Here is a 288,358-nt window from a genome sequence, read left to right on the forward strand (position 1 = left end):
AGATGGGCTGTCATCCAACTCCACCTATAATGATATCCGTTTGTTATTACCAGTAGCTGGGACCCACACATGTGCTTGTCTATCTTCACTGAACTCTCATTCTGAGCAATACAATTTCAGTCCTTCTTGGGGAGTAAAATGATGGCCCATTCACTTGCTACAAGCATTCTGTTAGAGATGCAGTTGGTAACTCTACACCAGCAATGTTGTGGTCTCTAGATTTCTTTAACCTGTCCACCATACTTAATCAGTTAAGTGTTCAGATGCAACATGGTATCACGAGGCTTGAGTGACTCCCTTCTTTAAGGAGGAAAGATACAAAGACTCGCAACCCTCTGAGACAAACAAAATCAGATCAGCAGTGTCTTCATTTGGTGATCCCTTGTGTTTAAAGACTTACTCCTTGATTCCCCTACAAAGTGAAACAAGTTCTCCATGTCCATCCCGTGAAGACCAATCAGGATCTTATAAGTTTCAATTAAGTCTCCATCCACTCTTTGAAAATCTTAAAAATTCCACCAGGTTCAAGCTGGTACAGCTTCTCCTCATAAATCTACTCATTTTAGTTGGCAATCTCAGAAACTTTTCTGAATGGATTCTAATGCATTTACATGCATTGCTGGTTGTCAAGGTGTCCGACGATGGCAGGAGACCTGTGCGGGAGAGCTTTTAATGTGGAAAAGCCGTTGCACTGGGACAGCTCCACTCTTTGGGCCTTAGAAGTCCGGGTCCAGTGGTTTGAACAAGTGCCACAAAGTGGAGTCTTCCTCAGTTGCAGAGGATGACCATGATGTCTTCTGTGCCTTGTCATACCCTTCGCTCTTCATGGAGCGTTGCATTACCGCCTTCCTGGTCATTGGCTCTCACTGTAGATCTCATCCGTCCAGTTCACAAGAGCTGACTTTGTGTGCTGGGACAGGTATGTCCCCATCTCACCAGGGTATGAGGCTGCTGGCCACCCTCACTCGGTTTAGCCTACCTGTCAAAGCGGTGTACTTGCATTAAAGAGACTAATATTATACATATGACTTTAAATATTCTCAACAATATCCTTTATTACTATAGCATAATATCTCACTTTTCTATTTCATTATGACAAGAAGCGATAAGGTTCTATTTGTTTTCTTAATTAATAGCTTCATCTGCATATTTTTGTGAATTATGCATTAAGACACCAAGATCCTTCTCCGTTTCTATGCTTTGTAATCTTTTGACATATTGTATAGATAATTTTATTTCTTACTTTTCTGTCAAAATGGACAACTTCATATTTTCGCATGTTATCCATTCAAAGTTCAAGGTTTCAAGTAAATTTTACTATCAATCTACATGTAAGTCTCCAGATACAATCCTGAGATTTGTTGTTTTTTTTTGTGGATATACTCAATAAATCTATAGATTAATTACCATAGCAGAATCAATGAAAGACTGACCAACTTGGGTGTTCAACCAGAGTGCAAAAGACGACTAACTGTGCAAATAGAAAAAAAAGTAATAATAAATAAGAAATAACTATTGCGAACATGAGATGAAAAATCCTTGAAAGTGAGTCTATTAGTTGTGGGAACATTTCAATAATGGGACAAGTGAAGCTGAATGAAGTTAACACTTATGGTTCAAAAGCCTCATGGTTGAGGTGTAATAACTGTCTCTGAACCTCGGAGTGTAGGTCCTGAGGTTCCTGCACGTTCTCCCTGATGGCAGCAGCAAGAAGAGAGCATGCCTGAAGTGGAGGGGGTCCCTGATGAAGGATACTGCTTTCCTGTGATAGCGTTTGATGTAGATGTGCTTAATGGTGGGAAGGGATTTACCAGTGATAGACTGGGCCATTTCCACTATTTTTTTGTTGGATTTGTAGATCTTTGACCATTCACAACTATCTAAATCTCTTTGCAGCTCTGATTATCTCTAATGCTTTTCAGCAACTATGGCTTTCGTCAATACATCCAAATCATTTACATAAATCTGAAACTCTTTTGATCCCAGCCCTGATCCTAGTGACAACTGACCTGATTACACCTGACCTGACAACTGTGTCCTGTACAAAACTGTTCAACATTCTTTGACACTTTGCCCTTAAAAGTGCCAATTGTACAAACTTCTACAAACATTAGATCCAGTGTGTCACATAGCTTTGCTTGAATTCCCTCAGTATTTTGAACTTTGAACTTATTAACCAGCCTGCACACCAAAGGATTTCAGTGGACCTGATTCCGATATGTATGAAAATTCTCCTTCTTTAGCCGGGGTCTTTAACCCAGTAACATATTTGCCAACCGTCTCTTCTAATCTCAGTTACACATGTAAGCTTATAAACCTTTGATGGCACTGTGCTAAAGTGTGTCTTTGGGGTTTTACAATGTCCTCATAATATTGCACAACTGAGCTCATCAATCCCTCATTTAGCTCAGGTTCCACTGCCAGCAGCAATATCAGCTTCTTCTTTTCACATGGGGCCATGTTCCTCTGTTATCAATCCTCCCCAGGGAACCTAACAATATCATTTCCTCACAGGGACATTGCTGCTTGCTCATATACAGAGTAAATAGTATTTTACAAGCTCGCCACATACATCCATTATTTGCACTGGTTGCCATCACTATTCCTTCACCTAAAGACCACCAATCAATTACTGCCCTGCTATTTCTTCAGCTTATAACATCTCAGCCTTATTGTTGGTGTCATGTCTATATTGTGTACTTAAGAGATTCTGCAGATGCAACACACGCAAAATGCTGGAGAAACTCAGCAGATCAGGCATCATCTAAGGAAAGGAATAAACAATTGACATTTCAAGCCAAGATCTTTCAGTAGGCTTTATTGTGTTGTTGGCTAACAATTAAAAAGGGAATGATAAAACTATCTGCAACGAAAGTCACACTACATGATCTGGAAGTAATTTTATGTATTGCACTGTACCACTGCCACAAAAATAACCTCAAAAATTTCATGATAATCAGTACTATGCAAAAGTATGGAATCACCAATGCCTTTGAACAAAAAATCCTACCAAAGGTAGTAGATTTTGCTCAGTACATCACAGATTAGCCCTCCCAACCATTGAGCACATCTATATGGAATGGTGTCATAGGAAAGCATCCAGATCATTCTCTTTACTCACTGCTGTCATCAGGTAGAAGGTACAAGAACCTCAGGACTCACTCCACCAGGTTCAGGAACAGTTATTTCCCCTCAGCCATTAGGCTCTTGAACAAAAGGGGATAACTACACTCACTTGTCCATTCATTGAGATGGTCCAACAACCAATAACCTCACTTTAGGGACTCTTTATTTTGTTATTTATTGCTATTTGTTTCTGTTTGCACTTGCACAATTTGTTGTCTCCTACACACTACCTGATCTTATATTGATCCGTTTATAGTTACTATTCTGTAGATTTGCAGAGTGTGCCTGCAGGGAAATGAATCTCAGGGTTATATGTGGAGACATATATGCACTTTAAACTTTCAATTTTAGGCACACCCATATAGCTAGGGTGTCTCAGACTTCCGCACAGTACTGTATTCGTCAACGTGGAGTGGAGAGTGGGAATGGCGAGGGGGGAGTGCTATGGGATGGATGCAGGACAAATGGCAGAGGAGAAGTGCCAAAGGTGGGGTGTGTTGAAGGTGCAGACACACCCACCCCTGAGACACCAGGCAAGGTCATTTGACTCTAAACAATTGGTTTATTGACCATTACAGAATGTCTCTTTGGTGCTTCCTGCTCCCTCTCCTCTCCCTTCCCCTTTTCCCAACCACAATTCCCCTCTCACTGCCGCCTTCCCACTCTCAGTCCACAATAGAGACCCATCCCAGAACCTGGTTTATTATCACTCACATATATCATGAAATTTGTTTTTTTTGTGACAGCAGTACAGTGCAATACATAAAATTACTGCGGTACTGAAGTCTATGTATATAGGCGCAGACAGACAGACAGACACACACACACACACACACACACACACACATATGTATATATACACACACACACACACACACACACACATATATATATATATATGGACAACACACACACACACACACACATATATATATTATATATATATATATGGACAACACACACACACACACACACATATATATGTGTGTGTATGCATAGGACTACTGCACAGTAACATATTTTTTTAGCAAATCATGCTGAGGAAACAAAAGCATGGAGCAGCATCTCAAAGCCCAGCTGAATTAGCTTGTCCCTCAATGAGCTTTCAGTATAACTACAACAAATGGAGCATAAAATCATCAGTAGATTTAGATCAAATTTGCTACAAAGTGAAAATGGCTCCAATTTGATTTGTTCTCAAGTAGAATGGCTTTTATTGATTTCAACTTCCTTGAAATGTAACAGACAACAATAATTTGAGTGCTAAAATAATGTAACCTAAGCCTTAATGAGGAAATACAAAATTGCAGGCAAGCAGTTTGCTCAATTATGTATTTAATACAAAATTATATATTTATTACCACCTTACCAAGTCAAAGGGATATATGCCTCTTCTCCCTTACAGCAGAAGTTTCCTATTTTGGTTTAATTATTGGACTGAGTGAACAAATAGGCTGTGTAAGCTCTTAAATCACTTACTCTTCCATAACTTTGAAGTACTGGAACTAAGGAGCAGCTTACATAGAGGTACCAACTAGAGAAGGGGCAGTGTTGGATCTCCTGTTAGTGAATGAGATAGGTCAGGTGACGGAGGTTTGTGTTGGGGAGCACTTCTGGTTCAGTGATCACAATGCCATTAGTTTCAATATAATTATGGAGAAGGATAAGTCTGGACCCAAGGTTGAGATTTTTGATTGGAGAAAGGCTAACTTTGAGGAGATGCAAAAAGATTTAGAAGGAGGGGACTGGGACAATTTGCTTTATGGGAAGGATGTAATAGAGAAATGGAGGGTAATTTAAAGGTGAAATTTTGAGGGTACAGAATCTTTATGTTCCTGTTAGGTTGAAAAGAAAGGTTAAAAGTTTGAGAGAGACATGGTTTTCAAGGGATATTGGAAACTTGGTTCAAAAAAAGAGAGATATCTACAATAAATATAGGAGTAAATGAGGTGCTCGAGGAATATAAAGAATGTAAAAAGAATTTTAAGAAAGAAATTAGAAAGACTAAAAGAAGATATGAGGTTGCTTTGGCAAGTAAGGTGAAAATAAATCCCAAGGGTTTCTACAGTTATATTAATAGCAAAAGGATAGTGAGGGATAAGATTGGTCCATTAGAGAATCAGAGTGGATAGCTATATGGGGAGCCAAAAGAGATGGGGGAAATTCTGAACAATTTCTTTTTTTTGGTATTCTCTAAGGACAAGGATATTGAATTGTGTAAGATAAGGGAAACAGGTAGGGAAGTTATGGAAACTATGATGATTAAAGAAAAGGAAGTACTGGCGCTTTTAAAGAATATAAAAGTGGGTAAGTCTCTGGGTCCTGACAGGATATTCCTTAGGACCTTGAGGGAAGTTAGTGTGGAAATAGCAGGGACTCTGACAGATATATTTCAAACGTCATTAGAAACAGGGATAGTGCCGGAGGATTGGCGTATTGCTCATGTTGTTCTATTGTTTAAAAAAGGGTTCTAAGAGTAAACCTAGCAATTATCGGCTTGTGAATTTGACGACAGTGGTGGGTAAATTGATGGAAAGTATTCTTAGAGATGGTATATATAATTATCTGGATGGAGAGGGTCTGATTAAGAGCAGTTAACATGGATTTGTGCGTGGAAGGTCATGTTTGACAAATATTATTGAATTTTTTAAGAGGTTACTAGGAAAGTTGACGAGGGTAAAGTGGTGGATGTTGTCTATATGGACTTCAGTAAGGCCTTTGCCAAGGTTCCACTTGGAAGGTTAGTTAGGAAGGTTCAATCATTAGGTATTAATATTGAAGTAGTAAAATGGATTCAGCGGTGGCTGGATGGGAGACGCCAGAGAGTAGTGGTAGAAAACTGTTTGTCAGATTGGAGGCTGGTGACTAGTGGTGCGCCTCAGGGATCTGTACTGGGTCCAATGTTGTTTGTCATATACCTTAATGATCTGGATGATAGGGTGGTAAATTGGATTAGTAAGTATGCAAATGATACTAAGATAAGTGGCATTGTGGATAATGAAGTAGGTTTTCAAAGCTTGCGGAGAGATTTAGGCCAGTTAGAAGAGTGGGCTGAAAGATGGCAGATGGAGTTTAATGCTGATAAATGTGAGGTGCTACATTTTGGTAGGACTAGTCAAAATAGGACATACATGGTAAATGGTAGGGCATTGAAGAATGCAGTAGAACAGAGGGATCAAGGAATAATGGTGCATAGTTCCCTGAAGGTGGAATCTCATGTGGATAGGGTGGTGAAGAAAGCTTTTGGTATGCTGGCCTTTATAAATCAGAGCATTGAGTATAGGAGTTGGGATGTAATGTTGAAGGCATTGGTAAGGCCAAATTTGGACTATGGTGTACAGTTTTGTTCACCAAATTATAGGGAAGATGTCAACAAAATAGAGAGAGTACAGAGAAGATTTACTAGAACGTTATCTGGGTTTCATCACCTAAGTTACAAAGAAACGTTGAGCAAGTTGGGTTTTTATTCTTTGGAGCGTAGAAGGTTGATGGGGGACTTGATAGAGGTGTTTAAAATTATGAAGGGGATAGATAGAGTTGACGTGGATAGGCTTTTTCCATTGAGAGTAGGGGAGATTCAAACAAGAGGACATGAGTTGAGAGTTAAAAGGCAAAAGTTTAGGGGCAACATGAGGGGGAACTTCTTTGCTCAGAGAGTGGTAGCTGTATGGAACGAGCTTCCAGCAGAAGTGGTTGAAGCAGGTTTGATGTTGTCATTTAAAGTTAAATTGGATGGCTATATGGACAGGAAAGGAATGGAGGGTTATGGGCTGAGTGCAGGTCGGTGGTACTCGGTGAGAGTAAGAGATTAGCACGGACTAGAAGGGCTGAGATGGCCTGTTTCTGTGCTGTAATTGTTATATGGTTATATGGTTTAATCACTTCCGATACAATAATGTGACGTCCTCTGAATATTTTCTCCATTGTAATCTTAACTTTGAAAAAACTTGTCTTCAAGTTGTAGGTTTCATAACAAACAAAATGCTAAGATTTCTACTTTAAATACTTGATGTTAAGCTGTGTTCCCATCAAGTACAATAATACTGTTTTAATACTTAAAGTAAAATAATAGATTCCACCCCTTAAAATAGATGAATAAAAGGGGGGAAGTTAGAAATAGAGGAGAGAAATGTTATTTTTTGTGAGATGATCTTGAAGCAACTCCTGATCCTTTCTGCAGGCATCAAAATACCATAACTCACGACTTGTTAATTGCTATCAAGTGCTACTTCTTGTCCCTGAATGGCAATACATTTTCCATTGCCATATTTATCAAGATAGAGTGCGGAATAGGTCCTCCCCGCACTTCGAGCAACACCATCAAACAACCCCTGATTTAACCCTAGCGTATTCATGGGACAATTTACAATGACCAAATAACCTACCAACTGCTACACCTTTGGACTGTGGGAGGAAACCAGAGCACCCGGAGGAAACCCACATTGTCACTGGGAGAATGTACAAACTTCTTACTGGCAGTGGTGGGAATTGAACCCAGGTCACTAATACCGTAAAGCGTTTTGCTAACCACTATGTTACCATGCTGCTCCAATTTTCTTTTTATTGTATTGCATTGTTTCACTGGATAGTGAAGGGATTTCGGGATTTGCAGGCAAATTTTCGGGGTGGAGCACCATGAGAGGGGTGTGGGCCATGTGACGGAGGAGTGCCAAGGATGGGGGATGGTGCAGGACAGACACACCCAGCCCTGAGACACTAGGTAAGGTAACTTGATTCCAAGCAATTGGTTCATTGATCACTACAGAATATCTCTCTGGTGCTTCCTGTTGTCTCCCCTCACCCTTCCCCTTTTCCCAACCAGGGTTCCCCTCTCCCCACCCCCTACCCACTCTCAGTTCACGATAGAGACCCATATCAGAATCAGGTTTATCATCACTCACGTATGTCATGACATTTGTTTTTTTTGTAGCAGCAGTACAGAGCAATACATAAAATTACTACAGAACTGTTCAAAAGTCTTAGGCACCCTAGCTATATATATGTGCCTTTGGCATTTGCACAGTACTGTGGGGTTAACCTCTCTTTGGATCTGTTCAATATAAACATGAATTCAAGTTTGTATAAATTAGCTGGCCAAAGGCTTTTAACAAGGAAGTAGAAAAAATAGGAGCACATTAGTTCTTGGTGTCGAAATTAGGTTTGCCCTTGTGCCAGCATTTATAACCAATCTCAAAATAAGACGTTATTAATTAAGGACTGAGGAAAGAAGAAATTTCTCTAATGAGTAGAGAAACTGAAATTCTCTACTGGGAGTACTCTGTTACAGTCACAGAGTACATTCAAATGAAGAACAATAGATTTTTTTGATAATAAGAGAATCAGATAATATGGATTATTACTGGAAAGTTGTGCCAAAGTAAAGAATCAGCCACCATTTTATTGAGTGGAGGAGCAGTCATGATAACCGAAGGGCCAACTCTTGCTGAGGCTTTTAAGATCTCTGAAGGGGATTATTGTTGAGTATTTTTACCAAGAACTACAGATTTTTGTCATTAATTACAGTTTATTTAAAATATTGAGGCTGTTTTTCAGACGTGCTGGGGGAAGTTTACACTGCTGGATATTGTCAGTGTAGGTCTGGCAAAGTAGTTGCTTGTCTGAATGTGAGGCGAGTGAATTTGAAACCTCTCACAGAATGTGAAATACAATACAGCAAAGATGCTGGGAGCATGCAGTGATCTGGGCAGAGGACCAAACACAACACAACACGATGGCTTATATTCTCATATTAAAATCACAAATTTGGCTTTGTAGTATTGTAGTAGTCAGGTGAGTTTGTTCAAAGTAAATTTTATTACCGAGGTACATACAGTATATGTCACCATATACAACCCTGAGATTCATTTTCCTGTGGGCATGATCAGCAAATCTATAAAATAGTGACTATAACGTTATCAATGAAAGATCAATCAGCGTGCAGAAAACAACGAACTGTGCAAATGCAACTATAAATAAATAGCAATAAATAAAGGGGACTTGAGATAACGAGATAAAAAGTCCTTAAAGTGTGAACATTGGTTTTTGGAACATCTCAGTGGATAGGCAAGTGAGAGGAGTTATTCCCCTTTGTTCAAGAGTTGAGGTGTAGTAACTGTTCTTGAGGTTCTCTTCTTCAGGTTGTGTGAGTCCTGAGGCTCTTGTACCTTGTACCCTTTTTGGTTGTAACTGCAAGTGTTTAGGTTCTCAGTAGAATCACCTTGTCGTGGTGGAGAAGCTTGTGTGGTCCCCGAGATCCCCGAGAGCAATGCCGTCTGGAGCTATGCTCCTGGTAGGGTCACCCATGGCGGTAAGGTCAAGGGTGAGGTCCCTGACAAAAACAATCCAACCAAGACCTCAACGGTGGAACAGGCTGACGAAGTTACGTCAAACTCAACGGCTTTTGGTACGTTGGCCTTTATTAATCAAAGTATTGAGTATAAGAGCTGGAATGTTATGATGAGGTTGTATAAGGCATTGGTGAGGCCGAATCTAGAGTATTGCGTTCAGTTTTGGTCACCAAATTACAGGAAGGATATAAATAAGGTTGAAAGAGTGCAGAGAAGGTTTACAAGGATGTTGCCGGGACTTGAGAAACTCAGTTACAGAGAAAGGTTGAATAGGTTAGGACTTTATTCCCTGGAGCGTAGAAGAATGAGGGGAGATTTGATAGAGGTATATAAAATTATGATGGGTATAGATAGTGAATGCAAGCAGGCTTTTTCCACTGAGGCAAGGGGAGAAAAAAACCAGAGGACATGGGTTAAGGGTGAGGGGGGAAAAGTTTAAAGGGAACATTAGGGGGGGCTTCTTCACACAGAGAGTGGTGGGAGTATGGAATGAGCTGCCAGACAAGGTGGTAAATGCGGGTTCTTTTTAACATTTAAGAATAAATTGGACAGATACATGGATGGGAGGTGTATGGAGGGATATGGTCCATGTTCAGGTCAGTGGGACTAGGCAGAAAATGGTTCGGCACAACCAAGAAGGGCCAAAAGGCCTGTTTCTGTGCTGTAGTTTCTATGGGTTCTATGGTTTCTATGGCTGTGAAGGCGGATGAAGGCTGCAACAAATCCATCAGCTCCAATCGTCATGGTTTCCATGCCATTGGAATCAGTTGGTTGATTTGTGAAGTATCATGTGCTTCTTGGAGTGCAACATCAAGTACACGTTAAACAAATACAAGCACAGGCGACTTTGCTCTGTGGGCCACTTCTTCAGAACGAAGACCATCATCCTCGACCTCAAGGGATAGCCATGACAATGAGAGTCACCCAATAAGCTGATTAGGGACAATTTTTGAATTTACTCAGCAGGACAGGCAACACCATTTCAGTCTTGAAATGTTAATTCTATTTCTTTCTCCAGTCCACACCTTATTCAGATTTCTTTTTATTCCCCTGTTTCTGCATTTGCAGTACTTTACTTTGAAGTTAATCATTGGGACTGAGGCAAGAAAAAACTATGGAAAAATCTTCCTACAGATGCTGCCTGGCCTGCTGCGTTCACCAGCAACTTTGATGTGTGTTGCTTGAATTTCCAGCATCTGCAGAATTCCTGTTGTTTGCTATGGAAAAATAGATGCATTTCACAATTACCTTCCCACTCAGTAGCTGCAATATTGAATGCATCTTCCCCTCCACTATTATCCCGCTCAAGAGAAAGTAGGGTTCTAAAAAAAATCAAAACTGTAGATAAATATGATATAGATTTTCTTCCAGATATACTGTATGTGGTGAGCAAATGAAGACAGGTACACCCCTCACATGTAAAATGTATCATATTTTGCATGACGCCATGTACAGTGCTGTGCTAAGTCTCGAAGAACTTTATTACAGTAGCTGTGAGTACTGCAGAGCAATCAATACTGTGCTGGGCAAATAACTTAGGCACATATATATAGTTAGGGTGCCTAAGCGGAGAGAAGGGGCACCTTTCACCTCCTTTGGTAGAGATTTATCTCCATCCTGCCACCCATACAGACATTAATAATTAAGAACCATAAGTCTCCATTTGTAGGCAGATGATGGGATGGAAATATGTCTCTACCAAAGGAGGTGAAAGGTGTTCCTTCCCTCTGCTAGCCTGCAGGTCACCCTTGGACAAGGGTGGCACCTGCTTAGACCCCTAGTCAGGGTCACACGAAGCCATTAGAGCAGGTGGTGGATGGTTTTTTGAGCAGCTGGTACATATCACAAGTCCTGCTTATGCAATCACTGATGCCAAGCAGGCAATCTCTGAAGAGTATTGATAATGGCTGGGGTCACCCATCTTGTAAAGACACTGCCCAGAAGAAGGCAACAGCAAAGCATTTCTGTAGAAAATTTGCAAACATCAATCAAGGAAAGACGATGCTCACCCAGGTCATACGACACAGCACATAACAATCGAACTAGCTCATACCCCTAAAGGAGTAGGACGCTGCTTGCCAGGATAAAAGCCTAGGATGGCATAATGGGAAGAAACTGCATCAAGCAGAAAGTGAAAACACGCATTCTGGCCCAAACTAGCAGGATTTTGTGGGAAAGAAACAGGAAATGGCAAAAGATGACAGAATAATTGGTAAGAACTTTGTAAGAAGGTGATTCCAAGTTCAAAATTTGATGTTCATTTTTTTAAATCGAAGTACATATATGTCACCATATACAAGCCTGAGATTCATTTTCTTGGAGGCATTCACAGTGAATGCAAAAAATGCAGTAGAATCAATGAAAGACTGTACCTAACAGGACAGACAACAACCAATGTATAAAAAAACAACAAACTATGCAAATAGAAAAAGAGACAAAAGAGAAACAATAATAATAATAATAATAATAATAAATAAATACACAATTAATATCGAGAATGTGAGATGAAGAGTCCTTGAAAGTGTGTCCATTTGTTGTGGTACAGTTCAGTGATGAGATGAGTGAGCTGAGTGAAGTTGAATGAAATGCAAAGCAAATTAAAATTAAAACAAAACATTTTAAGATTCTAGTCAGAAAATAATGGGCAGGAGAAAGGTGGTCCCTTTAAAAGGGATAAAGGAGATGGGATTCTGCAAATGAAAAAAAAGGAAATGGGGAATTTGTTGAATGATAATTTTTCATCAGTATTTACCTTGGATGAAGAGCATCCTGAGCAAGGTTAAGAAACAAATATTGAATTAGTGTAGGTTTGCCAAAACTACTGTCAGCAAAATAACAGCAATGATTAAATTAATGGGACTAAAGACTTTGGAAGGAAGTTAGTGAGAACATTGGCACAGTGGCAATCTTCCAAACTTTTCTTGATTCAAAGTAACATTCCTTTAGATTGTAAACTTGAACAAACCATGTTGTCATTAAGGATAGTGAGAGAGGGAAGTCAGGAAATTTCAGATTTTTAGCCAACTATATGTTGTTGAAGTATTTCTCAAGTGTATAATTAAAGGTGAAATGGAAGAGCCAGCTTAGAATTGCCTGGGCACAAACAGTAATCAATCCTGTTGCTGTTCTTGCAATTTTTGACTTCTATCATCAGTCTTGTCCTCTATATTTTCGATCAACTCTTGCAATTATTCTTCATTATTTCTCTTGTTTGCCAGATTCTCTGAACTAGCCTACCTACCAAGTATCACAGATTCACTGATTTCCTTGTATGTCTTTCCACTTTGCACAGTCTTCTCAAACCCAGTACAATTTTTAACCTATAGTCGAACTGTTCCTTGTATTCTTTTTGAGTTTTGATCAGTGTAGTGTACCAGTGGTGTGAAAGTGAAATATTGGACTTGGCATGGTTTTATTTGTAGAAGCAAGAAATGCTTCTAGATCAATATTAATATAAATGTTACTGTGCTGCCTCATTGAGGTATTATAACATCAACTAGACAGTCATCTAAACTTCATTCAGAAATGACATGGAGGCCAGGATATAGCCTTCTATCTCCTTGGTTTTATTGCAGACTCAAAGTGAGTAAGGAGTGAAAATGAAACTAAAAACAAAATACAGTGAAATTATTGAATTGTTCCATTCATATAAGTAAATATACTTATTGATACCTTTAGATTAACTCCTAAAGAATATAACATCAACTTACAAACACTGTTTCTGTTAGAGAAACAACAGAATGGCTTTAGAGAGAAACTTCTTTCCTTCTAACATATATCTCCAGCCTTTTGGCAGCCAATATGCTTACCTACTTACCACTTCCTGACTGCACAGGAAGTGACCTCATACAGATCTGAAACTGCTCATTAAAATAAAAACTGAATGTGCTTAATCACATAGAAACATACAAATGAATTGCCCGAAGGGCATAATAGTTATTAAATTAAGATAACAGAAAAATAGGCATCGAGTAGAGAAAATTTCCAAAGCGATAAGCTATTATTGATGTTTTTAATATAAGCTGAAGATTTTAAAAGGAGTTATTAGGATGTGAAAGAATTTCAGGTCATAGACGTGAGTTAATTAGTTGACTCAGAATGGGATTTAAATCATCTGATTAATTACTATGTTATTAGTAAGATTAATTCATTTATTAGAAAGATTAATTCATCAATAATATTTTGATTTTACAATGTAATGGAAACTTCCTTGATTGACCTTCATGATTTTTGAAGAACTTACACGCTATTTAGGGAATTATTTCATCTGGGTACTTTGTGAGTCTTATATATGTTTTCATTCAAACTTAATTTCCTCTCTGTCCCTTGGCTTTTGATAATTCTGTCAGAAAATAGAATATTATCAATAATTAATACGTTATTATATTCTTATGAAATTCATCTGGAAACTGATGTGTTGTTAAAATAGTAGAATTTGATCACATTTTTGGGCTTTTTAATATATGTAATATTGTTTTTCTTCAAAACATTCTCATAGAATAGAATCACAACACTTTAATCCAACCAATGAGATGAAGGGAAAGCAGGAAAGAAGATAGCTTGTTTATGAGAAAATACACCACTCTTCATTTAGAAAAATCTCACATGATATGCAGGTGGAACTGCATGATTTGAAGAAGAAGAATAAAGTTAGGTATCCTGAAATTCTGAAGGGAACTCACCTAACTGGATTTATGTAGCACATTTTGTGTGTACTGAGATTCAGCAATATTTTTCTTGTAACTTGATACCTCTGGTCTATTATCAGTCAGACCAGACAAAGAAACAGAATCCTCTTTGATTAAGGCCTAAACCTACCTCACTGGAAGACAGGATTGGGAACCCCAGATGCATATGCAAAATGCAAGAACAATGAGAAAAGGGCAAGTCGAGACAGTAGGCCAAATTAAGCATGTGTTGGCCCAATAGTATAATATTCATCTGCTATGTGCGTGTCATAATGTGTTCGAATTCACCTGGAAATTTGAGAAGGAGAAGCTAAGGTCAGATGTATCAGTATTTCAGTGGAGTAAGGGGAATTACAGAGGCATGAGAGAAGAGTTGGCCAGAATTTATTGGCAAAGAACACTGGCAGGGATGATGGCAGAGCAGCAGTGGCTGGAATTTCTGGAAGAAATTCAGAAGACATGGGATATATACATCCCAAAGATGAAGAGGTATTCTCAAAGGAAGATGACATAACTGTGGCTAACAAGAGAAGTCAAAACCAACATAAAAGCCAAAGAAAAGTGCATATAATAGAGCAAAACTTAGTGGGAAGTTAGAGGATTAGGAAGATTTTAAAAACCAACAAAAGGCAACGAGAGAAGTAATTAAGAAGGTAAAGACTGTATATGAAAGTAAGTTGCTAATGATATTAAAGAGAATGCCAACAGTTTCTTCATATATATGAAGTGTGAAAGAGAGACGAGAGTGGATATTACACAACTGAAAAACAATGCTGGAGAGGTGGTTATGGTGGACAAGGAAATACTGGATAAACTGAATAAGTATTTTGCATCAGTCTTCACTGTGGAAGACACTAGCAGTTTGGTAGAAGTTCCAGGTGCCAAGGGTCATGAAATGTGTGAAGTTACCATACATATAGATAAGGTTCTTGGGAAACTGAAAGGTCTGACGGTAGATGATTCACCTGGACCAGATGGTGTACTAAAAGAGGTGACTGAAGAGATCATGGAGTCATTAATAATAATCTTTCAAGAATCGCTAGATTCTGGAATTGTTCTGGAAGTCTGGAAAATTGCAAATGTCACGCCATTCTTCTAGAAGGGAGAGAGTCTAAAGAAAGGAACTATAGGACAGTTAGTCTGACCTCTGTGGTTGTGAAGATGTTGAAGTTGATTATTAAGGATGAGGTCTCAGGATACTTGGAACCATATGGTAAAAAAGGCTATAGTCAGCATGGTTTCCTCAAGGATTATGTTGTCTGACAAATCTGCGGCAACTCTTTGAGGAAATAACAAACAGTATAGAGAAAGGAGAATCGGTTAATGTTGCGTATTTGGATTTTCAGAAAGCCTTTGACAAGATACCACAAATGAGACTGCTTAACATGTCATGATACAATAGGAAATATTCTAACATGGATAAAGCGGTGGCTGATTGGCAGGAGGTAAAGAGTGGGAATAAAAGGAGCCTTTTCTGGCTGGCTGCCGGTGACTAATGCTTTTCCACAGGGGTCTGTGTTGGGACTGATTCTCTTTGTGTTATATGTCAATGATTTGGATGATGGAATTGATGGCTTTGTTGCAAAGTTTGAAGACGGAGGGACAGATAATTTTGAGGAAGTAGAGAGGCTACAACAGGACCTAGACAGATTAAGAGAATGGGCAAAGAAGTGGCAGATGGAATACAGTGTTGGGAAATGTATGGTCAGGCACTTTGGTAGAAGAAGTGAAATCGTTGACTATTTTCTAAAAGGAGAAAAAATACAAAATACTGAGGCACAAAGGGACTTGGAAGTCCTTGTGCAGGATTCCCTAAAAGTTAATTTGCAGATTGAGTCTGGGTGAGAAAGGCAAATGCAATGTTAACATTTATTTCAAGAGAACTAGAATATAAAAGCAAGGATGCAATCTTGAGACTTTATAAAGCACTGGTGAGGCCTCACTTGGAGTATTGTGAGCAGTTTTGGGCCCCTTATCTTAGAAAGAATGTGCTGAAACTGAAGAGGGTTCAAAGGAGGTTCATGAAAATTATTCCAGGATTGAATAGCTTGTCATATGAAGGGTGTTTGATACTCTGAGCCTGTATTCACTAGAATTCAGAAGAATAAGCAATGAAATCATTGCAATCTATTGAATGGTGAAAGGCCTAGATGGAGTGGTTGCAGAGAGTCTAAGACCAGAGGACACAACCTTAGAATAGAGGGGCGTTCTTTTGGAACAGAGGTGGTGAGTAATTTCTTTAGCCAGGGAATCATAAATCTATGGAATTCTTTGCATTAGGCAACTGCGGAAGCCAAATCTATGTATATTTAAGGCAGAGATTGATAGATTCTTGATTTTTCAGAGCATGAAGGGATATGGGGAAAAGTCAGGAGATTGGGGCTGAGAGGAAAATTGGAACAGCCATGTTGAGATGGTGGAGTAGACACATTGGTGGAGTAGACTCATTGAGATGGTGGAGTAGACCAGTTAGCTTAATTCTGCTCCTATATCTTATAGGCTTTTGGTCTTGTGGCAGGAGATGCTTAGGTGATCCGAGTCTTTCCATGACTGTGATTGTACTTAGCAATTTTTTTTTTCTGCAGAAGTTATTTGCTATTGCCTTCTTCTGGGCAGTGTCTTTACAAGACGGGTGATCCCAGCCATCAGCAGTACTCTTCAGAGGCTGTCTGTCTGGCATCAATGGTTGTGTAACTAGGTCTTGTGAAATGACCCAGCTGTTCATACGATCATCCACCATCTGCTCCCGTGGCTTCAAATGACCCTGATCAGGAGGGCTAAACAGGTGCTACACCTTGCCCAAGGGTGAGCTGCAGGCTAGTGGAAGGAAGGAGCTCCTTATACCTTCTTTTGTAGAGCTGTATCACCACCCTGCCACCCAAAATTAAACAAATATGGCTAAAAGAGAACAAAAAAAGTAGTGAGGTAGTGTTCATGGGTTCAATGTCCCTTCAGAAGTTGGATGGCAGAGAGGAAGAAGCTGTTCCTGAATCACTGAGCGTGTGCCTTTTGGCTCCTGCACCACCTATCTGATGAGGGCATGTCCTAAGTGATTGGTGTCCTTAATGATGGATGCCGCCTTTTTGAGACATCACTCCTTGAAGATGCCCTGGATGTTGGGGAGGCTTGTTTGGATGTCCTCATAAACCTGTACACCACAGGAATTCACTTTAGGAAATGGCTGTAATGTGTGGATATTTCTGCTGTACTGCTGACAGTTTTGTTTGATGGTTCAGCTATTAGAGTAACTGAATGAAACTATTCCCTCATCTGTTGACCTGCATTTGTGCACATAATTAAAAGCTATCCCTAATGATCAAGTAATTTTGGATTTAATTAGTTTCTAAGCAGAAGTTTTGACATAGTTATAAGAATACATCCAGTACAAAGATCATCCGTTGCTATGGAAACACCAAATTTCCAACTTAATGATACAATTAAAGTCTCCAGAGTTAAATATTGGTTACTTTCTTTATCCAAGATCATGTGAAAATATAATACACAAATTGTATTTCTACATGATCTTGGATAATGAAAGCAATCAATATTTAACCCCAGGGTGCCAGAATAGTGTAATGGTTAGCCTGATGTTATTACAGTTCAGGGCATTCTGGAATTTGGAGTGCAATTTTGGTGCTGTTTTGTAAGGAGTCTCTGTTTGTCCTCTCTGTGGAATGCATGGGTTTCCCCCGGGTGCTCTTGCCTCCTCCCACAGTCCAAAGACATTCCGAGATGGTGGTAGACGAAGGGTTGTCTGATCACAAGCCACTGGTCAGTTTACAACTCAGTGTGTCCCTGTAACTCTCATCCTCCCAATGAATATGACTGATCTTTATTATCACAGAGCAAACAAGAAGATTCTATCTTTGTTATGGTTCTTATTAATTACCTGCAAACCATGTCATTACTATTGATACACCTCCATTTTGTTTGCTTTCTGTACACTGGGTTTCCTGTGTTTACGAGCGCCATGGTATCATAGTGATTAGTGCGATGCTACTACAGCTTAGAATGTACTGGAGTTTGGAGTTCAATTCTGATACCACTCTGTAAGGAGTCTTTGTCTGTCCTCCTCGTAGAATATATGGGTTCCCCATGGGTGCTCCAGTTACCTCCCACGATCCAAGGACACACCGGGAGGGTTACTTGGTCATTGTAAATTGTCCTGTGATTAGGTTAGGGTTGTTCGGGGTTGAGGGGTTGTTGGGCTGGAAGGGTCTACTCCACACTGTATCAGTAAGTCAATAAAGAAAAAAACTTGGCCATAATAAATAAGAAATTTTAAATTTGAGTTTCATGGAGAATCATAGAGACGCGGAGAGTGATAGAAACAGAGAACTACTGCAAGGAAAATGGCCCTAAAGCCCACTGAGTTTGCACTGGCCATTGGACATATACTTTTACATTAACCGTACTGTCAACCCGTTTTCCATTTTTGCTCTGTTTTGTTTTTGTGCGGTGAGGGAGGGTTTGGGTATTGATGGTCATGCTCCTTTTCTTTAATTTCTTAGTTTCATATCTACCCGGAGAAGAAGAATTTCAGAGTTGTATACTTTGATAATAAATTAATCTTTGAACCTTTCAAACTGTCCAAGAAGATCACAAGTTTGCTGGGTTTGGAGGCTTGCATGCCTCAATGACCTGGAGATCTACGTCGGCTGGAGTCAGGGCTTTATGCTTTGGCTCTTGGTAGGTTCACTCATGCCAAACAGGTGAAAGGGTAGAGGTCAGACTAAGAGTGGTCCACCGGTTCTCCAGGTGTGTGGGTTCAACTCACAGCTAACAACCCTGACTGATCAAAAAAAATGATTAAGGGAAAAGCAATGATGAATCATTCTACATCTGAGTGCTATGGTGTTCCTGATTCTCCACACAGAACACGTATGACAGACAATAGTGGAAACCAAGAGGAACCTACTGGCGCGTTGATGGAAGCTCTGAACAGCGCCAAAACCAAGACACCCTGAATCACACCTGGGCATAATAGAGAAGATGGCCAAGGACAGATAGAGATGGAGGATCTGCATAGATGTCCTAAACACCAGTCACATAATAGGCAGTAAGTCTACCATCAAACACTTATTCTCCCAATATTTTATCAGACAATATTAACAACTGTTCTTCAATTTTTCAATATAGTACTGTGCAAAAGTCTTAGGGACATGTAGCACGCCTAAAAATCTTGTACAGTTCTGTAGTAATTTTATGTATTGCACTGTACTGATGCCACAAAAAAAAACAAATTTTATGACTACGTGAGTGATGATAAACTTGATTCTGATATGGGTCTCTATTGTGGACTGAGAGTGGGAGGGGGGCAGGGAGAAGGGTATCAAGGTTGGGAAAAGGGAAGGGAGAGGGGAGGCAGCAGGAAACACCGGAGAGACATTCTGTAATGATCAATAAACCAATTGTTTGGAGCCCTGAGACACCAAACAAATTACCTCGCTTGGTGTCTCAGGGCTGAGAGTGTCTGCGCTCCTTCTCTGCCATTGGCCCACACTCCCCCCCGCGGTGCACCACCCTCGCCATTCCCAGCATCCTTTCCTCCCACCAGATTAACAAACTGGCTTCCATTCCACATTGACGAATACAGTCTTAGACACCCTTGCTGTATATATGCATCAAAGACATTTACACTGTGCTGGACATGATTCTTCACTGCAATGATGAATATAGATAAATAATGTGCTTGGACCAGGGACGATCACTTTGTTAGTTTGAATTCATTCAACATTCAATTAGACCACAGGTGATCTACACTTTATTCTTTCTACCTAATCATAATACAAAATTCTACTACCTAAAAAAATACCAGTTTTGTATCTTTAATTTAAACAAATACAAACAGCTTTTATGCTGTGAAGAAGTCTTTAGAAACATTGCTGCTCAAACGTTGGCCCTAGTTATAGCCTCTGGTTCTGGATTATCATATTTGGCGGAAATAGTTTCTGTTGGTGAGGTCCTGCTGCTCCATCTCCAGAACATTATCCTCCCTGAGGGTCAATGCCAGAACCACTTTTCAATGTCTGTGGTGCATATGTTACACATGCAGTACTCCACTTTCATTAGCAGAGGAAAATGGATCCACCCCCCTTCCTGTTTACAAGGATGTCATTATTTAAGAGCATATTTGGACTTGCAGTAGCAAATATGTTCTTAAAATAGGTGCTAAAGTACAGATGCACAAACTTGTTATAAAATAGCAAGCATGTCAATAGCACAAAGTGTTGATAATGTGCAAATTATCCAGAAATTTGTGGCAGGAGGAAATAGCATGAATTGCAGCAGCTCACCCTTTAACCTCTCCTGAAATTGCAAAAAGTTGCTGCATTTTGAAATAATCTCCCAACGTTGATTTCACTGGACAGCATGCATACCAACTCATACTATAAGTATTCTGTTGAGCCCGCTGTTGATCAGGGTCAACCATGGATGTTGTGTCCCAGCTGTCCATGTGATGCTCAAGCCAGGGCAGTATGATGTGGAAAGCAAGCTGTTGCCCATGCAGCAGGCTCCACTCTTTAGATGAAGCCAAAGGAATGGCAGGGACCGATACATTTTGGCACCAGTGGCATCACAGGAATTGCCAGTTAGTGTTGAACTCAATGTAGGACTGCCTTAGGGACCCCAGCTGTGGATTTTCCCCTCGGGGTTTACTCCCGAAACCTTCCCCATGAGTGGGTATAGAGCAAGGCAGCAGAGGTTTGAAGTCTGAGTTTTCCTTCTCCTAGGTGAGCTGCCAACCTCAGCTGCTGAGCCCCTTCTGTATGGAATGACTGGTTTTAAGATGCCAGTAACCCACCTTTGCCCCTTCTCCTGTCAATAGAAATGGCACTGCCAGGCTCAGTAGCTAAGCCAGGAGCTGGACTTGGTTGTCAGAGGCATACCTTTGGGAGCATTTAGTAGGTAGTAGGCGCTTATTCCCATTATCACCTCGAGGTATAACGACTTGAAAGAACCAACCAACCAAACAACCAACTATTGATGGCATGATAATAAATGACAATAGTTGTTCTAGTATCATAATGATAGTTTCATATTCCATTTGAACTGTTGACCCAAGTTGATCATATTTTTATTGGAGATTTTAAATATATCAAACAAAAGTCATGCAGTATTGTGAAAAAGTCTTAAGGTACATATATATAGATCGGGCGCTTAAAAAGGTTGCACAGTACTGTGGTGATTTTATGTACTACACTGCTGCAAAAAAAAAACAAACAAAATTCATGACGTATGTGAGTGATGATAAACCTGATTCTGATATGGGTCTCTACTGTGCACTGAGAGTGGGAAGGGGGCAGGGAGAGGGGAATCATGGTTAGGAAAAGGGGAAGGTGGAGGGGAGGGAGTGCAAAGCACCAGAGAGGCATTATGTAAAGATCAATAAACTAATTGTTTGGAATCAAATGACTTTGCCTGGTGTCGCAGGACTGGCTGTACCCACGACAACACCTCCGGGTCTGGGATTCCTTCTCTGACATCTGTCCCACACCCCTCCCGTGGCACTTCACCCTCACCATTCCCCAACATCCTTTGATCCCACCAGATTTACAAACTTGCTCTCCACCCCATGTTGACAAGTACAGTACTGTGAAAAAATCTTTTTTTCATTCTTTCTTTTTTCTCACTCCTTCACACTCTGATTATTCTGTTCCTTTTCCTCAGCCCTTTCCCAATTTCTTTGATTTCACTGGAGAGCATGATTCTTCACCAAGATGTCCAATGCGCTGATGTTGCATCATTTTTAATTCCTAATAAAAACTGGGAAGAGTTAATAAATTGATGGCTTCAGGAATAAATCTAATTAAAAGATTGCAGAGTGACATGCCCTGCAATTCCTTCTTGACCAAATTCGGGGATATACAGTACTTACATTTCCATCTATACCCATATATATCAAAAAATATTAACCCCACCATAGTATTGGAACTCCTTTGCCCATTTTTGGGAGAAATAATACAGATAAATGTAAGGTGGAGATATGTCTCTACCAAAAGAGGTGTAAGGCACTCCTTCCCTTGGCTAGCCTGCAGGTCACTCTAAGGCAAGGTGTAGCACCTGATTAGCACCCCCATCAGGGTCACACGAAGCCATGGAAGCAGATGGTGGATAGTCGTATGAGCAGCTGGTGCATATCACAAGTCCTGGTTATACGACCACTGATACCAGGCAGACAACACCTGAGGAGTATTGATAATGGCTGGGGTCATCCATCCTGTAAAGACACTGCCCAGAAGGCGCAATGGCGAGCCAATTTTGTAGAAAAGTTTGCCAAGAACAATCATGGTCATGGAAAGACCATGATTGCCCATGTTATATGACATGGCACATAAAAAATGAAAAGCGATAACAAGCAGTTATTGTCATAGCTGCATAATGAAGTGAGGAAATATCTTTCCTACAGGAAACCATGAAGTCTCAGCATGCAGAAGACTTGATGAATGAACCTTGCATATCTTGATGACACCTCTTCCACCAATTTAAAATCCTGGGAGTGGTTGAGAAAGAGCGTGAAGGGTCAAGCTCTTGGAGACAAGGCGACAAATTGCAGCAGGATAAATGCTGCGCAAATTGTCTCAGGTTTTTATGCAAATATCAAATTTTTTTATATCTTGTATTAGTCTACATATGAAAAGGTCATTGCCAAGGTGATAATTGGACATGGAGGATTGCCTTTGTGTCTTGTAGACTCTGCCCAGTTGGTATCCGATTGAAGTTAATACAATGAAGACAATAAGAATTTGAGAAAGTGTAGGGGTGTTGCTCTGACAGATTACCATCCAAGCAATGAAGTTGATAGCAGACTCAATTTCCTGTTTCACAAAGTGTGTACACAAGGTGAGAGACTGCACAGAGTTGGTTCAACACTAAACAAGCTCAAACAAAGCAAAACAAAACAAAATATGCTGAAGCAGCCATTCAAATATCCAAAAAAAAAACACAGATGCAAAACTACATATTGGTTAAAATAAAAGCACGCACAAATGCGATCGATCTTCTTAAGACAATGCTCTTGGTTTCCAGTGTCACGTTGCTGTCAGTGGCATCATCACTGAGAGGTAAGTCCATACGTTGCAGGAGTTACATGCAGTGCAAGAGTCTTAGGCATCCTATCTACAAATGTATATACAATACTGTGCAAAAGTCTTAGGCACCTTATCTATATACAATACTGTGCAAAATTCTTAGGCACTTATATATAGCTAAGGTGCCTAAGATTTTTTGCACAGTACTGTATTTGTCAAGGTGGAGCAGAGGATGAGTTTGTAAGTTCGGCAGGAGCAAAGAATGTTGGGAATTGTGAGGGTGGAATGCTGTGGGAAGGGTGTGGGACAGGTGGCAGAGGAGTGCCGGTGCAGGCAGTGGCACAGGTACAGACACACCCAGTCCTGAGACACCAGGCAAGGTCATCTGATTCCAAACAACTAGTTTATTGATCATTACAGAATGCCTCTCTGGTGCTTCCCACTCCCTCCCCTTTCCTTTCCCTTTTTCCCAACCATGATTCCCCTCTCCCTGCCCACTTCCCACTCTTAAGTCCACAATAGAGACCCATATCAGAATCAAGTTTATCATCACTCACAGATATCATGAAATTTGTTTTTTTTTTGTGGACACAGTACAGTGCAATGCGTAAAATTACTACAGTACTCTGCAAAAGTCTTAGGCACCCTAGCTATATATGTGTGCCTAAGACTTTTACACATTACTGCATATTTACATCACAATGGAGAGATCAGCACCTTGAGCAATACATAAGTCATTGGACAAATGTGGTACGGTTACCAGGAAACAAAAGAAACATTCAGATACTGGAAGTGATGCTGCATTGGAAGGTTGCTGTCTAGCGTCATGGAGTCCAAGATATTTATTTTAAGAAGGCATTTTCTGGTGATGTTTAGGAAAGGTAGTTTGTAAAAATATGCATTCTACCTTTGTTGATTTTGTTACTGAGATGTCTGTGCAGACTAAACTTAGTAGTTTGACTGTTCAGTAGATTGATGTAGGTATTGCACATAAGCTGCCCACCAAAAAGGAAACCCTGAATGTTATATCCAATTCAGGTTGTTGTTTATTTTTCACAGAGCCAAGCAAAGTATCCACACCTCTATTTTTAGGTTATTGATGTATTTACACATTCTGGATGTGGACGCAAATTCTAAATTTTGTAGTTGTCCCAAGACAGATTCCACCTCAATATATAAACACAAGAAAGTCTGCAGATGCTGGAAATCAGAAGAAATTAAAAAAAGGAGAGACTATTTTCTTAATGGAGGGAAAATTCCAAAATCTGAGGTGCAAAGGGACTTGGGAATCCTCGTGCAGGATTCCCTAAAGGTTAATTTGCAGGTGAGGAAGGCAAATGCAATGTTAACATCCATTTCAAGAGGACTAAAATTCCTTGTTCACCAGCCCTTTACCTTTCCTACCCACCTGACATCACCTATCACCTTCTAGCTATCCTCCTTCCCCTTCCACGCCTTTTTATTTTGTCATCTTTACTCTTCCTTTCCAGTCCTGATTAAGGGTCTCAGCCCAAAATATCAACTGTTTGCTCATTTCCCTGGATGCTCCCTGACCTGCTGAGTTCCTCCAGCTTTTTGTGTTTGTTGCTCTGGATTACCAGCATCTACAGACTTTCTTGTGTCCAATTTCTTGACTGCTTCCTATGGGCACCTTTGTGGTACCACACTGATGAGACCTTGGAAATAAAGTTAGATGGGTCTTGTAGAGAAAAGACTGCATAATATTGTGCTTGCTTTATACATTCAACTTCCTAGAGGACCACAACCTTGTCCTAGCATTTGGAGGCTTGTATGCCTTAGTGACCTAGAGAACTATGTTGTCTGGAATCAGGACCTTGGTCTATGGGTCTTGCTAGGGTTACCTATGACAAACAGGCCAGACTATGAGTGGTCCACCAGTCCTCCAGGTTCAGGGGTTCAGCTCAGGGCTAGTAAAAAATAAATTGTTACAGAAGCAGCAAAAAAGAACTCTTCTACATCTGTGTGTGACAGTATGGACAGACAGAGACGGAGAACCTTCATTGCTGCCCTAAACACCAGCAAGATATTGGGCAGCAAGTAAGTATACGTATTCAAATTAAATCAAATAAAATACAGCATGCACGGCACTACCAACATTCCAATCTGAGCAGAGAAAAATATATTTTTCACCAAGTGCTTCAGAGTATTTGATTTCCAAAATGATAAAGAGCTATGACATGATCTACCTTTCTTCCCTGATAAAAAATATTAGGTGATTGTCATTGTAATTCATACCTAATATTAATCTGTTGGTATACAACAGGCAAAAATCTGACACTTTGAGGTAGGATACTGCAATACATGTTCCTCAACACAAATCAAAACAAATATTAGCGTCTTCAGTTCTGCATTGGAACTAGACTGCAAGGAAAGCATGTCTCAAACTCTATAAAGAAAATTGTTATTCAACCTCACATTCAGAAGTCACATTGTCAGTAGTGTGTACGTGAATTCATATATGACCATTTTTGTTGGGAAGTTTAAACACAGGCATACACATTAAACCATAAGTACCTGAGCTTGTATATTGTATGCACAGAAATAAACAGAAATCTACTCATAATTTCAATGAGGCACTAGAACTGTCAAAACGTTCAGATATGGCCCATATGGAGGTATACCTGTAACCCTGAAGTCTTTGGGAATTTATAACTTTTGTAAAACGTAATGTGAGAAAATGGAAACTGTGTGATCCCAGAGTGGTTTGCTGAAGGATTGGATGGGAAGCTTGCAAGGGTATGTGATTTGGAGCAGGGAGTGTTTTGCATTGCGTGATTGGAAACAGAGATAAACAGGACATAGCTATTGGGTGGGGGGGGGGAGAAGCAACAAAGACAAATGGGCTCATTAAAGACAGATGCAGCTCATTCAAGATGGGTGCTAGATAAGACGGGAATACAATTAAGTGATGGAACAAACTCAAAGACATGAAGTTGATGAATTATTGGACCCTGGAAATGTATGAAAATGATCTGTTTTGACCTGTAAGATTGAAGGTACCTACCAATGGAGGTAGTCTTCCCTTGCAAGTAATAAGTGTGCTACAATTTATTTACTTATTGATCTAAAGCCCTTCTGACCCTTTGATCCATGCCACCCAGCAATCCCCCAATGTAATCCTAGCCTAAACGGGGAGAACGTACAAATTCCTTACAGGCAGTGGCGGGAATTGAACCCATGTTGCCCATACTGTAAAGCGTAGTGCTAACCACTACGCTATGTGCCACCCAGATCCAATCTGAGTGTGTTATAGTCTGTTACTATTTACTTAGAAGACCTGGTTGAAGAGTACACAACATTCAAGTGCTGAGACTGAAGGATGCTGACGTGAGTTGACTTTAATGAGAACTTTACAGAATTTTAAGGAAAAGAAAAACAATGAACACCAGTCAACCGGGCTATTATCTAAAACTCTCAAACTGAAAGTTAAAAGCCAGTACTGTGAATGGAAGCAATAAATGAATATTAACAGCATCTGTGGAATGGTAGTCTTCTTTCCTGGACAAGGATGAGAGTAAGCAGGGAACATAAATGTTGCTGTGCTTTTGGTCAATCTCAACAAGACCAGCACAAAAAGAAGGGAGTTAAATACCACCATAATGGAACACTAAATAGCTGGAATGTGCATATTCATGAGCGCAATTGTGGAAACTCTTTCACTGCCTGCCTGTATGGCTGCACAGACCCTGCAGCGGAGTCCGTAGCTGTGATTGGAATGAGTGTCTCCAAATCCTTTTCTACGAATATTCACAGTAACCAGGATGAGATGAGCAAGGCAGCAGCCAAAGGAACCATGTGCTGTGTGAGCGTGCAGAGGGGGCATAACGTGAGGTTGGAAAAATTCAGAATGAATCAGGCCACAGCAGAGTGGGAACAAACAGTGCCAATGCGGACTGCTGCCGCCTGACTCACTCTACCAGCAGTAACTGAAGTGGCACAGCAGCGTAGCAGTTATTGCTATGCTTTCCAGCATTAGCGACCCAGGTTTCATTCGTACCACTGCCTACAAAGAGTTTGCACATTCTCCCTGTGCCCCTGTGGGTTTCCTCCAGGTGCTCTGGTTTGCTCCCACATCCCAAAGACATATGAGTTAGTAGGTTAATTGGTAACATGGGTGTAATTGTGTGGCACAGACCTGGTTACTGTGCTGATTAGAAAAAAATAACTGGCTGTCTTAGTGCCACCAGCCAATGTTGAATGTCAGTGAAGATCTGTGCAATGGTCTTGGAATGTTTTCCATTTAACATGCATTGATGCAGATGGCTATTGCAGTGAGCTGAGTCTCTACTTTTTGTAGATATTAATATTTTAGAAGTTATGTCATACTAATGAAGTTATTTCATTTGTTCACAGTAGAGCGGGACTAGCAGTTAGTATAACACAATTACAGTGCTAGTGACTGAATTCAGTTCCTGCCGCAGTCTTTGAGGAGTTTGTACAGTACTGTGCCAAAGTCTCAGTCACATACATATGGTTAGGGTACCTAGGACTTTTGCACAGTCCTACAGTAATTGTATGTATTGCATTGTGCTGCTGCCATGAAAAAAATCATGACATATGTGAGTGATGATAAACCTGATTCTGATATGGGTCTCTATTGTGGACTGAGAGTGGGAAAGGGGCAGGGAGAGAGGAATCATGGTTTGGAAAAGGGGAAAGGAGGAGGGAAGGGAGAGGGAAGGGGAAGGGAGAGGGGATATCATGGTTTGGAAAAGGGGAAGGGAGAGGGGAGGGCAGAGGGGAGGGGAGAGGGGAGGGGAAAGGGGAAAGGGGAAAGGGGAGGGAGCAGGAAGCACCAGAGAGACAATCCGATAATGAACAATAAACCAGTTCTTTGGAATCAAATGACTTTGCCTGGTGTCTCAGGGCCGGGTGTGTCTGCACCCATGCCACACACCTCCTCCTGCGATTGCACTCTTTCTCTCCCTCTGTTCCACACCCCTTCCTTGGCACTCCACCCTCAGCATTTTCAATATCCTTTGCTCCCACAAGATTTACAAATTCACTCTCCGCTCCACGTTGACAAATACGGTACTGTGCAAAAGTCTAGGCACCTTAGCTATATACAAGTGTCTAAAACTTTTGCACAGTACTGTATGCTCTCCCCATAACAATGGGGGTTTCCTCTGGGTGCTCAAGTTTCCTCCCACATTTCAATGGAATATGCATTAGTTGGTTAATTGATCACATGCGTGGAATTGGGCGGTGTGGGATCACGGACCGGAAGAGTCTGTTCCTGTGCTGGATTCCTGAATATCGGATAAAAGTATTGGCATTATTGGAATCCAGAAACAGGGGAGAATGAAAACACAAGTTACTTTCTTCATTTTGTATTTATTAATATTTATAAATTCTTATATAGTTCTGACAAGGGCTGAATGAATGTTTGCATAAAGCACAATCCTACAGCAACTCCCTCACATTGGCATCAGTTAGAACCTTGTTACTACGCCAACCCACACAAAGTAATCAGAAGAAACTCTCGTCATTTATTACCATGTACAAAATCTATAATAAGCAACAAGTTCCCATTATGGAGGTAGGACACACAAAATGCTGGAAGAACACAGCAGGTCAGGCAGCATCAATGGAAATGAATAAACAGTCCTCCAACACTTTGGATTTAGCCCATAAAATCATAAGATATAGGAGCAGAATTAGGCCACTTGGCCCATTGAATCTGTTCTACCATTTCTTCACTGTTGATCCAATCTCCTACCTTCTCCCTGTATCTCATCACACCCTGACTAATAAAGAGTCCATCGACCTCTGCTTTCAATATACCAAATGACTTGGCCTCCACAGCCGCCTGTGGCAATGCTTTCCACAGAATCACCAATATTTGGCTGAAGAAATTTCTCTTCATCTCTGTTCTAAAAATACGCCCCCTACTCTGAGGCTGTATCTTCTGGGCTTAGACTCCCTCACCATAGGAAACATCCTTTCCACATCCACTCTGTCGAGGTCTTTTTACATTTGACAGATTTCAACGAGATCACCCCTCATTCTTCTGAATTCCAGTAAGTACAGGCGCAGAGCCAAATATGGACATGGTAGTTTTCTGAAGGTAATTCTCTCTGTTTAGCTGCTCTTCCAACTGTTTTCCATCAGGGAGATGGCTCTCAATGTGTTTGCTTATGCTTGACTGCTGGCTGAGCAAATAATGTGATCCTGGCTGAGTTCTACGATTTCCACGAGCACAGTTCACAATTATATTCCAAAGCAATTGAGTTCAAATATTGCAAAATGTTACCAACAGAAATACGGCTCCAATGCAGTCAGATAACATTCATTTCTCATGAATAAAATCATATTAAACCCTCAACAGATTAAAGCATGGCACAAAAAGGAAAAAGAAACTGATTTCTTCACCTGTCCAAAGTGACTTCAATATAATCTATTATTTAACAAGGTGTTAAGACCATAAGACATAGGAGCAGAATTAGGAATTTTGGCCAATAGGTCCACTCCGCTGATTCATTCCCTATCAACACTATTTTTCTGCCCTCTCCCCGTAATCTTTGACATCCTTAAAAATCATGAACCCATTAACCTCCACTTTAAATATGTGCCATGACTTGACCTCCCCAGCCTTCTGTGGCGATCAGTTCCATAGATTAACTATCCTCGGGCTAAAGAAATTTCTCCTCATCTTTGTTCTAAAGGGACATCCCTTTATTCTGAGGCTGTACCCTTGGCCCTAGACTGGCTCACTATAAGAAACATCCACATCTACTCTATCAAGGCATTTCAATATTTGATAAATTTCAATGAGATCTCCCCTCAACCTTTTAAATTCCAGCAAGTGCAGGCCTAGTGCCATCAAACGCTCCTCATATGATAACCCTTCCATTCTCGGAATCATTCCTGTGAACCTCCTCTGAATCCTTTCCAAAATCTGCACATCATTTCTTAGACAGGGGCCCAAAACAGCTCACAATACTCCAAGTTAACCCTTTCATTCCTGGAACCATTCCCGTAATGATTCATTCTCTTGTTAAAAAGTGACCAAACACACAGAAATTATTTTGTGACCCACCGAACTTGAATTTCATTTGTTTTATATACACAATTCTTACAAGAACTGTTTGTTTCTTTCCTTGAGTTGTTATAGAGTTTAATCCTTATGGGAGTGTGCATGAAGAATTCTTGTGCAAATCTTTCTTGGGGCTGCACACCAGCTGGGCATTCATGGAATACATTCTGTAAGTTGGCTAATGCTCCTATATCTTTTGAGGATATTTAGATCACAGCAAATGCATAATCAAAATCCAATCCTTACTTGCTCTAACACTCTTCACTCGTATGATTCCTGACTTTGTACTTTCACGCTGTGGGCTCTAATGGCAAGTACCCTCAATAAACCAATTCCCAGAGGAAACTAAGAAATTGACCATGTGAACTCAACATTTATCTCTAAAACTATTCCGGTGAGCTCACATTTAATTACCATTTCATTGACAAATTTCCAAAGCTCTGTGAAACCTGCTTGGAGACCTGTTGGCTGACTAAATCTCATGAATGAAGCCTTATTCCTATGGTCCACATTCCTCTCCTATCAGATTCCTTCTTCTCCAGCTCGTGACCTTTCCCACCTACCTGGCTTCACCTATCATCTTTCAGCTGGTCCTCCTTCTCCTACCCCCACCTTTTTATTCTGGCATCTTCCCACATCCTTCTCAGTCCTGAAGAAGGGTCTTGGCCCGAAACAGTTTCCATAGATGCTGCCTGAACTGCTGACTTCCTCCAGTATTTTGTGTGTGCTTTTCAAATATTACAGTTCTGGAGAACGTGGTCTACAGGCAATCTTTTTGATATTTACCAGGATTAAAATGCTCACTGTTCATGGATTGTGGGTCAAGAGTGGGTTTTTTGTAAATTTTACCAGTTTCCTCTGCCAAACCCTTCCGAGCATATGTGGGAGAGTTAACATTGACTGTATTTTTATCGAGTATCACACAGCAACTATTTATTACCTGTGGAGCATTGTGACAAACTCCCTGTTCCCTGCCAGATTACTCTTTATTTCCTCGCTATTTTCAGTGAACATTTCAAGCAGTTTAGACATTAGAATAATAATATATTCACACTGAATTACAGCTTGTAATTAAAATATGTTCTCGATTCAAAAAATCTTGCCATAAATCAGCAACCAAAAGACCTGTAATTAAAATGATTTTCATCATCACTTTGGTTCAGGGCTGTTTAATTATCACATGCCATATAAACATAGTGGCATGGTTGCATCTCTGCACTTGCTAAAATTGTCACTGTGGTGTTTGAGAATGCATTTATTACACTGACAGATTTACTAAAACTAGAACAACATCACAAAAGTCACACTTTAGCAACAATCCCCATCAATTAACTGTTCAACAATTTCATCTTTAATAAGTGAAAAAGTTATTCACAATACGGAAGCTTCTGAACCTGAAAAAAATATATAAACTTGGACAATCGATGCTGGCTCTTCCTAGGCTTCCTGTTAGTTACCAAGGAAAATCCCAGAGTCCCCAAACAGACAGTTGTTGCAAACAACATTCGCCTAAGCAAATACAGAAGTCCTCCACTTCCTGTTTTTCTCAAAGAGGTCACCTGGAAAGAACAATTTGAATAAAATCAGGTGTTTGTTTTCACTATGTCGCAGCAGTAGCCCTGATGCCAAGCTCAGGATTATCCTTTCCTGTTATTTGCACTCCAGCAGATTTCCTTTCCAGATAATCAGCTGCACATCAGATGTGTTGGTGTCATTCAGCAGCTGTTCAGCAATGGCTGTGTAAACATATTTGTGACTCGGGTTCCTTTCTGCATGAACCTTCACGAGGAAACAGCATGGAAAGGGTGAAAATGAGATCATAATTTTATTCTATAAGTCTACTATTAGTCATAATCAGCCACTTAGTTTCTTCAGTGGAGTGTGTAATTGTGTTGAATTTGGTTGAGCATTCCGGTCTCAAAGATCTCTCACACAATAAGAAACTAATTTTACTGGGTCAGTTTTGACAGAAGTGAAATAGAAAAGCTGTCGGATAATGTGCATTGTGACAAATGTGTTTGAATACCAGACGTATAACTTCTATAGTTAATTCAAACCTTTCTGGTACTAACCAGAAGTCTGATTAGTTTTTTTTTATTAGCTGCCTAATGCATTAAGAGTAGCTTACATTTCTATGATGATTGTCCCTGTGGTCAATACCAGTGTAGTATTCACTGTTGTGATGCTGGCTTTGTAAGTCATAACTGCCATGTTAACTTGAACCATGAATCGTTCCATAAGGTTGTCATAGCCAGGGATGGCTACACAGTTCCAGTCAACATTATGAGTGATTGACGTATTGTTTTATTTTGTGTTGGTTCCTTAAGGTTGTTATAGCTGGGGTTGGTAGTGAAGATAAGCTCCCACTACCTATTAAATGCTCCCAATGATGTGTGTCTCAGATAGTCTCTGATAACCAAGTCCTGCTCCTGGCCTTCATGTGTGGCTTAGCTACAATTTCTACTGACAGAGGGGTCAAAGGTGGGTTACTGGCACCTTAAAATCAGGTGCTTTGGGCATATGGGGCTCATCAGCCATGCCAGGTAGCTCAACTAGGAGAAGGAAAACTCTGATCTCAAACTTGTGCTGCCTTGGGGCTTTACCCACTCATGCGGGAGGCTTCAGGAGTAAACCCTAAGGGCAAAATCGGGAGCTCGAGACCCTAAGGCAACCTACTTTGCGTTCAATGCTGACTGGCAACTGCTGCAATGTGGCTGGTGCCAAACTATATCGGTCACTACTGTTACTTTAGGTTCATCAGAAGCATGGAGAGGGGCAACCTGCTGCATGGGCAACAGCTTGTTTTCCATATCATATTGCCCTGGCTTGTATATCTAGACAGCTAGATCTAGCCATGGTCGACCATGACCAACAGAGGTCTCCTAACCATGCTGACTTTAATATAGATCTTTTCAGATATAATTCCAGTGAGTAATAATACAGATCTAAAAATATCTACATATGATGCAATGAAATGTAAATTCACTATTGTTAATTCTGAATTATTGTGGAAAAATTTGTGATCAGAATCAAGTTTATGATCATTGATATATGACATAAAATGTATTTTTTTGTGCCAGCAGTAGAGCGCAAAGACATAAAAATAGAATATAGAACAGTACAGCACAGGAACAAGTCCTTCGGCTCACAAAGTTGTGCCAAACCAGATAAAAAGTAAATCAAAGAGCCCCCAAAAACGAATCCTTCCTGCGTACACCATGTTTATATTCTTCACATCCATGTGTCTATCCAAACATCTCTTAAAAGTCTCGAATGCATTTGCTTCTACCAGCATATCAGGCAGTACATTCCAGGCATTCATCACTCTCTGAGTAAAAACTTACCCCTAACATCCTCTTTGAACCCACCCCTTCTTACTTTCAATGTATGCCCTCTGATATTAGATATTTCAACCATGGGAAACAGATACTCCCTGTCTACTCTATTTATGCCTCTCATAACCTTATAAACCTCTATCAGATCTCCCCTCAACTTCTGCTGCTCCAAAGAAAACAGTCCAGGTTTGTCCAGCCTCTCATGATAGCACATGCCCCCTAAACCAGTCAGTATCCTGATGATCCTCTTCTGCGCCCTCTCTATTAATCTATAAATCTATTCTATATGTTATCAAAATAAATAAATGTTGAAAACAAGTGAAACAATGTGGTAGTGTTCAGGGACCATTCAGAAATCTAACAGCTGAGAAGAAGAATCAATTTCTATATCATTGAGTGTCGATCTTCTGGCTCCTCCTTGTTGGCAATATGAGAGGGCATGTCCCAGGTGGTGATGGTCTACAGTGCTCTGTAGCCTCTTTCAATCTTGTTCATTGGAGCTTCTAGGCTAGGCAGTGATACAACCGGAATGCTTTCCATAGTAGAGATCTGCAGATATTTGCTTGGGTCTTTGGTGACATACCAAATGTCCTCAAATCTCCTAAAGCCATAAAGCCACTAGTGTCCTTTCTCTGTGACTGTATCAATGGTTTGGGGTCATGGTAGATGCTTTGAGATGTCGATACCCTTGAACCTGAAGCTGCTGCCCCCATTCCACTGTTGATCCCTCAATGAGGACCAGTGTGTGTTTTCCCTACTTCCCCTTCCTGAAGTCAACAGAAAAGTCCTTGGTCTTGGTGACATTGAGTTTGGGTTTGTTGTTACAACATCACTCAACAAGATGATCCACTTCATTCCTAACAGCTTCCTCATCATCATCATCTGGGATTCTACCAAAACAATGGTATCATTGGCAAATTTATTGATGGTGTTTCAGCTGTGCTTACCCACACAGTCATGGAAGAATAGAGCAGCAGCTTAAGCACACATCCTTGAGGTGTTCCTGTATTAATTGTCAGCGAGGAGGAGATTTTATGACCGATTCATGCTGACTGTGGTCTCCCTACAAAGATCTCAGAGGAAGGTACAAAGGCCCAGGTTTTGAAGCTTGGTGATTAACTGTCAAAACGCTCAAGATAGCCAGAGTGCAGAGAGAGAAACACTTCACTGACTTTAATGAGAACTGTTGCAGAATTTAAATGATCAATAAACCAATTGCTTGGAATCAAATGACCTTGCCCTGCTGTCTCAGGGCTGTGTGTGTCTGCATCTGCACCCCCCCCACCCCCCGGCACTCATTCCCTGCCACCTGACCCACACTCCTTCTGTGGCGCTCAACCCTCGCCATTCCCAACATCCTTTTCTCCCGCCAGATTTACAAACTCACTCTCCACTCCATGTTGACAAATACAGTACTGTGCAAATGTCTTAGGCACCCAAGCTGTATATCTATGTGCCTAAGACTTTATTACAGTACTGTATTATGGCAGCTCGTCTTGATCTTCTTGGGCACTGCTCCTTTAAAGCAGGCGGGAATATCAGACCACAAGCAATGAGAGATGAAAATGGATCAAATAGGTTTTGTTGTTTTGCCTATCCATATTGCTAGACAGGGTGTTATCTTCTAAATGTCCTTTGGAAGACATTTGTACATTTTCTGTGTTTCACAATCATCTTGCTTTCTTGTCCATTCCTACCCTTGGTGGTCCATCGCTAAAGACACAATAATCCATCAGCCAAATCAAGTCATTCATTCTTTAACCAAATTAGGGAATTTAAACCAAGTACGTCTGGAAAATTTCCCTCCCAAGGAGATGAGGCTAAATGTAAAGAAATCCTTTGTAAATCAACATTTCATAATCTGCTTCTTTATAGAGATAAAATAACTTAGTTGAAAAAAAATGTTACTAATATTCAGAAATATCAGGAAAAAAGATAAGCAAATAATTTATTTCCATAAAAATGCTCTAAAGATGTGAATTTTATAATTGATGAACAGAGTTTTCATATAAATCAATGTAATTAAGTATTATTATGATATTCTATGAATAGAATAATGTATTAATTTATATCATCATCATTATTATGTGCCATGTCATACAATGTGTGCTATCACCGTTGTTGGCAAATTTTTCCTCAGATAGGATTTGCCATTGCCTTCTTCTGGACAGAGTCTTTACAAGACGTGTGATCCCAGTCATTATCAATACTCTTCAGAGATCGCCTGCCTGTCGCATAACTAGGACTTGTGGTACACACCAACTGCTCATCTGACCATCCACCACCTGCTCCCATGTCTTCACATGTCCCTGATCAGGGGAGTAAGCAGAGCTACACTTTGCCTGAGGGTGACCTGCAGTTTAGTGGAGGGAAGGAGTGCGTTACACCTCCTTTTGTAGAGACGTATCTCCACCCCGCCTACCCCCTCAATTGATTAATATACACAATTATAACAAACTATTCTTAACTCTTTATCTTATGCCTTGTAAATTCTTATTATATAATGGGTTGTCTAAGAGGAAGTATTAGGTTTTGAAATAGAAATAAATTTAAGGCACCTTCACTTAGATTTTCATATGTTCTGTTTTAAACCATTTCAAGTGCATCTAAATCCAAAATTGCACTATCCAAATGAGTTCTAACATAACAAACGCTAGTCACGGCATCAAATTGCAGTTTAAGTGTCCCATGGAAAATGTTTGTACAATTATTAGTGTTCCTAACTCATCTCACTTTATTAATTTTGGTTTGAAAGCAGATGCATAAATTCATTCAAGCTGTTCCATCACTTCATCTTACAAAGTGAAGCTCTGATAACGTTTCATTACTCAGCTTTGGGTTTCTGTTAGTAAGCGTGTCTTTTGGAGCTATTGCTCTACTGTTAATGCTGCACAGTATGTTATTGTGTGTAGTTCTTCAAATGTTTCAAGTTTTCCTAAATATTGTGGTAACGTAATATAGTTGAAAGTACTAACAAATTTGCAAATTTTGATGACGTAATTTGTTTTTGTATGTAGGGTCATTTTGTTAGGTCAATGTTCATATATCCTGTTGGTGTGGTGTTAAATATTAGGATAATTTTGTCTGTAAGCTCAGCTTCATCATTAGAATTCTGTGAAGGCTCTACATTTGTGCTGTTGCTATCACCATCAGGTTGTGGTGCAGCTGAAGTAATTGTATTTTCATTAGCTCTTCAAAGAGTTGCATCTTCATTATTTTCTTGCATAACATTGCTGTGGTCTTTAGGTTGGTTTCTTTCTAGCTCTTGTGCAACTTCATGCTTTATTTGGTTTAACATGTCTACAGGGATTTTTTATTATCACTCTACGTTGATCTGCTATTTGTTGTGCATTTACTTGCAATGGAGCAATATTGTGCTATAAACTGTTGTTGAAGTGTGTTCTGTATCCTGTCAGATCAGTCTCAAGTTCCGTTACTCAGTAATATACAAACATTATGAATGTATTCACCTCTTCATGCTTGTCTTTCTTCTCTTAACTGATTGAGTGATCTCGGCTGTAGGTGGACTGCTCCCTGAGAAACATCTACAGCAGTCGCAGCCGGTGGTATTGGTGGGCCTCTTTGAATGCTGGCTGTATCTTTTTTGGATTTCCTGGTGCCCGCCCGCCTATTCAGCAGTGCACCACTAGTGGTTCGCTTACTGTCACACCCGGCGCTAGTGCCAGGGATGCCATGGCAATCCCCAGGCAGCTGCCATATCACTCTATTCCATAGACATCTCTCCATTTCTAAAGTGAAAGGGTATTTCTTTTGATATTTACAGCCAGGCTTTGGTTTCAGCTGCCCCTAACGTGGAGAACAGATGCTGACCAGAGCACACCCAATCTGTGTACAGACATGTCGGGATTTACTTTTGTTTTGATCCATGGCTGGTATTTTATTTCCCACCTGCCCTGCGTATTTGAAGAGGACAGAAAACCCCTCATGGTAATTATTGTAATTATTATCTTTTTCTCAGCTCAAGCTGGTGAAACCTGAGGTACAGGCAGAGCCAAACACACTCATTTCTCAATTGCTGGGAACTTCAGACTATTCTTCTGGTGTTCAGTGTTGAGGCTTTCTGGAGGTTTACATAGATATTGCGGTGTAATAGGCAGTAAGTAAGTAAATATTGGTTGACTGGGTGTATTTTCGATTCACATTGGGACTAATACTGTGGCATATCATGTATTAAAACTAACACTGTGAGCTGCTTGGACGGATGTAGTTCCCTGCAGCACTAAATGTGATCCATTTGTTCTGCCCTCAGACGAACCTTGGATTTTGCAATGATACATAGAATGCCAGGTCATGGTAAGAACCTCCTGTCTGAGGCCTTTGCAATTGGTCTGGTCATACTGCAAAGTCATGCATTTGATATCATTTTCAAGATATCAATAAAAGATCATTTGGATGCCTACCAAATGAGAGTCAAATGCACCAAATGATGCGTTGCTGAGTGCTCTCACATAATTCCAGATATTAAAAAACCTTTGTGTTGGAGAACAAACTAGCTGGCTGCGTTTTGTGAGCAACTGTATAATAGATTACAGCCATGGTATTTGAATTTATTTTCATTGTTTTCTCACAAAACCATCTGGTAACAATTTAATATTTTGATCAAAGCTATAGGTGCATTTAAGGACAAATCAAATCTGGTTAATACTATTTGAGGCATAAAATATAACTGAATAATCAGCATAGATTTTCTCAAGTGTTACATTCCTCAGTTTGCGATGCTGTTCTGTCCAAAATATTTTGGAGAGACTTGAATGTGAGGGTCTGGTTGCTGAAGGTTTCCAAATCTTTTGCCACTGTTCTGTCAAAAGAAGTTATAGCTAGAACTAGAGACAATTTTACATATTGCTTCATCATTATGAATGGTCTAAAGCACAGCTAGATATTCTGAACTTGAACGACGTGGCAGGTTGGCTCAAAAGCCATTATTCAACATCATTACGTGCCGAGTCGTATGATGTGGGCGATCATGGTCTTCCAGTGACCATGATTGTTCTTGACAAAATTTTCTACAATCTTTTCTCTTGTAAAGACACTGCCCTGAAGAAGGAAGGTTCATCTTACACCTTCTTTGGTCCACCCCTTCACCCAATCCTGTTATCTCACGGCTAAAACTTCACTTTGTGAAGTGAAGTGATGGAACATCTCGAATGAATTTATGCATCTGTTCTCAAACCAAAAGTAATAAAGCAAGATGAGTTAGAAACACTAATAATGATATGAAACATTTTCCATGGGACATCTAACCTGCAATTTAATTTCTTGACTGATGTTTGTTATGTTAGAACTCATTTGGATAATGCAATGTTGGATTTAGATGCACTTGAAATGGTTTAAGACAAAACATATGAAAATCTAAGTAAAAGTGCCCTAAATTTATCTCTACAGTACTGGTCAAAAGCCTGAGGTGCATTTGTCTATCTGCTATCTGGTGTCAGTGGTCGCATAACCAGGACTTGTGATATGTACCAGCTGTTCATACGACCATCCACCACCTGCTCCAATGGCTTCATAGGACACTGATCTGGGGTGGGGGGGGTGGGAGAGGACTAAGTGGTGCCATACCTTCCCCAAGGGTGACCTGCAGGCTAGTGGAGGGAATGAGCACCTTACACTTCCTTTGTAGAGAAGTACCTCCACCCTGCTACCACTAAAAAAGCCATTAATGGCCAATAAAAGTAAAATTTTCATACATAAATTGTCAGTAGTTACAAGCTCATGCTGCATACCAAGCATAAACACAAAAAAAGGTTTACCATTATATAACCACACTAAATTGTAATATTGTACATGAAGTTACTTTGCATACCTCAATACAGACACTTAGATGTACTTGCTTGATTTTATTTCTTGTTTACCATTGTTCCCATAATGGAGAAGCTGAGACTATAGAGGAATAAAAAGTAAATTGTGGAAGAATTGTTGGTTAATATATTATGAACTCATTACGTTCAGTTGTTACGAGGATTAACCCTTAGTAATAATGATCAGTTAGGCACAGAGAGAATCTATATTTACTGCAAGTAACTTTATTGTCTCAGTTCCCAAGCACATGAATTTACACAACCAAACACTTACATGCACACCTACTTATACTTCATAACCCTCTATGAACAGTTAAAGAATAGAAAAGATAATACCTGGGAAAAAGAATCTATCTAGCCAGATGTGCCTTGTGGTCCTGATGTGACCTCCAGGTGTCTGATGTGAGATCCTCCACATCCATGATGGTTGGTTCTGGAGAGTTGTCTCTGCCTGTAATCTCTGAATCCCTCATTTTTATTCCTTCCCTTATCAGATCAATCTCTGCTGTTTATGTTTCGTTGGTTCAAGGTTCTGTGTCATGTCTCATTGGTTGTAGCCCAGGGCTACAAGAAGTATCGTTTCATGGTCTTCGCCATCAACTTTGTGTCTTAGGTGATTTATTTTGTTCTATTCAACTCTGACTGGTTCAAACGAGTCAAACCGGGTCACCTGGACACTGTCCCTAAAGGGATCACTGATTGCTTCAAGCCTGCCATTTTAAAAAATAAAGAGCTTTTCGGAGAATGGCCTCAGGTTTGGCGGATCATTAGCAAATCTCCATGTGTCCACATTCTATTGCTCTGATGAAGTTATCTCAGAGTAAGAATCAGTTCATTGAACAGCTCACAAAATGGCAGCAGCAAGGACAGTCTCACAAAATGACCACCTCCATTCCTGTTCACTGATTGCCATTCTTTCTGGTAAACACAGTTAAGCATAGAGATCAGCTCAAATTCAGAAATTTGCTATCTGGATAAAATCTGGAAAACTACCTGTAAGGAAAAATGGAAAATAATTTAGTCAAAGAAATATAATAGATGTCTTTATTATAATAGATATTGAAAATTTTTCCATTACACTAACGTACCACAGGAAAAGAATGACTCTTGCAAATACTGTTGAGCCTTCATTTTCTAACATGAATTGTGCCAGTATTATTGAATCAGTAGACTGTCAAAATGATGGCATTTTGGAGGTTAAAATGGTGAACTCTCAAAATTCAAACCAAGAACTCATAGAGGAATATTGTTACTCATACTTTGCAATATATACTGTGTAAATAAAAGTTACGTTGTTTGGAGCTTTCCTTATGACAAACAAAAATTGTAAAAATTGGTTTGTAATATCTGCTCAATTACATATTATATTTTACATATCATAATTTTGCTTTTGATTGGGAAGGAAACACAATGACATGAAAGATCAATATACGTTTTAACTAAAGTATTAATGAAATATACAATACTTTGCAAAAGTCTTAGGCAGAAATATATAGTTAGGGTGCCTGAGACTTTTGCACAGCACTGTATTTGTCAATGTGGAACAGAGAGCGAGTTTGTGAATCTGGCGGGAGCAAAGGAAGTTGGGAATGATGAGTGTGGAGTGCCGCATGAGGGGTGTGGGATAGGTGGCAGAGAAGGAGTTCTGGGATGGGCTGAGGGGATTGTGGGTGGCATGGGTGCAGCCACACCCATCCAGTCAAGGTCATTTAATTCCAGTCAATGGGTTTATTGATCATTACAGAATGTCTCACTGGTGCAGTGTTACTTAGTAAACATGATCTTGAAGCTCTCAATAGAGAGTCATTGGGGAACCTGGACAAAAGTTGAATTATTGTGATGGCCAACATGTGCATTTCCTTCTTTTCCTCCGACATTCTGAGGGGAAGATGCATTATCTGTTATTGAACATCACCATTTTTTTCTCTGAAGTAAGTTTGACAACACTGGTCTTTCCAATCAATAACTCAATATTATTAGATTCTGAAGTGATTGAGTTCTGTAAATAAATGCCAAAATCTCATTGTCCCAGTGACAATGATCATAATGAATTATATTTAAAGTTTTTGATTTTAACAAATTTGTGTATTGCTCTTTATCTTTAGGAGTACATAGTCCCGCAACTATATCAGATGTTCCACTGCCCAAAAGCTGAGGCAGTGACTGGCCAGTAGAACACAGGGGCTATCCGCTAATAAGATGGCTGATCACTCGGGATCTCAAATCATGCACATCTGTGCAGTAAATATGGAGCGAGAGGCATGAAGAAGCAAGCCACTACCAACATATTGAAGCTGACCTATATTTGCTGTTTTTTAACTCCATGCTGGTGAGTAATGATTGTCCATGCAACTTCTTCACATTTACTCCGTAACATAGTATTAAGGAGGAGGTGCTTATTACCATTGAAGTTATGTGTCTTGCACTTAATTTAGTACTGAATTGATAGCTTAAACTGTCTGGGTTGTGTATTTAATATTTCAGTAATATTTGAGTAATATTGTAAATATATTGTTTCATTTAGCAGTCTTTGTTGTTTTCGTAATCATTACAGATTATATGTAAAAGTACACAAATGGCATGCATCATCACACCACCAAAACATCCACAAGGGGTGCATCCCACTAAAAGTAAAACTAAGAATGTACCAGCTCTCCAGTATCTTTCTTCCAATTAGTTTTGGAGTTACAAAACATAACAGTCTTATCTTCTACCTCATTAGTTTTTTCGTGCTCTTCCACGTCTATGTGTTCTATCATTGTTTGCACTGCAGCTGATGGTAAGAGCTATATGCTCATGGCAATGTTGTGTAATCATTATTGTAACTTAGCTAATTTGAGAGATTCTCAGGTATGTACAGCAAAGATAGTTCAACTTCAATATGTTGGTGGTGGCTTGCTTCAACATGCTGCTTGTTCCATATCTACTCCACAGACGTGCATGATTTGGGATCCTGAGTGATCAGCCTTGTTATTGGATAGCACCTTGTGATTTACTGGCCAGTCTTTCCATGACGATAGAATGCCACACAGTCAAAAATCAGAATCAAATTCATTGCCACCAATTTAGATAATGTGAGATTTGTTCTTTCAATAAATCCATCTTGTTTGTTGCCTTTGAGTTTCATGGTGTGTGGCCCACGGTTGTTGATAAAGTGGAATCTTGGCACAAGGCAGAACTAATGTGTGGTGCCCACAAAGTATGTAGTCAGTGGTACCCTCTGCATGAGAAAATAATTATCTGCATCTCTGCCAAACTCACTCTTCCTGCTGCCCTCTGGCAGAAAAGAATGGAATAAATTTATCTATAATTGAATAAAGAGAGTCAATAACCTCCACATTGAACCAACAGATGCTTCCAGAGTGCGAATGAAAGTGATGCATAAAAATCTAACCAACTATCTCCTGACAAGGAGACTTGTTGCCTATTCTGAGCTTTGAGCTAAAGATGATTCATATAACAGATTGTCAAGCATGGCTTGTAGATTGTTTCCTTGGTGAGTTTCAAGAAGAGAAATTGATCATAACCACCCTGGGTGGTCTTGGATAGGGATGCTGTTTCCTTCTTTTAGAAGCTTGTCCTATTCTGACAGGCCATTAGTTATTGTTGCAGGGAGAACTAATGATTTCTACAGTTGTGGAAAATGCCAGAATCATGTAGAGGTGCAACAAGAACATTTTAAAAATTGACTAATAACTAAACTGTAAGTTCTGTAGGTCAAGACATAGAAAAGAAGAGGTGGAATATTATGTTGAAAATTTATAAAACACTGGTTAGACTGGACTAGGAATCATGTGTGCATTTCTGGTTACCAGACCACAGGAAGAGCATAATTGTGTTTTAGGGAGCGTAGAGGTGATTCATCACCATGTTGCCTCAATTGGGAAATCTGTAATTGTGGAGAGAGATTGTATAGGCTGGACTAATTTTCACTGCAGCAGGAGAGGCTGAAGAATGACCTGCAGAGACATCAAAAACAAGAGGACATCATTTTAAGGTGAGAGGTAAAAGATTTGAAGGGAACCTGAGGGCTGAATTTTTTTTTTAACACAGAGAGTGGTTGGTACTAGAACGCAGCACCAGAGGAGATGGTGGAATCAGATACAATTACCACATTTAAGAGGCATTTAGACATTTAAGAGTCATTTAGACAAGGCCAGGAAGAATATGGTTCTAATACAGATAGAAACAATATTGTGTAAAGTCATAGGCATAGTTAGCTCGGGTGCTTAAGACTTTTACACAGTATTGTAGTAATTTTATGTATTACACTGTGCTGCTGCTGCATAAAAAAATTATGACATATGTGAGTGATGATAAACCTGATTCTGATATGGGTCCCTATTGTGGACTGAGAGTGAGAAGGGGGCAGGGAGAGGGGAATCATGGTTGGGAAAGGGGGAGGGAGTGGGAAGCATCAGAGAAACATTCTGTAATGATCAATAAACAAATTGTTTGGATCAAATAACCTAGTCCGGTGTCTATATATATATAAAGTTGAGATGTATTCTATATTGTATTTGAGTTTATTGCAAAGCAAGGAGGCAAGTTGTGTATTATTTAATATTTCAGTAATATTTGTGTAATATTGTAAATATATTGTCTGATTAAGCATTCTTTGTTTGTTTACTTAATTCATTACGGGTGATATGTAAAAGTATGTGAATGACATACATCATCACGCCACTATGTCATATGTGCATGTCTTGCTAAAAGTAAAACTGAGAATGTAAACGAGTTATCCCTGGTTCTCCCATTAATGTATTTTGATTAATTTTGGAGTTAAAAAACATAACAATCTCTTTTTCGACCTTTTTTCATGCTCTTCTATCTCTACGTGTTTCATGGCTGTTTGCTCTGCAGCTGATGGCAAAAGTTCTAAGCTCATGGCAGTGCTGTGTAATCACAATATCTGATCTGATGTATGCCACCCGGTCTGTCCCAGTGATCTGAGCATTAGGTATACCCAGTCTACCCACATCAGCAAGGACTGAACTGTCACTTTAGGGATCCCACCATGAGTGGCCATTATTCAAGTCAGGCTGCTTTAAACCCTAAGGATTTCACATTAAGGGAGCTGGGCGGTGGGGTGTTGATGTGTGCTGTGTATTTAATATGTCAATAATATTTGAGTAATCTTGTGTATATAGATTAGATTAGATTATGAGGACACTCAGTCCTCATTTATTGTCATTTTGAAATGCATGCATTAAAAAATGATACAACATTCCTCCAGAATGATATCACAGGAAAACACAGGACAAACCAAGACTAAAACTGACAAAACCACATAATTATAACACATAGTTACAACAGTGCAAAGCAACACCACAATTTGATAAAGAGCAGACCATGGGCACGGTAAAAGAAAGCCTCAAAGTCCTGATAGCCTCATCATCTCACGCAGATGGTAGAAGAGAGAAACTCTCCCTGCCATGAACCTCCAAGCGCTGCCAACTTGACGATGCAGCACCATTGGAAGCACCTGACCGCAGCGGACTCTGAGTGCGCCTGAAAACTTCGAGCCTCCGACCAGCCCCTCCGACACAGCCTGTCCGAGCACCATGCTCTGCTGAGTGTTTCGACCTCGCCCCGGCTGCCAAGCAACAAGCAAAGCCGAGGACTCTGGGCCTTCTCCTCCAGAGATTCTGGACCACACAATAGCAGCAGCAGCAAAGCAGGCATTTCAGAAGTTTCACCAGATGTTCCTCCGTGCTCTCACGTCCGTTTCCATCAAATCAGGATTGTGTACGGCACCCTACTTGACAAATAACAGACATCACCACCGGAGTGGCCACTGTGAGCTGCGTCGCACTGCCATCTTCCCCTCCTGTCAATATATTTGTTGATTAAGTATTTCCTGTTTATTTAAATAATTCATTATGGGTTTTATTTAAAAATACATTAAATATAAACAACAGGAATTCTGCAGATGCTGGAAATTCAAGCAACACACATCAAAGTTGCTGGTGAACGCAGCAGGCCAGGCAGTATCTCTAGGAAGAGGTGCAGTCGACGTTTCAGGCCGAGACCGTTCGTCAGGACTAACTGAAGGAAGAGCTAGTAAGAGATTTGAAAGTTGGAGGGGGAGGGGGAGATCTGAAATGATAGGAGAAGACAGGAGGGGGAGGGATGGAGCCAAGAGCTGGACAGGTGATTGGCAAAGGGGGTATGAGAGGATCATGGGACAGGAGGTCCGGGGAGAAAGACAAGGCGGGGGGGGAACCAGAGGATGGGCAAGGGGTATAGTCAGAGAGACAGAGGGAGAAAAAGGAGAGAGAGAGAAAGAAAGTGTGTACATAGATAAATAACGGATGGGGTACGAGGGGGAGGTGGGGCATTAGCGGAAGTTAGAGAAGTCGATGTTCATGCCATCCGGTTGGAGGCTACCCAGACGGAATATAAGGTGTTGTTCCTCCAAGCTAAGTGTGGCTTCATCTTTACAGTAGAGGAGGCCGTGGATAGACATGTCAGAATGGGAATGGGATGTGGAATTAAAATGTGTGGCCACTGGGAGATCCTGCTTTCATATGTGCTCGCCTCACTTAAAGTAAGCTCGGAGTTACACCCACATTTCAGACTCTGGATCTTCCTTTGAATTAATGTGACCTTTTCAAGTTACAAAACATAACAGTATTGTCCATGAGCTAATTTTCTGTGACTGAATATAATTGGACAGAACAGAAAAAGCACATTGTTAGTTCTTTTTATTTCACACTGAACTAAACTTCATGAATCAAATGAAAAAGAAATCAAGATGAAATAAACAGGCATAGTTTACTCATATTGCAGTGCTAGTAAACTCTGACAAAGATATAGAATCAGCAAGTCCCATCCATTTCAAACAAATTCAATAAGGTTGCATAACTGAAGTCATAAGTAGCTGAATCACTCCATGATAATCAAAATACTTCAATGTTTGTCATTTTACAACACAGTTGCAAATCAAAGACTTGTTTAGAGCTCAGTCTTTTCACTTATTCTGTATGATTATTAATCAATCAGCAGTTGTAGATGGCAAACTGCTGCTTGTAGATAAATTCACAAAGATCAAGAAGATTTCATTGCTGATTTAGCTTTATCTAAAATACAAATGCAAACATCCAGGAATATCACCAAATCTGTGCTTCATTCAGAAGTGCTTCAATCGGAAGTGTAACTTAGCACTTGCATTTAAAACAGATTATCACTCTTTAAACATCTTTTGATTCCTACAAAAATGACAAAATCAACTGCCTTTTCCAACCATAGAATGTAGTTTAAGTTGACCTACAGAATTTCTTTACTCAAAATATAAAGGCATTTCACAATTGTAAACACAACTGATTTCAGTTGATATTTATTCCACTGATTGAGCTAGTCTAAAGTTGAAAGTACATTTATTATAAAAGTATGTATGCAATATACAACACGAGGTCTGTCTTCCCACAGGCAACCATGAAACAAAGAAACACCATGATACCTGTGCAAAGATAAGCATCAAACAACGACTGGGGCAAAGTAAAAGAACAAGTTGTGCAAATGGCAAAAAACAAATGAAAAAACAGAATATAAAACATCAAATCACAAAGTCATTGAAATGGTCTCAAAATATTCAGTTTAGTTCAGTTCAGTTCAATTTAGCACTATGTTGTTCATTGACTGCAGGCTGCAGAACTGGTTCGTCCTGATCGAAGTTGTACAAATTAGCAATAAAAATGGAGTAATGAGAAACCGGAAACACATCATTACATGAACGACAGAGTCCAATCCACAAATTGTGACATTTAAACCTTGTCCAAGCCCCGAGACTTTGGCACCATCCTCCGCCAGCATTGTGTGAGAAGGAGAGAGAAACCAGTCAAATGCAGGCACTTCCCTATGGATGCAGTGAGCAAGAGGGAGAGAGAGACCAGTCAAATGCAGGCACCTTCCTCTGGGAGCAGCGAGTGAGAGAGAGAGAGAGACCAGTCAAATGCAGACACCTTCCTCTGGGAGCAGCGAATGAGAGGGAGAGAGAGACCAGTCAAATGCAGGGACTTTCCTATGGATGCAGTGAGCAAGAGGGAGAGAGAGACCAGTCAAATGCAGACACCTTCCTCTGGGAGCAGCGAGTGAGAGGGAGAGAGAGACCAGTCAAATGCAGACACCTTCCTCTGGGAGCAGCGAGTGAGAGGGAGAGAGAGACCAGTCAAATGCAGGGACTTTCCTATGGATGCAGTGAGCAAGAGGGAGAGAGAGACCAGTCAAATGCAGACACTTTCCTATGGATGCAGTGAGCAAGATGGAGAGAGAGACTAGTCACTCTCAGGGAAGGATTAGCTGGTATTATATCATCCAGGGAAATCAAAAGACAATAAAACGAGAGAGCCCCATATTATAATTATGCATTATAATGGGATACTATTTAACCAAATAAGTTTCGTCATTTATCCCCAGAAGGTTTCAAAGGTGCTGATAATATTATGAAGCTACTTTCTAACATTCAGCACGGAGTTCTTTAACTGCATCACAGCGACTGCTCTTGGGAAATGAACAATGCCCTGTCAGCAGAACTCTGTTGTAGTACAGACTGACCTTGAGAATATGCTTACAACATGTTAGATGTAGCTTTAACATTTCTTGGCAGAGATAAAATGTCATCTCTTTTGAGAATCAAAGCAATGTTTTTTTTTAAAAATTGCTAAATTCTACAACTGTATAGATGAGGTGTTACTGCAGATTTGTGAGAGAAGGTGCCAATCCAAAAAGATGTTTTGTCCTAATCCTTAAAATAGTTCATGCATTAGTTTAGCTTTGGTCTAATTTCATGTTCCTCCAAGAGGACCACAATTTTGTCGTAGGGTTTGGAGGCTTGTGTGCCTCAATGACGCGAAGAGCTAAGTTGTTTGGAGTCAGGGCCTTGTGCTTCAACTTTTGGTAGGGTTACCATGCCAAACAGGTCAAAGGGAAGAGGCCAGACTAAGAGTGGTCCACCAGTCCTCCATGTTTGGGGGTTCAGCTCAGGGCTAGTGATCCTGACTGGTCAAAAAAAAATTGTTATGAAAACAGTGTGGTGATATGACGTGTAAGCACGTGATTGGAGAGAGTTCTGAGCATGCGCAGGGATGATAGAAAGATTGAGAAACATAGTATTGCAAAAAACGTTGTGGTTGTTGTTAAATAAAAATTCTATTTCTTCCAGAAGATGGTTTCTTATTAGTAACCCACGTTATGTATGAATATAAAGAACACAACATGATGTCAGAAGTTGGTCTGGAAGAATAATACGTTTCCTAACACGGGAGAATCGAAGATAATTTTCTGAAAAAAAGAGTTTGAACTGTTTTGGTGTTGCTAACCGTTTTACAAATGGAAGGTTTGTAGCCTCCATCGACACTTCAATTGTCTGGGAACGTAGCTGAGAACTGAAGAAAATTTAAGCAACGTTTTGAATTGTATTTATCAGCGATCGATGTGGATCGAAAACCGGAAAAAATTAAAGTTGCACTTCTACTCCACGTAATAAGTGATGACACCATTGAGGTATATAATCATTTTGTTTTTGAAAATGGAGATAATTTAAGGCTAAAATCGATAATGGACAAATTTGAAGCATTTTGTATACCGAAGCGTAATGTGACGTACGAGCGGCACAGATTTTTTACATGTACGCAGAGAGCTGTTGAAACTATTGATCAATATGTTACTGAGTTGAGACACCGGAGTAAAACATGCAAGTTTGGAGAACTGACAGAGTCTCTCATTAAAGTCAGAATTGTTTGTGGCATTCTGGATAATGGTCTGAGAAAGACTGTGAAGAGAACAAGACTTAGACTTGGAAAAAGCTTTGATGCTCTGCAAAGCTTCGGAAACCGTGACGTCACAGGCTAAAGACCTTTTCATTGAGAACTGCAATGTAGACGCTGTGAGGAAGAGCGAATATATTAGAAAAAATTATAAAACGACAGAGAGCAAGACGCTACCTGAGAGAAAAAACCTATGCGATCGCTGTGACTAGCAGCATCGGTCAAAACAGTGTGCAGCATATGGGAAAATGTGCAATGACTGCGGTAAGAGTAATCATTTTTCACGCTGTTGCAGAAGTAGAAAGAAAATAAAACAAGTAAATGCAGAGCTTGAAAATGAAACTGGAGGAATTTAATATAGATGTGCTTTGTGAAAAAAAAGTATGAATGACTGGACTATTCCATTGCAAGTGAACCAAAAAAATTCTGTTTAAACTTGATACTGGAGCACAAGTAAATGTTCTTGCAGAATCTGAGTTTAAGGCATTAAAGCCAAGACCAAAGTTACAGAAGACAATTATAAAAGTCACTGGGTATTCAGGTGCAGACATTCCAGTTAAAGGAAAATGTGTGGCAAAAGTATCACACAAAAATATTGTGCACACGCTTTCATTTGTGGTGGTGCCAAAGAATGTACAGTCAATATTGGGTTTATCTACCTGTGAGAGACTGAATTTGGTGAAAAGAGACTTAGTCCTGTACAGTGACACAGAGTCAGAATACAGTGACTTGATGGAAGAGTATGAGGACTTGGTTGTCTTCCAGGAGAGCACATGGTTAAAATTGACAACACGGTGCCACCCGTAGTACATCCATGTAGAAAAGTGCCTTTTGCATTGCATCATCAATTGAAAACAGAGCTTGACAGAATGGAACGGCTAGGAGTCATAAAAAAAATGGATGAACCGACGAAATGGGTCAATTCGCTTGTCATTGTTGATAAGAAAAATGGAAAACTGAGGATTTGCTTAGATCCAAGAGACTTGAATCGAGCCATTGAAAGAGAGCAGTTCAAATTGCCTACTCGTGAAGAAATTATGTCACAGTTTGCTCATGCGAAGTACTTTAGTAAATTCGATGCATCCTCTGGATTCTGGCAACTTAATCTAGATGAACCAAGTTCAAAGTTGTGTACCTTTAACACTCCTTTTGCCAGATACTGTTTTCTTCAGCTTTTGTTTGTAATTGCATCAGTTCCTGAAGTGTACCATAAAACCATTCACATGCTATATCAGCACATTGAGGGTGTGGATACCTCCATGGATGATATTATTGTTTGCGGATCATCTAAACAAGAGCATGACACCGAACTCAGACAAGTCTGAGGCAACACACAAGGCAAACCTGAAGTTGAATAAAGACAAATATCAGCTAGGAGTGACTGAACTTACCTTTGTGGGTGATATCATCAGCAAAGAGGGTGTGCGTCCTGATCCATTGAAGGTTTCTGCTATTGAGGACATGCTAAGACCACAATGTAAAAAGGATGTTCAAAGGTTCATGGGAATGGTCAACTACATGGGAAAATTCATACCCAATTTTTCAGAACAGCTTGTGCCATTGAGACAGCTAACAGAAAAGAAAAACGAATGGAGCTGGAATCATGAACAGGAGAAGGCATGGCAAAATCTGAAGAAAGTGCTCACTAAAAAACCTGTGTTGAAATTCTGTGATGCTGAGAGACCCATCAAAATCTCATGTGATGCATCTCAAGCAGGCTTAGGGGCAGTATTACTCCAGAAACATGATCAGGAATGGCTACCAGTCACATACGCATCGCGTTCATTATCTGATCCAGAAACAAGGTATGCCCAAATCGAAAAAGAATTGCTCAGCATTATGTTTTCATGTGAGAGATTTCACCAGTTTGTGTCAGGGCAATCTACTGATGTTGAAACTGATCATAAGTCTCTGATTACATTGTTTCACAAACCTTTAAGAGACTGTCCTTTGCGAATTCAGTGAATGATGATCAAATTGCAAAGATATGTATTGAATGTGTCATACACACCTGGAAAATTCATGCACACGGCTGACACACTTTCCAGAGCTGTGGATCCAACAACAAAAGACAGTCACAGGGAAGCTGAAGATGTTCCGGCATTTGTTGATATGATCATAGAGACTGTACCTGTTGCTCCCAAAAAGTTGGAACTGCTGCATCTTGAGACAGAGAAGGACAAAATTCTCAGTCAAGTAATACAAGTGGTGATGGATGGATGGCCAGATAATAAGCATGTTGTACCTCAGAAGTACAAGAATATTGGAACCACAGATCAGAACTTTCTGTTGTGGATGGGATATTGTACAAAGGCAGCAGAATTGTGATTCCTAAAAGTTTCCAAAAAGAAATGCTTGGGAAAATTCATGAAGGCCACCAAGGTATTGAAAAATGTAAGAGAAGGGCGCGGGAAGTGATGTTTTGGCCCAGGATGAATCAAGGAATTGCAGAATTGGTGTGTTCTTGTCAAATATGCCTTAAGTACCAACCCAGCAACCCTAAGGAGACACTGCATCCACATCCTAGTCCTCAGAGACCTTATCAGAAGGTAGGCATTGATCTTTTTGTAACTGGCAACAAAGATGACCTATTAATAACAGATTACTACTCATTGTATCCTCAAGTATTGAGTATAGGAGTTGGGATGTTCATAAGTCAAAGTATTGAGTATAGGAATTGGGATGTTATAGGGAGGTTGTATAAGATGTTGGTGAGGTCAAACTTGGAGTATTGTGTACAATTCTGGTCACCTAACTATAGGAAGGATATCAGTAAGATTGAAAGAGTGCAGGGAGGATTTACTAGGATGTGCCGGGTCTTCAAGAGTTGAGTTACAGGGAAAGATTGAACAGGTTCAAATCTCCCCTCATTCTTCTATGCTCCAAGGGATAAAGTCCTAACCTGCTCTTTCCACTTAGATTCAGAGAGATAAATATGAGAGGATATGGCTTTAGGATGAAAGGGGAAAGGTTTACGGGGAACATTAGGGGGAACTTCTTCACTCAGGGAGTGGTGGGAGTGTGGAACGAGCTGCCATCTGACGTGGTAAATGGGGGCTCACTCTTAAGTTTTAAGAATAAATTGGATAGGTACATGGATGGGGAGGTCTGGAGGGTCATGGACTAGATGCAGGTCAATGGGACTATCACAATAATGTTTCGGCACAGACTAGAAGGGATGAGTGGCTTGCTTTCCGTGCTGTAGTGTTCTATGGTTCTAAGTGTGTGGTCTGAGCAGAACAACAGCAGAGAATGTAATTACATGCATGAAATCAGTTTTTCCCAGACATGGTATACCTGATGAAGTTTTCACAGACAATGGTCCACAATTCAATGGTGAATGCATGAGACATTTTGCTCATGAATGGGGCTTTGTTCATACAACATCTAGTCCATTTTTCCCTCAGTCCAATGGATTAGTTGAGAAGTCGGTAGGAATTATCAAGAAACTGATGCACAAAGCAAAAGATAGTGGAGGTGATTTTTGTAAAGCATTGTTAGTCTATCGCAGTACTCCACTTGAATGTGGATTTTCACTTACTCAGCTTTTGATGGGACGCCGTTTGAGATCCAATCTGCCAATAGATGAGTTAGAATGAGACTCATTCTTGCAACTTACATCTTTCTTGCAACTTGAATTTCTAATATATTGGTAATCTACTCTAACATATTCCTTGATAAGTTGGAATCAAAACTTTTTAGTGATCCTATGAAAACCTTGGAATGATTTATTACCTTAAAGTGTGCTATATAATTACAAGTTACAATTTAAGTGCAAAGTTCAAAGTAAATGTATTATCAATATACAGATGAAGTAAGGATACAAGACAAAATAAACACATGGACACAGAAAGCTACAGTACTTGAAGAAGTACAACCCAGATCATACATGGTCCAAACAGAATAAGGAGCAGTGTTAAGAAGAAATCACAAAGACCTCAGGAAAGAGCTAACTTCAGAGTTTCAGTTAACTGATACAGACCAGACAAAACATGGAAATAACAACAAAACACAAGAACTGTGTGAACCACTTAGAAGGTCTACTCGTGTTCATAAACCCCCAGAGAGACTGATAGAGACAGTTAAATTATGCATTTGCTCTGGTCAATGTTGCTAATTGTTTTTCTTTTTAAGGAAAGGAAGATGTGGTGATATGATGTGTAAGCACGTGATTGGAGAGAGTTCTAAGCATGTGCAGGGATGATAGAAAGATTGAGAAACATAATATTGTAAAAAAACATTGTGGTTGTTGTTAAATAAAAGTTCTATTTTTTCCAGAAGATGGTTCTTTATTAGTAACCCACGGTATGTATGAATATAAAGAACACAATAAACAGCAATGAAGAATCCTTCTATATCTATGTGAGACCAAGCACAGACAGAGATGGAAGACCTTCTTTGCTGCCTTAAATGCCAGTGACATTATGGACAAGAAGATGTAATTTAATGTAGGATCCATGACCTTAAAATACCATTGCTTCTCATGCATTAGATCATATGATTCTCAAATTAACCTTTCTATCAGAGACAACTTTCCAGTTGCTGTCTTCAATTTGGACTTGAAGATCAAGACAGCAAAGGAAAGTAACTCTAACCCTCTTTGATGCACTTTCTTTTGTGCCTACTTTACGATTCTTCTTGCAACTTGAATTTCCAATATATTGGTAATCTACTCTAACGTATTCCTAGGTAAGTTGGAATCAAAACTTCTTAGTGATCCTATGAAAACCTTGGAATAATTTATTACCTTAAAGCATGCTATATAATTACAAGTTACAACTTAAGTGCAAAGTTCAAAGTAAATGTATTATCAATGTACATATGTCCTATATACAACCCTGAGATTTATTTTCTTGTGGACATACTTAATAAGTCCAATAACCATAATAGAATCGATCAAAGACAGCACCTTACAGGGAGGACAAACAACCAGTTTTCAAAAAAACAACGGACTGTGCAAATACGAAAGAAAAGAGAAATTATAATAATATCAAAATTATTGAAATCATTGAAATGTTCCAACAACCACTGGATTCACTTCCATGGACTCTTCATCTCATCTTCTCTATATTTATTGTTTATTTATTATTATTATTTCTGCTTTTGTGTTTGCACAATTTGTTGTCTTTTGCACTTTGGTTCAACACCTGAGTTTGTCAGGCTTTCATTGATTCTGGTATGATTATTAATCTATAGATTTATTGATAATGCCCACAAGAAAATTAATCTCAGGGTTGTAAATGGTGACATACATGTACTTTAATAATAAATATACTTTGAACTTTAAATAAATAAGAAGCAAATATTGAGAACATGATACGAAGAGTCTTTGAAATTGAGTCTATAAGTTGTGGGAACAGTTCAGTGATGGGGCAAGTGAAGTTATGCTCTCTAGTTCAAGATCCTAGTGGAAGAGAGATAATAACTAACTGGTCCTGAAACTGGTCCTGAGGTTCCTGTACCTTCTTCCTGCTGGCAGCTTTGACATTACATTACACACTTTAAATTATGTGAAGATAAACCTGACATTATAAAAATCACCGAAAACCCTATTTCAAAGTTTTATGAAAGCAGGTCTGCAAGTGGATTGTTACATGAGGCTCTATGTTCAATACTGGATGGTATTTGTACTACAGAGACTGAATTTATGAGTGCTAGTTCCAGCAGGATTGGAACCAATACAAAAAAATATATTCATTGTAGTGTAAGGCAAAATGGAAGAGGTTGAAGTTACACTTTTGGAAAAACTACAGGAGGGCAGGCAAATTAAGTTTTTTTTAAAGCTTAATAGAAAACAGAAGCAGTTGCATAATTTTACTGTGATTTCCTTGCTTAATTAGAATGTCCTATGAATGAGGATTGAAAAATTCTGACTCATTTCCGTCTAGTGGTGTCAAGTACGTTCAAACAACATGTCAATCAATTGCATCCCACTGTAAAAGTAAATTTGATATAAGTAGATCTAGAGAACCAATATTGGAGTTCATGCTCCCCAAGCTCATACAGTACTGTACAAAAGTCTTAGGTACCCAAGCCTAAGACTTATGCACAGTACTGTATATTCTACAATAATATGATAAATTTATCAATAGATCAATGAAAACTAGTGATTTAGCACAGTTAAATGTATCCATCTGAAAAATGGTAGAAAGATATTTCAGAAGTATTAATTCTGTAGTCTCTGACATAGTCACACATCTCAAATATCTAACCTTACCACCAATAAACTGGCTGACACTATAACGCCATACTAAACTAGTGAAAGTACCATTTACAGTACAGGAGACTTGGGTTCAATTCCTACCACCGCTTGTAAGGAGTTTGTACATTCTTCCTGTGACCATGTGGATTTCTTCAGGATACTCCAGTTTCCTCCCACAGTCCAAAGACGTACCAGTTGGTAGGTTAATTGGTCATTGTAAATTCTTCCGTGATTAGGCTACGGTTAAATCAAGGGATTACTAGGCAGTGTGGCTCAAAGGGCTGGAAGGGTCTATTCCATGTTGCATCTCAATAAATGAATAAATAAACTAATCAGTAATTAGAGAAATAAATAAATAAATACATACATAAATAAGTAAATAAACACACAAATAAATAAAAGCAATGAATGAATGAATAAATAAATGAATACATTTTCATTTGTTCATTTTGAAATATTTAAAATTTTAGCATTCTGAAATAGCACATTACCAGAAGAATGGTATGATGGAAAAATATAACAGCTGATGCATTGCAGTGTGAAGTAACGCACAGAATGTGTCGTGTGTTTATCAAGAGCCCTGCAGGCTTCCATGTTGAGCTGTAGAGTGCTTGACTTCTAGGTTTCTCAAGCACCTGTATTTACTAATTGTTGTCTTAACTAAAGCCACTAGGCCCTGGTGTTTTCTGTTTATCTTGTCAAGTTAATTGTGACTGACATGGGTTTTCCCCATTCTATGATTATTTAAAGCAGACTCCTGGTCAGCGCTATCAGCACCATATCAGTGTAAATGTAAAGGAACACTAAATATTCTTAGGTGTCTGTATGGGTACTCTTGGGGTGCTGCATGAAAATCTCTGTTGTACATTTATATTTGTTTAATTAGATCTGTACTTGATATGGCTGTGTGGCTTATGGATCAGCTTCATCTTCAAAATTAAATGTTTCAATATGATACAGACGCAGGCTTTATGACTGTGTTGTGATGCAGTAATGTTGACTTCTGTTTCAGCTTTACTGGTTAAAAAGAGACAGTTACGGAGGTTGAAGTTGTTGTTAACATTCTGTATTAATTTGAGGGAGCAAAGGAATGATCACCCTATTAAAGGTGTGCTGGAAGACTTTTGGGAACATCACAAGAAGAATGTTTTTAGTTTTGGTGGCTGGGTTCTTATCACACTAGGAATATGAGTTTGCTGGATTATGCAATATGGCCCAGTGTAGCTTTATCGGTAACCCCACTGCAGTTTTTTCCAACGACTTAGTTAATTTTAGGTTGCATGATTTAATGAAGTCTAAGGATCCTGAGGGTCTATTGGTTCATCAATATGTTATGGAAAATTATTATGAAATGTTAACCATTTTTACTGATGGATCAAAATATAATTTAACTGAGAATGTTGGTGTGGCTGTTTTTGTGCCTAAATTACAGGTAACAATAAAGAAAAGTCTAAATAACCATTTATCAGTATATACAGCAGAATTGTTTGCCATCATTTTGGGTTTACAGTGGTTGGAGAAAACTTGTCCTTGCAAAGTTATAATTTGTTCAGATTCTTTTTCGATTTGACTAGTCTTAATACAGGTCATTCTAGCAGTAGGTCAAATTTACTGCTGGAAGCTCTTCAAACTTTATTTCATATTCAAAGTATTGGTTTACGTATCTTCATATGGATCCCTCCACATAGAGGTGTTGAGGGGAATGAGCAGGTTGGAGATAACCGATAACCGATATGAGCATGCTGATATTTTCTACCACCCACCCACTCCACTCTTCCTCTATTCCCCACTCTAGCCTTCAACCTCTTCTCTCCGGCCTATCACTTCCCTCCCCCGCCCCCACTGGCTTCCGTCTTCCCTTTCTCCTGTGAGTTCACTCTTCTCTCCTACCAGATTCCTTCTTCTACATCCCTTTACCTTTCATACCCGCATGGCTTCACCTACCACCTTCAAGCTGCCCTCCTTCCCATCCCCCCCCCACCTTTTTTATTCTGCTGTCTTCTAGTCCTGAAGAAAAGTCTTGGCCTGAAATGCTGACTGTTTATTCATTGCCATACATGCTTCCTGACCTGCTGAGTTCCTCCAGCATTTTGAGTGTGTTGATTTGGATTACCAGCATCTGCAGACTTTCTGGTGTTATAGTTATTTGCTGTGTGATTTAACAGTAAGGTTGAGCAAGATATTTAACTGTGAGAACAACACATATTGCTTTTCACTGATATTGTTGATGTTCAATATCCTGTTCTAATAAAAGTAGGTAAATAGTAACCAGGAGAAAGAATTCTGCCCACCCTCCTGTCCATAATCCATGCCCATTTGTACCACCTTTAATATGGTTACATTTAACAGGTTTGGTCACTATACTTGCATGCAGTGTAAGCTGTCCAATATTTTCTCATAATCCATCATAACACAAGGGACTCAGGTGCTTTTTACATCATTAATTCCTTGTTCAGCGAATGCAGAAACTGAGAGGAGATATTGTTTACTGCTTATAAAATGGTGCATGATTTTGCAGAAGTTTGAAAGAAAGAGAATAATCATAAATAAAGAAATGTCAAATCATCATCATCATCATCATCATCGTGTGCTGTGTTGTATGATGTCGGTGATCGTGGTCTGATGGCCCTGATTGTTCTTGTCAAGTTCTAAAGAAATGGTTTGCCATTACCTTCTCCTGGGCAGTGTCTTTAAAAGACAGATGACCCCAGCCTCAACACTCTTCAGAGATTGTCTGCTTGGCATCAGTGGTCACATGACCAGGCCTTGTGATGTGTACCAGCTGTTCATACGACCATCCACCACCTGCTCCATGGTGTCACATGACCCTGATGGGGTGGGGGGTGGGGTCCAAGCAGGTGCTGCTCCTTACCCAAGGGTGACCTGCAGGCTAGCAGAGGGATGGAGCGCCTTACACCTCCATTGGTAGAGACGTCTCTCTACCCAACCAACCAATTAAATAGTAAAAGATCAAAAATAATTTTCTGCGAGACTTTCACCCAACCTAGTTCAGTTGTTTTGTACTTTGCATGATTGGTTGTCTATCATATCCGACGATGACAGTTAACTTTGTGCAGTTCTGTTGTGGGTTGATAGGCAGCTGCTGAGTCCAAGTCGGAGTCTGAGCCACATAGATGTCCACAATACAAACCGGAAAACTGTGCAGGAGCTGCTGCTGTTGCTTTTCTTCTTTGTCGGGCAGTGATTAGTACTGCTCGGTGTCTCTCCTGTGGGTTATTGTGAGTGGTTCTAACCACGGCTCACCAGGCACTGCAGTCTTGCACACTCTGTTCCAGCAATTTTGCTATAAGCCCAATGTGTGCAATGTTAGTGTTCACACACTCTTTGACCCCCTTATGTGGCCTGCCTCGATTCCCCTTGCACAGCAAAGGTTCACCATATCGTAACTGCTTTCCATAGATTGGTAATATAAACTATTGAAATGATAGTGGTGACTTGCATCATAGTTTATGAGTTGCTAAAGCATTATATTTCACTAAAATAAAATATAGTCAAATGTTTGAATTTAATATCTGAGAATGTATACAGTATACATCCTGAAATTCTTTCTCATCACAGAGACACCCATGAAATAAGAAACCCCAAAGAACGAGTGATAACAACACCAGAACTCCAAACATTTAGCATTGATTTCATTTATTCAGGATGGAAATCTAAACTTCTTCATGAAGTATAGCAAAGACCTCCAGGTTTCAGCTCTTTTATAAACAATCTATTGGATTATGCTCAACTCTGCCAAGTCCTGTGTAAATAGCTGTGTGGGAACTAATTGGCTGTCCCAGCCTCCTTCCATGACTGGCTTGGTACAATTCACTTTGCTGTGGAAACCATAGGAGAGTCACCATAAGCATTTGTTCAAATTTGGTCCCCAGAGCTGAGAACGCTTATCCTGAACTGAGATCACAATAAATCAATCTGAACAATTTATACAAACATCTCACCATGAAGTGGCTTTGGCTTTGTAGCAATTGTGAATTTGCAGTTTAATGAGGTATAGGATAACCAACAACTTACTGAAATGTGAGCAAACTACAGTTCTGTGCAAAACTCTTAGACACATATATACAGCTAGCAAATCATAAACATGAGAACATCTGCAGGTGCTGGAAATCCAAAGCAACGCACACAAAATACTCAAGAAACTTAGCAGGTCCGGCAACATCTATGGAAATGAGTAAATATTTGACGTTTCGTGCTGCAATCCTGTTAACACAGTACTGTATGTAATTTTATTTATTGCACTGTACTGTATGTATTTATGTATAATACTTTATGTACTGCTGCCACAAAAAGGAAACAAATGTTATGGCATATGTGAGTGATGATAAACCTGAGGTTTGTAGTCTGCTGAGGGCTGGATCTGTGGTATTCAAGTTTGGTGACCCAGGTCTGTACAGGAAAGCCAGGTACGACTTGTGGAGGTCCACCTCAAGGGAAAAGGAACAATTCTGAACAAGGCTAGAGGCAAATCGGATGCTCATCAACTCTGACAGGGTTTGCAGACCATTATATCTTACAAAGCGAAACCTAACATTATGAATGGCTGTGATGCTTCACTCCCAGATGAGCTCAACTCCTTTCATATCTGCTTTGAAAAGGAGAATAAAACTACAGCTATGAGGATCCCTGCAGCACCCAATGACCCAATGATTTCTGTTTTAGAGGCCGACATCAGGCTGTTTCTCAAGGGGGTGAACCCTCGCGAGACAATAGGCCAAGATTGAGTACCTGGTATGACTCTGACAACCTGTGCCAACCATCTATCAGGGCTACTCAAAGACATTCCTATCTCTCATTGCTACAGTTGTAAGTTCCCACCTGCTTAAAAAGGGCAACAATTATACAAGTGCCCAAGAAGAGTATAGTGAGCTGCCTTAATAACTTTTATCCAGTAGCTCTGATATCTATGGTGATGAAGTGCTTTGAGAGCTTGGTAATGGCTAGAATCAACACCTGTCTCATCAAGCCACTGTAACTTGCCTATCAATACAACAAGTCTATGCCGGATGTTATCTCATTGGCTTTTCATGCAGCCTTGGATCACCTGGACAATACAGGTATCTTGACAGGATGCTGTTTATCGACTACAGTTCAGCATTTAACACAATCATTCCTACAGTTAATGATTTAGGAACAGCTTCTGCCCCTTTGCTGTCTGATTGCTGAATGGCCATTAAACTCATGAACACGACCTCACTACTTTTTTTATTTCTATTTTTGCACTACTTATTTAATATAACTATTATATATTTACTGTAATTCACAGTTTTTTTTTCTTTTACTACGTATTGCACTGTTCTGCTGCTGCAAAGACAAAACTTTCACAACATATGCTGATTCTGATGTGGGTCTCTATTGTGGATTGAGAGTGGGAAGGGGTCAGGGAGAGAGGAATCATGTTTGGGAGAGGAGAGAGAGTGGGAAGCACCAGAGCGATATTCTGTTGATGACCAATAGACCACTGGTGACTCAGTGCTGGTCATGTCTGCACCAACACTACTCCCCCATCTCGCTCTCGTGTTCCTTCTCTGCCACTTACCCCACACCCCACCTGTGGGGCTCTGCCCTTGTCATTCCCAGCTTCCTTCTCTTCAGCCAGATTTACAAACTCATCTCTGCTCCACGTTGACAAATACAGCACTGTGCAACCATAGCTATACAGATGTGCCTAAGACTTTGCACAGTACTGTACACTGTTGAGTACTGACAAAATCTTGTGAATATTTCCACACCTAAACTTCATTATCAACTTCATAGCAATATCCAATAGCAATTGCACTAACAATTTAATTACATATATGTCGTCATATGCAACACCAAGTCTCATTTTCTTATATGCATACACAGTAGATCCAAGAACAATGTTAGAATCAATGAAAGACTCGTACTTAACAGGACAGACAAACAACCAATGTACAAAAGACATCAAACTGTGCAAATATAAAAGAAAAAAAGAGTTGGTGATCTGGTCAGAACCAATGGAATCCTCAATGCTGAGAAGTAGGAGCAGATTCTCATCCATCACGCAGTACCATCAGGGAGACTTCTGATCAGTCCCAACTTCATTCTGCAGCAGGACAATGGCCCCAAATACACGACCAAGGTCATAAAGAACCAGCTTCCCTGAAAAGAAGAGCAAGGAGTTCTGTAACAGATGGAATGGCCTCCACAGAGCCCTGATCTCAACATCATTGAGGCTGTATGGGATTACCTGGAGAGACAGGAACAAGCGAGACAGCCAAATTCTGCAGAACTGTGGCAAGTTCTCCAAGATGCTTGGAACAAGCTATCGGCTGATTTTCTTATAGAACTGCCCAACAGTGTACCTAAGAGAATTGATACAGATTTAAAGACAAAGGGTGGTCATATGAAATATTGATTGATTTACTTTTTTGAGAGTTATAAACTTTTTATTTCATTATTTTTCAACACATCTTCACTTTACAGATTTTTTTATGTGTGCCTAAGACTTCTGCACAGTACTGCAACTGTGCATTTGACTTCGAGTTTGGCCTGTTCCTATGCTGTATAAACTAATGATTCTACAGTATGCATTTACAAGGGAGGAATTAGTGCTTTAGCAAAGTGATCCATAACAACATTGATCAAAGACAAAACAACATTCAGAACTGAGAAAAGCACAGAAAGACTTCATAACAAAAAATGAGCAATTACTAGTTACGATGCTGCTTGATGTATGTCAGGGTTCCCAAACTGGGGTCCATGGACCCCTTGCTTAATTGTATTGGTCCATGATATAAAAAAGGATGGGAAGCCCTGATGTACATGATTCTGGTAATATTACCAGGAACCTAATCCTCCAAGGTTCCAAGGTTGTCAAGCCGAGGAGTGGTAGTGGGGACAAGCTCCCACTACCTAAAAGTTCTCCTCATGGCATGTGCCTCAAATAGCCTCTGACAACCAAGTCCAACTCCTGGCCTTATCATGTGGCTTAGCCTCTAAGCCCAGCAGAACTGTTTCTACTGACAGGAGAAGAGGGGAAGGTGGGTCCTGGTGCCTTAAAACCAATGCTTCGGGTAGATGGAGCTCGTCAGTCTGGGAAGGCAGTCCATCTAAGAGAGGGAAAACTCTGATTTCAAACCTCTGCTGCCTTGTGACCATACTCACTCATGGAAAAGGCTTCGGGAGTAAACCCTGAGGATAAATCCGGAGCTGGAGTCCCTAAGGCAGTCCTTGCTTTCAACCTCGTTCTGGCAAGTCCTGCGATGACACTGGTTCCAAGCTGTATCGGCCCTTGCCCTTCCCTTGGACAACATCGGTGTCGTGGAGAGGGGAGACTTGCTGCATGGGCAACTGCTGGTCTTCCGTACAAACCTGCCCAAGCCTGCGCCCTGGAGAGGCCACTCCTTTCCAGGCGCAGATCCATGGTCTCGCGAGACTAATGGATGCCACCACTAATCCTCAAATATGGAAAACAACTCTGTCCTGACAAATCTGACTAAATCATATGACATAGCACATAATGATGATGATCTCCTTTTATGAGAGAATCTGGAATTAGGGATCACTGTTTAAAAATAATGAGAACTATCCATCTTTTGCGGAGTAAGTAGAACAACGCACATAAAATGCTGGAGGAACTCAGCAGGCCAGGCAGCATCTATGGAAAAGTGTAGACAGATAATGTCTTGGGCTGAGACCCTTCACCTGGACTGAAAGAGAAGATAAGAAGTTTGAATAAGAAGGTGAGAGGAGGGGAGTTAGAGGTACGTGGTGGTAGGTGATTGGTGAACCTGGGAGAAGGGGAGGGGTGAAATAAAGAGCCGTGAAGTCAATTGGCGAAAGAGATAAAAGCTGGAGAAGGGGGCACCTGATATAAGAGGTCAGAAGGCCATGGAAGAAAGGGAAGGGGGAGGAGCTCCAGAGGGAGATGATATGCAGGTAAAGAGATAAGGTGAGAGAGGGAAAAGAGAATGAGAATAGTGAAGGAGAAGCAGGAGTGGGGACAGAAATAACTGGAAGTTCGAGAAATCGATGTTCATGCCATTAGGTTGGAGGCTACCCAGATGGAATATAAGGTGGTGCTCCTTCAACCTGAGTATGGCCTCATTGTAGAGGAGACCATGGACTGACAGCTCCTCTTGCTGAGTTCCTCCAGCATTTTGTGTCATTACTTCAATTACAAAGTTTCAAAGCAGTAGTTCAATACAGATGGAATATAAGAAGGTATCTTAAAAGATCAGCATCTTACATTGTATGAAGAATATCCAACTCACGACTGAAGAAGAATGTGAATATTCAGCTGATAATGTGTGTCGGCGCGTGGCCAAGTGGTTAAGGCATCGGTCTAGTGATCTGAAGGTTGCTAGTTCGAGCCTCAGCTGAGGCAGCGTGTTGTGTCCTTGAGCAAGGCACTTAACCACACATTGCTCTGCGGCGACACCGGTGCCAAGCTGTATCGGCCCTAGTGCCCTTCCCTTGGACAACATCGGTGGCGTGGAGAGGGGAGACTTGCAGCATGGGAAACTACCGGTCTTCCATACAAGCTTGCCCAGGCCTGCGCCTTGGAAACCTTCCAAGGTGCAAATCCATGGTCTCACGAGACTAACGGATGCCTATATATAATCTGAAAATAAAATGAACTAACTTTTTCCAAACCTTTTTTATGCTATGGAGTCTTACAATTAATCGAGGGGTCTGTGGACTCCAGTTTGGGAATTCCTGAGCTAAAGGATGAATTTCCAATAAAATCATACATGTACTTAAGTTTCAAAAGAACATAGAACAGTACAGCACAAGAACAGGCCCTTCAGCCCACAATGTTGTGCTGAACCAGCTAAAAGTAAATCAACAACACCCAAACATCAATCCCTCCTACCTATCCAATGCCCATATCTCTCTATCTTCCTCATATTCAAAGATTTAAAGATTCAAAGTACATTTATGTATAAATGGATGCATAAATTATACAACCTTGAAATTATTTGCTTACAGGCAACCACAAAGCAAGAAACATGAAAGAACCCCATAAAATAAAGACCATATCCATGTTCTAAGAGGGAAAGACAAGTGAAACACACATCATGCAAACAATACAAGCAACAATAGCATTTCTACCCAAATTGAGTCCTTAGATCTGCTCCCTGAAGCAGCCAGTGTAGACCCAAGCCTCGATCTCAATCCATCATATTAGCAGGGCAAAAATGCCGTGAAACTCGCAGAGACGACAGCCACTGGAGCAGTTCACAATCCTGGTGTGTACAGCGGAATGAACATCGCAGGAGAGTGAGTGAAATCAGCCCGTCCCAGGCCTCCAGTCCTGACAATCAGGTTTTCCAGTCTATCTGGACTGATGTTTCAAAGTACCCAAGTGCTATACTCTAGCACCCAAATCCTGCTGCATGCTTGGGTCACACAGCTCAAAGCCGTTCTTGACCTTGCCAAATCGGCTTGACACTTGGAGTGATCCGACTTCACACCCAGGTTAGGTGGATGGACATTGAAGCTCTTCCGCATCGAATCTTCTCCAGATTGCTCCCTCCAGCTCCAACAGCGATACCAACTCTGTCTGTGACCCCATCTTGCGCATGTTGCACCTCGGTTTTGTGAGGCACCTGCAAGGCCCATCCTTCAGATCAGCATCATCTCTGCTTGCTTCTTCATTGTTTGCATGTGTCTATCTAAATGTCTCTTAAAGGCCTCTAATGCATTTGCCTCTACCACCATACTAGGCAGCACATTCCAGGCATCCACCACTCTCTGAGTAAAAAACTTACCTTTCACCTCCCCTTTGAACCAACCCCTCTCACCTTCAATGCATGCCCTCTGGTATTAGACATTTCAACCCTAGGAAAAATATATTCTCTGTCTACTCTTCCTACAAAAGGTAGTGGATTCAGCCCAGTACATCACCAGTAAAACCCTCCCAACCGTTGAATACATGTATATGAAATACTGTCACAGGAAACAGCACTTATTATCAGGGACACCCACCAACCAGGCCATGCTCTCTTCTTACAGCTGCCATCAGGTAGAAGGTTCAAGAACATCAGGACTCTCACCACCAGCCCCAGAATAATTACTACTCCTCAACCATTAGGCTCTTGAACAAAAGGGGATAACTGCACTCATTTGCCCATCCAGTGAAATGTTCCCACAACCAATGATCTCACTTTAAGGACTCTTTATCTGGTTGTCTCATGTTCTCATTATTTATTGCTATTTACTTACAGTATATTTGCATTTACACAGTTTGCTGTCTTCTGCATGCTGATTGATCCTGTTATAGCTACTATTGGATAGATTTGCTGAATATGCCTGCAGAAAAATGAATCTCAGGGTTGTATATTGTGACATATACAGGATATACTATGAAAATAAAATTTAATATTTTATAGGGTTCTCCCTATCATCCATCAGAGACATTAATCAGGAGCACTGTGTACGCAAGGCCCTTAGTACTATCAATGATCCCACCCATCCATCTTGCACCCTCTTTGACTTTCTACCATCAGGCAGGAGACTCCGATGCATAAAAACAAGAACGGTCAGGATGGGAAACAGCTTCTTCCCGCAGACCACTAGGCTTCTGAACTCCTTGCCACATGGCATTCAAAGTGTCACTCGTTAATCTGTTCTATACCTTACAATAGTTAATCTATGCACTTTATTTTGTTTATTTAAGTGTATTTCATCTGTAGATTTTATCCTTACTTTCCTAAGATTCTGCGTGTTGCATGGTGTGTTATGTGTACTACTGTGCTTTATACCCTGGTTTAGAGAAATATTGTCTCGTTTGATGGTATATATGTATATATTTAAATGAGAGTAAACTTGACTTTGAACTTTGAACTCTACTACACCTTTCATGATCTTATAAACCTCTGTCAGATTTCACCTCAGCCTCCACCGCTCAAGAAAAAGGCAAATGAATGGAAATTTGAGAATCTTTGATAAATCACATTACAAGTGAGTTCATTACGAAAAAGCTAAACTTAAATTAAATAAAATTAACACTAAATTGAAATAATAACAATAAAATAACTGTTAAATCTCAAGTGAAAGAAACAAAGAACTAAAAAAGCTAAAGAATATGCATTCCAAAGACTTGATTTATCATTTCCACTCTTGGTTATGGGTATCACAATTAAAAACGTGTTACTATATAATCACAAGAAATAAAACTTGTCAAAAACTGTACAATATTTCTTTAAAAATTAATTATTTTTGTTGCTTCTAAAAATAATTTTCACTGCAGGAAATTTTTTGCAGGCTATTTGTGCAGACATCCTGCTGTGTATTCAATTCCTCTGGGTTAACGACACTCTGAAAGATGGAAGGATATGGATGGATAAACTGGAGGAGATTGCTTTAAAATATTCCGGGCAATAAAATATTCTCAGATAGTATGCCAGTAAACTACCGTTCTTATCACCCCAGGAGTATGAACTAACCAGAATTCACTCACTCATTGTAAATGTAGCTCCTTTTTTCTGTTTTCAACTTATGTGGAATTAATAGCAGTGGATGTAAAGATTTTTTTAAAACTAAACTCATAATCTGTAATGGAAAATGACTGGTCTGTTTTACCTCATTAAGTAAGTCTGGAGATGAAAGCGTTACTAATTGTTTCCAGAATCAGAATCAGGTTTAATATCACCAGCATATGTTGTGAAATTTGTTGTTACGCAGCAGCAGTAGATTGCAATACATAATAACAAAAACTGTAAATTACAGTAAGAAGTATATAGATTTTTAAAAAGTTAAATTAACTAAGTGGTACAAAAAGAGAGAAAAAAGTAACAAAGGTTGTGTTCATGGATTCAATGTGCATCCAGAAATCGGATGATAGAGGGGAAGAAGCTGTTCCAGATTTGTTGAGTGTGAGCGTTCAGGCTCCTGTACCTCCTCCCTGTTGTCCTAAATAAGCAGCTGCCTTGATTAATTGAAAGCCTAACTAAACAGAATCCACTGTGTTATGAAATAAAAGGGTGCTGGTATATTCATAGGAATAACATTCAATCATCTGGAAATCGGTTCAGTTCAGCAATGCCAAAAGCCCAAGGGTGCTGGATTATCAGAGTTTTACAATATATTTCTTCAAAGGTTTTGCTGTAAATATCTTTCAGAATTATTGAAGCAGTCATCTAAAATCTTCACCTTCACTCTTACTCTCCTACTGAACAATTTTATGATGTCGTTGGTGATGATAAACCTGATTCTGATATGGGTCTCTTGTGGACTCAGAGTGGGGAAGGGGGCAGGGAGAGGGGAATCATGGTTGGGAACAGGGGAAGGAGGAGAGGAGAGAGCGGGAGGAATCTGAGAGACATTCTGTAATGATCTTTGAACCAATTGTTTGGAATCAGATGATCTTGCCTGGTGCCTCAGGGCTGGGTATATGTGCACCTTTGTCACTGGTGCTCCTTCTCTGCCACCTGTCCCACACCCCTCCCATAATGCTCTGCCCTCACCTTTCCCAACATCCTTTGCTCCCACCTGATCAACAAACTTGCTGTCTGCTCCATGTTGACAAATACACTTAGGCACTCTAGCTATATGTGTGTGCCTGAGACTTTTGCACAGTACTGTACTTACTCATTTATTTAGAGGTACAGCGTGGAACCGGCCATTCTGCACCCACCCATTAAACCCTAGCTTAATCACAGGAGAATTTACAATGACCAATTAACCTACCAGCTCGTATGTGTTTGGAATGTGGGAGGAAATTGGAGCACCCGGAGGAAACTCACATGGTTATGGATAGGACGTGTAAACTTCTTACAGAGAATTGAACTCCGAAATGCCACACCCTGTGCTGTAATAGAGTCACACTACCGTTACAATACAGTGTTTGATTGTAGTTTTCACCCATAATGTTTGAGACAAATTGTGACAGACACAAATGTGGAAGGCAAAGTATATTGCTGCATTAAATGCTAACAAGATCAATCCGCCAGAATTGAACACTAATAAAAATTGGGTCACACTCACATATACGTAAAACATACATATACATATTGCACATCACAGTCATTTTGTCTTCCTTTACAAGATGTAATTGATATCAATTGTACTTTTATTGACAGTTTATAATAAAAGTATCCTACCTAACCTACTGGTGTTTGGGGCAGCAATGAAGGTCCTCCATCTCTGGCAGTGTTCTGGGGTTCCTTCATCAAGTCAGTAGCTCGGTTTGCACTACTGTCAGTCATGCAAGTCCCAGATGGGGACTCGGCTATACTGCGACATTCAGATGTAGAAAGATTCTTCATTGCTGTTTCCGTAACAGTTTTGTGTTACCAGTCAGTGTTCTTAGCCGTGAGCTGAATTCCTGAAACTGGAAGGCAGGTGGATCATTCTTCGTCTGGCCTCTACCCTTTGACCTGTTTGGCATGGGTGACGCTATCAAGAGCCAGCACATAAAGTCCTGACTCCAGCCAGCATAACTCTCTGGATCATTGAGGCATGCAAGCATCCAAACCCTATGACAAGTTTGTGGTCTTCATAGAGGAATAGAAGTATATTCCTTTTAAAATGCTACATGATTTATGATGTTTGTTAGAGTCTGTTTACATTGCATACAAGATATAGAACACTTGCACACAGATATTACTATATCTATGTATTCTTACAGAGGACTGGTTCTAACGGGAAAAAACGCTCTGAATTTCAGCAAATATTTGTTCCAACTGCAAGCTTCTAAAGAATAGGGTAGGAATGTATGGAATGCATTAGAAGCAACATGAATAAGATGAGCATTTACAGGTTTCAGCTGTCAGAACAAATCTGATATCTGTGCAACAGAAAACAAGTGTACACACATCCAAGCAGATGGCTCTGCCTCACTGGAATGCCTTGTAGTGTACAGTATATCTCCTCATACCCTATTCGGTCACTGAGATGGAGGCAAACACTGCCATTGACAAAATAGTACCAAAAATTAAAAGGACATTGCAAGCAAATTAACCATGTTCTCAATCTCCTCCACCAGTATTCTGTGGGCTCTGAAATGGTTTATTGGTCTTGTACAGTACCTACAGGTTCTACATCAAGTGAGGCAGCAAGTGATGCTTGATAGGCTGATGGTAATTCAGAAAGGAGACATATCTGACATTGCGTTAGCCACTTATGATAGCCCGCTGCTGTTCACACTGCTGACGCATGACTGTATCCTAGGATTCAGCTCAATCCATATAATCAGGTTTGCGGATGACACAACAGTGGTTGGCCTTATCAAGAATGATGATGAGACAGAGTATAGAGAGGGAGTGGAGCGGCAAGTGGATTGGTATGAGAAGAACAGCCTAAGCCTGAACATGGAGAAGACAAGGAAATCATTGTGGACTTTACGAAAGTGCAGACAAACCATCCCCCTCTGTGAATACATGGCTGCTCTGCAGAGAGAGTTAAGTGCACCAAGTACCTGGGAGTTCACATCATGGATGACCTCACTCTTAATACCGCGTCCTTCAACAAGAAGGCACAGCAGCATCTCCATTTTCTAAGAAGATTGAAACAAACAAGGCCCCCACCTTCCATTGAGAACCATTGAGAGCATCTCGACAAGTTGCATCTCTTTCTGGTATGGGAGCCGTTGAGCATCGGACCTGAAGTTCCTACAAAAGACTGAGAGCAGCTGAGGGGATCCTAGGGCTCTCCCTACCATCCATCGGGGCCATTTATCAGGAGCATCGCTTAGTATTATCATTAAAGATCCTACCCATCCATCCAGCACCCTCTTTGACTTTCTCCCATCTCCCATCAGACTCTGATGCATAAAGACAAGAACAGTCAGGATGAGCAGTTTCGTCCTCCAGGCCATTAGGCTTCTGAACTCCCTGCTGTATCATATTCCAAGTGTCACTAGTTAATCTGTTCCGTACCTTACAATGTTTAATATTTATGCACTTTAGTTTATTATTTATGTGTGATTCATCTGTAGATTTTATCCTTACCTTCACAAGTTATCGTGTGTTATGTGTATTATTTGTTTTACACTCTGGTTCAAAGAAACATTGTCTTGTTTCTATATACATTATATGGTTATAAATGTTATATACATGTATGTGGTTAAATGACAATAAACCTCATTTGTCACTTGTCACTTAACTTTCTACAGTTGTACCACAGAGAGCATTTAAACTGGCTGCATCACTGCCTGGTATGGGGGGAGTGGGGTGGTGGGGTGTGGCTACTGCACAGATTGAAATAAGCTACAGACTGCAGAGAGTTGTAAACAGCCAACTCCATCATGGCCACTAGCCTCCATAGTATCCAAAACACCTTCATAGAGCGATGCTCAAAAAAGTCCATCATTAAGGAATCCCATCACCCAGGTCGTGCCTTGTTCTCATTGTTACCATCAGGAAGTAGGTACAGAAGCCTGAAAGCACACACTCAATGATTCAGGAACAGCTTCATTCCTTCTGCCATCTGATTTCTGAATGGACGTTGAGCCCATGACCACTACCTCACTACTTTTTTATTTCCATTTTTGCACTACTTACTAATTTAACTTAGTGTCATTCATATTTTTTCTATTATTATATTATTGCATTATACAGCTGCCACAAAGTAAACAAATTTCATGATGTGTGCAGGTGATAATAAACCTGATTCTGATTCTGTTCTTCAATGATGAAAGCAAAAGGAAAAATAAACATTGAAAAATTGATTCCCTAAGTGTTTTATTTTAGCATAAGTTGCTGTATGTGCTCCTTCCCTTCTTTGACCATCATATTTGTGTGATCTGCTCATGGAAACTCTAGGTGCTTGATGACCTCCTGATGCTTTTTCTCTGGATTGAGCACTGAGTTGTCAAAGGGTGCTTGAGAGCATTGTTAAAGCATTTTCTCTGTTTCCTGGAAAACACTTGTAGCACCATAACTCTGTTCTGAGGATCCAGTGTCAGGCTTACTGACACCTGAAGTTTTCTTGTACTTTCTTCTGTACGTACCTAGTTTAGTTTCATCAGTAAACTTGGATATATAGTACTGTACAAAAGTCTTAGGCACACACACACACACACACACACACACACACACACACACACACACATATATATATATATATATATATATATAACTAGGCTGTCTAAGAATTTTTCACAGTACTTTATTTGTCAGTGTGGAGCAGAGAGCAAAGCAATTTTAAATCCTTGTCTGTACATTGCACCCTAATTCCATGTGCTCCTACTTTGTTAGCCACCCTCCTGTGTTGGATCATATACAAAACCTTCTGAAAATCCAAAGCAGCATACTCTGGTTAAACATGACTTTATTTTAGTCAAACCTCAATTCTTTTCAAGTTGTTCACTTATTACCTCATCATCAGTGATTCCAATAATTTTCCCTTGTACTCAGTTCAAGCTAACAGATTAGTAGCTCAGTTTTTATCTCCTTTTCTAAATAGTGATAGTAATAATATTAGCAATAATAATTATAATAATAATTTATAGCACCCTATTAACAGTTTATAGTGTAATATCCCTCGCTGCAAGTAAATGCACAACAAATATCAGATCAACATAGAGAATAATAGTGAAAAATAATTTAATAGCTATAGACATGTAAACCAAATAAAACATCAACTTTCTCAAGAGCTAGAAAGAAACCAACCTAAAGACCATGAAAACCTACATAAGAAAATAATGAAGATGTAACCCACCGAAGAACTGAAGAAAATACAATTATTTCAACAGCTTCACAATCCGACATTAATAGCAACACAAATGTAGAACCTCCACAGAATGCTGATGATGAAGCTGTACTTACAAACAAAATTGACCTATTATTTAACACCACATTAACCGAATATACAGGCATTGGCCCAACAAAAAGACCCTGCATACCATAACAAAATATGTCATCAAAATTTGCAAAAATTTTAATACTCTCAACAATATTATATTACCACAACAATTAGGAAAGCTTGAAACATTTGAAGAACTACACACAATAACATGCTGTAAAGCTTTAATGGCAGTGTAGTGCAAAATAGAGGCACTCATTAACAGAAACTCAAAACTGAGGAATGAAATGTCAGAAGAGATTAAAAAACAAAAATGAAACCTTAAGATCAGAAATAGCCCACCTAATGGAATATAAAAAGGATAACCTGAGCAAGAAAGTTAAGAGAAAATCTAAGGAAATACTGAAGAAATATAAGGTCCACACAAGAAATGATCACCCTAACAAAAGCACTGTAGAGGTTATAGATGCACTGAAACAAGAGCCTGGTGCATACGAAGTCAGATACATGAAATGCATCAGATGAAAAAAAAACAGAATTATCAGTTCAGAAACAATGAAACACGTTTATACAGGACATTGAAACTAAATTTAACGCATCAAAATGTCACCCACCCCAGCACAGAATTATCAATAAACACAGAAATAATGAACTTCTGATCTAATATCTGGTCAAACAGGGTGACACACAATGAAGAAGAAAGCTGCATTAAGGAGGAAGAAGAACACACACACATGACTGAAGAAATACAAATACTTAAAGTTACAATGGATATGCTGAAAGAGGTTATAAAAAATACCCACAACTGGAAAAGTACTGCCGGCGATGATATTCATAACTACTGGCATAAAAAATTCACTTGCCTTCATCGGTGCATATTAATGCATATCAACAATTTTCCTAAACATCCTGAAAAAGTTCCTGAACTTTTGATGGAGGGTAAAGCATATCTTTTTCCTAAAGGAGAAATCACAAATAACCCATCAAAATATCGTCTTATTACTCGTTTACAAACTATATGTAGAATTCTATCATTATGTATCTCACAATTAATCACCACTGACCTAGATAGCCACAATATACTTACAAAAAGGCAGAAAGGATGCCATAAGAGTATGAAATGATGTAAAGAACAACTGATAGTATATCCTGTAATTCTAATCAAGCCCAGCAGAAAAGCTGGAACCTTTCATAATACCATAAGACATAAGAGCAGAATTAGGCCATTCAGCCCATCGCGTCCACTTTGCAATCCATCATGTTTGAACCCATACACCTGCCCTTTCACTAAATCCCTTGATGTCCCGACCAATCAGGAATCTATCAACCTCTGCTTTAAATATACCCACAGACTTGGCCTCCACCACAGTCTGATCATTGACTTCTCTAACAGCCTCCAACCTGATGGCATGAACATTGACTTCTCTAACTTCCGTTAATGCCCCACCTCCCCTTCGTAACCCGTCTGTTAAATATTTACCTTTTATTATTATTAATTTTTTTTCTCTCTCCTTTTTCTCCCTCTGTCCCTCTCACTATACTCCTTGCCTGTCCTCTGGGCTTACCCCCTCCCCCTTTCTTTCTCCCTAGGCCTCTCGTCCACCCTATGATCCTCCCATATCCCTTTTGCCAATCAACTTTCCAGCTCTTAGCTCCATCCCTTCTCCCTCCTGTCTTCTTCTATCATTTTGGATCTCCCCCTCCCCCTCCCACTTTCAAGCCTCTTACTATCTCTTCTTTTAGTTAGTCCTGATGAAGGGTCTCGGCCCGAAAGGTCAACAGTACCTATTTCTATAGATGCTGCCTGGCCTGCTGCGTTCACCAGCAATTTTTATGTGTGCTGCTTGAAATTCCAGCATCTGCAGATTTCCTCGTGTTAACTTTGACTTATTAGTTAACTCATTAGTCTCTAAGTACTCCGAAACCCCGTCCTTAGTAATAGACTGCAACACTTTCCAAACCACTGAGATTAGGCTAACTGGCCTATAATTTCCTCTCTTTTGTCTTTCTCCCTTCTTAAAGAGTAGAGTGACATTTGCAATTTTCCAGTCGTCCGGTACCATGCCAGAATCAAGTGATTCTTGAAAGATTATTACCAAACATCTGTTGTCTCTTCTTAAAACTCTTTCAGGACTCTAGGATGTAGTCCATCTGATCTAGGTGACTTATCCGCCTTAAGATCTTTGGAATATGTCTAACCCTTTTTCCTTTATCATAGCAATGGTACTCACTCCTGCTTCCTGACACTCACAGACCACTGGCATACAGCTAGTGTCTTCCACAGTAAATACTGAAGCAAAGTGCTTAATAAGTTCATCTACCATTTCTTTGTCCCGCATTTCTACCTCACCAGAATCTTTTTCAGTGGTCCAATATCAACTCTCACCTCCCTTTTCTTCTTTATATAATTGAAAAAAAACTTTCATGTTGCTTTATAAGACCAGAAGACCAGAAGATATAGGTTCTATTTGGTTCATCGAGTCTGTTCTGCCATTTCATCATGGCTGATCCAATTTTCCTCTCAGCACCAATCTCCTGTTTTCCTCCCCGTATACCTTCATACCCTAACCAATCAAGAACCTATTAACAACTGCCTTAAATATACAAGAAGACTTGGCCACCACAGCAGCCTGTGCAAAGAATTCCACAGATTCACCAATGGCTGGCTAAAGAAATTCCTCCTCATCTCTATTCTAAATGGATACCTCTCTGTTCTGAGGCTGTGTCCTCTGGTCTTAGACTCTCCTACCATAAGAAACATCCTCTCCACATCCACTGTATCAAGGCCTTTCACCATTCAATAGATTTCAATGAGGTTACCCCTTATTCTTCTGAATTCCAGTGAATACAGGCCCAGAATCATCAAATGCTCTTCATATTGACTACCAAAAGGCACTTGACTCTGTCGTATACTTATGGTTGATAGAAGTTCTTAATATATATAGGCTACACTCAATGCTTGTGAAATTCCTTTAACATCTGATAAAGCATTGGTGTACTATAATCACCCTATCAATTATCTACCAAAGAACAATCACCATTATCAAAATAAATTGAGGCATTTTCCAAGGCCACTATGGTTCTGTCTAGCTTTAAGTTCACTCTCTAATTTACTGAATTGGACAAAATTTGAGTATCAAATCAGAGACAATGAAATAAGCTATTCCGTAACACACCTTTTGTACATGGATGACTTGAAATTATATGCTCCTTAATCAGAAAAGCTAAAGCAATTATTTCAAATAATAGAGCTATTTTCAAAAGATATAAACATGACTTTGGAATTGATAAATACAGAACATTAAGCATAAAGAACAGTGCAATAGAGCTAACAGAATACAAAACAGTGCAGCAGGATACAATACAACCGAAGGATGAATATGAAACATGTAAGTATCTGGGATATCAACAAGTAAAGACAATAGATCATAGTGTGATAAAGGAAACACTTTTGACAGAATTTACTTCAAAGCTTAAGAAAATCAGCCAAACAGAACTCAACAGTAAAAATAAAACAAAAGCAATAAACACTTCCACTTAATCTATATTAACGTATTCTTTCGGCATAATATGTTGATCTGAACCCAATCTGGAAAATTTACAAAGAAACGGAAGAACTGATATGACAAATCTCAGAAAACATTATGTACACTTGAATGCGCTTAGATTAACATTATTTGGGGCAGAAGGGAGAAGAAGAATAACAGATTTTAAAAATCTTCTTAACAGTCAGATAAAACTTCTAAGGATATATTTTCATCAACAAAAATAGGATTTAGCACTTCATGTGAGCATATGCAATTCTGATAAGAAATATGCGCCACTAAATTTAAATGAGAGCACAACCCATAAAAATGCAGAAATTATCACTATGGAAGAAAAGATTAACCAGTGAAAGAGCATGACCCTCCATGAAGACATACCCATGACCTGATCAGACTAGATGTTGACAAAGAAGTATCGAATTCCTGGCTCAGTGTTGGAGATCTCTTCCCAGAAACAGAAGGCTTACTTGTTGCAATATAGGACCAGGCGGTTAACACAAAAATTTATTAAAAAGCATAAGAGACTGACAGATTCAAGATGATGAATGCAGAAAAGGCCAACAGAAACCAGAAACAATCCAACACATTACAGGATCCTGCAGCAGTTTAACTCAACCTGATTACTTACACAATTCAAGTGGCAAACATCATTCACCAAAATTTTACATTAAAATTCAAACACATAAAATACACCATACCTTACAATAAGTACAAGCCTGATCCAGTTTGAGAGTCAGAGTCTCACAAATTATATAATGGCTGATCCGTTACTACAGATAGGACAATCCATAGTAACCATCTGGATATAATAATACAGGATAAACAAGTTCTGTGGTGGGAAGATGGTGGTGCGACACAGCTCGCAGCGGCCACTCTGGTCAAGTAGGGTGCTGTGCACAATCCTGATTTGATGGAGACGGACGTGAGAGCACGGAGGAACATCTGGTGTGACTTCTGAAATGCCTGCTTCACTGCTGCTGCTACTGTGTGGTCCAGAATCTCTGGAGGAGAAGGCCCCGAGTCCTCGGCTTTGCTTGTTGCACGGCGGCCCGGGCAGAGTCAAAGCACTCGGCAGAGGATGGTGCTCGGAGAGGCTGTGTCGGAAGTTTGAAGTTTTCGGACGGACTCAGAGTCCGCTGCGGTCAGGTGCTTCCAATGGTGCTGCATCGGCAAGTTGGCGGCGCTTGGAGGTTCATGGCAGGGAGAGTTCCTCCCTTCTGCCGCCTGCATGAGATGATGAGTCTATCAGGACTTCGAGACTTTTTTTTTTACGGTGCCTATGGTCTGCTCTTTATCAAATTATGGTATTGCTTTGCACTGTTGTAACTATATGTTATAATTATGTGGTTTTGTCAGATTTAGTCTTGGTTTGTCCTGTGTTTTCTTGTGATATCATTCTGGAGGAACATTGTATCATTTTTTAATGCATGCATTTCTAAATGACAATAAATGAAAACTGAACTGAACGGAACTGAAAAACATCTTACTTAATAGATGTTGCCATTCCAAACACACAAAACATACAGAAATCAATAAGTGAATAACACCAGAAATGTGCCGAATTAAAAGAGGAAATTGAATGGCAATGGAACATGAACAGGGTATACATTGTCCCAATGGTAATATCTATAACTGATATCATCCCAAAGTCACTACACAATAGCATTAAACAATTGGGGCTACATAGCAATATCGATGTAAATCTCCGGAAACCCACAATACTAAACACCACTAGAGCAGTCCGAAAGTTCTTAATAATTGAAAAATAAGTGCACTTGGCTATGCCTGTACCTCAGGTTTTACAGCTTGAGCTGAGAAAAAAATATATAATAATAATAAAATTAAACAGCAATGATTTCTTCATTTGTTGATTCCTGTCATTTCAGATTGGCAAAAATATTTCTTCCATGGTCACCATCAACACATGCACCTCGAGGCTGTGCGCTTAGCCTCCTGCTCTATTCACTTTACACTTGTGACTGTGTGGATAAGCACAGCTCAATTGCCATATTCCAGTTTGCTGATGACATCTGTGCAGTAGACCAAATCAAATGTGGTGATGAATCCATATATTGGTGGGAGATTGAAAATCTGGTTGAGTGGAGCCTCTTACTCAATGTCAGCAAGACCAAGAAGCTGATTATAGACTTCAAGAGGAGGAAACCAAAGGTCCATGAGCCAGCCTTCATTGGAAGATCAGAGGTGGAGAAGTTCAGCTACTTTACATTCCTCAGTGTTATTATTTCTGATGACCTGTCCTGGGCCCAGCACTAAAGTGCAATTACAAAGAAAGCACAGCAGCCCCTCTACCTCCTTTGGTATGACATCTAAAACATTGAAAAACTTCCATAGATGTGTTGTAGAGAGTATATTGACTGGCTCCACCACACCTGGTATGGAAACACCAATACCCTTGAATGGAGAATCCTACAAAAAGCAATGTATTTGGCCCAGTCCATCATAGGTAAAGCCCTTCCCACCATTGAGCTTACTTACAAGAAACATTATCACAGGAAGGCAACATCCATCGTCAGGGAGCCCCACCACACAGGCCATGCTCTCTTCTCACTGCTGCAATCAAGAGGAAGGTAAGGAGCCTTAGGACTCACACCACCAGTTTCATGAACACTTACTACCCCTCAACCATCAGGCACTTGAGCAGAGGGGATAACTTCATTCATTTCTCTTGCCCACCACCGAACTGTTCCCACAAACTATGGACTCACTTTCAAGGACTCTTCATCATATGGTCTTTGTTATGTTTCTTCTATTTAATCGTACCATAGGTTTACAGTAAAGAATCATATTCTGGAAGAATTAGAGATCTTTTATTTACAGTAATAAACAAACACGTCTTAAACCCGCCACACGCTTAAACATTCTGGCAAACCCCGCGCATGCTCAATGCTGTCCAATCAGGTACTGGCACATCATTGAACGTGGTATCACCACAGTCTTGATATCTACTGTTTATATATTTATTATTACTGAAAGCCCAAGCCAGGTGGGCTGGACATGTGGTCAGAATGCCAGACAGCCGATTGCCTAAGCAGCTGCTGTACAGAGAACCGTGTCAGGGCAAGCGCTCAGTCGGGGGGGGGGGGGGCAGAAGAAACGTTACAAAGACTGCCTTAAAGCGTCCCTCAAAGGCCTGGGTGTCAACATCAACACGTGGGAGACGCTTGCCCTCGACCGTCCAGCTTGGCGCAGCAAGATCACCACTGGAGCCTGTGCAGCTGAAGTCAGGCGCATCATCGAGGCGCAACGAAAGCGTGCTGTGCGCAAGGCCCGAGCAGCATGCACTGCCATGACAGCACCCACCCACTTGTGTCCCACATGTGGGAGAGCCTTCAGGGTCCGGATTGGCCTCATCATTCACCTCCGGACCCACAGCCACCAATCTCCCATTTGACTTTGAAACCATGGTCATCTTCGACTACGAAGGACGAACAACAACAACAACAACAGTTATTATTACTATTGCACACTGGTTGAACTCCCAGATGGTGCAGTCTTTCATTCTATTATGGTATTGTACTATTAGAGATTTAATGTGTATGATCACAAGAAAATGAATCACAGCCATGTATATGGTGACATACATGTACTTTGGTAATAAATTTAGATCGGACTTTGAATAATACTAACTTACCTATAGAGTATTTTTCATGCAAACGATGTAGCTCAAAATGCTTTACAATAGAATAAAGTACAAACATAAAAATAAAAGACAAAATGATGTTAGTTAAAAACAAGTTTAAGTAAATAGGTAAATTTAAATAGCAAAGTCACATTTAATATTCTTCAATCAATGGGACCAATTCTAAAATCAATTATACAATTTTGTAGAGATTATTTTCAAATCAATATTGTGCACATTTTTCCCATACTCAGAGCATTTTTTCAACCACTCACATTGCTGACAATGTGATAACCTACAACATCTAAAGCACCTTGGCTCCGTTTATCCTGTTTTGTGGTCTGTCTTACACGTCACTGCACTTACTTCCTTCGGCTGACCTGCTTACATTTCTCGTCCAGTTTTGGACAGCTCCACAACATTCTGTGTCCAAATACACTTTTCCAGAGTTAATTCTGCCTCCTGTTATAACCAAAGGGAATCTAGGAATCCCGAGAGCATATCTAAGCGGCAGAACCTGGGTCTGAGAGCAAGGAACGACCCGAGATTTGGATGATTTAAGAGCTGGGTCAGATTGAAAGGGTCTGGGTGTCAGGACCGGAGGCGAGTGATGGGCCCGTTCAGTCTGCTGCTCCGCGGGGTTTCTGCATTGAACTGACAATGTGGAAGGGCTATGGCTGGCTTTGTGGATGTGGGCTGACTTTTGTGAACTTCAGTTCTGTATTTTTTTTTTGCTTACTTTTACCGTTTGTGCAATGTTTTTTCTCTCTCACTCCAAATTGGATTTTTGATGGTCTTTCTTCATTGGGTTCTATTGAGTTAGTTTGTCTTGTGCTGCCTGTAAGGAGGCAAATCTCATGGTTATTCATAGTATATACATTTTATAATAAATATATTTCGAATTTTGAAATAATCTAATCTCTAATGAGTGACTTATTTGAATCAATTAAACTCTCATTATCTGCAGATAATCTTAAATTCATAACACAATTGGATTTCTCCTACACCTGTTTGCATGTAAAGAACTGGAAGAAGTCAACTTTTGTTTTCTCATCAGGATTCTCCATGTTTTGTAATGTTGAAATGTATTTAGTGGATTTTCTAGGTGTTCATCAGAGGCTTTACAATATGGTATAATTTTCTGCCCTTATGACATTCACATAAAATAACATCTCAACATTCCTGTATACAAGTTTGCCTGTCCTACCCAAATGAATAGAGTGTGAACACTTCCTTACACTCATTCCTTTCCTTCGAGCATTTACTTGCTTGGAAATCCATCAAATCGCTCACAGACTTTCAAACCAGCCATATGCTACCTCTGTTGGTCACCATCAGAACCCATACATTGACTTAGGCACAGCCTCTAGACCTGAAGTTCCCAACTTGGGGTCCATGGACCCCTCGGTTAATGGTAAGTGTCCATGGCATAAAAAAGGTTGGGAACCCCTGTTCTAGATCTTATCCCTTCATCAGCTATTACTCTGATACTGTTAGCATTTTTCTTTTTCTCATTCACTCATGAAGAAAATAGAGTAACTTAAGTTGAAATACAGCACTGTGCAAAAATCTTAGGCACATCTATACGTGTGAGGTCCAGCTCATGGATTTAGGCACCATTTAGAAATCTAATAGCGGAGTGGAAGAAGCTGTTTCTGAATTGTTGAGTGTGGGTCTTCCGGTCCTTGCATGTCTCTCTGATGGTAATAATGAGAAGATGTTATGTCCGATATGGTGAGGGTCCTTCATGATGGACGCCACCTTCTTGAATCACCGCCTCTTGAAGATGTCCTTGATGGTGGGGAGTGTGCTGTCCATGATGGAGACAGCAGACAAATCAACTCTCTGCAGCTTCTTGCAATCCTGTGCATTGGAGGCCCAATACCGGGCTGTGATGCAACCAGCTTGAAAGCTCTCCACCGTACATCTATAGAAATTCAGTTCCATTGGTTTTTATGTTATTCCACCCTTGATTATATCTACTCCTAAACCAAGGTAACCTAATCCCACAGAATGAAGATTATGTTTATGTGTCTACTAAAGGTAAATCTCCAATATTGATCACCTCTTTATTTTGGGCATTGCCTTATACTGCATATTTAGAAGAAAATGGTCCTTTGATAAATGATACCAACACTTATCAGTCAAAATCCACGATGAGAATCTGGAATCATAGCTCACTTTCCACATTGCAACATCTTGTAGCACATGTATTTTATGTAATAGGGGTGTGTATATTTACAAGAATTGTTACACGTGGCCAGTTTCTCTATGTTGTTACAGGATTCACTGCAGACTGGTTTGGACCAGGTTTTGTTTTTGTAAGTTCAAAGTGGAAATATTGTCGGCCTCTCCATGAGTTGATCTGTTTAGTTCTGACTCACACTGACAGATACAATACTGTGCAAAAGTCTAAAGCATTATATATATGTTTTTACACAGTACAGCATATTTCAATAAACTTTATGTACCACAATATACTATCCTGTATTGCTCACATATTGTGTTTGACATTCCATCACTTAGTGTTTCCTGGAAAGACATAGCAGACATATTTTCCATCTCATTTTGCATTCAATAGTAACAATTTGCATTTCTTCCAAACCACATTTTTTGTTTAATAAAGCATCCTTTTAAAATTTAACTCCATGTTTCTTAACTGTCCTGAACTTGAGGTTTTCTGATTCATGTCAGATAACAGTCAGCCATTAAGCACAACTGTTAATCTTAGTGTTTATTTTAAGATAAAGTGAAAAGCAATGAAGGGTTACCATTCCCTATACATTCCTCTCATAATTTTCAAAGGTTTCAAAGATACATTTACTGTCAGAGAAATGGATACTATATACATCCTGAAATGCTTTTTCTTTGCAATCATCCACGAAAACAGAGGAGTGCCCCCAAAGAATGAATGACAGATAAATGTTAGAATCCCAAAGTCCCCTCAGCTCCCCTACCTCCCGTGTATTAGTGGCAGCAAGCAACAATTCCCCCTCCCCCCACCGGCAAAAAAAAGCATCCGCACCCGTCACTGAGCACTCAAGTGTGAGCAAGGCATCAGCAAAGACACAGACTTGCAGTTCAACAAAGACTACTTGTTCACCTGGTATTCGACATACCACAGGCTCTCTCTCTCCCTAAAAGGGAGAAAGTGATGTCTCCATTTCACAGTGAGAGGGGAGGCATAGCAAACAACTCGCTGGTTTACGATGTTAAAAGTCCGTTGCGTTGCTTTTTCCGAGCTCTGTGCCCAATGATCTCGGGTCTCTGGGCACACAGCCTTAGATCTTGCATCTCCCATGAGGCACGGATCTCCTGCCCAGACACCGACCTCCGATCCTCCCATCTCCAGAGCCACGAAATCTCGGTCCTCCAAAGGCGACTTAAGCTCTTAGGCCAAGACCTTTGCATGCCGAATAATGGCCATTGATGAAACCCTGAGAGTGGGTCCCATTCCTGCAAAGAACTGTAGTCAAAGTGTGACTCCAGGTCAGGGTCTTCAAAAGAACTCTGAAAGGGAGAGATAGAGATATTAAAGATGGAAATAGAGCTGTTTCCGAAGATACAAACAAAGGAGTCTCTCATAAGGTGGTAGCTGGGAACGGACCCAAGTGCAAGACACAGACACTGAAGTACTAGGGACAGGACTAGGATACAGGGTGAGGGCTAGGACATGGACATAAAAACCGGGAATCTGGAACAAGACTGGACAAGAGATCTAGGAGCCTAGGCTTGGACTCTGAGCCAGAGACTGGACAAGGACCCAGAACCTGAGTCTTGCCTTTGGTTCGGACCCCAGAACTAGGCAAGGACGAGACTTGGCTGGCAGGCAGGACGAGGCTTGAGACTAGAGACTTGAGACTTGAGGTGAGGCTTGGCTAGAGACTTGAGGCGAGGCTTGAGGTTTGGGGGCTTGGGGTGAGGCCTGAGGCTTGGGGGCTTGGGGCGAGGCCGGAGGCTTGGGGTCTTGAGGTGAGGTCGGAGGCTTAGGGTCTTGAGGTGAGGCTGGAGGCTGGAGACTTGAGGCGAGGCCGGGCTAGAGACTTGAGGCGAAGCTTGGCTAGAGTCTTGAGGCAAGGCTAGAGAATTGAGGCGAGGCTCGGCTAGAGACCTGAGGCTTGGGGTCTTGAAGCTCCTCCTGGGCAGGGCGTGGATCTTCACCTGATGGAGGCAAGAGACAGGAAGGGACAGAACCAACCGTAGGGTAACGCCAATCTGGCCTGGCTTAACCGACGGAGGCAAGGGACAGGAAGGGACAGAACCAACCATAGGGTAACGGCAAGACGGCCTGATTTATCCAGCAGAGACAAGGGACAGGATGGGAGCTAGGTACAGGGTGGCTCCAAGACAAGACTACAGGCGAGGTGAGGCGAGAGTTACTGGCAAGACAAGGCGGGGCTTCAGGCGAGGAAACAGAAGGCAGGGGAAGGGATACAAGGAGTAAAGACAAGAACAATCCAGCAGCCACGCCCTGGTCTCTGGAGGTATTTATGCAGCCAGCCCCAATGAGAATCAGCTGCCTCAATTAGTGCTCAACAGAAACAGAAACAGGTTAGACAGGAAAACCTGCAGCAAGGGTCGATGGACCGGACCGTGAACAGGAATGCGGACTTCACTGACCGGACCATGACAGAGTTGCTGTTAGGCGCCATTAGTCCTCATAAGTTCCTCCTTATTTCATTATAAAATAGCTAAAATTTTATATATTTCTATCAGGTTGGCCATCAATATAAGAGAAAACAGTCCAGGTTTGTCCAATAGAGACAGAAGAGACTACTGGAATTAACTAACATTGGCCATTCCTTTCCTCCATGAGGACCACAATCTTGTAGGGTTTGGAGGCTTGCGTGCCTCTATGACCCAGAGAGCTATGTTGGCCGGAGTCAGGACTTCATGTTTTTGCTCTTGGTAGGGTCACCACACCAAGTAAGTCAAAGGGTAGAGGTCAGATTAATAATGGTCCACCAGTCCTCTAGGTTTGGGGGTTCAGCTCATAGCTAACAGCTCTGACTGGTAAAACACAATTGTTACAGAAACAGCAATGAAGATTCCATTTACATCTGAGCGTGAAGGTATTCCTGAGTCTCTGCCCAGGACTTGCATGACTGGCAGTAGTGAAAACTGAGAGGAAGCTACTGATATGATGAAGGAAGCCCTGAACACCCCCAGAGATGGGGGACCTTCATTGCTGCCCTAAACGCCAATGGTGTAACAGTCTATAAGTAAGTAAGTAGGCCATTCCTTTCTCCGCACGGATACTGTCTGGCCTGCTGAAATCTTCCAGCAGCTTGCTTTTTCCTCTATACGTGTCCAATATCTCATAGCCAATACTCTCAAATTCAGGCTACATTCTGGTGAACGTCTTTAGCAAACACCCCTGTTCCACCCCCTCAAAAACTCCTTTTCCTTTTTATAATGCGATGACCAGGACAGTATGCTGTACTCCAGATGTGGCCTAACTAAAGTTTTGTACAACTGCAACATGACTTCCCAGCTCTGATATTCAACACCACAGCTGCTTACAACAAATACTGTACACCTTCTTTACTTCCCTATCTACTTGTGTGGCCACTTTCAGAAAGCTATGGATTACTCTGCAAGATCCCTCTGTACCTCAACGTTCCTAAGGGTCCTGTCACTTACTGCACACCTTCCTCTTCAATTCCTAGCTCCCAAAGTCCTCAAAAAATATGGCGAGGTGAGGCCTCCATTGTTCAGGGTCAACCATAGATGGCGCATCCCAGCTGTCCCAGCCTGGGCAGTACAATTTGGAGAGCAAACTATTCCCCATGTAGCAAGCTCCCCTTCTCCACGCATCTGATGAATCCAAAGGAACAGCAGAGACCAATATAGTCTGGTATCATCGACGTTGCAGGAGTTTCCAGTCATCATTGAATTTTAGGACAGCCTTAGGGACTGCAGCTCTGGACTTTTCCCTCAGGGTTTACTCCTGAAGCCTTCTCCTCTTCTCTATGAATGGGTATAGATGCAAGGCAGCAGAGATTAGAGATCAGAGTTTTTCTACTCCAAGATAAGCCTCCAAGCACAACTGAAAAGCCCCATCTGCCCGAAGTGACTGGTTTTAAGGTGCCAGTAACCCGCCTTTTATCTTTCTCCGGTCAATAGAAACGGTTCCGCGGGGCTTAGTAGCTGAGCCACATGTGAAGGCCAGAAGTTGGACTTGGTTGTCCGAGACTATTTCAGACGCACGCCATTGAGAGCATTTAATAGGTAGTGGGAGCTTATCCTCATCACCACACCCAGCTATAACTATCTTAAGGGGTCAACATAAATTATAGTATTGCATCACTCACTCAGAGTGCTGATTGGAACAGTGTAGCCTCTGGAGCAGTAAAGTATAATTGACAAGCAACACTCACAAAATGCTGGAGGAATTCAGCAGGCCAAGTGGCACCTATGGAAAAGAGTACTTCTAATTCTACAGTGAAGGCTAACACCTTTGACATCATTACAAACGGAGAGTTTGAGTCATTAGCTTTAATTTCATAAGCAATATCCTTTCTTCCAGTTAATGGCAAACAAGAATTGCAAGGGAACACCAAACAGTCCTCACAAAGGGATAGGAAGAGGAGAGAGTGAACAATTTCAGGTTCCAGGGTGTCAACATCTCTGAGGATCTATTCTGGGTGCAACATATCAATGCAGTTACAAAAAATGCACAACAGTGGTTATATTTCATTAGGAGTTTGAGGAGATTTGGTATGTCGCCAAAAGCACTTTGCAAATTTCTACTGATGTACATGGAGAGCACTCTAACTGCCTGCATCACGTTCTGGTATGTGGGAGGGCTCACTGCACAGGATTGTAATAAGCTGCAGAAATTTGTAAACTCAGTCAGCTCCATCATGGGCACTAGCCTCCCCAGCATCCAGAACATCTTCAAGGAACGACGCCTCAAAGAGGCGGCATCCATCATTAAGGATGCCCGTCACCCAGGTCATGCCCTCTTCTCATTGCTACCATCAGGAAGGAGGTACAAGAACCTGAAGGCACACACTCAATGATTCAGGAACAGCTGCTTCCCCTCTGCTATCAGATTTCTGAATGGACATTGAACCCATGAACACTACCTCACTTTGCACTTCTTATTTAAGTTAACTTTTTAAATATACTGTACTTCTTTGTGTAATTCACAGTTTTTATTATAGGGTATTGCAATGCATTGCTGCCACATAACAACAAATTTCATGACAAATACCAGTCATAGTAAACCTGAGTTCGGTTCTGATTCTAATTCTTCCTCTGACATTTCCAGTACAGCTGACAATAAGTGATTTGTATGCTAACCTACAAAATGTCTGCCTTTTCTATCACCACTATCCTGTTGGAACCCCAGGACAAAATAAGCAGAGGTGTTACTGGCTCTTTTGAAAAAAAGTGACAGCATAAGGAAGAGTTCTTTCTGTGCAAAGTGCTTTCTGTCCTCTGAAGGTACAGAAAAGTGGTACTAAAGCCTTATGAGAAATTTAGCAAATTTTCATTACTGACTGCCATGGAGATCTGCTACTTCAAATCTCCTCTCACACTAGGAAGCCACTTTAGTAAGTCAATTGTGACATTTGCTCTCATCAAGAAACAGACAAGAGTCAGTGCTTAAGGTCTAAATGTTAATGTGTCCAAGGCGAAGAAGGTTTAATCCAGACTGAACCTTAGAGTGACATCAATCTGGTGTTGAGATTCTCAGGCTGAAATAGAATTTGTCTCGTTGCTCCACATGAGCTTGTCATTTCATATGGTGTCATTGCCAGGGGCACTTTTCCACATATAGATTTTTTTTTAATGCAGCACTTAGCATTGCTGAATCACTCTGCCTAGCTGAAATATTCAGTAAAATCTAAACACAAGAGAATCTGCAGATGCTGGTAATCCAAGACAACACACACAAAAAGGTTCAATGATTCAATTTAATATCAGAGAATCTATACGGTGTACACCCTGAAATTCTTACTCTTTGCAGACATCCATGAAACGGAAGAGAACCCCAAAGAATGAAAGACAGAAAAATGTTAGAACCCTAAAACCCTCTTATTACCCACCCATGCACAAATAACAGCAAAGCATCAGCCCCCACCAACCACCATGCAAGCAACAGCAAAGCCCTCAAAGGGACTATGATCTAGAGTGCAGCAATAACTGCAGTCAATAACCTAGCACATCGACACGCCACAGGCTGCTTTTCTCACTAACAAGGGAGAGAGAGAGGCATCACTACTTCCACAGCCAGAAGGAAGGCCAACAGCTTGCACCTTTGATGTTAGAGTCTGCAACGTCGCTTTATTTTGAGTTCCCCCAACTCAAGAATCGGCAATAAACTCTCTCTCACCATTTAGAGAGAGAGTGACTGCTTTCTATATATAGGAATTGCACAAGGCTGCACCCTGAAGGCACACAACTTCCAGGCTGCTTCTGGAGATATCAAAAATGCTAGGCTGCTCGGTGAACTCTGAGAGTGGGAACCCACGGCCGTGAAGAACTGTGGTTTGAGTGCAGCTGTAGGTCACGGACTCCAACAGGACACCAACCGACTCGAAAATGAAAAATAGAGACATTAAAGAAAATAAATTAAAGTGTTTTGCTGATGAACCTGAAAAGGTCACCCTCTGGCATCATCTTTAGCTCCTCCAGAAAAGTGCTGGAAGAACTTAGCAGGTGAGGCAGTATCTGTGGAAATGAATAGATAGTTGATGTTTCAGCGGAGACCCTTCTGATGAAGAACCTTAGCCTGAAATGTCGGCTGTTTATTTATTTCTACAGATGCTGCCTGACATAACCTGCTGAGTTTCTCTAGCGTTTTATCTGTGTTGTTTCAGTAAAATCTATCTGTGAATAGACCCTTTGCTATTCCACTGCAACTTCTTTGGACTTTTCTTTGATTTCAGTCATATTGACAATTGTGTATTGCAGTTGGTCACATCTTTTTGGCCCTCCAATGATAATGGTGAAGAGAAAGCAACTTAACTGATCATGCCCTTTCTAAGGCAAACACTTGTTAGACTCAAGATTCAAGATTGTTTAATGTTATTTCCAGTACACAAGTGTAAGGGGAATAAAATAATTGTTACTTTGGATCCAAGGCAGCACCCAAAAAAACGCAAAAGGTAAAGGGCACAATAATGATACAAAAACACAAAGTAAATATAAATAATAAGATAGCTTATATACACAGATCCTTTGTACATCCATTGAGTGACAATAGGCTGTACATAAAGCGATAATAAAGTAATGGCGAAGTTAATGAGTGGGGGAGATGATCAGCCTTACTGCTTGGGGAAGGTCACTGTTTTTGAGTCTAGTGGTCCTGGTGTAGATGCTACGCAGCCTCCTTCCCGATGTGAGTGGGACAATCAGTCCATGACCAGGGGGTGTGGGATCCTTCGTGATGTTACTGGCCATCTTTGGCACCGCTCTGTATTGATGGTGGGTAGGCTGCTGCCAGTGACGTGTTGGGCAGTTTTCACTACCTGTTGTGGAGCCTTCCTGTGCACCGCAGTGGAGTTTCTATAGCAAGCTTGTTAGGATGCTCTCCACCACGCACCTGAATAAAATATGCCTGGGCTCTTTCGATTTTGTTTTTTTTTTATATTCTGTGTTTATTGCTCACTTTTTTGCAGTTAGTGTGATTTTATTTTTTGCACCTTGTGGAGGAGGGTTTGATTTTTCTTTGAACAACTTCCATGGTTTTCTTTGCCTCATGGCTGTCTGTGGGAAGGCGAATCACAGGGTTGTATGCTGATAATAAAGATACTTTGAATCTTTGAATTTGTAGAATGACGTGAGTATGGATGTGCAAAGTCCAGCTCTCTTCAGCCTCCTCAGAAGTTGAGGCATGGTGAGTGTTCTTGACTGTGTAGGATGCGATCTGGGACCAAGAGGGGATAGAGTAATAGTGCCAAACCCTACGATACGCTTTTCCTTTAGTGTGGTGTGACTTTGCTCTCTGCAATTCAGCTTCTATTGATTTTTAAATGTATGCATTCGCAAATAATGCTGGTATCTTTTAAGAAGATTTAGGATCTGCACTAAACATTTTAAACTACTGTAATGCTTCCAAGGTTTATAGCCTCTTATAACTGCTTACTGCCCTATAAAACTATTAATATTGTGTACATGTATGAATGTCTTCCTGTGTTTAATGGAAATGCATTAGTTTGAAACTCATCAGGGTTTGGGGCTCCTGAAATATGCAAGCATGTAACATAATACTGCATATTGCAAAACCTAGTTCTTGAAATACGTTAGGAATGAATATTTATTTGCACATAAGGAATGGTGTAAATAAAATTCACATTATGGTGTCACAGAGGAAACCATGTCATTTTATCCCTTGCAGACAAATACTCCTTCAAGAGGACCACAACCTTGTCATAGGGTTTGGAGGCTAGCTTGCCTCAATGACCCAGAGAGCTATGTTGGGTGGAGTCAAGGCTTTATGTTTTGGCTCTTGTTAGGTTCACCCATGCCAAACCGGTCAAAGGGTCAAGGCCAGAATAAGAATGGTCCACCAGTCCTCCAGGTTCAGGGGTTCAGTTCAGGACTAACAACCCTCACTGGTCAAAAAAGAAATGTTACTGTAACAGCAATGAAGAATCCTTTTATTCCCATGTGTTACAGTATTCCTGAGTCTCCACTGGGATTTGCATGACTGGCAGTCATGAAAACCAAGAGGAAGCTACTGCCACAATGAAGGAAGCCCTGAACACTGCCAGAGATAGAGAAGCTTCATTGCTGCCCTAAGTGCCAGTGACATAATGGGCAGTAGAAAGAGACAATTACTGCATCACTTTTGCTAAAAATAATTGAGATCAGAACTAATGAATAATAAAGCCTCTCTTTGTGGTATTATCTTCTCTCACTGACTCTCTACTTTCTACATGCACCCTTGTTTCTCTTGACTCTGCTGTCACAGCCATTGTTATGACACAGCCCACAACTTGGATGACCCATTTCTCTCTCTTTGTCTTTGCAGCATCTAAAGATGATTAAGGCGTCAAGGAAGATTGAAGTCATCAAGACGAGCGTGAAAGGCGAGCGAGTGTTCCCTGCACTGGAATAGGGATGCTGTCTCTCCCTCGATGCTGTTGAAGGATAGTACCGAAGTTCTGGGTCTGTGGTTTGTGGGTTGGACTGGTTGTTTTTTGTCCTGTTGCTATCTTGCTGTTTCAGGAGACTTTGAATCAGGGTGACCTGCAGAAAATGAACACTGTTCATGTTTGTGTTGCCAATTGCATGATTTGCTTTTTTGTGTATGGATAGGGGTTGATGTTCAAGTTGCCATTTGTGTGACTTGCTTTTTTAAGTGTGGGGGGGGGGTGTTGATGTTCCTGTTGCTGTTTGCACAATTAGTTTTTTATACATGTGGGAGGGTTGACATTTTTCCTTGAATTGGTTCCATGGTTTTCTTTGCTTTGTGGCTGTCTGTGGAGAAGAAGAATCTTGGGGTAGAATACTGCATACATACATTGATAACACTGGACAACAAAATTTTTCGAATGTGCTGCTTCCTTAAGAATATTTTTTTGTTTATGATGAATCACTTGAAGCTGAATACAAATATAATTTCAGTCTACTTCCATCACATAGGAATTTGGAGAAACAAGAAATTCACTTTTCTTGAATGTAATGCGTTTAATCGCATAATGGTGCTGACACTTTGTAATAGTTCAACTAAACTAAAAATATTTTGTTGATAATTTTCATTTGTACTCAATGTTTGAAGCTTTTTGCTTAAGTGTCCAGCAAGAATCAGCCAGCATTAGTGGATTCCAGTTGTCCTGAATTAATTTCACCATGTCTGCAATTTCCTGGTGAAATCTTTCACCATGCTCGTCACTGACATTGCCAAGATTTACACAGAAGCCTAAATAGGAATGCGGATAATGAATCTTTAGTGACATGTTGCACTTCATGATTTTGTATGCTTGAAGCATTTTGTCAATCAGCTGCATATGTAGTTCGGTGTTCTGTTCTTGCCAAGAAAATTTTCAGCAACATCCTTGAATGCCTTCCATGTGATTTTCTCTGGTCCCACTAGAAATTCTTCAAATTGCCTGTCATTGATGACCTGTTTGATTTGTGGAAGAGCATAAATGCCTTTCTCAATCCTGGCATCAATTATTCTGACTTGTATTATCAATTGAAATAACAATATAGGTGATTTTTAAAAAATGGTGCGTGTAAGGAAATTTCATGGAGATTTTCATGATCAGTAGCCCAAAATCCATGATACACCCAAAAGTATTGAGCAAGCAAAATCTTTGTTGTCCAGTGTGATAAATGTACTTTGAATCCTTTGAACTTCCTACACGTCTATTTTCTTTCCCTTCTCTCACTGCCCTTCTTCATTACCATCCTTCCTCCCCCAGTTCGTAGCACTTATCTCCCTAGCAGTACCCTCTTATATATCCTTCACTTTTCTCTGTTCTTTATGGCATCTGTGATTCACTCTCTCTTCCCTTCACTTTATCATTCAAACTCACCGGCGTTCTCCAAAGGTCAAAGTAAATCTATTATCAAAGTACATGTCACCATATGCAACCTCGAGGTTCATTTTCTTGTGGGCATACTTAATAAATCTGTAATAGAATAATAACCATAACAGTAACAATGAAAGACCATTCCAACTTGTGCATTCAACCTGTGGGCAAAAAGCAACACACTGTACAAAAACAGGAAGAGAAATAATAATAAATAAGCACTAAATATTGAGAGCATGAGATGAAGAGTACTTGAAAGTGAATCCATATGTAGTGGGAATGTTTTGTGTGTGATCCAGCATCTACAGGATCTCTGGTGTTTTTGATATGCACTAAGTATTTTTGCCTAAGCAAGGCACTTTCGATGTAACAGAAAGCAAATAACTGATTGAGTTACCCATGTGTTCTATTGGGGTGTTGATTGAGTGAGGGATACTGGAGGAGATGGAGGAGAGCTCCCTGCCCCTCTACAAGACATGCCATTGTATTCATACTATTCACCTTTGTTAGTGGAATTAGAAGACCTGCCGTGGGGTCATATTTCATCTGAAGGATGGCATTTTTAACTGCCTATCAATACAAGACACAGCCCGGGACAAGGTAATGGCAAACCACTTCTGTAGAAATATTTGCTAAGAACAAGCATGGTCACGAGCCCACGATTGCCTGCATCATACAATTTGGCAGATAACGATGAGGATGACAAACAACACAGCATTCCTCAGTATTGCAGTGCGACTGAGATTATTGGGACCAAAGAAGAGCACAGAAAGGATAAGCATTTTCATACTTTTCATTTCTTCAAGGCATCACTCAACACTGCATTGATATACCAGCCCAGATGAGTTATCTCCCAGTTTTATGTTCTTCATGTGGTCGGCATGAAGACGAAGCAGCTAGCTCAATTGTTATACAGCACCACTTGTAAGATCAATGTTCATTTCCTGCTGCTGTCTGTTTGTTCTTCTCTGACCATCTGGGCTTCCTCAGGGTTCTTCAGTGTCCTCCCACATTCCAAAGGCAGACGGGTTACAGTTAGTGAATTGTTGGCATGCTATGAGGTACCGGAAGCATGATGACACTTTCCAGGCTGATTTGGTTTGGCGCAAGTGATACATCTTACTGTATGCTCTACAGATGTGCCATGGAGAGCATTCTAGCTGGCAGCATCACCATCTGGTGTGAGATTGGTGGAGCTACTGCACAGGACCAAAATGAGCTGCACGGAGTCGTACTCTTCATCATGGGTGCTAGCCTCCATTGTATCCAGGATATCTTCAAGGAGTGATGCCTCAAAAAGGCGGCATCCATCATTAAGGATCCCCATCACCAGGTCATGTCTTGTTCTTATTGCTACCATCCAGGAGGAGATACAGGAGCCTGAAGACACACACTCAATGAGTCGCCTGGAATTCAGAAGAATGAGAGAGCATCTTATAGAAACATGCAAAAGTTTGAAGTGGATAGATAAGATAGAAGTAGGAAAGTTGGTTCCATTGGTAGGTGAGACTAGAACTAGGGGACATTCCCTCAAGATTCAGGGGAGAAGATTTAGGATGGAGATGAAGAGAAACTACTTTTCCCAGAGGGTGGTGAATCTGTGGAATTCTCTGCCCAGGGAAGCAGTTGAGGCTTCTTCACTAAATATATTTAAGAAACAGTTAGATAGGTTTACATAGTAGGGGAATTAAATGTCATGGGGAAAAGGCAGGTAGATGGAGCTGAGTTTACGGACAGATCAGCCCATGAACTTATTGAATGGCAGGACAGGCTCGATGGGCCGGATGGCCTACTGCTGCTCCTATTTCTTATGTTCTTATCAACAGAACTTCCTGCTGATGGACAATATTCATAAAATCAACTGCAGGGAATCCGTATAATATTTAGAACATAGAACATATAACAATACAGCACAGGAACTGGCCCTTTGGCCCACAATGTTGTGCTGAACCAATTAATTTAATAATCAAATGGCTAACTAAACTAATTCATTCTGCCTGCTGGCTAAGGTAATGGTGGTTCCCAACCTTTTTAATGCCAGGGACCAATACCATTAAGCAAGGGCTCTGTGGACTCCAGTTTGGGAAGCCCTGGCCTATACAATGTCTATATCCCTCCATTTTCCTCACATTCATGTGCCTATCTAAATATCCCAAATGTATTTGCCTCTATTGGCAAGCCAGGTTGTGCGTTCCAAGCATCCAGCACCCTCTGCGTAAAATACTTTCTCCTCACATCTCTTTTGAACTGACCCCCTCTCACCTTCAATCCATGCCCTCTGGTATTTGACATTTCTGCCCGGTGAATAAAACTTCACCATGTCCACTCTATCTATGATTCTCATAATCTTATAAACCTCCACCCCTCCAAAGAAAATAGTCCAAGTTTGTCCAGTCTCTCATGATGGCATATGCACTCTAAACCAGGCAGCATCTTGGTAAACCTCTTCTGCAGCCCTTCTAATACCGCAACATCCTTCCTATTGTGAGTATTGTTTTCTCTCTCTTCCCTTCACTTTACCTTTCAATGCATGCCCTTTGGTATTAAATGCATTATTTTGTCTAACTTTGTTGGAGAGATTATGAAACATCAAGTCCAATGCCAAAATTAATTGAAAATAAAAATTGCTATCGGTGCAGAGACCATTTCATTCAAATTAATGTAAATTTATTTAAATTTGTCCAAAGAATGCCAGACTGGTGGGCAGAGGCATCTTAGAATCCAACACTTTAATTCTTGATTAAATTAAGAAATATCTGGCTGCAATAGCTGAGGCTGCTTGAGTGTAAAGTCACGATTAGTGGCGGTATACAGTAATTTTTCAGAGAGCTATCTCTGCAACAACACTGTGTCACTCACCTTTTGATATCAGGGGTTGGGGCAATCACTAGTACTAACCACTGTGAACAGAGATCAAATTTGTTTGGCTTCATCTTGTTGCAATTTGCATATTGTATTCTTCATGTAATTATATGCATATTATGTGTTGGCACGTGGCCAAGTGGTTAAGGTGTTGTTCTAATGATCTGAAGGTCGCTAATTCGAGCCTCAGCTGAGGCAACATGTTGTGTCCTTGAGCAAGGCACTTAACCACACATTGTTCTGCGACGACACCGGTGCCAAGCTGTATAGGTCCTAATGCCCTTCCCTTGGACAACATCGGTGGTGTGGAGAGGGGAGACTTGCAGCATGGGCAACTGCCGGTCTTCCATTCAAGCTTGCCCAGGCCTGGATACCTTCCAAGGCACAAATCCATGGTCTCACGAGACGAACAGATGCCTATATATGCATATTGTATAAGTTTATTCAATTAATTAAGGATTCATTGCTTTCTATATATAGGCTTGATTTAAATCAATATTTAGTAAAAATCAAATACACAGAAGAATCCTGTGCTTTTGTTTTATCACACGAGTTATTCATGAGTTGGAAAGCTCCACTTGGTAGCAATGGAATATGCTATCGTTTGTGTAAATCTATTTAGCATGATTTTAATTCCTAGTTTAAAAAAAACAGCAGTGGTAAGATCTGTGTCCTAAACTAACCTTGTTTTTAATGAATGCTATTTTTCAACAGCTCTGGCACTGGATCAGCCAACCCAATTGGGGTCCAGCTGGGCTTGGCTCAGTTGACAGAGGCAGCCTCAGTTTGCACAGCCTGCCAAGCGGAAGCCAGGAACAGTGCCGAGAACTGAAATAGATTATATAAAAAAAACATTCTTTTGAACCCAAAAAAGAACACAATAGGCTCTCAAATGGTGCCTTGTACAAACAGGGCTTTTTCTAAGTCAAAGAATGGTTCCATCAAATGTGTCAGAATGATGCTCTGTGCTGTTGAAATGTTTCTTTTGGGCTGTATTTTTGGCTGCAGTTTTGCTTATCTGGATCGTACAAATAGCAAACTCCCTCAATTTTCTGATTTTTTTTCAGCTAAACTTGCACATTCAATCAGTGTCTGTTAAAAGGTGAATAGATCTATTGTGACTTACCATGTAAATGTCCAGGCAGCAACATTTTGACTCAAGTGAGTAATTAGCTGAAACGTTTGGCAGTTTCATAGCCCCAAGCAATCTCGATGAATGTGACATGATACTCGAGATTCTGAGAACATGTCAAAAACATCAAATAATACGCGCTTATTTTTCTCATGTAGAGCTAGATCACATTATTATGGGTGGAGACCAAAAAACTTGTTTTTCTGATTAGGGAATCATCTCGCCAGCTTTCAACAAAGAAAGGGTGAGTGTAAAGTAAGCTTTGAAATACCTGTTCTTCTGTCATTTTTTTTTAGATATGGTGGATTCTTTGATCTCTTCAAACCTATCCACTTGTCACAAGACTGAGAACGTAACATTTTAAATGTTCCACAAAGCCAGAAATCTTGAGGTGGGGCTCGTTCTTGAAAAGAGGCAGGAGTAAAAGCACAAAATGATCATAAACGATTGTTGACAAAACCTTCAAAACCTTGTAAATATTAAAAGGTATTTGCCTCTTTCTTTTCTTATGACACTGAGTTGACAAGAAGATAGACAGCAATCAACATGAAGCCCTGTGCAAAGGCTATGTTCCACACCAGCTAATCTATCCATATATAAAAGGAATAATAACTTATATTGGTAAAAATAAACTTCTCTTTCAATTTGCATTAATTTCATTACTTTATTTGGTTCTGTAGTGTTGGGGAGGCAGAGGGGATAATTTCCCAAAAATGACGTGCATCTCAAATAACCTCTGACAACCAAGTCTAGCTCCTGGCCTTCACATGTGGCTTAGGTACTAAATCCAGCGGAACTATTTCTACTGGCAGGAGAAGGGGCAAAGGTAGGTTACGGACGTCTTAAAACCAGTTGCTTTGGACATATGGGGCTTGTCAGCTGTGGCTGGCAGCTCATCTAGGAGATGGAAAATTCCGATCTCAAACTGCTGCCTTGTGGCCATACCCATTCATAGGGAAAGCTTCAGGGGTAAATCCTGAGGAAAAATCCAGAGCTGGATTCCCTAAGGCAGTTGTACGTTGAGTTCAGTTCTATCTGGCAACTTTTGTGATACCACTGGTGCCAAACCGTATCAGTCTTTGCCGTTCCTTTGGATTCATCCGCTGGGTGGAGAGGGGGAGCTTGCTGCATGGGTAACAACTTGCTCTCCATGTTGTACTGCCCTGGCTTGCGTATCATGTAGACAACAGGGGCACAATGTCCATGGTCAACCCTGACCAGTGGAGGGCCTGTTTGGGAATACCTGTCACACAATCATAATCAATCAGACTGCCCAAGCCCTAAAGAGTGCCCTTTCACTATTCCAGTACTCATTATCCCCTTCTGTGTATCGATTAAGTCAAATAGGACATTATTCAGTAGTTTTGATGGGATCAATGTCACTTTGGGGGCTTTTGCTGGGGGTGGGGTGGGGGTGGATTGATGCTTTTGCTGCTACTTGTGCAAAGGGTGGGGGAGGTGGCATATTGGGGCATTGATGTTTCTATCATTCATTCTATGGGAAATACCACTCCTGTAATTTTTCTGTAATCTATTTTCTAATTTATGTAATTCAATGAAATACCTGTTCTTTCATCTTCTTTTTGATACATGGAGACCCCTTGAACACTTCAAATCTACCCACTTGTCACAAGACTGGGAATGTAGGATTTTAAATGGTCTACAAAGCCACAAATTGTTTCATGGATGTCTGTTAAGAGCATGAATTTCAGGTTGTATACTGTATATATTCTTTGATATTAAATGAACCTTTGAACCTTTGAACTTGTTTGAATCATTGTTATTTTTAATAAAGTAAGTAATATCCAGATGTATATGTATTTGAAGCTCAAGGCCATCTGTTCTTACTTAGGTACTGGCAGGTTCGCTGTGTTTTTGCCGGATTTTTGTGCTTTTATTGTTATCACATGCTACAGTGAAAATTTTAAACCTCATTTATGGCAGGTGTATTTGAAATTATATTTAATTTGTGACACTTAGCTGTAGCAATTTTACAGGCAAATCATATTTGCATGAGGACATTATTAGAGACCGTGGTGAAAGCATCACCTACCTAATAATATTCCAAACACAAAATAATCTGCAGATGTTGGGGTCAAAGCAACACTCACAACATGCTGGAGGAACTCAGCAGGTCGGGCAGCATCAGTGGAAAAGATCGGTCGACGTTTCGGGCCGGAATCCTTCGTCAGGACTCTAAGGGGAAGGGGCAAGGCCTGCTGAGTTCCTCCAGTGTGTTGTGAGTGTTAATAATATTCTAAAATCTTCATTGTAAAGAGAGGGCCATTTGAAGGCAGATTAGTAAGAGTTTACAAACAAAAGACAAAGTAATATGGTGTGATTTGGTGTTTAATTTTTTAATTTCAAAATTAATGGGCTGGAGAAAGGATTGCCTCTTAATACTGGATACCATATCACATATAACAACTTCTAGAACATCTGCAATAGAGCTTCCATGACCAAGTTCTTAAGAAGCGGTTTCCATAGAAGGAACACATACAAAATTCTGAATGAACCCAGTAGGTCAGGCAGCATCTATGGAGGGAAATGAACAGTTGAAATTTCAGGCCAGGAGCCTTCATCAGGACTGGTTTGCATGGGAAGGTCAAGAGTAATAGAAAATTACAGGACAAAAACAAGTCCTTCAGCCAATCTAGGTATACCAACTCATTTAAAGTGCCTACTGTCATTGACCTGCACCCGGACCATAGCCCTCCATACCCCTGCCATCCATGTACCTATCCAAACTTCTTTTAAGTGTTGAAATCGAGCCTGCATGCACCTCTTGCACTGGTAGTTCATATCACACCCTCATGACCCTCTGAATGAAGAAGTTTCCCTTCATGTTGCCCTTAAACTTTTCATTTTTCACCCTTAACCCATGATCTTTAGTTGTACTCCTAGCCAACCTGAGTGGGAAAAAAGCTGCTTCCATTTACCCTATCTATACCCCTGTTAATTTTGTATACCCAGAATCAGAATCAGAATTGGGTTTATCATCATGGACCTGTGACGTGAAATTTGCTAATTTAGTAGCAGCAGTTCAATGCAATACATAGTATAGAACAAAAAAAATTAGTCTTATTCAGTATAGTTTATATAATATAAGAACATGGATTAGATTAAAAATCATGTGAAAAACAGAAATACTATATATTGAAAAAAATTGAGGTAGTGTCCAAGGGTTCAATGTCCATTTAGGAATCAGATGGCAGAGGGGAAGAAGCTGTTCCTGAATTGCTGGGTGTGTGCCTTCAGGCTTCTGTACCTCCTACCTGATGGTAACAGTGAGAAAAGGACATGCCCTGAGTGCCGGAGATCCTTAATAATTGACATTGCTTTTCTGAGACACTGCTCTTTGAAGATGTCTTGGGTACTTTGTAGACTAGTACCCAAAATGGAGACTAAATTTACAACCCTCTGCAGCTTCTTTCAGTCCTGTGCAGTAGCCCCCCCCAACTCCATACCAGACAATGATGTAGTCTGTCAGAATGCTTTCCACGGTACATCTATAGAAGTTTTTGAGTGTATTTGTTGACATACTAAATTTCTTCAAACTCCTAATAAAGTATAGCTGCTGTCTTGCCTTCTTTATAACTGCATCGATATGTTGAGACCAGGTTAGATCCTCAGAGATCTTGACACCCAGGAACTTGAAACTGCTCACTCTCTGCACTTCTGATTCCTCTATGAGGATTGGTATGTGTTCCTTCGTCTTACCTTCTGGAAGTCCCAATTAGCTCTTCCATCTTACTGACGTTGAGTGCCAGGTTGTTGCTGCGGCACCACTCCACTAGTTGGCATATCTCACTCCTGTACGCCCTTTCATCACCATCTGAGATTCTACCAACAATGGTTGTATCACCAGCAAATTTATAGATGGCATTTGATCTATGCCTAGCCACACAGCCATGTGTATAGAGAGAGTAGAGCAATGGGCTAAGCACACACTCCTGAGGTGCACCAGTGTTGATCGTCAGCGAGGAGGAGATGTTATCACCAATCTGCACAGATTCTGGTCTTCCGGTTTGGAAGTCAAGAACCTAATTGCAGAGGGAGGTACAGAGGCCCAGGTTCTGTGACTTCTCAGTAAGGATTGTGGGAATGATGGTAATAAATGCTGAGCTATAGTCAATAAACAGCATCATGACATTGCCCTAAAGCCACGTGGAGAGCCATTGAGATTGCATCTGCCGTTGACCTATTGTGGCGATAGACAAATTGCAATGGGTCCAGGCCCTTGCAGAGGCAGGAGTTCAGTCTAGTCATGACCAACCTCTCAAAGCATTTCATCACTGTTGATGTGAGTGCTACTGGGCGATAGTCATTAAGGTAGCTCACATTATTCTTCTGAGGCACTGGTATAATTGTTGCCTTTTTGAAGCAAGTAGAAACTTACGCCTGTAGCAGTGAGAGGTTGAAAATGTCCTTGAATACTCCCGCTAGTTGGTTGGCACAGGTTTTCAGATCCTTACCAGGTATTCCATCAGGACCTTCCACCTTGCGAGGGTTCACTGTCTTTAAAGACAACCTAACATTGGCCTCTGAAACAGAGATCACAGGGTAATTAGGTGCAGCAGGGATCTTCACAGCTGTAGGTGTATTCTCCCTGTCAAAGCAGGCATAGAAATCATTGAGTTCATCTGGTAGTGAAGCATCACTGCCATTCATATGGGTTTAACTTTGTAGGAAGTAATGTCTTACAAGCCCTGCCAGAGTTGTCATGCACCTGATGTCGCCTGCAACCTTGTTCAAAAGTTTCTCTTCGCCCTTGAAATAGTCCTCTGCAAATCATACCTGGTTTTCTGGTTCAGTCCTGGGCCGCCTTCAGCAGACAATATGCCTCCTGGTTCATCCACGGCTTTTGGTTTGGGAACGTGTAGTAAGCCTTTGTAGGCACGCACTCATCCACACAGGTTTTAATGAAGTCGGTAACAACCACAGCATACTCATCCAGGTTCGAAGATGAACCCCTGAATACAGTCCAGTCCACCGATTCAAAGCAGTCCTGTAGGCACTCCTGTGTTTCCCTTGTCCATACCCTCTCGGTCCTCACCACTGGTGCTGCAGTCTTCAGTCTCTGCCTATATTCAGGTGATCTGCCTTCCTGAAGTGAGGGCATGGAATAGCACGGTAGGTATTCTTGATGGTGGTGTAGCAATGGTCCAGTGTGTTGTTTCCTCCAGTATTGCAAGTGATCTGTTGATGGTAATTGCTTAGTGATTTTTTTCAGACTGGCCTGGTTTAAATCTCCCAAAACAATAGTGAAGGGCGTTGACGCTTTTTGTGTATGTTGATCCCATTGCTCAGATAATCTAAAGCCTGATTGACATTGGCCTGAGGCGGAATGTATACTGCTACTAAAATGACCCGGAGAATTCCCATGGTAGGTAAAAAGGATGGCATTTAACTGCCAGATATTCCAGGACTGCTGAGCAGAATTGGGACAGCACTGATATATTTGTGCACCAAGAAGAGTTGATCATGAGGCATACTCCTCCACCTCTGCTTTTGAGAGACTCTATAGATCTATCTTAACAGTGTATAGTAAACCTGTCGATCAAATCTCCCCTCAGTCACTTATGTTCCAAGGAATAAAATCCTAACCTATTCAATCTTTCCTTACAGCTTAGGTCATCCAGACCTGGTATCATCCTTGTAAGCTTTCTCTGTACTCTTTGAAATTTTTTTACATCTTTCCTGTAGGCAGGTGACCAAAACTGCACACAGTTCTCCAAATTAGGCATCAACAACATCTGACAACGTTGCATCCCATCTCCTGTATTCAATACATTGATTTATGAAGGCCAATGTGCCAAAAACTTTCTTTACGACCCTATCCATTTCCAATGAATTATGGACCTGTATTCCCAGATCTTTGTTCTATATTACCATATCACATTGCCCTATTGTTATATGGTAATCGTAAATTCATGGTTTAGAGCAGTAAATGAATTCCATAATATATGAAAGAAACAGCACAGGTGGTTTATAAAGATTACCTTTAATTCTTTTACCTTTCTATATCTTTTCCCAGGACTCTATTCATAGTGTCTGTTTGCCAATGGTTAGGTCAATTCAGCATGCAGGGTTTTGACTTTTAACATCAATAATTCCTTCCCTCCTCCTGCAGTTACTACTTGACCTGCTGAGTTCTCCAGCAGATTGTTTGCTGGGTCAGGACACAATGCCCTGCATCCAATGGTTTTAAAAGAAACATCTGCTTGAAACTTTTCAGAACTTAGCTGAGTTTCAGGAGGTTCCAGTGGACTGGAAAACTATCAATTTGTCAAAAAAAAGAAGTGGTAAAAAATAAATCAGTTGTTGGAAAAGTCCTGTAGTAATTTTATGTTTTGCACTGTACTGCTGCTTCAAAAAAAAAACCCCACAAATCTCATGACAAATGTGAGTGATGATAAACCTGATTCTGATACGGGTCTCTATTGTGGACTGAGAGTAGGAAGGGGACATGGAAAGGGGAATCATGAATGGGAAAAGGGAAAGAGGGAGGGGAGGGAAAGGGAAGCAATAGAGATACATTCTGTATTGATCAATATACCAATCTTTAGGAATCAAATGTCCTTGCCTGGTGTCTCCAGGCTGGATGAGCCTGCACCCACACCACCACCCCGTCACCCCATGGCCCAGGACTCCTCTGTTACCTCCCTGTACCTCTTCCACGGAACTCCACCCCCATCATTCCCAACATCCTTTACCCCCACCAGATTTGCAAACTCACTCTCAGCTCCACATTGACAAATACATTACTGTGCAAATGTCTATGTCACCCTAGTTATATATATGTGCCTAAAACTTTTGCATAGTATTGTACGCACTCCCCAAAACCACATGGGTTTCCTCTGGGTGCTCCAGTTTCCCCCCACATTCCGATGATAAATAAATTAGATTAGATTATGAGAACACTCAGTCCTCTTTTATTGTCATTTAGAAATGCATACATGCATTAAGAAATTAGACAATGTTTCTCTGGAGTGATATCACAGAAAACAGGACAAACCAAAGACTAACACTGTCAGAACCACATAATTGTAACATATAATTACAGCAGTGCAAAGCAATACCATAATTTGATGAAGAACAAACCATGGGCACGGTAAAAATAGTCTCAAAGTCCTCGAGTCAATCGACTCCCGAGTCCCCGGTAGCGGAGGCAAAAGGGAGAAACTCCCTGCCATAAACCTCCAGGCACTGTCAACTTGCCGATACCTTGGAAGCAACCGACCACAGCCGACACTGAGTCCGTCTGTCCGAAAACTTCGAGCCTCTGACCAGCCCCTCCAATACAGCCTCCTGAGCGCCATGCTCTGCTGAGCGCCTTCGACCTAGCTCCGGACGCTGAAACAAGCAAAGCCGAGGATTCGGGGCCTTCTGCTCCGGAGATTCCGGTTACCACACAGTAGCAGAGGCAGCGAAGCGGGCATTTCAGAAGTTTCTCCAGATGTTCCTCCGTACTCTTACGTCCGCCTCCATCAAATCAGAATTGTGCACGGTTCCCTACTTGACAGATTACAGATATCATTCACCGGAGAGGCCGCGCGCGCTGCCGTCGCGTCGCCATCTTCTCCTTCTTAATTTATAAGGATTATTTAGTAATATTTATAAGAATGTTTATCATTTTATGAGCAGCCGCCTTTTCAGCTGTGTGGGCTTTGGGATGGGCAGGGTTGGGGTGAGATGTGGGTGGGGAGGTGTAAAGTATAGGACGGCCCAGTAGAGATTGTTCTTTCCCCTCCAGCTTTGGAAACATAACACCTCAGACTGTATCCTGATGAATTTTTACTTAGCCATCATTGAGAGTGTGGCGCCCACCTCTATCCCCATTTGGTTTCCCACTGCCTCCTCCCGGTCCAGGTTGCAGCAAATGGTCCACACAGTGGAGAGGATCATTGGCTGTCAGCTTCTGACATTAGGAGACTGCTCATCACCAGAGTGAAGAAAAGGGCTGAAAGATTTATTGCTGACTCCACCCACCCTCGCAATCACCCATCCACCAAATTCCCATCAGAGAGATACTACAAGTCCATCACCACCAGGAGTACCAGTTGCCTCTGAAACTTCTTTCTTGTAGCTATTCAGTTTCTCTACAAAACTCACTCGGGTGTAATACCTTAAATGACCCTGCACACCATCTATTAAATTGTCTTTCCCGCTCTTCGTGATCTGTTGACAATTATATTCACATTTATTTAAGTCCGATTATTGACATTGCGCTAATTGTTGATTGTTCATGGCTGTTTACACTTTTGTCTTGTAAGTTGTTTGCTATTGTTTTGTCTATTATGGTATTTGTCTGCACTTAAAGCTTGGCACAGAAATAAAACCAATTCTGGTATATTGGCAATAAACTGATTCTGATTCTGAAGTAAGAGTAAAGCGTGAAGACAGATCCAAGCAGTGAACTTCTTTATTTTGCCCCAGTTCATCAGGATAAGTGTGCAACAACATACCCTACCCCGGCAACCACACAAAAGCAAATGACAATTGGGTGGCAGGCTGAAGATACGTCTCTACCAAAGGAGGTGTAAGGTGTTCTTTTCTTCCACTAGCCTTGGACAAAGTGTAGCTCCTGCTTAGCCATGGGAGCAGGTGGTGGATGGTCGTATGAGCAGCTGGTGCACAAGTCCTGGTTATGGGACCACTGATGCCAGGCAGACAGTCTCTGTAGAGTATTGATAATGGCTGGGGTCACACGTCTTGTAAAGACACTGCCCAGAAGAAGGTAATGGTAAACTACTTTTGTAGAAAAATTTTACAAGTACAATCATGGTCAGGGAATGAACCAAAATCGGTCACACCATACAACATGGCACAAAACAAACATACAAGTATTAACCTGGATTCTTAAGGTTAAATACATTTGCAGCATTTTTTAAATTCTTCCTGGAACTTTCCTCTGAAGCTAAGAAGAAAACATATGGGCTGAGGCTTGACATAAAAAATGGTGGATTTCTACTTTGGAAAATACTTCCTTCACAGATTTTGTGGTGTCAGGTTACTTTGCAAAGTTTACAAATTAATCCAAGATACGGTTGTCAGATTCCTAGAGGTGCCCCTGTTTGCAAGATTACAGAGGCAGGATCACCAGCAGCGTAATAGAAACAACAGTCAATCTACAAGGACAATCTGCTCCTCAGAGTCCTGTAGTTTTGGGAGTGTGAGAGAGAGACAGAGACAGAGAGAGATTGAGCAAGTGAGAAAGTGAAGGATTGAAGATCACAGCTCGCAGGAAGACACATGTGGAAAATAATCTTCCTCAACATGTCATTAATCAGAATGTTAGATGATTAAAAATAAATGTTCAGAATCATGTATATATACGTGTGTGTGTGTGTGTGTGTGTGTGTGTGTGTGAAATGTTAAATTAAACGAGTAGTTCAAAAAGAGAAAAAAAATTAGTGAGGAAGTGTTAATGGGTTCAATGTCCATTCGGAAATCTGATGCAGAGGAGAAGAAGCTATTCCTGAATCTTTGCATGCTGGACCAGTTGTTGAGAAACATCCAGGAGGACCACAACCTTGTGGTTTGAAGGCTTGTGCGCCTCAATGACATGGAGAGCTATGCTGGCTGGACTCAGGGCTCTTGGTAGGGTCATCCATGCCAAACGGGTCAAAGGGTAGAGGCCAGACTGAGAGCGGTCCATCGGTCCTCCAGGTTCAGGGGTTCAGCTCAGGGCTAGTAACCCTGACTGGTCAAACATTACAGAAACAGAAGAATCTTTCTACATCTGAGTGCAACAGCAATCCTCAGTCTCCACCTGGCAGCTGCATAGCTGATGGTACTGTAAGCAGAGCAGAAGATACTGACATGATGAAGAAAGCCCTGAACACCACTAGAGATGGAAGACCTTCGATGCTGCCCTAAAGTAAGTAACTTGCTGAGAAAAAACTGCAACCTGTCAAAAATCTGCTATATAATGGACCTGGTGGCCACGGCCTCAGTTTAGCTATAAACCTCAGCAGAGCCCTTAGTGTGTTACCCACCAGATCTTTCCAGATGTCTGACTTAGAATCCCACTCTCCACAAGTGCACAATACCAGGATTTTAATGGCTAGTTCGACAAGACATCTGAGATATATCAGCATTGTTCATGATGAAAGTAGTTCATAATCCATGGGCACTCAGATTGGAAGTTTGATCAACTCCTCATAGGTTCAGCACTCTTGTAGTAAGGATCACTCTGAAAAATTCAACAGCTTCATGACATTCGACTCTATCAATGGCCTGACGGGATAGAACCTCAGCAGTCATTCTGCAAGAATCCAAATTATTTCAAGAAACTTTTAATTCTGTGGCTGTATGCCTCCCAAAGTCACTGCAGTCTGAAGCAAGATTCGAGGGAATCCTTCTTAAATAGGTAACACAGGTGGGACACAAGGAGTGAACTACTGCTGCCAGGTGAACCATCATGTAGATCATAGATGTGTCATGAGAAACTGATGGAACTTAATGTAACTTTTTTAATACTTTAGTGTACAATGTGGAGTAGGCCCTTCCGGCCCTTTGAGCCTTGTCGCCCCAGCAGTCCCTGAAGAAACCCAATTAACCCTAACCTAATCATGGGATAATTACAAATACCAACTAACCTACCTGGTACACTTTTGGACTATGGGAGGAAACTGGAGGACCCAGAGAGAACTCAGGCATTCCTCAGAGTACAGATACTCCTTACATAAGGACGCCAGAGTTGAAACCTGAACTCTGGAATGCACTGAACTGTAATAGCATCGCGCTAACTGCTATGTTACCATGGTGTCCAAACACCTAAATATTAACCAGAGACAATATATTACAGCTGATGCCTATATGTAAGCCAAAGTCATCAGATTGGAAGCTACCCAAACGGAATATAAGGTGTTGCTCCTCCACCCTGAGTGTGGCCTCATCGAGGCACAAGACCAGTCCATGTCATGTCATGTCAGAACTATTAGAGACAGTGTTATACAACACAGAAATGAGCCCTTCGTTTTACTATATTTATGCCGCACTTGCTCCTCTCTAAACTAAACCTAATTAACCACATTGACTTCTACTTCACTCTGCTATGTCCACATCTTCAAAGTTCGAAGCTCAGAAGTTCAAAGTAAACGTTATTATCAAAATACACATACGTCACCATATACAATGCAGAGATTATTTCCCTGCAGGCATACTCAAAAAATCCATAGAATAGAACTATAACAGGATCAATGAAAGATCAAGCAGAGTGCAGAAGACAACACACTGTGCAAATACAAATATAAACAAATAAGAATAAATAACTAGAACGTGAGATAATGAGATAAAGAGCCCTTAAATTGAGATCCTTGGTTGTGGGAATATCTCAATGGATGGGTATATGAGTGCAGTTATCTCTTCTTGTTCAAGTTCCTCATGGTAGAGGAACTGTTTTTAAATCTGGTGGTGTGAGCCCTGAGGCTCTTGTACCTTCTACCTGATGGCTGCAGTGAGAAGAGATCATGACCCGGGTGATGGGAATCTCTGATGATGGATCCTACTTTTCCACAACACTTTTCATGCAGAGGTGCTCAGTAGTTGGATGGGCTTTACCCATGGTGAACTGGGCTGAATCCATTACCTTTTATAGGATTTTCCATTCACAGTCATAGGTATTCCCATATCAGGTCATGAGGCAGCCAGTCAATACACTCTCCACTACACATCCTTAGAAGTTTGTCGAAGTTTTAGATGCCATGCCAAATCTTCACAAGCTCCTAAGGAAGTAGAGGTGCTGCTATTTTGCAACTGCTCTTACATGCTGGGTCCTAGACAGTTCCCCTGAAACAGTAACACTGAAGAATTTACAGTTGTGGACCCTCTCTCCTCTGATCCTCTGATGATGGTTTTCTTCTCCTGAAGTCTAAAATCATAATGTCCTGTCTACTTCCAATAATCCTGCTGTACTCAGGTCCTGAATGCTGTTGCTTACTCTTCATTCTGTCTGTCCCTGCTCATGGTTCGCCTGACACGGTCCGCTGGGCCATCTCACTTTCAGGTCCACCTGAGCTCCACCCTACCATATTTCTTTCAGGTCAGCTGAAGGTCGGATTGGCAACAACACCCCCTCCACGATCTCCATCAGAGATCACAGTTGCACCACATGGATGGGTGCTTAGCCCCTGTTCTACTCACTTTATCTTTATGATTCTAAAACTTTGACAAACTTCTACAAATGTGTAATGGAGAGTATATTGACTGGCTGCATCATAGCCTGGTATGGAAACACCAATGCCTACTGCTACTACTATGTCGACTCAGGTCTAGGGGGCCGGTGTCGGGCATGATGACGGACTCTCGACTTCTCCCTCTCCCCCATCAATGTGTTCAGTTTATCTACATTAGCCGCACCACTGTCTTCTAGGAGCGTGTTGACTATAGTCTTGGGAGGGCGCCCGGGGTTCATCCTCCCATGCTTGGGCTCCCATACGATGACTAGGCTGGCAGGTAGCTCGGGGTGGCGTAGACAGTGCCCCGCTAGTTGCAGTCCTTTCGCCTCTATTTTAGTGGTGAGTATCAGTAGATTGTCATAGAGCTCAATGTTCATCATGTGCTGTTGCCAACTCACGTCAAGAGCCAACCAGAGCATTCATATATAGCAACCATCTAGAGACTTTCGCGTAGTCTCGGTGGGTGTCTACGTCTCGCATTCGTACGTGAGAATGGATGATATTAAATGACATTAAACCTCATCTGATTCTGATTCAAAGTTCAAAATAAATTTTTTATCAAGGTACATATATGTCACCATAAACAACCCTGAGGTTCATTTTCTTTCTGGACATAATCAATACATTCATAGAATAATAACTATAAGCACCAATGCCCTTGAATAGAAAATCCTACAAAAATTAATGGATGTGGCTCAGTCCATTACAGGTAAAGCCCTCCCCACCTTTGAGCACATGTACACGAAATGTTGTCACAGGAAAGCAGCATCCATCGTCACATAGACCCCCACCACCCAGCACGTGCTGTCTTCTTGCTGCTGCCATCAGGAAGAAGGTGCAGGAGCCTCAGAACTCACATTCCGAGGTTCAGGAACAGTTGTTACCCCTCAACCTTCAGGCTCTTGAACAAAAGAGGATAACTTCATTCAACTTCACTTGTTCTGCCATTGAACTGTTCCCACAACCAACAGACTCACTTTCAAGAGCTCTTCATCTCATGTTCTCAATATTTATTGTTCATTTATTTCTTTTTGTATTTGCACAGTCTGTTGTCTTCTGCACTCTTGTTGAGCGCCCTAGTTAGTGCAGTCTTTCAAATGATTCTGCTATCATTATTATTCTGTGGATTTATTGAGTATGTCCAAAAGAAAATGAACTTCAGGGTTGTTTATGGCGACATATATGTACTTTGATAAAAAATTTATTTTGAACTTTGAATCAGAATCAGATGAGGTTTAATATCATCGGCATACCTTGTGAAATTTATGAACTTAATGGCAGCAGTAAAATGAAATACATGATAAATAAATATAGAGAAAAACCTGAGTTGCATTAAGTATATATATGTATATATATATATTTGTCTATTAAACAGTTAAGTTAAAATAAGTAATGCGAAAAAACAGAAATTGAAAAAAGTTGAGAGGTGTGTTCACAAGTTCAATGTCTATTTCGAAGTTGGATGGCAGAGGGGAAGAAGCTGTCCCTGAATCATTGAGTATGTGCCTTCAAGCTTCTTGACTTCCTTCCCAATGGTAACAATGAGAAGGGGGCATATCCTGAGTGGTGGGGGCCCTTAATAATGGATGCTGCCTTTTTGAGGCATCACTGCTTGAAGATGTCTTGAATATTGTGGAGGCTAGTACCCATGATCCCATGATAGACCTGTCTAATTTAACAAGTTTCTGCAACTTACTTCAATCTTGCGCAGTAGCCCCCACCCCCCCTCCATATCAGCTGATCAGAATGTTTGTCAGGTGCATTCGTAGAAGTTATTGAGTGTTTTATTTGACAAACCATTTCTCCTCAAACTCAGAATGAAATGCAGCTGCTGTCTTGCCTTCTTTCTAGCTGCATCGATATGTTGCATCCAGGTTAGGTCCTCAGAGATATTGACACCCAGAACTTGAAATTGCTCACTCTCTCCACTTCTGATTCATTTTTGATGATTGATTTGTGATCCCTCGTCTTACCCTTCCTAAAGTCCACAATTATCTCTTTGGTCTTGCTAATGTTGAGTACAACATCAAATTTGAACTTTGAAATTCCACCCTGCTGGGTCCCACTCAGTTTGTCATTTCCACAACAAATCTTCATGCTGCCTCTATACTTTCCTCTACCACCCGCTACCACTGTGCCCTTGAAGTTCATTCCTGCCTCGCTCTCTTTTCAGAATCTGTTCATGCTTCATCCAACCTGATGCACTAACATCACTTTGCCTCTCTTCACCCAACCTGGTGTGCTTGCTCATCACTCTGCCCCTCTTCACTTTCTGCGGCCTATTTCCATTTGCCCTGCTCCTTCTGCTTCACCATGTGATGGATTACTGTTGTGCATTCCTTGCTTAGATGTCCCTTCGCTCTGCCGATTCTGGCTCCTTCTTCATTCTACACAGTCTGTTCAGCCACCTCCCCTTCAAGTCTGCATGAGCTCTAATCCTGACATCCTCCTTTCAGGTCAGCCTAAACTACATCCCATCTTTTCCCTTCCAAGTCTGCCTGAGCCTACCCTGTCAGGTCTGCTCCCAGTTTGTCATTTTCCATAATGGACCATCCTTCTACCCATTACCCCTACCATCAAGGTTCACTCCCACATCACTCTGTTCATTCTTTGCCCGACCTGGTGCTGGCTCATCATTTTGCACCTCTTCACTCTCTGGGAACAATTTCTATTCGTCTTGCTCTCCCTGTTTCACTCTGTGGCTGCTTTACTGTTACACATTCCTTGCTTTCTTTCCTCCCTGCTTTTCTCTAACCCCCTTCCTTCACTACCATTCTCATCCTTGACTTAGCATTTCTGCATGTTCGTGTCTTCTGCAGAGGTAGAAGGAAACTGCTGGTCCTCGGTCTGCCTGCAAACCAACACACTCAAAATGCTGAGGAACTCAGCAGGCCAGGCAGCATCTTTGGAAAAGAGAAAACAGTCGATGTTTTGGGTTGAGACCCTTCATCAGCATTCATGTTTCTCGTGTTTCTTCCTGCAAATGTTTATTTTTATTTTATTTTATTTAGAGATACAGCACAATCTCTACAGGAGAGGGATGGGCTCTGCCAGGTTTCAGATGCCCAAGACACGCCGTATGATAAGCATACCAAAAAGCTTGGCATGACGATGCCCCAACAACTCCACCAGGAGTTAAGGGCGCACACACACACACAAACAGAGTACTATAGAACATAGAATAGTAAAGCATAGTACAGGCCCTTCGGCCTACCATGTTGTGCTGACACTTAAACCCTGCCTCCCATATAACCCCCCACAAATTCCTCCATATACAAAAAAAGGTAGTAGGGATAGTCCGAATAATTATAGACCAGTGAGCCTTACGTCTGTGGTGGGAAAGCTGTTGGAAAAGATTCTTAGAGATAGGATCTATAGACATTTAGAGAATCATGGCCTGATCAGGAACAGTCAGCATGGCTTTGTGAAGGGAAGATTGTGTCTAACAAGCCCGACAGAGTTCTTTGAGGAGGTGACCAGGCATATAGACGAGGGTAGTGCAGTGGATGTGATCTATATAGATTTTAGTAAGGTAGTTGACAAGGTTCCACACGGTAGACTTATTCAGAAAGTTAGAAGGCATGGGATCCAGGGAAGTTTGGCCAGGTGGATTCAGAATTGGCTTGCCTGCAGAAGGCAGAGGGTGGTGGTGGAGGGAGTACATTCAGATTGGAGGATTGTGACTAGTGGTGTCCCACAAGGATCTGTTCTGGGACCTCTATTTTACGTGATTTTTATTAACGACCTGGATGTGGGGGTAGAAGGGTGGGTTGGCAAGTTTGCAGATGACACAAAGGTTGGTGGTGTTGTAGATAGTGTGGAGGATTGTCAAAGATTGCAGAGAGACATCGATAGGATGCAGAAGTGGGCTGAGAAGTGGCAGATGGAGTTCAACCCGGAGAAGTGTGAGGTGGTACACTTTGGAAGGACAAACTCCAAGGCAGAGTACAAAGTAAATGACAGGATACTTGGTAGTGTGGAGAAGCAGAGGGATCTCGGGGTACATGTCCACAGATCCCTGAAAGTTGCCTCACAGGTGGATAGGGTAGTTAAGAAAGCTTATGGGGTGTTAGCTTTCATAAGTCGAGGGATAGAGTTTAAGAGTCGCGATCTAATGATGCAGCTGTATAAAACTCTGGTTAGGCCACACTTGGAGTACTGTGTCCAGTTCTGGTCACCTCACTATAGGAAGGATGTGGAAGCATTGGAAAGGGTACAGAGGAGATTTACCAGGATGCTGCCTGGTTTAGAAAGTATGCATTATGATCAGAGATTAAGGGAGCTAGGGCTTTACTCTTTGGAGAGAAGGAGGATGAGAGGAGACATGATAGAGGTGTACAAGATAATAAGAGGAATAGATAGAGTGGATAGCCAGCGCCTCTTCCCCAGGGCACCACTGCTCAATACAAAAGGACATGGAAACATAGAAACATAGAAAATAGGTGCAGGAGTAGGCCATTCGGCCCTTCGAGCCTGCACCGCCATTTATTATGATCATGGCTGATCATCCAACTCAGAACCCTGCACCAGCCTTCCCTCCATACCCCCTGATCCCCGTAGCCACAAGGGCCATACCTAACTCCCTCTTAAATATAGCCAATGAACCGGCCTCATCTGTTTCCTGTGGCAGAGAATTCCACAGATTCACCACTCTCTGTATGAAGAAGTTTTTCTCAATCTCTGTCCTAAAAGGCTTCCCCCTTATCCTCAAACTGTGACCTGGCTTTAAGGTAAGGGGTGGAAAGTTCAAGGGGGATATTAGAGGAAGGTTTTTTACTCAGAGAGTGGTTGGTGCATGGAATGCACTGCCTGAGTCAGTGGTGGAGGCAGATACACTAGTGAAGTTTAAGAGACTACTAGACAGGTATATGGAGGAATTTAAGGTGGGGGCTTATATGGGAGGCAGGGTTTGAGGGTCGGAACAACATTGTGGGCCGAAGGGCCTGTACTGTGCTGTACTATTCTATTCTATCTATCTATCTATTCTATACCTGTCTAGTAGTCTCTTAAATTTCACTAGTGTATCTGCCTCCACCACTGACTCAGGCAATGCATTCCACGCACCAACCACTCTCTGAGTAAAAAACCTTCCTCTAATACCCCCCTTGAACTTCCCACCCCTTACGTTAAAGCCATGTCCCCTTGTACTGAGCAGTGGTGCCCAGGGGAAGAGGCGCTGGCTGTCCACTCCATCTAATAATAACAATAACAGGCCCTTTTGGGCTCAACGAGCCCACCATGTTCAATCATACCCACGTGACCAATTAACCCACTAACCTGTACGTCTTTAGACCATGGGAGGGAAGTGGAGATTCCAGAGGAAACCCACGTGGTTACGGGGAGAACATACAAACTCCTTACAGACAGTGGCAAGAATTAAACCTGCATTGCTGGTGTTGTGAAATGTTGTGCTAGCCACCACTCCACTCGGCTGCCCTGCGGTTTCTCTGGGTTTTAGAATCGGGGGGGCGGGCTCCATCATTGAAAGCAGCTCCTAAAGCATATTGTGGCTGTCCTTTTACTTAGCATCACTTGCCTGGTTAAAATAAAGATCTACAGTACCGTACTAACATCTTAGGCACGTATATATAGCTCGGGTGACTACAACTTCTGCACAGTGTTGTATTTGTCAACGTGGAGCGGAGAGCGAGTTTGTAAATCTGGCAGGAGCAAAGGATGTAGGGAATAGCGAGGGTGGAGCACCGTGGAGGGGTGTGGGACATGCGGTAGCGAAGGGTTGCCAGAGGCGGGGTGTAGTACAGGTCCAGACACACTCAGCTTTGAGACATCAGTCAAGATCATTTGATTCCAAACAATTGTTTTATTAGTCATTACAGAATGTCTCTCTGGTGCTTTCTGCTCCCTTCCCTTACCCTTTTCCCAAATATGATTCCTGTCTCCCTGTCCTCTTTCCACTCTAGTCCTCAATAGAGACCCATATCAGAATCAGGTTTATCATTACTTACATATGTCATGAAATACATTTTTTTGTAACAGCAGTCCATTCAATTACTACTGTACTGAGCAAAAGTCTTAGACACTCTGGCTATATACATGTGGCTAAGATATTAGCACAGTCCTGAATGTTTTGAAACAATTCAATGTACATTATTAAATCAGTACAAGTAAGTTTTCTTCATTAGACTCCTGGGTGCTTCATGCATAAAAATCACGGTAAAGTGAGAACTTATTTCCTTATCCAGATAGATTTGGTGTACTTGGATTTATTAATGTTCTATATACTTCTCAAAAGGTTTGCTATTATAATTAGACCATTCAGTCTAATTTTTTGACTGATTTGTACGAATACATCTCTAAAAGTAATCCATTGTTTTGTGAAATAAATGCAGCGTTGACATGAGGATTTGTGCAGTGGAAATTGTGCTTAAATATTGAAGTTCATAAATCAGTTCAAAATGATAGCTGTTTATATAGTACAAAGTAATTTCTAGATTATCATCCATTTCTTTTTCACCTTCATTCAATACAGGTAATGGCTACACCAAAAACCAAGAACTGATTATTTGTCATTTACTAACTGAACCAATCAACACTGAACCTGCGTAACAGCAGATTAGGTAGATTCCCATTCTGACATGTCAGTCCATGGCTTTCCTTGTGCCATGATGTTGCTACTCTTAGTGTGGACGTGCAACACCTTACATTCCGTTCTGGGTAGCCTCCATCCAGTAAAAACAAATTCGCTCTCCCTCCCCTTTTCTTCTATTCCCGCTCTGGCCTCTTACCTCTTCTCTACTCTTGCTGGACACATCCCCCAGGGTCCCTTCCTCCTTCTCTTTCTCCTATTCTTCACGCTCCTCTCTTATCAGATTCCTTCCTCTCCAGCCCTTTACCTTTCCTACCCACCAGGCTTCACCCACCACCTTCCAGCTATCCTCCTTCCCTTTCCCCCACCTTTTTATTCTGGCATCTACCCCCATTCTTTTCCAGTCTCGAAGAAGGGTCTTGGCCTAATACATCAACAGTTTATTCATTTCCATAGAGGCTGCCTGACCTGCTGAGTTCCTCCAGCATTGTCTATGTTGCATTAAGTAGATTATCAAAAGATCTGCTATCATAAATAGATGGCCCAGTCTAATTTTATGACTGATTTGTAGAAATACTTCTCGAAAAATAGATTTATGCTTTGTGAAGTAAATGCAGAGCTGACATGAGAACACGTACACACATAATGCAGTGGAAATTATGCCTAGGTATTGCAATACATAAATCAGTTCGAAATGATAGCAGTTTATGTATTACGAAGTAATTTCTAGGCTATCATCCATTATTGTTTTTCTCATCTTCATTCACTACTGTTAATGGTTACACCAAATTCAAAAACTTGTTATTTGTCAGTTATTAACTTAACCAAACAACAATGAATCCGTGTAACAGCATATTACGTAGATTGTCAGCAATTGCAAATTGACCCTGTTAAAAACTCGTTGGTGCTTGCTCAGTGTATTTTGCAAAACTTTGCTAGTCATGAGTAAATCCAACTATTATGTTACTATTAATAAATCACATAAAAATGTGAAAACAATACATATGGATATATCAACCAATTATCCATTTCCTAGTGTTTTACAAGTCTCTAATGTTTTGCATAGAACTTCTAATTGATGAAAATCAACCTTGACAAATTGTTGGCCAATCATATCACTGAAAACCTCCATCATTCAGTTCACTTGAATCAGAATCAGCTTTATTGCCACTGGCCTATGTCTCCTGCTTCCCTTGCTTCGAAGGTCCTCTCTCCTCTCCAGCCCTTTATCTTTCCTTCCAACCTGGCTTCCACTATCACTTTCCAGCTATCCTCCTTGCCTTTCCTCCACCTTTTCAATCTGGCCCAGTGCTTACATTGTCAAACAGTGAGTTGCTCCTTGCTTTGGGACCTGTGCCCTGCTGCTTCGATTCGCTCTCAAGCCCAGAACCCACTGCCTCAATTTGACCCACACCTGATCTTTCCAATTCAGCACAGCACTTAAATCCATCAAATATCGGCTTGTTCTTCACTGTCAGGCCTGGACCCCATCGCCTCGACCTGGTATTGTCTCCATTCTACCGCTTTGAATTCGAAGAGCTTTATGGTTACTGGCTTTGGTTACTGGCTTGGACACACAAAAAGTGGAGGGAACAACAAGGAAATTGGGTCATCATCAACATGTTTTCTTTAACTAGCTTTAATTTAAGAGCTCAAGAGGAAGTTTTCATATAAATTCTATTTTACTTTGGCATTATAATTTACATCCTTTTTGTTCTCTTAGAAGATGAAATGTCTGTTAGTAGCTGTTACAAATGTTGCAGCTCTGGGCTTCAGAGAAGTATGGAAAGGCTCTCTCTTGTCCTTCATCTTCCACATGCTGTCTGGAGCACAGAATTAATTATGTAATCATTTGCAATTCAGAAGTTCCAGCTTTGGTACACATTGTTTTTTTTAGTATTCACAGACTAGCTTTTCATTTTGATAATTTTGACTGATTTACCCACTGCTTCTACCTCCCAGTGATCTCATCCAGGCCTCTTTCTGAGAAAGAAAAGGATAGATTCAGGTCGAACTCTAAGTACAGCAGCACAAAATTTTATTTGCCAACCTAAGTAACTCTCAGAAACTATTGTTTTGACAAGGTACTAAACTGGAGCCCGTTCTCACCTCTCAGGTAACACTTGAGAGATCCCATGAAATGAAGAAACAAAAAAGATATAACAGCAGTAGACCACTCAGCTGCTCAATAGGTTCTGCTATTAATGAGGTTCGATTATAATTTCAAGACCAGATTCCTGTTGACCAGCTGTTGTGATGGATATTCGCTTCCTGGGCCAAGGGAACTCTTCCTTTTTTTGCCAAGCTTGGCTTTCCAAACACAGTAGCTGACACTTCTAAAGATGAAAAGTTTTTTTTTGTATAAGATAAACCCAACTAATATTCTTTATTTAGCTGCTGGCTGTAAACGGGAGACAGTCTTCAGTTTTTAATGTAAATGGCAAGCAATAATCAGTCTGAAGGGATAGTTTTGCAAACAGACACAATGTCTATAGAGAGCAGGATGATGGACTGACTTCTCAAGAGATGTAGCCTAATATGATGGGTATGTTAATTAGGCTTGTTTCAAAAGAGGCGAAGTTAACTTAGTTCAAGGAAGCTTGCAGACCAGATGGAAAATATCACTAAGAATATCAAATTGATGATGTGTTAATAAGTTGGAAGGTTTATGTACTCATGTAGTAAACTTCACAACATTAATTGTGGGTACCCAGGATTTTGTCTCCAAGAAGCTTTTAGACCATTTGCTTAAAAAGGATATCAAAGGAAATAGATACATATACGTGAAGTAACTCAAGTGGCAGAGAAAAAAAATATATAGGGAGCAGTTCAGGCTCTTTAAGAATGGTAATAGAATATCAAGAAGAATAACAGAACCACGGGGTGAACTTGAATCTATTCTTCAGTCTTTGATTTCTGTGAGAGACAATTTGTCCATCTGCATTGTTGGTATGTCTTTTTAGCTTATAGGAATTGTGCCTGGGAATTGGAAATCCTTTGTGTTTTATAGAATAGTAGTACAGCACATTACAGGCCCTTCGGCCCACAATGTTGTGCTGATCCTCAAACCCTGCCTCCCATATAAGCCTCCACCTTAAATTCCTCCAGATACCTGTCTAGTAGTCTCTTAAACTTCACTAGTGTATCTGCCTCCACCACTGACTCAGGCAGTGCATTCCACGCACCGACCACTCTCTGAGTAAAAAACCTTCCTCTAATATCCCTCTTGAACTTCCCACCCCTCACCTTAAAGCTATTTATGTTTGTAGAAATGGTTTGTAATTTGGAAGTCTTATACAAGACATAAATCCTCTGAGTGTTAAATATATTGTAAGATTGTTGTTTGGATTTAAACGAGTATTGTTGAAAATAAATAGACTGTGTTTAAACTGCTTTGTTAGCTGGAAGTATCTCCTTCTTGGTAGGGAGGGAGGACCTGCTTCTCAAATAGTAGGTATTGGCAGCTAAACTCGGTGTGGAGGATAAAGAGGGAAGTAAACTGGTCTTTGAAGATTGGGTAGTTACAGCATAATCTACCTTTAATGAGTAGCCCTACTGATCTATATTGGACAAGGCTTAAAGTCTTCATCTGAGTTAAGATCTTGATGGCCTGCAAACCCATCTCATTGTAAACTTTCACCATTGCTGATTGTATCAATCTACTTGTTAGATAAAAGTAACCGAAGACTGTTTTGAGGACAAGAGTTCCAGAGTCTCATAACCTTCATTGCAAGAAGAGTAGCGGAATTATGATGCCTGCACATGATTTCTCTCAGCAGATTAGTTGCCATGGTTCCAAATTACAGCAGAGGCAATACAGTACAAAAATAATTCATTTATTTTAAAGCATTAGGGAGGATTCAGAGATGCAGTATTAATCCAACTATTTCTTCCTTCAGAGATTGTGCTGAGGCCAGATCTAGTGTTTCAGTGCAACTTAATCTCCTCCACCTGGCTCCTCTCCTCCTTCCCATTCGCCTATGGTCTACTCTCCTCTACTGTCAAATTCCTTCTTCTCCAGCCCTTTACCTTTCCCACCCACCTGGCCTCACCTATCACCTTCTAGCTATTCTCCTTCCACTTCCCCCACCTTTTTGTTCTGGCATCTTCCCCCTTCCTTTCCAGTCTTGATGAAGGGTCTCAGCCTGAAACATTGACTCTTCATTCATTTCCATAGATGCTGCCTGACCTGCTGAGTTCCACCAGCATTTTGTGTGTGTTGCTTTGGGTTTTGAGTCTCTCTCTGTCTCTCTCCCTCTCGATGTTGTTGGTGGATCGTGCCTGAACAGGGTTTCATCCCCATAGTTTGTGGATTATGGACTCTAATTCACATTTTAAGATGTATTCTAGTTTCTGGTCCTTCCTTTTTTTGTTGCTGTTTGCATGATTTGTATTTGTTTTGTACGTGGAAGGAGGGGGGGTTTGATGTTCCTTGGCTCTTCTTTGTTTCATGGCTGTCCATGGAAAGCTATATCTCATGGTTGTATATTGCATAGATACTTTTATAATAAATGTATATTGGATCCTTTGAATCCTTACCTATTCTCAGGGAAATAATTTGTCATAGAGTGACAGAGAAACATGGCAAGGAAATAGGTCCTTCAGCCCAGTGTCTGTGCTGACTATCAAATACCTGATTTTGCACTAATTTTGCTGAACCCACTTTGTTTTCCCTATTTTCCCACATTCACAGCAACTACCGTGCCCTCACCCCCACCAGATTCCATCAATTGTCTGCACACTGGAGGCCAATTAAACTCATGACCCACGCATTTTGAGCAGTTGGAGGAAACCTAACCAATGAGAGGAAAGCCACTTGTTTTATTTACTTATTTATTGACACAGCATGGAGTAGGCCCTTCCAGCCTTTCAAGCCACGCCGCCCAAGCAAACCCTGACAAACCCAGTTAACCATAACCCAGTCACGGGACAACTTAGAATGACCAATTAACCAACCTGGTTCATCTTTAGACTGTTGGGGGAAATGGGAACAAAGTACGCCCTGGGTGATGCGTGTCCTAAATGATGGATGCCACCTTTTGAGGCATCACCCCTTGAAAAAAATGAGAGGACCCAGAGGAAATCCAGACAGTCCAAGAGGAGGGTGTATAGAGGCTCCTTACAGAATGGGGTGGAAATGAACTCTGATGCCCGAAACGGCCGAGCTGTAATATCACCATTCTAACCACCATGCCACCATGGTTTTCACAGAAAGAATGTGTAAAGTCCACACTGGAGGTCAAGAATGAATCCAGATTACCAGAACTATGAGACAAGCACCCAAGTCACTGCATTGACTGTATTTTTATCTTTTTTTAAAAGAAAGAAGCATTCTACCTAGTCTCTTGCTATCTCTCTGGAGCCCTCTGCACTGGCGAAGGGGCTGGTTGTGTCCATTCTGGGGCTGCTCATTCAGCTTTGGTCCCCATCGGACACTCAGCTCTCACCTGTGGCTCCATGTCACACACCAAACAAGCATCACACATGTTGCGATCCATTTCACTACAGGAGCCAGCACAACAGACAGTCATCGACGGAGTGGTCTGAGTCAGAGTGGTAGGGCTCAGGCTCATTCGGGCTTCGGCAAGGTGATTGGGTAGGTAGACTACATTTTTTTCCTTGCATTTTTTTTCCTGGAGGAATAGACAGCATGTCTGTAGGGTTAGTACATTGCTCTGGGTATCAGATGTGGGAATATTGGGAATCTTCCAGTCACCCAGATGGCCATATCTGCACCAGGTGCATGGAGATACAACTCCTGAGAGACTGTGTTGGGGATCTGGAGCTGTGGCTTGATGACCTATAGATTATTAGGGAAAGTGAGCAGGAGATAGATATGAGCTACAGGGAATTAGTCACCCCAGGCTGCAGGAGTTAGACAAGTGGGTGACTGTCAGGGAAGGGAAGGGAAGAGCTCAGATGGTAGCTAGCACCCCTGTGGCCGTCCCCCTTGGTAATCAATATCCCATTTTGGATGCTGTTGAGGGGGGTGACCTGACAGAGGACGACCACAGCGATCTGGCACTGAGCCTGGTTCTGTGCTGCAGAAGGGAGAGAAGAAGATCAGGAATACGGTAGGTCACAGCGGATTCCATAGTGAGGGGAACAGACAGGAGGTTCGGTCAGCCTGATAGAGATACCTGAATGTGTGTTGCCTCCCAGGTGCAAGGGTATGGGATGTCTCAGATTGGGTGCAGAGTATTCTGAAGGGAGAGGGTGAACAGCCAGAAGTCTTGGTACACGTTGGTACCAATGACGTAGGTAGATAAGGGGTGGAGATCCTGAAGAGAAAATTCAGGGAGTTGGGTAGGGAGCTGAAAAGCAGGACTTCCAGGGTAGTAATCTCAGGACTGCTGCCTGTGCCACATGCTAACAAGCGCAAGAATAGCATGATCAGGTAGATAAATGCGTGGCTGAGAGACTGTTGTAGGGGGCAAGGCTTCAGGTTCTTGGATCATTAGGGCGTCTTCTGAGGGAGGTATGACCTGTACAAAAAGGATGGGTTACACCTGAACCCAAAAGGGTCTGATATCCTAGCAGGCAGGTTTACTAGAGCTGCTAGGGAGGGTTGGAACTAATTTGGCAGGGGGACGGGAACCGGAGTGACAGGGCTGAAGAAGGGGAAAACAGAAATAAATCAAAGATAACGGAGTGGAGAGGAAGGACAGGCAGGAGATGAGGCATAATCACAGCCAGTGGGATGTCTTACAACAGAAAGCAACAAATACTGGACTGAAAGTGTTATATTTGAATGCACGCAGCATAAAAAATAAAATGGATGATCTTGAAATTCAGCTACAGATTGGCAAGTACGACATTGTGGCCATCTCTGAAACTTGGCTAAAGGATTGCAGCCATTGGGAGCTGAACGTCCAAGGATATACGGTGAATTGCAAAAAGATAGGTTAGTAGGCAGAGGGGGTGGTGTGGCCCTGTGTATATGAAATAATATTAAATTATTGGAAAGGGATGACATAGGATCAGAAGGTGTAGAGTCTCTATGGGTTGAGTTAAGAAATGGCAAGGGTGAAAGGACCCTAATGGCAGTTGTATACAAGCCTCCAAACAGCAGCTGGGATGTGGATTACAAATTACAGCAGGAGATCGAAAAGGCATGTCAGAAGGGCAATGTCATGATAATCGTTGGGGATTTTAACATGAAAGTGGATTGGGAAAACCAGGCCGGTACTAGACCTCAAGAGAGAGAATTTGTAGAATGTCTAAGGGATGGCTTTTTAGAACAGTTTGTTGTTGAGCCCACTAGGGGATCGGCTGTGCTGGATTGGGTGTTGTGCAATGATCCAGAGGTGATAAGAGGGCTTAATGTTAAGGAACCCTTAGGGAACAGTGATCACAATATGATCAAGTTCACTTTGAAGCTTGAGAAGGAGAAAGTAAATTCCAATGTGTCGGTATTTCAGTGGAATAAAGGAAATTACAAGGGCATGAGAGGAGAACTGGCCATAGTTGACTGGAAAGGGACTAGCAGGTAGGACAGCAGAGCAGCAATGACTGGAGTTTTTGTGAAAAATGAGGAAAGTGCAAGACAGATATATTTCAAATAAGATGAAATTTTTGAATGGAAGAAGGACACAGCCATGACTGACAAGTGAAGTCAGAGCCAAAGTAAAAGCAAAAGAGAGGGCATACAAGGAACCAAAGAAAGTGGGAAGATAGAGGATTGGGAAGCTTTTAAAACTTGTAGAAGGAAACTAAGAAGGTCATTAGGAAGGAGAAGATGAATTATGAAAGGAAGCTGGTGACTAATATCAAAGAAGATACTAGAAGCTCTTTTTAAGAAAGTAAGGGGTAAAAGAGAGTTGAGGGTAGATATAGGACCAATAGAAAATTGCTGGAGATATTGTAATGAGAGACACAGAGATGGCAGAGGAAGTGAATGTGTATTTTTCATCAGTCTTCACACTGGAAGACATCTGCAGTATACTGGACATTCAAGAGTGTCAGGGAACTGAAGTAGGTGCAGTGAAAATTATGACTGAGAAGGTGCTCAAGAAGCTTAATGGTCTGAGGGTGGATAAATCTCCTGGACCTGATGAAATGCACCCCTGGGTTCTGAAGGAAGTAGCTGAAGAGATTGCAGAGGCATTAAAAATGATCTTTCAAGAATTGATAGATTCTAGCATCGTACTGGATGAATGGAAAATTGCAAATGTTACTCCACTATTTAAGAAGGGTGGGAGGCAGCAGAAAGGAAACTATAAACCTGTTAACCTGACATCAGTGGTTGGGAAGTTGTTGGAATCGATCATTAGGGATGAGATTATGGAGTACCTGGAAGCACATGACAAGATAGGCCAAACCAGCATGGTTTCTTGAAAGGAAAATTCTGCCTGACTAACCTACTGCAATTTTTTGAGGAAATTACAAGCAGGATAGACAAAGGAGATGCAATAGATGTAGTGTACTTGGATTTTCAGAAGGACTTTGACAAGGTGCTGCACATGAAGCTGCTTAGCAAGATAAGAGCCCATGGAATTATAGGGAAGCTCCTAGCATGGGTGGAGCATTGGTTGATCAGCAGAAAACAGAGTGGGAATAAAGGGATCCTACTCTGGCTGGCTGCTGGTTACCAGTGGTGTTCCACAGGGGTTGATGTTGGGACCGCTGCTTTTTGCAATGTGTGTCAATGATTTGAACTATAGGATTAGTGGATTTGTGGCTAAATTTGCTGATGATACAAAGATAGGTGGAAGAGCGGGTAGTTTTGAGGAAACAGAGAGCCTGCTGAGAGACTTAGATAGTTTAGGGGAATGGGCAAAGAAGTGGCAAATGACATACAATGTCAGGAAGTGTATGGTCATGCACTTTGGTGGAAGAAATAAATGGGCAGACTATTATTTAGATGGGGAGAGAATTCAAAATTCAGAGATGCAAAGGGACTTGGGAGTCCTTGTGCAAGAAACACTAAAGGTTAACCTCCAGGTTGAGTCAGTTGTGAAGAAGCCAAATGCAATGTTGGCATTCATTTCTAGAGGTATTGTATATAAGAGCAGGGATGTGATGTGAGGCTCCAAAAGGCACTCGTGAGACCACACTTGGAGTATTGTGTGCCACACACATCAGAGTTGCTGGTGAACGCAGCAGGCCAGGCAGCATCTCTAGGAAGAGGTACAGTTGACTTTTCAGGCCGAGACCCTTCGTCAGGACTAACTGAAGGAAGAGTTAGTAAGACTTACTTTGATGTGTGTTGCTTGAATTTTCAGCATCTGCAGAATTCCTGTCGTTGGAGTATTGTGTGCAGTTTTGGGCTCTTTATTTTAGAAAGGATATACTGACATTGGAGAGGGTTCAGAGAAGACTCACGAGAATGATTCCAGGAATGAAACGGTTACCATATGAGGAACATCTGGCAGCCCTTGGGCTGTATTCCCTGGAGTTCAGGAGAATGAAGGGGATCTCATAGAAACATTCTGAATGTTAAAAGGCCTGAACCAGATTAGAAATGGCCATGGTAGGGGAGTCTGGGGCAAGAGGAGATGATATAGGATTGATGGAAGTCCATTTAGAGCAGAGATGTGGAGAAATTACTTTAGTCAGAGGATGGTAAACCCGTGGAATTTGTTGCCACGAGCGGCTGTGGAGGCCAAGTCATTGGGTGTATTTAAGGTGAGATAGATAGGTTCTTGATTAGCCAGGGCATCAAAGGGTATGGGGAGAAGGCAGGAGAGTGGGTTGACTGGAAGAATTGGATCAGCCCATGATTGAATGGCGGAGCAGACTCATTTGGTCGATTGGCCAAATGGCCTACTTCTGCTTCTATAGCTTATGTTCTTATGGGCTTATGGTCTAATAATGTGCATGGGTGTGTCTTCCATAAGTTTCCAGCTTCTATGCCACAAACCAGAAATAAAAAGTACTGTGAGGTCCAATTCAGTGCCCAAGGCATACATTGTAAAATTGTACATAAGCACACACACACACCAATCTTCATTCATTTGTATTGTTAGTTACGTCCAGAATATCTGGGTCACAAGAGTGTGTGGGGTGTATGGAGTATCCAGAGAGAGGCTGCACTTCTGGTGAAGGGGCTTGTCATTTCCAACCTGGGGCAGCTCACACACCTTTGGTTCCCACTGGACACTCAGCTCCCACCTGTTGCTTCAGATAGCTGTTTTCTTGCAACAGTGGTCACACCCCAGGTGGGCTAAACCAGGTGAGGGTAGCCGGTGGCCTGAAACCCTGGTGAGGCAGGGACATGCCTGTCCTAGCTTGTGAAGGCATTTCTAGCGGACTGGGTGGATGAGATCTACAGTGACAGCCAATGGCCAGGAAGGCGGTACTGCAACGTTCTGTGGAGAGCAAAGGGCACCACAAGGCACAGAAGACATCATGGTCATCTACTGCAACCAAAGAAGACCCCAGTTTGAGATGCTTGCTTCTGAGGTCGAGAGAGTGGAATTGCCCCATTGCAAAAGCTTTTCAACTTTTAAAAACTCTCCCACACAGGTTCCCTGTCATCGACAGACATCATGGAGAACCACCACCATACACTTATTTACACACATGTATATGACATCACACTTCACACAGAAGAGCCGCTAACATTTGCTTTTTTGTTGTGGGTTTTGTATTTTAGTGATAACGGTGCTCTCACGCAGCAGTTACAAAGTACCACACATGCATGCTGCCTCAGATAAACTCAGACCCGGTCATATACGATTACACTAACAGCGTGGTCCTGTCAATTGGAATTAAAGAAGCAATTATTATGGAACTCTGCAATTGATTAATCATCAGTTTTTCCAAGTGCGAAGGAAACAATTTGGTGGGTTAATTTGACCTCATTTTAACCTGAGATCTACAACAATAACTATTACATCATCCAATGGTGTCATTCATGTTCTACCCAAAGTTAGGATAACAATGAACTTAGATCGGAAGTAACACAGAATAGTCAGTATCCACAGGGAGGATGTGAAGATGATTAACTCTGATGCAACAGGCATAATTATTACCTTGGAACACTAACATGCTGGTGCCATCAAAGGGCATAATTGTACTGAGACAGAGAAAACTTATCTGTACTATTAAATAAAATTGCTCAAATTGTAATCTCTTCAAACACAAGACAATCCTTCCAATTAACTCCGGAATCACACAAGACATGAAATAAAAGCAACCCCTCTTGTTTTCTTTTAATGAATTCTTTTCCTTATTTACTGTTGCCCTAATACAGTTAAGTGATCCTTGCTTCATTTTAGGTCTGAGATCACTGTGTACTCCTCGATTCTGGTTCAAGGGAGAATAATCCAAGTGACAAACTTAATGAATGTCAAGAGGCCACTTACCTTTTCGAGTGTACCAAAAATAAACCACACTTCTGCCAGCTACTCTCTTGGAAGCTAAGTATTAATTATTCATTGCTTTCATTTAGAAACAGTCTTCCATAAGTCACTTTCTGGTGAGAGATCTGTGGCTGTCCTGCATTCCAAGTTGCTGGCAGAGCTTTACTTGTGCAGATTTTAGTGTGTGAATAATTTTCCCTAATACTTTATCAGCTATTCTCTCGATAACAAGTGTTGTTTTCACATGGGCTTTCAAGATCGTTCTACCTGCTCTCTTAGCACTATCTTCTGGGTAACATATCATCCATACATCTACTCCTTGGGTGGTGGGGTGGAGATAAATCTCTACCAAAGGAGGTGTAAGGCACTCTGTTAGCCTGCAGGTCACCCTTGGGCAAGGTGTAGCAGCTGCTTAGCACCCCCAGATCAGAGTCACGATAAGCCATGGGAGCAGGTGGTGGGTGATCATATAAGCAGCTGGTGCACATCACAAGTCCTGGTTATGCAACCACTGACAGCATGTATGCAATCTCTGAAGAGTGTTGATAATGACTGGGGTCACACATCTTGTTAAGACACTGTCTAGAAGAAGGCAATGGTAAGCCATTTCTTTAGACAAATTTGCCAAGAACAATCATAGTCATAGAAAGAACAAGATTGCCCACACCATATGACACAGCACATACGAATGAATGATCATCTTCTCCGAAATCGAAGTGATATGATAATGTCTGTAGTATAGTGTTGGATGTACGAATTAACAAGCATGAAACCTCTGCGATACGTAGCCCAGGGAATTCCCAAATGGAGATAAAGTATCAACTGGATCAAACTAGAGTGAAGATAGTTTTATCAGAATCTGAATCAGAATTAGGCTTAATATCAGAAAGACCACAGAAGAGATTTACAAGGATGTTGCCAGGACTTGAAGGACTAAATAATAGGGTGAGATTGTACAGTCTATGACCTTTTTTCTTGGGGTAAAGGAGACTGAGATGTGATCTTAGACATGTGTAAAATAGTCAGGAGTATATATAAGGAGAAAGCTCTCAGTCTTTTTCCCAGGACAGGGGAAGCAAAAAACTAGCAGAGAAAAGTTTTACAGGAATTTAAGGGGTTACTTTTTTATGGAAAGGATGGTACGAACAGAAATGAGCTGCCTGAGGAAGTGGTTGAATAGGTACGATAACAACTTTTAAAAGGCAGTCGGACAGGTCCATGGATCTGACCAAATTTGAGTAAATGAGCGTAACTTGCATTGTATCTTGGGCAGCATGGTCTAGGTGGGACCAAGTTATTATTCATTTATTTTAAATATACATTATATATTTAATTAGCGAAAATATTCGGTTTGTACAGTACCGTCAGTATATGTCTTTATATACGTATCAGAATCAGGTTTAATATATCTTGAAACTTGTTTTATGTGGCAGCAGCACGCTGCAATACATAATAATAGAAACTGTAAAGAACGGGAAGAAGTGCATATACATATTTAAAAATTAAATTATATAAGTAGTAACTCGTACGGCTAGATTTAGGAACAGCTTCTTTCCAACTGTGATAAGACTGCCGAAGGGATTCTGACCTGGATCTGGGCTGTACCCTCCAAATATTCGGACCTGCCTCTCATTTTTTTTGCACTACCTTACTTTCCCTTTTCTATTTTCTATTTATGATTTATAATTAAAATTTTTACTATTTACTATCGATTTGTACTCCAGGGAGCGCGAAGCGCAGAATCAAATACCGCTGTGATAATTGTATGCTCCAGTATCAATTGTTTGGCAACAATGAAGTAAAGTAGTGCAAAAAGAGAAAAAGAAAGTGGTGAGGTCGTGTTCATGGGTTTAATGTCCATTCAGAAATCTGATGACAGAGGGGAAGAAGCTACTTCTGAATCATTGAGTGTGTGACTGCAGCTTCCTGTGCCTCCTCCCTGATGAAAAGAGGGCATGCCCTGGGTGATGGGGCTCTTTAATGATATACGAAGGTACAGCGTTCCTATGAAACGGTTCATAAGCCGAAATGTCGTAAAGCGAAGAAGCAATTACCATTTATTTATATGGGAAAAACTTGTGAGCGTTCACAGACCCAAAAATAACCTACCAAATCATGCCAAATAACACATAAAACCTAAAATAACAGTAACATATAATAAAAGCAGGAATGATACGATAAATACACAGCTTATATAAAGTAGAAATACTTTTCCACAATCATTACTGAACTGTTCTCCGTAGCGAAAATCTCGCGCAAGCGCCATCGGCAGAAAATCTCTTGCAAGCGCTCTCCAGAAACCTTTAAGCTATGAAGCTGCCAAATCATACCAAATAACACGTAAAAATACACAGCCGATATAAAGTAGAAATAATGTATGTACAGTGTAGTGTCACTTACTGGAATAAGTTCAGTGCCGAGCACACTGATGATGGTGTGTTAGTCTGAGTCGTCATAGGTTGGGGTGGTGCAGTGGCCCCCACCCTTCAGGCCGCTGACAGATACCGAACCGCGAAGCATGCAGGGGTGCAGCGGTAGCCGGGAGGCATCCAGCACATCTTAAAGAAAAAAGCCGAAATAAACATGCTAATTAGTTACGTGTCGGGCGGCACATAATTAATTAGCATGTTTATTTTGGCTTTTTTCTTAAAGATGTGCTGTGTGCCTCCTGGCTACCGTTGCATTCTCCGCGAATCGTGGGGTGGTGGGACACTGGAGTGTCATCTCATCATCTGTTTCCATTAGAGCAGGCAGCCCACCTTCTCCTATGACTGCCTGCCTTGATATCGAAGGTCGAGGCTCGACGTCTGCTGTGGCTGATGTGGAAGGCTTGCTTGACTGCTGAGCCTCACGCATTTTTCTATCATACAGTTCTTTATAAGGAAGGACTCAAACCGTCCTACAAATATCCCCTAAACCTACGTACCCTTTCAAAATTAAAGTCGTACTTTATCATTGCAGCGAAAATCTCACGCAGTCACTTTCGGTCCGTTCGCTACTGCATTCGGTTTCGATTGTTATCCTTTCCTCTTCCAATTGCATCAGCTCTTCATCTATCAGTTCTTGGTCGTGGGATGCCAAAACCTCTTCAACATCATCTTCATCAACTGCCACAAGCCGAACTCACTTTGTCCTTACTTTGTTCACCACGATCAAAACGCTTAATTATATCTAGTTTTACACTAAGTGTAACACCCTTACGAGCTCTTTCAGGCTTTTCCAATACCTTAGAACTCATCTTGCAAACGGCTGCTCACAGGCACGTGTTTAAGCAATGCCGGCGAGAATGCAGTTCCAAATCCGGGGAGGGTGATTGCTCGGGGCGCGTGGTGCGCTGCCTTTTATCACGCGCTGATTTTTTCGCGTGCTGATTTTCCCCGCGCGTGCTTTTTTTCGTAACAGTGAAAACACCTTCTGAAAACAAAAACAGGGTACTAATGTAGGTCTTTCGTAACAGCGAGGTTTTGTAAAGCGAACATTCGAAAAGTGGGGGACACCTGTATTGATAAAGTTTTTATATAATCCAGTGTAATTTATTTTTTAAACAGGGATCAACAAAAAATACCTATTGGAAGCAACATTTATATTAGACATCCAATAGGCGGGAGGAGAAGGTGGCGGCACGACTCAGTGCGCGCATCTCTCTGGTGAAATGATATCATATTTGTAAGTAGGATACTGTGCACAATTCTGAATTGATGGAGACAGACGTGAGAAGGCACAGAGGAACATCTAGAGAAATTTCTGAAATGCCCGGTTCGCTGCCGCTGCTACTGTGCGATCGAGAATCTCCAGAGGGAAGGCCCCCAAATCCCCGGCTTTGCCTGCTGCTGGCGACCGAGGCTGGGGTCGAAGCGTTCAGCAGAGATGGTGCTCAGTACTCAGTGTCGAAGGGCTGATCGGAGGCTCGAAGTTTTCGGACAATTCAGAGTCGGACTGTGGTCGGGCATGGCAGGGAGAGTTTTCTTCCTTCTCCTGTTTGCGTGAGATGTGGGACTTTCCAGAGACTTTGAACTTTTTTGCTGTGCCCATGTGCCCTGTGCCCATCAAGTTATGGTATTGTTGCACTGTTGTAACTATATGTTATAATGTATGTGGTTTTTGTTAGTTTCTCAGTCTTGGTCTGTCCTGTGTTTCTGTGATATCACACCGGAGGAATATTGTATCATTTCTTAATGCATGCATTACTAAATGACAATAAAAGAGGACTGCGTGTCCTCATAATCTAATCTAATATTGAAAATCATTGGAGTACTTCACAGAACCACTCTCAAAACTAACAACAAGCCACAAAACAGAATACTAAACAGGACACTGAAGGGTTGGTCAAACAAGTAGGCTTCATAAAACATTAAAAGCAAAGAGTTAGTGAAAATAAAAAATTAAAGAAACAAAATTTAGGTTTTAGGCTTTGAACAGAATACATGTTTTCTCCTTTTGGAACCAGTGAGAGGAAGAATATGTGAGAGGACAGATCACAAATAAGTCCAAGGCAAATGGTATGAAAGAGGCCACAGAGATAAGGGGAAGTGAGGAGGAGGCGGACAAGGCATTGGAGACTTCTGAAAATGAATGAACGTTTTAAAATTATTGTTTAGAGATTTATCCTTAGTTGTATGTACTAAATAATAGTGACAATATATTCCATTCAAAAAATTCAGTTCAATTGAAATCATTTAATTGATTTAACCTGGATCCTTAAACTTGCCTCTAGCTGTGATTGTTCACCTGGCTAATGGATATGGAAGACTGTTGACTAGACCTAAGCATCCGACAAGCCCACAAGCCAGAAGCTAGACCTCAGGCAGCAAACCTTGAAGTATTATCCTGGGAACAACCAGGGACAACTTTTCAACAGCTGACATTTTTCAAAGTCTTTTGAAATGGGGTGGCACAGAAGCGTAGTGGCTAGCACAGTGTTTTACAGTACAGGCAACTACGGTTCAATTCCTGCCACTGCCTGTAAGGAAGTTTAACATTCTCCCCGTGACCACGTGGGTTTGCTCTGGATGATCCAGTTTCCTCCCACAGTTGAAAAACATATCATTTGGCAGGTTAATTGGTCATTTGAATTGTCCTGTGATTAGGTTAGGGTTAAATTGCGGGTGGGGTGACGGGGTGGTGGTTGCTGGGTGGAATGGCTTGAAGGGCTGGAAGGGCCTATTCTGCGTTGTATCGAAATAAATAAAAATAAATAAATTACTTTTAAAATACTACCATCAGAGATGTTAATAAGGGTTACTGCTTAGTAACAATAGCCAGCTGGGCAAAGAGAGAATCTGTATTTACTGACAGATACCTTTTTTGCCTCAACTAACAAGCATGTGAATTAATTAACCAAGCACCTGTGTGCATACCAATACATTTCCCTGACTCTCCTGAATAGATGAAGAATAGAAAAGGTAATACCTAGGAAATGGAGACTACACTGGTGGGAATTCCTTGTTGCTCCAATCTAATCTTTACATTTCTGATGTGGAATCGCTCATATCCATATCTGTGATGGCTGTTCTCCGGAGTTGATGCCTCGCATTTGAAGTCTCTCAATTTTGTACACTTTTTTTTACCAATTCAAATGTTGTATTTCAATGTGTGTCTCCTTTTTATTGCCTCTGGTCCAAGCCAGCATATATTTATTGCCCTCTTCCGCAAGTGAGGACTTTTTGTTCTACATCAGTTACCAAACCAGTAACCAGTTTGAATCAATCAGGGCAGACACAGACTCCACCATTCAGAAATGTGCACAAAGAACACCTCACAAGTAATTTCTTATTTGAAATGGATCTCTAGTCCAGCAGGTTACCTGGAGCGTCACTGCGTCTACTATAAAGCATTGATTCAGCTGAGCAAAACCAGTTCACAAAATGGAGGATGCAGAACAGCTTTACAAAATGGCAACCTCCATTCCTTTAAGCTCATGGCAAGAACAAGGTCAACTGGTTTGTCTACTTCCACTGTCCCTGATTCATTTGAATTCACTGATTTGTAGATTGTAGTTCTTTCAGGTCGACAGAGATATATAAAATACTCAAATAGATTTAAAAGCTTCTAAAGAAATAAAAAACAATGTTTGAAAGTAATTGAAAACATTAAGATGAATTACAATAATACAGCCACATGCCCGCGCTCATTATTTTGCTTTAATCAACCAGGGTCACGTGAATGATACACATCAAAGTTGCTGGTGAATGCAGCAGGCCAGGCAGCATCTCTCGAAAGAGGTACAGTCAATGTTCCAGGCCAAGACCCTTCGTCTCGGCCTGAAACGTCAACTGTACCTCTTCCTAGAGATGCTGCCTGGCCTGCTGCGTTCACCAGCAACTTTGATGTGTGTTGCTTGAATTTCCAGCATCTGCAGAGTTCCTCGTGTTCACGTGAATGATGTTGCCTTACTACTCCCAGCCCTTCCCAATGTAAGGGAGCGAGTTGGATGCAAAGTGCATCTGACCCCACTGCTCCGTAATTCGGTGATCTACTTTGGACTCAGTGGCAAGCCTAAGGTGTTGATGTTTGATTTCCAGCATATCCCTGATATTAGCGATGCAATGCGCATGGATAGAAGTCAGAAACAGGAACAAGGAATTCATCGCCAGCAACTCCAGAGAGAAGAAGAATTCAGTACAATTCAACCCATCATCTCCAATGCCAGAAGATACCTCTGTAAGGCCAACACTTGTGTCTGGTCCAGCTGACCGAGTTGCTACTCATTATGTCATTGGTGCTTAGGGCATCAATGAAGATCCTCCATCTCTGTCTGTCCATACCATCACATACAGGCAAAGAAGGATTCCTTATTGCTGTTTCTGCAACTAATTTTTGACCAGTCAGTTGTTAGCCTTGAGATGAACTTCCAAACCTGGAGGACCAGTGGACTACTCTTAGTCTGGCCTCTACCCTTTGACCTGTTTGGCATGGGTGACAATACCAAGAGCCAAAGCACAAAGCCCTTACTCTAGTCCACATAGCTCTCTGCATCACTGAGGCATGCAAGCCTCCAAACCCTATAACAAGGTTGTGGGCCTCTTAGAGCCCAGCTAAATGAGACTAATTTAAAAATCCACTTTCATGGAAGTGTTGCTATATCCTCAGAAATCAAAAGTTCTGTTTCAGATTGAAAATATAATCATATTGCAGCCTCCATTATAGAAAAGCTAAAGCACCAATAAATTAAATAAAATGCCTTTTTTTGAAGCAGCTTGCCAAAGAAATTAGTATCAGGTGACCTTACCCTTGTATACATCCATTTTGAACATTCTGTAATCTGTCCTTCTAAGTTATAGCAAAGAGATATGTACAGAATAAAATATTTATCTGTGCACTCTGCAATGTTATTTTGAAGGTCTACTTAAACTGGATCTCAGAAATTATTTAAGATGTTTATACTCACTTGTTTATTTCTTATTATTTAGTATATAGTTATGGTTTAAGAAGTGCCATCACAGAAATTTGTTTTTCAACTTTGCATCCAAACTGTTAGGCATTATTCAACAGATTTTATTGATTATTTAAGTATGGGATGTCACTGTGGAAGGGTGGAGAAATAAAATATTCGCTCTTTGCTTTCCTGATTAAGCATTAAACAGATTGGGCGAAAGGGCTGTAGTGCACCAAATAGTTTTTTCATTCAAAGAAACGCCTCTGATTAAGAATTCCATTGAATGGAAAATGTAACACTTTAATTGTACTGAGAAAGTATTAAGAATATTCAAGCTTGTTTCAGATGGGGTTTTTCCAAATAAATTTGGAAATTGTGGAACCGATTATCTGGTTGTATTAAAAATCTTTAGTTTATTTCATGTCCAAAAAAGCTAGTAATAGTAGTGAACAGAATCATGGAAATGTCCAGCACAGAAGTGTGTCATAATAGGCCACCTCATCCGTGCTGACTGTATGTCTATCTCCGCTAATCCCAGTGGCCCACAATAAGTCACTACCCCGCTACTCCTTTCCTATCCAAGTATCTGTCCAAATGCCATATAAATGCTGTAATCCTACAAAGAAACATGGCCGTGGCCATATTTCATAAGGGGTTTGAGGAGAATTGCTATGTCATCAAAAGCAGTCGCAAATTCCTATCGATGTACCGTGGAGGGCATCCTAACTGGCTGCATCACTGTCTGGTATGTGGTGGGGAGGGGAGAGGGGGGGATCGAAGCAAGCTGTAGAGAGTGGTCAACTCCATCATCTGCAAGGGCTTCTGTGGTATCCAAGACATCTTCAAGAAGCGATGCCTCCAAAAGGGGGCATCCATCATTAAGGACCCCCATCACTGAGGTCACGTCTTGTCTCATTGCTACCATTAGCAAGGAGGTACAGAAACCTAAAAGTACACACTCAGTGATTCAGGAACAGCTTCTGCCCCTCTGTCATCCATTTACGGAATGCATATTGAACCCAATGTCCAATCTGCAATACTTATTTAACTTAACAATTTAACATATATATACCTACAGTAATTCACATTTTTTTCTATTATTATGTATTGCATTGTACTGCTGCCACAAAGTCAACAAATTTCACGACATATGCCGGTGATATTAAACATGATTCTGATAATTGTATCTGCCTGCACCACCTGCTCTGACAGCTCATTTGAAATAAACATTTGAAACAAACTTCGCCTGCCTTGGGAAAAAGATTCCAACTACCTCCCCTATCTATGTCTTTCCATAAGACCACAAGCTATATGAGCAAAATTAGGCTATTTGGCCCATCAAGTATGCTCCGCCATTTCATCATGAGTGATCCATTTTTTCCTCTCACTCCCAATCTCCTGCCTTCTCCCTGTATCCCTTTATGTCCTGACCAATCAAGAATCTATCAACCTCTGCCTTAAATATACATAAAGACTTGGCCTCCACAGCTGCCTGTGGCAAAGAATTCCACAAATGCATCAATCTCTGGCTAAAGAAATTCCTCCTCATCTCCATTCTAAAAGGATCCTCCTCCTGGTTTCACCTACACCTTGTGTTCCTCCCTCCCCTCCCCCACCTTTTAAATCTACTCGTCATCTTCTTATCTCCAGTCCTGCTGAAGGGTCTTGGCCTGAAAAATCAACAATGCTCTTTTCTATAGATGCAGCCTGGCCTGCTGAGTTCCTTTTGTATTTTGTGTGTGTTGCTCAGAATTCCAGCATAGAAACATAGAAACATAGAAAATAGGCGCAGGAGTAGGCCATTCAGCCCTTCAAGCCTGCACCGCCATTTATTATGATCATGGCTGATCATCCAACTCAGAACCCCGCCCCAGCCTTCCCTCCATACCCCCTGACCCCCGTAGCCACAAGGGCCATATCTAACTCCCTCTTAAATATAGCCAATGAACTGGCCTCAACTGTTTCCTGTGGCAGAGAATTTCACAGATTCACCACTCTCTGTGTGAAGAAGTTTTTCCTAATCTCGGTCCTAAAAAGCTTCCCCTCTATTCTCAAACTGTGGCCCCTTGTTCTGGACTTCCCCAACATCGGGAACAATCTTCCTGCATCTAGCCTGTCCAATCCCTTTAGGATTTTATACGTTTCAATCAGATCCCCCCTCAATCTTCTAAATTCCAACGAGTACAAGCCCAGTTCATCCAGTCTTTCTTCATATGAAAGTCCTGCCATCCCAGGAATCAATCTGGTGAACCTTCTTTGTACTCCCTCTATGGCAAGGATGTCTTTCCTCAGATTAGGGGACCAAAACTGCACACAATACTCCAGGTGTGGTCTCACCAAGGCCTTGTACAACTGCAGTAGTACCTCTCTGCTCCTGTACTCGAATCCTCTCGCTATAAATGCCAGCATACCATTTGCCTTTTTCACCGCCTGCTGTACCTGCATGCCCACTTTCAATGACTGGTGTATAATGACACCCAGGTCTCGTTGCACCTCCCCTTTTCCTAATCGGCCACCATTCAGATAATAATCTGTTTTCCTATTTTTGCCACCAAAGTGGATAACTTCACATTTATCCACATTAAATTGCATCTGCCATGACTTTGCCCGCTCACCCAACCTATCCAAGTCACTCTGCATCCTCTTAGCATCCTCCTCACAGCCGACACCGCCACCCAGCTTCGTGTCATCCGCAAACTTGGAGATGCTGCATTTAATTCCCTCATCCAAGTCATTAATATATATTGTAAACAACTGGGGTCCCAGCACTGAGCCTTGCGGTACCCCACTAGTCACCGCCTGCCATTCTGAAAAGGTCCCATTTATTCCCACTCTTTGCTTCCTGTCTGCTAACCAATTCTCCATCCACATCAATACCTTACCCCCAATACTGTGTGCTTTAAGTTTGCACACTAATCTCCTGTGTGGGACCTTGTCAAAAGCCTTTTGAAAATCCAAATATATACCACATCCACTGGTTCTCCCCTATCCACTCTACTAGTTACATCCTCAAAAAATTCTATGAGATTCGTCAGACATGATTTTCCTTTCACAAATCCATGCTGACTTTGTCCGATCATTTCACCGCTTTCCAAATGTGCTGTTATCACATCCTTGATAACTGACTCCAGCAGTTTCCCCACCACCGACATTAGGCTAACCAGTCTATAATTCCCTGGTTTCTCTCTCCCTCCTTTTTTAAAAAGTGGGGTTACATTAGCCACCCTCCAATCCTCAGGAACTAGTCCAGAATCTAACGAGTTTTGAAAAATTATCACTAATTCTTGGGCTACTTCCTTAAGCACTCTAGGATGCAGACCATCTGGCCCTGGGGATTTATCTGCCTTCAATCCCTTCAATTTACCTAACACCACTTCCCTACTAACATGTATTTCGCTCAGTTCCTCCATCTCACTGGACCCTCTGTCCCCTACTATTTCTGGAAGATTATTTATGTCCTCCTTAGTGAAGACAGAACCAAAGTAATTATTCAATTGGTCTGCCATGTCCTTGCTCCCCATAATCAATTCACCTGTTTCTTTCTGCAGGGGACCTACATTTGTCTTTACCAGTCTTTTCCTTTTTACATATCTATAAAAGCTTTTACAGTCAGTTTTTATGTTCCCTGCCAGTTTTCTCTCATAATCTTTTTTCCCCTTCCTAATTAAGCCCTTTGTCCTCCTCTGCTGAACTCTGAATTTCTCCCAGTCCTCAGGTGAGCCACTTTCTCTGGCTAATTTGTATGCTTCTTCTTTGGAATTGATACTATCCCTAATTTCTCTTGTCAGCCACGGGTGCACTACCTTCCTTGATCTATTCTTTTGCCAAACTGGGTTGAACAATTGTTGTAGTTCATCCATGCAACCTTTAAATGCTTGCCATTGCATATCCACCGTCAATCCTTTAAGTGTCATTTGCCAGTCTATCTTAGCTAATTCACGTCTCATACCTTCAAAGTTACCCCTCTTTAAGTTCAGAACCTTTGTTTCTGAATTAACTATGTCACTCTCCATCTTAATGAAGAATTCCACCATATTATGGTCACTCTTACCCAAGGGGCCTCTCACGACAAGATTGCTAATTTACCCTTCCTCATTGCTCAGAACCCAGTCCAGAATAGCCTGCTCTCTAGTTGGTTCCTCGACATGTTGGTTCAAAAAACCATCCCGCATACATTCCAAGAAATCCTCTTCCTCAGCACCTTTACCAATTTGGTTCACCCAATCTACATGTAGATTGAAGTCACCCATTATAACTGCTGTTCCTTTATTGCACACATTTCTAATTTCCTGTTTAATACCATCTCTGACCTCACTACTACTGTTAGGTGGCCTGTACACAACTCCCACCAGCGTCTTCTGCCCCTTAGTGTTACGCAGCTCTACCCATATCGATTCCACATCCTTATGTCCTTCCTTTCTATTGCATTAATCTCTTCTTTAACCAGCAACACCACCCCACCTCCCCTTCCTTCATGTCTCTCCCTCCTGAATATTGAATATCCCTGAACGTTGAGCTCCCATCCCTGGTCACCCTGGAGCCATGTCTCTGTGATCCCAACTATATCATAATCATTAATAACAATCTGCACTTTCAATTCATCCACCTTATTACGAATGCTCCTTGCATTGACACACAAAGCCTTCAGGCGCTCTTTTACAACTCTCTTAGCCCTTATACAATTATGCTGAAAAGTGGCCCTTTTTAATGCTTGCCCTGGATTTGTCGGCCTGCCACTTTTTGCTTAGTACTTTTTGCTTCTACCCTCACTCTACACCCCTCTGTCTCTCTGCACTCGTTCCCATCCCCCTGTTGTGAACTAACCTCCTCTCGCCTAGCCTCTTTATTTTGATTCCCACCCCCCAACCATTCTAGTTTAAAGTCACCTCAGTAGCCCCCGCTAATCTCCCTGCCAGGATATTGGTCCCCCTAGGATTCAAGTGTAACCCGTCCTTTTTGTACAGGTCACGCCTGCGCCAAAAGAGGTCCCAATGATCCAAAAACTTGAATCCCTGCCCCCTGCTCCAATCCCTCAGCCACACATTTATCCTCCACCTCATCGCATTCCTACTCTCCCTGTCGCATGGCACAGGCAGTAATCCCGAGATTACTACCTTTGCGGTCCTTTTTCTCAACTCCCTTCCTAGCTCCCTATATTCTCCTTTCAGGACCTCATCCCTTTTCCTACCTATGTCATTGGTACCTATATGTACCACGACCTCTGGCTCCTCACCCTCCCACTTCAGGATATCTTGGACACGATCAGAAATATCCCGGACCCTGGCACCAGGGAGGCAAACTACCATCCGGGTCTCTGGACTGCGTCCACAGAATCGCCTATCTGACCCCCTTACTATCGAGTCCCCTATCACAACTGCCCTCCTCTTCCTTGCCCTACCCTTCTGAGCTACAGGGCCGGACTCTGTGCCGGAGGCACGGCCACTGTCGCTTCCCCCGGGTAAGCTGTTCCCCCCCCCAACAGTACTCAAACAGGAGTACCTGTTGTTAAGGGGCGCAGGCACCGGGGTTTTCCCTATTACCTGACTCTTCCCCTTCCCCCTTCTAACCGTGACCCACTTGTCTGCCTCCCGTGGCCCTGGCTTGACCACCCGCCTGCAACTCCTCTCTATCACCTCCTCACTCTCCCTGACCAGACGAAGGTCATCGAGCTGCAGCTCCAGTTCCGTAACGCGGTCCCTTAGGAGCTGCATCTCGATGCACTTGGCGCAGATGTAGACGTCCGGGAGGCTTGGAGACTCCAGGGCCTCCCACATCCGACACCGAGAACAACAAACTGCCCTCACACTCATACTGCTCCTCTCCTCAAATTACAACTGAAAATGAATGCCAAACCTTCCTCGCCCGTTTCCGCCTAAACCCGTTGAGCCGAAGCCCTTAAGTCTTCACTCTGCTCCCGGCTCACTCCGCAGCCCGCAAACTACGCTGCCCGCTCTATGAGGCTCCGTTCCTTTTAAATCTGCCACACTGCACAGCCCGACGTCACACGCCTGCGCAGTCCCGCCTCTCAGAACGCCGTTGGAGAGAAAAAAAAAATAATGAAAATTTCAAAAATGTCTTTCTCGGCACTCCCACTCAGACTCTCAGACTCCTTCTTCGAATCAAACCCGAAGCAGGATGTCTGTCCTTTTAAATCTGCCGCACTGCACTGTCCGACGTCACATGCCTGCGCAGTCCCGCCTCTCAGAACGCCGTTGGAGAAAAAAAAAATAACGATTTCTGTGGATTTCTCTTGTTTGTGACTGTACACAATCCTCTCTGAGTGAAGTCTAACCAACATTTTATACAACTGATGTTGCAGGTCTTAACTCAATGAGTTACTACCCAATCAGGCTATTGAACAAAAGTAGATAACTCCACTCACTTGCCCATCCGTTGAGATGTTTCCCACAACTAATAATCTCACTATAAGGACTCTTTATCTCATTATCTCATATTCTTATTATTGTGATTTATTTATATTTACATTTGCACAGTTTGTTGTCTTCTGCACTCTGGTTGATATTTCATTGATCCTGTTATAGTTACTATCCTGTAGATTTGCTGATTATGCCTGTAGGGTTGTATATGGTGACATATACTCTATGAACTTCGACAATAAATTTACTTTGAACTTTGAACTTTGAACAATGGCTTGGTCTTTGAAGGTAAGCTTACCAAATGCCTTTTCCTGTATATTTTCCATTTGTGTCTTCACTTTGTATGAACTCGCTCTCCAAGTTGTCTGGATATTAAAAATCCTAAGATCCATGCAATTTACTCCATAAGAGCCAAATGTGTTTGGCATCCTACAGAGACGTAAAAATTTCTGCAGATTTATATATTTATTGAGATACAATACAGAACTGGACCTTCTGCCTTCTGGCCCTTCGAGTCGCACTGCCCAGCAATCCCGGATTATACCCCAGCCTAATCACAGGACAATTGACAATGACCAATTAACCTGCCAACCGGTATGTCTTTGGGAAGAAATTGGAGCACCTGGAGGAAGTGAACCCAGTCACGGAGAGACCATGCAAACTCCTTACAGGCAGTGGCAGGAATTGATCTCAGATCACTGGTACTGTGCAGTAAAGCATGCAAACCACCACACTACTGCGCTGATCAGAAGAACTGGGTGGAGTAGAAGCAGATGGAATTTAATTTAGAAAAGTGTGAAGTAAGCCACAAGTAAGCTAGAAGTCTTCGGCAAATCACACAACATGCCGGAGGAACTCAGTGGGTCAGGTAGCATCTACAGAGGGAAATGAACAGTTGTCATTCCAGGCTTCATTGTTTCAGTGATGAATGACTTCCCCCAGCATTTTGTGTGAAATGTATGTTGACCTTCTAAAGTGTCTTACTTCACACAATCCTAAATTAAATTCCATCTGCTTCTGCTCCTCCCATTTCTCAAGTTGATATTTGTTTCAGTATATTTTTAAACTTCCGCCTTAATTAATAATGACTCCACCAGTTTTTGTGTCATCTGCAAACTTTGAAGTTGCCGCATTGTTCAAAATAACAGTTAGGTTAATAAGTGACCAAAAGAGTAGGAAATCGTTTAGCCTAAACATAACTACAGAATGACAGCAGAATATTTAACTCCCAGCAACTTTCAGACGGAGCAAGTGGAGTTGAGTGAAGTTATTGCCTTTGGTTTATTTATGCTGAAAAACTATACCTCAACCTGTTACACACACAAAATGCCTGAGGAACTCAGCAGGTCAGGCCGCATCTATGGAAAAGGGTCCAGTCAACGTTTCAGGCCGAGACCCTTCATCGCCTGTTCACTTTGTTTAATAAACAAATAAAACTCTATTCCTATCATTCCGTTAAACTAACCCAAGAATAAGACTCATTTTTACAATAGTCCAAATATGAACTGAGCCAAAGTTGGAAACTTGCATTTTCTGATAACTGAAATCATGTCTCTGAAAATTCAGTGCAACTTCATTGCAGCATAAATTGTAAAAGGAAGTTTATAAAAGCATGCATATTATGCAAGATTGAAATCTATACAAATGAGTATCTTGTATTCTTGTTAGATGAAGTATATTTTGTGCTTTACTCAGTGATGATTTATAATACTTAAGAATATTTTTTAAAAATAAATTGCCAGTATTAAATTTGACATTGATCTTTTCACATGTGCTATGTTTACACATTTTTCTTACAGAAGGAGAAGCTTTCTCAAATTGCGTCAATCAGGGATTTATATTAATGAAAAAGTAATCAAATTAAAAGTTCAAAGTAAGTTTTATTATCGGAGTACATATACGTCACTGCATACAACCCTGAGATTCATTTTCCTGTGAGCATACTCGGCAAATAGTAACTATAACAGGATCACCAAAAGATCATCCAGAGTGCAAAAGACAACAAACTGTGCAAATATAAATTTAATTTGCATTTACAAATACAGAGATAAATAGTAATAAATAATGAGAGCATGAAATAACAATATAAAGAGTCCTTAAAGAGAGATCATTGGTTGTGGGAACACTAGAAGTAGAATGAATGTAGTTATTCCCTTTTATTCAAGAGCCTGATGGTTGAGGGGTAGTAACTATTCTTAAACTTGGTGGTGCGAGCACTGAGGTTCTTGCAGCTTCTACGTGATGGCATAATAAAATGTATGTCCTAATAAAAATGAAGCTGCTTCTTTGCTTTATAGCATCAAATCTTAATATCTATAATGACTTTACATTTTGGAAGTTACGTTGCAATACTGATGAATTCATAACTTATTTGTTTAAACTAGTTTTTTGAAATTTTCTGTGCCTGAACTATTGATCTTTTTTACATTGGAATTAACATACATATGAAAGACTAAGTACAGAAACAATATAAGAGAAATTATTGGAATTGTTCTACTGGGGTGAGGAATTCATAATACTTTACAGGCCAAATTAAATTCAGAGGTCAACTAATGTAACTGTTCTTGGTGATATAATTTTATTTATTCAGTGTCATAATTATTTTTAAAGCAAATATTGAAAATGCATGATTAGATTTTAAACATTTGAAATTTGCTGAACTTCCTTTTAAGAGGAGAATTGTGTCACCAACTTCAACGATAAACTCTGCTGTAACTGATACTTTCTACATTGCACAATTGATAGCAAGAGGTCAGTAAATTACATATTTTCTCAACTGTGATTTTGAAAAGAATGCTAATGCATGGTAGCATAGTGGTTAGCATAACGCTCTGCAGCACCAGTGACCCGGGTTCAATTCCCGCATTTGCCTGTAAGGAATTTGTATGTTCTCCCCATGACTTCTTAAGTTTCCTCCAGCTGCTCCAGTTACTTCCCACAGCCCAACGACACACTGACTGGTAGGTTATTGTAAGTTATGCTGTGATTAGGCTAGGGTTAAATTGGGCTAGGCTGGGCTGGGCATGGCTTAAAGGGCCAACTCCATGGTGTATCTCATTAAATAAATATAATTTCTATTCCTGCTCACAAGCAGCAAGAAGATTTAGTAAATAATTATAGAATGTTTCAATTCAAATCTTCAAAGATATTTACACTTGGTGTGGAAGGTAATGGGAGTTTCCTCAACATATCATAAAACATACAATCTGATATGATACAAATACTGAATGCATTTTAATATTTTTCTGTATGTTACTTTTTAAATACATGATATTTATTGTGAGGTGGCGAGAATGATGGGCAGCTGATTGCACAGGGTCACCTGTGTAGTCTGGAGTTGGCTTCTGGCCATAATTATGAAACTTAATGAGCTTTGGGAACCCATGGAATATACAGGTTACCATAACAACTGCATTAGAAGACATTAGGAGCTGTTCTGTTTGGATTCCAGAGTTTCAATTTTAGACTGACCTTGAAGGAATATACCTGAGCTGTGATTGACCAGAAGGACAAGGAATAGCCATGTAAAGGAAAGTTCTCAATCAATTTTCCATTTTAGTTTTAGATACTGTGGGCTTTTTTTTCTGGTTGGAGATGATTTATTTTGCATATATTTAGTGTTCTTCACCTGAAGCAACTGATCTAATAGCTCTTTAAGGCAATATACAATCAAGCACACCAGCAGACTGTGTCATCATCATCATCATGTGCCATGTAGTATGACGTAGGCAACTTTGGTCTCATGACCATGATTGTTCTTGCCAAATTTTTTTCTGCCTTTCAAAGCCCAACCTTATGTCCCCATTGTGGGAGCTGGAAGTGGGTAGGGCTGGCCAGCAAGGCTCTGGTGAAGGTGTACAGGCCAATCCCTTTACAGTGGATTGCAGAAACTTCGATGAACTCCAGCTAGACCATGGATTTTGGACAATGGGGATGGGAGGTCATCAATGGCCTTTGCTCCACTGAGAGCTCAAGTCCCAAAAAAGAAGTGGTTTGCCATTGCCGCCTTCTGGGCAGTGTCTTTACAATACAAGTGACCCCCCTCCCCCCCAGCCATTAGCAATACTCTTCATGGATTGTCTGCTTGGTGCCAGTCGGCACATAACCAGGACTTGTGATATGAACCTGTCGCTCATATGACCATCCACCATCTGCTCACCTGCTCCCATGGCTTCACGTGATCCTAATCTGGGGGCTAAGCAGGTGCTACACCTTGCACAAGGGTGACCCGCTGGCTAGCAGAGGAGGGAATGAGTGCCTTGCACCTCCTTTGGTAGAGATGCATCTTCACCCCGCCACCCAAGATTGACCAGTAGGGCAATAAATGATGATGTTAAAGAAAAGTTCTTAATCATTTTTTTATTTTAGCTTTAGGTATCATTTGTCTTGAGAGCAATTAAATTCTTCTTCAGATTGGATATTATTTACTTTAATATATTTAGGCTTTGCAGCTTCAAGTAACTGATCTAATAGCTTTTTCAAGTTCAAAGTAAATTTATTATCAGGGTACATGTATGTCACCACATACAACCCTGAGATTCATTTTCTTGTGGTCATCCTCTGCAAATCTGTAGAATAGTAGCTATAACAGGATCAATGAAAGATCAACCAGAGTGCAGAAGACAACAAACTGTGCAAATGCAAATATAAATAAATAGCAATAAATAACAAGGACATGAGATGATGAGACAAAAAGGTCCTTAAAGTGAGATCATTGGTTATGGTTGGTATGCAATCAAGCACACTAACAGACTGTGCAGTCAACCTATTATACATGTTAATGTATGGAATCAGAATGTGAAGTCAAGGTCATTCAATTGGAATATTCCCAGGTTGCTATAGATTTAAGGTGATTAACTTAGCAAAGGTGAATGTACATTCAAATTAGCTTTTGTGAACATAGAGCAATAGAATTTGACAGCTTTGGAAAAGCCCAATCAGCTGTCTATTCCTATGCCAGCTTTTTGAAGGACAATTACAATTTAGAAATATTGTAATCTGAACAAAATCACCAGACAGGCACTGAAGCTAATGGATAGTTAATGGATTTCAAAGTGTTGTATTCAGTAAAAATGAACAACAGGCATCATATTGAGATACTCCTGGAAGAAGAGGCCTGCTTTACCCAATATTACATGACATATTTAAATGCAAAAGATCAAAAGTAACAGCAGAACAATTCTATAGTTACAATGCATCTACAATGCTTCCTTTGAATTACATGCAGTTTTCAAATAACTTCTTCCTCGCACCCACCCTGCAGATACCAAAAGCATCTATGGAAAAAAAGTACAGTCAACGTTTCGGTCTGAGACCCTTCAGCAGGACCATTGACTGTACTTTTATCCATAGATGTTGCCTGGTCGGCTGAATTCTTCCAGCATTTTGTGCGTGTTGCTTGGATTTCCAACATCTGCAGATCTTCTCTTGTTTGTGATCAAAAATGAATGTTAATTCCCATCGATTCTGGGCCACATTAATACATATACAGGCTTCTGCAGTCAAATGGAAGACTATTGCTCAAAACTGTGTTTTAAATTCAATCTACAATCCTTGTTCAGTTCTGAAGACTATCTCCTGTTAAAATTAGTATCTTCTCTATATTATAACTCCAGAATATGCCTTAAAAAGAATCATATTTCTGTTTTTTTTTCTACAAATCAGCTTCGAGCATATGCAGCTCAAGAAACTTGTTGAAGTTTCAAGTAATCTCTTTAACCATTCATTCAACTATTCTGAACCACCCAATGAATCAAAACAAAACCCCTTTTTCTGATCTTAGACAATTCAGTTGCATTTTTTAAATCTTTGATTACTAAACTATTTGTCCATCATTTCCTTTCAAAATCATTTATGATTTTCACATTGAACTGCCCCTAAATTATCTCTATTTCAAAGAGAACATCAACTATATGAAACATCAACTAGCCCTTTGCTTCCACAGTGTCTTCTTAACCCGTAGTACTCTTCTATCAGTTTACTATTGGTTCCAGATTATATCATCTGCAAAATCTTGTGTCTCTGCCATCTCCATTTGCTCCTCATAACTGAAGTTCCCTGTCTGTGGTACAATTTTGGTAAACTTACTTTGTATTCTCTTTAAAGCATGTGATATCTGCTGTCATATATAATTATATAATATTTATATCAAAACCTGTCCATGCTTTATATAGGGGTTCCCAACCTGGAGTCCACAAACTCTCTGCTTCATGTATTGGTTCATGCATAAAAGGGTTCAAAGTTTAAAGTTCAAGTAAATTTTATTATCAAAGTACATATATATCACCACACACAACCCTGAGATTCATTTTCTTGTGGGATACTCAATAAATCTAAAGAATAATAACCAGAATCGAATCAATGAAAGACCACCCAACTAGGACATTCAACTAGAGTATAGAACAACAGATTGCTTACATTCAAAAAGAAATAATCATATAAATACATAAGCAATGTATTGAGAACATGAGATGAAGAGCCCTTGAAAGTGAGTCCGTATGTTATGGGAACATCTCAATGATGGGGCAAGTGAAGTTGAGTGAAGTTATCCCCTTTGGTTCAAGAGTCTGATGGTTGAGGAACAGTAACTGCTCTTATCTGTTTTCTTATCGTTCTTAAAACTTATCTTGTAAATTTCACACAATTCGCAATTATCCCCAAAGGCTCTTTCACCCTCTTGAAAATCCATCCTGAAGATTGTTCAAGCTCTTCATCTCCCTGCTCCTAAAGTTCATCTGCTAGCTACATGCTCCTTTTGGCAGCTTCCCAAACTCTTCTGTCATCATGCTGATCACATCTGTGTAAAGTTCTGTAATTAGAATTAGTATTAGAATTTTATTTCTTACATCTATCTCACAATATGAGGGAGTAAAAATCTTTATGTTGCATTTCCATCACTATGTACAAGCAATAAGCAAGGGAAATGTGGGAGTATATTGCCCAAACACAAAGATTGCATACATAATTATTTTGTATACATGTTATGTACAGTCAGATATGCAATCAGATCAATGTGTATTGATAAATCTGATGGCCTGGTGAAACAGGCTGTCCTGGAGCCTGTTGGTCCTGGCCTTAATACTACCAGACAGAAGCAGCAGAAACAGTTTGTGGTTGGGGTGGTTGGAGTCCCTGATGGTCCTCCGGGCCCTATGTTACACACCTGCTGCTGTAAGTGTCCTGAACAGAGGAAAGTTCACAACCACAGATGTGCAGGGCTGTCCTCAGCACTCTCTGTGGTGCCCTATGATCGAGGGTAGTACAGTCCCCGTACCATGTGGTGACACAGCCAGTCAGAATGCTCTTGATGGTGCCCCTGTAGAAAGTCCTGAGGATTTGGGGATTCATGCCTAACGTTTTCAGCAATCTGAAGTGAAGGAGGCCCATTGTGCTTTTCTCACCACACAGCCAGTACGTACAGTTCAGATGAGATCCTCGGTGACGTGTATACCGAGGAACTTGAAATTACTCACCCTCTCAACTACAGTCCCATTGATGTCAACAGGGGCTAGCCTGTCACTGTTCCTCCTGTAACCCATGATCATCCCCTTCTTTTTTTCAACATTGAGGGAGAAGTAGTTTTCTTGGTACCACTGTGTCAAGGCGTTGACTTCTCCTGTATAAGCTGTCTCATCATTGTTGGAAATACGATCTATCAATGTCATGTCATTTGCCAATTTGACAAGCAGATTGGAGCTTGGCGTAGCAACACAGTCGTAGTTGTATAGGGAGTAGAAGAGGAAGCTCAGGACACAGCCCTGAGGTGCTCCTGTGTTGAGGGTCAGAGGGGCAGAGGTGAGGGTGCCCATCCTTACTACCTGCCGGCGATCTGACAAGTCCAGGATCCAGTTGCACAAGGCAGGGTGAAGGCTGAGGTCTCTGAGCTTTTTTGTCAAGCCTGAGGGGATTATGGTGTTGCCGAACCGTAGCCAAAGAACAGCTTTCTAACATAAGCATCCCTCTTCTCCAGAGGAGTGAGGACAGTGTGTTATGCTGTGGCTATGGCATCATCTGTTGATCGGTTGTGTAATTATACTGTAATCTTTGAAATGATATTCAATAATTACAGTTTACATAGGCAAGGTAGAGTTATGATGGTGCTCAATGGTGACTCTTTGTGTTCATCTATGAAAACAGTTTAATTTCTATCTTTGATGTCTGTCGTTTTCCTTCTCAGGGAGGATGGGATTCTTTTGAATGCCCTGACCTAGATTTACACTCAGAATTTGGTTCTTTGTGGATGTGGGAGCTGATGGCTGGCTAGTTTCCAAGGACGTGGCCCAGAAGACGAGTGCAACTTTGGGATTCCAAGGTTTCGCAGCCCTGTGGGCAGGCTGATTCTAGGCCAGGGCCATTGACTGAAGTGTCGTGGGGAGAAACGGAACATCATGACCAGAGGATCAGCTGTTGAAGGCTCTGTACTCAGTGCATCGCATTCTCTCTCCCTCTCTGTTGTTGGTGGAAAACAGATCGCTGTCGATTATCCAGGCGGAGAACTCAGTGGGACAAAAAGCAATGCAACAGACTTTTAAAACTGTAAATCAGCAAGTTGTTTTGTTTTTTTTATTAAAAAAAACATTTTGACTGTTTAACCCAGCCACCCCCCAACCTTCATCACCATCCCCCCCTCCACCCCTCTCTCCCCCCATCGCTCTCACCTCCACCAATCAACTGAATAGTAGTACATACACAGACAAAGCATTCCTATTTTAACAAAAGATCTTTTAAGTTAGATATCAGATTTGTCCACATTAAGACTGTGTTTGGTCATGCATCATTTACTCTTGCTGATGAGCGTTCCAGGTAAGAAATTTCTGAAAAGCTCTGAAGCCAGTGAGTATTTGAAATATCATGGGGAGGTTTCCAATGCTGGACTACAATCTTCTTAGCTGCAGTCAGGCCTGCCAGTCAGACTTTGCGAGTTTTTTCCATAAGGGAAAGGTAGGAGTCATCATTTAGAAAATTTACAGCGGGGTCCATTGGTAATTGTACCCCTGTTAGTTCTGTAAGAGTACTGATAATCTTCCCCCACAAATCAAAAACCCCTGGACATTCCCATACAACAGTCTGCTAGACAGGTATATGGAGGAATTTAAGGTGGGGGCTTATATGGGAGGCAGGGTTTGAGGGTCGGCACAACATTGTGGGCCGAAGGGCCTGTTCTGTGCTGTACTATTCTATGTTCTATGTTCTATGTTCTAACATGGGGGCAAAATGAGCAAAATGGGTCAGGAACCAGTCCCATTTGATGTCTAATTCTCGGTGTTAAATATGCTCTATGACAAAATTTCAAGTGTATATACCGATGATTTGGGTTTTTTGAAGCACCAGCAGCGAGTTGTTTTGTTATCACTCCCCTCTCCCTGTGAAAGGGGAGACCACTCTTCCCTTTATTAGGGAGAGAGAGAGAGAACCTGCGGTTTGTTGAATTGTTGGGTGAATGATTAGTTTTTGTTGTGCTGCAGATCATGCATCATGCATTAATAATCCTTATTAGAGGATTTGCTGTTGCTCGGTGGGGGGAGGGTGCTGATGCAAGTAGGTGGGTGTGAGGGAGGATTGTTGCTTTGCTGCTGCTTGTGCATGGAAGGGGGAGTAGTGCAGGGCTTTGGAGTTCTAACGTTTTTACCGTCATTCATTCTTTGAGGTGCTCTTCTGATTTTGTGGGTGTCTGCGAAGAACAAGAATTTCAGGATGTATATTACATGCATTACATGGAACTACTGAAATATTGAATTATTAAATTACTCTATACTTGAGTCCATATTCTTTACATATAATTAAAAGCAATACTCTCAACATTGCCCATTTTGATTCCTCACTGTACATGTTCTCCAATCAAAAGAGTAACATTTATTTAAAACCATATGGTTCTTCCTATTCTAAGTGTTTCTTTGTTGCCATACACTTCTAAGTCCTTTATATGGTACTTAAACAAATGTCTTTATACAGGACATGCAGTACTGTGCAAACGTCTTAGGCACGTATATATAGTCAGGGTGCCTAAGACTTTTGTACAGAACTGTATTTGTCAATGTGGAGGAGAAAGTGAGTTTGTAAATCTGGTGGGAGCAAAGGATATTGGGAATGGTGATGGTGGAGTGCCTTGGAAGGGGTGTGGGACAGGTGGCAGAGAAGGAGAGCCTGGTGTGGCAAGGGTGCAGACACACCCATCCCTGAGACACCTGACAAGGTCATTTGATTCCAAACAATTGGCTTATTGATCATTACAGAATGTCTCTTTGGTGCATCCTGCTCCCTCCCCTCTCCCTTCCCCTTTTCCCAACCATGATTCCCCTCTCCCTGCTCCCCTTCCCACTCTCAGTTCACGATAGAGACCCATATCAGAATCAGGTTTATCATCACTCACATATGTCATGAAATATGTTTTTCATTGTTACAGCTGTACAGTGCATTACATAAAATTACTACAGAACTGTGCAAAAGTCTAAGGCCCTAGCTATATATATGTGCCTCAGACTTTTGGACAGTTAAATATGTCATCCTATCACCTCTAGGTCCTTTATGTTGTACTTAAACAAATGGCCTTTCAGAGGATATAAGTGAATATTTCTGTGCAGTATTATCATTTACCTACCATGGTACTTCCTTTAAAAATAAATTTCATCAAGTCAATATTATATGGCTTTTACAAATCGATGATACCTGTTCTTTCTTTAACCATGATTCTCCAAATGAGAATTAACTTTGCTCTTGACAATAGTCTCTAATGTCTTTCCAACCACTGATGTAAGACTCTGAAGGCTAATGCCACTAGACGTGTCCCTCTTTTCTTGAACAGAGCTATGATATTTACATTAGAGCTATAATTTGAAGTATACTGATAATAAGAAGCTTACTGATAATGGGAACATTAATAGGCACTTGAAGCACTGAAGAGGTACATCTAATACCATCCACAAAATGCTTTGGATCTACAGTCAAACTAATATCTTCCAAATTATACATCGCATCGAGGCTGTAATTAGATTCAGCTAACTCTCTCTGACATCAAACTCCTGAAACAGGCACTAGGCTCAGAGCTCTATCACAGGAAGAGAAGAGAGGAAATGCTTTGCGAGTAATCTCAAAGCATCATTGTCCCCACTGGCCTGATGGAAACCCAGGCCCACAACGGGCCAAAACAGAGAGGGGCATTTAGGCTGACACTGGCATGCTGAGGTTTTATTCTTCAAGAGTACACAGAAACAGTGGAAGCAGCACAGGCCTTCCCACAACACCATTCTGTCTTCCCGTCAGTCACTTTTCCTCACCTGCAGCAGTGCCTTGTGATCTCATTGGCCTTATCAGCCACCTCGGAACTGGAATAGAGGAACGCACTTCACACCCTCAAGTGATGGTCTAGGATTGCCTTGGGTGCCACAGCAGCACTGTGATTATCGCTACACTATTACAGCTCAGACTGTTGGAGTTCAGATTTCAATCCTGCCGATCTCTGTATGTTCTCTCCATGGAATGTATGGGTTTTCTCTGGGTTCTTCAGACTCCTTCTATAGTTCAAAGATCTACAAGGTGTGTACACCGGGCATGTTAATTTTATTTACTTATTAAAATACAGCACAAATAGATTCTTCCGGACCTTCGAACCGTCACTCAAAATCAATCACAGGACAATTTACAATAACCAATTGACTTACCAACTGGACTGGGGGAGGAAACCGGAGCACCCGGAGGAAACCTACGCGATCTCGGGGAGAACGTACAAACTCCTCACAGGCAGTGGTGGGAATTGAACCCCGGCTGGCCGGTACTGTAAACTGTTGTGCTAAACACTATGCTACCGTGCCGAGTCATTTTAAAGGCTCGTGAATAGGTTGGGGTTAAATCGGGGTTGGCAGGGTTTGCTGGGTAGTGCATCTCGAAGGGCTGGGAAGGGCCTGTTCTATTCTGTATCTCTAAGTAAATAATAAAGGTGTAGATGCAAATATGAGGAATCTGATCACATTACACTACACTGATGGAAGAAAACCTGCTGTATCTTCTTCACAGTATACAGTACCAGATTTCTGGGTAAGTTTTAAGGTCACAATTTCCACTGTACCATTTCGTCATGTCTGCCTGTTATGCTGCTGGTGTTTAGGGCTGCAATGAGGGTTGTCCATCTCTGATGGTGTTCAAGGCTTCCATCATCGTTTCAGGACCTTGGTCTTTAATACTGTCGGTAATGCAAGTCACAGCTGGAGACTCTGGAATACCACCGCTCTCAGATATAGAAGGATTCTTATTTTGCTGTTTCCGTAACAGTTTTATTTTCCCCATCAGGGTTGTTAGCTCTGACCTGAATCCCTGAACCTGGAGGACTGGTGGACCACTTTTAGTCTGGCCTCTACCCTTTGACCTGTTTGGCATGGGTGACCCTAACAATAGCCAAAGCATAAATCCCTGATTCCAACCAACATGGCTCTCCATGTCATCGAGGCACGCAAGCCTGCAAAACCAACAACGATCTTGGAGGACTGCACCATTTCAGTTCTGGCAAAATTTACTTTTACTTTATGCAAATCAAAATGAAAAAAAATTTAATAAAATGAATTTATTTTCTTTCTGCTCAAATTTCCCTCAAGAATACCGTGATGATTTTGTTTTTAATGGATATCACACAGGTGTCACAAGATGCAAATTCAAACAAAATAAGAAATTCTGAGTTATTCAGAGCCAGTGAATTCCATTAAAATGTACTTAAGTCTGGGGGGAAATATTAAAATGATAAACTCTGTTATGAGCTTGTGAATAACCCAGTAAAAACACAGTTCTTGAATGTGTTGATTCCATTCATGTGACCCAGATGTGTTAATTGTGACAGGAAAATTGTGCCGGAGAGTTCTTAAAGTGGAAAAGCCATTGTACTGGGCCAGTTCCACTCTCGACCTCAGAAATCCAGGTCCAGTGGTACGAACAAGCATCACAAACTGGGGTCATCTTTTGGTTGCAGTGGATGACCACGATATCTTCTGAGTCTTGTCATGCCCTTCGTTCTCCATAGATTGTTGGAGTACCGCCTGGCCATTGGAGCTCACTGTAGATCTGATCCACCCAGTCTGCCAGAGCTCCCTTTGCCTGCTAAGACAAGTATGTCCCTATCTCAGCAGGGTATGAGGCCGCCGGCTACCCTTTCCTGGTTTAGTCTACCTGTCGAAGTGGTGCACCAGTGTGTGGCCACTGTCGCATGCAAACAGCTATTTGGAGCCACAGGTGAGAAAGCAGTCCCAGAATGGACATAACAGGCCCTCCACCAGAGGTGCCACCCCTTCCTGGACACCCTACGTACCCTTGTGACCCAGATATTCTGGGCATCATTGACAATGAAGATGAGTGAAGATTGGTGTGTATGTGTAAATGTGCAACTTTACAATGAGTGCCTTTGTCACTGACTTTTTTATTTCTGGTTTGTGGCATGGATGATACACACATGCACATTATTACTGTCTATTGTGCTGGCTCCTATAATGAAATGATAGCAACTCGTGTGATGACTGTCTGATGTGTGATGCTTCGCTGGAGATATGTAAAGTTGGGAAGTTGTGACATGAATCACTGTGTAAAGCTGGCTCTTGCCCAGCAAAAACTCACCGTGTGGTAGCTGCTTGGTGAATTGGGAATCCCTAAGCAGCTACTATGTGGTAAACTTTCTCCGGGCATGGGGAATCGAGGCAGAGCTTCAACGATTGCATAAATATCATTGTACACACTGGACTTGTACCAAAATGGCTGGAACAGTGTGTGCAAGACCAGAGTGCCTGGTGAGCCGTGGTTAGAACCACTCACAACAACATGCAGGAGAGACACTTAGCAGCACTAACCACTGCCCGACAAAGATGAAAAGCAACAGCAGCAGCTCCACTTCCAGATTCAGCAAAGTTTTCATGTCCTTATTGTGGACGCCTATGTCGCTCACAACTTAGACTCAGCAGCCACTAACAAACACAAAACAGAACTCTATAAATCTAACTGTCATCTTCAGATACGATGGACAACCAACCAAAGTTGGCTACTCATGCTCCCAAATTGGATGTTAATGCGTCACGTTGGAGTTGCATTATGTATAAGTCACTTAGTTACACAGACATTTCTCGACCTGACTTCCTTGCAGGAACCGTCAATGACTTGCCAGATTGTTGGTGACTGACTTATTCACACTTGATTGTAGACAAGTGCTGTTTTTGGTACTTGCAGATCTTGTAGCAAAATTCAGAGTTCTTATTGGAATAACATCAGAGAGGTATGGACGGAATATCAGCACCAAAGCTGCAACTGAAGGCTGTCACTGCCAGATTTTGCAGATCATTCATTGAGGTTTAGATTGGGAGGGTGAGATCAAGGAAAGATCCTTTAGGCCAAGGCTACATGTTGAATGAAAGGGAAGAAGATCGGGAGAAAGGACTTCATCACAAAGGGAGTTTTCCAGCAAGTATTCTCTTATTTGCATTTAATTGAGAAGCACTATGTGGAGAAGCTTAGCTTCCCCTTGGAGTTAATGATCTCTATCCGCCACAGTATGTCATCACAAGTGCAGCTGTAGATGTTTAAGCAGTGAGTGGGATGTCCTCATTTTAGACAACTGTGTATATCATTGACATCTCAGAATTTGATGCATTGCAGTGGCTCTAAACAGGAGGATCATTAATTCATCTGCTCCTCTTTTGAAAAAAAGGTAACAAGTAAGATATGTGTCTGCATCTGCTAAGATCCTGAAGTTCTGGATTGCAGAGGGTGACAAATTGATATCTAACCCAAGAACCCTGAGGTGTCCAGAAACTGTAAGACATTTCAAACGTTCTGCTGGTCTGTACCAAACACAGATCATGTTGGTCAATGACTGATCTTTGGAATTATTATGCTCGTTCATTCTTTGACAATATGCTGTAATCTCCATTATTCGATTCTTATAAAAAAAAACAAAACTGGCAATTTGGAGATAATAGCATCTGTCTGACGAGAGAAGAATGCACTGCTGAGAGAGACAGAGAGACATACACAATTTGTTGTTTTGTTTTTGCACATTGGCTATCGTCTGCTCTGGTGGGTGAGGTTTTTCATTGATCCTATTATTTTTTTTGCATTTACCATGAATGCACGCAAGAATATTAATTTCAGAGTTTTAGACTGAAGGAAGATTTGATAGGATAAATGCAAGCAGGCTTTTTCCATTGAGGTTGGGTGGGACTACAACTGGAGATCAAGAGTGAAAGGTGAAAAATTAAAGAGGAACATGAGGGAAAACTTCTTTACTCAGAGGGTCGTGAGTTTGTGGAATGAGCTTCCAGCACAAGTAGTGCATGCAAGCTCAATTTCAACACTTAAGAGAAGTTAGGATAGGTACATGGCTGGTAGAGGTATGGAGGGCTTTGGTCTGGGTGCAGGTCAATGGGAGTAGACAGTTTAAATGGTTCAGTGCAGACAACATGTCCCGAATGGCCTGTTTCTGTTCTGTACTTTTTGATGAATCTATGATATGCTGACATATGTATGTTTTAATAATAAGTTTACTTTGAACTTTGAACTTTGAGAGGGAGTGAAACAGAGACACAGAGACAAAGAAGAGTGGGAAAGAGACATAGAGAGAGAGAAAGTGAGGTAGTAAAAGGTTATCATGCAGCAGAGTGGTTACTACGTTCATGGCAATATGATATATAGCTTCTGCATGAACATCAATGGAAAATGAGACATCAGTCAGTAAGTGTTGGGTTCACATGTGTTGGAATCAAGCTTCCTGCTCATCCTATCCTGAAGAGAAAAAATGGAGTTCACGTTTTGTACACAGCTGTGTCTGCAGATTTTGTTGGGACTGAGCATCTCCTCTTTGATATGCTTTACAAATCAGCTTAATCTTGTCTTTATCTCTCTCTTCTTGTAGCCAAAATGAACTCAGTCCACATGAGTCCATGTTGACCAACAACCATTTATTTATACCAATCCGGAATTAATCCCATTTTTTATTCTCCCGAAGTTCTAATCAGCGCCACACAGATCTACCACTGCCTCCTCCCCACACTAGGGGCAATGTTACAGCAGACAATTAACCTACCAGGAGAAGGAGATTGAGAGGGAAAATAAATTAGCCATGACCAAATGGTGGAGCAGGGTCAAATGACCTAATCTTATGGTTTTACCAATTTGCACTTGTCTGGGATGTGGGAGGAGACTAATATGCTCATTGAATAACAACAATAAGACCATAAGATATAGGAGCAGAATTAAGCCATTTGGCCCATCGAGTCTGCTGTGCCATTTCATCATGGCTAACCCATTTTCCCTCTCAGCCCCAATCACCTGCCTTCTCCCCGTATCACATCATGCCCTGACCAATCAAGAATCTATCACTCTCTGCTGTAAATATAAGTAAAGAGTTAGCCTCCACAGCCACCTAAGGCAACAAATTTAACAGATTTAACACTCGCTGGCAGAAGAAATTCCTCCTAATCTCTGTTGTAAAAGGACACTTCTCTTTTCTGAGACTGTGTCCTCTGGTCTTAGGCTCCCCCACCCATAGGAAACATCCTCTCCACATCCAGTTCATCAAAGCCTTTCAGCATTCAATAGGTTTCAATGAGATCCCCATCATTCTTCTGAATTCCAGTAAATACAGGCCCAGAGCCATCAAAAGCTCTTCATATAATAAACCATTCAATCGTGGAATCATTTTCATGAACCTCCTTTGAACCCTCTCCAATGTCAGCACATTCTTTCAAAGATAAGGGAACTAAAACTGCTCACAATACACCTTGAGACCTCACTAGTGTTTTATAAAGCTTCAACAGTACATCCTTGCTTTCATAAACACGCAAACTTCACACAGATAGCACCTGATGTCAGGATTGAACCCAGATGTCTTGTTTGTGAACAGCACCTCTATTTGCTATTCCATTGTACTGCCCACAAAGAACAATGGGGTACTCGGGGCAGCAGAACAGAGCACTGAGTGAAGTTACTGACGAACGTCTATAGATGTGCAGCGGAGAGTGTATTGACTGGCTGCATCACAGCTTGGTATGGAAACACAAATACCTTTGAACGGAAAATCCTAAAAAACCTAGTGGTTCAGCCCAGTACATCACGGGTAAAGCCCTCACAACCATTGAGCACATCTACATGAAGCACTGTTGTAGGAAAGCAGCATCCATCATCGGAGATCCTCCCCACCCAGGCCATGCTCCTTTCTCACTGCTACAATCAGGTAGAAGGTGCAAGACCCTCAGGATTCAAGAACAGATACTACCCCTCAACCACTTGCCCATCCATTGAGATGTTCCCACAGCCAATGACCTCACTTTAAGGGCTCTATCTCATTATCTCATGTTCTCATTATTTATTGCCATTTATTTAAATTTGCATTTGATCAGCTTGTTGCTTTCTACACTCTGGCTGATCTTTCATTGACCCTGTTATAGTTACTATTCTATAGATTTGCTAAGTATACCTGCAGAAAAATGACTCAGGGATGCATGTGCTGACATATATGTAATTGGATAATAAATTTACTTTGAACTTTACTGCATGACATTTTAACCAGGCCCTCCAGTCTGACTCCTTGCATTCACCCCCACTCATGCATCCTTCCATTACCACAGACAACTTACTGGCCTCCAATGAATGCCAGATCTCTCTCTGCTCCCTTTTTCATAAGTACCAAGGATGTCTGCTGTGACCTGCGTTTTGCACACTGCATTCGACAATTTGGAAAGTCCTATTGAAAGATGTCCACCATGATTGTAGCCATCCTTTAACCAGCACAGATTAGCTTTAATAATCACAAACTGACCAACAGATGCTAACTACAGATGGAATTGGTCTCTGTGAATAAGTGTCATAATAATAAGCAATATGTCTAGTAATGGATGCTCATGAGAATCACGGGAGTGAGGCTGCAGTACGAATTTTGGTTGCATCATGCATCAGGTGACATACTCAGTGGCCACTTTATTAGGTACACTCATACACATGCTCATTAATGCAAAGATATAATCAGTCAATCAAGTGTGCAAACATAAAAGCCTGCAGATATGGTCAAGAGTTTCATCTGTTGTTCTGAACAAAAATTGGAAAAAAAATGAGATCTAAGTGACTTAGACCGTGGTATGATTGTTGGCACCAGATAGGGTGGTGCGTGTATCCCGGAAACTACTGATCCTCTGGGATTTCACACACATCAGTTTCTGGAGATTACAGAGAATGTTGTGAAAACAAGAAAAAAATCTAGTGAGTGGCAGTTCTGTGGGCAAAAACACCTTGTTAATGTGAGCTGTCAGAGGAGAATGACCCAACTTGTTCAAAATGACAGGAAGATGTCAGTAACTCAGATAACCATGTGTGACAACAGTGCTGTGTAGTAGAGCATCTCTGAACTCAAAGCACATCGAACCTTGAGGTGGATGGGATACAGCAGCAGAAGGTAATGAAGGACATACAGGAGGTAACTAATAATATGGACACTGAGTGTGCAGTACTGTGCAAAGCCCTGAGGACATATACAGTGTGTAGCTAGGGTGTCTAAGACTTTGCACAGTTCCATAGTAATTTTATGCATTGCACTGTACTGCTGCCACAAAAAAAAAACAAATTTCATGGCATATTTGAGTGATGATAAACCTAATTCTGAGAGGGTCTCTGTTGTGGACTGAGAGTGGGAAGGGGGCAGGGAGAGAAGAATCATGGCTGGAAAAAAGGGAAGGGAGAGGGGGTGGAGTGGGAAGCACCAGAGAGATATTCCATAGTGATCCATAAACCAATTGTTTGGAATCAAATGGCCTTGCCTGGTGTCTCAGGGCTGGGTGTGTCTGCACCTGCACCACCCATCGTCCCTGGCACTTCTTTTCTGTCGTCTGTCCAACACCCCTCCAACAGCGTTCCACCCTTTCTATTCCCAACATGCTTTCTCCTGTCAGATTTACAAACTCGCTCTCTGCTCCACATTGACAAATACAGTACTGTGCAAAATTCCTTGGCACCCTAACTCTATCTTTGTGCCTAAGACTTTTGCATAGTACTGTAACTTGGTGAAGGCTGCAGGGGTGGTAGAGGCAGGAGTAATGATAAACTGCACTTGAAATATATTGGGTGACAGGGAACAGAAATTTGAAACATAAACTCTTCTCGGGTGTCTAGCAGGGTCTAGGTGTCAATTTTAACCGACGTTTAGCTGATAAACTTTGCCATCTTCATCAAGGATGATGAAGTTTGTCATTGAAACATCGCTTAAAATTGATATCTGGTCCTGGTTGGAAGCCCAAGAAGAATTTATGTGTCATATATGCCTGGAAAGCACTAGATCCTCTTTCGAAAATTGATAGTTCTAAGCTTTAGAAATAGGTGGGTGAATAATTCTGGAAATAGTTGAATGTGAAAATATGAATGATGCACGAAAGAATATACTGGTCAACTAGGACCAGAAAAATGGTACCTGACTTAAAGTTATCGGTCTGCTGAGATTGGTTCGTTTTCAAAGAAAGTAATGGGGCAGCAAGACTAGGGATAGCAGAGATCCAAGAGTTCCTTATAGGTACAAAATTTACACCTTTTCCGGCTGATCTGAAATCCAGGGTTTCTTCAGGCCCCACTTCCTTTCCCTGTGAGTTTTGGTCAATGAGTTTTCCTCTGTGCTCCATATCAGGACTGTACGTGAGCTAGATAAGTTTCAATAAATGCTCTATAAACACTAAGCAGCAATCCTTTTCATTTCCACTTTAACATTGCTGTCTCTGGAGCAACGAGATGACGTAGTAATTATGTTTTATTTGCTCTCCTTCTGTTCGATTTCTATTAAAATTTTAATTCTATTAGAATTCACACCATGGATTTAAAAATGCGGCAGCAGGTAATGGAGTTACCGTGAATCTGGGCAGGTTAGAAGCAGAATGAGAGGTTTCAAGGTTATCTACCTGTCAAGACACTATGTAGGAAATTCAACAAGTTAGGAGTTTGGAAAAATGGGAGGTATTGACAAGTACCTTGATGTAACACTCACTATCAATTTTTGTCACAATGTTAATTTAGGGCTGATCATAATGTTAAAAATATCATCTTGTGCCACGATGAAGCCACTCCCTCAGAGGAGCAGCCCCACCTCATATTCCATCTAGGTAGCCTCCAACCAGGTGGCATGAATATTGATTTCTCCTTCCGGTAAAAGCAATATTTCCCTCCTCCTTCCCTCTTCTTCTATTCCCCATTCTAGCCTCTTACCTCTTCTCCTCACCTGCCTATTACCCCCCTTCCCCAGTTCCACTCCTACTTCTCTTTCTCCCATGGTCCACACTCCTATCAGATTCCTTCTTCTCCAGCCCTTTACCTTTCCCACCCACTTGGCTTACTTATCACCTTCTAGCTTGCCCTCCTTCCCCTCCCTCCACCTTTTTATTCTGGCACCTTACCCCTTCATTGCCACTCGAAGAAGGGTCCTGGCCCAAAACATTGACTGTTCATTCATTTCCATTGATGCTTCCTGAACTGTTGTGTTCCTCTAGCATTTTGTATGTGTTGCTTTAAATTTCCACCATCTGCAGAATTGCTTGTGTTATAACCTGTAAACAAATATTAAAATTGCAGTATTGGCTATTACCTTCTATGGTACAAAAAACAAGTTAATAATTGAGTAAGTTGTCTTAATAATAGAGAAAGCTTTATTAAAATGACAATTATTTCAGCTGCAGGTTGCCATTTTAAGAAATAGAAGAAGATTGATCTTCCCAGCTATTTGACCAATGGAGTGTCACTGCTTTGGAAAGTGAATTTCTTTAGACCTATTAGTGTAATGCTTATCTGTCTGGCTGCAAGCCTGAAGAAAATGCTATCGTTTCACGTTCACATGTGCTTGCCTCTGAGAGACAGTAAATCTTTTTCACCAAGGTACCCAATAAAAGCACTTTACAGAGGAAGGTAGAATAGCAAAGGGAAGTAGATCTGGAAGTCATATTTTGACGACATTGTAGAAGTTGTTGGTTAGAGAAAAAAGTAAGTTTCATTGTCTTGTACTGGAAAAGAATTGGTTAATATGTCCTGTTCTTATCACATTGAAAACGTAGGGAGACAGACTGACATGTATTGTTAATTATAATAATTATTATTATTTCAGGGTTCATCTCATTCTCGATACTTATTCCTTATTTATTTATTATTTTTATTTCTTTTTAAATTTGCACAGTTTTTGCCTTTTGCACAGCTGTTGAATGCCTAGCTGGGCGGTTGTTTATTGATTGATTGGTTATTAGTCTACAGATTTATTGAGTATGCCCACAAGAAAATGAATCTCAGGCTTGTATATGGTGACATATATGTACACTTTGATAATAAATAGTTTGAACTTTGAACTTGTGTAATTTGTTCAATCACACTATGGTCAAGTTAGTAGATTAAGATCATTGGTTTGGATCATTGATCCAGTGAAATGATACATAGCGATGAAGAACTTCAATCTAAGCAATTAAGCAAGCTGGTATAGTGATAGTAACCTCTGAATGATTGGATTGTCAACAATACCTGTCTAACATCCTTAAGGTAAGGACAGCTGTTGTCCTTACCAAATATGATTTATGCATAACAGCACATCTGCAACTCTAGGCCCATTCCAAACCCACAGAATGCTTTCCCTGTGAAGGTGACAGAGGCAGGCACTCTCACAACATCTATGAAATGTTCTTGACAAGCATTTGAATTACAATAACATCAGCTTACAGACCAAGTGCTCAGAATGGGGTGGCATGGTAGTGTAGTGGTTAGCACAATACTTTACAGCACCAATGACCTGGGTTCAATTCTGTCATGGTCAGTAAGGATTGTATACGTTCTTCCTGTGACCGTGTGGGATTCCTCCAGGTGCTCCAGTTTCCTCCCACAGTCCAAAGATGTATTGGTTGATAGGCTAATTGGTCTTTGTAGGTTGTCCTGTGATTAGGCTAGGATTAAATCAGGAGCTGCAGGGAAGCATGGCTCGAAGGGTAGGAAGGGCCTATTTCTCACTGTGTCTCAATAAATCAATAAATAGGATTGGTGTACTTAGGTACTTGATTACTACCGTCGATAAGGAGTTTGCACATTCCCCCTTGACCACAGTCCAAAGATATGCGGGTTAATTAGGTTAATTTGTCATGTGTGTAACTATGCGGTTTGTTGGGCACCCTTGAGTACTCTTCTCTGGCCATCATACCTTTCTGTCAGTTGCCCCAACACCTGACTTCCGTTCCCGACAACCAGTCCCATCCCCTAACATCACACCACCTATCAGAGTCCCAATAACAGGGACTGTTACACATTATGTCCCCTACTCCCAAACTTCAGCCCAACTATTGATCACATTCTCCAACCAATGAACCCAGACCACTTCCGCTCCCACTCTGTCAATCACCTACATCCTCATTTGCCGGTCACAGGTTCTTTGCTGAACGCCAGCCCCATTCTTTCCAGAATGTCATACCAATCCTTTTCCCTCTGTTCATTGATCCTTGTTATCATCTGACTTTGATATGTTTACTGAGTGGTTTGAACCCTAACACCTCTGCAGTGGTCCCCACAAATCTAAACATTACCCCCCACACACCCCCATCCTAACCCAAAATAATTGACCAAATTTGGGACGATCACAACGCATTGCTTCCTGCTTCACTGCTGAATTTGTTCTCTTTTGTAAAGACACTGCAAATTGGTATATTCGTTTAAAGTGTGCTGGAATGACCTGTTAAGGGCTTACACTCACGATCCATAATATAGACCGAGTTACCTGTCTGCACCAAGCTAGCAAGGATGGAGTGTTTCTTCATTCAGAGACAGCAACATTTAAAATAAAGGCACTCCTGTCAGTGATACCCTTGACTCACCTGCTGAGACCAGATTTGAGAATCACTATTAGTGAAGGTCAGAGATAATCTTTCATTTTTCTTTGTCAGAGAAGGCTCAGATAAAAGAGAAAAGAGAAAGTATGTAGTTTGTTCTTTAAAAGTGAAATTTTTAAAGAATTGCTTGTGAGTAATCACTGACATTCTGGAATGTTCATGCCTTTCTTTCGAGAGAATGTTAAGAATTTATGTAATTCAGCTTGTGATGTTAAGTTTGGCTCCAAGATAGCAATAGCTTTGTTCAGTGAAATCACGAGAGAATGTAAAGTTAGATAATCTATTAAAGGAATGCATCTGAACTCAGAGTGCTTGGAAGTGCTGACTCACTCTGCTTCATCACAGCAAGTCATATGAGATGTTTGTTATGATCACATGTCTCGATCTCCATGGTGGTGGCATTGTGAATGTCATTTCAGGAACACGCACTTTGCCTTTGCTTACATGGTGTGAAATCATGAGCTTTTGTAAACAACGGCTATTAATTTAACTATCTGATTGCCGGTTCTCTTTCACATATTGCAGCAGAAAGGTTTATGTTAGCCAATACATATGGACAAATAAGCATATCTCTGACTGACTAGAACAGTAATGCATTGACACAATGACAGAGCTATTTTACAAAATTGAAACTGATCCACGAGAGGCTGGATAAGCTTGGGTTGTTTTCTCTGGAGATGGAGGCTGAAGGGAGATCTGATAGAGATTTACAAGGTTTTGAGAGTTATAGATAGAATGGGCAGAGAGTATATGTTTCCCAGGGTTGAAATGTCCCAGAGTGAGAGGGGTAGGTTCAAGGAGGATGTGAGGGGTATTTTTTTTTTACTTAGAGTGGTGAATGCCTGGAATGCACTGCCCAGTATGGTGGTAGAGGCAAATACATTAGGGGCTTTTAAGAGATGTTTGGATAGGCACATGCATGTAAGGAGGATGGAGGGATATGAACATGGTGTAGGTAGGAGCAATTAGTGTTTGGGTGTTTTTGATTCACTTTTTAGCTGGTTCAGCACAACTTTGAGGGTCGAATGGCCTGTTTCTGTGCTGTACTATTCCATGTTCCATCAAGCACACAATGCTAATGTGAGATACGATCAAGATGTGTTACCTGCATCACAAATCTGTCATTTTCCTTGATGAACGCTAGTAATCTTAATTATGACTGACAACCAAAAAAGAACATGACAAGGTTTTTTGCACAGATAAAAGTAACTACACTGATTTTAAAAATAGTGGTAATGAAATGGACTGCAATATTTATTTACTTATTGAGCACAACAGGCCTTCAAGTCCTTTGAGCTGCACCAGCAAGCAACCCCAGATTTAGCCCTAAACTAATCACTGAACAAGTTACAATGACCAATTAACTTGCGTGGCATGGTAGTGTAGTTGTCAGCTCAAGGCTTTGCAGTACCAGTGACCTGTGTTCAATTTGCACTGCTGTCTGTAATGAGCTTGTACCTTCTTATTGTGACCACGGTGGTTTCATCCCCGAGCTTTGGTTTCCTCCCACAGTCCAAAGACGTATCGGTTAGTAGGTTAATTGGTCGTTGTAAATTGTCCCGTGATGAGGCTAGGGTTAAATTGAGGGTTGCTGAGTGATGCGGCTCGAAAGGCCAGAAGGGCCTATTCCATGCAGTATTTCAATAAATAAAAACATTGTTGTGTCAAAATATGATGAAATAGATTGATATACAATCACAGCATCAGCAAATACATTAATAGATTCAATATGATTCCTGCTGGATATTTTTCAGTCTACATTCTTTCTTTTGGCGCAGCATCCTTTCCACATAATATTGTCTCCTTAATCATAGGCAAAGAGAATAAAATTAATTGAATACGATAAGGAGAATTGTATTATTTGTTTCTTTTAACTTTAGGCAAATAGGCTACATCAGCTTTCAGAAAGGCTGCTGTATATACAAGAATGTTGAGATTAAGGAAGATATTTGTTGGGTGTGATCTAAGAAGATCTCGCTTCAGATAAGAATTGAAGGGGAAAATACTGCATGAAGTATGTTTAGATGCTGTTGAATGGATATCAAAGAATGCCAAACATTCATGTAATTCAGCTTGTGATGTTAAGCCAAACCTAACAGCAGAAGTAGAATCACATGAATTTTTGACATCCTGCAGAAAAAAAAGCATGAATAATCCAGTATGTCAGTAATTGCCCACGAGGAGTTCTTCTACATTGTCACTAAGCTTTGCAACTGCCAGAAGCTACCAATTAACGTTCAGCGTGAAAAATGTTCATCAATTAGATTATTTCACGCGTTTTGTTTATCCTTCATGATATTGCTAAAAATATCAAAGAGGATGTCTCAGTAGTGAGAAAGAGGTAAAAATATGCGAGATGTGTTTATATAATATCATCATGCTCTGATGCCTTTGGAAACATTTTCATACTGTCTTACAAAGACAGCCTGCAAGAGGACCACAACCTAATTGTTTGGAGGCTTGTGTGTCTCAATGACCCAGAGATGTATGTTGGCTGGAGTCAGGGCTTTATGTTTTGGCTCTTGGTTTTGATCACCCATGCCAAACAGGTCAAAGGCTAAAGGCCTTCCGGTCCTCCAGTTTTGGGGGTTCAGCTCAGGGCTAGCAAACCTGACTGGTCAAAAAACATTGTTAAGGAAACAGCAATAAAGAATCCTTCTTTATTTGTATGAGTTCAAGCACAGACAGAGATGGAGGACCTTCATTGTTGCCCTAAACGCCAGTGGCATAATAGGCAGCAAGTTACAAAGATGAGAGTTTAAGTGCAATCTGGACATCTACTTCCACCTCTTCCCACATACTACATCAAATACTTCCCCACCCCCTGCCCTCTTTCTTCTGTTCCTCACTCCGGCCTTTTACCTCTTCTCTCCTGCATATCACCATCCCCTGAGTTCCCTCCTCCTTCCCTTTCTCCTATGGTCCACTCTCCTCTCCTATAAGATCCTTCCCTCTCCACCTGGCTTCTCCTATCATCTTCGAGCTATCCTTCCCTCACCTCACATTTTTGTTCTGGCATCTTCCCCCTTCCTTTTCAGTCCTGAAGAAAGGTCTTGTCCCGAATCCACAAGTGATTATTCATTTCCAAGGATGCCACCTGACCTGCTGAGTTCCTCCAGCATTTCATGTGTGTTGCTTTGGATCTCCAGCATCTGCAGATTTTCAAATGTTTACATCAAGCCAATTATATTTTTTTCTTTAAAAATCTAAGTCCAAGTAATGATGGTCATTATGCTTTAATCTTTTGCAGCCAAAACTTTTTCAACCAAGACTATGGAGTATTCCTGGAGTAAAATTTAGATTCTGCTTTGGAAAGTGAATTCCAATTCCTTTCCAATAATGCTTCACCTGTTTTAATTCCCACTGTATTTATTTGATCTTATGTTCTAGTTATTCCCAGTGTAAATCCAGTGGAGTGGGAAACAGACATCTGAATTAAACATAGGTCTGACCCATTCCCCTTTGGGCCATATCTTCTATAGTACATGAATAATAAATTATCTTTCATTTATCAGTGCTAATGCTTTAAGGACACAAGTCAACAGACACCATAATATGATACATATACCAATTTATGGAGGGAAGAAAATATATTTAGCAAACTACCAGGTAGCCACAGTGTTATGAAATCTTTAAATTCTCCATTATTATCGGCTGAATTCAAAGCTGGATTACAAAACTTCTATTTGGTTTTGATTGCTGCTGAGTCATGAGTCTCATGAACCAGCAACTCACACAAAGTTTTGCACAGGGAAAGCCTGAATGTCTATTTTCATTTATTTATTTAGTGATATGTTCATCTATTGTCGACGTTGATGAGGACCTCGACACTATTCGATGGTGTCGAGACTAGCGCGTGATTTGGATTTAAGTGAGGGAGAGTTGCGCAGCGTCAGCCTCACTCTCTCTTCCCAATTTCCATTTGGATCCAGTGGCAAGACAGAGTCGAGACGGCTGGAGATGGGACTAGACACAGTGGATGACCAGGATGTCTTCTGTGTCTTGTCCTGCTCTACATGTTCCATGACGCTTGCAGAGACTGCCTTCTTGACCGTTGGACCTTTCTTTGGTCTCTTCCACTTAATCCGCTGGCGTCTGTCTTCACATGCTGGGATAGACAGCTTCCTATCTCACCGAGGGTTTATGACCCGTTGGCTACCCTCACCTGGTTTAGCCGGCTTATCGAAGCTGTTGCGTGGGGTGTGGCTGCTGTTGCATGCAAACAGCTACGGGGAGCCACAGGTGAGAGCTGAGTGCCAGGTGGGGACCAAAGATGGACTAACCGCCCTGAAAAGGACGCGACATGTTCCCCCACCAGAGGTGACACCCCACACACCCCAGTGATACAACACAGAGAAGGCCCTTCTGGTTCTTTGAGCCACTCCACCCAAACAACACCTGACAAACTTGATTAAGTTCCAAGCCATCTTAAGCCAATTATTTAGCCATGTCCATGTTTATATCTTCAACATTGTCATTCTATGCTGTGTTGTATTGACATGGGTGATCATGGTCTTATCGCTGACTATCAACTTTTCTTGGCAAATGTTTCTGCAGAAGTGGTTTGCCTTTACAAGATGCATGACCCCAGCCATAATCAATACTCTTCAGAGATTGTCTGTGTGTTGTCAGTGGTCACATAACTAGTACATCAGGTGCTCATACAGCCGTCCACCGCCTACTCCTACAGCTTCAGATGAATGGGTCCCCATGGGTTAGCATAGGCATAGAGAGCCAAATGGTTTGCTTTCAGACAGCACGACTTAAAAACTTTCAATAAACTGGAGCTCTGACCAGCAACCAATCTGGACATCAGAAGTTTGGTGTGGGGGAGGGGATTTCACTCAGGTCCATTGATTGATTAGGAAAAAGGCAGCGACGGATTGCGGCAACCCATTTCAGCTCTGACCAATGACCAGTCTGGGCATCAGAAGTCTGAGGGGAGGGGATTTCACTCAGGTCCACTGACCAAGCAGAAAAGCCAGTGGCAGATGGAGGCAGCTTATCTGAGCTGTGACCAGCTACCAAAAGGTGTTTGGGATTGATTAGCAAGAGCAAATTAGAGGAAGGCAGGGGCAAGGCAAGCAGCCATAGTCAGAGTCAGACCCTTTTATTCCTGGAATTATCATTGTGAATCTTCTCTGAACCCTCTCTAATGCCAGCATATCCCTTCTTACATGAGGAGCCCAAAAACTGTTCACAATACTCAAGGTGAGGCCTCACCTGTGGCTTATAATGCCTCAGTGTCATATCCCTGCTCTTGTGCTCTAGACCTCTTGAAATGAATGCTAACATTGCATTTGCCTTCCTCACCATGGACTCAACCTGCAAGTTAACCTTTAGGGTGTTCTGCACAAGGACTCCCAAGTCCTTTTGCATCTCAGATTTTTGGATTTTTACCCATTTAGAAAATAGACTGCACATTTATATCTACCACTAAAGTCCATCACCATACATTTTCCAATATTATATTTCATTTGGCACTTTCTTGCCCATTCTCCTAATCTATCTAAGTCCTTCTCCAGCCTATGTGTTTCCTTAACACTACCTGCCCCCTCCACCAATCTTCATATCATCTACAAACTTGGCAACAAGGCCAACTATTCCACCATCAAAACTATTGATATGCAGCATAAAAAGAAACAGTCCCAACACCGACCCCTGCAGAACTCCACTAGTCACTGGCAGCCAATCAGAAAAGAATCCTTTTATTCCCACTTGTTGTCTCCTACTGATCAGACAATGCTCTAACCATGCCAATAACCTTCCTGTAATACCATGGGGTCTTAACTTGGTTATCAACCTCATGTGTGGTACCTTGTCAAAAGCCTTCTGGAAGTCTAAATATACAACATCCACTGCAACCGCATTATCTATCCTACTTGTAATCTCCTCAGAGAATTCCAATAGGATCTTCAGGTGAGATTTTCCCTTAAGGAAGCCATACTGACTTTGTCCTGTGTCACCAAGTACTCCATACTCTCATCCTTAACAAGTACCTCCAACATCTTCCCAACCACTGGAGTCAGGCTAACAGGTCTATAACTTCCTTACTGCTGCCTTTCTATTTTCTTAAAGAGCAGAGTGATATTTGTAATTTGTCAGCCCTCTGGCACCATTCTAGAGTCCAGTGATTTTTGAAAGATCATTACTAATGCCTCTACATGCTCTAAAGCTACCTCTTTCAGAACCCTACGGTGCAGTTCATCAGGCCGAGGTGACTTATGTACCCTGAGGTCTTTCAGCTTTTTGAGTCTCTTCTCCCTTGTAATAGTAACTGCAGTCACCTCTCTTCCCTCCCACCCTTCAACATCTGATACACTGCTAGTGTCTTCCACAGTGAAGGCAGACGCAAAATACTCAGTTTATCTGCCATCTCCTTGTCCCCTGCTATTATTTCTCCTGGCCTTATTTTCTAGCAGTTCTTATCCACTCTCAACTCTCTTTTATTTTTTACATGCTTGAAAAAGCTTTTACTATCCACTTTGATATTGTTTGCTAGCTTGCTTTCATATTTCATCTTTTCCCTCCTAATGATTCTTTTAGTTGCTCTTTGTAGGTTTCTGAAAGCTTCCCAATACTCTATCTTCCCAATAATTTTTGTTTTGTTGTATGCCCTCTTTTGTTTTTAGATTAGCTTTGATTTCCCCTGTCAGCCATCATTTTACTATTTTGCCATTTGAGTATTTCCTTGTTTTTGGAATATATCTATCTTGCAACTTTCTCGTTTTTCCCAGAAACTCACACCACTGCTGCTCTGCTGTCATCCCTGTCAGCATCTCCTTCCAATTTACTTTGGCCAGCTCCTCTCTCACACCACTGTAATTTCCCTTACTCCACTGAAATACTACTACATCAGACTTTACTTTCTCTGTTTCAAATTTCATCTTGAACTCAGTCATATTGTGATCACTGTCTTCTAAGAGCTGTTTTACCTTAAGCTCCATAATCGCCTCTGTTTCGTTACTTAACACCCAATCCAGTATAGCTGATCCCCTAGTAGGCTCAACGACAAACTGCTTTAAAAAGTCATTTCATAGGCAATCAACAAACTCACTCTCTTGAGCTCAATTACCAATCTGATTTTCCCAATTGACCGACATGTTAAAATCTCCTATGACTATCATAACATTGCCCCTTTGACACACCTTTGCTATTTCCTGTTGTAATTTGTGGTCACAATCCCAGTTACTGTTGCAAGGCCTGTATATAACTGCTATCAGGGTCCTTTTACCCTTACTGTTTTTTAACTCTACCCACAAGGTTTCAGTATCTTCTGATCCTATGTCACATCTTTCTGCTGATTTTATGCCATTCTTTACCAGCTGAGCCACACCATCCACTCTGCCGGCCTTCCTTTCCCTCTGATACAGTGTGTAACCTTGGACATTCAAGCTCCCAACTGCAACTATCCTCCAGCCACGATTCGGTGACGGCCACAACACCATACCCGACAATCTGTACTAGTGCAACAAGATCATCCACCTTATTCCTTATACTCTGTGCATTGAGGTATAAAACTCAAAGAACTGTATTTGATACCCTTTTAGATTCTGCACTTCTCCGTGGACTGTCACCTTGTCGTGGTGGAGAAGCTTGTGTGGTCCTGTGATCCCGAGAGCAATGCCGTCTGGAGCTGTGCTTCTGGTAGGGTCACCCATGGCAGTAAGGTCGAGGGTGAGGTCCCTGACAACGAACAATCCAACCAAGACCTCAACGGTGGAACAGGTGGAAGAAGTTACTTTGAACTCAACAGCTGTGAAGGCGGATGAAGGCTGCAACAAATCCATCATCTCCAATCGTCGTGGTTTCCATGCTATTGGAATCAGTTGGTTGATTTGTGAAGTATCGTGTGCTTCTTGGAGTGCAACATCAAGTACACGTTAAACAAATACACGCACAGGCGTCTTCGCTCTGTGGGCCACTTCTTCAGAATGAAGACCATCATCCTCGACCTCAAGGGAAAGCCACGACGACGACGACAACGAGGAGATTCTGCAGCCCTAATGCACTGATCCTCACCCTGCTGGCTCCAATTTTGTCCTGTCATCTGCCTGCCTTTCCTGACAATCTGACTGCATGCTATCTTTATTTTTTTTTACCATCAGTCCTAACCTGAGTCCTTTCACTCTGGTTCCCGCCCCCCTGCCAAATTAGTTTAAACCTTCCCCAACAGCTCGAACAAACCTGCCTGCGAGGTTTAAGGGTGAAAGGTGAGAACCTTAAGGGGAACATGATGGGTAACTTCTTCACTCAGAGGTCATGAGAGTGTTGAACGAGCTGTCAGCATAAGTGGTCAGCATATGAGCCTGGTTTCGGTGTCTTAAGAGATGTTTGGATAGTAGGGATATAGAGGGATCCGGTTCCTGGTGCAGGTCAGTGGGAATATGCAGTTTAAATGGTTTCAGCATGGAGTAGATAGGTCAAAGTGCCTGTTTCTGTGCTGTACTTCCCTATGACTAATAACGACAGTTTTGGTGGTCAGTCAAGTTAGGGCTACAGACCCACCATATGCCAAATTCACTCTGTATTCACTGAATGACAGGCTGGTTGTAGATTTATGACTTTTTATGTTTTTCTGATCCATTCAATTTCAACATAACAATTTTGATAAATTAAAATTCAGCATGTTATTTCTACTGTATTACAGTCTGTTTTGCCTTCCTGTGTTTGCATCTCTGGTACTGCATTTTATTGAAAGTAGAAATTAATTTTATTTTTTTCTTTAGAGATACAGTGTAGAATAGGCCCTTCCAGCCCTTTGAACCGGGCCACCCAGCAACCCCTGTCAACCCTGCTTTAACCCTAACCTAATTACAGGACAATTTACAATGACCAATTAACCTCCTTGGTATGTCTTTGGAATATGGGAGGAAACCAGAACACCTGTAGAAAACCCATGTATTCCAATGGGAGGGCATTCAGAGGCTCCTTACCGGGATGCTGGGATATAATTCTGAATGCCAACACCCTGAGCTGTAATAGCATCGTACAAACCTCTACACCACCATGACACATACTGTTCCTCATTATCAGACAAATTAGAAGGCATTAATAAATGCATCAGGTGGTAGAATCTGCATTCCATCCTTCCATCCCTTGCTACGTTTACTAAGTGGTTTTATTTTATTTCAAAATTGAAAGTTCAAAGTATGTTTATTATCAAGCTATGTATAAATTATACTACCTTGAGATTCACCTCCTAGGCAGTCACAAAATAAGGAACCCGTTAAAAAAAGACCAACAGACACCTAATGCACAGAGAGAGGGAAAAAAAACACAAATTGTGCAAAGAGTAACAGCAAGCAACTGCATTCAGAACAAAGGTGATTCCATGGAAATGAAGTGCAGGGCCGGCTCACACCCTTCATTTCTTTAACAGAGATCCAAGATTCAAGATTCAAAATTTAAGGACATTTATTATCAAAAAATGTATAAGTATATAACCTTGAGACTTGCTTGCTCATGGGTAGCTGCAAAGCAAGAAACCTGAAATTACCTAATTAAAGAAAGAATAAAAATCAAAATAAAAGACCAACTCTCAACACGAAAGAAAAAAATACAGATCATGAAAACAATTGACGTGAACAACAGCATTCCGATCCAAAATTTAGTCTCAGGTCCTAGCACCGGAGAATCCTAGAGTAGGCCAAAAGCCTTGCTTATTAGTTCATAATATTAGCAGGCATGAAGCACAGCAGGTGGGGCATCTTTGTAGACTCAGTGCCATGGGGATGACCATCGTGGAGAACGAGCAAAATCAGCTCTCATTCTGACTGACACCCTGGCTTTTCAGTCCATCTGGGCTGTTGTTAAAATTGACCCAACAATGGAACAGAAAAAGTCTCCATGCCCTGGAGAGATGAATGAAGACTGTGGAGAGTGAGCAGAATTGACTCCCACATCTAATCTGGGCTGGTGTTTAAATTGTTTAAACAGCACATTGTATCTTGAACTAGGACCCAGGCACCATTGCTTCAAAAGGCTCTTCGCACTAGGACCCAGGCACTGTTGCTGTGAAAGGCCCGTGCCTAAACCATGCTGCCCAGTGACTTACTCCAGGCCCAGATCTCATCACCTAGCCCAAAGCCACTCTCGAGAACTTCAGATCAACTTGGCACCCTGAGAGATCCAACCTCGCACCAGGGCCAGTTGTATGAGCATCCAAATCGAATCTTCTCTGCCCCAGGGCCCTGATTTCTCTTTATGGCGACCAGAGTGATCCCACCTTGCTCCCGGGCCAGCTGTACTGGCATCAGAACTCCATCTGCAGCAACTCATCCCACGAACTTGCCTTGCCATCGCTTGCCCCTTCAATGATTGTGGCAATAACTTAACACAATTTACCTCAGAAAAGATATTTTTAGTGATGATTTTAGTTGGATTATATGAAGCAAAAACTGTCCTTAAGGAGGTATTCACTTTGCTGTCGGAAAAAAATTGTTGCATGCAGACAAACAATATCGCCTTGCTCATATCCTATTGTACCTTCATCAGCACACATGATGTGAGTACTTATCTATTGTTAAATCTAGAGATGGTTAAACTGAATCATAGCAACAAACTACAATACTTGACAAGTCAACATGCAGCAATTATTATCCTGTCCATCGTTTAATGAATTATTATTTTTGTAGCAATTACACTATTTTCATTGCCAGGTAAATATGGAAGGCCAACATTTTTTTCATCTTTGTTTATTAATAAATAATTTACATACATAAAACTCTTTCTTTCTTTTACGGACAACATATTTGCTGGCAACTTCCAAAGAAATCCTGTCGAGCTATTCATAACTTTAGAGTAAATGAATGACACACATCTCCTTTGAGGTGGTCGAATGGGAACAGAAGAGGTTCAACTTCCCATTCCCATTCTGTGGCCACCTCTACTGCCATGAGGAGGCCACACTCAGGTTGGAGGAGCAATACCATATATACCATCTGGGTAGTCTCCAACCTGATGGCAAGAACATCAATTTCTCAAATGCCCCGTACTGTAATTGCACCCACTCCCCCACCCCCACCCTTCATCATAGCCCATTCCTGTTCGTTTCTTTCTCTCTTTATCTCCTTACTTGCCCGTAACCTCCCTCTGGTGCTCCTCCCCCTTCTCTTTCCTCCATGGTCTTCTGTCCTCTCCTATCAGATTCTCCCTTCTCCAGCCCTTTTATCTCTTCGCCCATCAACTTCCCAGCTGTTTACTTCACTCCCTCCCCTCTCCCAGTTTCACCTCTCACCTATCACCTTGTACATCTTCCTCTGCTCCCCTCACCTTCTTACTCTGACTCTTCCCTTCCAGTCCGGGTGAGGAGTCTCAGCCTGAATCGTCGACTGTTTATCCTTTTTCATAGATGCCGCCTGGCCTGATGAGTTCCTTCAGCATTTTGCGTGCATTGCTTGAGGTTCAGGAATGATCAGGTATTCAAGGAATTGAGAATACTTAGAGAATTTTCCCTCACAGTGCTGTGACTCTGTGAGCCTGTGAAAGTTAGCTCAATGGGGTAGGGAAAGTATGACTAGATAAATTGGAAAGTGTTTCATTATCTAGGACATGCCCTCTTCTCATTGCTCCCATTAAGGACGGTCTTCATTTTTTCCTTTTTTAAATGGGTTCTTTTGCGCTCTTTGTTTTGTAGCTGCCTGTGGAATAGAATCAGAATCAGGTTTGTTATCACCTGTATGTGATAACTTGTTCACTTAGCGGCAGCAGTTCAATGCAATACATAATCTAGCAGAGAGAAAAAATAATAATAATAAAATAAACCATAATAATAAATAAACAAGTAAATCAATTACATATATTGAATAGATCTTTAAAAAACATGCAAAAACAGAAATACTGTATATTTAAAAAAAAGTGAGGTAGTGTCCAAGGGTTCAATGTCCATTTAGCAATCGGATGGCAGAGGGGAAGAAGCTGTTCCTGAATCACTGAGTGTGTGCCTTCAGGCTTCTGTATCTCCTACCTGATGGTAACAGTGAGAGAAATGCATGCCCTGGGTGCTGGAGGTCCTTAATAATGGAGGCTGCCTTTCTGAGATATCGCTCCCTAAAGGCGTCCTGGGTACTTTGTAGGCTAGTAGCCAAGATGGATCTGACTAGATTTACAACCTTCTGCAGCTTCTTTCAGTCCTGTGCAGTAGCCCTTCCATACCAGACAGTGACGCAGCCTGTCAGAATGCTCTCCATAGTACATCTGTAGATGTTTTTGAGTGTATTTGTTGACGTACCAAATCTCTTCAAACTCCGAATAAGGTATAGCCGCTGCCTTGCCTTCTTTATAACTACAGAGATATGTTGGGACCAGGTTAGATCCTCAGAGATCTTGACGTCCAGGAACATGAAGCTGCTCACTGTCTCCACTTCTGATCCCTCTAAGAGGATTGGTATGTGTTCCTTCGTTTTACTCTTCTTGACGTCCACAATCAGCTCTTTCATCTTACTGATGTTGAGTGCCAGGTTGTTGTTGTGGCACCATTCCACCAGTTGGCATATCTAACTACTGTATGCCCTTTCATCACCACCTGAGATTCTACCAACAATGGTTGTATCATCAACAAATTTATAGATGGTATTTGAGCTATGCCTAGCCACACAGTCATGTGTATAGAGAATAGAGCAGTGGGCTAAGCACACACCCCTGAGGTGCACCAGTGTTTATCGTCAGCGAGGAGGAAATGTTATCACAAATCCGTACAGGCTGTGGTCTTCTGGTTAGGAGGCCAAGGATCCAATTGCAGACTGAGGTGCAGAGGCCCAGGTTCTGCAACTTCTCAATCGGGATTGTGCAAACGATGGTATTAAATGCTGAGCTATAGTCGATGAACAGCATCCTGACAGAGGTGTTTATGTTGTCTAGGTGGTCTAAAGCCATGCGGAGAGCAATTGAGATTGCGTCTGCTGTTGTCCTTTTGTGACGATAGGCAAATTGCAATGGGTCCGGGTCCTCGCTGAGGCAGGAGTTCAGTCTAGTCATGACCAACCTCTCAAAGCATTTCATCACTGTCGATATGAGTGCTACTGGGCGATAGTCATTAAAGCAGCCCACATTATTCTTCTTAGGCACTGGTATAATTGTTGCCTTTTTGAAGCAAGTGGGAACTTCTGCCTGTAGCAGTGAGAGGTTGAAAATGTCCTACTAATTGGTTGGCACAGGTTTTCAGAGCCTTACCAGGTACTCCATCCGGACCTTCTGCCTTGCAAGGGTTCACTCTCTTTTAAAGACAGTCTAACATTGGTCTCTAAGACAGAGATCACAGGGTCATCAGATGCAGCAAGGATCTTCACAGCTGTAGTTGTGTTCTCCCTTTCAAAGCGGGCATAGAAGGCGTTGAGCTCATTTGGTAGTGAATCATCGCTGCCATTCATACTTTTGGGTTTTACTTTGTAGGAAGTAATGTCTTGCAGACCCTGCCAGAGTTTCCATGCATCTGATATTGCCTCCAACCTCATTTGAAATTGTCTCTTTGTCCTTGAAATAGCCCTCCACAAATCATACCGGGTTTTCTGGTACAGGCCTGGGTTGCCAGACTTGAATCTAGCCTTCAGCAGATGACGTACAGTACCTCCTGGTTCATCCATGGAGAACATAGAACATAGAAATCTACAGCACATTACAGCTGATGATTCCAAAGGAATGGGGGAGACCAATGCCAGCTAGCATTGAAATCAATGTAGGACTGCCTTCAGGACTTCCGCTCTGGATTTTTCCTTGGGGTTTACACCCTAAGCTCTCCCCATGAGAAGATATAGCTGCAAGGCAGCGAGGTTTGAGATCAGAGCTTTCCTTCTCCTAAATGAGCTGCCAACTGCGGCTGATGAGCCCCTTCTGCCCAAGGTGACTGATTTTAAGGCATCAGAAACCTGCCTTTGCCCCTTCACCTGTTAGTTCCACCAAGCTTAGTAGCTAAGCCACATGTGAAGGTCAGGAGCTGGACTTGGCTGTCAGAGGCGACTTGAAATGCATACCACCGGAGCATTTAATAGGTAATGGGATCTTATCCCCACTACCACCCCCGGCTATAACAAAGGAACCAGAGTCATTATAGGTTCTTTATCAGTGGCGAATTCTGAGCAGGACCACATTGCTTCAATTGTTTCTGAGAGTCACAGGATTTATAAGCAAGTAATTAACATGAAGCGTTGTATTGAAAACCTAATGGCGCTGATGTAAACAACCCAAGCAGGCCACCCAAACCCAATCATTTAATCACTTATTTATTTACTCTGGAGTACAGTACAGAAATAAAAGACAATTTCAAAATCATTTAATTATAAATAAGTTCTAAAATTCCACAGTTATTCCTTCAAGCACACATCCTGGGAGAAAATGATAAAAGGTTAATGATCTGAGGCATTAATTGCTTCTCTCATCTCAAATTCTGTAGGACCTGAATTTACAGTACTTTCTGTTTTAATTCATATTTCTAGCAACCATCATAATAAGCTATTATATCACATTTTCCACTTCAGTGAGTGTTCAGTGCACTCTTTTCCAACCGTGTAAATCTGCAGCAGGCGTCCTGTCCAACAAAACCAAATGCAATTCTACCAAGATTCAAGGACAGAAATCATTAACACCTTTTCGACCATCTAAAGTTCAAAGTAAAATTTGTTATCAGATTACCCAATCTCCCATATTTATCTCTCCTCTTTCCACTTAGATTCGGAGAAATAAATACGAGAGGGCATGGCTTTAGGGTGAAAGGAGAAAGGTTTAGGGGGAAAGTTAGGGGGATCTTCTTCACTTAGAGAGTGGTGGGAGTGTGGAACGAGCTGCCATCTGATGTGGTAAATGCGGGCTCACTCTTAAGTTTTAAGAATAAATTGGATAGATACATGGATGGGAGAGGTCTGGAGGGTTAAGGACTGGATGCAGGTCAACAGGACTAGCGGAATACAGTTTTGGTAAAGTCTAGAAGGGCCAAATGGCCTGTTTTCTGTGCTGTAGTGTTCTAGTTTTGAGGAAATGACGGCATGAAATGCTGTGCTATAATTGCTAAAGAGCATCTTTGTTGTTCAGATATTCCAGGGCCGTGTGAAGAGCCCGTGAGGTGGCATCTGCTGTAGACCTGTTACTTTGATAGGTGAATTGGAGCAGATGAAGTTGCCACTCAGACAAGAGCTGATCTAGAGGGTAACCTTACTGAAGATAGGAAATCTCGATACCAAGAAATGTGAAAACCTGGTTGTGCATTGGGGGTCAGAATTTCGACCTGACACATCGCAATTTCCTCCCCCCTCACCACCTTAAATGCTGTTCAACTTTCTGAGCTCTTCCAGCAGATTATTTGTTACTCTACCTTAGCACATCATCCAAAAATACCCAGAGTGAAGTTTCAAGGTTTCAAAATGCATTCATTATCAAAGTACGCATAAATTATACGACACTGAGATTCAACAATTTACTAAGCAAGAAACCCAAAAGAACCCAATTAAAAAAAAGACCAACATCCAAACCGTAGAGAGAGGCAAAAAATTACAGATCATGTAAAGAATAAGAGCAAGCAACAGCATTCAGAAGCAAACTGAGGCCATAGACCCGGAGCCCAGAGCAGTCCGTAGCCTCAGTCTCAGTTCATCACACAATCGCTGCAAAGCTTGCAGACATAAGGCGCGGAGCCACTTTTAACAGCACAAATCTCCTGGGGTATTACTAAATAAATAAAATAAATCAAAAGGGTATAATGCATTCCACTGACACGTAAACGTAAATCTAATCCTTTCCTTTGCTGCTTCTGCAAAAAAAGTGAATTTCATGACATATATGTGAGAGATGATAAACCTGATTCTAATATGGGTCTCTATTGTGGGCTGAGAGTGGGAGGGGGTTAAGGAGAATGGAATCATGGTTGGGAAAAGGGGAACAGAGAGGGGAGGGAGAGGGAAGCGCTAGAGAGACATTCTGTAATGATAAATAAACCAATTGTTTGGAATCATATGACCTTGCCAGGTGTCTCAGGGCTGGGTATGTCTGCACCTGTGCCACCCCCCCCCCCCAACTCCTGGCACACCTTCTCTACCACCTGTCCTGCACCCCTCCTGTGGCGCTCCACCCTCGCCATTCCCATCATCCTTTGCTCCCATCAGATTTACGAACTCGCTCTCCACTCCATGTTGACAAATACAGTAGTGTGCAAAAATCCAAAAATCTTAGGCACCCTTGCTATATATATATAAATATATATGTGTGTGTGTGTGTGTGTGCCTCAGACTTTTGCACAGTGCTGTATTATTCTTCTGATAAAAGCATCGTGGCAATTATTAGTTAAAAATAACTCAACTGAAAAATACGCCTTCATCTGAAGTTACATTCCAGTCAGTTCTGTAGACTATCAGGTGATGAGTCACCAAGACAGTGAACCCAGTGAACACGTTGTAAAGATTCACCTGTATCTTGCACGCAAGAAGATGACGCAGTTTGATTTCCAGCAGGCACTGCAGTCAGAATTGAGAGCAGATCCCTTGTGACTAACATGTGCTTTCACCACTCTGATCTGTACTCAAACAGCGTAACCGTGAGCAATGATAAACCCAGATGCAGTTCCCCTGCAAGAGGCAAAATAAAGCTGGCTAAGAACAAAGTCGAAGCTTTATCTTGTCAAATGTAGTTTCTTGTTCAATGTCCTCAACATAAGCTCAAATTTATGAGTCAAACTACAAAATGATTTTGAAACATCCATTTTTTGATTATACTTGGAATATTACATATTCCAAATTAAATCAAGTGTTTCAAATGGTTCAATTTAATATCAGAGAATGTATTTAGCATACAACCTGAAATTCTTACTCTTCACAGAGACATCCATGAAACAAGAAACTCCATAGTACGAATGATAGAAACATCAGAACCCCAAAGACTCACCCAGAAATGTAACGCTGAAGAACATTAATTTAAGAATTTTATTTAACATTGATAATAATACCAAGTTAATAGCAATTTCATTCTGATTTTTACATATTGTATCCCTTGGGATTTATCATTGTCGGCAAATCTTTCATATCAGTTATGTCATTGTTTATATAAACTTTCTCACGAATGCATATTTCATATCCATGTGAGTCATGTAATAGGACTCTTGGACAGTCAAAGAAAAGTCCAGCTCAACTCCCTTGGATTGTTAATGCATTGGGTGGAACGTGATTAGGACCCTTTATTGAGGATATTTCATTTGTGGGAAAGTGCTGCAGAAAGGTAAATCTGCATAATTGCAGTCGCTTGAAATACAGTGCAGAGAGTACTTGTCACAACTTGCAGAATTTTGGTTTCTGATACGAAAAAATACATTCTCAGCTAATTGGATTTCTTCTTCTTTGCTAGCCTTTTCTTCTATAATAAGGTGTGACAATTTGAAATGCCATGTGTGCATAATAAAAGTAAAATAACTGGAGAGGCAAGATGTAATTTTCATTGTTTCTTTTGTATTTTCCAGTGCTGAGTTATAGTGTTACACAACATGAAAACAGCATCCTTGGCCCAGCTCATCTGGGGTAATCAAGGTGTTCATCTGAAACAATCCCATCTGCTTGTGCTTGGCCCATGTTTCTCCAATCCTTTCCTCTCCACGTAACTATCTAAATGTTACCTGTATTTAACTGGTGGGACTCCCACCACCTAGCAAAGGCCCTCTTCTCTTTGCTACCATCAAGAAAGAGGTACAGGAGCCTGAAGGCACACACTCAATGATTCAGAACAGCTTCTTCCCTTCCGCCATCAGAATTCCCACCTATTTGCAAATGATTGGTAATGTGGACACTACTAACTTGTGAAAGAATGAAGCTTCCACTAGACTCTGCAATTCCTAGTAATGAAGCCGAATTAAATTTTAATCTAATAATTATTATATCAGGTGTAGATGGGAAAGTAGCATCTTTGATAAGTCAAATGTAACCATTATTTTGTGAGGTCTGTGAAGCACCTCCACGACTTTGTAGGTAAAGTTCAAAGCTTACTCAGGACATTCCCTCCTTCTCATTGCTGCTAACAGGGAGGAGGGACAGGAGTCTGAAGGCAAGCACTCAACGTTTCATGAACATCTTCTTCCCCTGTGCCATCAGATTTCTGAGTGGACATTGAACCCATGAATACTACCTCACTACTTTTTTTTCTCTCCTTTTGCACAACTTATTTAATTTAACTTTATTGCATTGTACTTGACAGCAAATTTCTTTTGCTGGTGGTATTAAACCTGATTCTCATTCTGTTGGAGGGCTAAAGCACACCAGAGGAAGTGAGTTGAATAATTCCAAAGGACAGTGCAGAAGAAATGGAAATAGAACCCTCTTTTTCTATGTGAAACAATGATAACCCTGCTTAACAAGTATGAGACTGAGCATGTTTGTGAAATCTGCCATGATAGGTTTTGCCAGGTCAAAGCTATTTTAGCCGGCATGATACGAACAAGTCTTGAGCGGGATAATGTAACAATAGCTGGTTCCTTTATGGACCCCGGAGAAGCATTCATTGAAGGAATGTAATGAACTATGCTGGTTTAGCTTGGTACACATTATAACAATAACATACCCTTCATTGTCCTAACCACATCGGTATATAGGTTTTAAGTTTTTCTTTAATTGCTATACATTTAGCAGCAATGTGCATTTAGAAAGGAGCCTTGAAAAATATCTGCATTGTTCTCCACTTTTTTCCTTGAAAGCTTAAGTGTTTCAATGTCTGCAGTTAAACAGGTTGTTTGCCCAAATGATTTTTATTGTGTAAAATATGGTATGTAACACGCTGTAAGGTTTCACTGATAATGTAATGGTTTTTTTGTAGTGTTCACTGCTGAAGTAACGGTTTCTCTGTAGCAGCAATGTTTGGGTTATGGCGGGAGATAACAGGACCATGAATGCATGTTAGCCAATCAGAATTTTGTTGCCCTGTCTTGTGAATCTGGAAGCAGTTGATTTTGTGGGGGGGTGGGGGGGAGGTGGGAGAGAGAGAGAGAGAGAGAGAGAAAACTCAGGGCAAGGGTCCAAAAGGCAGCGACAATCAGCCTAAGAGTGAGCTCTAACTTTGTGCACAACTATTTAATAAGATCTGGGCCCATTTTTTATATTTCATTTCTCTACTAACTGTATAGTCAAAGTAAGAGTTATAAAGCTTAATCCTTTAATCGTACGTTGTGTACTGTTTATTATTTCGGGATACTGATTTGTAACAGGGATCATGTTACAGGGATCTTGTTTGGATCATGCAGCATCCATCCAAACAAGATTTCTTAAGTTTGGCCTGGCAGGAGGTTATCACCCCCTATATTAAGCCGCTAGGCAAAGTGAGTGTTACAGCTAGATGCAAATAATGAGTTACAGATACATTAAAAATGTGCAGTAGATATAAATTAACATGAAATGAAGCTAAAAATTCTATTTGAGACTTTCTACTGGTCAGGGTTGACCAAGGACATTGCATCCCAGCTGTCTATGCGATATGCAGAGCAGGGCAGTATCATATGGAGGGCAAGCTATTGCCCGTGCAGCGGACTCCCTCTCTCTATGCACCTGATGAATCCAAAGGAACAGCAGGGACTGATACAGCTTGGCACCAATGACGTCGCAGGAGTTGCCTGTCAGTGTTGAACTCTGTGTAGGACTGCCTCATGGACTCCAGCTCTGGATTTTTCCCTCGAGGTTTACTCCCGAAGTCTTCCCCATGACAAGATATAGCTACAAGGCAGGAGCTGTTTGAGATCAGAATTTTCATTCCCCCAGGTGAGCTGCCAACCATCGCTGATGAGCCCCATCTGCCCGAAGCGACTAGTTTTAAAGTGCCAGTAACCCACTTTCTCCTGTCAGTAGAGACAATTTCACTAGGCTTAGTAGCTAAGCCACACATGAAGGCCAGAAGCTGGACTTGGTTGTCATAGGCTATTTGAGAAGCAAACCATTGGGAGCATTTAATAGGTAGTGGGAGCTTATCCCCACTACCTCTCCTGGCTATGACAGCTTTCATCAATGGCATATGACACAGGTGATTGTGGTCTTTGACCAGGATTATTCTTGGCAATTTTTTTTACAGAAAGTGGTTGCCATTGCCTTCTCCTGGTCAATGTCTTTACAATATCCTTCAGTGGTTGCATAACCAGGACTTGTGATGTGTACCAGCTGCTCATATGACCATCCACCACCTGCTCCCATGGCTTCATGTGACCCTAATTGGGGTGGAGGGGCTACGTAGGTGCTGCACCTTTCCCACGGGTGACCTGCAGGCTAACGGAGGGAAGGAGTGTCTTACACCTCCTTTGGTACAGACATATCTCCACCCCACCACCTAATGACAAATTTAAGGAACAAAAAAAACTCTACTAATTAAAATATAAATATAAAATGCTGGAAAAGGTGATAGGTCAGACATATTTCCAACATTATCTTTTATTGACCACTTGATCATCATCAATGGAACTACATTGTATGAAAATTAGAATCTAGATTTACAGTAATTATATTTTCCCTGGAAGTAAATCTTTGCTCATGCATATTTAAAAACTAGAGATGTGTTGTCAGTCATTGGGTCTGGACTGTAATATGTAGGAGTTTGTGAGAGGAGAGATGGTTATATCAGCAGGAAATATATTTTATTTAGAGTCATAGAGCCATAGAAACGTACATCACAGAAACAGTTCCTTTGGCCCTTCTAGTCTGTGCCAAACCACTTAAGCTGCTTACTCCCGTCAACCTGCACCCAGACCATAGCTCTCCATACTCCTACCATCTATGTGCCTATCCAAACTTCTCTTAAATGTTGAAATTGAGCTCAGATGCACCACTTGCGCAGAAGCTTGTTCCACATTCTCATGACCCTCTGAGTGAAGAAGTTTCCCCTCATGTTCCCCTTAAACTTTTCACCTTTCACCCATTCCCACCTAAACTCGGTGGAAGAAGCCTGCTTGCATTGACCCTTTCTATACCCCTCATAATTTTGTATACCTCTATCAACTCTCCTCTCAATCTTCTACATTCCAAGGAACGAATTCCTAACCTATTCAAACTTTAGAAAATTTCAAGTTAGGCCAGTTGGTGGCGCAACGACATCGACGCTGGACCCGGGAGCAGAGGTTCCCCGGTTCGAAACCAGGCGGGTCCGTTCCCGTGTACGCTTTCCATCCGTGCCGGGTTGAGTGTCAAGATCGCAACTCGACCTCGTAAAATAAAGGGAAAATACTGCGAAACTGTCTGTGTGAGGAGTGACGCTCCACACCGTCTCTCTCTTTCTCATTCCACACCTTGTAAAAGCCATGAAAAAGACATCATCACGGACACGCAGACGTAGACGCACAGATGCGCATGCACGCAGATGCACAGACTCACACACACTCAGGCACGCGCCAAAAAAAAAAATTTCAAGTTACAGTTCTTGCAAGCAGAGTTTGAGCTTGGTGCAACCATTTGTCTGGATTATACAATACCCCTAAGATTCCAGTGTAACGGGTGCAGTAAACACGCATTTCTCAAGCTAAGTGATTGAATTTGATAGTGATAGTAACTGTGCAGACACACATTCAAATACACTCCGTGCCCACTGTATTAGGTAAATCCTGTACCTAATAAAGTCGCCACTGAGAGTTGATTCATGGTCTTCTGCAGCTGTAGCCCATCCATTTCAATGTTCAATGTGTTGTGCATTCAGAGAAGCCCTTCTGCACACCAGTCTTGCGGTTATTTGAATTACTGTGTCTTTCTGTCAGTCTGAACCCAGCAGGGCCATTCTCCTCTGACCTCTTTTACTAACTAGGTATTTTCACACACAAAACTGCTGCTCACTGAATTTTTTTTTGGGGGGGGAGGTTTGCATCATTCTCTGTAAACTTTGGAGATTGTTGTGTGTGAACATCCCAGGAGATCAGCAATTTCTGAGACAGTCAAACCACCGCATTCAGCACCAACAATCATTCCTTGGTCTAAGTCACTAAGATCACATTTCTTCCCCATTCTGATCACAAATAAGAGAAAATATGCAGATGCTGGAAATCCAAAGCAACACACGCAAAATGCTGGAGGAACTCAGCAGGCCAGTAAGCATCTGTGGAAATGAATAAACCGTCGACTTTTCAGGCCAAGTCCCTTCATCAGGACTGGAGAAAAGAAAAAGGTGAGCAGTCAGAGTAAGAAGGTGGAGGGAGTGGAGGAAGAAATACTAGCAGGTGTTAGGTGAAACTCGGAGGGGGGAAGGGGTGAAATAAGAGCTGGGAAGTTGATTGGTGAAAGAGACAAAGGGCTGGAGATGGGGAAATCTGATAGAAGAGGACAGAAGGCCATGGAAGAAAGATAATGGGGAGGAGCACCAGAGGGAAGTGATGGGCAGGTAAGGAGATAAGATGAGAGAGGGAAATGGGAATGGGGAATGGTGAAGGGGGTGGGCATTACCAGAAGTTCAAGAAATTGATGTTCATGCCATCAGGTTGGAGGCTACCCAGACAGAATATAAGGTGTTTCTCCTCCAACCTGAGTGTGGCTTCATCGTGGCAGTGGAGGAGGCCATAGACTGACATGTCAGAATGGAAATGGGAAGTGGAATTAAAATGGGTGGCCATTGGGAGATCCTGCTTTTTCTGGCAAATGGAGAGTAGGTGCTCGGTGAAGCAGTCTCCCAATCTACGTTAGGTCTGACTGATATACAGGAGGCCAAACTGGGAACACTGGATACAGTAGATGACCCCAACAGATTCACAGGTGAAGTGTCGCCTCACCTGGAAGAATTGTTTGGGGTCCTGAATGGTAGTGAGGGAGGAGGTGTAGGGGCAGGTGTAGCACTTGTTCCGCTTTCAATGATAAATGCCAGGGTTCCTCTCTCAATGATAAATGCCGGGGATTATCAGCGGGGAGGGATGAATGGACAAGGGAGTCATGTTGGGAGCAATTCTTGCAGAAAGCAGAAAGTGGGGCGAAAGATGTGCTTGGTGGTTGGATCCCGTTGTAGATGGCAGAAATTATGGAGACTTATGTGCTGGATGCGGAAGCTGATGGGGTGGTAGGTGAGGAAAGAGGAACCCTATCCCTGGTGGGGTGGCGGGAGGATTGGGTGATAGCAGACATGTGTAAAATGGAGGAGATGCATTGAGGGCAGTGTCGACAGTGGAGGAAGGGAAGTCCCTTTCTTGGAAGAGGGAGAACATCTCCTTTGTTCTGGAGTGGAAAGCTTCATAATGAGAGCGGATGTGGCACAAACACAATAATAAGCTTATTTTAAAACAACTAATGTACCACTCTATCAGATTCTCCCTTCTCCAGCCTTTTATCTCTTTCACCAATCAGCTTCCCAGCTCTTTATTCACCTCTTCCCCCATCCCCCTCTCAGTTTCACCTATCACCTACTACCTTATATTTCTTCCTCTCCTCTCCTCACCTTCTTACTCTGACTTCTCATCTTTTTTTCCCTCCAGTCCTGCCGAAGGGTTTCGGCCCGAGCGGTCGACTGTACTCTTTTCCATGGATGCTGCCTGGCCTGTTGAGTGCCTCCAACATTGTGTGTGTGTTTCCCATTCTGATGTTTGGTCTGAACAACAACTGAACCTCTTGACCATGTCTGCATACTTTTATACACTGAGTTGCTGCCACATGATTGGCTGATTAGATATTTGTATTGACAAGCAGGTACCTGCTAAAATAGCCACTGAGTGTATATATTATATATTTTGGCTAGTTTCTCATAATTGTTATAATTTTCAGTGCAGGGTTGCAGACTAGATTTAATTTAATGGCATTTTCAGTTACTCAGTCTATACAATACTGAGATAGAGTTCAAGATACAAAAGTAATCAGGGAGCACGTAGTTAATACAGGTATTTGATGCTGATGTTAAAGATCTACCATGAACCTATTAAACATCAGAAAAGTTAACAAAGGGGTAAATGAGCCACTTTACTGATATTTCTTATGCTCTTAAACCAAATTTGCATTCCTTGGGATAGGAGAGATTAAAGATGAATATGACTGTAATTTCAATATGTTGAGATGTATTGATAGAGGGAACCACTTGATTTGGTATGGAATCTGGCTAAGAAGACATTTGACGGAAAGGCCTTCATCTTTGGCCAGCTTACCTGCAGAGAGTTGCCGGCAGCACCTGCATTGGATATCTACTCATCTCTGATTTTGAGCTAATGTGGCAATGGGGAAGTCAGAGACAAATTGGGGGTTAATGTTGGGGAATGTGATGTCTAGCTTTACCAAGTCTGATGAGAAGGCATTGATCTACTGAGCCGAGGGACTGGATGCAGCTCATAACAGGTCCCCTAACTTCATGCCAGCCTCAGTTGATGCAAGCAGCTTGACCCTAGTCGTTTAACTGGAGTCATCAACCTTGATTAAAAAAAAGTTCCGGTCCATGCCCTCCTCTTGTATCAAGATGAGGCCACCCTCAGGGTGAAGGAGGAACACCTTAGACTTTGTCTAGGTAGTGTCCAACCTGATGATATGAATATTGATTTCTCCTTCTGGTGGAAAAAATCCCACCCCCTCCCCTCTTTTTCTATTGCCCACTCTGGGTCTTGCCACTTCTCACCTACCTATTACCTCCCCTGGGCTCACCTCCTCCTTCCCTTTCTCCTATGGTCCACTCTCCCCTCCTATCAGATTCCTTCCTCTTCAGCCCTTTAGCTTTCCTACCTACCTGGCTTCACCTACCACCTTCCAGCTATCCTCCTTCCCCTCGCCCAGCTTTTTATTCTGGCATCTTTCTCCTTCCTTTTCAGTCCCAATGAAGCGTCTTGACCCCAAGTGTCAATTGTTCATTCATTTCCATGGATCCTGCCTTACTTGCTGAGTTCCTCCAGCATTTTGAGTGTTGCTTTAATACAAATAAATCAATTATTTTTATGTACTGCTTTATTTCATTATTGTTATGTTTTTAATTAATTTCAAGTTAAATTTATTTTTGCTAAAGTTTTTACTTTCAATTTTTTAAAACTGTGTTTCTTATTTAAATATATTCAAGTCAATTTGAACTGCTTTTATGTAGCTCTGATATTAGCAGAAGGATAATTTAGGATAAGGCTTCATAACAACTAACCATTAAGCACATCTACATGAAATACTGTCGTAGGAAAGCAGCATCCATCATCAGAGACCCCCACCACCCAGGCCATGTTCTTTTGTCGCTGCTGCCATCAGGTAGAAGGTACAAGAGCCTCAGGATTCACACCACCAGGTTCAAGAACAGTTACTACCCCTCAACCATCAGGTTCTCAAACAAAAGAGGATAACTACACTCACTTTTCCATCTATTGAGATGGCTCCCACAACCAATGATCTCACTTTAAGGACTCATTATCTTGTTATTTCATGCTCTCATTATTTATTGCTATTCACTTATATTTGCATTCGCACAGATTGTTGTTTACTAAATTCTGTTTAATCTTTCATCGATTCTGTTGTAGTTACTACTCTATAGATTTGCTGAGTATGCCCACGGGAAAATGAATCTCAGGGTTGTATGTGGTGACCTATATGTACTCAGATAAAAGAATTTACTTTGAACTTTGAACCCACCAGCTGAGGTATACTTGATACTCATGCCCACTTCTCTTTCAGGGTTGAATGAATGAAAATTGCCAGGACTGAATAGCAGAGTTTGTGCCATCCAAATTAAAGCTCAAAGACTGAGTGCTGCAGACTTTGTTATTTATACAGCTGAGGCGTGTGTGTATGGGGGTAGGGGAAGAGGTGCTTGTTTCCTGGGGATGGTGTTGTATCACTGAAGAAGTGAACATGCTTACTGAGTTCAGGAAGTTGTACTCTTGCTCTGAATGGCAGGCTTATAGTAAGGCTTTCATTATTTACAGCATGATATGGTTTAATTGCAACAAGGTCTTGAAGTCCTCGAACTTGTGCGGTGGTGTAAAATAATTAAGAGGAAGTCATCAGTGTATCTGACATCATTCTTACTTTTTAAAACCAGGAAGGAGAAGTTGGTTCAAGTTCATCCATTGGAGATGATGGAACAAACAAAAGATCTACCCGGGAGGTGGTAGTATCATGTCTTCTATCGTATCACTCTGTACAATCCTCCTGCACAAGTGCATGTTTGTTCATCATGTGCCATGTCGTATGATGTAGGAGATCATGGCGCTTCCATGACCATGACTGATCTTGGGAAATGTTTCTACAGAAGTGGTTTGCCATTGCCTTCTTCTGGGCAGTGTCTTTACAAGATGGGTGACCCCCGTCATTATCAATACTCTTCAGAGATTGTCTTCCCCGGCATCAGTGGTCACATAACCAGGACTTGCGATTGCACCAGTTGCTCATACGACTATCTACCACCTACTCCTATGGCTTCACTTGACCCTAAGGAGGTGCTACACCTTGCCCAAGGGTGACCTGCAGGCTAGTGGAGGGAAGAAGCATCTTACACCTCCTTTGGTAGAGACTTATCTCCACCTCACCACCCCTTCAATTTTAGGTCTTCAGTACTTCAATTTACCAGACTTTATTTTTCATTCAGTTCAGTGGAGCTTTCCCTACTTCTGTGTTTTGATAGGTATACTTGGCTATAAAAAGAGCAACATACACAAAATGCTGGAGGAGCTCAGCAGGTCAGGCAGCATCTACAGAGAGGAATAAAGAGTTGACATTTTGGGCCAAGACTCTTCATTACGTGTTCTGCAAAAGGGTCTCAACCCAAATCATTGACATATATATAGGTAGGGTGCCTAATACTTTTGCACAGTACTGTCTTTGGCAACATGGAGAGAGAGTGAGTTTGTAAATCTGGCATGAGAAAAGGAAGTTGGGAATAGTGAGGGTGGAGCGCTGTGGGAAGAGTATGGGACAGTTGACAGAGATGGCGTGCCAAGAGCGGGGTTGACGCAGGTGCATTCAGACCCAACCCTGAGACATCAGGCAAGATCATTTAATTCCAAACAATTGATTTATTGATCATTACAGAGTGTCTCTCTGGTGCTTCCTGCTCCCTTCCCCTTTTCCCAACCATGATTCCCCTCTCCCTGCCCCCTTTCCACACTCAGTTCACAATGGAGACCCATATCACAATCAGGTTTATCATCACTCATATATGTCATGAAATTAGTTTCTTTTGTGGTAGCATTACAATGAAATACATAAAATTACTATAGTACTGTGCAAACATCATAAGCACCCTAGACTTTTGTACAGTACCATACATTAAGGCTGTATTTCAATATTCAGCAGGCTGGCTGGTGTAAAAAGGTTTTGGTTTTCTTGCAACATGAAATTCACGATGTTTTCATTATTATATTTATATTTGATTATTTATTATGTGCTAGGACTTTAGCACAGTACTGTAGATGCTGACTGACCTGTGGAGTTCCTCCTGCATTTTGTGCGTCTTGCATCTGTAGAATTTCTTGTTTATTAAAAAAAAGCTATAGTCAAAAGAGGCATCAGCATTTGGTGTCCACAGAGCGCAACTTCATTGAAGTTGGTGAAATAGATAAAATGCGCATATTCAATGTAATTTAGCATTGAGATGTACAGCCCCTAGCAGAGCATCACTGTGACATCACAGAGTAATGACTTTGATAAACAAATAAAATTGGTCAGTAATCTTTATGCACATTTTGAACGTGCATAAAGCAAAATGAATGAACGTATGAACTTCTGTGTGGTGAACAATTATTGATAAATGGGTTAAGTTGTTCTCCAATCTCGGCAATCCATTTGCTAACATTTCGTCACCATACGAAGAGACATTATCTGTGTGCTGTTGATGTCTCCCCGTATGGTGACAAAACATTTGCAAATGGACTGCCAAGGTCGGAGAACAGATCAACCCAACCATCAAACAAACGAGCTGCATATTTTCCAAGTTATTTCCAGTTATTGATGGCATTGGAGAGGCAAAGAACTACAGGTGCCTGAGATTTGAGATTCAGAAAATGTCAGAAACACAATGGGTCCGGCAGCATGTGTGGACTGAAAAATATGAAGTAATACTTTAGGCTTATAACCTGTCATCAAGAGATAATACTGCTGTCAGAATTATCACTGGGACATGTTTTCTAGCATGAAAAAAATATAATGCTTGCATGCGGATCTTCAAGATGCCTTTTTACTTTTTACCATTTACATCAAAAATTCCATTCATTTTAAAAAGGGAAGAGTTACTAAGACCATGTTAAAAGCAAGTACATATTGGAATCTAATCATACTTTGCACAGCTGTTATTATTCTTAAAATCATTTTGCAAATCATTTTGACTCTGTAAGAGTTTCAGACGTGGCTTTGTGCTCATGCTGGAGGCTGGAACTGGATTGTGATAGAAGACCCTCCTCCTGGTAATTATTTGTGCCTCTGACATTTACATGACTCCTGGTATGAACAAAGTATTAGACGACACAGAAATATATGAGTTAATTATTTCTCAGTGCTCCCCAATATCGCTTGTCGTTATGCTGTTTTATTGCTTGGAATGCATTTCCTTTTTAGAGACTATGAGTAAATAGTTCAGGCCATAAAAATCAAATGTAAGAAGTATTTCACTGAGACTCATCTTGTGCTGTGCTGATGTTTGATAGTCTTGGAGACAATGTTAGAAAGAACCGAGCTTTCATTTTTTCCTTCAGAACTGGGAATTTAGACACTGAAGCAATTTATATTTATTAACAGAAGAAAGTCTGCAAATGTTGGAAATCCAATTGTTACAGAGGGTAAAGAGGATAACTAGAATGTGATAGGTGAAGCCAGGTGGGTGGGAAATGTAAAGGAATGAAGAGGCAAAGGTATTTTAATCTGCTTACACCCTGCAACACTGAATTTTGTGGCTAATGTTCTATCAAAGATTCTATTTACCCACATTTAATGAGGAAAGATTCTCTTCTGACCTTTGATTTCCATTTAGGGAAGCTTTAATCCCAAATTTGTATCTTCGGTCAATATTTGCTTTACAAAAATCACTTTTGGAAAACCCTGAGCAAACTCTTGAACTGAACAGAAGTCTGGTTTTATCATAAACAAAAGAGGTGCTGGAATTTCAAAAGCAACACACACACACACACACACACACACACACACACACAAAGTGCTGGAGGAACTCATCTGGTCAGGTAACATCTGTGGAAATGAATATGCAGTTGATGTTTTGAGCAAAGACCTGTTTTAAGGACTGGTAAGGAAGGGGGAGAGATATCAGAATAAAAAGTTGGTGGGGAGGGTAAGGAGGATAGATAGAAAGTGATAGGTGAAACCAGGTGGGTAATAAAGATAAAGGGCTGAAGAAGACAGAATCTGATCGGAGAGGAGAATGGACCAAAGGAGAAAGGGAAGGAGGTGGGACCCCAGGGGAAGGTGATAGGTAGATGAGGAGAAAAAAGGGGCCAAATTGGGGTATAGAGGAAGAGGGGAGGGGGAGGAATTTTTTTTTCGCTGAAAGAGAAATTGATATTCATCCCATCAGGTTGAAGGCTACGTACTGTGATGGAATGGAATGTACACAAGAAAGTCTGCAGATGCTAGAAATCCAAAGCAACATACACAAAATGCTGGAGGAACTCGGTGAATAAGCAGTCAACATTTTGGGAGTCCTGAAGCAGAGTCCCCTTCTCAGGACTCTGCTCCTCCACCCCGAGGGTGGCCTTATCTTGACACAAGAGGAGGCCATGGACTGACATGTCAGAACGGGAATGAGAATGGGAATTAAACTGCTTGGCCCCTGGGAAGTTCTGCTTTTGTCAGACAAAGTGGAGGTGCATATTTACACAGGGTGCGATTTAGCCCATCTCATGTACATTGGCTAATAGAGCAATCAAATTTCCCCTTTAATCTAATTTCTCCACATTCCCATCCAAAGTCCTCAGATTCTGCCATCCACCTACATGTTAGAAACAATTTGATATGACCAATTAATGCACTAACCCACATATATTTGCCCCGTGAAAGGAAACAGATGTACAGGGAGAAAATTCATGTCGTCATAGGGAGAGACTGTACTGGACATACAATGGTGAAAGAGGTCAGGATTGAATTCAGGGCACAGGAGCTGAGAGGTAGCACCTTTACTTGCTGAGCCACAACAGTGCCTCATACTCACAGGACAAAAAGTTTGCTATTTCATGCAAAGTTTATGACTAGCAGCTGGTACAATATCACAGAATAAGCATGTACATCTTTTGATGTATTTGACCTAAGCTGTGACTATTCTCTCCCTCTGCTAGTACTTGTGCAGCCTTAATAACCTTCTGCAACTGTAGGTCTCCCAAATTCCTGCCAGTCTCACCGCTCCCAAGCAGGGCGGAGAGCAGAGTGGAAATTGGGAGCAAAGGTGATGAAATTATTGAGTCTTATACAAGGGCAAATAAGTGCATCGTGAAAAAAAAGTGAAAGGGAAGGCCTGAGTAGGACTAAAACAGTCATTGTACATGTCCCACAGAAAGATGGGCTAACTTAGGCTTATTTGACTTCCCATAGTTACACTTCTATTCAGAGAAATTAAATGAATAAGGCACTGAAAATGAATATGTATATTATTGGCAATGGGTAGAGTTTCCTTTAAGAGAATAATTTGTGAGAAGTAATAATAACGTATTGATAAATTGGTTTATTATTGTCTTATGAACCAAGGTACAGTGAAAAACATTGTTTTACATACAGATCCTTTCATCACATCAGTGCACTGTGGCAGTACAAGGGAAAATAACAACAGCATATAAAATAATTGCTTTGTTTACAGAGAAAGTGCAGTGCAGGCAGGCAATAAAGTGAAAGGTGATCACGAGATAGATTGTGATGGCAAGAGTCCATCTTGTTGTGCTAAGTTGACTATTCATTGGCCTTATAGCAGCAAGGTAGAAGCTGACCTGATTGTACGTGCTTTTGAGTTTTTGTATCTTCTACCCGATTTGAGAGCGACAAGGAGTAAAGTTATGGAGTGGGTGGGATCTTTGATTATGTTGACTGCTTTACCAAGGCAGTGAGAGGTATCCCTTGTCTAGGATTAGACCTTATTGTCCCTATTCCTTTGATGATTCAAAGGATTCAAGGATTCAAAGAACATTTATTATCAAGGTACATATGCCATATACACCCTTGAGATTTGACTTCCCACAGATGGCCATGAAACAAAGAAACACCATAGAATCCATTCAAAGAAAATCATCACCCCGCCAAGCACAAAAAAAGAACAAATCGTGCAAACAGCACCAGAAATGTATAAAAAAAAGGTAAGAGCAGACAAAGAATTTGGTATTGATGCAAGGATTCAAAGGATTCAGAGTACAGTTATTATTGCAGTACGTACGCAGTATACAACCCTGAGATTCATCTTTCTCACAGACACCAGGAAGCAAAGATGAGCCATAGAACCCATTCAAAGAAAAGCATCAAACCCCGCCCCAACATGCAAAGAAAAACAAATCATGCAAACGGCAACAAAAAAAATAGGCGGAATCACAGAATGTAAAACACAAAATCAAAAAATATACTTCAGTTCAGCTCAGTGTTTAATATCTTCAGGTCACTCCGATTCAAAAGGGCAACCAGAAAATAGAACACATTATGACATGAAAATGAAATGCACACAGTACTCTGAAATGACCTAATTCAGCACCACATAATCATGAATGGACTTTCCATGGAGTACAACATGAAAGTTACCATTTCTGATAAAGAGTTCTGGCTCTGCTGATCTTTCTCTACAATTGCAGAATATTTTCAGCATTTTCTATTTTTATTTCAGATCCCTAGCAATTGCACGTGTCATTCACATGCATTTGATATCCACATGCATCAAAGGACTTTATCATGAAACTCTATTCTCGAAGCTCTCTGGGGAAGATAGATGTTGCTCTGTGAGAATCCATCATTGGACACAACTAGACATTCATAGCACAGTGGTGAACTGTGACTCTGCACCATTCCTTCTCCAACCCTATCTACTACTGCAACTCCTTCAGCTCCCAGCTGTCTTCTCGGCCTCCTGATTGGACCAGACTCTGATGCCATCCACCAGTCAGCATGTGACCAAACACTGTCCACACACACCAGCCACCCAGGGCTTCAAATATTTATTTTACCAAGGACTAATCTCTTGGTCAATAATGATACAAACCATCTCAACCAAACCACATTTGTTCTTTTGAGTGTGAAATGAAGATTATTAGGCAGATGGTACATGCTTGTTCCAGGACCAATGAAAGATCATGGACAATCTCTAACATTGCTGTTGAGACAAGTATATGTTGAGGATAGAGTGCTGATGAACAGCTCCTTGTGCACTCTGAATGGGTCTAAATTTTCAATCTTTACAATCTAAGCTTGCAGATAGACTTTATAGCTAAAGCTTATTGGTCCCAAAATGTCAAATGTCATTATGCCTGTATTTTAGTTTGTTGCATCTGGCTTTAATTCTTAGATTAGACTGTTCAACTGTTATTTTCTTTGCAGCTTTACAAAAATTATCTGCATGTATTCTCAATATGCATATAATAGTTTATTATGCACCTAGTAGTTATACGGGTATAATTCTGAAAAGCTCTGAAAGTTTCTTTGTTCTGCTTTACTTGAGTAAGTGCTTTCTCATTGATTAACTTAGTACTGCAGTATTGAATAGTAGCTTTCTAACTGGTTATTTCTTATCTATAGTTTGAATGGAATATGGGTATAAAATTGCTAAACAAAAAGCAGCACCATCTTAATCTAATTTCTCCTAGTCTTCTTTAATCTTAAATTTTTCTTTACTAGTAGACCCCAATCCCTATCTATTCAACTTTTCTCTGTTCTAGCAACACTTAAAACAATCATGAAGCAGCACATTTTGTACCTCTTTCCGGACTTTTTAATGAAACCTTGGATTAAGAACATCAGAACCCAACAAGTACCTGCAGCAGAGTCGAAAAGCTTAACTACTGATGAACAACGCCTAACACCTGAAATTTGTCCATAAATTTAAAAACTCACAGCTAACATGTTGTGCACTGTATTAGTTAACTTTTTCTTCATTGACATAACCCAATTTAATTTAGTGACAGAAAATAGGCCATTTTCTTGATGGAGTTATTTTTAATATCTTAACACACAGAAACAGCACAACCATGATCAGTTTAATAACGACCCATTTCTTTTTCAAGTGGGGCTTTTGCTTTGCCATCACCCATACAAATAAACTAACTAGTTAATTTGCTTTCTTGAGGTAGAAAATAAAGGTGACCCATTTCTATAGACTTTACATCTTTCTGTTGTCACCACATGACTAGGATGAAAATTAATGGGTAACATTTTCATTGCTCTAAATTAAGCAATCTTGAATCTTGGATCCTTCTGATGAATAGCCTGAACTTTTTATTGATCTTAATAACTCAAGTTATATAAGTTTAAAAATTCTCAATTATTTATTTGTTTGTTTGTTTGTTTGTTTGTTTGTTTATTTATTTATTGAGATGCTGTACAGAATAGGCCTTTCTGACCCGCTTCACCCTGCAATCCCCCAATGTAATTCTAGCCTAATCACAGGACAATTTACAATGACTAATTAAACTACCAACCAGTATAACTTTAGACTGGGAGGAAACCGGAGCACCCAGAGGAAACCCACACAGTCACGGAGAGAACGTACAAACTCGTTACAGGCAGCAGTGGGAATTGAACCTGGGTCACTGGTACTGTAAAGCATTGTGTTAATCACTATGCTACCAAACTTAGGCTGACAGATTCATTAGATGCAATAGATAATAACATAAAGGGCTAAATATGCAAAGACGTCTCATATTACTCCAGCAACACACATAAAAGTTGGTGGTGAATGTAGCAGGCCAGGCAGCATCGCTAGGAAGATGCTCTATATTACCCTATATAGTTAATCATACATATGTGCAGTTACATATCAGCATACTGATATATAGATATAACATCTGCTGCTTGGCATTAGGCCCTTGCAAATGCATTCATAGAAAAGAATCTTTGTTGCCATACTGGAAAGGGTGGATCTAGACTGACAATATGACATGACACGAGCCAATGGGAGATCTCCACAATAATAGCAAGTTTTAAAAAAATACTTCTTTGAATGTGGAATCAGCAAGTGCAAATGTGTTCATATTATCTCTGCAGGAATAGAATCCCATCACTGAACTGCTCCCACAACCTATGGACACACTGTCAAGGGCTCTTCATCTCACGTTCTCAATATTTATTACTTACTTATTATTATTCTTTTATTTGTATTTGCACATTGGTTCGTCCGTTCCGTTCGGTGAGATCTTCCATTATGGTTCTTGGATTTACTGAGTATGCCCACAAGAAAATGAATCTCTGGGTTTTATATACTTTGATAATAAATTTACTTTGAACTTTGAATCTCCTTTTCTATCTGGGCATGTTGCAGTCTTCCTGACACAATATCAAATAATACAATTTCATGTAAATTACTTTCCCCCTTTGTATGAGAACCTGTAGGTTTTTCATCCCTAATATTAGCTGAGATTCTTTTTCACTCCATTAATATGACATTTTGCACGTGTTATTGTTCCTTTTCGCACCTTGTGGCGCATCAGGCGACATTTTTGCCGTTTCCACAGCATTTGCCTGTTTTTTACGAGCTGAGATGTTGGCTCGACACCCAACCCAGCATGGATGGCAAGCAAGCAAGGAGCCAGCCGGATTCGAACCTTGGACCATTCGCTTCAAAGTCCATTGCGATGCCACTACACCACTGGCCAGTTAATCTGATATGCACTGCCGGGCCTTTCCTGTATCTCTATGATTTTTTAACTTTTAACTTTTATAGTACTTTGTGTTCGGTCTCTAATTGTATTTACTTCATAGCTTTTGTGTTCCTTTGCATATGCTCTCTGTCTATATATAAAATAGCCTCATTAACAGAATCAGAATCAAGTTTAATATCATTGGCATATGTCGTGAAATTTGTTGTTATCCTGCAGCAGCACATTGCAATACATAATAATAAAAAGAATAAATTACAGTAAGACATAAATACAAAACTATTAAATCAGTAGTGCAAAATGAGACAATAATAAAAATACTGAAGAAGTGTTCATGGATTCATTGTCCATTCAGAAATCTGATGGCAGGGAGAAAGAAGCTAGTCCTGAAGCATTGAGCGTGTGCCTTCTGGCTCCTCTACCTCCTCCTTGACGGTAACAATGAGAAGAAGGCAATTTTTGGGTGATGGGCATCCTTAATGATGGATGTCGCCTTTTAGAGGTGACATCTTCCATTATTCATTGATGGATAACTCTTTAAAACCGATCCCAATGGAAATCCTAATCTGACTGTATCAGCGATGCACTCTTTGTTCTCTCTATTCCACCTCCATCTCCTCTACAATTAATTTGGTTAAACTCTTTCCCAGTTTTCAATGAAAAGTTGTTGACATGAAACATTAACTCTCCTTCTATTTCCACAGATTCTGCCTCACACTTTGATTTTATTTAAGATTTTGCCCCTCATTACTCCCTCCAATAAACACTACTATCATCACCTTCCCAGGATCCACCCAGCACTGGGGAAGCAGTCAGCCCACCCTCACCCTAAGCCTCTTGTAAACCATGAACTGAATTAACAAGTCCTTTTATATTTGCAACTTGCCAGCAATATTCTGAAAGGTGTCTGAGGCCCAAGGTTGGGTGAGGCAGGGGCATTTCAATCCATCACCACTAACAGGTTGAGAGATAGGTCAGAAACATTCTGTTCTCTGTTAAGTATCTCTATTGAGAACTGTGGGGTAACTTAAATCAGTCAGAACACCTCTAGCACTTGGAACTTTCTGAAGAATGAAAGCATGAGACAAGCTGCACTTTACTCAAAAGGTAGACATAAAAGATCCTGCAGGGTCTCGGCCTAACTCTTCATTCCATTCCATAGATGCTGCCTGACCTGCTGAGTTCCTTCAGCATTTTGTGTGCTTTGTTCAAGAGGTAATGTCCTTGATGGAGTGTATGAGGTGTCCAGGGAGGTAAGCAGCTCTGGTGAAGGGGTTTGACGTGTCCATTCCAGGGCAACTCACTCACCTTGGGTCCTCACTTGACACCCAGCTCTCATCTGTGCCTCCAATGTAGCTGTTCACGTGTGACAGCACCTGCACCCTGCGTCAACAGGTGGGCTAAATCAGGTGAAGGTAGATGGCAGCCTCATACCCCAGTGAGATAGGTACATACGTCTCCTATCTTGTGAAGTCAGCTCCAGCGGACAAGGCCGATGAGATCTACAGTAAGATCCATCAGCTAGAAAGTTGATATTGTAATGCTCCATGGAGAGTGAAGGGCATGACAAAGCACAGAAGACATCATGGTCATCCACTGCAACCAGTGAAGACCCCAGTTTGTGAGGCTTGTTCATACCACTGGACCTGAACTTCTAAGGTTGAGAGAGTGGATCTGCCCCAGTACAATGGCTTTTCCAATTTAAAACTCTTCCGCACAGGTTTCCTGTCATTGTCAGACATGATGGATCAACGCCCAAGCTACTCAACTTACCTCATTCTTCCATTCCTAGCAAAGATCAAGTTTCATCGAGTGCTGCAAGTATTGTACAACAGTGCATTTGTAAAATAATGTGGCATGTCGCAGATTGTACAGTATTGAAGAAGGTTATTCAAAATACTATCAAAATCAACATGAGATTTAATATCATCCGCATATGTCGTGGTTTTTTTTGCTTCAACAGTACATTGCAATGTATAGTAATGAAAGCTATAAATTACAGTAAGTATATATAAAAATAGAAAAATAAATTAAATAAGCAGTGTAAAAGGAGAAAAGAATCATTGAGGAAGTGTTCATGGGTCATTGTCCATTCAGAAATCTGATGGCAGAGGGGAAGAGGTTGATCCTGAAGCATTGAGTGTATGCCTTCAGGTTCCTGTACCTCCTCCTTTACAGTGGCTATGAGAAGAGGGCATGTCCTGGGTCATGAGGGTCCTTAATGATAGATGTCACCTTTATGAGGCATTGCCTTTTGATGGTGTCCTGGATGCTGGGGAAGCTAATGTCCATAATGGAGCTGGCTGAGTTTAGAACTTTCTGCAGTGCTTTCCAATCTTGTGCATTTGCCCTTCCGCACCAGACAGTGATACAACCAATTAGAATGCTCTCTATGGTACGTCTGAGGTAATTTGTGAGTATCCATGGTGACATACTGTACTAATTCTCCTCAAACACCTGCAATAATGCTAGAAAATAACATCATATTTATATTCATATTCCAGATCTTTTAAACTACTTTGTTTAACTGTAATGAACTCTAATCCTTCTTATTATTCTTCAATGAATCATCTTATCCAGATTTCATTTTAATACATCTCATTCTTAGTAAATCCTTCACTCAAATCCAAACTCAAGGCAATATCTGCAATTAACAGTTACAGTAAAATATCTGTGGATTAACAATAATTTATACTGTATAGATCTACTCTTCTCTTCACTGGCCTGCAGGTCACCCCAACTGTGGAGGGTGGCAGGATGGAGCTATGTCTCCTCCAAAGGCGCTCTTTCCTTCAACAACAATTAAATATCTGCTAATTACATTAACAGAATTTTCATCTTTTAAGGTATTTTCTGCAACTTTACAGCAAGCTCATAAATCATAAAACAAGTAGGTCGCCGTTGCTCGAGCAGAAGATTTCCATTATTTGATTGAAGTTCATCATGCCATCTATCCTGTGTAGCCCACTGGTGTAGTTTAGAATTTGTGCTTCAATCAAGCTATCTCCCATCTTTTAAACTCTAGTGGACGCAAGCTTGCCATGTCTAATCTTTCACCTTAAGACTTCGTACAGGGTTATTTCCTAAATGCACTGCTTCATTTCTTACTTTTGTGGATTGAAGTTGTAAGATACTTGTGGAAGTATATTTTATTTCCTCACCTTCCTTGACAGAATTTTGTGTCAGAAGAGAATCTTTCCTAATTACATGAAGGCAAATAGAATCTTTTGTGAAACACCAACCACAAAATTTAGTATTGTCAATTGTAAGCAGACTAAAATTCTCTTGCCTCTCTCGGGTGTAGTTCGAATTGACTAACATGAATATCTGATGATCACATGATCACTCATACATATTTTCATCATTGATTTGGTCTCTACACTTTTCACCCAAAAGCATATCTTATTTAGCAATTAATTCAAGACTATATTGTGCCTTCTTCCCTTTCCAATACAGCCACTGATATTCCTGTTCAGCATTATCAATTTGAAGTGCTCTTGACACAGGCAGTTATAACTCCCCGACAAAAATGTTTGAGGTAGAGAATTTTTTTTGTCAAAGAGGATTTATCTCTGCTCTCCCGTAACTGTGTCTCTACACATAGATTAGATGAGCCACCACTGGGAAGAACAAATGGTGTATAGATTAGTTTCATGGGGATAGACAAATAATTGAACACAAGAGACTTAACATTTTATTGTTATCTCTCCATTTATTTTTCTCTAAATTCATCTGTGGAATTCTAATCAGAATCATGTTAAGGGAGACAAGTTGAGACAAATGTCTTCATTATGATGGGTTGGTAACAGATGATATTGATTTTCCCATAACTGTTCACATGTCCATCGGAGTGCGTATACAAAAAGCTGTTAAATGGTTATTTGATGCATTATCATTGTCTGAGCACACGTAATCACAATATGACGCACAGACGAATAATAAAGATAAGCATGCCCGGTTGCCAATTGCCAAGTAGCCACACTATAAATAGATGATACTGTTATCTGCATCTTTACCATGAGATGTAAACATCACAGGCAGTGAACTAAAATAAAATGCTCTCAATGTTATAGTTTACTTCCTTAGTGAAAGTGTGATCAGATATTATAATAGCATTTAATATCCTAACTTTATTTCTTTCTTGTGCCTTTCCAAAGTAATCACAAGATTTATAGAGTAATAATGACTCACCTTCTCATGGCATTAAGTACAGATACATCCTGGATTCCAGGGCTCTAGGTTTGACGCCCAGTCTGTGCTCAATGAGATACCAATAAGTCCTTATAATTTACCTCAGCACCCATGAACTCCACTTCATTATATTTTTGCTTATTTAATTTATATATTTACTATATATAAAAATATCTATTTATGGTAATTCACAGCTTCTTTTACTATTATGTATTGCATTGTTCCCCTAGAGGACCACAACCTTGTCGTAGGGTTTGAAGGCTTGCATGCCTCAGTGACCTGGAGAGCTACATTGGTTGGACTCAGGGCTTTATGCTTTGGCTCCTGGTAGGTTCACCCTTTCCAACCAGGTCAAAGGGTAGAGACCAGACTGAAAGTGGTCCACAAAACAAAATTGCTACGGAAACAGCAATGAAGGATCCTCCTACACCTGAGTGGCCAAGAACAGACCAATTGAGGAGCTTCTTTACTGCCCTAAGCACCAGCAGGTATATGGGCAATAAGTGAATAAGTACTGCATTGCATTGCAACACACATCAAAGATGCTGGTGAACGCAGCAGGCCAGGCAGCATCTCTAGGAAGAGGTACAGTCGCAGCAGGCCAGGCAGTATCTCTAGCAAGAGGTACAGTCGCAGCAGGCCAGGCAGCATCTCTAGGAAGAGGTACAGTCGCAGCAGGCCAGGCAGCATCTCTAGGAAGAGGTACAGTCGCAGCAGGCCAGGCAGCATCTCTAGGAAGAGGTACAGTCGCAGCAGGCCAGGCAGTATCTCTAGGAAGAGGTACAGTCGACGTTTCAGGCTGAGACCCTTCGTCAGGACGAAGAGTCTCGGCCTGAAACGTCGACTGTACCTCTTCCTAGAGATGCTGCCTGGCCTGCTGCGTTCACCAGCAACCTTGATGTGTGTTGCTTGAATTTCCAGCATCTGCAGAATTCCTGTTGACTGCATTGCATTGTACTGCTGCCGCAAAAACAACAAATTTCACGGCACATGCCGGTCATATTAAACCTGATTCTGATTCTGAAATTAGGGATAGTATCAATTCCAAAGAAGAAGCATACAAATTAGCCAGAGAAAGTGGATCACCTGAGGACTGGGAGAAATTCAGAGTTCAGCAGAGGAGGACAAAGGGCTTAATTAGGAAGGGGAAAAAAGATTATGAGAGAAAACTGGCAGGAAACATAAAAACGGACTGTAAAAGCTTTTATAGATATGTGAAAAGGAAAAGACTGGTAAAGACAAATGTAGGTCCCCTGCAGACAGAAACCGGTGAATTGATTATGGGGAGCAAGGACATGGCAGACCAATTGAATAATTACTTTGGTTCTGTCTTCACTAAGGAGGACATAAATAATCTTCCAGAAATAGTAGGGGACAGAGGGTCCAGTGAGATGGAGGAACTGAGCGAAATACATGTTAGTAGGGAAGTGGTGTTAGGTAAATTGAAGGGATTGAAGGCAGATAAATCCCCAGGGCCAGATGGTCTGCATCCCAGGGTGCTTAAGGAAGCAGCCCAAGAAATAGTGGATGCATTAGTGATAATTTTTCAAAACTCGTTAGATTCTGGACTAGTTCCTGAGGATTGGAGGGTGGCTAATGTAACTCCACTTTTTAAAAAAGGAGGGAGAGAGAAACCGGGGAATTATAGACCGGTTAGCCTAACGTTGGTGGTGGGGAAACTGCTGGAGTCAGTTATCAAGGATGTGATAACAGCACATTTGGAAAGTGGTGAAATGATCGGACAAAGTCAGCATGGATTTGTGAAAGGAAAATCATGTCTGACGAATCTCATAGAATTTTTTGAGGTTGTAACTAGTAGAGTGGATAGGGGAGAACCAGTGGATGTGGTATATTTGGATTTTCAGAAGGCTTTTGACAAGGTCCCACACAGGAGATTAGTGTGCAAACTTAAAGCACACGGTATTGCGGGTAAGGTATTGGTGTGGGTGGAGAGTTGGTTAGCAGACAGGAAGCAAAGAGTGGGAATAAACGGGACCTTTTCAGAATGGCAGGTGGTGACTAGTGGGGTACCGCAAGGCTCAGTGCTGGGACCTCAGTTGTTTACAATATATATTAATGACTTGGATGAGGGAATTAAATGCAGCATCTCCAAGTTTGCGGATGACACGAAGCTGGGTGGCAGTGTTAGCTGTGAGGAGGATGCTAAGAGGATGCAGGGTGACTTGGATAGGTTGGGTGAGTGGGCAAATTCATGGCAAATGCAATTTAATGTGGATAAATGTGAAGTTATCCACTTTGGTGGCAAAAATAGGAAAACAGATTATTATCTGAATGGTGGCCGATTAGGAAAAGGGGAGGTGCAACGAGACCTGGGTGTCATTATACACCAGTCATTGAAAGTGGGCATGCAGGTACAGCAGGCGGTGAAAAAGTCGAATGGTATACTGGCATTTATAGCGAGAGGATTCGAGTACAGGAGCAGGGAGGTACTACTGCAGTTGTACAAGGCCTTGGTGAGACCACACCTGGAGTATTGTGTGCAGTTTTGGTCCCCTAATCTGAGGAAAGACATCCTTGCCATAGAGGGAGTACAAAGAAGGTTCACCAGATTGATTCCTGGGATAGCAGGACTTTCATATGAAGAAAGTCTGGATGAACTGGGCTTGTACTCGTTGGAATTTAGAAGATTGAGGGGGGATCTGATTGAAACGTATAAGATCCTAAAGGGATTGGACAGGCTAGATGCAGGAAGATTGTTCCCGATGTTGGGGAAGTCCAGAACGAGGGGCCACAGTTTGAGGATAGAGGGGAAGCCTTTTAGGACCGAGGTTAGGAAAAACTTCTTCACACAGAGAGTGGTGAATCTGTGGAATTCTCTGCCACAGGAAACAGTTGAGGCCAGTTCATTGGCTATATTTAAGAGGGAGTTAGATATGGCCCTTGTGGCTACGGGGGTCAGGGGGTATGGAGGGAAGGCTGGGGCCGGGTTCTGAGTTGGATGATCAGCCATGATCATAATAAATGGCGGTGCAGGCTCGAAGGGCCGAATGGCCTACTCCTGTACCTATTTTCTATGTATGTTTCTATGTATGATTCTGAGCTTAGAATTGGCATCTCACTGTTGATGTGACTTGGTAGTGATGAAATTATTAAATAGAACATGATTACAATCTTATTTATGGTGGAATAGCTTTGTGGGATTGTTTTGAACATTACAGCTCGACTAAGAGTGATAAACAATGAGACACAGCAGAAAAGGTTAAAATTCACTGCTGATAACTTGTACTAGTCCCAATCTTCAGACATATTTTCTACTTCATGTTAAGCAGCACTAAATTTTGTTTGCTGAATGATAAATTATGAAACATAATGGCACTGTGGTTTCAAATGTTCCTTTTAAGTTCAACCAGACATTTTTAACCACCTGAGACTATGATTGAGGAATGTCAGGTGGCAAGGAGAATCTGGAAGGAGACATGCACAGGGAAGTCTTCAAGATCACTGACGAGCGCAGAACGCAACGATGCACAGATCGACTGAGAGGCCCTTAGTCTAGTATGGGGAATAAAGAGCTTCCATCACTGCTTCTACAGACAAACGTTTACACTAGTGACAGATCCTCAGCCCCATGTGTCTATTTTCAATCCGAAGAAGAGAATTTCAGTGATGTCTGCTACCTGGTTACAGCATTGGGCACTTTTCCTAGAAGCTCACTGTTATGACATAGAGTTCAAGGGTACCAAACAACACAGCAACACTCACAGTTTGTCACGTCTTCTGCTGTTGACAACTGAAAAAGAAAAGTTTTCATTATGTGACCCAGCAGAAGTGCTCCACACACCATTGGTGGACCAGCTGCCGGTAACAAATTCTGAAATACAAAGGGAAACAAGGAATGATCCGACATTGTCAAAAGTCTGTGATGCCACTATGCAAGGATGGCCAGCTCTTATGTTTCCAGAGTTCAAATGAGACCAACCCTCTATATGTCAAAGAACTCTGATGTGTGGATCTCGTGTTGTGGCTCCCTTTAAACTGTGCACCAGAGTGTTAGAGAATCAGCATGAAGGACACCTGGGTACAGTCAGGATGAACGAGTCCTACCTGGAGCTATGTGTGGTAGCTGGGAAGAGATAAACAGATTGAAGACTTAGTCAAAAGCTGTCCGGGATGCCAAAAAATTCAAAATGCATTCCCACAGCCACCCTTACACCTGCGGGAGTGGTTGCCTTCATCATGGCAAAGAATATATATTGACTTTGCTGGGCCATTAATGGACTCAATGTTCCTGATTGCTGTGGATGCTCATTCAAAGTTGCTGGAGGTCGTACCGATGAAGACAACCACTTCAGCAAAGACTGTCTCCACTCCGAGGATGATCTTCCCTAGAAATGGCTTACCAGAACAAATTGTGAAGAACAATTGATCGCAATACAAATCAGAAGGATACAGACTGTTCGTGAAGAAAAGTGGCATTAGGCATTTCAAGTCAGCTCCTCATCACCCAGCAATGAACGGGTTAGCTGAAAGGTTTACCCAAAACCTTCAAGAAATCCATTACGGTAATGGACAAGGGGGATATTCCTCTACAGGATATGCAAATCAAACACCTGCAATGCTGTTCATGAACAGGAATCTGAGATCTCCTGAAACCAGACTTCTGGAGAGAAGTGCAGAATAAACAGTTTAGCCAGTTGCCAAGTGAAGCAGCGGGGAGCTTTGAGATTGGTCAGGAAGTCCTAGTGCATGATTACTGAAAAGGCAAGTGGATAACCAATAGGATAGCTACAAGAACTGAACCACTGATGTACACAGTGGACGTTGGAGATTAGACATGGAGACGTCATGTGGACCGGATACTGGATGCTCAGCCAAAGAACACATCTGAATCGACCGCAAACAACAAGACCGACACATTACAGTCAGCGGATTTAAATCTCAGTGATGATGTCACTGACAGCAATGTGACACTGGAAACTGAGAATGTAGTTGAGACAAGACACCTACCAGACCTGATGCCACACCACAGGTCCAGAGGTACAATGAGAACGTTATATTTGATAAGACACCTGCCAAACCTGACGCCATTTCTCAGGTCCAGAGGCACTATCCTGAAAGAAACAGAACTCCACCCAAAACACCTAACCTTCAGAACTGTGAGGTTAGTTATGGACTGTTATTGTGAAAGCAGGTTTATTTCGAATGTGGGTTATGAGAGGGAAATTGAATGTTTTGTTACATATACAGTTTATGTTGCATTATCTAAAGGGGGAGGAAGTGTAAAGTATGGATCTATTTCTTTCAGAGCAATGGGCTCCACCCCCCAAATCCTTAGGACTAGTTTTTGATTTGTTGTCTGTGCGTGCTCATTGCTCTCACTTCCTCTCTCTTTCTGCAATGTGAATACACCAGTTAAAGCTATCTCACATGTGCGTGCTTTTATGTAATTGATACGTAGTTGTACAGAGACACAATGGAACACTCTTCAGTGATAATTGAAAATGAATGCCAGTGGTTGATGATCAAGTAGTGAGGGTAAACTCTCTCCCATACAAGTACTGGTTGAAACGTTTTACAGTCCAAACCAGACTCAAGACCTCACATATGCCAGTGATTCTGATTCTGATTCGTAATGAGGAATTGTTCAAAGTTCAAGGTAAGTTTTTATTATTGGAGTACATATATGCTACCACATTCAATGTTGATATTCATTTTCTGTGGGTATACTCAGCAAATCTATAGAACAGTAACTATAACAGGATCAATGATTGATCAAGTAGAGTGCAGAATACAGAAAACTGTGCAAATGCATAGTCCTTAAAGTGAGATCATTGGCTGTGGAAACATCTCAATTGATGGGCAAGTGAGTGTAGTTATCCCCTTTTGTTCAAGAGTCCGATGATCGAGGAGTGGTAACTGCTCTTGAACTTGGTGATGGGAGTCCTGAGGCTCTTGTATCTTCTTCTTGATGGCAGCAGCAAGAAAAGAGCATGGCCTGGGTGTTGGGGATCTCTGGTGATGGATGCTGCTTACCTACGACAGTGTTTCATGTAGGTGTGCTCAATGGTTGGGAGGGGTTTACCTGTGATGTACTGGGCTGAATCCACCATCTTTGTAACTAAGAAGGGATGATTCATAATATTCCCACAATCTAGTGAAAAGGGAATCTGACCAAATCAATAGTACTAAAACATTTAGCGGTCACCCTGTATATAGATAAATTACAACCAGTTAACTGAAAGAAAATACTTGAACAAAGTTTTTGACTGCAGTAATACTGAATTCCCTTTTCGTTGCAAGTAATTGAATATTGTCATGCCAAATGCAATCATTTTAACTTAATAAAGCACATTAGAAATCTTCAGCCTTTTATTTAATTTGCAAGTAGATCTACAAAGTAGAGAACAACCTGTACTAGAACACTGAATTCCCAAGTAAGAGAACATAATTGAGATTCTGAGTCAAAGATCAAGCCTTTTTTCCCCTTCTTCGGCATTATTTATTCTGTTTTTGTGAAGTTTGTTCTCCTCCTCGTCTTCTGTTGAAGGTGCTGACAGTGCATAGATGTACCTTCGCACGTGCCGGAACCTCTTTGAAATTTTACACAAATGTTCTGCCTTTGTTCATGAAGCAGGACAGGTATAATGGAATTTCTGACCAAGCACAATTCTGATAGAAGCAGAGCCTCTGTTCCTCAATGTGATGGGAAGTGACTTCAAAAGTTCAAAGTGAATTTAATATCAAAGTACATATACAATATGTCACCACATACAACCCCGAGATTCATTTTCCTGCGGGCATGCTTAACAAATCTATAGAATAATAATCATAACAGAATCAATGAAAGACTGCACCAACTTTGAGGTTCAACCAGCATACAAAAGACAACAAAGTTTGCAAATACAAAAAGAAAGACATAAAAATAATAATTAAATAATCAATACATTTCGAGAACATGAGATGAAGAGATCTTGAAAGTGAGTCTATAATTGGTGGGGAAATTTCAAAGATGGGACAAGTGAAGTTGAGTGAAGTTATCCTCTTTCGTTCAAGAGGCTGATGGTTGAGGGGTAGTAACTGGTCCTGTACCTGGTGGAGTGAGAGCTTAGGCTCCTTTACTTACTCCCTCATGACAGCAGCGAGAAGAGAGTATTACCTAGATGGTGGGGGTCCCTGATGATGGATGCTGCTTTCCTGTAACAGTGTTCAAAACTTGAATTACCAAATATTCATGTTAAACATGTGTCTAATAATGATCTTATAAAAAGCTTCAGCGGCTAGAGGACTGAGATTCTTCATTACCACTTGTGTTGAGATAAGGAAGGTCTGTAGAGCTACTCACAGGATGGCAGAAGAGTTTCCAGATTTGGCACTGGAAATATTATTGTAAGACTAATAGAAGTAGAGAAGATGACTATTGATTTTAAATGTGGAGTGTTACAATGCCCTAAAGGTAAATGCTAACAAAATGATGGAAGGAAGTTATGAGGCAAGTAAGTACAGTGTTAGCATTACTTGCTTAATTTTGCAGTGGTGTAAACAAAAGCATAAGGATCAGAGAGGGTGCAGAGAAGACATGAGGATGTTGTCAAGGCTGGAGAGTTATAATTGTGAGGAGAGACTCTCTCAGTTGTGATAGGTGTTTTGGAAGAAAGGAGAGGGACTTGTGGGGTGGGAGATGAGTTGCTCCCTCATGGCTCTATTTTATATATGAAGTTTGCACGTACTTCCTGTGAACGTGTAGACTTCCTCCTACATTATAAAAACACGGAGATCCTAAGGATAATCAGATACTGTCATTTTCCCCTAGTGTGTGGATGAGTGGTGGAATCTTGAGAGGGAGTCATGGGAATGTGAGAAGAGCAAAATGGGGGAGTGTAAGAAAAATGAAAAGAAGTTTTAGTAGTCAGAACAGACTGGATGAGCTGAAGGGATTGTTTCTGACCTGTATCATCTTGGAAATTGAGGAGAGGTTTAAGTGAAGTGTAAAAAAAAAATCTGGGGCCTAAGCATGGTAGAAAAGTCAAATATATTTCCCTCAGCAGAGGGGACAGTCACGAGCAGTATTTTAGATATACATATATATAGATAGGGTACCTAATATTTTTGCGAACTATTGTATATTGTTATGTGTTGCACTGTACTGCTGCCACAAAAAAAATTCATGACATATGTGAGTGATGATAAACCTGATTCTGATATGGGTCTCTTGTTGACTGAGAGTGGGAAGGGGGTAGGGAGAGGCAAATAATAATTGGGAAAAGGGGAAGGGAGAGGAAAGGGAGCAGGAAGAAGCATAGAGACATTCTGTAATGATCAATGAATGAATTATTTGGAAAGAAGTGACCTTAGCTGGTGTCTCAGGGATGGTTGTGTCTGCACCTGTACCAACCCCCCCCACCCCTGGCACTCCTTTTCTACCACTTGTCCCACACCACTCCTGTGGTGCATCACCCTCATCATTCCCAACATCCTTTGCTAACCATCAGATTTACAAACTTGATGACAAAGTTTCAAAGGTTCATTTATCATCAACGCACACAACCCTGAAATTCCTCTTCTCCAGATAGCCACAAAACCAAGAAAGAAACAACAGCATGATCGTCAACCTTGAAATCCCCATCCCCACACAAAAAGATGAACAAAAACAGAACAGGAACATCAAACCTCAAATCCGCCTCCCCCGGACACACAAAAAATGAGAAAGAACAGGTGAAAAAAACTGTAAGACTGAAAAGAAGTCTATAGTCCAAGTCCATATCCAAAATGCAGAAAACCTGGGTAGCATTCTCCAAGCACAGTGGCAGGCCTTTACTTTGCAGCAGCAGACCAATCCCACCAGAAATCAAAAGACAGGCAGCCAGCGCTCCCCTTCTACATTTGCCTCAATGTTTTAATCTTCCTCGTTGTTTTAATCAGTGAACAATGGAAGCATTAATCGGTGAAATGGAGTCAAACATTGGTTCATGCCCGTCCTGCAGCTTTCTTGCCACAAAGTTTGCTCACACTGCTTCTGCCTCCTGGAATCCTCTTGGAGGCCGCAGAGTGCTGGAACTCCCAAACGATCTTCAAACTATAAATCATAGGTTTCAACAGTTCCAGGATCACATTCAAGATGAAAAACAAATATTAAAGACTTAAAAGAAGTGAAATATATGGTTCCATCATCTATCCAGAGATGATGACTGAAGGAACATTGCAAGCAGAGATCATCCTGACCATCTGGTTAGGCCACACTTGGAGTACTGTGTCCAGTTCTGTTCGCCTCACTATAGGAAGGATGTGGAAAGGGTACAGAGGAGATTTACCAGGATGCTGCCTGGTTTAAAGAGTATGGATTATGATCAGAGATTAAAGGAGCTAGGGCTTTATTCTTTGGAGAGAAGGAGGATGAGAGGAGACATGATAGAGGTGTACAAGATATTAAGAGGAATAGATAGAGTGGAAAGCCAGTGCCTCTTCCCCAGGGCACCACTGCTCAATACAAGAGGACATGGCTTTAAGGTAAGGGAGGGAAGTTCAAGGATATTAGAGGAAGGTTTTTTACTCAGAGAGTGGTTGGTGCGTGGAATGCACTGCCTGAGTCAATGGTGGAGGCAGGTACACTACTGAAGTTTAAGAGACTACTAGACAGGTATATGGAGGAATTTAAGGTGGGGGCTTATATGGGAGGCAGGGTTTGAGGGTCAGCACAACCTTGTGGGCCAAAGGTCCTGTAATGTACTGTACTATTCTATAATCTATAATCTCTCCACTCCTCATTGACAAATACAGTACTGTGCAAAAGTCTTAGACACTCTAGCTATATATGTGTTTGTGTGCCTAAGACTTTTACCAATACTGTATGTTCTTCATTTGCAAACAATTAAAATGCAATTTCTTTGGGAATAGTCAGAGCAGAAAGCTTCTTTTAAACAGGGGCAGTTAGAAATTAAAAAGGACATGCTCAAGTACTAATGCTAAAATAATACTGCAATTGTAACATTGGTGGAAAATCGAAATCTCTTTATGCTGATGTTAATTGGTTAGTATAAACACTCACCACATTATCAGAGGGCAGTGTACCAAAGAGTGTTTGATTTTTAATTATCCAGTAATATAAAATCCTGCTTTCTATGAGCACTGGTTTTTACAATGTGGTCCATTTGATACCTGTCAGTGGAATCTTCCAGCATGTGCCAAGTTAAATATTGTTTTTTCTTTATTTTATAAGGTTTTAAACCCTACTGCCGATTACACCACTGGTGTTCAGGGCAGCAATGAAGGTCCTTCACCTCCAGTGGTGTTCAGGGCTTCCTTCATCATGTCAGTAGCTCAGTTTTCACTTCTCTCAGTCATGCAGGCTCTGGTGGAGACTGAGGAATACCATTACACTCAGATGTAGAAGGATTCTTCATTGCTGTTTCTGTAACAAATTTATTTTACCAGTCAGGATTGTTAACCGTGAGCTGAAACCCTGAACCTAGAGGACCGATGGACCACTCTTAATCTGGCCTTTACCCTTTGACCTGTTTCACATGGATGACCCCTCCTAGAGCCAAAGCATAAAACCCTGACGACAACCAAAATTGCTTTCTGGGCCATTAAGGTATGTAAGTATCCAAATCACGGTGAGGTTGTGGTCCCCTTGGAGGAAGATATTAAACAGCTGATCTTGGGTGGTTGGGTGGAGATATATCTCTACCAAAGGAGGTGAAAGGTGTTCCCTCCCTCAACTAGGCAGCAAGTCACCCTTGGGCAAGGTGTACCCCCTTATCAGTGCCACATGAAGCCAATGGATGGTGGTGGATGGTAGTATGAGCTGCTGGTGCATATCACAAGTCCTGGTTATGTGACCACTGACACCAGGCAGACAATCTCTGAAGAATATTTATAATGGCTGGGGCCACCCATCTCGTAAAGACACTGCCCAGAAGAAGGCAATGGCACATCACTTCTGTAGAAAAATTTGCCAAGAATATTCATGATCATGGAAAGACCATGATTGCCCTCATCAATATGACATGGTGATGATGATGATGTTTTTGTATCTGCAAAATAACAAAAATGATGACTACACAGAATGTTTTCCTTAAATGGAGATAAATTCCGGTGTAAGTATCCAATGTTCTGATTTTTACTGGTTTAAGATGGTACTACAGAAGATGTGCGACAGCTTACTGGGAAATCATTAGGCAAGGAAATCAACTATAAACAGGCGGAGGTGAGGCTGATTCAGGCTATGAGCTGTACTGGGGCATTGCAAAGTGCAACACGTTTGGACTGCCAGGTGCATAGACAGAGTTGGAGGATTGGACTGACTTTGCTCGCTCTCTCGGAAATGTCCATTCCTCTCTCAACGGCGACGAGATTGTGAACTGATCCGGCTGCTGTGCGTTTCTTCCCTGTTGGTGTGAAAACTGGGGACCAAGGCTTGGGCCTGCTCCAGCTCCTCTGGGAGTGGATCAAGGACTCAGTCTGGTGAGGAATACTGTCGGCTTGCTTCCACTGTTTGCATCATGTGTTTTTTTTTTCCCTCTCTTTCTCTGCGCTGTGTTTCTTTTTGCTTTCTTAATTGGGTTATTTGAGTTTCTTGCTTTTTGACTGCCGATAAGCAGACAAATTTCAAGATGTATAATTTATACATCCTTTGATAATAAATGTGCTTTGAATCTTGAATTTGTGAATCTTTGAATCTTCCATTTGAAGGCAACATCTGAAAGAAATAAACAGAATTTTCAAATGTTTAGTGAGCAGGAGGTGTACAGTAAAATTAAGAGAAATTTCTCAGATTGGCTGATTGGTGTAACACTACAAAACACTGGGGGATTGCACTAGGTCAGGCAGCATCTATGGAGAGGAATAAACAGTTGATGATTCTTTGTCAGGACTGGAAAGAAAAAGACGGAAGAAGCCAGAATAACTTACCACAGTAATGTAGTGGTTAGCGCAATGTTATTGCAACTTGAGGTGTTCCATAGATCAGGGTTCAATTCTAGCGCCATTTGTAAGGAGTCTTCCCTGTGGAATGCATAGGTTATCCCCAATGATCCGGTTTCCACTCACATCCAAACATGTATCGGTTAGTAGATTGTACATGGTCATGTGATCAAGCTGGGGTAAATTGGGTTTGACATGTGTTGCTGGGACAGTGTGGCTCATAGGGCCGTAAGAGCCTTCTCCACACTGTATTGTTAATAATAATAATAAAAAAATAAAACTAAGGTAGGGGAGGGGGAGGATGACAGCTGGAACATGATAGGTGAAAACAGGTGGGTGGAAAAGATAATGAGTTGGAGATACTATCTTCAGCACCCCCCCATCCCCACCCCCACCCTTTCAACTTTGACATCAGATTAGTAAAAGAAGGTGCTAAGTTTTTAAGTTAAGTGTTCCTGCCTCTGTTGTTTCACTCCCTTAAGTACCACAACCATAATGTGGAAGAAGTCAAGTGCACCAAAGCAAGGTTGATCATGACCCTCACTGAATCTGAAGATACTGTTATTCGAACAGTGGCCCCCCCGTGTGGTAACGGGGAGGACGTGGACCCCATCTGAATCCGTTCAGAGTGCTAAGTCTGCTCTTCGCTTCAGGGATGTGGTTGGCCAAATCCAACTTGGGAGAGCCGGGCTCGGGCTTGTCCCAAAGGCTCCTCAATGACACAAGGCAACATCAGTGCAGAAGAGACGACTCGTGGTGGAGGAGGTGAGAAGATAGGAGGAGGCAGAGCGACACACCAGGGCCGTCTCAATGACCAAGCAGGGCCAATGGACTAATTGGGAGAGCCTGGAAAAAAGGAAACTTAGCTGGCGTGACATCTGGGAGATGGCGGGATCTCGGCTAAGTTTTGTCATCAGAGCCACTTATGACCTCCTACCCACACCCCAGAACCTGAACCAGTGGTGAGGAGAAGACCCCGCTTGCTCTCTTTGTCAAGCACCTGGATCACTAAGGCACATTTTAACAGGATGCACCAAGAGCCTCAGCCAGGGGCGGTACACTTGGCTGCATAACCAATTTCTCAGACAGCTGGCATCAATCTTGGAACAGAGGTGAATCACCACAAATGCTCTCCCACAGACATCGGCAAGAAATGTTCATATCACACGATTTGTACCAGCAGGTCAACCTCCAGAGCACCATATAACATCAAAAGAGGTAAGTATTCTGCAGGTTGCTCGGGATTGGAAAATGGACGTGAACGTGGACGTGGACAGTATCATGACCATTTAATGAAATAGATTTTTGCACAAAATGTGGTTAAATTTCTATCTACAGAGTCATTTAAATGTTTTGACATTCTTATGAGAAAAACTAATGGAAAGGGCCATTGTTCAAACCATTGTACTAGTTGTTCAAACCACATTGTACTTGGCCATTGTACTAGTTGTTCAAACCACATGAAATCAAAGCTGATCAGTGGCTCAGCTGGAACAACACACAAAACACTGGAGGGACTCAGAAACCAACTCAAAATCAGATTCAGAACTAGAATTGAAATCAGGTATAATATCACAATGCAATATTTAAAAATACTATAAATTACCAAAAGAACTACATTATGGCAAATGTAATTTAATGCAGACAAGTGCAAGATGGTACACTTTGGTAAGACCAATCAGGGTAGGTTTTACGCAGTAAACAGTAGAGCCCTGAGGAGTGTGGTAGAACAAAGGGATCTGGGAATATTGGTCCATAATTCATTGAATGTGGTGTCAGAGGTGGATAAGGTTGTAAAGAATGCTTTTGGCACATTGGCCTTCATAAATCAAAGTATTGAGTACAGGAGAAGAAATATTATGTTGAAGTTGTATAAGACATTGGTGAGGCCTAATATGGAGTATTGTGTGCAATTTTGGTCATCTACTACAGAAGAAAAGTAAATAAGGTTGAAAGAGTACAAAGAAAATTTACGAGGACATTGTTGGGACTGGACGACCTGAGCTAGAAAAAAGGATTGAATAGGTTAGGACTTTATTCCATGGAACATAGAAGGTTGAGGAGATATTTGATAACGATATATAAAATTACGAGAGGTGTATATAGGATAAATGTAATCAGGCTTTTTCTACTGAGGTTGGGTAGGACTACAACTAGAGGACATGGGTTAAGGGTGAAAAGTGAAAAATTTGAGGGGAACATGAGGGAAAATGCCTTCACTCAGAGGGCCATGAGAGTGTGGAGCGAGTTGCCAGCACAAATGGTGCATGTGAGCTCGATTTCAATGTTTACGAGAAGCTTGGATCACTACATGGATAATAGGATATGGAGGAGTAAGGTGCCAGTGTAGATCAATGGGAGTAGGCAGGTTAAATGGTTCAGCATAGGCTGCATTGGCCAAAGGGCATGCTTCGGTGCTGTACCTTTTCCAAAAAAATAATTAAATAAATAGTGCAAGAGTGAGCAAAATTACTGAGATTTTGTTCATGGATTGGTATATTGTCTGTCAGAAATCTAATGACAGAGGGGTAGAGCTGTTCCTAAAACATTCTAGCAACACACATCAAAGTTGCTGGTGAATGCAGCAGGCCAGGCAGCATCTCTAGGAAGAGGTTCAGTCGACATTTCAGGCCGAGACCCTTCGTCAAGCCACATCAGTCCTGATGAAGGGTCTCGGCCTGAAACGTCGACTGTACCTCTTCCTAGAGATGCTGCCTGGCCTGCTGCATTCACCAGCAACTTTGATGTGTGTTGCTTGAATTTCCAGCCTCTGCAGAATTCCTGTTGTTTGCCTAAAACATTCGGTCTGTGTCTTCAGACTCCTGTGCCTTCTCTCTGATGGTAGTAATAATAAGAGACCGTGTCCTGGGTGATGGAGTCTTTTATGACGGACGCCCTCTTTCTGAGGTATCTCTTTTTGAAGATGCTCTCAATGTCAGAGAGGTCAGTCCTCATGATGAAGTTGGCTGAGTTTGCAACCCACTGCAGCTTATTCCAATGCTGTGCAGTGGTCCCTCTCTACTAGACAGTTATGAAAACATTTAAAATGCTCTCCACGGTACATCTGTAGAAATTTGCAAGTGTCTTTGGTGACATACCGAATCTCTTCAACTCCTAAAGAAAAATTATTCCCTGAATTACCTTGACCAATTGCTTGACGGGCAACTCTTTGACAGGAAATCAGCAAAAATGCACTAAAACACTGTATCATTTCTTAATGCATGTATGCATTTCTAAATGACAATAAAAGAGGACTGAGTGTTCTCATAATCTAATCTAATCTAAAAACACATAGGTAGAAGTGATTTTTTTTAATGTGTTTTAAAAAAAATGCATTTGTTGTGCACCCCAGATCTCAGGTAAAAGAGCCTAGAAGAAATTATAGAGAAAGTGCACTGTCAACGATTTGACAGACACAGCATAACATTTGGAAATATGAGATATTTCAAATGAGATATGAAATATGACAACAATTATGGGCTGCCTCCAGAGCACCTTGAGGCTGTGCTGTTTGTTGATGCAAATAACACACTTCACTGTATGGTTCAATGTTTTGATGTACATGTGATAAATAAAGGTAATTTTTAAATCTTTGTCTGTCTTCAAGATTTCAGCTTCAGGAGTACAGAGATGATCTGGTCAGCTGAGCAGAAAATCAGCAAATGGAATTTGATTCAGAGAAATGTCAAGTCATCTACGGTACTGTGCAAAAGTCTTAGGTACACATACTGTATATAGCTGCGGTGACTAAGACTTTTGCACAGTACTGTATTTGTCAATGTGGAGTGGAGAGCGAGTTTGTAAGTCTGGAAGGTGGTGTGCTGCAGTCGGGCTATGGGACAGGTGGCAGAGGAGTGATGGGACGGGGGTTAGTGCAGGTGCAGACACACCCAGCCACAAGACACCAGGCAAGGTCATTTTATTCCAAACAATTGGTTTATTGATCATTACATAATCTCTCTCTTTCGCTTCTCACTCCCCCCACCTCTTTTCCCAACCATGATTCCCCTCTCCCTGACCCCTTCCCACACTCAGTCCACAATAGAGACCCATATCAGAATGAGGTTTATCATCACTCACGTGTCATGAATTTTTTTTGTGGCAGCAGTACAGTGCAATACATAAAATTACTACAATACTGTGCAAAACCCAGAGTCACCCTGCTGTACATATGAGCCTTAGACTTTTGTACAGTACTGTGGAATACAGGGGTGGAGATGAGGAAGTTTGGAGGAACAGATGAGAGACTTGGGAGAATGCTTCAACCTGCATCATAACGTTTCCGTGACTATATGTGCACAACAAAATGCTGCTCTTTGCAGGGATCTGGGTGTGGTCACAGCTGAGAGAACAAGAAGTGAACAGCCAGACATGCAAGTAACTAGGAAGGGAGATGTAATATGATATTTATTGCATGTAGATAGGGCAGAAAGTTGGGAAGCTTTGCTACAACTGTGTGTTACCACACCTGGACTACTGTATAAAACTCAGTCTCTGATTGTAAGAAAAGATATAGTTGCATTGCAGCCAGTTCAGAGAAAGTTGACTGGCTAATTACCTACATTGAAAGGTTTTGTTTGTTTAAGAATCTCATGCTTTCCCAGTGTATATGACAAATAAAGTCTTCTCAGGCCCTGATGAAGATGGCAGAGTTTGCCATTGAAATGTTATTTAAAATCAATATCTGTACCTGGCTGGAAGCCTGAGAAGAGTTTATTCATTTTGTTTGTTTATTTATTTATCTTTTGCAGTACAGCACGGAATTGGTCCTTCAAGCCGTGCTGCCCAGCAATCGCCCGATTTAACCCTAGCCTAATCATGGGACAATTTATAATGACCAATCATCCTATCAACCAGTACATGTTTGGTCTGTGGGAGGGAACTGGAGCACACAGAAGAAACCCACACAGTCACGGGGAGACATACCAACTCCTTACAGGCTGCAGTGGGAATTGAACCCAGATTTCCTTTACTGTAAAGCATTATGCTCACTACTACGCTAAAGGCTGGGTACATTGTGCCTGTACTCATTGTAGATAGCAAGAATGGAATGTGACGTTACTGAGGCACATCAGATGCTGAATGGCCTTTCAGGAGGCATCTAGAACTGAGGAACCTCAGAACATCAGAATATCAGGACAAGATTTCGTAACAGAAATAAATGTTTTCTTTACTCCACAGAGCACTAAAGAGAGAACCATTGAATAATTCAAAGCTGAGAGTGATAGCTTTTGGATTATAGGGATTCAACTGACAAGTGGAGTGGAGACCAAGATCATTTATGATCATATTGAAAGGTAGGGCTATCCCAGACCTTACAGGATTTTCATGCACAACTGTCTCTAGAGTTTACAGACAATGGTGCGAAAAATCTTTAAAAATCCAGTACGTGCAGTTCTGTGGGCAAAAATGGCTTGTTAGTGAGAGAAGTAATGCACATGAAATGCTGGAGGCAGCATCTATGGAAAATAGTAACCCTTGACGTTTTGGGCCAAGACCCTTCTTCAGGACTCATGAACTGTCATAATGAAGGGTTTTGGCCCAAAACATCGAGTGTTTACTTTTTTCCATAGATGCTGCCTGGCCTGCTGAGTTCCTCCAGCATTCTGTGTGTGTTACTTTGATTTCCAGCATCTGCAGATTTTCTCTTGTTTGTTACTTGTTACTGAGAGAGATCAAAGGAGAATGGCCATACTGGTTCAAGCTGACAGGAAGGAGGCAGTAACTCAAATAATGACACATTTCTTCCTATGGTGGGAGAGCCTGAGAACAGAGGGCACAGCCTCAGAATAGAGGGGCATCCTTTTAGAACCGGGATGAGGTGGAATTTCTTTAGCCAGAGGGTGGTGACTCTGTGGAATTCGTTGCCGCAGACGGCTGTGGAGGCCAAGTCATTGCTATATTTAAAAAAGATGTTGATAGATTCTTGATTAGTCAGGATATGAAGTGGTACAGGGAGATGGCAAGAGATTGGGGCTGAGAGGGAAATGGATCAGCAGAGCAGACTTGATGGACTAAATAGCCCAATTCTGCTCCTATATCTTATTTCTAATGATCTTACGGTTACAACAGTGGTCTGCAGAACAGCATTTCTCCGAAAGCACAATACATTGAACTATATGTATATATTTTATCCTCTTCCCATTTCTTTTTGTTTTTTTTTCATTGCATAAAGCACAAATTAAATTTTGGTTACTGTTTCACATTACCAGGGAGAGTGCTGTCCTTGACTTTGAAAAGTGATGAATTGAGTTCATACTTTACAGCCTCTCTGCACATTAAACTTGAAAGAGAGATGTGCTTGTCATGATGTTGTTGATACTTTTGACCTGATGAACGTAAAATGATCAATCACTTCTTAATGCACTGACGTCAATTTTCACATTGTGTTTATTTACTCAAATTTCTAAATAATCTTTTGATGTCATTTTATTGTGCTGGATGCAAATAAAGGAGCAGGGTTTATTGATGCAGATGTCAAGCATACAATATTGTAAACATAAATTTATGACTAATGCTATAAATGGTTGTCACACCAGGAACTGCAACGTCCTCCTGCTTTGTTGGTTCAGTGCTTTGCAACGTCAGTAAAAGTAGGAAACCAAAGACAATCCTGGAGAAAGTTGGGTTGGGTGATGCAACATGTCATATGACATGGGCGAACATGGTCTTTCCATGAGACACGATTGTTCTTGGCAAATTTTTCTACAGAAGTGATTTGCCATTGCCTTCATCTGACTGATGACCCCAGCCCTTATCAATACCCTTCAAAGATTGTCTGCCTGGCATTAGTGGTCACATAACCAGGACTTGTGATATCCACCAGCTGCTCATACGACCATCCACCACCTGCTCCCATTGTTTCACTTGACCCTCATCAGGGTTCTCAGCAGATGCTACACCTTGCCCAAGAGTGACCTGCAGGTTAGTGGAGGGAAGGAGTGCCTTACACCTCCTTTGGTAGAGATGTACCATCACCCGGCCATCCAAGGACAAAGTTAGGAGTCAGTAAAGACTGTTTGACCCTAGCCCCGGAGGAACTGTGATCTGATGTTTGGCACAACTAATGGGGAGATATTTCATGTGAATGATCTTTGGTGCACCTGTATTCTCAAAGGCTGAGAAAGGTGCTTCCTGTATAATTTAATGATGCTGAGATACATCTTAAGATGTGCTGAGGCACATCATCAATGATGTAACCTGGGGTTATTGGGTGCTTCTGGTCTTTGAACATCAGGCACACTCACCCAGGTGACCAAACCAGGGTTGATCAGCTATTGGCTTGTATCCCAGCAACACTGGTCCACAGGCCACACCTCTTGATCAGTAGCTACCTGGAGGCTTGCTCAACAGCTTCTGTGATGGTCCTAATGGCTATTTTCTTTGCGGCTCCCTTAATGCCAAGGGAAGAGTAGGTCCTGCACAGCAAACAGCCAGCAAAAACTCTACACTCCACCTCCGAGGGCTCACATTGTGCCCTCCACCCTTATCTATGGCACTGTTCTGCCAGCACTTGGTATTTGGCAAGAGCCTGTCTGTTTTATCATGACCGTCTCAGAATGAAACTATTAAGAAAACCAAGTTAAATTTACCAAAGATTTATCTTTTTTCATCTCCTTTCGCTCCATCTGTTTCCCCTACTTGACCAGAATCAGGCCTATTATCACTGTCTTATAAGTTGTGAAATTTGTTGTTTTGCAGTACAGTACAAAGACAGAAGATTGCTATAAATTACAAAATAAGCAAGAAGTGCATAAAAGAAATAATGAGGTAGGTTCAAAGGTTCATTTATTTTCAAAGCATGTATCCATATACAACTCTAAAATTTGTATTTCTCCAGATATCCACAAAACAAAGAAAGAACATGAAAGTCATATGAGGAGGAAGATCGAACCCACCACCCCCGTAAAGAAAAGAACGTTATCTCGATGATGAACTCCTAAAGCCCCCCTCCCCCACCTCACAAAATGGAACAGGAACATTGACCTCCCAAAAACAACCCCTTGCCCACACAAAAAAACTAACAGAAAGTCAACCCCTAAACACCCTCCCCTTGTACACCAAAACAGAAAAGGGACGGGTGATTAAAAAAAGACACAGAATTTAAAACCGTAAGTCTGAAAAAGTCCACAGTCCTTAAACGCAGAACCACGATACCATCCTCGGATATCACCAACGTTCATCGAAAGAGAGGGAATACCACACAAGGCGGAGAGGCCTACCCGCCTGCCGCAGTGAGCCACAAAGCAATAGACCACTCACAGACTCCTCCGGCAGCGATCGAAAGGCAGGCAGTCAGCACTGAAACTCTCGCTTGCCTTCTGCATTCACCTTGAAGTCTCAGTCTTCCTCGACAGCAATTAATAGACACTAACTGGCGAAATGGAGTCGAGCATCGAAGTCTTGAAGTTTCTTCAGATCGAGGTCATCTGAATACTCGCTCGCTTCCCGGAGCCGGCAAAGCGCTGGAACTCTTAAATGATCTCCAAGCTGTAAATTCCATTGCTCTAACAGTTCCAAAAACATATTTATGGTGAAAAACACACGTAAAAAAAGTAGAAAAGCTTTTATTGTGAGCTATGTGGAAGAGGTCGACTGAGGGAGCGTTGTACGCTGGCGCCATCTTGACCAAACAGTGATGATGGAAGGGAAGAAGGTGTTCCTAAACTGTTGCGTGTGAGGGTTTGGGTTTCTCTACCTCCTCCCTGATGGTAGTGATGAGAAGAGGGTATGTGAGGGTCCTTAATGATGGATGCAGCCACCCTGAGGCTCCACTTCTCCCATTAGTTTTACTTTGAGTTGCAGCCTCTTGTAATCTATTGCATGAGAACCTCCTTGGCCTAAGGTAGAAGGAGATGAGTTATACAGCTCTCGTTACATGCACGTGCAGTTCAACTCTTTCAGTGATTATGCAGAAGGTTTGAAGTTAATAACTCATCTCCTTCTAACTTAGGCCACGAACTTTCCCTGCCCCCTTCCCACTCTCAGTCCACAACAGAGACCCATATCAGAATCAGGTTTATCATCACTCACATATGTCATGAAATTTGTGCTTTGTTTTGCGGCAGCAGTACAATGCAATACACAAAATTGCTATAGTACTGTGCAAAAGTCTTAGGCTTCCTTGGTGTGTGTATATATATATAGTTTTTGTTCCTCTGTCTACCAGTGGGCTGTCTGCCAATGGCACTAAGTGAGGTTAGGGAGATGTTTGTTGTCTTGGTGATGTGCAGTCTAATATAATAGGAAGAGTGACTGGGAACATGAAGTAAGCAAAGAGTGAGGTCTGTGCATTAATGATAAGAACGATCACACAGAAGGCTCCAACTCATGCTGTTAGACATTTAGAAGCTATCAAATAAAATTGCAATGGCTGTGGTGCATGTCAAATGCAGGAAAGTCCAGTGTAAAGAATGTTTTTTTCACTTTCATTATAGCAACAATGCTATTGGGATTGTAAAGGGAGTATAGACTGAGGATAAAGAATACTGATGTAGAAGGGTATAGAATTTGCTGCTCATGCACTTTCTGGGGCTTATCCTTGTGTTTGAAAGGAGCAGAGGCTACTTTGATGATGGCTTTGATGTGACCTAAAGATTGACCTATTGGAGGATTATATTGGCAATACCTACCCCATCCCCCCACCTCCCTTCCAAAATGGGTACAAGGACCAAATTAAATGATTAATCCTTGCCAGTTATGGAATACTGTGCAAAAGTCTTAGGCACATACAGTATATATAGCTAGGGTGCCTAAGACACTTGCACAGTCCTGTATTTGAAGATGTGGAGCTGAGAACAAGTTTGTAAATCTGGCGGGAGCAAAGGATGTTGGGCATGTTGAGGATGGAGCGCCGCGGGAGGGGTGTGGGACAAATGGCAGAGAAAGAGTGCCGGGGCGGGGGGTGGGTTGTGCAGGTGCAGACACACCCAATACTGAGACACCAGGAAAGGTCATTTGATTCCAAATGATTGGTTTATTGAGCATTAAAGAATGTCTCTCTGGTGCTTCCCACTTCTTCCCCCTCCTTTCCCCTTTTCCCAACCATGATTCCCCTCTCCCTGCCCCCTTCCCGCTCTCAGTCCACAGTAGAGACGCATATCAGAATCAGGTTTATCATCACTCATATAGCTGATGAGTTTTATTTTGCGACAGCAGTACAGTGCAATACATAAAATTACTACAGTACTGTGCAAAAATCTCAGGCACACTAGCTGTATATATGTGCCTAAGACTTTTGCACAGTACAGTTGAAGGCAGCACATTAACTTTATCCTAAGTTCAAAGTAAAGTTATTGTCATAAATTTACTTGTATGTCACCCTGAATTCATTTCCTTACAGGTGTTCACAGTAGAAACAAAGGAACACAATAGTATCAATGAAAAAATGCACACAAAAAAGATGGACAAACAACCAAAATGCAAAAGACATCAAGCTGTGAAAATACTGAACAAAAGAAGAAAAAATTAATGAGAACATGAGGTATAGAGTCCTTAAGAGTGAGCCCATGGATACTGGCATTAGTTCGGTGTTGAAGTGAATGAAGTTATTCTCTCTGGTTCAAGAGAGAATATGGTTGAGTGGTAATAGCTGTTCCTGAACCTGATGTTTGGTATTCAGTCTCCTGTATCTCCTTGTTGACGATAGCAGTGGGAAGAGAGCACGGCTCGAATGGTGGGGGTCCTTGCTGATGGATCTTGCTTTCCCGCTCAGCACTCCTTGTAAATTTGCACAATTATAGGGAGGGCTTTACCTGTGATGGACTGGACTGTATCCACTGCTTTTCCTAGGTTTTTCTATTTAAGGGCATTGGTGTTCCCATATCAAGCCCTGATGCAACTATGATTCAGTATACCCTGAATCGCACACCTAAAGAGGTTTGTCGAAATCTTAGATGAATGCTGAATCTAAGCAAACTTCTAAGAAAGTAGAGATGCTGCCGTGCCTTCTTTGTGAAGGCAGCTATGTGCTGGACCAAGGGCAGACCCTGTGAAATGATAACGCTGAGGGATTTAATGTGCTGACCTTCAACACTTCTGATCCCCTGATGAGCACTAGCTCATGGACCTCCAGTTTCTTCTTTCTGTAGTCAATAATCAGCACTCTGGTTTAGCTGACATTGACTGAGAGATAGTGTTGTAGCTCCACTCAGCCAGATTTTTAATCTCCCTCCTTTATGCTGATTCATAACCTCCTTTGATTTGGCCAGTGACAAAGTTACTGTCAGCAAACTTAAATATGGCATTAGAGCTGTACTTAGCCTCACAGTCTTAAGTATAAAGCAAATACAGCAGGCTACCATTTTACATAACTTCCATGAGAAATCAACTAAAATTGTCCTATTCATCAGTTACATGTTTGTAGGGCACCCAATAATATAACTGACTAGTACCATTTAAAAGCAACATGGGGTGGTGCACTGTTGGTCAGAAAGAACTACAATTTGCAAATCAGTGAATTTGAATGAATCAAGAACAGTGAAAGCAGACATTACAATGGACTTTGTTCTTGCTGTGAGGGAGGAGATGGAGACTGCCATTTAATGAAGGCACGCTGTTATCCATACTGTGAGTAAGTGGCTTGGCTTAAAGTAGACACAATGATGCCTCAGGTAATCTGTTGAACTAGGGATAATTTCCAAATAAGAGGTTATTTGTGAGTTTGGATATAAAATACAGGTTTGTGGATGTTAGGGGGTTTGTGCCTGGTCTGTGTGATTCAAGCTAGATGCTGTCTGAGAATAAAGAACCATAAATTACTGATAAAAAAAAGTGTTCAAAGTTAGACACATGACCTACAGCCAATGACACTGGAATGTAATATTTGAATTGGCAAGAAATGAATATAAAAGCAAATGCTTCAAGTGTGCTGGCAGCGGTAACTCTGTAGGAGAACAACTATCATGGACATGAGGTGCCCCACAGACATGTGGAGTTTCAAAACAGGACTAAGAGGAACATGTGGTCAGCAGCAGAAACTTATTTTTAACTGGTGTTATATTTTCTGTTCCTTGACTGTTCATGGAAGGTCAGGAAGACTTAGTTGGTGTGCACACAGGTATCAGTTGTGTAAGTTTCCATGTTCTTCCATTGAGAAAATAAAGGTACTTATGGGTATTTACAGATTCTCTTTCTTGTAAGGGGTGATTCTTCTGTAACAGCACTGAGACAGAAACATTTGACAATAATTTCTGAAATAAGAAAACTGGATAGTGGAACTTTGGGTAATGTACAAGCATTTGGAAAAGCAAGTATAAAGTTTCCTGGCAAGACATTATGTTATGTTGCGTAACTTCAGAAATTAATCAAATTAAAGAAACAGGATCCAGGAAAACTTGTCTACCTAGTTTTTCTTTTTAGTGAAGCGCTCACAGATGACATAATAATGTATGCATTTCCTGTACTTCTTATGAATAACCAATAATGAATAGTGTAAACAAAGAAAGAATACTTAGTCGATCTATAAATGTATAAGTACAGTGCAAAAGTCTCAGGCGTATTTATATATATGCCTCAGACGATCTAAGGCACTCCTTTCCTCCGCTAGCCTACCGGTCACCCTTGGGCAAGGCGTAGCACCTGCTCAGCCCTCCTGATCAGGGTCACGTGAAGCCATGAGAGCGGGTGGTTGGTTGTATGAGCAGCTGGTGCATATCACAAGTCCTGGTTGTGCGACCACTGATGCCAGGCAGACAATCGCTCTGAAGAGCTGGGATCACCCGTCTAGTAAAGGCACTGCCCAGAAGACAGCAATGGTAAACAACTTCCATAGAAAAATTTGCCAAGAACAATCGTTGTCATGGAAAGACACCGATCACTTGGGTCATACAACACAGCACAATACAAGCCAATGATATCAGCCTCAACAACTGAATTTGCCAAGAATAATCATAGTCAAAGACCATGATACCTACATCATATGAGATAATGATGTATATAACAATTGTAGGTGATCTGTATGTTACTACCATTTGAGCCATTGATAACATTGATGGAAAGCAGTAGCAGCAGAACATTTGTCTCAGTGTTAACAGGGCAAACCAACACCTAAGCTAGGGGACATTGTTTCAGAATAAGGGGTCACTCATTTAAGATGGAGATGAGGGTAATTTCTTCGTACCCCAGTAGCTGTGGAGGTAGAGTCATTTAGGATATGCGAAGCGGTGAATGACATACATGCAAAGGATGAAGGTATATGGGAAGAGAATGTGGAAGAGGGTTGAGAACAAAATTAGATCAGCTATTACCTTACAGCAGGGGTTCACAACCCTTTTTTTAAGCCATGGACCAATACCATTCAGTAACGAGTCCATGAACTCCAGCTTGGAAACCCTTGCTTTATGGGAAGGCAAAGCAGACACAAGTGGTCAAGAATTCAGAAGTGTAGTGGTTCAATTCTCACTGAACCAGTGACCCAGGTTCAATTCCCACTGTTGTCTGTAAGGAGTTTGTATGTTCCCCATATGAGTTTTGTTCGGGTGCTTTGGTTTCTTCCCACAGTCCAAAGACATCCAAGTTGGTAGGTTGACTGGTCATTGTAAATTGTCCCATGATTAGGTGAGGATTAAATTGGGGATTGCTGGACAGTGCAGCTTGAAGGGCCGGAAGGGCCTATTCTGCACTGTACCTCAATAAATAAAAGTAGTATTTCTTACGTTCTTACATTAGCAATCCCAGATTCCCACTTGTAAGGGAAGAGAAGATAATAGATAGGAAGACCAAGTAATTGCCTTGATTTTAGCAAAGTCCCCACTACCTGAGCAAAAAGTGTACATTAAGTTTTCCTCTAGAAGAGATTGGGCAATCCAGATCGCATAAACATTCTATCAAGAGTACTGCCCATATTGTGAAATTGACAATTGAAATGGAAGTAGTCTCTCCTTGTTAACTCATTGCAAAATTCAGTCAAGTAAGTTGATACAGTCTTCACTTAATGATGAATGCCCTGGATTTTCAATTTGATAATTTGCCCAACGTCACTGTTAGGCTGACTGGCTTCCTACAAAAGGTAGTGGATTTGGCCCAGTACATTATTGGAAAAGCCCCCCTAACCACTGAGCACATCTACATGAACCACTGTCGTAGGAAAGCAGCATCGATCATCAGGGACCCCCACCACTCTGGCCATGCTCTCTTCTCACTGCTTCCATCAGGTAGAAGGCACAAGAGCCTCAGGACTCACACCACCTGTTTCAAGAACAGTTACTACCCCTCAACCATCAGGCTCTTGAATAAAAGGGGATTACTACACTCACTTGCCTCATCATTGAAATATGACCACAACCTATGATCTAACTTAAAGAACTCTTTATCTTATTGTCTCATGATCTCGTTATTTATTGCTACTTATTTACATTTGCAATTGCACAGTTTGTTGTCTTCTGCACTCTGGTTGATCTTTCAGCGATCCTGTTAAGGTTACTATTTTATGGATTTGCTGAATATGCCCACAAGAAAAAGAATCTGAGGGTTGTAGATGGTAACGTATATGCACTTTGATAATAAAGTAACATTTTCTTTGAACTTTGAATCTACTTGGTCTGTCCCTTTCTCGCTGTTGGAACAACAGTGCTGCTTTAACCATCTTCCACTCTATTTAGAATCAGAACAGGCACGCTGCTGGTAGAGCTGTTGTCTTCCAGCTTCCATGACTTAAGTTCATTCCTGACCTCTGATGCTCCCTGTGCAGCTGTGGATTTCCTCCAGGTGGTCAGTTTCATCCTAAAGACATGCAGATCAGCAGGTTAATTAACCACTATAATTGCCCCGACTGTTAAAATCCAATGAGTTAACTTGTCAGTGGAGGGGAGATAAAATGAGTAGAAGACTGAGAATATTCTGTAAATGAGCATAGATGCAAAAGGACAAACAGTGTTTTATGTCACAAGAAACAGTAAATATGGGGGCAAAACTGAAGCTAGGAAGAATTGGCAATCGATGAACCAGGGTTCGAGAATTATCTACAGGTAAGCTTTCTTAGTACTTAAATTGCTGCTGCAATTTTCTGGAATTCTTTCTTCTGTTTGTCTGAGAGAGGCGGATAAATTTGAGGTAAAAATATGGAAACCAATTATAGTTAGAAAGAAAATATACACATCTATAGTTGAGACAAATTGTATTACTAAAATTGCAATACTTGATCTTTTTTATTAAACTACAAATACAAAATAAATATGTTTTATGCAATATACAAATATTACAGAACAACTAAGTACAGCTTGACTCAACTATAATAAATGACAGATCTGGTGCAGCAAGTTTTAACAGTGCAATAACTACCCACAAAAAGTAGTGGATTGGCCCAGTCCATCAAGGGTAAAGGCCTCCCCACCACTGAGCACATCTACACGTAGCTTTTTCGGAGGAAAGCACCATCCATCATCAGGGACCAGCCACCCCCCTTCCACTCAGGCCATGCTCTCTTCTCACTGCTGCCATCAGGAAGAAGGTACAGGAGACTCAGGAATCACACTACCAGGTTCAGGAACAAATCACCGAAACAAAAGGGATAACTTCACTTGCCCCATCATTGAAATGTTCCCACAACATATGGACTCACTATCAAGAACTCTTCACCTTGTCTTCTCAATATTTATTGCTTATTCCTATATTATTATTAATGCTTCCTTTTTTGAATTTGCACAATTTGTTGCTTTTTGCATGCTGGTTGAATGCCCAAGTTGGTGTGGTCTTTCATTAATTCTGTTATGGCTAGTAATCTATTATGAATTTATTGCATATGCCCACTGGAAAATAAATCTCAGGATTGTATGCGGTGACATTTATGTAATTTGATAATAGATTGACTTTGAATTTATTCTGGGATGTGCCTCTTCTCATTGCTACAATCAGGGAGGAGACACAGAAGCCTGAAGGCTCACACACAGCAATTCCGGAACTGTTTCTTCCCCTTTGCCACCCATTTCCTTAATGGACATTGAATCCATGAACACTACCTCACTTCTTTATTATTCCTGTTTTTAACCTATTTTTAATTTAACTATTTAATATACATATATAATTACTGTAATTGATTTACTTATTTGTTTTCTATATTATCATGTATTGCATTGAACTGCTGCTGCTTATATAACAAATTCCATGACGTATGCAGTGATATTAAACCTGATTCTGATTCTGAAATAAACACAGAAACCTTTAATAGCCAAACCCAATAACTATGTATCTCAATTGTCCCTACAGATGTCCCAATATATAATTAACACCTTTCTATCGGTGTCATATTTGGATCATGAAATATACCTCGCTCTTTTGCCATTATTATTCTATTTAACCAAATCAATTTATGATCAGCCGAATCCAGCATTCTTCTCAATATCAAACCTAATCTTGGCTTTTCAGGTTCCAGGAGAATTCATTAACAGCAAAGGCGTCCCTTTCATTTAGACAAGTATTGAATTTTTGTTTGACTCACTAGTTTGAAAGGCAGCATGTCCAGCTCTCAGTACAATTGTCAACAGAGCCTTTTACATGTGTATCCCTCTTCTACCAGGCAGCTCACTACCGAGGAGACAGGCTCACGGAAAATATTAAGGTCTGGGAAAATAAACTGCATTGATTTTTCTCAAGAGCTTTGTTGATCTTAGTGACCACACATCAGTGCTCAATTTACTGAAGGACAAAAAGGACCTTCACTATTTGTTTCATGTGATACTCTTCAAGAGTAAATATTCAAAAATAGTGTTTAACTTTCTTCCTCTCCAACACAATCTGGCCGTGGAGGGGTAGAATAACAGGACAATTGATTTGGTTTGATCAAAGATGCACAAGGGAACCACTTCTAGTCCAAGATCACTTCCAGGGTTACTTTTATTTTGTTTTGAAGTTTAAATTCTATACATGATATTAGAATAACGTATTTTGGAATGTTATCAAAAATATTACAGTCAGTTTACATTAACCATTTAAAAATTGAATAGCTTGCATTTTAATACATTAAAGTAGTTCACAGCGCCAGGTTTTACAGCTTGTTATGTTGCATACTCCATAAAACAGAATACCTTTGCGGTACTTTCATCATTCCTGAATCAATATATTTTTAAAACATTAAGTGCTTTGTAATCAGTAATTAGTTTGTTATTGTCACATGTGCTGAGGTACTGTACAGTGGAAAACTGTATTGCAGGCCATCCATACAGATCATTACCTCACATCAGTACATCAAGGCAGTACAAGGGAAAAACAATAACACAATGCAGAATATAGCTTTGCACTTATAGAGAAATGGAGTCCAGGCAGACAGTAAGGCCCTTATGAGGTAGACTATGACATTAACTTAAAAACCACAATAGGAGGATATGCAGATGGTATTGGTATTTGTTTATTATTATCATATGTACCAAGATATGGAGTGGAGGGTTTGAGATATGTCTCTACCAAAGGAGGTGTAAGATGTGCTTTCCCTCCTCTAGTCTGCAGGTAACTCTTGGACAAGGTGTAGCACCTGATTAGCCCCCCATCTCCCCCCCCTCCCGCCGCCTCAGTCAAGGTCACGAGAGCCATGGGAGCAGGTAGTGGATGGGCACCTGAACAGCTAGTACATATCCCAAGTCCTGGTTATATGATCACTGATGTCAGGCGAACAATCTCTGAAGAGTATTCACAATAGTTCGGGTCACCTATTTTCTAAAGACGCTGCTCAGAAGGAGGCAATGGCAAACCACTTCCGTAGAAAAATTTGCCAAGGACAATCATGGTCATGGAAAGACCACAATCGCCCATGTCATACAACATGGCACGTAACAGTTGTATAAAGCAAGATACAGTGAAAAGCTTGGGAGCGTCACAGTGTGCCTAAGTGCGGGAGAACGGCAGCCTTTCCCTTTCATGGAGGTCACTGGCACCGACTCAACCCAGGAGCTGCAAATACCAGACACAGGAGCGGAGAGTGGCAGAATCCTCTTGAGAAGACAGTAAAAAGAGGTTAGACATAGAAATACCAAGAGAACCTCAGAGGAACAACTGAGCAACACCCCAAGACACATTCTCAACAACACAACTACTCCACTAAAGCACTGAACAGGAATTCTCTTTAAATAATCATAGAAAGCAGGAAACCTATGCCAGTTACAATTAACTTGACAAGATTAAACCGAAAGCACAAGGGTTCAACAGCTCTAGTTAAGATAACGATTAGTAAATACAGGTGCTCGAGAACCCTTGGAGATCAATGCTCTGTGCCAAGCTGCAGAAACTGCAGTCCTCATGACATGGAATTTGCTTTTTGCAGACTGTATTTACATTAGTCATGCAGATGCACAATGAAAATTGAAAACTGTACTCCATTTCATCTAGTGCATATTGAGACTTCTCTTATTCCCTCTCTCTTTCAGTTCTTCAACTCTGAATGCTATATGCTTACTTTTAATGTTTGCACAATTTGGCTTTTTTTCTGCACGTTGGGTGTTTATCGGTCTTCCTCTTTTTTTAGTGGGTTCCATTGGGTTTCTTTGTTTGTGGCTGCCTGTAAAGAGATATATCTCAAGGTTATATAAAGCATACATAATTACTTGGGCCCATAGCGCCAAGCAGAGCATAGGCCACCGATGACCTCTCATCCCCATTGTCCTCTGAAGTTGATGGCATGCCTGGAGTTCAACTCCTCCACAATCCATTGCATCCACTGTACAGGGGATTGGTCTATACAGCTTCAACACAGCCCTCTTGGCCAGCCTTACCCATTTCCACCTCTCACCATAGGGATGTAGGGTTGGACTTTGAGATAATAAATGTACTTGTAACTGAACTTTTCAAATCCACATTACCCTTTTAATGAATTGCTAGAATTCTTTAGGCAGAACTGGTTTCATTTTTCAGCAATTTCACCCAGCTTCTTCTTTCAGCATCTGATTAACTTGCTGGCATTTCCACTGTTGCTCATTTTTCCATTTTGCAGCACGTTTCCCAACATAATTCATCCTGTTCTCAGTCAGTTAGTTACCAGATGTTTAGGAAAAGAATACCTGACACAGGACTTTGAACTTAGATGGAGAAAGACCACTGAACTACACAGCAGTGAAGCACAATGCACAATGAAATAAGCACCCCTTAACCACACTGCACTATGGGAGAGGTAGAAAAACAAATAAGTAAAATTACTCATCAATTAAGATAAATTAATCTAAAAGCTCATTCACTTATGCTCTGGAACAAAGGAAATTACAGAGGCATGAGATAGGAGCTTGCATGGGTGGATTCGAAAAGGATACTGGCTGGGATGACGGCAGAGCAGAGATGGCTGAAGTTTCTGGGAATAGTTCACAAGGCGCAGACTAGATATGTCCCGCAGAGGAAGAAGTTTTCAGGAGGCAGGGGTAGGCAACTGTGGCTGACAAAGGAAGTTAAGGACTGCATAAAGGCCAAGGAAAGGGCATATAAGGTAGCAAAAGTGAGCAGAAAGTTGGAATGTTGGGAAGCTTTTAAAATCCAACAAAGGGCAACTATAAAAGCTATAAGAAGGGAAAAGATGAAATAGGAGGGTAAACTAACCAATAATATAAAGCAGGATACTAGAAGTTTTTTTCAGTTATATACAGAGTAAAAGGGAGGTGAGAGTTGATATTGGACCAATGAAAAATGATGCTGGTGAGGTAGCAATGGGAACTGGCAGATTAACTTAATGGGTACTTCACATCTGTTTTCACTGTGGAAGACACTAGCAGTGTGCCAGAGGTCCGTGAGTGTCAGGAAGCAGGAGTGAGTGCCATTGCTATTACAAAGGAAAACGTGCAGGCAAACTCAAAGGTCCTAAGGTGGATAAGTCACTTGAGCCAGATGGACTCCATCCCAAAGTCCTGAGAGAGGTTGCTGAAGAGATAATGGATGCATTAGGCATGATCTTTCAAGATTCACTTGATTCTGCCATGGTTCCAGAGGACTGGAAAATTGCAAATGTCACTCCACTTTTTAAGAAAGGAGGAAGGCAAAATAAAGAAAATTTAAGCCAGTTACCCTAACGTCAGTGGTTGGGAAAGTGTTGGAGTCTATTACTTTTTTTTAATATAATTTTTATTGAGTTTTCAAAAAGAATACATGAAAAGATAAAATCTACCCTCCCCCCTCCCCTTAACCCTCCCCCCCCCCATATATAGTCCTACCTAAAAAGAAAGAAGAGAGAAAAAAAAAGAAGAGCCGCCTGGGTATTGGAAGGTTTCCACATGCTCCATGGGATTCAAAATAAATTTGGTATAATTATTCGTTACTTTACCCAAGGGACCAAGATCTTTATCGGAGCACTTAACTATGCCATCCTATCTTTTGTAAATAAGGGCGGCAAATATTCAAAAATGTTATATATTTATCTCTTAAATTATAAGTAATTTTTTCGAGTGGAATAGAACTAGCCATTTCATTATTCCAACGATCCATACTTAAATACGAATCAGATTTCCAAGTAACTGCTATAGTCTTCTTAGCTACTGCCAATGCAATTTTTATAAATTCTTTCTGATATTTATTCAATTTAAGTTTCGGCTTTATCCCTTCAATATCATCTAATAGAAATAATACAGGGTTATGTGAAAGTTGAGTTCCAGTAATTTGTTCCAATAAGACTCTTAAATTTATCCAAAAGGGTTGAATTTTAAAACAAGACCAAGTAGAATGTAAAAAAGTACCAATTTCTTGATTACACCAAAAGCATTTATCGGATAGATTTGAACTTAATCTATTTATTTTTTGTGGTGTAATATATAATTGGTGTAAAAAATTATATTGTACTAATCTAAGTCGAACATTTATTGTATTTGTCATACTGTCAAGACAAAGTCTTGACCAATTTGTTTCATCAATATTAATATTCAGATCTGTTTCCCATTTTTGCTTTGACTTATGGATTCCTTGTTTAATTATCTGTTCTTGAATCAAATTATACATACAAGAAATAAATTTTTTAATTTTCCCTTTTTGAATTAAAGTTTCAATTTCATTAGGTTTTGGCAAAAACATTGTTTGACCCAGCTTACTTTTTAAGTAAGCCCTTAATTGAAGGTAACAAAAGAAAGTATTATTTGATATTTTATATTTATCCTTTAGTTGTTCAAATGACATCAATATACCTCGTTCATAACAATCTCCTATAAATTTAATCCCTTTTTGGTACCAATTATATAAAAGTTGATTGTCCATTGTAAAAGGAATAAGTCTATTTTGGAACAAAGGTCTCCTTGCTAATAGAGATTTCTGTGTTTCATTATCAACATTTATCTTATTCCATAGATCAATCAAATGTGTTAATATAGGAGATTCTTTCTTTTCCCATATCCATTTAGATTCCCATTTATATATAAGAGTCTATTATTAAGGATGAGGTTTGGAGGTACTTGGAGACTAATGATAAAATAAGTCATAGTCAGCATGGTTTCTGTAAAGCAAAATCTTGCCTGACAAATCTGTTAGAGTTCTTCGAGGAAGTAACAAGCAGGGTGGACAGAGGAGAGGCAGTGGATATTATTTACTTGGATTTCAGAAGGTGATTGATAAAGTGCCACACATGAGGCTGCTTAACAAGATAAAATCCTATGACACAGGAAAGATAATGGCATGGGTAGCGGAATGGCTAATAGGCAGGAGGCAGCAAGTGGGAATAAAAGGGGACTTTTCTGGCTGGTTGCCAGTGACTAGTGGTGTTTCTCAGGAGTTAGTATTGGGGCTGCTGCTTTTCACATTGTTGTCAGTGATCTAGATAATGGAATTGACGGTTTTGTGGCAAAGTTTGCGGATGATACAAAGATAGGTGGAGGGGTAGGTAGTGCTGAGGAAGCAATGTGATTGCAGCAGGACTTAGGCAATTTGGAAGAATTGGCAAAAAAGTGGCAGATGGAATACAGTGTTGGGAAATGTTTGATAATGCATTTTGATAAAGGGAACAATAGTGCAGACTATTATCTAAATAGGGAGAGGGTTCAAACATCAGAGATGCAGAGGGATTTAGGAACCCTTGTGGAAGACTCCCAAAAAGTTAATTTACAGGTTGAGTCTGTGGCAAAGAAGGCAAATGCAATGTTGGCATTTCTTTCAAGGGGAATAGAATATAAAAACAAGGAGATAATAAGACACTAGTCAGGCCGCACTTAGAGTTTTGTCAACAGTTTTGGGCTCCATATCTCAGAAAGGATGTGTTGTCATTGGAGAGAATCCAAAGGAGGTTGACAAGGATAATTCCAGGAATGAAGGGGTTAACATATTTGGAGCATTTGGCAGCTTTGGGCTTGTACTCTCTGCAATTTAGAAGAATGCATGGGGATCTCATTGAAACCTGCGAAATATTGAAAGGACCAGATAAGGTGGATATGGGGAGAATGTTTCCTATGGCGGGGTATCCAGAACTAGAGGGCACAGCCTCAAAATTGAGGGGTGAGCCTTTAGAACAGAGGTAAGGAGGAACTCTTTTAGCCAGAGAGTAGTAAATCTATGGAATGCTCTGCCATATGGTACAGTAGAGGCCAAGTCAACTGTATATTTAAGGCATAAATTGATCATTTCCTGATCGGTCCAGGCATCTAAGGACATGGTCAGAAGGCAGGTCTATGGGGTTGAGTGGGATCCAAGATTAGCCATGATGAAATGGTGGAGCAGATTTGATGGGCTGAATGGCCTAATTATGCGGCTATGTCTTATGGTCTTATGGAACTTTATAGAACTCTGGTTAGGCCACCTCTGGAGTATTACATACAGCTCTGTTTGCCCCACTATAGGAAGGATGTGGAAGCTTTGCAGCAAGTGCAGAAGAGGTTTACCAGGATGTTGTCTACTTTAGAGGGCATGTGAGAGGCTGGATGAGCTTGGGTTGTTTTCTCTGGGTTGGCAAAAGCTGAGGGGAGATTTACTAGAGGTTTATAAGATTATGAGAGGTATAGATAGATTAGACAGGGTGTACCTTTTTCCCAAGAGTAGAAGTGTCTAATACAAAAGAACATGCACTGAAAGTGAGGAGGGTAGTTTCAAAGGGGATGTGAGGGGTACATTTTTTACCCAGGAAGCAGTGGATGCATGGAATGCACTGCCTGGTATGGTGGTAGAGGCAAATACATTCGAGGCTTTTAAGAGAAGTATAGATAGGAACATGAATACGAGGATGATGGAAGGATATGGACATGGTGTAGGCAGGAGGTTTTAGGGCATATTCTGGACTAAGGGTATATAGCAAAATATTATCTTCAGCAACCAATCTTTAGACCTGAAGATGAATTGTAGATTAAATTTAAAATAGAGCCCTGGACAATAGTTTCCTGGAGATGTGGACAGCAGGTTGTTAAAAAACCAGACAATGCTGATTAACTTTCATTTTGCATGTCTGAAGTGAGGGTGTGAAGGAGGTGTGAAAATTACATGTAATTCAAAGGAAGCATTGTAGATACTGCACATTGTAAATATAGAATTGTCCTTTGATTTTTAGCATATATAGTGCCATGTGATAATGGGTCAAAAGGCTTCTTCCTCCAAAAGGGTTGAAATATGATGCCTACTGTTCATTTTTTGTTGAGTTCATTTCTATATCCATTAGCTTCAGTTTCTCTCTCAAGTGACTTTGTTCACATTACAACGGAAGGGATTTGTTTTTGGGACTGTTTTGGTTTACTTTTTTAGTTGGTTTGGCAGAACATTGTGGGCTGAAGTGTCCGTTCCTGTGCTGTACTGTTCTAAGTTCTATGTGAACGAACTTTACTCTAAGAAATCATAGAGATACCCTTTTTATCGTAATAGAGGCCTATATCTTATTTGAGGATATTCTGCCCGAGATCCCTCTGGATGGAATTCAGTTCATTGTACAAACTAACACTCTAGCTGAAATGGCAGAACCACTGACAATCTGCAGTAAGTGTGCCAGTGGCCAGTGTGTCTGAGCTGAATGATACTCTTCCACATCAACTCCTTTCCAAATCGCTCACTCCGTCTCTGTTTGTGATACAAATTTCATCTGTGAACCTGGCGGCTGGAACATGTTGCCCCAGCATGGCTCAACCCCTGAACCAGCCTCACTTCCGCTTGCTTCCTCACTGTCTGAGGCAATAGTTCACAACAATTTCTTTCATGAAAGATGTTATAAGTAATGTCGTTAATCAATGCTCTTGCCTTATGATTCACCAGTAACCTGTTAGGCATCTTTGGTAGTTCCATCTTAAACCGGAAATCATCAATCTCTCATTGCTTTGCCTTGTCAGTTGAGGAATATCAATTACATTGCACCAATATCAAATAGGTAGATACATTTAATGTCAGAGAAATGTATACAATATACATCCTGAAATTCTTTTCCTTCGCAAACATCCACAAAAAGAGAGGAGTGCCCCAAAGAATGAATGACAGTTAAATGTTAGAACCCCAAAGCCCTCCCCCCCTGCTCCCCCTCCCACGCATAAGCAGCAGCAAAGCAACAACCCCCCTCCCACCAGCAAAAAAGCATCTGCACCCCCCCCCCCCCACCAAGCACTCAAGCATGCAGCAAAGCATCAATAAAGACACAGGCTTGCAGTACCCCAAACACCTCTTGTTCACCCGGTATTTGACATGCCACAGGCTCTCTCTCTCCTTAATAAGGGAAAAAGAGGTGTCCTTCTTTCACAGCAAGAGGGGAGACATAACAACTTGCCAATATATGGTGTTAAAAGTCTGTTGCGTCACTTTTTCCAAGCTCTGTGCCCAAAGATTTCAGTTCTCCAGGCACACAGCCAGCAGCCAGTTCGCTGCTTTCGATCTTTCATGTACTCCCACGACACAGCAGGCCGTGGCACTGACCTCAATTCCGCCTACATCCAGAGCCATGAAAATCCAGCACCCTGAAAGCGTACTAGTCTTCCAGGCCACGTCCTTGAAATATCCAAAAGCAGCCGGTCGTAAGGCCCTGAGAGCGGGTCTCATTTCCACAAAGAACCATAGTCTGCGTGTAACTCCAGGTCAGGGTCTTCAAAAGAACCTTAAAGGGAAAAAAAAGAGATATTAAAGATATAAATAGAGCTGTTTTCAAAGGTGCAAGCAAAGGAGTCGCTGTTAGGTGCCATCGTCCTAAGCTCTGCCCTCCTTTTACACATTCCTTGAAGAAACTATTCAAGTTCCAACTTTTCACTGTTCTGTGCCAGGAGGTCTAAACTGTCTAAACTTTCCCCAAAGAATATTTGTCTTATTAGCACCAAGCTTCAATGAATCCCCCAGCATATAGTACCAGTGATGTGAAGTTCTCTAAAGCTGAATATTTCTTGCCTGTAATATTCAGCTACGGGCAGCATATTGCAGAAGGACACCAGTAACTTCTGAGCAGATTAGAAGACACCTTTTACCAAATGGACAATCTTCCACTAGAAATTTAATATCAGACTGCGTGTGTATTCCTGTGGATCATGGGTCCCATATTATTGCATGTTTGTGATGAACTCCAACAAAATAAAACACCACATTACCTTGCAGATCTTTTTGGTCAACGTCACTTCCAGAAGAAGATGAAGGATGTAACTCCTACTGTGGCTATCTTCAGAGTTGTGTGAAGCACTGTTGAGACTTCAGTTGTTTCGGAAGCATATATTTTTGCTAGTAACCCTAGTGACTTGCAAGTCCAAGATCAAGTAAGAATTTTATTCAGTGACCTCTAATGTAATGCCTTCAAGGTCACGCTGATCTCAATTGCAGAGGTGTAAATGAGACCAACAACACAAGCATTCTAACAATAATTTCCACGTGTGCTCTGTGTAGTCAACAGAGCGGTTGTGTAATTTTGCCCGTTCCTAAATCTAACACTTCCATATATATATATTCTTGTAATTAATGATGGTTGAACCTCTGACTGATGGCATGAATATCGATTTCTCCTTCTGGTAAAAATTCTTTTCCCTTCCCTCTTCCTCTATTCCCTACTCTGGCCTTGTACATCTTCTCACGTGTCTATCACCTACCCCTAGGTCCCTTTCTCCTGTGGTCCACTCTCCTCTCCTAAAATGTTCCTTCTTCTCCAGCCCTTTACCTTTCCCACCCACCTGACTTCACCTATCAACTTCTAGCCATCCTTCTACCCCCCCGCCCCACTACCTTTTTATTCTGGCATCTTCCCCCTTCCTTTCCAGTCCTGAAGATGGGTCTCAGCCTGAAAGGTTGACTGTTTATTCATTTCAATAGATGCTGTCTGACCTATTGACTTCCTCCAGCATTTTGTGTGTTGCTTTGGATTTCCAGCATCTGCAGAATTTCTTGTGTTAATAGTTGAACCTCATTTTTTTTACTGTGTAAACTATACCTAGAAATTCAGTGTAAGGGAGCATGTTATAATGGTCTTTGAGATGTGTATCCATCAACATAACAATACATAATGTGAAATAAAAATATGAGAATCCTCAGCCTTGTACTGCCAAGAGGCCCATTCACATAGTGTGCACTCCATTTTAAGAAAATTATTTTGAAGCTCAATGGCACCTGTGCCATAAAGTATTATATTTTCATCTTGTTTACCAAGGCTTGCATAATTTATATTTATTCAATGCGATACAGCACAGAATAGGCCCTTCCGGCTGTACTGCCCAGCAACCCTAGCCTAATCACGGGATAATTTACAATCACTAATTAATCTACCAACTGATATGTCTTTGGACTGTGGAAGGAAAGCAACCCCCCCTCCCCCGACCCGGAGAAAAACCCACACGGTCATGGGGAGAATGTATAAACTCTCGACAGGCAGCAGTGGGAATTGACCTGCCGTGATTACTGTAAAGCCTGTGCTAAGCACCTCGCTACCATGCCACCCCAGTCACAGTCTACCAGCAATGACTGCTTGATCGCCATTTCAGACTAAAATAATGATGTGCTAGTTGTTAGTTTAGCTTGCAAACGTTGTTGCTTTTGTCATATTTTGCACACATCTTTCATGTCTTCAAACTAGGCAACCTATTTCTGTTCATTCCATAATGTCTAGAAGGTGAAGAGAACAACAGTACTGTGCAAAAGTCTTAGACACATATATATAGCTAGGGTGCCTAAGACTTTTGTGCAGTACTGTTGTAATATCATGTATTGCACTGTACTGCTGCCACAATGAAAAACAAATTTCATGATATATGTGAGTGATGATAAACCTGATTCTGATATGGGTCTCTGGTGTGGACTGAGAGTGGGAAGGGAGCAGGGAGAGGGGAATCATGGTTGGGAAAAAGGGAAGGGAGAAGGGGTGGGGGAGTGGGAAGCATCAGAGAGACATTCTGTAATGATCAATAATCCAGTTGTTTGGAATCACATGACCTTCCTTGATGTCTCAGAGCTGAGTGTGTCTACTCCTATTGCACCCGTTGCTCCTGGCACTCCTTCTCTGCCACCTGTCCCACACCCCTCCCGAGGCGCTCCACCCTCACTATTCCCAACATCGTTTGTTTCTGCCAGATTTACTGACTCGCTCTCTCCCCATATTGACAAATACAGTACAGTACTGTGCAAAAGTCTTAGGCCCCCTTGTTAAATACGGTATATGTGCCGAAGGCTTTGGCACAGTACTGTAAATGTGTTGTTATAGGGTCTTCAAAAACACATACAATTTTCTCCATGTTGTTTGCATTGTAAGTAATGCCTTCTTTAAAATTACCTCCTTCACATTTGCCTTAAGACATCAGAGGTTGTCGGTTTGAGAGCATCAAACTTTCGTAGGATAGTTATTTCCAAACTGTTATGTTAATCATGGCAGGTCAATTATAATTGTTACTCTGCTCGGAGTCTCTTTGAAAACTGATCTATATTCAATCTGTACTCCCATCTCCATCCTTCAGCATTATACTGTATCATTTTTCAGATCAACTCTCATTGTGTCAGGTCATGTCTATTGGAGAAAAAGAGATATTTTGTGGATGAAGTTGCATATGACGATTTCTTTATTGGTAGGCCAGAGTTAGTTCTGTTACCATTGGTGTTAATGTTCATGTCAAATCTATCAATACTACCAGCAAAAACAGAAATGTTTTTTTGGTAACAGAAGATTACCATGGTGGAATGCATATATCTTTGCACCAGCTCATCAGGCGCAAGGTTCAATAGGCCTTGCAAAAAAAGGCGCTGGGGATTGCAATGTGTAATTAGCTTATGCCACAAAGCAAGCAGCATTAACAGCTTCGTTATTCCTGCCAATTTCCATAGCTGTGGTGGCTAGCTAGTGCTAATTGCACTGTTAATTGGCTGGATATTTCCACAGAGTTCTAAAGTCATCAGAATCAAAATCAGGTTTAATCTCACCAGCATATGTTGTGAAATTTGTTAACTTTGCAGTGGAGTACAATGCCATACATGATAATATAGAAAAAAAAACTGTGAATTACAGTAAATACATAGTATAATTAAATAAGGACTACAAAAATAAAAATGGTAGTGGGGCAGTGTTCATGAGTTCAATGTCCATTCAGAAATTAGATGGCAGAGTGGAAGAAACTGTTCCTGAATCGCTGAGCGTGTGCCTTCAGGCTTCTGAAACTCCTTCCTGGTGGTAACAGTGTGAAGAAGGCATGCCCTGGGTGGTGGCGGATGGACGCTGCCCTTTTGAGGCACCGCTTCTTGAAGATATCCTGGATACTATGGACGCTAGTACCCATGATGGGGCTGGCTAATTTGACAGTTCTCTGCCGCTGACTTTGGTCCTGCGCAGTTTCCCCTTCCCCATACCGGAGGGTAATGCAGCCAGTTAGAATGCCCTACCTGTAGAAACTTGCGAGTGTTTTAGTTGGCACATCAAATCTCCTCGAACTCCCAATGACATATAGCCGCTCTCTTACCTTCTTTATACCTTCTTGAAATGCTGTCGCTGTGATCGGTTGCACAGTGTTAGAAGTTAACCAGCGCTGTCCACTGCTAGCCTGCACCTGTTAGAGACAAATTGCATTACAGCTTGCAATGATGCTGATGGGCTTTCTGAAAATGAGTGGCTAAATGTGGGTGGGAGGATTGCAGCTGGGCGAGCGCAACTTGGATGCTGCTAGGAGAATTGAGATTTGAGGTGTGGGAATCTCAGCTGGAGAGGTTTTATCTCCACTGGCACTGAGTACCTGGTTTGGTGGACTGCCCAGTACTTGCTGCGGTTAGAGCAGTCAGCTACAACTGATCCTAATGAGGTTTAACAACAAATTTCATGTCATATAAGATCATGATTTTGATTTAACCTTCCAAATAGACTAGGCCTATCTACATCTGGGTCATCTACATGTAGCGATTACAACTGACCTGCTCATTTTGGCTGAATGGCCTGGAAATTACTGTGACTAACGTTATCATACTAAAGTTTAATGAGTCAGGCTTTTATTGTGTTAAGGGAAATGTTAGGGGTTTCATTTTAAGTTAGTTTCAGACTGTAAGACTGAAATTAATGATTTCAGGACAGTGATATTCACGGTCTAAATGAGAGATTAAATTGGCTTGGTAACTCACTCATTCATTCATTATGTGCCATGCTGTAAGACATAGGCAATCATGGTCTTGACCATGATTGTTCTTGGCAAGTTTTCTCAGAAATAGTTTACCATTGCCTTCTTCTAGACAAGACTGATGACCCCAGCCGTTATCAACACTCTTCAGATATTGTCAGCCTGGTGTCAGTGGTCACTTAACCAGGATTTGTGATATGCATTAGCTGCTTCCATGGCTTCACAAGACCCTGATCGGGGGGGGCTAAGCAGGTGCTACACCTTGCCCAAGGGTGACCTGCAGTCCAGCAGAGGGAAGAAGTACCTTCGGCAGAGATGTAGCTCCACCCCACCACCCTGAAATCAGATAAGTATCATTAACAATAACTCATTTGGATGATTGGGTGGCATTCCCTATTAAGTTAGTTTAGTCTTTGGAGATTTAGGGTGAAGCAGTTATTTTGGAACATTTCCCCATTTCTAACAGAGGACAATATTCTAAAGTATCTGGTACAGGATCTGCTGCCTAGCTACTAATTCCCAAAATAACAGAGGCAAGTTTAACTCCTTTATCGACACCATGTCTAACTAACATTGCAGCAGTCAACAAGACACTGTTTAAAGTTCAAAGTGCATTTATTGTCAAAGTACTATATGTGTAGCAGCCAAAGAAAACGAAAGCCAAAACAACTGCAGCTGCCGGTGACTATATGGATTCGTTACACTTGTATGATGCGCCCTCATTCCAATAATGACCAGTCCAAAAGTTGAGGGTATGTATTCAATCCTTTATTAGCAGTTAGCAAACATACAATCTTGAAGCAATGAAACTTAAGCATTCTCAATTGTAAGCTAAGCTTAAGTAATTGAGTGTTATTGAGTGGTCAGCAAAAGATATGACTTCCGCCGGTCGCCAGCTACTACAAACTGCGTAGATCAAAACATGAAGATGTACCTATTCCCTTCGCTGTTATCATGCCCCCACTGATGTGGCTCATTACCATAATAAACATGCAGCACAGAATGTAGTGCAGATAGAAAACAGATGCATAGCATCTACAGTATTTAACCTGTATACAACCCTTAGATTCATCTTCTTGCAGACAGCCACAAAACAAAGAAACACGACAGAACCCATTTTAAAGAACACACACACACACAACAAAGACCATCAAACACCCAACGTGTGTGTAAAAAAAAGAACAAATTGTGTAAACAATAAAAAAGTGAACAAATTAGACAGAGAACAGGAAGTGCTGACTCCCAGAAAGTGAGTCCACAGCCGCAGGGCCAGTTCAGCGCTGAGGTAAGTGAGGCCAGTCCAAGACCCCAATAGCTGTAGGCCATAGCAACGTAACCAGTTCCATGCTGTGCTGATGGTTGCAGGCCACAGCTGCAGATGTTAGTTCAGTGCTGAAGCACCTTGATCAAATCTTGCAAATAGAAGGAAAAGGTAAACAAAAGGCATAGAACATGAGCCGCACAGTTCTCCAAAAGTGAGTAAACTTTTAGTGCTAAGGTGACTGAAACCCATCCAGGAGCCCAATGGCTGCTGGGCAACAACTGCTCCTAGACCTGGTGGTGTGGTACCCTAGAATACAATATCTTCCACCTGACGGCAGTGGTGGAAAGAGAGAGAGACTGGTCAAACACAGGCAGACAGCGTTGATCACCTATTCATTTTCTGCTTTCTACCTCAACAATTTAAATCTTGCTCAAAGTTTTAATCAGCGTGGAGTAATGTAACTAACCACAAGTTCATGCTCTACCATCAGGAATTGATGCAGCCACCCCAATCGATGGCCACTTCGGGGTAACTGCACCCGCCACTCTCATCCTCGCCGAATCCCCAGGAGATCGCAAAAGTGCTAGATCGTTCAGTCGGCTCAAAAGTACGTCCTTAAAGGGAAATTGCAAGCTGCAATCGATGGCAGTTCAGTTTGAGTATCAAGTTGTTTTGTAAGCTGTCTGCAACACGTCTTTGTTGGTCTCACCACAACTTCCATCATCTTCAAAGGGATTCTATCACCAAACAATTCTTTACCTTCACTCCCCTAATCTCCACTTTCTTCAAGGATTACTCCATCTGTGAATCCCTTGTCCATTCATTCCTCCCCACCAATCTCCTTCCTCATGCTTATGGATGACACCTGCCCATTCATCTCCTCCTTTATCTCCATTCAGAGCCCCAAACAGTCCTTCCAGGTGAGGAGCCTTTCGTCTACAAATCAGTTGGGGTTGTCTATTGCCTCCAGTGCCCCTGATGCGACTTCCTCTACATTGGTGAGACCCGACGTAAATTGGGGGGGTGGGGTCTCTTCCTCAAGCACCTCCACTTCATCCATCAAAAACAGAAATTCCAGGTGGCCAAACATTTTAATTCCTATCCCCATACCCATTCCAACATGTTGGTCCATAGCCTTCTCTTTTCCAAAGATGAGGCCACCCTCTGGGTGGAGGAGCAATACCTCATATTCTGTCTGGGTAGCCCCCAACCTGATGGCTTGAACATTGATTTCTCCTTTTAGTAACTTTCCCCTCCCATTCCCTCTTCTATTCCTCACTCTTGTCTCTTGCCTCTTCTCCTCAACTGTCTATCACCTCCTCTGGTGCCCCTCCTTTTTCCCTATCTCACATAGTCCGCTCTCCTCTCCCATTAGATCCTTCTTCCCCAGCCCTTGAATTTTCCCACCCACTTGTCTTCACCCATCACCTTCCAGCAATGCTTCCTTCCCAGGTTTTTATTCTGGCATCTTCTCCCTTCATTTTCAGACCTGTTGAAAGGTCTCAGCCGAAATGTCTATTCATTTCCATAGATGCTGCCTGACCTGCTGAGTTCCTCCACCATTTTGTTTCTGTTGCAAAACAAACTAAAGATAGATCTGAATATTCAAGAAAGGTTAAGCTGAGTCAGAGCAAGTCATGTTCTGGTAAGATTGCATCACAAGTACTGACACACTAGCAACACTTGTAGTGAATTCAGAAGTAGCTGTGCAAGACTGGATCTTCAGGTTATTGTTATCTGGAGACAGGTGGAAATGAAGACCCTGAAATCATCTTGAAAATAATTAAGTTCAAAATTCAAAGTTCAAAGTACATTAATTATCGAAGTAGGTATACTATACCCAACATTGAGATTCATCTCCTTATAGGCAGCCACAGAAGAAAGAAACCCAAATGAACACAATGTACAGAGAAATATAAAACAAATCATGTGAACAATAGATGCAAGCAAATAGCTTTCTGACCTGAAGTCTACAGAGAGTCTGTGCACAGACCCTTGGTTCAGCACAGAGCCGAGTAAACATCACGGAGCAGTGAGCTGAACCAACCTATCCCCTGCTCTGGGCCCCAACACCCTCACCTTTTCAGTCTGGCCCAGCACCTAATTCGTCGTCCATACATCGGGTTTAGTTGTTTCGACATGCTCTGGAGCTTGGACCCCACCACCTCGATTTGACCTATACCTGACCTTTCCAATTAGAAGCTCCATTTGGGAATATAAAAGATGATGCATTAATCAAAGTGAAAAAGTCATCAATAATTATCTTAGAAGCTTACGATGAAGTGAACAAAGATCAAACTAATGAAGATTAATCGTAAATTATTACCACTGTTTGTGGGCAATGGATAAATAGCAGGACTGTGGGTCTTAAAACGTGGCCTCTTCAAAAAATCAGTCAAAGAATGATGAGCTGAATGGTTTTTATCTATGCTTTATGTGTATTATACATGTTTTGAGAGAAAATATATCTCACTGGCAAATTAATCCTTCAAGCTACAACAGAAGCGTGTGCCGCTGCTGTCTCATTTTCATTATTTACAAAGGGTGATATAATAAGACTTCTAAATAATATATTTGTAAATTATCTTGTACTAAATTTACATTTAAGCATTATAGTAAATTACTTTGTTTATTTTAATAAGGTGAGTTCTATTTAATTCTGTGTAACCTGTGATTCATAGGCAGAGAACAATGCACATACTTTCAGTGTTATAGCTCTACAAACAATTAGAAATGTCCTACTGAGTGTAAAGTTCACTAGTTTCCTCCTCTGGAACATTATTGTTTGTTTTGGTATATCCTAGCTGCACATAAATGGCACTATTGGAAGTCTCTGATGTTCCAAGTGTATTTTCCTGAGCTTTCTTAATATTACCCGGAGTGACCCCTAGCAGACAAAGCTGAGGCAGGCAAGGTCTTGAACTTGTTTCAACCAATTGGCCCTTCCTTTCATTGGGTATGTATGTGGATGACTGAGGTTAACAATAGTATGACTGCACCAGCTGCTCATTTACAAAGAAAGACTCCTGGGAAAATCATGCTTCCCTGGACAAAGGCAGCTGAATGCATAGTTTGGAGGAGATTGTTATTTACATAACCACGTAAAGACAAATCCCCAAGCAATTAGCAATTTCAGGGAACTGTCAGATTACTCCTGAAACGATGGTTGCATTTTTTTATTCACATAGTCAATCAATATTGTTCTTTATGTTTTAATTAGAAAATCCCGTTGTTACCTTAGTGTAACACTCAAGGGTCGATGATGATCACAGTACGGGGCAGGTTTATTAGTTCACCACAAGTCAACGAGTTGCTTGTTATTCAGAGAGACATTTCATTCTGACAAAACATTTGTGAATTTAAATTTGAAGCCATATTTTAACGTATAAAAATACTTGATTCCTGGGGAGAAATTGGCTTTTCCAATAAAGTAAAACTAGCTCACTTTACTTATTTATTTATCGATCGATTCATTAATTTATTTGTTGAGGTACAGCGCAGAATAAGTTGTTCCAGCCTTTCAAACCATGCTGCCCAGCAAACCCTGATTTAACTGTAGTCTAATCACCGGATAATTTTTTAAAAGGCATTCGTTAGTCTTGTGAGACCATGGATCTGCGCCTGGAAAGTCTCCACTCTCCAGGCCTGGACAAGGTTGTATGGAAGGCCAGCAGTTCCAAGGGGAGGGCATTAGGACCCATACAGCTTGGCACCAGTGTCATCGCAGAGCAATGTGTGCTTTAAGTGCCTTGTCAAGGACACAACACGTTCCCTCGGCTGGGGCTCGAACTCACGACCTTCAGGTCGCTAGTCCAATGCCTTAACCACTTGGCTACATGCCCATTTACAGTGACCATTAAACCTATTAACCAGTATGTCTTTGGATTGTGGGAGGAAACCAAAGCACCCGGAGGAAACTCACACCGTAATGGGGAGAAAGTACAAACTCCTTACTGTTAGCAGAGGGAATTGAACCTGGGTCACCTATACTGTAAAGCGTTATGCTAACCACTATGCTACCATGTAATTAATCTTACCATTGCACTATTCTATGTTAATTTTTAAATTAAAACTGCTGTTTAATTAATTAGAACCTATACATGCCCAGTCTGAAAAATCTGACCCATATGGACCAGGATACATGACCTGAGGATACATGCACAGAGTTACTGAGGTCACAAAATTCATAAGACTGTCCTGCCATTTACTAAGACCAATAACTGTGCCTGAACCATTGATATGCCACTTTGCGTGAGTATTGTGTATTTAATATTTGAGTAATATTTGAGTAATCTTGTAAATATATTGTTTGACTAAGCATTCTTTGTTGTTTATATAATTCATTATAGTTATATGCAAAAATATATGAACTGCACACATCATGACGCTGCCACATGATACATGCGTGCCTCGCTTAAAATAAAAACAAAGCTAGACTCGCGTTCCCATCCCTCTTGGTGCCAAACTGTATCGGTCTCTGCTGTTTCTTGGGGTTCATCAGGTGTGTGAAGGAGGAGAGCCAGCTGTGTGGGCAACAGCTTGCTCTCCATATTATACTGCCTTGGCTTGATAGGACATAATATCCATGGTTAACCCTGACCAACAGAGGCCTCAGATTGTAAATATGTTGCTGATTCAGCATTCTTTATTTGTTTTAATAATTAATTACTGGTTTTATACAAGAATATGTGATTTACATATGTCATGACAGGATCACATAATACATGCGTGTCTCGCTTAAGTAAAACACAAAGCCAGACCCACTTTTTTTGATGTATTTTAATGTTTTGAAGTTACAAAACATAATAAGTTTGACAAATGTATAATATTATTAAATTCATATGCGCACAAAATGGATGGCTTCCAAACAGAAGGGTTTAGACTGACCGCTTGTTGTACACCATGCCCAAAAATAATTCCATTGTTGTATTATTCAATTGAAGCAGCATCAGGGGACCACAGTGATGATCATATCCCTTGCTAGAACTATCAGGATCGCTACAATTCAACTTTGCAGGCTTCATCTTCAGCTTTGATCTTATAACGTCTTGATGGATGAAAGCCCTTCCCTCGTGGTAGACGTGATCTTTGCAGTTGCAGCATCTACTGTGGGCCTTTATGAGTCATCAGCAAGGGAAAAGTATCTCCTAATACTTGGGGTTCTGGGTGAATCCCTACAAAGCTTCAGTAAACAGAAACAGAATAACCAATAATCAATAATCAACCAATAACCAATATCCATAATTAGAAAGCCTTCCTGATTATTGGAAAACAGAGGCTGTTAGAACTCTGCCATCCCAAGCCCAGCTACGAAAGTAGGAGGGTTGAGCAGAGAGCTGGAAACCCCATCCCGTACAAACCCAGAGCTACAGAAACACCAAGGACCTCATCCCTAGATGAGAAAGGAGAAGATGGGCTACACCTGGGATAACTTGAAAGACTGGCCCAGGACAGAGGACTCTGTTGAACTGCTGTTCAAGGCCTATGCACCAGAAGGGGTGATGTGTTTAAGTAAGTAAGGAAGTTGATATGTTCTTGATTTGTAAAGGCATCAAAGGTTACAGTGAGAAGGCAGGAGAATAGGGTTGAGAGAGATACTACATCAGACATAATGGAATGGTAGAGAAGATTTGATGGGCTGAATGGCTCGATTCTGCTCCTATGTCTTATCGTCTTATGGCCTTGCTTATAGATTGAGTAGTTATACAACTCAATGTATGTTTTTTTTACTTATACATTAAACATTGTATAAGCAAAACATGTACAGAAACAATATGGTCCACAGAAACAGAATCGGAATCAGGTTTAATATCACTGGCATATGTTATGAAATTTGTTGCCTTTCCGGCAGTAGTACAATGCAATGCCTGATAATAGAAAACATGTGAATTACAGTAAGTATATATATATAAATAGTTGAATTAAATAAGTAGTGCAAAAATGGAAATAAAAAAGTAGTGAGGTGGTGTTCATTGGTTCAGTGTCCATTCAGGAATCTGATTGCAGAGGGGAAGAAGCTGTTGCTGAGTGGTTGAGTGTGTGCCTTCAGGCTCCTGTACCTCCTTCCTGATGGTAGCAAGGCATGACCAAGGTGATGGAGTTTCTTAAAGATGGATGCCTCCTTTTTGAGGCATCGCTCCTTGAAGATGTCCTGGATACTACTTTGGCTAGTACCCGTGATAGAGCTGGCTAAGTTTACAACTCTCTGCAGTTTACTGTGCAGCAGCACACCACCACCACCCTGCCCCCTCCCCCCGCACCGCGCCCCCCCCCCCCGAGCCAGACAGTGATGCAGCTACCTAGAATGCTTTCCATGGTACTGTATTTTGTGACATACAAAATCTTCCTCAAACTCCAATGAAATATAGCTGCTGTCGTGCCTTGTTTGTAACTGCATCCATATGTTCGGTCCAGGTTAGATCCTCAGAGATATTGACACCATGGAACTTGAAATTGCTCACTCTTTCCACTTCTGAACCTTCTCTGTGGGCTGGTGTGGGACCCATATTATCACCAATCAAAGGAATGTCATTATCTCCGTCACTTCATTCTGTCACAAACAGCAATAAAGCTGTATAGGCTGGTTCAGACGCACACAGATCTAATGGATGCAGTCCCCAAAAGTAAGTTGAAGGAGATCCATGACAAACGATATGTTGATCAATATACCTCCTCCCTTTTGTTTGCTGGAATATCATTCAGCCTGTGAATTAAAGGTTCAAAGGTTCATTTTTATTATCAAAGTATACAACTCTGAAATTCTTCAATTCTCTGGGTAGCCATGAAATCAAGAAAGAAAAGAAAAGCAGCGTGATTATCAACCCCCAAGTGCCCACCTGCAAGAAAAGACAAACAAAAACAAAACCATCAGATCAACTCCCAAATCCCCCCTCCTTGCAAAAAAAAAAGACAAATAAGAACAGCACAATCACATCAACCCCCAAATCCCTCCTCCCGCACAAAAAAGTAAACAAAACGGATCAGGCACATCGATCCCCAGCTGAACCTCCGTGAAAATAAAACAGCATCTCCAAAACAAATCAGCTCATCATGTAACTTTACACTCTATCACGACGTTAATCATTTTAGTGCTCAGTAAATCCAGACTGATGCAACATCTTAGTTGGAGGTATTTTCACCCTTTCTTTATTCATTTTTGATTAGTAGTTATTTTCTACTTGCACAGCAAGTCTCTGTTGTTGAATTTCACTTAAGTGATGCCATAGCACAAGAAAGGGCCTACAGAGGGCACCATGGTAGTGTAGCCGTTAGAATACTATTACAGCTAAGGAGTAAGGAGTCTGAATGTCCTCCCCTTGGACTGCGTGTGTTTCATCCAGGTGCTCCAGTTTCCACCCACAATCCAAACATGTAGTGGTTAGTAGGTTAATTGGTCATCATAAAATGTCCTGCGAGTAGGCAGGATTAAATTGCAAGTTGCTGGCAGCGCAGCTATGAGTATCAGAAGGGCCAATTCCATGCTATCTCAATAAATAAATGTAAATAACAATGATCCCACATAAAACTTTTCTATTATTATTGTGTTATAATTAACATTACAGTGTGCAGTTTTTCCTTAGGTTTATGATCATCTATTTTGCCCTTCTATTCACCATGGTAGTGTAGTGGTTAGCACAAAGCTTTACTGTACCAGCAACCCAGGTTCAATTCCCACCACAGTCTGTAAGGAGCTTGTATGCTCTCCCCAGTGACCGCATGGATTTCTTCCCAGAGTCAAAAGATGTATTGTTTGATAGGTTAACTGGTCATTGTAAATTGTCCTGTGATTAGGCTAGGATTAAATCGGGGGTTGCTGTGCAGTGCGACTTGAAGGGCCGGAAGGGCCTACCCCGCACTGTATCTCAATAAATAAACAAACAAATAAACAAAAAAACTTAAATGATCTTCTTCTTCTTCTTCTTGTGCCCGTAACTCCTGGTGGCGTCACTGGGGCGCCGTCATGACAAGCTTTGCACCAGTCTGTTCCATCTGTCGTGGTTGCTCATCACACGGCGTGTCTTGGGCGTCTGAAACCTGGCGGAGCCCATCCTTCTCCAGGTTTGACCACAGCCGATTTCCTCCAACTAGGTGGCTCGCCTTGGTCATGAACACGTGGCCGTTATAATTCATCTGAGAACCTTTCCGTCCCGGCCGGTGACTTCATCATGGAAGTCATTCGCCCAGTGTTGCCGTGTTAACACCACCCCCTCACATGGTTTAACCGGCCAGCTGAAGCGGATTACCGGCGTATGGCGCTTGGAGCCAACACGTGAGAGATTTAGGAGATGGATGAGGACCAGTGATGCCTATTTACCCTGTCTAGTAGGAAACAGCATGCCAGACATCAAAGTTACTACCTCTGTACAGAGCCCCCTAAACTCTATAACTTAAATGATACCTCTCAAATATTTGCATTTATGTACTCTGGAAAATGAGTTAATTTTTTTTAAGTAGTTAGAATTTTGGTGGCTCATATTTCAGGATTAAGTGAGATGGTTTGGATTAGTGATAAGTCATAAACAGAGGCCTTTCATTGTGCCTCAAGCAGCAATATTAAAAGCTATTACCATAAAAAATGCAACAATGGTAAGAGAATTGAATGTGTTTTCAATATCCACTTTATAATATGCAGCAGATTTTTTAAAGCTCCAAGCCAAACCAAAATAAATAACTAATTATTAATCTGTTGCTTCAGTGCCAGTTCTGTGACTGATTTAATGACCGTTTCGAGCCCTGTGGTATTGACACTTTAAGAGTATATTTTTAACTGAATCATCCTCTCCTTGGACGATTGAAGAAAGTGCTGTAAAAAGTATTTACTTTTCTTTTAACTAAGTGTTGAAGCTTACAATATGTAAGTTCAGCATGGCTGGAATTCATAGATCCTGCAAATTGCTGTTTGCTGGTGACAGCTATGCACAGGCATTGAATTGTAAATTCACTCATTTTCTACCAGCGAAACATGACATGAAATCTCAGTTGGTGGTGTACCTTCTCTCAGAAAATTATCCCCAGTGCAGATAAGTGCAGCTTAATGAGAAAGCAGACAATTTCCTCCTTTCTTTGGATGCTGCTTAGTGGGGTTATAGAGTGACTGGCTCAGGTGATGTGGATGTGAATAAAATTTTAATTTATCATCCAGGGCACAGGAGGGTAATATGGGTCCGTGAGCTGAGGGGGGTGATGTACCAAGGTTTATTCCGGGATGAGATGTTGGAGCCAGAGGTTCAGATTAGTTGCAATTTGTGCTTAGAAAGGAACAAGTAGTAATGAGTTTTCCTGAGGTATTCGTTGACAAACACAGTTTTAAAAGTTTTCCCACCATAAATAGATTGTTTTAGAACATTAAACAGTACACCACAGGAACAGGTCCATTAGCCTATGATGTCTGTGCAGAGCATGATGCCAAATCAGACTAATCATTTCTGCCTGCACATGATCCACATCCCTACGTTTCCTGCATATTTCTATGCCTAGCTAAAAACTTCTTGAACCCCTCTGTCATATCTGCTTCCATTACTAGCCCTGACCGTGTGTTGCCGGTACCTACCACTCTCCATTTAAAATCTTGCCCAGCACAACCCTCCCCCGCCACCCCACCTTAAAGCTATGTCCTTTAGTATTCAACATTTCTACCCCCTGGAAAAAGTTGTGCCACCACAAATTCTCGTTTACAGAGAATGGTATGGAAAACAAAAACAAAATCATCCAGAGAGTGGCAGATCTGTGGGTGAAAACACCTTGTTAATGAGAGAGGTCAGAGGAGAATGGTCAGGCTGGTTCAAGCTGACAGGAAGGCAATAGAAACTCAAATAACCATGCGTTACAACAATGGTGTGCAGAGGAGCATCTCTGAATTCAGAACACGACAAACCTTGAAGTGGATGGGCTATGCAGCAGAAGACCAGAAACATAACCTTTAGTAGGTACCGGAGGTAGCTAATAAAGTGACCATTGAATAGAAACTATTACTTTTATTTCCTTTTTTGACATACAGCACAGAGCAGACCTTTCCAGCCCTTCAAGCCTTGATGTCCAGCAATCCACTAGTTTATTCCTAGCGTAATCACAGGGCAATTTACAATGACCAATTAACCTATCAACAGGTACATCTTTGGAATGTGGGAGGAAACCGGAGCACCCAGAGGAAACCCACACTCTCATGACGAGAACATACAAACTCCTTACAGACAGTGGCAGGAATTAAGCCTGGGTTGCCTGTGCTGTAAAGTGTTGTGCTAACCACCACGCTACCATTAAGCCCGATTATAACAATGTTGTCACTTCACTATACGTGTATTCTTTCATCCTGGGCTCGCATCTTTACATAATGAAGTGGCCACTAAGTGTATATATGACATGAAGGATAAGGATCCTGAACCATCAGGATTATGATCATTTAACCTTTTCAGCCATGTGCAGTCTACAGCTGCTGGTTAGGAATGGACTTGGTGGTCTTTGGCGGGGGCAAGGTGCAGAGTTGGCTTGTTATTTGTGAACAATCTTGCTTATTGGTGATGGAAGGGCAAGACCGTGGTGGAGTTGAGGGTGTCAGTGGACAGTGAGTACTGGTTTACTACATGTGAACTGGGTACAAAGAGGTTTGAAAGTCAGTGGGGTACTCAGGGGAATATGAAAGAAAGCCGAGAATATAAAGGGCAGGTAACTGTTCACATAACTTTCCTTTAACCTTTTCAGCACAAATGAAAGCCTGCCCTTCACTGTGGCTCATGCACAGGCATTGAATTGAATTGACTTTATTACTTACATCCTTCATATACATGAGTAAAAATCTTTACGTTATGTCTCCGTTCAAAAGTGCAATGTGCAATTATAGTAATTTATAATAAATATTATGTACAACAGGATAGTCAATATAACATAGAACTACAGTTGCGTCAGCATGAATTAAGCAGTCTGAAGGCTGGTGGAAGAAGCTGTCCTGGAGCCTGTTGGTCTTGGCTTTTATGCTGCGGTATCGTTTCCTGGATGGTAGCAGCTGGAACAGTTTGTATTTGGGATGACTCGGGTCCCCAATGATCCTCTGGGCCCTTTTTACACACCCTTTGTAAATGTCCGGAATAGTGGGAAGTTCACATCTACAGATGCGCTGGGCTGGCTGCACCACTCTCTGCAGAATCCTGCAACTGAGGGAAATACAATTCCCATTTCAGGCAGTGAAGCAGCCAGTCAGGATGCTCTCCAATGTGCCCCTATAGAAAATTCTTAGAATTTGAGGGGCCCATACCAAACTTCCTCAACCATGTGAGGTGAAAGAGGCGCTGTTGTGCCTTTTTCATCACACATCCGATATGTACAGACCACGTGAGATCCTTGGTGATGTTTATGCTGAGGAACTTAAAGCTATTCACCCTCTCAGCCCCAGATCCACTGATGTCTATAGGGGTTAGCCTGTCTCCTGTAGTCCACAACCAGCTTCCTTGTTTTTTGTGACATTGAGGGAGAGGTTGTTTTCTTGACACCACTGTGTTAGGGTGATGACTTCCTCTCTGTAGGCTGCCTAATTATTATTTGAGATTAGGCCAATCAGTGTAGTGTTGTCAGCAAATTTAATTAGCAGATTGGAGCTGTGGGTGGCGACACAGTCATGGGTATACAGAGGGTAAAGGACGGGGCTTAGTTCAAATCCCTGAGGGGGTATGTGTGTTGAGGGTCAGAGGGGCAGAGATGAGGGGCAGAGAGGCAGAGGTGAGGGAACCCACTCTTACCACCTGCCAGCGATCTGACAGGAAGTCCAGGATCCAGCTGTATAACACAGGGTGAAGGCTGAGGTCTCTGAGTTTCTTGTCGAGTCTGGAGGGAATTATGGTGCTGAAAGCTGAACAGCATTCTCACATAAGCACCCCCCTTCTCCAGATTTGTAAGGATGGTGTGTAGAGCCGTGGCTATTGCATCATCTGTCGATTGGTTGTGTCAGTATGTGAATTGTAGGTGGTCCAGTGTGGGTGGTAGCAAGCTGCAGATGTCATCCTTGACCAGCCTCTCAAAGCATTTGCTTATTATTGAGGTGAATGCGATAGGACGCCAGTCATTCAGACATGTTACCTTGGTCTTTTTTGGTACAGGGACAATGTTGGATGCTTTGAAGCAGGAGGGCACTTGACACTGGGAGAGGGAGAGATTAAAAATGTGTGTAAACACACCTGCCAGTTGTGCCACGCGCACTCTGAGTACCCGCCCCGGGATGCTGCCTGGTCCCGCAGCCTTGCAATTGTCCACCCGTTTGAAACACCTGCGTACTTTGGACTCAGAGATGACCAAGCTGCCAGTCACATCATCCGCCCGTCTCCTCAGGGGCTCAGTATCGGCAACAGCAAAATCGAGCGTAAAGAAGATTTAGCTCGTCTGGGAGAGTGGCATCAATGTTGGAAACTCCACTGCGTTTAGCTTCGAAGTCTTCAATGGTGTGCAAACCTTTCCAGAAGCTGCGTGTGTTGTTGCTGGGAAGTTGAGTCTGAATCTTGTCTCTATATTGTTGTTTCACTGCCTTGATGACTTTGTACATATCATATCTGCATATCATGTGAAATTAGTTGTATTTGTAGAAATAAAGTAAGTAGTGAGGTAGTGTTCATGGGTTCAGTGTCCATTCAGGAATCTGATAGCAGAGTGGAGGAAGCTGTTCCTGAATCTTTGAGTGTGAGCCTTCAGGCTCTTGTACCTCCTCCCTGATAGTAGCAATGAGAAGAGGGCATGTTCTTGAAGATATCCTGGATACTACGGAGTCTAGTGCCCATGATGGAGCTGTCTAAGTTTATAACTCTCTGTCGCTTATTTCGATCCTGTGCAGTAGCCCCCCACCACCCCCCCCATACCAGATGGTGATTCAGCCAGTTAGAATGCTTTCCATAGCGCATTTGCAGAGATTTGCTGGAGTCATTGGTGACATGCCAAATCTCCTCAAACTCCCAATGAAATATAGCCACTCTTGTGCCTTCTTTGTAGGTGCATCGATATGTTGGGTCCAGGACAGATCCTCAGAGATATTGACACACAGGAACTAGAAATTGCTCACTCTTTCCACTTCTGATCCTTCTATGAGGACTGCTGAGACTGTTCATTTTAAATTTCAGATTTCTAACATCACTTGTATTTTCCTTTTCGGCAAAACTTACGTGCTTTATATGTCACATGCTCATATGTGACTCAGTTACATATTTACTTAAAAAAGTACATTCAACATGTTGAAATAATCAAGACACGTCAGGGAAAAAATGCATTAAAAAGAAATGTTGCAAACAAGAGAAAATCAGCAGATGCTGGAAATCCGAGCAACACACACAAAATGCTGGAGGAACTCAGCCCAAAATATCGACTATACTTTTTTCCATAGGTGCTGCCTGGCTTGCTGAGTTCCTCCAGCATTTTGTGTGTGTTGAAAGAGAAATGCTGGCTCTTTTTTTGAAGTTGCTAGTTCTTCTTTTCAAAATTGCTATTTATCATTTGATTTTTTTTTGTGTGTTGCTTCTATCCTAACAGCAATGTGTACTAAACAACCAGAACATCCTAATGCAAAGGTGCACGGTGTTGCCAGGCAGAGGAATATTTTGTTCTTTGGCACAAGTGTGCAGTCATTTAAGAGGATGCAGCACAGGTGACAGCAAACCTGATTTAGAGATCTTTATAAATAGCTCCAGAGAGGCTCATTTGCGCCACTCACGTTGCTGGCTACATTTGCTGCTTGGCCTGCATGATCTTTTCTTCACTTTGATTTCTGCATCTGGCAGAATTAAATATCGGTATTTTTTTTTGTCTGAAGTGATTTACGTGGATAATTGAGCAGGGCGCATGCAATGCTGATCATGTCTGACTCAACAGAACTGTCTTTTCTAAGCAAACTCTGAGGCTAATTTATTCCAGGCAGAAAGATTTGCCAATAACTTAGAAAATACTTGGCAGTAAAGAAATCTGATGAACTCCTTCCATTGAGAGAGGGAAACAAAGTTCTCGCCACCATCATTCATGGCTACTCAATGAGTTAATTGATCTTGGGATATTTATTATTTTATTTTTTGTTCTACTCAGATACAACGTGGAATAGACCCCTCTGGCCCCAGCACCCGACAATCCTCCAATTTAATCTGAGCCTAATCACAGGACAATTTACAATGACCAATTATCCTACCAGCCAGTATGTCTTTGGACTGTGGGACTAAATCAGAGCACGTGGAGGAAACCCACGTGCTTGCAGGGAGAATGTACAAGCTGGTTACAGACAGCAGCGGGAATGGAGCCTGGGTCGCTGCTACGATAAAGGGTTGTGCTAACCACTACGCTACCATACCGCACCAGATGATAGGCAGATTACGTTGATGAGACTGTGAACAAATAAGGGTCATTACCAGGACAAATGTCTCTTCAAGGACGATCAAGAACCAGTTTTAATCGTAAACACAAGAAAGCCTGCAGATACCTGAAATGCAAAGTGACGCACACAAATGCGGGAGGAACTCAGCAGGTCAGGCAGCATCTGTGGAAATGAACAATCGGTTAATGCTTCAGGTTGAGATTCTTTTCTTCATGACTGAGAAGGAAGGGGGAAGATGGCAGAATAAAAAAAGGTGGGGGGGAGGGGAAGGAGCCTAGCCAGAAAGCGATAGGTGAAGCCAGGTGGGTGGGAAAGGTAAAGGGCTAGAGAGGAAGGAATCTGATAGGAGAGGAGAGTGGACCATGGGAGTAAGGGAAGGAGAAAGGGACTCAGGGAGAAGTAATAGGCAGGTGAGAAGAGGTAAAAGGTCAGAGTAGGGATTAGAGAGAAGTGGGTGGAATTTGTTTACCGGAAGGAGAAATTGATATTTATGTCATTATGTTGGAGTGGAGGTTTCCCAGTCAGAATATAAGTTGTTTCTCCTCCACCCAGAGGGTGGCCTCATCTTGACACAAGAGGAGGACATGGACTGGCGTGTCGGAATGTGAAAAGAAATCAGAATTAAAATGATTGGCTCATGAGGAGTCCTGCTTGTGGCAGATGGTGCAGAGGTGCTCGAAAAAGTGGTCGCCCAATTTACGACAGGATTCACCAATGCAGATGAGGTTGTATCAGGAGCACCGGACACATTACATGACCTCAGCAGATTCATAGGTGAAGCACTGCCTCACCCGGAAGGACTGCCTGGGGTCCTGATTGCAGGTGACAGATGAGGTGTAAGGGTAGGTTTAGCACTTATGCGCTTGTAGGGGTAAGTGCCAGGAGGAAGATTAGTGGAGAGGAATGAATAGACAAGAGAATCATGGAGGGAGTGATCCCTGCAGAAAGTGGAGGGTGTGAGGAAAGGTAAAGATATGTTTAGCAGTAGGATTCCTTTGGTGATGGTAGAAGTTCCGGAGGATAATGTGTTGGACGTGGGGGCCGATGGGCATGCTAGGTAAGGACAAGAGGAAGGCGGCAGGAAGGAAGGTTGAGAGAGAGAAATAGAGGAGATGTGGGTGAAGCCAGCATCAATAGCTGAGGTGGGGGGGGGGGGAAGAAACACCATTCTTTGAAGGCGGACTTCTCTGATGTTCTGCAATGGAAAGCTATGTTCTGGGAACAGATGTGGCAAAGGTGAAGTAATTTTAATCCGATAGTTAGATTTCCTCAAATTAAATAATTTTCATCTAATTTTGAATATGAAGATAGCAGGCTAAAATCTTTTGTGGCCTGGTGAATGGAGTTCTGTCTCAATGTAGCTCTCAGGGATCTTCTAATAATTCGGCTTGGATCAGCATTGAACTTCAGACCTTCATCTCCCAGCCTGTAATGGATCCAGTGTAGAGGGAGGTACAGAGGCCCAGGTTCCGTAGCTTTTCAATCAGCACTGTAGGAATGAGGGTGTTAAATGCTGAGCTATAGTCAATAAACAGCATTCAGACATTGGTATTTGCATTGTCCAGGCGATCCAAGGCTGTGTGGAGAACCATTGAAATAGTGTCTGCCATAGACCTATTGTGGTGATAGACAAATTGCAATGGGTCCAGGTCCTTCCTGATGCAAGTGTTGGTTCTAGCCATGACCAATCTCTCAAAGCATTTCATCATCATAGATGTGAGTGCTACTGGGCGGTAGTCATTCAGGCAGCTCATGCTGTTTTTCTTGAGCACCAGTATAATTGTTGCCCTTTTAAAGCAGGTGGGAACTTCCAGCTGTAGCAGTGAGAGATTGAAAATGTCTTTGAGTAGCCCCACCAGTTGTTTGGCGCAGGTTTTCATAGACCTACCAGGTACTTCATCCGGCCCCGCTACCTTGTGAGGGTTCACCCGCTTGAAAGACAGCCTGACGTCAGCCTCCGAGAGAGGTCACAGGGTCACCGGATGCTGCAGGGATCCTTATAGCTGTGTTTTTTTCCCCCTTTTGAAACGGGCAGAAAAGGAGTTGGGTTCGCTTGGTGGTGAAACATCGCTGCCATTCATGATGTTAGGTTTTGCATTGTAGAAAGTAATGGCCTGCAAACCCTGCCGAGGTTGGCATGCATCTAAACTCTCTCAGAATTGTTTCTTTGCTCTTGAAATAAGTCTCTGCAAGTCATACCTGGTTTCCTTATACAGACCTGGATTGCCAGACTTAAATGCCACAGATGTAGCCCTCAGCAGATGATGAATGTTCAGGTTCATCCAGGGCTTTAGATTTGGGAATGTACAGTAAGTTTTCACAGGCGCACATTCATCCACACAGGTTTTATTGAAGTTGATAACAACTGTGGCTTACTGATCCAGGCTCGAAGATGAGTCCCTGAACACAGTCCAGTCCATCAGCTCAAAGCAGTCCTGTACGCACTCTTCTGCTTTGTCCATACTTTCTTGGTCCTTACTACTGGAGCTGCAGTCTTCAGTCACTGAAGTGCAGCCAGGGGATCAGACTTATCAAAGTGTGAGTGTGGAGTGGCATGGTAGACACTCTTGAATTTAGTATAATAGTGGTCCAGTGTGTTATTTCCACTGGAAAATCAGATGACAATTATTTAGTGAACTTATCAAGCTGGCCTGGTTAAAATCACCCAAACTGATGGGAAAGACATCAGGATGTGCTGTGTCATGCCTATTGATTGCATCACTCAGTTCGTCTAGAACCTGTTTGACATTAGCCTGAGCTGAAATGTACACCACTATCAAAATGATTGCTGAGATCTCCCGCTGCGGGTAAAATGGCCGGCACTTAATTGTGAGGTATTTCAAATCTGGTGAGCTACACTGGGACATCACCGGCACATTAATACGTCTCGAGGAGGTGATTATGAGGTGTACACCTCCACCTTTGCTTTTGAATGATTTGACTGACCTATCTTGACAGCGTATTGTGAACCCCCCTATTCGAATCACTGTTTCCGGCACGGAAGGCATTAACCACGATTCCATGAAGCAAAGGTCGCAGCTGATCCTAGTGTTCCTCTGTTACAGCACCTTAGCTCTGAGATTGTCAATTTTATTTACCAGAGACTGTACATTTTCCAGCAGGATAGTTGGTATTGGGAGTTGAAAACCTTGTTATTTTTGAACACACCAGCAGACCGGCACTTCGGCCCCTCTTTCGCCGACGGCTTCTTAAAGGGACAGTGTGCCAGCCAGAGTCTGGTTTTAAGCAGCGATCGATTGTTCAATCACATTAAGACTTCATCAATGACTGTACACATCTTAGATGCAGTTATGGCTGTCAGCTGTAGCAGGCGAAAATGAGAATATTTGATATTTTTGATATTTGATATCGTTTTCAATGAGAGCTACCGATTGGGTCGTCCATGTTTGGTGCCCCAGAAGTAAATTACGGGTAAAAATTTGTTAATTGCATACGTTATCATGCTACCACATGATACGTGTGCGCCTCACTTAAAGTAAAGATGAAGATTGGTCCATATTCCGGACTCTCGTGTCTGCTTTTCAATTAATTTAATGTTTTGAAGTTACAAAATATAACACTAATGATACTAATGTGGGACTGCTGATGATCAGATATGGGATGAGGCGTTTGATGGAATAGATGGGTGGATGAGGCACACCTTCTGTTGGTTATGTGAGGTGCTTGTATCAGGGGCCCAACATTCTCAGGTACCACCCTGAAAGTTCCTTATCCATTTCGCACACCACTGGCCAGGGATTCCCAACAATCAGTGCTGTGTTTTTTTTTCAAGGACTCTTTAAAGATATCCTTTAATCTCTTCACTTCTTCAGACAAGTGGAATATTTCAGATAGCATTTTATCTGCCTCTCAGATATCTGTGCAGAGCAAGGTCCTTCAGACAGCAGTAAGACAAATAACTTGTTTTAGAATGAGGACAATGCACATAGCACTTACAGAACTCCAGCCCCATATAAATAACACCATCGAGTCTTCATTTCTGTTTATCCTCTTCCATTGCAGAAGAAGTGTATGCATAAGAGATGATTGAATTGACACCAGTATTCTTACATCATAGATCAAAGTCAAAATTATCTTAACGTTTATGGTTTGCAACTTAAATGAATTTAATGGAGAGAGTGTATAAGTTAATATTGTACAAAGATAGACATCCCAGTTTTCCAATGGTACGAGATTCTTTTCTTTTCACCTTGGAGCATGGGCACTGCAAGCTCAGAAAGTGGCTGGCCCAAGTCCACAAGCTTTCCTAAACCTGATTGTCACAAGATTGATGCAGTAATATTCACAGATTATGCATCCTACTGAAAACAATTCAAGCCATCTTTGTTATTATGGGTATTATTTTCCAATACAGAAGGAAAGAATAAAAGGGAAAGTGGACTCAGATGACAGAAGCTTAATGGTATTTATTAACATTATGATGTAAAATGGATGACTGACTGCTGATGCCTGCTATAATTATCAAGAATCTTCAAACTGGAATCTTCAAATCTGAATTCTGCACAAGGTCCTCACAACAGACTTGAAAAAATGGGAGGAGAAAATCTGCAATTCAGAACTCTGTAAGGGAAAGGGGCAGCAGGACACATGGTCAGATGAGGAATTCTCATCCAGGTATGAAGTTTTATTAATTTATTGAGATACAAAACAGAATAGGCCCTGATGGCCTTTCAAGCTGCGCCGACCAACAACCTTGGCCAAAAATCGGGACAATTTACAATGACCAATCAACCTACCTACTGATATGCCTTTGGACTGTGAGAGGATACCAGAGCACCCCAAGGAAACCCACACTGTAAGGAAATGAACTCCTTACAGACAGTGGTGGGAATTGAACCTGGGTTCCTGGTACTGTAAAACATTGTGTAATCAGTGTATGTAGTTTACAGAATCAGCACGTTGGAAACATTAGTTCAATTAAAAATTGAAGTTCAAAGTTCAAATGTCAAGGTAAATATATTATCAAAGTACATATGTGTCTTCATATGCAACCCAGAGATTCATTTTCTTGACGGCAAATTCAACAAATCTATAGAATTATAACCATTAAGTATCAACGAAAATCTGCCCAACTAGCGTGTTCAACCAGAGTACAGAGATTCACTTGCTTGCAGGCATACTCAATAAATCTATAGAATAATAATCATAACAGAATTAATGAAAGACTGCCGAACTAGGGCATTCAAACAGAGTGTACAAGACAACAAACTGTCCAAATACAAAAAGAAGAAATAATAATAATAATAAACAAATAAGCAATAAATATCGAGAACATGAGATGAAGAGTCCTTGAAAGTGAGTCCGTAGGTTATGGACATTCTCCAGATTTGGCTTAAGCTAATTATAGCTGAAAGTTAACTATTCAACAATTACCTCTTTAGAAAGGATGAGGAATGATGGAAAGATATGGGTGTAACAATACTGATAAATCATGCATCTACAGAGTAGACTTTAGTGATTTCCATCAGGACAATATGGCAGCGAAGAGCTAAGAAAGGGTAAACTATGCAATAAAGGTGTAGAAAAGTACAGGCCAGAGACAGGTCCTTCAGCCTACCTAGCACGAGGAATTCAGCAGATGCTGGACATTCAAGTAACATACATCAAAGTTGCTGGTGAACGCAGCAGGCCAGGCAGCATCTCTAGGAAGAGGTACAGTCGACGTTTCGGGTCAAGACCCTTCATCAGGATTAACTGAAGGAAGAGCAAGTAAGAGATTTGTAAGTGGGAGGAGGAGGGGGAGATCTGAAATGATAGGAGAAGACAGGAGGGGGAAGGATGGAGCCAAGAGCTGGACAGTTGATTGGCAAAAGGGATATGAGAGGATCATGGGACAGGAGGCCCAGGGAGAAGGAAAAGGGGGAGGGGGTAAAAACCCAGAGGATGGGCAAGGGGTATAGTCAGAGGGACAGAGAGAGAAAAGGGAGAGAGAGAAAAAGAATGTGTGTATATAAATAAATAACGGATGGGGTACGGGGGGAGGTGGTGCATTAGCGGAAGTTTGAGAAGTCAATGTTCATGCCATCAGGTTGGAGGCTATTTTAATTCCACATCCCATTCACATTCTGATATGTCTATCCAGGGCCTCCTCTACTGTAAAGATGAAGCCACAGTCAGGTTAGAGGAACAAAACCTTATATTCCGTCTGGGTAGCCTCCAACCTAATACTTAGATGAAAATTGTTTATCTGACAGTTGTGTTGCATGACGATACAGAAATATTAACCTCAGAAAGCATGTACCAAGCCAACACAACTTTAATTTTCACATTGACTAAGAGAAGCAGAACATCTCAAGTATTAAAGCAATGACTTTCGAGAATGCATTCAAGACAGTTTTTTTAAAGCAGTATATATTTCTGAGCTGACAAGGCAAGAATCTATTCCGGATAGTTTGTTTTTTTTTCATTAATTCTCAAGATGCAAGTATTATCTGCAAGTCCAGTATTTATTGCCCATTCTTAGTCACAGTTGTCATATTCATTAATATTGGCTAACTCAGCAGAGAACTGGAAATCTCTGATTACTGTAGCTTAAAGCTGAAAAGCTTTAACTGTTGTAATCAAAGTCACATCTACAGGAATGCAGCATCCATTAAGAAGGACTCTCGCACCCAGGCCATGCTCTCTTCTTGCTGCTGCCATCGGGAAAGATGTACTGGAGCCTCAGGAACCACACCACCAGCTTCAGGAGCTGTTATTACCCCTCAAGCTTCAGGCTCTTGAAATGGTGGGGTTGTCTTCACTCAACTTCACTTGCCCACCATTAAAATGTCCTCACAACCCATGGGCTGTCTTTTAAAGACTCTTCATCTCATGTTCTCACTAGTTATTGCTCATTTTTAGTAGTATTATTTATTTTCTATTGTTTTACTTTTGCATTTGGTTGTCTTTTGCACATTGGGTTGACTGTCCTGTTGGTGGAGCCTTTCATTGATTCTGTTGTGTTTCTTGGATTTACTGAGTATGCTCACAGGAAAATGAACTTCAGGGCTGCATATGGTGACATATATGTACTTTGATAATAAATTTACTTTGAATATTGAAGTACTTTAGCAGCACTAATATGCTGTGTTATATAATAAGCATCCATTAGTCTCCTGACACCATGGATTTGCGCCTTGGAAGGTTTCCAGGGCGCAGGCCTGGGCAAGGTTGTATGGAAGACCGGCAGTTGCCCATGCTGCAAGTCTCCCCTCTCCACGCCACCGATGTTGTCCAAGGGAAGGGCACTAGGGCCGATACAGCTTGGCACCGTAGTCGTCACAGAGCAATGTGTGGTTAACTGCCTTGCTCAAGGGCATGCTGTGTTAAGCATGTTATATAAAGCCAACTGTCATGAACTAGCTTGTAAACTATTTCAATTCAGAATCAGATTTAATATCACTTGCATATGTCATGAAATTTGTTGTCTTTGCAGCAGTAGTACAATGCAAAACATAATAATAGAGGAACAAACACTGTGAATTCCAGTAAATGTATACTGAATAGCTAAATTAAATAATTAGTGCAAAAAAGTAGTGAGGTTGTGTTCATGGGTTCAACGTCCATTCAGAATTTGGATGGCAGGGAAGAAGCTGCTGTTCCTGAATTGTTGAGTGTGTGCCTTCAGGCTTCTGTACCTCCTTCCAGATGGCATCAATGAGAAAAGGGCATGTCGTGAGTAATGGGGGGGGGGGGGGTCCTTAATAATGGATGACCCCTTTTTGAGGCATCACTCCTTGAAGTTGTCCTGGATATCATGGAGGCTAGTACCCATGATAGAGCTGACTAAATTTACAACTTTCTGCAGCTTATTTTGATCCTGGATAGTAGAATGCTCTCCACAGTACACCTGTAGAAATTTGCAAGTTAAAATAATTTGTACCAGGTATAATAAAATTGAGTGTCTAAAGTTGTGTACCCTAGAATATACAGCATTTTGCATTAAACACGTTTGAATATGTAGAGTACATTACTCTCAGAATTAAGTATCTCTGGAACTTATAACAAACATAAGAACTTAAAACGAATGGCTGAATCAAGTTAACAGACTGCTATTAGTTTATGGGAATTGGTAGGCTGTCATTCAATGAGCACCTCAGATTGACATAGCATCCATGCCTGGACCATCAGATTCAGAAACAGTTACTTCCCCCAAGCCATCAGCTAGATCAACACCTCCACTCATTAATCTACCTCACCACACCCCACCACCATCACTATTTTGTCATTTCCTGTCAGTCACCTTATGTACTTAGCATCATTTTATGGACATACATTTGGCCTTTGTATATAAGTTAACCTGACATACTACTTACCTTACCTCACCTTACGTAGGTACAATGGGGGATGTCAGAGGTAAGTTATTCACACAGAGAGTGGTAGGTGCATGGAATGCTGCACCAGTGACGGTGGTAGAGACGGGTACAATAGGGTCTTTTAAGAGACTCTTAGATAGGTACATGGAGCTTAGAAAAATAGAAGAATATGCAATAGGGTAATTCTTGGCAGTTTCTAGAGTAGGTTACACAGTCGGAACAACATTGTGGGCTGAAAGGCCAGTAATGTGCTGTAGATTTCTATGTTCTATTACATTTATTGTGTTCTTTATGCTTATTATTTTTTATGCTGCATCAAATCTGGAGTAGCAACCAGTTCATTGACCTTTACTCTCGTACTGTCGGGTTCTGTGGGGTTTCGGCGGGACTCAAGTGCACACCAATGAATACTTTTTCACCAGGATTTATTAGGGAACACAAAGGCAACAGTCTTTCAAAAACAGAAGGCAGGCACGAATCCAAAATGGCAGAGAGAGGTCTTAACCAGGAAAGGCAGTCAGGCGAGGGCAGACAATCCAGAGCGCACAGGCAAAAATCAGGTCTAAGAATGGGCAAAATCCAAAATGCAGAATCGCAATGACAGGCTGGAACGACCCAGGTCAAAACTGGGACAAACTGGCAGAGAATGTTCGTCAAGGCAGGGTTTAAATGGACAGGGTAATGAGTGAAAATTAGACACAGGTGGGTGCAAATGAGGAGACGAGCAGGTAATTGGAGGAAGTCCAAAAAGGAAAGGGGCTGGGCCAGAACCCACATGGTCAGGTGAAAGGAAGCAGAAATTAAAGACTGTCGTGATCCAGAGCTACCACCAGCAGAGGCCCTTCGACCCACTGTTCAGGCCGGATCCTTAACACGTGCCCTGGTGAATGACAATAAGCATTCATGACTCTTGATCTTGCATTTCTGAACAAACTTAATCGGCTGTGGAAGTTAGCGAGATGTTGGTTGCTGGTGGATCTGGCCTCCTGCACCACCACCCTGCTGGACGGAGGGGCTGTGTGCATTTTGCATTCATCCCCTTGAATGAGCAACCCCAGATGAACGAGTCACTAAGCCATGGAACAAATAAGTTCAGGCAGGTGTTTTATTGTATGCTAATGCCTTTAATTGTTTCTATCAGCCTTTCTTGTATTATGCTGGACCTACAAGCTAACTTTCAGAAGCATATGTTGTATTTCATACATAAAAAAACAAATCCCTTCAAGCTGCAGTTTCCTGCAGTATTTTACCATTTAATAATAACACATCATTCTCCCTTCCAGAATGAGCCATACCACATGTTCCTGCATGATTCCTATTGGCCAGTGTTGTACTCACACATTTGATCTGTCAATATCTATAAACTATTTGTATCCTCCTTATACCTCCTTCCCTCTATTTTTACATTAAATTGTCTACAATGTATCTTCTTCCTCCCTGTTACTCATTAATACATGTAGTAACAGCTACAATTTGTTAAAGTATTAACCCCCAACAATAACAATCAGTTAGACACAGAGACAATCTGTATTTACTGACATGTACCTTTATTGGCTCAACTAACAAACACGTGAATTTATAAAACTAAGGTACACACCCACCAAGTTTCTCTAACTTTCCATGAACATTTTAAAGAAGGGAAAAGGTAATACCTGGGAACGAGGAGTCTACATTGACCAGTCATTTTTCTTGATCTCAATGTGATCTCCACGTTTCCAGACTGACGTCATCCTCTTCTGCAATCGTTGATTTCTAAAGAGCTATCACTGCCTGTGCTCCCAAATCCCCCATTATTATTCTTTTCCTCATCAGGTCAATCCATATTTCAATTTTGTTGGCTCAAGGTTATCAGACTATCCTGTGTCCATTTCTCGTTGGATGGGGCCCAAGTCTACAAGCAGTATTGTTCAACAGATCTCCCTTCAGTCTTGTGACCAAAATAATTTCTTTCATTACTTCCATCTCAGCCTAGCCCGAACCAGTCCAACTAGGCTAGTCAAGCACAAAGCCCAGACCACCAGATTATAGGCTGTTCTTTTTGCAAACCTGTAATTTTACATAATAAACAGCTTCTTCGGTTTAGCAGCTCGTCAGTAGAAACTCCTTATGCTCACATACAATTGCTCAGAGGGGGAGGAGGGGAGAGCGTATAAACTCCTTACAGGCAGCAGCGGGAATTGAACCATGGTCAACTTTACTGTAAGATGTTGTGCTAACCACTATGCTACACTTCTTATCTCTACTTGCTGCCTCCTGCTTGTTAGCAAATCCTCCCCGCATGCTAATATATTTCCACCAATACAATGAGCTCTTACCTCACAAAGTAACCGGTTCTGTTGAACCTTACTGAACACTATCTGAAAACATAAATATAGTACACCTGGTGGTTCTTCCCTCTCCACTATGGCGGATAATTCCTCAACGAGCTCCTTTTGTCAGATATGGTTTCCACATCATGAAGCAGTAAATAGTCAGTTTAATCAGACAATGGTTTTCCAAAGGTCCTGATGTCAACTCCAGTAATAGACATTAGGCAACCTGGCCTGTTGCTACCTCATCATTCTGCCCCACACCCTTTGAAAAAGGGTATCCCATTGTCAGTTTTCCAATCTATCAGCTCCGCTATGGAATTGAAAATTATTGGAAGAACACAACCAGTTCACTCCTCCTTTTTGCAGCTACTACTTTTAGAACTTCAGATGCAAACCGTTAGGGGATCCAAGAGATTTATCAGCCTTTAGTTTTCCTTATTAATGTGCCTTATATAAATTTTTAAATAATGGTGATGGTATTTATTTCCTTCCCTGCAATGGTATGTGCTAAATGGACATCCATGGAATTTTCTATTTTAAGTTCTGATGCAAACCACTTAAACATCTCTTCTACCATTTCCTTTTACCCCATTACCAATTTCCCAACCACATTCTTTACGTGATTTGTTTTAATATCGATCTTCATCTTTCTTTTTAGGGTCATAGAAAAGTACAGCCCAGAAACAGGCCCTTCAGCCCATCTAGTCCATATCAAAACATTTAAACTGACTACACCCATTGAACTGCACCAGCACCATAGCCCTCCACACACTTACCATCTATTTACCCACCCAAACATCTCTTAAATGTTGATATCGAGCTCACATACACCACTTGTGCTGGCAGCTCACTCCGCACTCCCACAACTCTGAGTGGTCATCCTCTAAGAAAAATCTCTGAGGTTTCCCCTCATGCTCCTCTTAAACTTTTCACCTTTCACCTTTAACCCATGGTCTCTAGTTGTAGTCCCACCCAATCTCAAGGGGAAAAGCCTGCTTTCATTTACCCTATCTATACCCCTCATAATTTTGTATATCCCTATCAAATCTCCTCTCAATCTTCTATGTTCCAAGGAATATTCAATATTTCCATATAAATAAGGTACTCCAGACATGGCCATATCCTTGTAAATTTTCTCTGTACTCATTCAACTTTATTTACATTTTTCCTCTAAGTAAGTGACCAGATCTGCACACAATACACCACTTCAACATAATATCCCATCTCCTGTACTCAGTACTTTGATTTATTAAGGCCGATGTGCCAAAAACATTCTTAATGACCCTGTCTCACTGTACCGCCACTACCACTGAATTCTGGACCTGTATTCCCAGATCCCTTTATTTTACCACACTCCTCAGGGTACTATCATTCACTATCTAAGACCTACACCAGTTGGTCCTACCAAAGTGCAAAACCTCGCACTTGTCTGCGTTAAATTCCATCTGCCATTTTTCAGCCTATATTTGCCAGCTGGTCCAGATCCCCCTGCAAGCCATGAAAGCCTTACTCACTGTCCACTACACCCTCAATCTTGATGTCATCAGCAAGTTTGCTGATCCATTTATCCACATTAGCGTCCAGATCATTGATATAGAAGACAAACTACAGACCCAGCATCAATCCCTATGACACTCCACTAGTCACATGCCTCCAGTCAGAGAAGCACAATCTACTTTCACTTTCTAGCTCCTCCCAGAAAGCTAATATCTAATCCAATTTGCTATCTCATCTTGAATGCCGAGCGACTGAACTTTCTTGACTAACCTCCCACATGGGAACTCGTCAAATGCCTTACTAAAGTCCATGTAGACAACATCCACTGCCTTGTCTTCATCAACTCTCCTGGTAACTCCCTCAAAAAACTCTATAAGTTTCGTTAGGCATGACCTACCATGCAGAAAGCCATGCTGACTATCTTTAATCAGTTCATGTCTATCCAAATATTTATATATCTGGTCTCTCAGTTTATTTCCTTCAACAAGCTGTTACAAGCAGTTTTATTATATTTCTTTAGTTTGACATCATAACTTGGCATGACATTTAAAACATTGACAAACTTCTATAGATTTCTTAGATGTGTGGTGGAGAGTGTATTGACTGGCTGCATCACAGCCTGGTGTGGAAACACCAATGCTTTTAAATGGAAAATCTTATGAAAGGTAGTGGATTCAGCCCAGAATGTAGTGGGTAAAGACCTCCCAACCATTGAGGAAATCTACAAGAAGCATTGTTGTAGGAACATCTGAGATCCCCACTCAGGTCATGCTTTCTCTCTCTTCTCGCCGCTACCATGAGGACCAAGGTATAGGAGCTTCAGGATTTGTACCACCAGCTCGAAGAACAGTTACTACCCTTCAACCATCAGGGTCTTAAACAAAAAAAGATAACTTCATTCAACTTCACTTACCTCATCATAGAAATATTCCCACAACCAAGGACTCACATTCAGGGACTCTTCATCTCATGTTCTTGTTATTTATTTCTACTTACTTGTATTTGCATTTGCACAATTTGTTGTCTTCTGCAGTCTTGTTGATCTTTTATTGATCCTGTTGTAGTTACTATTCTATAGATTTGCTGAGCGTGCCCGCAGGAAAATGAATCTCAGGGTTGTGTATAGTGACATATTATATATGTACTTTGATAATAAAAGTTACTTTGAATTTTGAGCTGAATTTTTTAGGTTCCCTTTTGTTGGATTCTGAATTTCCCTCCTGCTACTAATTTTTATGCACTTATTTGTGCTCTCCTTTAACCTAATACTTGCCATAACCTAGAATTGCCCCCTTGGAATCTTTCATATTTAGCAGATTATATCATTCAGTGTTTGATTATCTCCTTATAATACCGGACACTGCTTATCTGCTGTTTGACCTGTTAATCTGTATTCTCAGTCCTGTTGACACTATAGACACAAGTCTCAATAAAACTGTGGATCCAACACTGTCTGACCAGTTTTACTAAAGTTACAGTTCATTAGGCTTCATTTTGATTGTTAAATAATCTTAAATTTATCATTTAGTCAGACAGAGCATTACATCATAACTATTACATGACACCAGGTCTGGAGTACAGTAACAGAAAAAAACTGACATTACATGGCATTTTAAGTGGAAGTAATTTGACATACAGCACTGTGTAGAAGTCTTAGGTACATATAAATATATATATATATATATATATATATATATACATACACACATCGCTAAGGTGCCTTAGACTTTTGCATAGTACTATATTTGTCAATGTGGAGTGTAAAGAAAATTTGTATATCTGCCGTGAGCAAAGGATGTTGGGAAAGGTGAGGGTGGAATGCCATTGGAGGAGTGTGGGACTGGTGGCAGAGAAGGAGTGCCAGGGGTGGGGGTGGGGGTGTAGACACACCCAGCCCAGACACACTAGGGAAAGTCATTTGATTTATTGATCATTACAGAATGTCTCCCTAATGCTTCCCACTCTCTCCCCTCTCCCTTCCCCTTTTTCCAACAATGATTACCCTCGCTCTGCTCCGTTCCCACTCTCAGTCCACAATAGAGACCCATATCAGAATCAGGTTTATCATCACTCGCATGTGTCATGAAATTTCAAAAACGGGGAAATCTGCAGATGCTGGAAGTGCAAAGCAACAGGCACAAAATGCTGGAGGAACTCAGCAGGCCAAGTGGCTCAGTGGAAAAGAGTAAACAGTTGCTGTTTTGGGCCGAGACCCTTCATCAGGAATTTTATATATGTTGTCATGAAAATTGTTTTTTTTTGCAGAAGCAGCACAGGCACAGGCATACATATTGCTAGGGTGCCCAAGACTTTTGCACAGTACTGCAAGTAAACACCAGTTATGCTAAAGCTGCAACCAAACGATAAAGTTAGAAAATAATTTAGTAGTGTGGAGACAGCATTTCACCATTGATAGCATAAAATAAAATAAAATCTAAACACGGAGATTGGGAATGTATTGGTGCCTCTACTGTAACTCAGTTACAACAGGCAACTCTCTGTATTTAAACAACAGTGAGTTTTTGAAGATAATCTAACAAAGAATCCAAAGATTATTCAGTCTCTTCAAAGAGATAGAATGGTTGCAACGTTTTAACATAGTGTGACACAACTTAATATCATTCTGATAAAGCAGGGGTTCCCAACCTGGGTTCAATCTCTCAGTTAGTGGTAAGGGTCCATGGCATAAATAAGGTTGGAGACCTCTGCGGTAGTGGGACTGTTCTGTACTACTTCATACACAATTTTTTTGTGCAATGCAATTAATTCCTGGTAAAAATGATACAAATTAAAAAAAACAGCCTTGAAAGACCTCAGCCTTCCTGAACTGGTTTATAATTGATCTTATTTCTAAACCCCCTTTGTCAACAAAAGCCTTCAGCTCCGAAATTAGCATGTGCCATAGTGTCTATTGATAAAATGCATTTTTGAGTCAGAGCTCTCTATGGAGCTCAAATGTTACATCCAGTCATGCTGTTATTGTTAATTTGATTATAATTCATTCCTTTATGATTAAATAATTCACTCACTGCTTATCCTACGAGGAGCCATAAAAAAGACAGAGTGAGTAGGACGTTTCATGAAGAAAATTTCATTATGCTTTTTAATATTTTACCTGTTGCCCATTTTCATTGGAATTCCCAGAATTTATTAGAAATCTGCACATTATATGAGTATCCTTATGTAGCAGAATAGAATAAAAATACATATCTTCGCCATGCATTTTGTTCTTTCTAGCTGCGCAGTATGAACTACGGTTGAGATGAAAGTATGATAAAATATTATGAACAAGAAGACACAGCAGTGCCCCCACTTCCTAAAGAGATTGAGGCAAGAGAACTCCCCCCGCCAACATATCATAACTGAATTTTACCGGAGCACCATCGAGAGTGTGCTGACAAGCTGCATTTCTGTCTGGTATGGCAGCAGCCGAGCATCAGACCAGAAGTCCCCACAAAGGACTGTGAGAATGGCCAAGAGGATCATAGGAGTCTCTCTACCCTACCATCCATCAGGGACATTTATCAGGACTTTTAATATTATCAAGGACCCCACCCATCCATTCAGCAGTTAATTAATTAATTAATGCACTTTATGTTGTTTATTCATGCATAATAGATTTTATTCTTACTTTCTTACTTTCCTAAGTTATGGTCCGTTATATGTGTGTTATGTGTCCTATTGTGTTTTACACCCCCGTCCACAGAAACATTGTCTCGTTTGATAATATACACGTATATAGTCAAGTGACAATAAACTTGACTTGCCTTGACTTGATCCTGTGTCATAGATTGTCTGCATAAGAAAAACTAATTGAAAAGGTAATTCTTTCAGTGAAACACCACGTACTAGTTCTCTGGTGGCTGAGTCTTTCCCTCGCCAAGTTCCTCTCCAGCCTCGTGATCGCACTTGTTTCCTCTGGGTGCTCTGGTTTCCTCCCATAGTCCGAAGACGTACCGTTAGTAAATTCATTGTAAGTTGTCCCGTGATTAGGATTAAATCAGGGAGTTGATGGGTGTGTGTAGCTCAAAGGGCCAGAAGGTCCATGCTGTATCACAATATATAAATAAATAAATATTTAATTTGTTCTGTGAGTTGTAGATTCAAGCATTTGAGTGGTTCTGCTTTCCTTGTTTTCTTTTTGTGGCAGCAGTACTGTGTGATTACTACAGTATTGTGAAAAGTCTTAGGCACCCTAGCTATATATATTTGCCTAAAGATTTTGCACTCTTCTGTGATCTTCTGTGCGGTGCGTGAGCACTGAAGGCTGCATTGCTGGCATTTTGCCAGGGTTATGGCCAAATCTTCATGGCCTGAGAGGAAATTGACAATAGAGATGGAACAAAGAAAGACAATCTCCAAGGGTAAGGATCTAAATTAAAGAAAGGCAGAACCAGAAAGATAACAACTCTCTATTTACAAGCTGAGCCCCATGCAAATAAGTACGGAATTAATAAGTAATGGGCAATAAGGTTAGAAATGAGTGTTTGGCAAAAAATAGATTTCAATTCCTGGGAAGATGGGAAAAGATGGAACAGTTTCAGTGCAATAAGTTTCACTTGAATCAGGCTGGGTGTCTGTCCTAGTGACCGACAAATTATGACTATACATGAGATTTCAAACCAGGTGGAGGATGGGAGAGTTTAGATGTGGAAAGTTTGTTTTATTTTGCTTTACAACATGGTAGCAATGAGCTACTTAGTTACACCCAGGTGACTAATTAACCTACTAACCCGCATGTGTTTGGAACGTGGGAGGAAATGGTGCGAGGAAGCCCATGTGCTCATGAAGAGAATGTAGAAACTCCTTACAGACAGTGGCGGGAAATGAACTGAGGTCGCTGGCGCTGTAACAGCAGAACGATAACTGCCATGCTATGTGCTGCCCCTAATAGTGAAAGGGCAAGGTAAACGTACAGGGTAGTGAATGGTTGATGATAACCAGTGTCAGGAAGAGGAAGAAGGTACTAATTTACATGTATACAGCAGTTTTAAATCCCTTGGTGCCATCATTTCAGCCCAAAGCACAAAGAAAGCACAGCAGAATCTCTATTTCCACTGAAGTTTACAAAGGTTTGGCATGATATCCAAACCTTTGAGAAATTTCTATAAATGCACAGTGGAGAGCATACTGATGGTTGTATCAAAGCTTGGTATGGAAATAACAATGTCTTTGTATGGAAAAGCATGTGAAAATTAATGGATACAGCCTAGACCATCATAGATAAAGTATTCACCACCATTGATCACATCTATAAGAAGTAGGAAAGCAACTTCCATCGAGGGACCTTGTTCACCCAGGCCATGGTTTCTTCTTGCTGCTGCCATCTGGAAGAAGATGCAGGGGCTTCAGGATGCACATTACCAAGTTCTGTTAAAAGGGGGCATTGGGAGAGGACCCAAATGCAAGACACAGACACTGAAGTGCTAGGAACAGGACTAGGTTTGTCAAGAAAGCAAGGGAAGAAATGACACTGGACATTGACACAGGCTCTGGACGAGACTAGGATTCAGGGCCTGGGCTAGGACTTGGGCTAGAAGCACAGGACCCGGATGTGGAGCCAGGAATCAGGAGCCTGGACTAGGAATTCGGAACTCTGGAACCAGAGTCTGGACAAGGACCCTGAACCCGGGTCTTGGTTGGGACTCAGAACCAGAACCCTGGTCTAGGCAGGGACTCGGAACTAGGATCTTGGCAAGGACAGGACATGACAACAGGACAGAACAAGGTACCCCAGCACCAGACTGGGCGAGGAACTCCTGGGCTGGGTGAGGCACCAGAACTAGATGAGGACACGAGGCTCAGATTTGGGCAGGGCTGGAACACGGCACCTGGACTTGGTCTTGGAACACAGGAACACAGAGCCTTGGATGTGGACTGGATGCTCGGAGACTTGGATGAGACTCCTCATCCTCCAGGGCAGGATGAGACTCTTGGACTAGGTTGGCTTGGCTTAGTTAGGCTCTTGGGTACAGGGCCGGGACTCCTCCTTGGAGCGCAGGGCCGGAATGACTGCCGAGGTAAGCTGCCGAGGGACTCCTGGACAGGAGGAGGCACATGGACAGGATGAAAACATGAAGCCTGGACTTGGACAGGACTGGAACACGGCACATGGAACTTGGAACACAGGAATTCAGAACACAGAGCCGGGACCCCTACTTGGGAACAGGACTTAGGGCCAGGGCTTTACACAAAGTCAGGACCCCTCCTTGGGAACAGGACCTAAGGCCAGGACTCTTCTTTGACACAGGCACTAAACACAGGGGCACAAAGAGATAGTTCCAAACTCAATGATAGATAGTTCCTTATCTTGGCGTGGCAAGGCTCCGGTCTCAGTCCAGCAGTTGAACTTGACAGGGATGCAGACAAGGCTTCAGAAGGGTACAGTCAAGCAGGGAATCCTTGGTTTGAGAGGTATTTATATGCCAGCACAAAATGAGAATCAGGTGTCTCAATTAAGGCACCCAATGGAACAAGGGAAAACAGGAAAACCTGGAATAAGGAATCGATGGACCGGACCGTGAACAAGTTTAGGTACAGTTATTACCCCTCAACCATCAGGCTCTTGAACCAAAAGGCAATAACTTCACTCAGCTTCACTTGTCCCATCACTGAACTGTTCCCACAACCTATGGACTCACTTTCAGCACCTCTTCATCTCATGTTCTCGATATTTATCATTATTACTGATTTATTTTTATATTTGCCAAGTTTGTTGTCTTTTTCATACTGGTTGAATGCTCATTGGTGTGGGCTTTCATTGATTCTGTTGTGGTTATTAGTCTATTATGGATTTATTGAGTATGCCCACAAGAAAATAAATCTTAGTGTTGTACATAGTGATATATATGTACTTTAACAATAAATTTACTTCTAACATTGAAATTTACTTCTAAAATTTACTTACAATTCGAATCAGAGCTGGAAAATGGGGTAAATGAAGAAGTCAAAAACCTTTTAAAGCAAGAGGTTCCCAACCTCTTTATGCCATGGACCAATACCATTAAGCAAGGAGTGTGTGGACCCCAAATTGGGAAACCTTGCTTTAAAGAGAGGCAGTGATTCAAAACAAGACAGATGAATTAGTGCATTAAGTTCAAAGTAAATTTTATCATCGAAGTGCCTGTAAGTCACCAAATACAGCCCTGAGAGTCATTCTCTCGTGAGCATGCTCAATAAATGCATTATAGGATAATAACCACTGGAGAGTCAATGAAAACCCATACCAATCTGAGCATTCAACCACTGTGCAAAAGTCAGCAACTGTGCAAGTACAAAAAGAAGAAAGAAAGTAATAAATATATAAGCAATAAATATTGAGAGCATGAGATCAAGAGCCCTTGAAAGTATTTATTATAGATATTCATTATAGGACTGGAATTGCTGAAGTAACAATATGGGAATAAATAGTTCAGATTACTTAAATATTGGAAGACATGGGGAAAATGGAGAAGGAAGAAAAACAATCCTGATATTATAGAATGGGATAAAGCTAGATGAAAGGATTGTTGTTCGGAAATTCAAGAAATCAAATCAGTGTGTGCAGTTGTGAAACATAGTAAGAGTAAGAAGACACTGGTAGGAGACATTTATTGACCCCATGATGGCAATATGAATGTAAGGTATACTATAATTAGGGAAATAGAGGTGCTTGTCACAAAGGTAACATAATAGTTATGGAAGAGCGTACTAGGGAAACCAATTAAGCTGAATAGATGGGCAAACCAATTTAACAGCAATAGTGTGGAGGACAAATTTATGCTGTTGATATGGGATGTTTTTTCTAGATCATTATGTTGAGAAGCCATCAAGACAATGGGCTATTTTAGATCTAGTACTGTGCAATGAGAAAGGGTGAATTAATAATCTGGTCGTTAAGGGGCCTCGAGGGAAGAGCAAACATTCTGTGATAGAATTTTAAATGAGGTTTACAAGTGTTTTGTTCCGATCTGAAAACAAGGTCATAAATCAAAACAAAGCGAACTACACAGGTATTAGGTGTAAGTTGGCTTTGGTAGGATGGGAGTAATATTTGAAGTTATGATAGGACACAAATAAAGAACAAGATCGAAAGGACTAAAACATAGTTTACAACATATATATATGGTGTGTGTGTGTGTGATCCTTTAAGGCAAAAGAAAACATTGGAAAAGTTGGTCCAACTGTGTCTAATGTGAGAATTTTGAAATAGAATCAGATCAAAAGGGAAGGGTTGAAACTGTTGTCAGAAAAACACTGGAAGTAATCCAGAGACTCCCACTACATCTTGTAGGTCTTATTCTTCAGTCTTTTCCCTAACTCTCTACACTCACTGTTCTGGACCTCTTCCCCCTTTCCAAAGTTCAAAGCTCAAAGTAAAATACATATACGTCACCAAATAAAACCCTGAGGTTCACTTTCTTGTGGGCATATTCAACAGATCTATAGAATAATAACTATAACAGAATCAATGAAAGACCACCCACCTAGGGCGTTCAATCAGAGTGTAGAAGACAACAAACTGTACAAATGCAAATACAAGTAAATAGCAATAAATAATGAGAACATGAAATGAAAAGTCCTTGAAAGTGAGAACATTTCAATGATGGAGCAAGTGAAATTATCCCCTTTTGTTCAAGAGCCTAATGATTGAGGGTTAGTCACTGTTGTTGAACCTAGTGGTTCTAGTCAAGTCAAGTCAAGTTTATTGGCATTTAAATATATATATATATATATATATATATATACACACCATCAAACAAGACAATGTTTCTCTGAACCAGAGTGTAAAGCACAGTAGTACACATGTCACACATAACACACAATAATTTAAGAAAGTAAGGAGAAAATCTACAGATGAATCATGCATAAATAATAAACTATAGTGCATGAATTAAATATTGTAGGGTACTGAACAGATTAACCAGTGACACTTTGAATGAAATGCAGCAGGGAGTTCAGAAACCTAATGGCCTGAGGGAAGAAACTGTTTCTCACCCTGACCATTCTTGTCTTGATTCATTGGAGTCTCTTGCCTGATGGTAGAAAGTCAAAGAAGATATTGGATAGAGGGTGGGATACTTAATAATACTAAGAGTCCTGTGTATGCACCACTCCTGATAAATATCCCTGATGGATGGTTGCGAGACCCAGTCGCTTGCAGGGACTTGTGGTCTGATGCTCGCCTGCTCCCATGCCAGATGGAGATGCAGATTGTCTGAAGGGAAATGTGACTCCACTCCTTAAGAGAGGACAGCCATAGTAAAGTGGGATCTACAGATCAGTGAGCCTGACATCAGGAGCAGGGAAAATGATAACTAAAAGCTAATTGTAAGTGGTAGATGATGGTGGTTGTCCATCGTGTCTGGTGATGGGAGGAAATTGATTTAAGATGGAGCTGCTGATGACCAGCGACTACTTACTGGCAGTTACCAAAACAAGGAATACAACTAAATACTTTATTAATAACACTTTTTCTGTAAAAAAAAAACTATGGTAAGTGATCACTGTAAACAAAGGAGAAGTGAGCAAAGGCAATGCTGGGTTGAGGGTTGAAGCAGGCGAGTGTGAGATGAAATCAGGGCGAGTGGAGTGGAACAAAGTCTGGGTGGAGGAGAGGCAGGTTTAAGGCCTGACAACCTAAACCGTGAGTGAAGTTTGATCGATATAAGCACTGGGCCGACTTGGAAAGCTCATGAATGGGCTGAAACATGGCAGTGGGGTCTACGCCCAGAGTGTATTGGTACAACAGGGCCTGGGTCTTAAAGTGAGGGACAATGCAATGTTCAGACAATTTAAATGCTGGGCCAGATGGATTGAAAAAGCATACATACTTTGGTAATGAATGTTCTTTGAATCCTTTGAATATATATGTATATTTTCTATAATCCACAGTTTTTTATTGTTATGTATTGCAAAGCACTGCTGCTGCAAAAACAATGAATTTCATGACTTATGTGTTGATATTAAACCTGATTCTGATTTTGAGCTAGGTTAAAAAAAAACAGAGCATGATTCTGATGTAAAATAGGTTTGGACTGCATTATGCTTTGATATATAAACCTCTCAGTTTGGATTTATAAAAATTGCTTTAATAGTTTAAAAGCAACACTGCTTCTTGTTAAAGCAATCAAACAGTAAGAATCCAATTTCTATAAAGCAGACTATTTTTCTCAGTCTCTTGGACTCCCTGGGGCGATTAAGTTCAATCGAACCGAAAAATAAGGAGAATGAAGATTGTCAGATTATCCTTCTTCAAAATTTGTTCCCAAGTTTTGTTGCAACTCTGATGAGTTATATACCATTTATAAAGCACACACAATTATAGAGATGAAACAGTTCAAAAAAGGATAACTCTAATCCCAAAAGTTATCAAGTATGACTGCCAATTAAGGCTAAATTAATACTTAATTTTCAATCTTCTGTGGCTTTCAACTGTTAAGTTACAACAGTTGTTAGGTTAAAACAGTTGTTTGACAGAATACCTACTTAAGGAATTTAATTCCGTTTTGAAAGCTTTTCACTTGCCGACCACATATGCACAAATAACAGCTAAGCAAATACTAAAAATAATAAAAAATGTAGCACTTGAATTCTTCTTTAAAGAATAATAACATTTCTAAGATCAATGGAAAATAATCTCAAATCCATAATAACTTCAGCTCTTGGTCAGTCAAAATAAAAACCGTTCATCTGTTCAAAGCAGAAAATTGATACGTTTCCCTGTTGATGAATATCACAAGACAGCTGAAACTATTTCAAATATTATGTAAGATGCCATTCAAGACAATATTGGAGACATCTGGTACAATCATTATTCAAAAATGTGAAAAGCCGGCATTAATGCAAAGACTGGGCTGATAACATTTCCTTTGAAATCAGTTCAGATATCTCAGTAAACAGCCAGTTGCCGTGTGCCATCATTTTCATCCATTCTGCAGCTACACTAGTTATAGGTGTTGTTTGAATGTCAAGATATAATTGCTGTACTCTATGATAATAAATTTTACTTTAATAATAAACTTACTTTGACTTTGACATTGACATGTAAAAAGGCTACGCACTTCGTTGACCATCCTTACAGTTTTATCTGCCACATGTAACACTGGTAAACTTGGCTATTGTCCAGGTTCTAGACTTTCAGCCCTGCATTCCAATCTGTATAAAACAGCAACAGATCTTTCTTTCGATGGAGTCTGTGCATTTTTTCCTCGACCACCAGGGAAGGTAAAGTGGCCAAAATCAGAGTCACAAACTGTGCCTTTCAAATAAGGGCCTCTCATAACCAGAATCACGAGATCTTATTGGAAAATTATACATGATCTCTAAATATGCTTCACCGCCAACTATTTAGGAAAGGCACATTGTTCAATTGGCAAATAACCCAGGAGGCACACTAATTGAACAGCTTATCCATATTTTTTCCTTGTAATTTAATGCTTTGGATCTTAAAAAAGACAGCAAATCAATTCAGAACAAAACACATTTTTATAAAAATGTTAACTCTTTGCTTTCAGTTTTTACAATGAATTAAAGAGCGATAGCTTACCAAGGGTACGGTGATGGGAAAGCAGCAGGGAGGTAGTATTGGATGGGAGGTTAAATGGGATTGTGCGGTCTTTGGGTAATAAAGATACATATACACTCAGAACAAGGAGAAAGAGATGTTGGTGATTCAGGTGTTAATGAATTGCCTTAACATTTACTAAAAGCAGTGCTGATCCTTTACCTCAGCACCATTTTCCAGTACTAACCCCATATGCCTTGATTCTCTTGAAATACAAAAACATATTGATCTCTGCCTTGACTATTTTCAGTGACTGAACCTCCATGGCATTCTTCAGTGAAAATTTCAAAGTATTCATTATCCTCTATGTGTAGAAATGTTTTCTACATCTCTGGACAGAACATTGATTGCATATCATTCTCCTTCTTCCCTGTAAATCCCCATTTGAGTGTCATGTTTAAACAAGATTACCTGTCATTGTGCTAAATTCCAGGGAATGTTGGTCTTGAATGTCTAACCTCCCCTCAAAGGGCAACTACAGTATCTATCCCAGGAACAAAACGGATGAACCTTTGTTTCAATCCCTTTCTCTCAAGAATGTCTTTACCTTAGTTAAGAAGTCAAACCAAACTTGTACACAAAAATCTATTTGCCATATGACAAGGGCCCTATATAATTGTTAAAAAACTCTTTTCTTCTTATGCTCAGTCCTTTTCCAGTAACGGCCAACATCTTCCCTGCCTTCCTCATTGCTTGATGAACCAGTATGTTAATGTTCAATGAGTTGTGTATAACGGCAGGCAGAACACCACTGGAAAGGCCAGTGCATGGTGGAGGTGACTGAGTTCACAACTTTCTTCTTTTGATCCTGTGGAGCAACTCCCCTCTCATACTACACAGGTCTATCTGTGGGAATTACAGTTTTCCATTTACAGCATAAAAATGATCATGAAATAGCAGTTCTCAGGCACTACACAAAACTGCGAGCAGTATTGCATGTGCTGGAGCTGCATGTAAAAGTCCAGCAATAGGTTATTTGTAACTTGCCAAACCACAATATTAGCATAATTCTGGGAATTACTCAATGCATTATTGAAGCCAAAAACAATATAGCTGACAGAAATATTAATAGCAATAGTGCGTTTATCAATCGTTATATCTCAGTCTAGGATTATGTTCCTGACCTACTGAATCAACAGAAGTGAATGTCTTCAAACGATTTTGTAGAAGACTTCAGCTTCCTGAACTGATGGTAATCTTTGAACAGCTTTATTGAAGCAATTGAAAGTTTTCTTTTAAAAAAGTGTAGTTATTTATAGCATCTGGGCACCATTTGCAATTATTGCACATTCTTGATTTCCCTTGAATTGAGGATGCAGTTTAGAGTCTCATACAAGCCAGCCTAGGTAAGGACACCTGAATTTCTACTCTGAAGGATGGTAATCACCCAGATGGGACTTTCACAATAACCTGATAATTTTTGATGTCTTAATTAAGAAAAAAGTTTTTAAAGTTCCATATCTTTTTCTAATTACTTGAATGTCAAATTCTCAGTTGCTTTTTAAAATTTATTGAGATACAGTGTGGAATAGACCCTCCCGGCCCTATATCTCCACTTTATATATGGATCAACAAGCTCAGAGTGGGCATCCACGTATCTGTCTGCATTATTGCCTCCATGTTTTAACATGTCGGTGACCAAGGTGAAGTCCAGAGTCTTCAAAAATCCACATATAAGATCCCTGAATGGATTTATTTATTTATTCAGATACAGTGTGAAATAGGCCCTTCTGAATCCTTGAGCCATGCAGCCCAGCAACCCTTGGTTTTACCCTAGCCTAACCACAGGATAATTTACAATGACCAATTAACTTACCAACCGCTATGATTTTAGACTGTGGGAGGAAACTGGACAACCAGGAAGAAATTCACATAGCCGGGGGAGAATATACAAACTTCTTACAGGCAGCAGTTATAGATGGGATTCAAACCTGCATCTCAAATTAATGGCCTGGAATTCTGGCTGCTGGGCGAGGAAATTAACCATACCTCTGCTAGACCCTCTATCTTATATGAGGCTGAGAAAGTGACATATTCTGGGAAATATTCCACTTCTTAAAGTCTGTTATTTCATCAATATATCATTTTCTTGCTGTCATAGGATCATAGAATCATAGAAAAGCTCAGCAGAGAAACATGCCCTTTAGCCCATCTAGTCCCAGAAAAAACATTTAAATTACCTACACCCATCGACCTGCACTGGGATCATAGCCCTCCATACCCCTACCATCCATGTACCTATCCAAACTTCTCTTTAGCGTTGAAATCGAGCTCGCATGCACCACTTGTGCTGGCAGCTCGTTCTACACTCTCACAAGCCTTTGAGTGAAGAAGTTTCCTCTTATGCTCCACTTAAATTTTTCACCTTTCACTCTTAACCCATAACCTCCAGTTAGAGTTTTCCCCAACCTGAGTGGAAAAGCATGCTTGCATTTACCCTAGCTGTAACCCTTGTAATTTTGCTGCATACCTCTGTCAAATCTCTTCTCAATCTTCTATGCTCCAAGGAATAAAGTCCTAACCTGTTCCATCTTTCCTTATAACTCAGGTCCCCCAGACCTGGCAACATCCTTGTAAATTTTGTCTGTACTCTCTCAACCTTATTTACATCTTTCCTGTAGGTAGGTGATCAAAACTGCACACAATTCTCCAAATTTGGTCTCACTAATGTCTTATACAACTTCAACATAACATCCCATTTCCTGTACTCAATAATCTGTCATCAAACATTGTTTCTATCCTCTACATAGAAACAAAGTGGGGGCAGTTTCACTCTGGACCACAATGTGAAATGTGGTCCTGAGGGCTCTTTTCTTTGTAGCCCCTGTAATACCAAGGAGAGGGCAGGTTCTGCACAGCGAGCAGCCAGCAAAGCCTCTACAGTCCACCTCTATTGGCTCACATCATGCCCTCCATTCCTGTCTCCAGCACTGCTCTACCAGCACCCGGTATTTGGCTTTCTTATATTCAAACACCTCCTCAATCCGGTCTTTCCAAGGAGCAGTCAGTTCTACCATGACCACTGACTCTGGTAAGTAACAATTGACATCAAATCTATGTCTTGGTTCCATACTTTGTGAGGAATGTTGTCTTATTGACAATAAAATTTCAGGAACATTGTTTTTCTCTAAAATGAGAAAATTTGCAGATGCTAGAAATGCAAAGCAACCCACAAAATGCAGGAGGAACTGACCAGGTCAGGTAGCATCTATGAAAATTAATAAACATTCGATGTTTTGGGTCAAGACTCCTCTTCAGGACTGAGAGGGAAGTGAGAAGATGCCTGAATTAAAAGGTGAGAGAAGGGGAAGGAGGCTAGCTGAAAGGTGATAGGTGAAGCCAGGTGGGTGGGAAACGTCAAGTTCTAGAGAAGAAAGGATCTGATAGGATGGGAGATTGGGCAATAGGAGAAAGGGAAGGAGGAAGGAACCTATTGGGAAGTAATAACCAGGTGAGAAGAACTAAAAGGTCAGAGTGAAAAATAGAGGAAGGGGGAGAGAAGGAAATTTTGTTCACTGAAAGGAGAAATCAATATTCATACTGTTAGGTTGGATGCTAAACAGAAGGAATATAAGATGTTGCTCCTCCCACTGTGAGGGCAACCTTATATTGGCACAAGAGAAGGGCATAGATCAACATGTCAAAGCAGGAATCGGAATCAGAATTAAAATGTTTGGCCAACGGGAAATCTTTTTCTACTTCCTTGTTAATTTGAGGGGTGTGGTGGAAATAGCAAATTTATTGATACCCAATGTGCAATTATCTGTAAAAGTATTTAGTCCGTTAGGCCAGCTACTGCATAACCACAGCATTAATGTCATTTGCTGGAATAGGTCCAATAAAGAATGTGAATTGACGCATTTACCCTCGCATATTTAGAGCTCCTTTTGAAGAAGCTCCACGTGTCACGTGACCAACACAGCCGATGCAATGGCTCACTAAAGCATTTAACGACATGTGAAGTGTAGAAGGAGCACCAGCAATTAAGAAGATAAAGAGCCGAATTAGGTCTCTGTCGTGTCTAAAGAAAACTGAATCATTATTTCATTACCACGTTCTCAAATGATCTTCTCTCAAACTAAAATCTGTGGAAAATGCATAGTTATTACAAAGAAACCCTGCAGGTATTATTCTCAAAGCTACTTACACAGCCTTATGTTATGTGAGAATTTCTTTTCAAGAAAAAGGCAAAACTGCTGCTTTGGTTTATGTAGGAGTTGGTGATTTAAATCCACAGGCAACCAGACATAATACTGCTGTCACATGACATACCATTCCGTCAAACCCAAAACATAAAACGCAGCATCTGTCAATGATTTAGTGTTCAAGTTTGAGTCTGACCCTCCATCTTTTGATCAGCTAACTATTTGCAGGTGGATGAAATGAAATACCTACAAGAGAACTGAGAACACAGACTCGGCGAGTTCAGCTCTGTGAAGGAATTGTTGACTCTCTGGACACAGGCTCTGCACAGCTATGACTGATAAGGAAAAAGAAACATGGCACATGGACAAAAATGTGTGTCACTTGTGAGAAGGCCAAAATGATCTGTGTTATTTTAGTTTCAAGCAGCAATAACTCCAAAGATAAACATATGATTTTGCATAGTTGGAATGATGGTTCTCCCAGAGAACATATGCGTCACCAGTTAATATTTCCTCAATAACTAGATATTAGCAGGGGAATGACTCGGATCACTAGAAACTATAATGGTCAGTTAGCATCTATAAATGAAAGAGGATAGATGATGTTTTGCATTGAGATCCTCAGGGGTTCCCAGCCTGCAGTCCATGGACCCCTTGCTCAATCATTTTGATCTATGGCATAAAATTGTTGGGAACTCCTGGACTAGATTAAGGGTCTCGATGCAAAATGTCACGCCTCAACTTCCCTCCACAAATGCAGCCTTACCTGCTGATAATGATAATGGTGAGTGTTCATGGATTCATGGACTGTTCAGAAATCTGATGGTGGAGGGGAAGATGCTGTTCCTAAGACTTTGAGTGCACGTCATCTAGTTCCTGTACTTCCACCCTGATGGTAGTAATGTAAAGAGGAGTGAGAGGGGAAGGAGGCTAGCTGGAAGCCAGGTGGGTGGGAAAGATCAAGGGCTGGAGAAGGCTAGTGCCCACGATCAAGCTGGCTGAGTCTGCAGGTTTATTTAATCTTGTGCATTGGACATTCCAAACTAGGTGGAGATGAAGCCACTCAGAATGCTTTCCATGGCACATCTATAGAAATTTGCTAAAGTCTTTGGTGGCACATTAGATCTCCTCAAATTCCTAATGAGGTATAGCTGCTGTGTCGCCTCTGTAGCATGTATCAATATGTTGAGACCAAGATGGGTGTTCAGAGATGTTGACACCCAGGAACTTTTCCACTGTTGACCCCTCATTAAAGTCTGGTGTTTGTTCTCATGACTTCCCCTTCCTCAAGTCCATGGTCAATTCTTTGGCCTTACTGATGCTGAGTGCAAAGTTGTTGTTGCAATACCACTCAGCCAGCGGATGGATGTATCTTATTCCTGTATGCTTCGTCGTCATCATCTGAGGTTCAACCACCAACAACTGCATCATGGGTGAACTTACAGATTGCTTACCCTCACAGTCCTTGAAGAACACCTGTGTTGACTGTCAGCAAGGAAGATATATTATTTCCCATCCACACTGATGTGGAGAGGGAGGTACAGAAGCCTAGGGTTAAAGCTTGTTGATTAGTGCTGAGGGTAAAATGGTATTAAAAGCAGAGCTGTAATCAATTATTAGACCCTTTTAGATCTTTTGTTCACCTGTGATTGTGCTGACAAGTGAGATAGCTGCCACTGAGTGAAATCCATTTTATTGTAGGCAGAGCTGACAGAAGCACTCAGTCTGGTCACAACTTTTGTAAAATTTGATGTGCTGCTGGCCACAGAATTAAATTTGAAGTTCCTTTTTACTTGTTAAACTTTGAAAGCTGCATTTAACAAATAATACCAATAATTGAAATACTTAATTTTCACAGAAAACTTGATTTATTTATCCTTTTCCAGTAACATTTTAGTTTGTGACATTGATATATGATACTAAGAATTTGGCATTAAGGGAAATGCACTTATGATTTAAAATTAACTGACAGTGTTAATTTTTTAAAGTCTTCTCTGTATCAGTAAGCTGTTTGACTTCAGCACCTTCACCCTGTTAATGCTGGAACAAAGATTTATCAGGTAATTTATATTCCCCAGACTTAAGTACAAGTTCAATGCCAATGTAGTAAAGCCACAATATTTTGCTTCCATATCTTTGTTTCTGGTGTCACAGCTACGTAAATGCTGGATCAACCCTGACCCAAAGGATTAGAATAGAGAAATTTTACGCAACTCATTAAACTCTGCAGACTGAGAGCTTTACTGGGGTAATGAAAGGTTGCAAATTTTGCCAGTTAATTAAAAGTCGTCTTCAGTGCATCTATTGAAAATCAGGAATGGTCGACTTTGCACCACTAACAGATATTTTATTCAGAGAGAAAAAACACTTCTTCAATAATCTGGGACTTCGCAAATGATTCTGTGAAATAATAGGAAGGATTTTAAGTCCCTGGTGTGAT

This window comes from Mobula birostris, chromosome 23 (genome assembly GCF_030028105.1).
Source record: "Mobula birostris isolate sMobBir1 chromosome 23, sMobBir1.hap1, whole genome shotgun sequence".
Lineage (NCBI taxonomy): Eukaryota > Metazoa > Chordata > Chondrichthyes > Myliobatiformes > Myliobatidae > Mobula > Mobula birostris.